At 35.8% G+C, this 273,690-nt stretch overlaps 14 protein-coding genes across 41 annotated transcripts; 4 read left to right on the forward strand and 10 right to left on the reverse strand.

Annotated features, from left to right (window-relative positions):
* Positions 1 to 17,659: 17,659 nt before the first annotated feature.
* On the forward strand, positions 17,660 to 32,468 carry LOC100241773 (uncharacterized). The gene is made up of 20 exons (XM_003634652.4): positions 17,660 to 18,028; positions 18,213 to 18,301; positions 18,739 to 18,848; positions 18,968 to 19,022; positions 23,183 to 23,271; positions 24,741 to 24,807; positions 24,887 to 24,949; positions 25,127 to 25,297; positions 25,432 to 25,525; positions 25,606 to 25,685; positions 25,821 to 25,896; positions 26,098 to 26,141; positions 26,893 to 26,960; positions 28,407 to 28,492; positions 28,612 to 28,769; positions 28,860 to 30,198; positions 30,343 to 30,629; positions 31,091 to 31,297; positions 31,385 to 31,541; positions 31,991 to 32,468. The coding sequence occupies exons 1-20, from the start codon at positions 17,917 to 17,919 to the stop codon at positions 32,284 to 32,286; spliced, it is 3,648 nt and encodes a 1,215-aa protein (XP_003634700.1). The 5' UTR covers positions 17,660 to 17,916; the 3' UTR covers positions 32,287 to 32,468.
* A 2,092-nt stretch (positions 32,469 to 34,560) lies between these two features.
* LOC100246903 (polycomb group protein FIE1) lies at positions 34,561 to 47,899 on the reverse strand. Its single transcript, XM_002282436.5, has 13 exons — positions 47,617 to 47,899; positions 38,402 to 38,467; positions 38,161 to 38,283; positions 37,870 to 37,950; positions 37,704 to 37,796; positions 37,488 to 37,563; positions 36,324 to 36,403; positions 36,171 to 36,242; positions 35,946 to 36,005; positions 35,708 to 35,804; positions 35,364 to 35,427; positions 35,201 to 35,260; positions 34,561 to 34,895 (listed from the first exon to the last, which is right to left on the reverse strand). Exons 1-13 carry the CDS (start codon positions 47,791 to 47,793, stop codon positions 34,832 to 34,834), a joined length of 1,113 nt encoding a protein of 370 aa, XP_002282472.1. The 5' UTR covers positions 47,794 to 47,899; the 3' UTR covers positions 34,561 to 34,831.
* Positions 47,900 to 48,423: 524 nt separating this feature from the next.
* LOC100258940 (protein CHLORORESPIRATORY REDUCTION 41, chloroplastic) lies at positions 48,424 to 50,209 on the forward strand. Its single transcript, XM_002279807.4, has 2 exons — positions 48,424 to 49,168; positions 49,937 to 50,209. Exons 1-2 carry the CDS (start codon positions 48,549 to 48,551, stop codon positions 49,992 to 49,994), a joined length of 678 nt encoding a protein of 225 aa, XP_002279843.2. The 5' UTR covers positions 48,424 to 48,548; the 3' UTR covers positions 49,995 to 50,209.
* On the reverse strand, positions 49,548 to 113,001 carry LOC100250302 (pentatricopeptide repeat-containing protein At4g04790, mitochondrial). The gene is made up of 16 exons (XM_010646034.3): positions 112,718 to 113,001; positions 112,536 to 112,583; positions 110,346 to 110,960; positions 81,882 to 82,061; positions 81,391 to 81,455; positions 77,517 to 77,624; positions 77,234 to 77,347; positions 70,812 to 70,907; positions 70,583 to 70,681; positions 55,575 to 55,694; positions 55,150 to 55,254; positions 51,486 to 51,650; positions 51,286 to 51,413; positions 51,125 to 51,203; positions 50,612 to 50,829; positions 49,548 to 50,157 (listed from the first exon to the last, which is right to left on the reverse strand). Exons 1-16 carry the CDS (start codon positions 112,920 to 112,922, stop codon positions 49,974 to 49,976), a joined length of 2,529 nt encoding a protein of 842 aa, XP_010644336.1. The 5' UTR covers positions 112,923 to 113,001; the 3' UTR covers positions 49,548 to 49,973.
* A 3,088-nt stretch (positions 113,002 to 116,089) lies between these two features.
* On the forward strand, positions 116,090 to 124,839 carry LOC100255482 (uncharacterized). 2 transcript variants are annotated; one of them, XM_010646036.3, is made up of 5 exons: positions 116,124 to 116,313; positions 121,242 to 121,844; positions 121,941 to 122,322; positions 123,275 to 123,558; positions 123,765 to 124,839. In XM_010646036.3, the coding sequence occupies exons 2-5, from the start codon at positions 121,301 to 121,303 to the stop codon at positions 124,532 to 124,534; spliced, it is 1,980 nt and encodes a 659-aa protein (XP_010644338.1). In that variant the 5' UTR covers positions 116,124 to 116,313; positions 121,242 to 121,300; the 3' UTR covers positions 124,535 to 124,839. The 2 variants fall into 2 exon arrangements, with proteins under 2 accessions (XP_010644337.1, XP_010644338.1); XM_010646035.3 differs by having other exon boundaries at positions 116,090 to 116,313; positions 121,242 to 122,322.
* A 12,648-nt stretch (positions 124,840 to 137,487) lies between these two features.
* Positions 137,488 to 138,767, forward strand: LOC109121810 (putative F-box protein At5g52610). Its single transcript, XM_019217101.2, has one exon. It carries the CDS (start codon positions 137,682 to 137,684, stop codon positions 138,765 to 138,767), a length of 1,086 nt encoding a protein of 361 aa, XP_019072646.2. The 5' UTR covers positions 137,488 to 137,681.
* A 3,093-nt stretch (positions 138,768 to 141,860) lies between these two features.
* Positions 141,861 to 143,068, reverse strand: LOC109121753 (putative F-box protein At5g52610). Its single transcript, XM_019216985.2, has one exon. It carries the CDS (start codon positions 142,962 to 142,964, stop codon positions 141,861 to 141,863), a length of 1,104 nt encoding a protein of 367 aa, XP_019072530.1. The 5' UTR covers positions 142,965 to 143,068.
* Positions 143,069 to 151,462: 8,394 nt separating this feature from the next.
* LOC109121752 (putative F-box protein At5g52610) lies at positions 151,463 to 153,285 on the reverse strand. Its single transcript, XM_019216982.2, has 2 exons — positions 152,004 to 153,285; positions 151,463 to 151,816 (listed from the first exon to the last, which is right to left on the reverse strand). The coding sequence occupies exons 1-2, from the start codon at positions 153,148 to 153,150 to the stop codon at positions 151,794 to 151,796; spliced, it is 1,170 nt and encodes a 389-aa protein (XP_019072527.1). The 5' UTR covers positions 153,151 to 153,285; the 3' UTR covers positions 151,463 to 151,793.
* A 7,626-nt stretch (positions 153,286 to 160,911) lies between these two features.
* Positions 160,912 to 197,174, reverse strand: LOC100265768 (protein transport protein SEC24 C). 4 transcript variants are annotated; one of them, XM_002279604.5, is made up of 25 exons: positions 197,004 to 197,157; positions 195,515 to 196,544; positions 193,083 to 193,313; positions 192,775 to 192,849; positions 192,570 to 192,668; positions 190,804 to 190,915; positions 190,121 to 190,248; positions 183,092 to 183,211; positions 176,594 to 176,674; positions 175,099 to 175,176; positions 174,383 to 174,475; positions 171,940 to 171,994; positions 169,663 to 169,739; positions 168,871 to 168,942; positions 168,695 to 168,778; positions 166,722 to 166,841; positions 166,536 to 166,604; positions 165,040 to 165,117; positions 164,767 to 164,905; positions 164,407 to 164,571; positions 163,666 to 163,811; positions 163,405 to 163,584; positions 162,552 to 162,640; positions 162,396 to 162,427; positions 160,912 to 161,437 (listed from the first exon to the last, which is right to left on the reverse strand). In XM_002279604.5, the coding sequence occupies exons 2-25, from the start codon at positions 196,457 to 196,459 to the stop codon at positions 161,331 to 161,333; spliced, it is 3,375 nt and encodes a 1,124-aa protein (XP_002279640.2). In that variant the 5' UTR covers positions 196,460 to 196,544; positions 197,004 to 197,157; the 3' UTR covers positions 160,912 to 161,330. The 4 variants fall into 4 exon arrangements, with proteins under 4 accessions (XP_002279640.2, XP_010644340.1, XP_059591540.1 ...); XM_010646038.3 differs by lacking the exon at positions 197,004 to 197,157 and adding an exon at positions 196,694 to 196,960; XM_059735557.1 differs by having other exon boundaries at positions 160,912 to 162,427; positions 197,004 to 197,174.
* Positions 197,175 to 199,070: 1,896 nt separating this feature from the next.
* On the reverse strand, positions 199,071 to 204,785 carry LOC104877544 (protein ACCELERATED CELL DEATH 6). Of its 7 annotated transcripts, none has more exons than XR_784612.3 (9): positions 204,623 to 204,785; positions 203,986 to 204,159; positions 203,033 to 203,708; positions 202,289 to 202,797; positions 202,072 to 202,179; positions 201,111 to 201,833; positions 200,536 to 200,652; positions 200,028 to 200,134; positions 199,071 to 199,672 (listed from the first exon to the last, which is right to left on the reverse strand). XR_784612.3 is itself a non-coding variant. In XM_010646040.3 (6 exons), exons 3-6 carry the CDS (start codon positions 203,655 to 203,657, stop codon positions 201,222 to 201,224), a joined length of 1,854 nt encoding a protein of 617 aa, XP_010644342.1. In that variant the 5' UTR covers positions 203,658 to 203,708; positions 203,986 to 204,159; positions 204,623 to 204,785; the 3' UTR covers positions 200,900 to 201,221. The 7 variants fall into 7 exon arrangements, 4 of the variants coding, with proteins under 4 accessions (XP_010644342.1, XP_019072707.1, XP_019072708.1 ...); XR_009465317.1 differs by lacking the exon at positions 204,623 to 204,785 and adding an exon at positions 204,310 to 204,598; XR_002029085.2 differs by lacking the exon at positions 200,536 to 200,652.
* Positions 204,786 to 211,872: 7,087 nt separating this feature from the next.
* On the reverse strand, positions 211,873 to 214,704 carry LOC104877577 (protein ACCELERATED CELL DEATH 6). The gene is made up of 3 exons (XM_059735106.1): positions 214,699 to 214,704; positions 212,205 to 212,688; positions 211,873 to 211,970 (listed from the first exon to the last, which is right to left on the reverse strand). The coding sequence occupies exons 1-3, from the start codon at positions 214,702 to 214,704 to the stop codon at positions 211,873 to 211,875; spliced, it is 588 nt and encodes a 195-aa protein (XP_059591089.1).
* Positions 214,705 to 220,539: 5,835 nt separating this feature from the next.
* LOC104877578 (ankyrin repeat-containing protein BDA1-like) lies at positions 220,540 to 221,828 on the reverse strand. The gene is made up of 2 exons (XM_010646099.1): positions 221,594 to 221,828; positions 220,540 to 221,048 (listed from the first exon to the last, which is right to left on the reverse strand). Exons 1-2 carry the CDS (start codon positions 221,826 to 221,828, stop codon positions 220,540 to 220,542), a joined length of 744 nt encoding a protein of 247 aa, XP_010644401.1.
* A 16,130-nt stretch (positions 221,829 to 237,958) lies between these two features.
* Positions 237,959 to 263,922, reverse strand: LOC100852586 (putative ribonuclease H protein At1g65750). 18 transcript variants are annotated; one of them, XM_059735090.1, is made up of 26 exons: positions 263,644 to 263,827; positions 256,907 to 256,955; positions 256,422 to 256,545; positions 254,004 to 254,071; positions 250,431 to 250,533; positions 247,391 to 247,539; positions 246,704 to 247,282; positions 246,447 to 246,587; positions 246,292 to 246,375; positions 245,646 to 246,190; positions 245,471 to 245,555; positions 245,297 to 245,377; positions 245,099 to 245,209; positions 244,748 to 244,983; positions 244,558 to 244,633; positions 244,366 to 244,473; positions 243,799 to 244,225; positions 243,503 to 243,575; positions 242,430 to 242,548; positions 241,237 to 241,456; positions 239,911 to 239,992; positions 239,420 to 239,522; positions 239,099 to 239,335; positions 238,842 to 238,975; positions 238,610 to 238,730; positions 237,959 to 238,411 (listed from the first exon to the last, which is right to left on the reverse strand). In XM_059735090.1, the coding sequence occupies exons 6-16, from the start codon at positions 247,442 to 247,444 to the stop codon at positions 244,375 to 244,377; spliced, it is 2,091 nt and encodes a 696-aa protein (XP_059591073.1). In that variant the 5' UTR covers positions 247,445 to 247,539; positions 250,431 to 250,533; positions 254,004 to 254,071; positions 256,422 to 256,545; positions 256,907 to 256,955; positions 263,644 to 263,827; the 3' UTR covers positions 237,959 to 238,411; positions 238,610 to 238,730; positions 238,842 to 238,975; positions 239,099 to 239,335; positions 239,420 to 239,522; positions 239,911 to 239,992; positions 241,237 to 241,456; positions 242,430 to 242,548; positions 243,503 to 243,575; positions 243,799 to 244,225; positions 244,366 to 244,374. The 18 variants fall into 18 exon arrangements, with proteins under 18 accessions (XP_059591073.1, XP_059591072.1, XP_059591077.1 ...); XM_059735089.1 differs by having other exon boundaries at positions 250,431 to 250,536; positions 263,644 to 263,815; XM_059735094.1 differs by lacking the exon at positions 256,907 to 256,955 and having other exon boundaries at positions 263,644 to 263,815.
* On the reverse strand, positions 250,989 to 253,997 carry LOC104877545 (uncharacterized). Its single transcript, XM_010646041.3, has 2 exons — positions 252,557 to 253,997; positions 250,989 to 252,462 (listed from the first exon to the last, which is right to left on the reverse strand). The coding sequence occupies exons 1-2, from the start codon at positions 252,886 to 252,888 to the stop codon at positions 251,373 to 251,375; spliced, it is 1,422 nt and encodes a 473-aa protein (XP_010644343.1). The 5' UTR covers positions 252,889 to 253,997; the 3' UTR covers positions 250,989 to 251,372.
* Positions 263,923 to 273,690: the final 9,768 nt, after the last annotated feature.

Below are 273,690 nucleotides of genomic sequence, written 5' to 3' on the forward strand. Positions count from 1 at the left end.
ATTACAGTTTAGCATGGTTCAAAAGTTATAATTTCATGGCTATCTACTTCGAAATTTTCAAAATTTAAGGTAAATTTGTATTTTTAAATTATTTTTAAAAATAGAAAACAAAGTGTAGATTATAGTCATTCTAAATTTATAATTTCATAGTTATCTACTTGTAGACCCCCCCGAGGAGCTGGAGATATTTTATGATTTTTCTTGGTTGTTTTTCGGAGGGACCTCTCAAGTAGGCTGCTCTGGGGGCAGCTAGAGAGGATAGGGGGCTCGGGCAGAGAAGTGCGGCTGATGGGAGAGGCAGTAGGGAGGCTTGCGGAAGAAGCCAAAGAAAAAGCTAAAAAAGAGAGAAAGGAGAAAAAGAGGAGGGGACGACAAGGAGAGCTGGAGGGGAGTCTCGGCTGCTGGTTTTTTTTTTTATTCTGATTTGCCAATCGGTGAGTTTTTTTTATCACGCTCATTACAAGATATTTAGAGATTATTGGATGTTTTGTTTCTTCTGTTGTTATTCAGATATTATGGGATGCATTTCTTTTCTTTTCTTTTTTCTTTTTTTGTTGCTTGTTGTTGTTTGGAATCGATTTGCAGCCTCTCCACCAGCATGAGTCCATCGTGGAGTCATAAAACATGGTTATTTAGGCTCGTCTCTTTGTTTCCTTTCCCATGCTCTATTTTTCTTGGTCGCTTTCCCCTGCTTCCCCTATGTGTTTTTAGATGCGTATTACCACAACCCATCATCATACCCACTATCAATACCTATTTATCTCTCTGACCACTATACTCGTTTCAGACCTCCATGCATGAACTCATCATGCTAACCACCTCCACCTCCATCTCTTTTTTTTTATTTATCTCCACCTCCACCTCTTTGTCTTTCTCCAACACCGAGGCTTCCACCATCACCACCATCCCCGTTAGCCTCAGTTTTCGGCCATACTATAGGGCGCCGGAGAGGTACCTGCATTTCGCGCTCACCATGGGCCATCCGCTTCGCCGTCGACATCGGGTGAAGGTGGAATCCATGGCCGGAACTTGCGTGAGCCTTTGGGCAAACATGCCATCACCGTCGCCGGGGCAGTCTCCTGGTCCAACTCCACCCCCTCTACAAATACCACCGCGCCCTCTCCATTCTCGCCGCCACTTCTTGTTTCAGTCTCCTAACAAGAATCCATTCAGGCATATGCGTATAATGTTATAAATTGGGTACCTGCCACTTTTTTCCTTTCTTTTAATATTACACATTCACACGCAGTGGGCATGGGCGGTCAAATGAATGGAAGATTTGCCCTCCAGCTTATAATGGCCACGTGCCATCATTTTGGTTTTTTTTTATCTTTTATCATTTTTTTTTATTGTTTTATTATTTTTAATGTTAAAAGTTTTGTTTCTTTGATTATTTTATTTATTCTTTTATATATATATATTCTCCATTAACTCTTTTAAACTTTCCTAAAATTTCAAAGTCCCAAATTTATTTATTATTTATTATTTATTATTTATTTATTTTAAAAATGTCATTCTCGAAATAATTTTCTAAAATTCTAATTTTAAATTTAATTTCCTAATAATCATTTTTTTAAATTTAATTTTCCGAAAATTCCTAATCCCGAAAATTTCCATAATCCCATTAATTTATTTAATCATTAGTATTTTATTTATTTATTTCAAAACTCCATTTTAAATCAATTCATTTAAAACTTTCGATTTCTGAATTAAATTGCTATTTCTGAAAATTCCGATATTCACATTAATCTATTTAATTATTATTATTTTAGTTATTTATTTCAAAATTCCATTTTAAACAATTCTTCAAAATTCCAATTTCTGAACTTAATTTCCGATTTCCAAAATTCTAATTTCTTTCAAATTTAATATCCAAAATTCCAATTATTAAATTTAATTCTCAAGACTCCCGTCTTCAAATAATTTTCGAGACTTCAATTTCCAAATAATCAAAAATCTAATTTTCTCTCGAACAATTTTAATTTCACTCCGATTTTTAAATAATGTTATATTTCTTTTATTTTTTATACAAGCAAGAATGATGAATCTTCATAATTCCTAAATAATGGAATTTGTGATATTAATTCATGCAAGATTAATCGGGCTTTGGTGGGGGCCTCACATACATGATCTTATGATCTATTGATTGATTTGATTGATTAACTTGGTTATCATACATGATTTATTTATCTTGTTCTCCGACATGCATGCTATTATTTCTTAATTGTGCACTAACCTCTCTCTTGATAGCGCATGATGGCTCGTCGCCCAGGTACGCACCTACTTTCACTCTAGTAATTGTCCAAGCATATTTTGATTCTCACGTGTGCATGATTTATTCTGGCTACTCATTGATCTACTCGTCCACTGCCATGATTGCTTCATTTTATTAGTAAAGACCCGTTTTTAGGGACTTAGAAGGGTGCTACGGTTTTTACCGTACCTTCCTAATAAGTAACCTGACCCCCGAACCCGATCCGGTTTTTCACAGACCACCTTTTCCAAAGTAAGGAGTCACACTTAGGGTTTTTCTTTCTTATTTTGTTTACCCTTTTAAAAATAAAACAAAAATAAGTGGCGACTCCAAGTCATGTTTTTTTAATAAACCAAATCGTTTTTAAATGAAAAATCGAGCTCGCTATCGAGTGGAAAACGCATGAGCTGAAAATGCGGGGTCCACAAAATGGCGACTCCACTGGGGAACATTTAGACGGTCAAGCTTGAACTTAGAGTGAAGCAAACATGGCATTCGATTGGACGATCAGTGGATGCCCATTTCTTGATTGCACATTGAGGATATTTGATGCATGCTCGGATTTTAAATCCACTTGAGACTTTGACACGTCGATCGTGTTGATTGATTTATATTGATTGAGGATTCTGATGCCATGATTTCTCCTGTGTTTCATTGATATATTCATTTGAGACATTGGCATGCTGGATTATTGATGATTGATCTTATTGCTTTGCTTAGCACGTTGACCCTGATTTTGTCATGATTGTTCTGATCACTTCGCATGCATACACTCACTACTGTACATCATTCGACTCGACATGCTGATCCACTTGTTGGTATATTATTTTGATCATCCTTGAGCGTGTTGTCTTTGTATCACTATCCATCTGATTGTCGTATTCTCGCTTATCTTGTGTGTGTACATTAATGATATATCTGAGATCTGCTTGACTGTGTGATGCATGTCTGTCCTTCCTCTGCATGATTGCATGTCGCTTGTTTATGTGGGTCGCACTTCTATCCCCCTACCTCCAACTCTCTTGGTTTCGGTCATTCATTTCATCCCGGTTCTCACAATTGCAAGTGTGAGACTTTCTATGTGCTTGCTCACTGACCGAGTCAGAGATTAGGAGTAGGGTCTGGCGACGGGCTATATCGATGCACGGGAGCATTCTGGAGGAGATCGACACTTTGATGTCGATTGGAGTCCGATCATTGAAGACCTGTATAGCCCGGAGTTAGGTTTCATGGATATTTGTGTAGCCAGTGTGTTTCATCTTCCCATTTTAGCTTCCTAGGTCTATCGGATGCACCCACACCGTTCACTGTGCACTCTAGCTGACCATTGAGCGTTGCGAGTTTGAGAGCTTTCACCATAGGAGCCCCCTGGGATGCGAGGTAGTGCATGTGTGGAGGTGATGACCACCTTGCATGGAAGCGCCCCGTCTCTTTGGAGGCGTGCAGAGGGTTGCGTGTCGCCGGAGGGTATGATCGCTTCTGCTAGGGATCTTTTAAAGTCTACCCATATCTATTTGGAGCCACCTTGACTTCATAGGTTGAGCCGTAGATCCTTCGATTAGGACTCCCTCCCTACACGTGGGTGCATCTGAGGGCCTTCAGAGCCTCATTAGTTACAATTCGGATCTAGTTTCCCTTTTTTTTTTAGTCTCCAGTTGAGAGTGCTCGGAGATCGGTATGAGTTTGAGTACGGTTGGATCACCTTTCGTCTTGTCGTCTTAGTTTGTGCTTTTCACTTGATGAGTTTAGCATGTTTTCTCCCTGGGGTTTTCGTTCTCATTTCTTGGCTCGATACACCCCTTCACTTTGTTGTCACTTACTCGATGCTTCGAAATATGTTCATCGATCATGATCATCATCTTTTCACACTGTACACCTATCACGAGCCCGATACCTCATTATTTGTTTGATCCTTGATTCAATTTTCGACTCGATGCTCATATTTTCATTACGGAAAGGTGAAAGACACATTTTTCACATCCACACATTTTTTGAGAGATTCGCCTTGATCACCTTATTATTATTTCTCTTATGGAGCTCGAGTTGAAGGTTGATTCAAAGATATATGTTTATTAATGGAGTACCGATCTCGTGATAGTGTGTTTTTTTGCACCTCTTTTATCTCAGATTATTGATGGAGATTCTTTGGTCACATTTGTAGCCATCTCGCAGTGGATATCTTTGTGATTCTAAAGTTTTCGTCATGTATCCAAATTTCTGATTGCCACCTCAGGACCATGTGCTTGTATGTTGTATTATCGTCTTTTAGTGTTCTATCTCGTGTCCTTCATCCGTTTTGTTTGCATTGTAGGGAGTCAGTTTAGGAGTCGGTTGAGTCTGGAGTCACATTCCTGGAGGAGAGTTCGAGGACGATTGATCATAGCAGATTCATATCCGAGTTCAGACAGTTCAGTTGAGATGTCAGACGAGCTAGCTTCCACACTTGCTTCCATTCAGGAGTTCATGGCCGGAGTCAGTAGACGCTTGGATCAGTTAGAGAGTTCTCGCCAGGATCCTCATCCAGCTGGCATGGTCACTGACGAGACTATTCCTCATGCATCTCAGACAGCACAGACTCGTCCACCTGGGGTTTCACTTAGCACTCCATTCCATCTGGCAGATCATTATGAGACCATTCCACCACCTACTGTCACAGTGCCGCCTCCCATGGTTCCTACTATTGGGGATACTCGATTGGCCGAGCAGGAGGCCAAGGTTGAGAGGCTTGAGTCCATGATGAGACAGATCAGATTGCAGGACGGAGGTTTGACTTGGGATGACAGAGATGGCATACCGACGGCTAGCTTGCCCGCCAAGTTCCGCATGCTAGACATTGAGCGCTACAGTGGGATTGGTTGTCCCAAGATCCATTTGAGACTATACAGCACAGTCATGAGAGCACATGGGATAGATGATGCGCAGTTGGTGGCCCTCTTCCCTATGTCACTTAGTGGGGCAGCTCAGAGATGGTTTGCTTCAGTTGAGCCTTCGAGACTCCGCACTTGGGAGGATGTGGCTCGTGAGTTCCTGACCCAGTTCGCTTTCAGTGCCGATATTGAAGTATCTAGACAAGAGTTGGAGGCCACCAGACAGAGGCCAGATGAGTCTATTTCTTCCTTTGTCACTCGTTGGAGGGCGAAGGTGGCTGGTATGATAGACCGGCCTAAGGAGCAGGATCAGATTGATATGGTTCTTCGGAACCTACAGCCGAGGTTCGCTAGACGTCTGGTGGGCATCCCATTTCAGGATCTTAGGAGTTTGGTTCATGCTGCTTTCAGTGTAGAGGAGGCTATGGCTCGAGGATTATGGACAGATACTGCTACTTCCCCTGACAGTAAAGGGAAGAAGCTGATTGGACCATTGACCAGATCTGGAGAGGTTGGTGCTATTAGCTATCAGCACCGGAGGCCCGCGCATCACTCAACTTATAGGTCTCCTACAGTCAGAGCTCCTTTCTCTCTTCCACAGTATCGGTATCAGCTGGATTATGCTCAGGAGCCTTACATTGCCTAGACTAGCATGCAGCCGCGACCACCACATCTGAGAGCCGCTACTCACCCACCGCCTAGACCATATGCACAGAGGCCCCCGAGACAGTTCACTCCCTTGGGCATGACTTTGACTAGAGCTTTTGAGAAGCTCAGAGACGCTGGAGTGATTGTTCCTTTGGCGCCGAGGCCTTTGCCCCATCCTATTCCTCCTTATTTCGGTTCACATGAGCACTGCTTGTATCATCAGATTCTAGGGCACGATACTGAGCGTTGTTCAGCACTCCATCATGCGATACAGGACTTGATCGATTCAGGGTTGGTCGACTTGGCTAGGCCAAGTGTGACCACCAATCCCCTGCCTGCACATTCTACACATGTAGTTCCTCCTCCTCCTGGTCTTCAGTAGATTGATTTGGATGTTGATGGTATTGATGGTCGCATGGTATTTTGGGACACCTCAGGTTGGGGACTTTGTTTCAATTGACATGGGTACATCATTTTGCAGCGATCTAGCTCAGAGCACCTTTCATTTTGATTATGGTCGTCATCAGAGTCGTTCCCGTTCAATCGAGTCTAGTTTTTAGTTCATTAGAGTGACTTTGTTGAGTCCAGTTTGGTTCAGAGTCATTGTTTTTCTAGTCGTTTGTAGTTCTTTATTGCTTCACACATGATGTACTCATTTGGTTCATTCAGTGACATGATATTTTATTTTGAGTATGTGTTATTCTCTTTTCTCATGAGTACGTTTTACATATTTTGTGTTGATGTGTGCTATGCTTTCGATATGAGACATATTTTCACTTTGACATCATTGATCACTCTGGCCTGACCTATCATAGAGGATATTGAGCCTTTTGACCTAGGATTAGGAGATCGACCCAGGGAGTTCGAGACTGTGACCCATTTTACCTTCTGTTCGGGGCAGTACCATATCCATATCCATATCCCGACTCTATGGACTTGTCGACCTACCCATTTTGAGCCTGACATGACACCACCCCTTGGTACCGTTATACGACCTTTACCATTCTTATTCGTCTTCGTATATTATAGTACCATTGCCTATTTTTTCCATCATTTCCTTGATCTGACCTGGTAGTGTCCGAGATGGTTTGACCTGAGGTGAGCTCTACACGATGATAGATGGATCATGATGAGAGAGTGGCTTGATTGCTTGACGATGTTGTTGAGACAGAGGAGTCGTCATGGAGCATCCGGATTTGAGTCATTACACATGACTTTAGAGAGCCAGGGTGATTAGAGATGGTTTTTTTTTATGAGATGATGGTGAGTGGCATATGACGATAGGGCGAGGTGATTGTCAGAGGACATTGATGATTATCGCAGAGCCTCGGTGGGAGCTTTCACGTGATTTCGGAGGAGTTGACATGACCTTGTTGGATGGATGCTAGTCTTTAGTATTGACCATGTGGGATCTTGAAAGCACGATGTTTGAGGTTTTGGTCAAAGGATGGGTGGCCATCATTTCATGAGCCTATTTACTTTATCACCCTCACATATAGAGTTACCCGTTGCTAGCCCTTTGAGCCTCAAACGAGCACATAGCCTTTTCTTTCATCACCTCATTTACCTATTACACCGGGTTGGGGACCCTGTAGTGCTTGCATGCTATGTTTGGATACGTCATGAGTTCCAGACCTAACATACATATTCGAGCCTCATTCTTCACTCTTCATTGTGATATTTTCCACTTGGACATCATCTCATCACTATTTTCCGATATCATATATCACCACTTGTGATATTCGTTCTCTATCTTTTCTTTCATCATTGCTTACTCGACATTATCCGTGTTTCACCTTGAGTGGTGGTTTTTCACACGTCACTGCATGGAGGATTGTCACATTCTTTCCTATCATTCACCCCCCATGGACAGTGGTTTAGAGATGTTATTTTGAGAGGTTGTCTTGTTGGTGAGGATTCATGTTACATTTGTATGTGGAGAGGGTTTGATCATTTGGGTATGTATTTTCATGGGAGTTCATTCATTATTGATCAGAGTATGCGCAAAAAAAAAAAAAAAAAAAAAAAAAAAAAATGATGACGAAAAAAATGAAAAAAAAAAATATAGCGCATTGTTCATTTTATCGTTCTTCATTGGGCATATGTATGGACGTGCCGGGTTGCTTCATCGAGTTCATGTGTTAGAGAGAGTTCGTATGAGAGCTTTTTTCTGAGATTCATCTTGATGTATATTTTGGGTGAGAGTATGAGTCATCCATTCGATTTTTGTGAGAGAGACGAGCGACCTTTCTTTAGTATCTCTGGGTCCCTGTTCTATCCATCATTCCATCTATTTCGGATGTGACTACTTTCTATGCTTTGATGTAGGTTGACCATCACTCATTTTTCTATCTCTTTGTTTTCTTGTATCTTTGTCTTGTTCCTCCATTCCACCCTACTTCATCTGATTTCTTTCTTTTCTCATCCTTCTTGATGTTTGACTTGAGTTCAGCATCTACACTTTATTCTTGCTTATCCGATATGTTCATCCCTTTATCATCACTTTTGGTGTGGGGACCCCTAGGTCCGAGACTCATGACGTTTTCTACGCATTACATCTCATGCATGAGGGGTATGGGGATTATATCATTGGGATTTTTGAGCCTAGTTTCCCTTCGTTTCTTTCACCCTATTACCTTAGCCTACGTTACGTCCCGTGTCTGAAGACTACCCTGAGGCCATTACTTCACACATTGTGTTTGACAGCTCACACGTGGGCAATACTCGAGATTAGTCGGAGATTATTCCTCGGAGCATGATGGATAGGAAGTTGAGATGATGATTTACACTGGGGCATACCCCTATTATCAGTGATGGATTTTCATAGGCGACATTATCTACATTGAGGCATACCCCACTTATCGATGACAGTTTCTTTCGAGATGATGTTTTGCACTGAGGCATAGTCGGTTTGCTTCTTTCACATTGGATTATGATGGATCAGGAGTTGTTGGATGACCCTACACTGGGGTATAGCCATTTCAGAGAGCGCTTTTATTGGAGATACAGTCACTCTACTCGATGCTTTGCATTGGGACACGTTCCACTCATTGATAGTTGATTTTTGAGATGACGATTTACTTTGAGGCATGACCTTCTCATTGGTGACGGACTTTGATTTTTCATTAGAGCATAGTCACTTCAGGTAGTTTATACTGGAGCATAGCCACCTCATTCACATTCATAGAGCCTTGGGATTCTGATTCATATGGATTATGTTGAGATGTTTCCATTTTTGGCGTCAGGAGTGGAGATCGATTGATTTATTGATATGCACTTTGTGTGGTCCTTTTCAGCAGTTGTTGACTTGGATGCACTGATTTACACCAGGGCATAGCCGGGATGGAGAGCATTTTTCATTGGAGCATAACCACCCTATTTAGATCCTTTACACTGGGGCATGTTCATCTTTTGGAGGGAGATCAGATTGGTGCTTGACATTGGAGCATCTGACGAGTGATATGGAGATCATCGGATTATTTCATGTCGTCCTCATTGCATACTGGGGCATAGCTGCCTAGTTGGATGTTTTGACATCGAGATTTGACTTTCTGTTTGTGATTACTGCTTTTCGATGGATTATGGAGCTCTTGATACCTCGGGTTTAGTCTTCTCGGCATACTTGGACGATCTTGGATACATACCTTTCATCTCGTACTCAGTTATTTCACCCTGGATACTTTCATGCCTCCTATCATACCAGAGCCTGATCATCACCTTATTTTATCCTACGCATCCCACCGTGACACCTGACCTCACCCTTATCTCGATTAGGAGGAGACGTGGATCAGTCCTTGATCACTTTGGTTGTGTTTTCATACATCTTTCGGACTTTAGGTTCGACATCTTCCATGATGGCAGGGCCTGACAGATTGCTGATTTATTAGTGACGATGTTTTCACTTTGACAGTTGGCATGTTGAGTATTGTTTTGCTTACTCTTTGCATTTTGAGCACTGATCACTATTGTTGTTATTCACTAGTTAGTTTTGTTTTGTCAGCATGGTGTCACAATACGTGGTCCTGTTTGGCATTACCCATCTGAGGTTGGACATTTTCATTACATGATGGATGAGCATATTTCAGAGTACAGTGGTTTGGAGGCATTTTGCATCTCTGCTTATTCGCCATCACATACTGGGGCATACCCTACATTCGAGAGCATCGGGCTTTACATAGTCTTCATTCACTTTTCATCTAGTTGTCGACCCCAGGAATTGCATATTAGGGCATACCCTCCTTCCTTAGGATCATCGGACCTTTCACAAGCTTCATTATCTTTCGACCTAGTTGTCGATCCTCATGAGTTGTCTTACTGGGGCATATCCCCTCCAGTTGAGTTTGCTTGCATCATTATCTGAGTCATCCTTTGGTTGTGGGTCACTTGATCAGGTCATTCATCGTCTTATTCATTCGAGTTCAGTTTGAGTCGGGACCGCACCTATATCAATCGGTCATTTTCCTATCAGTTTGAGTGTGAGTCGGGGCCGCACCTATATCGATCGGCCATCTCCCTGTCATGTCAGTTTTCGAGTTGGGATTGCACCTATATCGATCGGTCATCATCCTATTAGTTTGTGTTTGAGTCGAGGCCGCACCTATATCGATCGGCCATCTCCCTGTCATGTCAATTTTCGAGTCGGGACCGCACCTATATCGATCGGTCATCATTTTATCAGTTTGAGTTTGAGTCGGGGCCGCACCTATATCAATCGGCCATCTCCCTGTCATGTCAGTTTTCAAGTCGGGACCGCACCTATATCGATCGGTCATCATCCTATCAGTTTGAGTTTGAGTCGGGGCCGCACCTATATCGATCGGCCATCTCCCTGTCATGTCAGTTTTCGAGTCGGGACCGCACCTATATCGATCGGTCATCATCCTATCAATTTGAGTTTGAGTCGGGACCGCACCTATATCGATCGACCATCTCCCTGTCATGTCAGTTTTCGAGCTGGGACCGCACCTATATCGATCGGTCATCATCCTATCAGTTTGAGTTTGAGTCGGGGCCGCACCTATATCGATCGACCATCTCCCTGTCATGTCAGTTTTCGAGCCGGGACCGCACCTATATCGATCGATCATCATCCTATCAGTTTGAGTTTGAGTCGGGGCCGCACCTATATCAATCGGCCATCTTCTTATCAGTTCAGTTTCCGGGACCGCACCTATATCGATCGGTCATTGTTTTGTTAGATTGAGTCGAGTCTTGTTCGATTTCGAGTCACCATCTCCCTTCATTTTGGACGTTTAGAGTCGTTCTCTTCACCTGATTGCTTAGTGCTTATCGCCTATTCATCATTGCTCTTCTAGACTTCCCCTCTCCATTGCACATGACATAGTTCTTTGAGTCTGCGACGCATATTTCGATCATGTTGTTGGGCACCCTACACTTGGCATTCTCGTATAGTTCACATAGGGCAGTCTCCTTCGGGCACATTCTTTCTTGTACTCCAGGGTGGTTCGACCGTTACTCATCTTTGACATTGATCTTCGAGTCACTTTTGGAGACGTCTTAGAGGGAGCTTAGATCCCTAGTGTGGCTGCAGAGGCATTTTGAGACATCATTTTGTTTTAGGGTTAGAGCCTTTGTGTTAGTCTGCTAGCCTGAGTGAGTTTGCATTTCACTATTATCCCTATGGGGGTTTCCCTGGTTCTTCGGTAGAGTTCACTTCATTCCACTCACTATTCACACTTTCTTTTCATTCCAGTATTCATATTCCTTGCACTCGTGAACTCTACCGAAGAGGGGCATATTTGTAGACCCCCCCGAGGAGCTGGAGATATTTTATGATTTTTCTTGGTTGTTTTTCGGAGGGACCTCTCAAGTAGGATGCTTTGGGGGCAGCTAGAGAGGATAGGGGGCTCGGGCAGAGAAGTGCGGTTGATGGGAGAGGCAGCAGGGAGGCTTGCGGGAGAAGCCAAAGAAAAAGCTAAAAAAGAGAGAAAGGAGAAAAAGAGGAGGGGACGACAAGGAGAGCTGGAGGGGAGTCCCGGCTGCTGGTTTTTTTTTGGATTCTGATTTGCCAATCGGTGAGTTTTTTTTATCACGCTCATTACAAGATATTTAGAGATTATTGGATGTTTTGCTTCTTCTGTTGTTATTCAGATATTATGGGATGCATTTCTTTTCTTTTCTTTTTTCTTTTTTTGTTGCTTGTTGTTGTTTGGAATCGATTTGCAGCCTCTCCACCAGCATGAGTCCATCGTGGGGTCATAAAACATGGTTATTTAGGCTCGTCTCTTTGTTTCCTTTCCCATGCTCTATTTTTCTTGGTCGCTTTCCCCTGCTTCCCCTATGTGTTTTTAGATGCGTATTACCACAACCCATCATCATACCCACTATCAATACCCATTTATCTCTCTGACCACTATACTCGTTTCAGACCTCCATGCATGAACTCATCATGCTAACCATCTCCACCTCCATCTCCTTTTTTTTATTTATCTCCACCTCCACCTCTTTGTCTTTCTCCAACACCGAGGCTTCCACCATCACCACCATCCCCGTTAGCCTCAGTTTTCGGCCATACTATAGGGCGCCGGAGAGGTACCTGCATTTCGCGCTCACCATGGGCCATCCGCTTCGCCGTCGACATCGGGTGAAGGTGGAATCCATGGCCGGAACTTGCGTGAGCCTTTGGGCAAACATGCCATCACCGTCGCCGGGGCAGTCTCCTGGTCCAACTCCACCCCCTCTGCAAATACCACCGCGCCCTCTCCATTCTCGCCGCCACTTCTTGTTTCAGTCTCCTGACAAGAATCCATTCAGGCATATGCGTATAATGTTATAAATTGGGTACCTGCCACTTTTTTCCTTTCTTTTAATATTACACATTCACAAGCAGTGGGCATGGGCGGTCAAATGAATGGAAGATTTGCCCTCCAGCTTATAATGGCCACGTGCCATCATTTTGGTTTTTTTTTATCTTTTATCATTTTTTTATTGTTTTATTATTTTTAATGTTAAAAGTTTTGTTTCTTTGATTATTTTATTTATTCTTTTATATATATATATATATATATTCTCCATTAACTCTTTTAAACTTTCCTAAAATTTCAAAGTCCCAAATTTATTTATTATTTATTATTTATTATTTATTTATTTTAAAAATGTCATTCTCGAAATAATTTTCTAAAATTCTAATTTTAAATTTAATTTCCTAATAATCATTTTTTTTAAATTTAATTTTCCGAAAATTCCTAATCCCGAAAATTTCCATAATCCCATTAATTTATTTAATCATTAGTATTTTATTTATTTATTTCAAAACTCCATTTTAAATCAATTCATTTAAAACTTTCGATTTCCGAATTAAATTGCTATTTCTGAAAATTCCGATATTCACATTAATCTATTTAATTATTATTATTTTAGTTATTTATTTCAAAATTCCATTTTAAACAATTCTTCAAAATTCCAATTTCTGAACTTAATTTCCGATTTCCAAAATTCTAATTTCTTTCAAATTTAATATCCAAAATTCCAATTATTAAATTTAATTCTCAAGACTCCCGTCTTCAAATAATTTTCGAGACTTCAATTTCCAAATAATCAAAAATCTAATTTTCTCTCGAACAATTTTAATTTCACTCCGATTTTTAAATAATGTTATATTTCTTTTATTTTTTATACAAGCAAGAATGATGAATCTTCATAATTCCTAAATAATGGAATTTGTGATATTAATTCATGCAAGATTAATCGGGCTTTGGTGGGGGCCTCACATACATGATCTTATGATCTATTGATTGATTTGATTGATTGACTTGGTTATCATACATGATTTATTTATCTTGTTCTCCGACATGCATGCTATTATTTCTTAATTGTGCACTAACCTCTCTCTTGATAGCGCATGGTGGCTCGTCGCCCAGGTACGCACCTACTTTCACTCTAGTAATTGTCTAAGCATATTTTGATTCTCACGTGTGCATGATTTATTCTGGGTACTCATTGATCTACTCGTCCACTGCCATGATTGCTTCATTTTATTAGTAGAGACCCGTTTTTAGGGACTTAGAAGGGTGCTACGGTTTTTATCGTACCTTCCTAATAAGTAACCTGACCCCCAAACCCGATCCGGTTTTTCACAGACCACCTTTTCCAAAGTAAGGAGTCACACTTAGGGTTTTTCTTTCTTATTTTGTTTACCCTTTTAAAAATAAAACAAAAATAAGTGGCGACTCCAAGTCATGTTTTTTTAATAAACCAAATCGTTTTTAAATGAAAAATCGAGCTCGCTATTGAGTGGAAAACGCATGAGCTGAAAATGCGGGGTCCACACTACTACAAATTTTTTAAAATTTAAGGTAAATTTATATATTTAAAAATAGAAAACAAAAAATACTCCAAACAAATCACATAAAAAACTATTTTGCTTCCTATTTTTCTACATACATGCAAAGCTTTGGAACTACAAAAAGTCCCTTATGTTAACATAAGAGACAAATGCTCGGGTCGGTCCAATAACAATAAGCACACAACAATACCCTTCTCTTGTAATTTCCCTCTTCTCCCATTTTGGCATTTTACAGATCAGACCAGCAAACCCCCAAACAGAGTAATGGATTCCCACACGTAATCAAACTTGGAACGCAGAGTTTTGGGTCAAAATGGCCCATTTTTGAAACTTAATGTTCAAAATGGGCACATTTTGAAACTATTGTTCAAAATGGTCTCTTTGATGCCACGTAGGCGCCACATCATTAAAAAATATTTTTTTTTTCGTCATTATAGTGAAAGCCGCAGTTGGAAAACGCGGCTTCATTTTTGCACTAAAGCCGCAGTTGGCAAACGCGGCTTCATTTTTGTACTAAAGCCGCAGTTGGCAAATGCGGCTTCATTTTTGCACTAAAGCCGCAGTTGGCAAACACGGCTTCATTTTTGTACTAAAACCGCAGTTGCCAAACGCGGCTTTAGTTAATTTTTTATTTAAATTTAAAATTTAATTAAAAATTATTAAATTATAATTTATGAATGAAATTTAAAAATATACTTAAATAATAAATTATTTATATTTAAATTTAAAAATCTAGTATTATTTCAACAAACATAAATTGATAAATAGAAGATATTATAAATGAATATTTGATTTATTAATAAATTAATAATCTTAAAATAATAAATTTATATAACATATAAATAATATATAAAATTGTATAATTGATTAATTTAAGATATTTAATTTGTTAATTTTTAAGATAAATTTATCATAATATAAATAGATTAATATCTTAAAAATTAACAAATTAAATAAATTAATCAATTATACAATTTTATATATTATTTATATGTTATATAAGTTTATTATTTTAAGATTATTAATTTATTAATAAATCAAATATTCATTTATAATATCTTCTATTTATCAATTTATGTTTGTTGAAATAATACTAGATTTTTAAGTTTAAATATAAATAATTTATTATTTAAGTATATTTTTAAAATTTCGATCATCAATTGTAATTTAATAGTTTTTAATTAAATTTGAAAGTAAAAAAAAAATATTATAATTGAAATCTCAGTTATTAACTATTATACTATTATTTCGATAAAGATAAATTTATCATAATATAAATAAATTAATATCTTAAAAATTAAAAAATTAAATATCTTAAATTAATAAATTATACAATTTTATATATTATTTATATGTTATATAAGTTTATTATTTTAAGATTATTAATTTATTAATAAATCAAATATTCATTTATAATATCTTTTATTTATCAATTTATGTTTGTTGAAATAATACTAGATTTTTAAGTTTAAATATAAATAATTTTTTATTTAAGTATATTTTTAAAATTTCAATCATCAATTGTAATTTAATAGTTTCTAATTAAATTTGAAAGTAAAAAAAAAATATTATAATTGAAATCTCAGTTATTAACTATTATACTATTATTTTGTTAAAGATAAATTTGTCATAATACAAATAAATTAATATCTTAAAAATTAACAAATTAAATATCTTAAATTAATAAATTATACAATTTTATATATTATTTATATGTTATATAAATTTATTATTTTAAGATATTAATTTATTAATAAATCAAATATTCATTTATAATATCTTCTATTTATCAATTTATGTTTGTTGAAATAATACTAGATTTTTAATTTTAAATATAAATAATTTATTATTTAAGTATATTTTTAAATTTCATTCATAAATTGTAATTTAATAATTTTTTAATTAAATTTTAAATTAAAATAAAAAATTAACTAAAGCCGCGTTTGGCAACTGCGGCTTTAGTATAAAAATGAAGCCGCGTTTGCCAATTGCGGCTTTAGTGCAAAAATGAAGCCGCGTTTCCCAACTGCGGCTTTGACGAAAAAAAATATTTTTTAATGATGTGGCGCCTACGTGGCATCAAAGAGGCCATTTTGAACTATAGTTTCAAAATGTGCCCATTTTAAACATTAAGGTGGTGTTTGTTTTTTTACTTAATTCTAAATAGAACCTTAATACTTAATAGTATTAAATATTAGGTTGTTTTTTTTTGTAGCATTTTATTTCTATTAAGTATTAAAAAGCAAAAAAAATCATTGTGTTATTTTTTCTATTTAGAAAAAGCCACATATTGACTTTTTCTATTTAGTAAAAAATTTATAATAAGTCATGAAAAAGTAAAAAAATAAACAACCTAAATTCTAAAACTAAATGGTTTTCAGCAAAAAGCAAAAAAAACAAACACCACCTAAATTTAAAAAATGGGTCATTTTGACCCAAAACTCTGGAACGCATGTTACCATTTCATGTGCTCCACGTCACCTTTCTCAGCTCTTTCCCAAAGGGCTTCGGATCTCATTTGGATCTGTGCTTCTATCTCAAGTACCCGTTTCTTTAGTCCTTTCTTCATTAACACACCGGTCCCATCGTCTCACCAAAGAGGTCCTGCCAAGCAGCAAAATTATTAAGGTTTCCGACCATAATTCATAATTATTAATTATTTTTAAGAATAAAATTTTACCCATTAAATTAAATAAATTTTTTATTAAAAATATTTCGAGTAAATATATTATTATCCAACACACTCTAAACGTTAAATAATTTACTCTAATAAGTCAAATTTTATTTATATAATTTTTTTTGTTATATTTTAAAAAAATTATAGCTAAGAATTTTTTAAAACTAAAAATAAAAAGCGATTTTAAATAGAATTTTAGTGGCTTGTTTACTTTATTCCTTCGAAATGCTCATATTCCAAGTGTTTACTTTAAGTTTGGAATCAATTTTGGTCCCACAAATCAATTTAGGGATTGGATTTTTGACTTTTTTTTTTAAATTATGATTATCCTAATTATTTAGTTTATTTAAAAAGTTATCTTAATATTAAAAAATTATTCTTAAGCCATAAAAAAAAATTATCTATAGAAAATTATTCTCTTATATTAAAAATTGAAATGGAAAGTATAATATATTTTTTTTCTTCCAATCATTTTATTCATATAAAATCTTTTAAAAATAAACTAATAAATTAAATATATTAAACTTCATAAATAATTACATAGTAAAAAATATTTAACAAATTTTGCTAAAGTATAAATTAGTAATTTTTTTTTTTACTTTTACTTACTTATTTTTAATTAAAAAATATCTAAAATAAAGAGAAACATTTACCTAAAAAATTCAAGTTGTTAAATGGTTGTTAATAATAAGTAAAAATAGTATTTTAGAAAATAAATATACGACGGGTTGAAAATTATAAGTATTTTAAATAAATTTCTTTTATATATTTTCATAAAATTCACTTCCCCACTCATTTTTAGGTGTCAATAAACTTTTAAATATTATAATTTTTAAATTTTTTATTAATTAAAAAACTTGGTGTGGAGTTGGCAAATTATTTATTAGTTTCCACACTCTCATTTTCCTACAAAGCACACAAACAAACCGACAAATCAACTCCTGACACACTCCAGATCCAACGCCCTCTCCACTTTCTTCGCACGTGCCACCTCCTCCCGCTGCGATCTCTGGCACGTGACGTCCCCTCCACTTCTCCCTCCCCTATACTCACACCTGAAACCCAGCCTCATTTCTCAGGATCCGAATTCCCCGAATTCTGCCGCCCTCCGTTCCAGATCTAGAAGATTCCAGAAGGTAGCCGAAGCTTCTGAAGGGGGCACCTCATGGAGTCCATAGTCGCCCTCGCCTTGGAGTACACTCTCAAGTATTGGCTCAAATCCTTCTCCAGAGATCAGTTCAAGTTGCAGGGTCGTACCGTACAGCTCTCCAATTTGGGTACTTTTTTGTGTTTTGATTTCTAGAATTTTGGACGCTTTGATGTGTTTGATCGGGGGAGTTTGTTTTTTGAATGTGAATTGGAGGCGGTTTGCGTGGTGGATTGGTTGGGATTTTAGGGTTTTATGTTTTGATTAGGGACAGACGTGAGATTTGATTGGTGATTTGTTTTTGTGGTTGGTAGATATAAATGGAGATGCTCTTCATTCGAGTCTTGGATTGCCGCCTGCTTTGAATGTCACGACAGCGAAAGTCGGGAAATTGGAGATATTGGTTCGTTTTTTATAGTTCATTTATCATCTATTATTGATCTTGTATGTGACTGTTGATAAATTTGGGGGAAATGGGAAAAAAAAAGAGGAGGTTTTTATTTTTATTTATTTTAAAATTATAATCGTTTGTGTTGGTTAACGAAAAAGTTTATATATACTAAACAAATTTTGTGTTAGGCTTGTTAACTAAAGATTTTTGTTTTGTTTTGGTTTATTATTGTTTTTATTATTTTACAAATATTGAAAATTCCAAGATATTGAATTTGAGGTTTTGTTGCATTTCCTCTGGAGCAAACAGTGGATTGTTCTTTGTTTTACTAAGTATTACGAAGTCAGGGTGGTTTTACTTAGCAGTTCGTTCTCTCTCCAACTGTCTTTTTTTATTTTATTTTTTTTGCTGTTCTAATTATTTTTTTAATTTCTATTGGTGGTTTTTAGCTGCCATATGTGAGTAATGTACAAATAGAGCCGGTTGTTGTTCAAATAGATAGACTTGATTTGGTTTTGGAGGAGAATTCAGATGTGGATGCATGCAGGAGCTCAAGCAGGTAATGCCACTGAGGTCTTGGTTTAGCTTAAGTTTTATGATTGGATTGTTTTAGGCTTATTATTGGTACAGTTGGATTTTCACTAGTAAATACTTGTCTTTTTGTTACCACACTTGTAGTACTCAGTCATCCACCAGCTCAGGAAAAGGAAGTGGTTATGGATTTGCTGATAAGGTTAGTCTGTCTTGTGTGCAGTTGAATTATGCATTTCAATTATGTGTTGTTTGTCTAGTGGAACCAGAAGGTTAATAACTGCTTGCACGTGTATTGTTCTGTTGCTGTTGTTCTTTTCTCTATTCTCTCTCTTTTTTGTTGTTCCTTTATACTTTTGATTTCATAAATTTTTATGATTGTTCACCATAAAATTATAGAATGGAAGAAAGAGTTGTGCAGAAAGGTATTTTTGCCTAACTAAGAAAATTAGCATGGAACAAGAGGATACAGAGAGATGGCACAAGTGGCAAATAATCCCAATGGAATACTTATCTAAAAAAAAAAAAAAAAATTCCCAATGGAAGTTTGTCCCAAAAATACATAAATTCTTTCTTCATTAGAGAATCTATCAATTTCTCAGCCATCAGACTCAGGAGATAGCTACAAGTAACAAAATGTTCGCTATACATACCAAAACATGGATTCCCTTAGGATTAGACTATTTTTCAAAAGTTTCTCCCAATGTCTACTTTAAGCTTTCTTTGGAAACTTTGTGAAGGGAGACTAATAGTAAATTGTAACCTGTAACAAGTTTTTTTTTTTTTTTTTGGATAATGGGGAATCCTCCCTGATGGCAGGGCATTTATCCCAACTACTGGTGAAGCAAAACCTAGGCAGTCTGGGCTCAACCCTCTACTCTGCATTTGCATTTTGGATTTCTTCTTCCTATAATATCCATTTGAGTGGCCCCCTTCAAACTTCTATTTATTGAAACTACAACCATCACTCTGTTTCCCTTGATGTGGAGGGACTCCAGTGTTTCCAGTTTCTGTACTGTTGCCCTTCTGAAATTTCTAAATGTGGAAAGCTATTGGGAATTGTTTGAGCTTTTGTGGATACAACCCATGGAATGAGATAAAACTTTGAAAGCCCATCTAGACCTGTGCTCCCAGTCACCCTGAAGGGAAACCAAGAAAATGCTCTTTCACTGAAACCTCTTCCTTTTGTTGTTACGTCTAGGTTTCCATTGAGAATTATTAAAAATATCTAGTGAAGAAACCTAGGACTGTTAAAGAAGTCAAGGATATAAATACAAATACCCCTTTTATTATGTTGTACCCTTGATATCTAAAATTTGGGTCTTTTTTAGTCAGGTGTTTTATTTTTTTATTTTTTATTTATTTTATTTATTATTATTATTTTATAGGGGATTTGGATCTTTTTTAGTTGGTTGTCTGTATCCTAAATTTTGGAGTCAAAATAATTTGAGTCCTAGATATTTATTTGCACACAAGTCCAAGCAACATAGCTACAAATGATGTTTGGGAATAGAAGGCTCCATTTAATTATGTGGTCCAATTGCTCTAGAAAGACTAAAAATTGATAATATCATTGTTTTGATAAGTAAGAGAATGCAAAAAACACACAAGAGTACACAAAAAGTTTACAAAGAATGAAGCAAGCGAAACAAAAAGGAGGGGACACAAAAAACCACACCCTCCCTCAACAAGAACCTGACCAATGTACAATATCAATCAAAGACAAAGTGCTTCCATCTATGCACACTTGAATCCACATAGCAAGAGAGCTTAGGAAATTGATAAGATCATTGTTGCTCACTTAAAGTCATTGTGGGATCATGTACACCCTTGAATCCAAGTGTTCTGTGTTTTTTTTTTTTTGGAAATTGAAAATGTTATCATGTTTATGTGTAAGCATGGTGTAAGATTTTGGTTCCATTTTTCACTTCAATGCTATCCCATTTAAAGTATAATGGTAATTCCTTCAATCTTCTCTCTTGCCCTGCCATGGCCCTTGCATTTGTTTATATAAGCTTTTTCTTGTTAATCTTGAAATGAGTGCCTGTTTTCTATATATATCATTCTTCAGTTCACACACCGGCAGTGCCATTCCATTTTAACTCGCCATTGCGGTTGCAATAATGTCAGGTTTTTTATGAAGTTGTCTTGCAAGTGGACTATAATTATTTATATTCCATTTATAAAAATAAGTTCAGGCATGAATAGGGTCCTCTTGGTTAGGTTTAGTTTACTTTCTTTTTCTTCAATATAGAAAAGAAAAATCCCCTACTCAGACCAAACTCGTCTTGGGTTAGGGCAGCTGAGTTTATTGGCATTCCCTCTTCACCAGGCCCAGATTTTGGTAGCAGGTAAATTTGGGCTGTGTTGGGACGGGTTGCATTGTGTCACAAAGTCATCCACCTCAAAATGCCAATCTTTTTCCAAGGAAAAAATAAACTTTTTGAAGGAAATTTGCAGGATTAAAGGCCCACATAATGATAGAGAATATGGATCAACTCCACAAAAATGGATTTCCTCCAAAATAGCCCTCAAGATAAGAGCAAAGTCAAGAAGATAAACAAGGCCCAGATACTAAAGCACACAGATCTTGAAATATAGACCAATCTCTTCTTGTTAAACCGTACGAAGGATTCAAAACACCTCAGGGACCAAGATGCTAAAAAACAAAGTAGAGGCTTGGAAGCATAACCTACCAAGCAGGATGTTACTGGCTTGAGTTAGTACCCAAGATAATGTGACCAAGACTGCAGAAGATGAGGCCAATGCAGATGCTGGAGAAAATATCAAGAAGATGCAGGAGAAATGATGAGTGGGGTGTTAGGGTTTAAAACGTTTTGAGAGTGTCAGTGGAGAGATTTATGGAGAACATGTTATTTATATGGGATTCCTATGGGATTTGTAAAAGTTGAAGGGTAAACTGCAATGGGGTGGTGTAGAATCTGATCCTGCCCCAAACTGTTCTGTGTCTTCAAATGCCTCCCTGAACTCGCCTTGAACCCAAATTTGGCTTCCCTAAACCTGTCCCAGCAGTGATGGCCTGGCCAGATTACTGATAAACCCAACCCACTGCATACCTAAGTGAATATAACTACCCTTTTTTTTTTTTTTTCTCCTATCAAAAAAAAAAATAACTACCCTTTTTTCATCATTTGTTGCATATTTATTTCATGAGTAATCCAGGATCATTCATCATGTGCAATTGTATTAGAATGAGTGCCTAACAAGAATGGGGTGCAATCCATGTATGCGTGAGGTATACAAGTAACAAAAGCACGAAAGTAGAACCTATAGCCCTAACTAGTTAACCAATTTCCATTTTATCAACAAGGTCCAAGAAAGACCAAACACTTAAGCTCACATCCTCTTTTATCCACTTATGCACCAGTTGACATCCAGAAAACTACAACATATATGATACTTCCTTGTATTCTCATTGATTTGAGTTGGAAGGTGTTCACCCGCTTTTCTAAAAAGTCCATGTCTTTTGTATCCAAGCTCCTAGTTGCTAAACTGCCCCCAAGAGCCAAAAAGATTGATGGCCACTGTTAATCTTCACTGCAAAATAATTTTTTGATATTTATTTTTGCTTCTCTTGTATTTAATCTTGTTTTGATTACTACAATTGTATTCTCACATCTATGATCATATTTTTAATTTGAATGGCTAACAATTGCATTCTCATTTTTATGATCATATTTTTATTTTGATGACCATCCATTGTGAATGTTGACTGAGGAAGAAAATATTATTTTCCATGGGAATTGACAGTTTTCTTGACCAAACTTTGAAATTATGTAGTGGATTGAGAGGAAATAATAATGCTTGCTGTAATATTATATTAGTCATCTGTATATATGCATAGTGTCTAGAATGCCTTATCCAACCATGCAAGTCCAGTGACAAGCATCTTGCTTTACCAATTTAACTCCCAAAAGCCATGGTTTGGGTTAATTCTTGGAGTTTCAAACTTTATTTATTTATTATCACTTTTTTAATTTTCTATTTTTTATTTATAGGTAACATTCTTTTTCTGTTCTTAGGACTTGAACCTGAAACCTCCTATATTCCCAACCCAACCCCTTGCCACTTGAGCCAGGCCTTAAGAGCTTGGGATTTCAAACTTTGCTTATTCTAATTTCATCCATGTCTTTTTCAGCCTTGCTCTTCCCTTTCTAGCCTCAACTTATACAATCATACACTTCCCATTTTGCTGTTATTAGTGTAAAACATTTTCAGGATGCTTTTTTCTGTGGATTTGTGGATTTGTGTAAATGTTATATGTGTGCTTCCAGCTTGATGCTGCTATCCTTTATGTGGCTTTGAGATTGGATGATACATTTCTTTCTGTTATAATACCAGATTGCTGACGGGATGACTCTAGAAGTGCGCACTGTCAATCTTCTACTTGAAACTCGTGGGGGTGCTCGATGCCAAGGAGGAGCAACTTGGTAATTTATTGTTGCCTCAAGCCATTTGTACATTTGTCTATGATATGTTTGTCTGTGTCTTAGCATATGGATTAATTCAGATTATGGTTCACCTGGTAGATATCGAATTATTGCCATATATTGAATTATTGCCATGTACTACATACTGATGTTAAATTCAGTGGTAAATTCTCCTGACAAGCAAGTATTCCTTGGAGTTGGAACATCATCTTCCCCATATAGCTACTAATAGAACTGACAATTGGATATTGAACACTGGAAAGGTTATTCTCAGCTGCAACCGCCTTACATGGACACAGTTTCTGGTCAGCATGAAGAACAGTTGTTTTCCCTACTAATGACAATCTTAAAGGAAATTTTCACTGGGAAACTATGTTAAGATCAATATATAAGCAACTCTTAAATATTTGGTGGTCATTAAAATTATTTCTTAAAGTTATGAAAAATTATTTGATGTTCAGTTCTCTCTCTCTCCCCCCCCCCCCCCCCCCCCCCCTCCTTCCCCCTAGGAATGAACCTTGTCTTTCATGCACTACTCATCCACTTGTGTAGGGCTCTAGATGAAATTTTTTTGATAGTTGTGAATTCAATGTTAGTTACAACTGCCAAAGATAAACTTTCTATTAGTGGTTTTCCTTTTTCTCATTTTCTTTGTTTCCTATTAAGCAACAATTTGAAACTTAAAGAGAAAAAAAGGAAAAAAAGAAAAGAAAAGAAAAGAAAAGAAAAGAAAAGCTACATCACAAAATAATGTTCTTATCAAACAATGATTTGAAATTTGGAAAAACTAAAGGAAAAAAAAAAGCTTTGTCAACATTTCATCATATGACCAATTATCAAATGAACCCTTGAAAAATAAATGATTGAGTTGAAATTCTAGTTACTATAATAAACTCTCCAAATGACAGTTTCAAAACCACCTGCAGAAGGTGACTAAAGTTGACAATGAGGTACAGTAAATTGAAGACCTTAATTTGGACAAGAAACCTCTGTGTTGCTTTGCTGCTGGAAATTGCACACAGATTTGAATGTGTTAGTATGGTTGCTCGGCACCAAATTTTCTTCATCAATTATCTATTGTCTTCATGTTTTGCTTATTAGTTCTGTTACTTCCTGATATTGTTTTGCAGGTTGAGATGAAAATAATAGAAGCAATTCAGAACTGAGAACATACCTAAATGGAATGTTGTCCAATTGTTTCTAATGCTTTAGCTTGAGAAAGATGCTGTCATTTTAGTTTTGTTTTGCTATCATATCAATTGTAGATCTCTATTGGCCAAATTATCTTTCATGTACTCATAGTCTTCTCTGGCAGTATAAATAAGTAATTGAGTATTTATTTGATTTTATTGAAGCTGCTTACATTTACAAAACTTTATGAGCCTGTGCTTCGGCAAAGTTTGAAAGTTAAAATTATTATATTGCATTACTTACCAGTTATGGACACTTCATTCTTTTCTTTTCACCAGGGCATCACCTCTGGCATCTATAACTATCCGCAACCTTTTGTTGTATACCACGAACGAAAATTGGCATGTAAGTCATTGGAACCACACATACTACTTGGATGCTTTCTTGAAGAGAACGGCTTATTTGAACAATCCTCTGGTTACAGGTTGTGAATCTTAAGGAAGCGAGGGACTTCTCCAATGACAAAAAGTTTATATACGTATTCAAAGTAATAATTCCATCTTTTATTATACTTATATGTTTGTGTGTATTCTGAAACTATTAGCCATTATTGGCATTGATTTTCCTTAAGCCCTCATGAGTTCTCTTTTATAATTATTTCTTGCTTCTTTTATTCTTGATGTTTATACTAATGCTGTACTGGTGCTAAATCTGTCTACACCAGAAACTTGAATGGGAATTTTTGTCCATTGACCTCTTGCCTCATCCTGATATGTTCATGGATGCTAATATAGCACACCCTGAAGAGGAAGTAAATAGGAGAGATGAGGATGGTGCAAAGCGAGTGTTCTTTGGTGGAGAGCGTTTTATTGAAGGAATATCTGGAGAGGCTTATGTAATGCAAACCTGATATTTCAAGTTGATTCTTGGTGAACTTTGATTTTCTTAACTGCTTTGTGTTAGATGCCTATATAGATTTTTGTATAGAATGTAAATTGCCCAGTGCCTCCTAACTTTCATCATGATCAGATTACAGTACAGAGGACAGAACTAAACAGTCCACTGGGGCTGGAGGTTCAACTTCATATTACAGAAGCTGTTTGTCCTGCTTTAAGTGAACCAGGTAAGCAATGGAAATGTTTTCAAATATCCCTAGTCAAATGGCACTTACATTATGGATTTGACATAACATAATATGAGCAGGATTGCGTGCTCTTCTACGCTTCTTGACTGGATTATATGTCTGTCTAAATAGAGGAGATGTAGATCCAAAAGCTCAACAGGTTTTTTGTCACCTTAATTGTTTTTCTTTTGATCAAACTTACAGTGGAAACACCATCATGATTAATTTTTAGGAACAAATCTTAACTGAACCCCCCTTCTCTCTCTCTATCTCTCTCTCTCATGAATCCTGGCAGCGAACTACAGAATCAGCAGGACGTTCTCTGGTCTCTATTATTGTGGACCACATATTTCTCTGCATCAAAGATGCTGGTTAGTCTTTTCCTTTGATCTTGTATGTAATTGTCGTCATTTATGTTTGTATTGGAACCATTAGTTTCATTGTTTTGTTCAAACTTATTCTTAATAATTTGTTTATATTGGGTAGTGCATAATTTTCTTCGGTCCCCAGTTTTATTTGACCTCAGTCCTATTTGTTAAGAACATTTACGAACCGTTCCAATGTTTTTGCAGAGTTCCGGCTTGAACTTTTGATGCAGTCACTCTTCTTCTCTCGGGTATTGTTTTATTGAAGTTCCATATTCTTGGATTTGTATTAACATTAACTTTTTTTTTAATCCATTTTCATAGGTAATAATAAATGAATTCCTAAGCAGATATGCAACACATCGGGAGCAACTCAACGCTGTGTTTTAATACATCATGTATTTTGATTAACGATGTCTTATATGTTGCTCCCCTCAAATTAATAAGTGTTTTATAATCAGATGACTAGTGACGTGAAAGATTCAGAAGTCAAAGCTGAGTTATATGTAGAATAACATGGTTTGTTGGTGATGGAAATAATTATAATTAAGTATATATTTCTTCATGTGATATTTACATGATTTTGTATGTAATAGAATAATAATTTGTTTTAGTACAATTCACATGCTTCGTGCCTAGTTTGATTCAGACGCAATGTTTCTTAGGGATAGAAACAGTATATAAGTAATATATATTTCTCTGCTTTTTATTTACATGCTTTTAGTCATAAGAATTTGTTTTGGTACAATTCACATGCTCCTTGATTTGTTTGATTAAGAACACACGGAATCCTTTTATTGATGGAAATACTTCTATTGCAATAAGTTATAGTAGTGACTAGTGACCTTCATCAATGGCAGCTGTAGATTCCTTACCCTGAAGATTCTTTTGTCTGCTTCTGTGTTGGTTCTTGCTAACTTGCATGTCATGGTTCTGAAATAGTCTATGGGTGTTTTTTCATTCCAGTCCAACATTTCATGTGAGGGTATACTTTTCTTGCAGGCCAGTGTTTCTGATGGGGAAAAGACAAAGAACCTGAACCGAGTTATGATTGGTGGACTGTTTCTAAGGTATAGTTGCTTGTATTTTATTTTAAAATAGAGTTGGTACCAGCAAATATTTTCTTTTAGTCACCATGAAACTTCATTTTGAGTGGAAGATACATTTCTTTGAGCATGCATTTCTTTGAGAAGTAACAACACATTTCTGAAGGTAAGAAGAAACTACTGAGATATTTAAGGGAATAGATTTTACAACATTTGAGAAGAGATGACCTTGTGTATATGCTGGGGAACTTTTCTGAAGCTCCTGCTCATGGGAAACTTCTAAAATACTTGCCACTTCATCCTCATTTTCTTTCTTTCTTTCTTCCCTTTTCAATAATTCTTTACTGACCTTTTCATTTGGTTTCCCATTTAAGTTTTATGTTGCTTTCTGTTCATTGCACTGAAGTTTCCTTTATGATAGGTAGCATCTTTTTCTCCTAGGAATCAAACCTGAAACTTCCACATCCCTCCCAACCCTTTGCCACTTGAGTGAGGCCTCAAGGGCATTTGATTGAAGTTTTTTATCATATTCCCTTTGTAAGATACCTCTTTAAATAATTAAATGTGGCCTTCTCTTTTCTCTTCTTTTCCTTGTATATTTCACATGTATTGGTTTCTGCCCCTCCTTTTTGTTGTACCACTGCAGCTAGACTCTCTAAATTGGAGTTGATTAGAATAGGTTAATTTTATTTCTATTCTATTCTTTTTAAATTTCCAACTTTTAATTTTCCATTTTTGCCTTGTATGCTTTGTAAGTACTTTTCTATGATACGAATGCAATCAAGCTTTATCAGTTGTAGTTATTTATGATAATTTGATTTTTGTTTTTATTCTATTTCTTTTAGGCAGTGTTTTTTTTTACTTAATTCTAAATAGAACTTAAAACTAAACAGTGTTTAATAGTATTAAGTATTAAGTTGTTTGTTTTTTTTTTTTAAATATTTTATTTCAATTAAATATTAAGAAGTAAAGAAAAACCAACATGTTATTTTTAGCATTTAGAAAAAACTAAATATTTTGACTTTTTCTATTCAATTAAAAAATTAAGAAATAAGTAATAGGTCAACAAAAAATAAACTATTTGAAATCTTAAAGCAAGTTGCTTTTAGCAAAAAGTTAAAAAAAAAACAACTCCTCCTGAGTCTTGGTTCTATTAAGGGTAAAATTTTGGATCTATATAAAAGTTGACTTAAGGTTAGCTTTTTGGATCTATATAAATTTGACTTAAGGATAACTTTTTGGATTTGTATAAAAGTTGACACATTCTATTTCTAATTATGCTTGCAATGCATTTGGTGGACCAATTAATTCAGAATATAATATCCTGCGATTTAGCAGAAACAGATTGTTAGGATAAGGCTTTTAAGTTTCTCCCTTTGTTTTTTCATGGCTGTTCTTTTTTAGTTGATTCCACTTCATTGTAATTTTCAAAGGAAAGATTTGGTTTATATGTGGATGGCTTGAATGCAGGGATACCTTTTCACACCCTCCATGCACCTTAGTGCAACCGTCAATGCAGGCTGTCACAAAAGATGTTCTGCATATTCCTGAATTTGGTATCAGTTGGTTTATCATTTATTCTGTAGAAAATTATAACCGTTTTGTAGCCTTTGATTATGCTAAAATTGGATATATGTCATTCAGAGTTGGGGCTTCCATCTGTTTCCTTGAACAGGTCAGAACTTTTGTCCGGCAATATATCCTCTGGGTGAACAGCAGTGGCAGTTACATGAAGGTATTCCTCTAATATGCCTCCATTCTCTTCAGGTTAAGCCCTCCCCAGCACCACCATGTTTTGCTTCACAAACAGTGATTGATTGTCAGCCACTTATGGTATGAATCAACTACATTGATGTGATTCCTCTCTCTAACCATTTGTAAGATGCTTTTTTTTTTAATTATCGTTTTCCTTTCCTTATACAGATTCATCTTCAGGAAGAATCCTGTTTAAGGATATCTTCCTTCTTAGCTGATGGAATTGTAGTCAATCCTGGTGCTGTGTTACCAGATTTCTCCGTTGACTCCCTTGTATTCACCCTCAAAGAATTGGACATCACTATTCCTATGGACACTGGAGAATCCAATATCTCTGCTGGAGACAGTAACTCTACTCATCAGAGCTCCTTTGCTGGAGCAAGGCTCCATATTGAGAACTTGTTCTTCTCAGAATCTCCAAAACTAAAGCTCAGGCTACTGAACCTGGAGAAGGATCCTGCTTGCTTCAGTCTCTGGGCAGGTCAACCGATTGATGCCAGTCAAAAGAAATGGACCACTGGAGCTTCTCAACTTATTCTGTCTCTAGAAACATGTAGTGACTTAACTGGACTTCAAATTCCTCTTGAGCGGTCTTCAGGTTCATGGAGATGTGTTGAGCTGAAAGATGCTTGCATTGAGGTAGCTATGGCAACTGCAGATGGGAGGCCATTAATAAGTATTCCTCCTCCAGGAGGTGTTGTCAGGGTAGGTGTTGCTTTTCAACAATATTTATCCAACACTTCAGTTGAGCAATTATTTTTTGTCCTTGATCTCTATACGTACTTTGGTAGAGTCAGTGAAAAGATAGCTATTGTTGGAAAAAATAACAGACCAAAGACAAGTGAAAATGAAGCTTTGGCTGGAAGCCTGATGGAAAAAGTTCCTAGTGATACTGCAGTAAGTTTGGCAGTGAAGGACCTCCAGCTTCAGTTTCTGGAATCTTCATCCATGGATATTCATGAGATGCCTCTGGTTCAGTTTGTGGGAGACGATCTGTTCATCAAAGTCACTCATAGAACCCTTGGTGGTGCCATCGCCATTTCATCTACTTTACATTGGGGGAGTGTTGAAATTGACTGTGTAGATACCGAGGGAAACTTGTTGCATGAGAATGGTACAACTTTAACTTCTACTGAAAATGGTCTTCTGTCAGCTGGGAGTGGGTCCCCTCAACTAAGACCAGTTTTTTGGGTTCAAAACAAATGGAAGCATCGATCAAATGGTATTGCTCATGCAATTCCATTGCTAGACATAAGTGTCGTGCATGTGATTCCATATAATGCACAGGATATTGAGTGTCATAGTTTGAGTGTGGCAGCTTGTATTGCTGGTGTTCGTCTTGGTGGAGGAATGAATTATGCCGAAACCCTGCTGCATCGATTTGGAATCCTTGGGGCTGATGGTGGTCCTGGGGAGGGGCTCTCCAAAGGGTTAGAGAATTTATCAGCGGGACCATTGTCAAAACTTTTCAAGGCATCACCTCTTCTTGTGGATAATCTGGAAGAGAGTATGTACCAGTAGAATTTAGAAATTTTGTTTAATTGGTCACACCTTCATATATATGCTGCTATGGTTTTCTCTTTTATTAAGATTTTCTGTTACTTTAATCTCACTGCAGCGTCTTAAATTGTTTTTTTTTGTTTTTTGGTAGATGGAAGTTACAGAGATGGGAAAGACAATGGTTTCTTGAATTTGGGAAAGCCTGATGATGTGGATGTGTCTATAGAATTAAAAGATTGGTTATTTGCTCTTGAAGGTGCACAGGAGACAGCAGAAAGATGGTGGTTTTACAATGATGAAAATATTGGCAGAGAAGAGAGGTGTTGGCACACAACTTTCCAGAGTTTGCAAGTGAAAGCAAAAGGTAGTCCAAAGCGGTTGCTGAATGGAAAAGGAAAATCACAGGAAACACAGAAGTATCCTGTGGAATTGATCACTGTGAGTACTTTATATGTATATAAGTATATACACACACATTTTCTTTTTTCAGCTTTTAGATGATTTCATTAGTTAAAGCTGATATGAAGCATTTTCAGTACAATTCAAAGTCTTGGGAAATACTAGCCTTTGAGTGAACTTCTATGCCCCTTTTTTAAAGACCACTTTTCTGAGGATTAAAGGATAATTTGTGGCCTAGTAGATGTTTTCTATTTCAGGATGTGATTTGGTAGATTGAAAGTAAATCACAAATGACTCAGCAGAGGCCGATTATTTTTTGGTTTTGCTCTTATTTGGTTGGTTCTAGGTATAAAGAAGTGTACCCCTCACCCCTACTCCTTGCTGATTTCTGTTTTGTGTGGATTTGCTAATGACCCTAGTTACCTTCCCCTTTCTCTTATTCTGTTATAAATTAATGGATCTTTTATTTAAGATCTCATATGCTGTAAGAGTGCTTGCAGGTTGGTATTGAAGGATTGCAGATCTTGAAGCCCAACGCTGCAAAGGGCATTCTTCAAGCTGGCTTTCCTGTAGAAGGAATCAAGGAAACTGTTGAGACCTCTGGGGGAATAAATTGTGAAGTTAGCATCCTAGTCTCTGAGGACAATGCTCATGATGAAATTGGCAAATGGATGGTGGAAAACTTGAAGTTTTCTGTTAAGCAACCGGTAAGAGATTTAAACTTTCTGAACAATTTTTAAATTATATTTTATTTTATTAGAAGGTTCTGTCTTATGATGATTTTTACTCTGTAGATTGAGGCAATTGTGACCAAAGATGAGCTGCAATATCTTGCTTTTCTATGCAAGTCGGAAGTTGATTCAATGGGCCGAATAGCTGCTGGAATTCTACGGGTGCTCAAGTTGGAGGGATCGGTTGGCCAGGCAGCCATAGATCAACTGAGCAACCTTGGTATACTCAAAAACTTTGATTCAATTAACGAAATTCTCATTGAAACAAGAATTAAAAAATTGGAAATTCTATTTTTTGGACAGGTTGCCAGAGTCAGGGTTCTAGATTTGTTAAGCCGAGGGTGTTCTGTGTCAACTCAAGAATTTTAAATTCTTAAAACTGGAAATGATAATAAGTGATGCTATATTTGCATCTTTAAAAACTCAAATTCAAAATTCAAAATTTAGAAATATGCTAGGAACACTTGAGCATAAGTTTATGCTTTATAGATTTGGGATTTAGGTCAATTGCTCACATGTATTAAGAAAGAGAAGATCTTCTGTCATCTTCTGTTTAAGAAGGAGCTGCATGTTTATTTCTGGTGAATATGTTTGTCAATTTGAGTCCAGACGAGTCATATGTGGATTTGAGGGATTTTCTTACACAGTTGTTAAATTGATGACTTGCAGGAACTGAGGGATTTGACAAGATTTTTTCCCCAGAAATTCTTAGCCCCCATAGTTATGCTAGCAATATTGGGTTCACTCCTGCGAATGGTAATGGTCAAAGCCCACATCCATCCTTGGAATCAACCGTGTTTTCACTTGAGGAGGCGGTCTTGGATTCACAGGCAAAGTGTACTGCTCTTATTGCTGAGCTACGGAGTTCAGAATCTTCCCGACACCATCTTGCCAGTGTTAAACAGCTAAGTCAGAAACTTGAAAGTATGCAGAGTTTGTTGGCAAAATTGCGGACCCAAGTTTGATACAATTTTCGTGTAGATTTATTGGGGTAGAAGGATCCCAATGATAGGGTTTGGTCATTTTTTCTAAAAAGAATCTTGTATGTGTATATATTCACACATATCGATACATGTAGAGTGTATGTAGCAACGAGGCAGAAATAAGAGATGTTCATCAATCCAATTGGAAATTTTGTATCCTAAAAGATGGCAGCTTCTCTATGTATTGTTTTCAAGAATGACGGTGCGTTTGCTTTACCTACCATTAGTTCCAATAATTGATCTTTACACATTACGATGTGTAATATTTGTGGATTTGTTTTCATATATCCATCCCCTTTTTTAAACACCTAATACATCATATCCAAGTTATATATCTAGTTTTCCACGGCATATCCAAACGTGTCATAGATAGAGGTAGGGATTTTGTCGAAACTTATTCCGTATAGGTTAGGGGTCCATTGATGAGAAAGGGGCTGGGTGGAGGGATGATGGCTTGATTTTTATGGACTTCATGCCTTTTCTGGTCTAGAACTTCAGATGGACAGGGATCAAATCAAATGTGAATGATGCCTGATGACAAGTGAAATTGATTACATGATTTGTTAATCTTATGCTCGCACGACCATGTTCATTTCTTGATTTGTTCATTATATGCATTTATTATGGAAAATTGGATCTTATGAAAGTCAAAAGTAGCATTGATTTATTGCTAGAGAATCTAGATGTTGTTTCTCTTGGTCTCCACTTACGAATACCAATGCTGATTTGCTAGCCAAGAGAGGAGCTAAGCGGATGATTTCTATTGTAGGGAACTTTTTTGCGGGGAATTATGCAATCATATATTAAAAAAATAAATAAATAAGGGAGGTTTCTTGAAACTTTGTTTTTACCTGTTTCTTTAGTAAAAAGTAAGAAAAAATATTATGTATTCATGCATTCTAATAATGTTTTTGCATTTGTTTCAAAATCACCCTCCTCAAAAGCTGAGGACAAGTACATCTACCACTTCAAAAGTTGAGAACAAATATACCTATTGCTTCAAAAGTTGTTAACAAGTACAAATACCACCTTTTTTTTAATCTCTCACGAACCCTCTCACACATCTCATTTCCTTTATCATGATATTTATATATTTTCTTTAAGAATCTTAGGAAAGCAATTGGAGACCCTCCCCTAACCCAGAATCAACTTTAGAACTCTAAGTACATCCTACATTCATTCCTATAGGTTCCAAGCTCCCTATTTCCCTTTTCATGGTTTAAATATTCCTTTAGGAACCCTCAAGAAGTAATTGGAGATTGTTCCCCACTTCGGAATGAACTTTGAAACCCTAAATACATTCTTAAAAAAAATTGATACATAAAAAAATTTGAAAGTCATTCCTTCACTTTATCTTTACTTTTATATTTCTTCTCCTTTTACTTTCATTCATATTTTCCCTCGCATTTTTTGGAACCAAACATAACCTCAATTTATTTTATAGTTTTCATTATGTAAACTTTAATTTTAAGTTTTATTAAGTAATATCGAAATGAAACTTAAAATTAAGAAATAGAATTTAGACTTATGATTAGGCCCAAAGCTGGGGTCCACAAACTGACCCCGAGGCCCATGGGGTCAGGTTTTGAACCTTAGTTTTGGGAGGGAGGATGGACTGGGACTGACCCAGCCCGAAATCATCTATCCAACTCAAAAAGCCCACCCAAAGCCCAAATTAACACTCCTAACTGTGTCCCTCATTTTATACAATAACCAATGTCTCCCCCTTGCTCTCTTCTACGGTGAACCCGAACTTGTGTCAGAAAATCCTCGACCGGCCAATAAGTTTTTCGCAGACTCTCAAGCCACCATGGGAACAGTGAAGCAAAAGATGCAGGTATAGACTTCCAACCACTTTGGGGATATCACAACATAAAGACCACCTCTAAAAGCCATAGAAATTGCACAAATAGAGAGATTTTCAGCAATCCCAGGCTCAAGTCCACCAATGTCAATTGTTGCTCAGTCGAATCAAATGCTGCCTGTAAGAACATAAACATCACAGGCAAGGAGAAGCACATCACCAATGCATCTGACAATATGCATGCATGCCTTCCGCGCTGCCTCTTTCACAGAGAAAGAAAAACCCATCTACCCCCAGTTTCGTTGTAACCACCAGGAATGATGAATGCTTGTGAAAATGATATTATATAATACGCATATCCTATCCTATCCTATGCTATCATACCAACCATAATCCTAGATTAGTTTGAGATTTGGTCCTTAGATTTATTGGCATTATGTGACACACTAGAATATTCAAGCCTTCAAACATGGAATTTAAAGAGTTTTAGCAGGCTTGACTCAAGTAATTAGCAAGTCAAGATGCTGACTACAAGTCACACATAATCTAACAGAGCTTTGGAATTAAATAAGAGCTCATTTGATGTTTATAATCAAAAGAAAAAAAAAATAGTATTCAACAGTCTTAGAGACTACAAACTTAACCAGCATATATTTCAGAATGAAACAGCATGCTTGGGTAGTGAATCTGGTGAAGCCCTGTGACGAGACCCTTACGAATAGCTCAGGGTGTTGCAACAGCATCCCATCGCCAGATTGTCCCATCCTCACAGCAGCTTAGAATGGTGCTGGAACATAGACAGACAAAGGCAGCGAGAGATGACAGATTTATGAGGTTAGCATTTGTATACAACATCAGGATACTAAGAGCATCTTAAGTTGGGATGCTAAAGAGGATAGGCTATTCCATGTGCTAAATTTGGCAGTATCTTGGCAATGCCATTTCATATGCTAAAATAAAACTAGTATTATGTTTCGCATTGTGCATTGGGATGATTTGGGTGCTGGGCAAATATTTAATATTTTTTGCTTTAGCATTGATGGTTAGCATTTTGCATTCAAGATATGCCCTAAGGTGCAATATGAGAGTCACCTTCCGTCAAAGGACATGGCAGTCTGCCTGATTGGAGATTTTGATTGAATATGAGACAACCTGACACAGAAAAAATAAAAAATAAACAGACAATAAAAAACTGTGAAATTGGTGGGGAATCCGAGCCAATTCATATCAATGAAGAACAGCAAACAAAATAAACCTTGCAATGAGAACAGGGGGGCTGGACTGCAGTTCCCAGACATAGATCTTCCCTTCTCTATTCCCTGTTAAACACAAGAATCCACAAATAATTGTGTCAAAACCCTTGAAAACATAACTTTAATGGATGCAGTAATTAGCTGGAACTTGCAAGAAACAGTGTTATTGAAAACCCACTACAGGATGAATGTTAAAAGAGACATATACACAAAAAATAAAAACAAAAATAAAAGAAAAACTTAACATCCGGAAAAACTAGAAAATAAAAAATTAAGAGAAAATTATATTGGAACCAAAAAATGGAGAAAACTAAGTTTCCATTTTAGCTAGCATAATCTGCATTACCTATAGCCGCTGCATTATAATGGAAATCACAGGAGAATTTGATAAACCAAATATCACACTCTGGTACAGGATATTTCTGAAGAATGTCGACGGAACCCTAAACAGAAAACATTATAGAATTTAGTAGTAGACTTCCATAACAGGGACCTTACACAGGAGAATAAATTAACAGAAAATAAAGATGCAAAATAAACTGAAATAGATCATAAAGTTGCAAGGGAAGAGAGAAAAACCTAACCTCGCCAGGAGACTGTTCCTTGGTTTTGGGTTCCCATAACACAATTTCATTATCAACACTCTGGAAAAAGCACAAAAGGTATGCACTGACATAAGAATTATCAGTATCTAGCTTCTGAAGAAAAAGCTATCTAGGGTATGTTTCGTCAACATATAATACTTCTTCCACTATGTAACTCCACTTTCAGTTTTAGACCCACAAATAGAGAATTAAGCAACATATTACCTTGGACAGGATAAAATCACCCAGCCACCTATTACAGTCAACATAGTTTGAATGAACGGATGCTATGAATACCTGCAATAATAAAAGTAACCTCAGAGACAAATAGGAACACACACTCACATGACATGTAAAATAAAAATGACAGCTACTCACAGGAAACTGTACATATTTTGTCGGAAATTTAGATGGAAGATCCGTCCATGTGAAAGATTTCTCCACATACGTCCAGAATTCTGCAACAGCCTCATAAACATGACAAAGGGATTGTGATGAACAAACTGATATTTACTAAATAATCAACCAAGTAGCTAGCCACAATTCATGTCCAACGATATAAGCAACTAGCCCCCCTCTAAAAAAAAAGGCTCAAAAATCAAACAAATCAAAAATTGATAAGAGGAAAAACTTTTAAATAGTAAAAGAGAAGAGGCTATTTACAGAAAAAGCAAAAGCACAGAAATGTCAGCAAGAGGTAATATAATTAAAATTAGAACAAAACAAGTATAGAACACAACAAAAATACTCTCCCCTCATACATGTTTGAAAAATATAGCTATTTTATGTTCTACACTTGATTTATTGAATATATTTTTCATACAAAAATTTGTATTTTAAGATTCATACTGACTCTGCTCTTTGTATACATTTTAGCTTCTTTTTTTTTTTTTCTTTTTTTTTCTTTTTTTCTTTTTTTTTTATCAAAAACAAAATATTCATTGAAAAAGATTTAATAGTACAATCCTTCCCAGTTATACAAACTCTGATCAAAAGAACAGATGAGTTCATTTTCTCCAATATACCACAAGACATATACCTCAATATAGTACCACATAAAACTATACATATTAGCTTTATTTCAAGATAAATTAATTCATATATTAACTACCATATATACTAGTGCATCTATTTTATAGTGTGAATTTAGATAACAATCACATCAAATTTAGATAACAATTACATCAGGTAGAATGTGATTGCTGTGACCACATAACCTAGGGGGAAAGGAAAAACGAAACCCCCACCCCAAAAATAAATAAGAAAAAAATAATAATTTTGATTGATAAAGTCTCACTAATATTAACTATGTATATTTTTTTATCAGAATATTAACTACGTAGATTTTAGCATAGATGAATTTCAATTCTTCATTTTCTTCTTTCTCCAGTCACTTTCTATCTCGTATTTTTCTTTATTCTTCAAACTTTCATACTACTTATAGCAAAACCAATCTAAACAATGGGTCAGATTCATTGGAACAATCCACATAACTATTAAAAATACAATAATAACACTAGCAAGAAAAATAACATGTGCTACCTTTCATTGACCAAATCTTAACGGTGTTGTCCATACCACAACTCGCAATGCGATATATGTCTGAAGGGTGAAAGTCCTACAATAGTCATCATAAACTAACGGTTAGAGATTAAATTCCTTAATATAAGGCACAAAGGAAACAGTAACAAAACCAGATGGTGAAAAACAACTAAAAGCAACAAAGGCTAGTCAAAGGCTTTTGTAGTCAACACCTACCACACTCAAGACTTCATTGCGATGACCCCCAGCTCCAGAAAATATCAAAATGCATATTCCCGTGTGAACATTCCATAACCGCACTGACTCATCCTGGTTGATTTTTTTTCCGTAGATTTAACCACCATTATAAATTAAAAACTTTAAAAAAATATCTGACACCTACTTTGCTTGCAGACACCACAAGTGATGGTCTCAGTGCCTGAGTCCTGATTTCATTAATCGAGTCCCCATGGCCAACAAAACTCTGCATGTACAAAAGGATGTTAGGGGGTAAAGAGAAAACAATTAGAAAAAACACCTTTTATTTTAAAAAGCATGCTATATACAATGCATTAAATGCCACTTGAATACCACCAGTGAAGCAGCAGCATTGGGTTTATACCTCTTGCTAGTAGACTGGACCAGGTACTGCAACTGCTATATAAAATAAGAATGCTAGTCCCAAAAATAGTACCTTGTGTATCTTCTCATTGCCAGTATCAATGATACGAATTATACCATTGATTCCTCCAGCCACCAAGAATGGGATGCCATCAATACTGCATGCCCAACTCAAAGTGTAAAAAGACTCATCCTTCTGATCTACAAAGCACATGGAAATCCCAAAATTTCTTCAAGAACACTTATACTTTTGCATTAGACAGTATACAAGCATAACAATAAGAAGTCATTTGATGAAGGTTCTTTTTCCTTACATCTTCATCAATGTAAGACTGCAAGACAGCAATGACGCCCCCTTCAAGACATTGGTAAACAGTTACCTGAGGAAAGATTTAATATTTCCATTACACTGGATACAAGAGGAAAAGGGAGGGGGAAATGTGGAAATTGTAGGTGTGTTTATTTTGCTAGAAAATGAAATCATGGAAAATGAGGTAGATTAACAGTGCTTTTGACTATGGTGAACTGAACTATTTATTAGAATAACATGACATATGTGAGAGACAATTGTTTAAAGCACTTAGAAAGCTATGTGAATTCATTTTGGAACTGCATAGAATAAATTGTGAAAAAAAAAGTGTTCATCTTCTAGCATGAAAATGCTAATCTTCAAGCACCAATAAGTCTATAACCATTTTCAACATCAATGTTGTCAATTGGGAGAATTTTCTGAAATATTATTAATGTTGAAATAACAGGAGTACAGGGCTAAATAATGTACACAGCTAATTACAAAATAAGGAAGCTAAAAAATAGGTAACTTCCCTAAATCGGATTCCTACAAATCAGGAATATACAAGCTAAGCAAATCTCCTAAATATACTTCTAACCAAATACAATTGTACAAAGTTTCCTTATTAGGAATAAGAACGTTTTCCAAAACTCCCCCTCAAGCTGGTGAATGGATGTTTTCCATTCCCAGCTTGCCCACTATCGTAAATGTTGCAATAGACAGTCCTTTTGTTAGAACATCAGCTAGTTGTCCACCAATAGAGACAAATGGAGTGCAAATCAGTCCACTATCCAACTTTTCTTTTATGAAGTGTCTATCAACCTCAATGTGTTTGGTCCGATCATGTTGTACAGGGTTATGTGCTATATTGATAGCAGACATGTTGTTGCAATAAAGCCTCATAGGTGTCTCCCACGTGATCTTCAAGTCTTCTAGGATTATCTTCAACCACAATAATTCACAAATTCTAAGCGTCATGGACCTAAACTTGGCTTCCGCACTTGATCTAGCCATAACATTTTGTTTTTTACTTCTCCATGTCACTAGATTACCACCCAAGTACGTGCAATAGCCTGATGTTAATCTCCTGTCCACCACAAACCCAGCATAGACTGCATCAATATAAGCTTCAAGGGTCAACTTCTTTCCCTTCTTAAATAAAATTCCCTTTCCTAAAGTTCCTTTCAAGTACTGTAGAATCCAATACACAATCTAGAGATGAATTTCCTTAGGATCATGCATAAACTAGCTCACCACACTAACCGCATAGGCTATGTCAAGTCTAGTGTGGGACAAGTAAATGAGCCTTCCTACAAGCCTTTGATAAGTACCTCTATCTACCACCATATCTTCCAATGCCCCTCCAAGTCTATCATTCTACTTTATCGGTGTCTCAACTGGCTTGCATCCTAGTTTGCTTATCTCCTTTGACAAGTCCAACACATTTTTGTTGAGAGATAAAAATTCTATGCCGAGAATGAGCAACTTCAATGCCAAGGAAATACTTCAATTTTCCAAGATCCTTAATTTCAAATTCTTTCACAAGGCATTTCTTCAAGGCTTCTCTCCTTTTTGTATCGTTTCCAGTCACAATTATGTTGTCCACATACACAAGCAATGTTGTCACTTTCCCTAGCTTTGCTTGCACCCCATAGAGAGCATAACCTTGATAAACCTCCCAAACCAAGCCTATGGTGACTGTATCAAACCATATAGATATTTCCTAGCTACAAGTCGAAACCATAAAGAATTTCCATATATATCTTCTCTTCAAGATCACCATGCAAGAAGGCATTTTTAACATCAAATTGTTGTAAATTCCAACCAAGATTAGCCGCCACTGACAACAACACCCGAACTACATTCATTTTCGCAATAGAAGCAAATGTCTCAAGGTAGTCAATTCCATAAGTCTGAGTATAACCCTTTGCTACTAATACAACCTTGTACCTTTCAAGCAATCCATCCACCTTATATTTGACTAGGGCTTCAACCTAGGCAAGTTAACCCGACATAATCCGAATCTAACCCGATATTTAGGCGAGCTTGGGTACTCTCTTATGTAAGTCAAGTTGGGCTTGGGTTCATATTTATCAACTTAATTTAAATTTCGGGATTGGGCAAGGGCAACCCAAATTAACACGAACCTAACTATATATATATAACTTAAAAAAAAAAAAAAAAACCTTTACAACTTTACCTATTTGCTTCTTCCCATTCGGGCCATTCCATTCTTCATCATTTGCTCCCAAAATTGAAAATACCCATTACACAAGTTGTAGACCCTAGTTCCCGATTATTAGTTCGATGTTGCCCCCAATATTCATAGTTGTCGGCATCATTCAATGTCATCGTCATTCAACTCTTTGACTATGGCTGTGGATACGTATGCTTTTCATTTTAATCTCAAACTTTGCATATTTTTGGTGAATAGATTTTTGGGTCTTGAGGACCAAGATTCATATGTTCGAACACCTCTTCCCCACCATTGGTTCATTCATTGTCATTCTCTCTTTTTCTTTTGTTTTTGGTGTTTTGAATTGAGGATTTGGAAATTCAAGGGTTCAATTTCAAAATGGGTTGTAATGGGAATGGAACAATGTAATGGAATTTAGCTTTCTTTATTTTAAACTCGAATTTAATAATTTTAATTCAAAATGAGCTTGGGTTGGGTCATACCTTAGGTTGATGCATTTCAATTTTGGGTTAGTCCTGGATTGGCTCTCAACTTGGCCCAACCCGCCAAATTGTAGCCCTATATTAGATTGTAAAGACTCAGCTACAACCCACTAGAGTCTTCCCTCATGGCAAGACCACCAAATCCCATGTTGCATTCTTCTCAAGAGCATCGACTTCAACTCTCATAGCTTCCCTCCATTTCTCATGACCAAGTGCCTCATATAATGTTTTAGGTATAGACACGGTGTTTAGGTGAGTGAGGAAGGCTTTATGGGCAGTAGAAGATTTATTGTAGGACATAAAAATGTATATGAGGTGTTGGGTGCATGTCCTAGTTGTGGAGAGCTATGGGTAAATCATGGTAATTTGTGTTAGGTACGACTTTCCATGGTAATTTAGGGTTAGAAACAGCAAAGGGAGAAGTGGTTACTTCATTACCAGAAACCAGTTCAGACTCTTGAACGCGAATAGGTTGAATGATGGAAGCTTTCCTTCTTAATCAAACTTGCAATGGATGAGTAGAACTTTGAAGTTGTTTTTCCTTTTCCATTACTCTTACAACAAGAGATGCACACAGTTCAGACTCATTTAGAATAGGGGCTGAAGGTTCAAAAACAGGCTCAGTGACCAAAATGGACTCAAAAGGGGTGAACAGTACTTGACTTGAGGGCAAATTTGTCACAATACTTGACTCTCAAATAGGCAAAGAATAATGTCTAGAAAACATAGGGAGATCAAGTAAGAATGAGTCTCTATCCTTATCCTCCACAAATGATTTCTCCACTTAAAGATAAGGATCAATGAAATAGTTATCTTTCTCCACAGAAGTGACATATGCAGAGATATAGAATTTCTTGTGGAAGGATGATAACACTTGTACCCTTTTCGATAAGTAAATAAAGAGTATTAAAAACAAAGTGCCAGAAAAGTGCTTCAAGGTATATAGGGAGTATACAATGAGCGCCAACAACACCACAAAAAAACAAAGAAAAAACACCAAAAAGGCACCCCTCAACAAGACCCTATCCAATCCACAAAATCTACAATTGAAGAAGAGTCAAGATCTATAAACAAATTGGACCAAGCCCAAAGATTACACAAAAAATCCAGTTTAATTCTATGAACATAAGGCACAATATTTTCAAATGCCTTACTATTCTTTTCCTTCTAGATTGTCCAAAAAGATACAAGGGAGTAGATCTCCACACTTTTCTCTTTTTTCTACCCACACCAGACCTATGCCAACTTGTAAGAGTCTCTCTCACCGAGGAGGGAAAAACCCAAGACAAGCCAAAGAGCGAAAAAATGAGGTTTCAAACAGCTCTAGTCTTGTCGCAATGGATGAGAATGTGATCAACTGATTCCTCTTCTTTGCAACAAAGGAAGCCTCTATTTGCCATAACCCACTCTCTCCTTTGGATGTGATCCAAAGTTAACACTTGGGTCTACCCACAACACTTGTACCCTTTTTGAATAGAAAAATGCCTCACAAAGACAAGCCAAAGAGCACTAGGGTCTAATTTACCCCTGTTTTGAGAATGAATGTAGACAAAGGCAACACAATCAAAGATTTTGGGGACAAAATTGTTTGAAGTGTTGAAATCTAAAAAGAATGTAGACAAGACTTGCATGGGACTTTTAAAGTCAAGCACTTGGGAAGACAATATGTTTATGATATGTGCAGTAGTTAAAAAGAAAGCTCTCCCAAATGATTTTTGGGAACATTATTTTGAATAAGAAAGGCTCTTGTGGCTGCTAAAGGATGATCATTTTTCCTCTCTGCAACCCCATTTTGTTGGGGTGTGTTGACACAAGATGATTCATGAATTATGTCTTCCTTTGGGAAGGATGGAGACAGAAGTTGATTAAAGTAATCCCTTGCATTATCAGACCAAAACCTTTTGATTTCAACCCCAAGCTAATTTTTAACCATTTTTTTTTTGATAGGAAACAACAAAGAGATATATTGATAAAAATAAGAAGTACAAGAGAAGCATGAGGCATCCTCCCACCAAAGTAAAACTAAACAACAAGAAAACGAAAACAAGAAGCTACAAAGTACAAACATCAATAAACTCAACTCTGATTTGTTTTTTTAAAAGATAAAGTCATGTCACTCAAGTACAATCATCAATAAAGGAAACAAACCAATGAGCCCCAAAAATATTTGAGATTGTTGAAGGACCCCAAATGTCACTATGAATTACAGAAAAACAAACATTTGTTCTTTTATTGCTTATTTGAAAATAAGCATGTTTGTGTTTTGCCAATTCACAAACAACACAATGCAAATGTTTGACACTCATTTCTTTGAACAATAGTGGAAAATTTACTTTAAGAACGCTAAACGAAGAATGACTAAGACAATGGTGATAAATTCAGATTTTGTCTTTATTTGACATGGAAGACTTAGAAAATAATGACAAAAATACACTATTCTCGTTTCTAGATTGTCCACTCGACTCTTCAAGATAGTAAAGTCCATCTTTCTCCCTAGCACATCCAATCCTCTTCCTCAAATCTTAGTCCTAAAATGCACAACATGAAGGATAAAATACCACAAAGCAATTCAAATACTTAGTAAGTTTCTGTATTGATACAAGATTTGAATATAACTTAGGCACGTGGAGGGCCTTTTTGAGGGTGAGATATTGATTAACATGAATATCACCTTGGCCAGCTACGGTTGTTGAACTTTCATTGGCTATGATGATTTTTCAGTTATTAGGACTTAGGGTGAAGGAGATAAATTGTTGGGAGTTATAGGTCATGTGGTCGAAAGCCCCTGAATTAGTGACCCAAGAACCGGGGTGGATTTTATCAAACATTTAGAGCATAAGATAAGAGTCTTACCTAAGAGCATAGTTTTAAAAGGTGCTCAAGGCGCAACCACTCCCTAGCTATAGTTCCTTGCTTGCCAAGACATGCACCTTGTTAAAAAGGCACTCCTTATTTACTTTACTTTTCTTTTTTTTAAACACCTTTATTCTTGAAATTTCTAATTTAAAATTTATATAATTTCATGATTTTTTTGTTGAATGTTTCTTTTAAATGTTTGGAATATTAAATTTTTCATTGATTTGATTAAATTTTGAATCATAATTTATAAAATTGATATTGAATGTTTCTTTTAAATGCTTGGAATCTTAAATCTTTTATTGATTGGATTAAATTTATAATCATATTTTATAAAATTGATACGCATCCCAGGTCAGGTTTCACTTCACTCAACCTCGTGCCTTGTGTTACACCTTGCGCCTAAGCTATAGGAGACTTCTACGCTTTAAGTGCGCCTTACGCCTTTTAAAACTATGCTTGAGAGTGCCAGAGAACAAGTACCTATAGCTCTAGGCTTCTCCAATGTCCCCAAGAGGTTCCTTAGCTTTCCTACTTCCTCCCTATTCAACTCAGCTTGTTCTTGAGGATTACCTTCACCATCAGGTTGTGTTTGAGACACATGAGCCTGTCCATTTGATGATCCACCCCTCATGGATCAGTTTCTACTATTTTGCTGCTGTTGTGCCCTTCCATCAAGTTTCCAACACTTTTTTTAGTATGTTGAGGCCTTTTGCAATATGTGCACCATAAGGAATCCTTATTAATGGCTCTGGACAGCTTTAATTGGCCATTTTCTCTGCCAAGCTGTTGATCAGGTTTGCACCTTCAGGTTTGAATTCTTTGTCACCAAAGCTGAGCTCAAAGTCCCTAGAGTCTCAATCATTACATCACATCTGCCTTCTTCTGCCCTTAGTAGAGCAATTGTCTCTTTTAAAGAAGGAAGGTCTCCTTTTCCCAATATTTGCACTCAAATAGGATCAAATTCCATATTCAACCTAATAAGAAGATCATGGATTCTATCCTTCTTGACAAATCTCTTCAGGAGAGATGAATCATCACTGCACATCATTTGTATGTCTTGAAAGAGGTCCATCTCCTGCAACAGTCCCTTCAAATAATTTGAGTACTCTGTGACAGAACGAGTACCCTATTTTGCACCTAACATCTTCATTTACCTTTGAATATGTCTCACAAACAGAATCCCAAACATCCTTGGTGGTGTCAAGAAACATACAGGTGTCGTTGATCTTTGGCACCAGGTTGTTCCACAACTTGGACATCACCTTTAAATCTTCTTCATCCCATGCCTCGAATTTAGGATCTTTTCGACTTGGTCCAATACCATTTAGATGACTCAAATTGCCTCGTCCTTTCAACAATGTATGGACAAGTTGAGACCACTTTAGATAATTCTTACCATTCAATCGATCGGCAGCCTGGATGTTTTGTAGATCTCCTGTAGAATGGTTTAGATGTTTGTTCTGTTATATTCGTTTCAAAGGCACTGGTGACTTCGGCAGTTTCTGACATATCTTCTATGAAAGGAATGAAATTGAGGGAAAAGAAGCGGGATCGAATAACACACCGATTTCTAGGGCAACACAGGCCAATTGAATGACAAAAAGATGTTCAAGCAGAAAAATGATGACAAGAAAAGCTTGAAATTGCAGAGCAATCAATACCAGTGATCAAAAGAATCCCAAAGAGCCTAAAGCTCTAATACCATGTTAAATGGAATGATTTTCTAAAATATTATTGATGCTGAAATAACAAAGTACAAGGCTAAATATCATACATGGCTAATTACAAAATAAGGAAGCTAAAAAATAAGTAACTACCTAAATCAGATTCCTATAAATCAGGAATATACAAGCTAATCAAATCTCCCAAAATATACTCCTAACCAAATACAGTTGTACATGGTTTCCTTATTAGGAATAAGGACGTGTTCCAACAAATGTTCCAAATCCAGCCAAAAAGAAAGTAAAAAATCAGCTAGAATATCAATTTCATTGTGACAATTATATTATAACTAAATGGCTATTGAGACTTACACCTTACGGCTCACCTCAAAGTGACACTCTGTGAATTAGCCTTGAGATTATAGCTAAAGTTATGGTAATTGAGGCTTACAGTTTTGAGGTTATAGCCTCAAAGTTGTTGAATCCTGAGCCTCAAATATCCAAAGGGTTTTTGGTCTTTGTAGGCTTTTAATATACATTTTATAAGAGGTTTAAGCCTCAACATTCAATAAGTTTTAATGGGCTCTATCATCCATACTTTTGTAGGTCTTTGATATAGATTTCATGAGTTTGTATTGGGTACTAACTTGGTTAAACCTTTTATGAAATGAGAGCTTAGTTGACTTCCAATTAACCTTTTAAATGGGACGGAAAAAGAGAGATTGAGAAGAAAAAATAGAAAGGATAATAAAGCACTTGGATAGGAAAATAGAGAGAATAATATAGCACTTGGATAGGATAATCATTGTATATAGCAAAGAAAAATGGATTGACATTAACAATGATAGAGAGAATAATAGAGCACTTGGATATAATCATGATTCATTAGAGGATCCTACTAATGATAGTAGTGGTAGTTTTAAAGATTATTTGATAAATATATGAGAGAGAGTTAGATTATAGATGAGATAAAAAGAACTAAATTAGAAGTTTTTTTTTGTCTTTTTTTTATAAGTATCAATTAGAAGTATTAAAAATGACATACGATTAATTTGATTGTTATATACCATATGGTTTTCTTATTATTTAATTCTCAAGTGATTTTATTAGTATTTCTCTGATTTTTTTTTTTTCATTTTATTGTTATTAAAGTCAAAGGCACGGTATGGTTTTCTTATTATTTAATTTTCAAGTGATTTTATTAGTATTTCTCCAATGTTTAAAAAAAAAATCATTTTATTGTTATTAAAGTGGAGGCCTACGCTTCGTCTCATTTAGGCAAAATGCCTCAAGACTGCCCTTAACCTTTTGAAACATTGGGAAAAATGCCCCAATACCACTTTAACCTTTAAAAACATTGATTAGAAGGAATTCTATAAGCAAAAAAACAAACGCATATCCTTTATGGGTAGGGCCAACTAGCATGTATAACAATACTTCTGAAAGAAAGTATCAACAGTGACCCCATATCAGCAATAATACCAGAACCTCCAAAACACATCTAAAAATGAAACCCTAGTTGTATCTAACATTAGAGCATCTATCAGCACTTGAAATCAAGAAGCAGCTAAGTAATGATACAAAGTTGTATAAGCACTCAATAATCAGTATATTGCCAAAATAAAATCCCATCAAGAAATCAAACAGTCGTAAATTCTTCCTCAAGCACGCATGTTTGAAGCTGCACCAACTAAAAAAATCAATTTAAAAAGGTCCAACTGTTGAGCTCAACTCAGCAATTTCAAGTCAACTTCTCTCAATTCTCCAAAAGCTTGCCTATTTCTCAGTTACCCAAGTGGCATCCAATCCACCTCTCTCAAATCACTCTCTTTTCACAACCTGTAGGGTTTATGCGTCTACATCCGCCAATAACCAAACTGTCCCAAGGTCGATCTTAATCTCCACGAATAGCTTAACAAAATAAAAACTTGACAGCAAATAGACAACACCAAAACGAAAACCCTAAGTTCCAGACAAGCATCTAACAAAGCAAGAAACGAAAAATGCGTTTGGTTGGAGAGATAAATGGGAGAAGTACTCGATTGCCGCCGACAGTAGCGAAGACATTGAAGTAACGAGAGTCGATGAAGTTGAAAGCGACGGCGTATATGGGACGTTTGCCCTCCTGAAGACGATTGGTGACTCTGTAATCTCTCTTCTTCGACGGCGTCAACGAACCCACCACTGGTTCGCACCCAAGTGTGATCTTCGCCATTCTGCGCACAATGGCACCCACCGCTCTGCAAAGCGGCTATATATGTACGTATTGTGCGCCACCTGGCCGTACCTTTGGTTCAGATTTCTTAATTTTCGAAGAAGCTGAAGAATTGGGACGATTTTATTATTTTAAAATTAAAATTTTAAAAAATAAAAAATATATATTTTTATTAAAATCATTCGAGAAACTTTTTTTTATATTATTATTATTATTATTATTATTATTATATCATGAATATATATTTTTAATATATTTGCATTGTGTTGAACAAGTATAATATTTTGATTAAAATCTTCGAAAATTTAAATTTTTATTAAATATCTTTTTTATTTTGAATAAAAAATGAGATAAATAAAAATTAGAAATGAGAATAATATAAAAAATATTTGAAGAAATTTTGAATCAATGGGAATCCGACGTATTTAACCAAAATTTCAAAAGAGGAAAATAAAATTAACTCATAAAATTGTAATTTTATTTTCTTGGTATAATTAAAAATCTCGATAGATTAGAATTAGACAAATAATTTATTAGTACAATAATTTTGTAAAGAGATAGCTACTTTATGGTATAATTGAATAAATGAACTTAAAATATAGAACATCTCAAGCCATCATTGAACATGTATATTGAGAATTTGAGAGAGGATCCATCATGCATCCTAATGTTATGCTGCCGTCCATCCAAGAAGGATAAAACACAGAGTGAAATAAGTGTCTTATCCTCTTCCTCTCACCAAACTCCAAAGTCCCATGGCATCCACCTTCCTCCGATTCATAACCCATGTAAACCCTCTTCTTCTCCACCATAACCAACCTTCCCAAACATCAAACTCACTTCTCCGCATCCATCACCTTCCCAACCCTAAACCCTTCACTGTTAACTGCACTACTCCACCCTCCTCCCCCGACCCTCCAGATTTCCCAAACCCTTATCCGAACTCGGATACTACCAACAACGTAGAAACCTTCCCCATCGAGAAGCGAAGAAAATCTGAGATAATCCGTGACAGGAAGGCCAGGACCAAGCTTGAAAAGCCAGAGCCACCTAACTTTGAAGTGGGGTGGAAGAGGAGCAAGGTGATAGAGCTGGAGAAGCCAAAAGGGTATGTGATTGCGGACTTTTTGGAGAAGTTGGAGGAGTTGATGGGGAGAGAGTTCGGATCGACTGAGCTGTTGGCAAAGACAGGAGAGATAGTGGCTGAGAGGGCTAGAGAGGAGGCAGAAGTGCTGAGGGATGAGGGAGAAGTGGACGAGAGACTGGTGACGGAGCTGTTTAGGGTGTTGAGGTTGATGGAGATGGATTTGGCTATGGTGAAAGCTGCTGTGAAGGAGGAGACACTGAGTGAGAGGCTTAAGCAAGCCAAGGCAAGGTGCAGACAAGCTATACTCGTTGCTAATTCTTTCTGAATTTTGATCGTTACTGTAATTTAAGTCCCAGAAATGCTAGATTCTTTCCCTTTCTTTCTTCCTTTCCTTTTTTAAATAACGTTTTAATATAGAAAACTAGAAGGCCAGTTAGATATCATGTACTGGGCGAGATGCGGATTCCATTTTCACTAGGGATTGGCCTCAAAGCATTGGTTCAGTCCAATTTTTGACAATGTATTGACCATCAAAGCCACCAGGAAAAAAAAAAAAAAAATCAAGACAATTTGAAAATGCATGATACTGTTTTAAAGATATTTTTCACTTAAATATGTGGAAGGGAAAGTTACCCACATTCACTTATCAATGGTGAAAGATAAATAAACCATAATCCTAGAGTTAAGAACTATTCACACTAAAGTTTATGAACTCTTTCCCATATTCATAAAATACCCCGCCGTTGAGCCCTGACCCAAGAGGTAAAGGGTTGGCAAGGGTTTGAAAGAGGTTGGTAAAACTAACATCTATAACCCCCGGAATAACATGGTACCATCTCCTGGATAAAAAAAGAGTCAAGGTCAAAGAAAAGGCAGTGATAAGTCCATGCCAGATTTTGCAATCACAGTTGATTTTCGCAGACAAATGTTATTTAATTAAGAAAGAACAGCCTATTCATACATACAAAAAGAGGATCTCTTAATTCTCTTGAAGTATGCTGAATAAGAAAAAGGATCCAATAGAGGACCCTCAATGACATGGATTTCTTATTGCAGGAACAAATGTTGGAGTGTTCAACTCACTCCTTCCTTCTCAAATCTTCAGATCATTTGAAGCATCCCCCTCCTTCTTCTTCTTGCCCTTTACAGAGGACTTCGCATAAGTTGTTTGACATGCCTTGATGACACAGCAAACATGGGGATCATCTTTTGGTATTTTATGTAGTATGTTTGCAGCAGACTTGTGGTCTCCACAAGCCAAACAGGCCTGATACATCCTGCACAAGGATTCCAAAAAAAATAAAAACAAAATATCAATTTGCATATCTTATATCCCAATCTCTCACAAAATATCATGGTAAATGAAATGGTGATACATAAGAAAATCAGCAACAATTGAACAAGACTATTCCCTTAAGCAATGATGGTGATTCAGCCCCTGCACACAAATTTGCAAGAGCACAACTCTAAAATCTGTCTTAACATGCTCATGTTGTAACTTTCTAAACTTGTCCATAACCGCATGCTCTTTCCCACGGATATCATATCATTTCCCCTTTTTGTTATACTAAGCAAGCCAACAATTATTTGATGCCATGTAACCTATCACTCAACTAGTTTTAACATTTCCACCATCTATCTGGTAATGAGGCTGTCATTCACTCTACCAATTCACAGATATAAGGTGCTGGAGAGCAAGGTTGGAAAACAAGAATACCAGGGATAACTTACCTTAAGAAACTTAAAACATTGTGAGTAAAGCCAGCAGTCTGATACTCTCTCCAAATCAAACGAGAATTATCCAAATCTTTACCATTAACACAAGCAGCAAGGAGAAAATCAAGACTTTTTCGTGAAGGCCTAAGGCCAAGCTCTTCCTTTATGGCAGTAAGTAAATCCAGGCCAATCTTCAAATTCACAGGCTCTATCTCCGCAATTAGGGAAAATACCTACACCATGAGTTTATAATAATGAAACCAAAGCCTGGAAGGTCATTATGCCAGTCCAGAAAATATGCCACAGCATCATAATAAAGAATGATCTATTTCAGCACACTAAGACAACATATATGAGGAATACTAATTCACAGATCATGATGGAAGAAAAAGTAAGCAAGTTTTGCAAAATGACAATTCATATAAGACAAAGTTTGAGTCCCCAGGTAAAGACAAGTAACCAAAATTATAATGGATTAGCTTCAAACTAAAATTTTTTAGCAAATGAGGGACAGGAGAAAAGCAATACCTCATCAAGAATTGCTTCCATAGCCAATTCATTATCATGGAATGTGTCCTTGAGTTGCTTGAGTAAATCAATGGCAGAACTAATCCAAGAAAGTAAGATATAATCAAACTGGATGATGTAAAAAATTCTGACAAGAAAGTGTACTGATAGTGTTTTCAAACCTCAAATGGTTGTATCTAACACAATATAAAAGGATCCTGCAGCTACCCTCAACACGATAATCAGGATCATTCAATTCCTCAAGTAGCTGAAGCAATCTAGTCAAGTCTCCTTCAGATTGGTGGTATTCCTGAGGAATGAGAAAGAAATGTTATAGTGCATACAAAGAAAAACATGTGAAGGACTAAAGATAGGTACTTACAATAAGAAGTATAATGGCTTTAGGCTCAAGATTGAATCCAGAATTTTTTATTTCTTCATATATGTCAAAGGCATCAGAGATTTGCCCATGTAATGCAAGAGCTGAGACAAGCACACTTTTAATTTCATTCAAGCTCTTAATTGGCACTCCTTTATCCAAGACTACCTAAAACAGAAAATGATATGTTAGATCATTAGAATATTTATTTACATATCAAGCAGTACAATGACCAAGCATACATCAACAGAATATGATTCCTGTAAAAGAGACCTAGTTAAATGCATTATGGAACAGCAATGATTATCGAAAGGTAAAGTATTATGTAACAACAAGAAACAGAACTAGCAAGGGGCCAATGTGTCTAAATATATACATCAGAAATTTCATCCATGCCCGAATACGCAGATGCTTACAAAATTCCCAAAGGGAAAATGACATAGCAAAAAAGATAACATATAAGAGCATATAGAAGAAACAACAGCATAGCATAGCACATTCTTTCAGAATAAGATTTAATTGCATTGTTGAACAACCAATATTCCTAAAAGCTTTGTTAGGATTTAAGACTACAATGCACATCAAGTTCTAACACCCCCTGCCCCCTCATACATGACACCATAGCTTCACCATGAGAGGTACAGACAACATTAGCTGCAAATACAAGTTAAACCCAAGACCTCCAATTAACCAAAGCTCTAATCATATGTTCGACAACCAATTCTCCTAAAAGTTTAAACTGTTAGAATTTGAGACCACAATGTATACCATGCTCTAACATGTATGATAGATTGTTGAGGAAGCCTGAAAGGTAGTGCCTTCCAAATATTACATGTGATCAATATTTCTAAAGACATTTTAGCACTTAAATCTATTACCCTTTTGCTTATCAATAATATATATGACATTTTAATAGCATCAATCATAGAGGAAGCTATTGCAATTGAAGAGAATAGAGACGACATAAGATGTTTGCATCCTAGGTAATGCTGACAAATGAGAGCAGTGTAAAAAGAGACCCATAAAAATTTTGAATATAAATATTTAAGCCACCTCAAAAATGCATATCAGTGAGACAACTTCCTCAAGGGCATGCATAGGTATGATGTGTTTCGCAAGAAATTAGGAACAGATGGCAAAAAGACACCAGTAAACTGAAGCTAGGACCTCATAAGAGAGCAACAAAATTACTCATCTAGAATTGCAGGCAACCAAGAAATAACATTCTTGTCATCGAGAGGTCTCTAGATGAATGGCAAAACGCAACTTAAAAATGCATTAATCCCCACTTCTTGGCTCAGTTAAATGAATCCTTTTCCACCAATTGGTTCAATTTGGGGCATATCCTTCACTAGATCTACTTGTTAGGACATGCAAGGTGGCCAGAATGTGGTATTATGAAGCACTCCCACCTAGCAAGGGATTATCAGCTAGTGAAAATCTGAACACTTGACTCTCTAAACTCCCCTAATGGGGTGGCAGATAGATAGCAAAAACCACAAGGCCAGTGATAGATTGGAAAAAGAGAAATTATCCATATGTTACAATAAGCTACAGCCCACCTCTATTTACATGTACAATGTTAGCATTAAGAGAAAAGATTGGGCTGTAACATCTTATGGTTCTCATTTTGCAAGTCAACTAATAGCAATGCAGATTGGTTGTTAGATAGTTAAGATGTTTTTGCTTGTCATTTCCATGCCTTACTAATGACATCACTGATTATGTTAGCCAAGAGGGAACTTGGCAGCTAGTTTCTTTTATAGGGGACTTTTTTTCTCCTAAAACAGTATAGAGTTTTTCAGGATTTGTAAATATCTTTCACTCCAAGTTTAATTATGCAGCTTATTCATTTATATCTTAAAGTTACATGTACTTTTTGTTTTCAGTCAATGTTTTGTATATTTTGGAAGGACTCTGCATCCTTGATTGTACTTATCAATTCATATCAATTAATTTGTTGTTTCAAATCAAAAAATAATAATTTTCAAGTCAACTACACAAGAAAAAGGGGGGTTGGTTGGATGAGTTTAACTATCAATTTGCATCATCTTCTTCAAAACATTTTAAAGAGTTCTTCATAGGAATTTTATTTTAAGACTTTTTAGTACAATATATATATATATATAAATACATTAATTCCTTATCCCGTTCTAAGAAAGCATGCTAATGGAGGATGATTAAATTTTCAGCACTATAGAAGTTTATTTACTTGCAATGTGATATAAAAGAAGTCAAGGAAGACAAACAAAAAAAAAAAATTCTTGGCAATCAACCAAGGTTCTTTTTTTAATAAGCAAGCAAAAATTACATTAACAGCACCTAGCAAAAAATACACACCAAAGTACACACAACATATATAGAGGATGCCAACAGGAAAAGAGAAAAACAAAAGAAGGGAAAGGGGCGATGTTACTTAGAAGAAAGCAAGCGCACCTTTCAGAGAAACTGGGTAGCAATTTTAAAGTCTCAACAAATTCTATTAGCAAATTTAAGAAGTTATGTAAGTTTACATAGACTGATAGAACTCAATTACCTAATATGACTAAGACTCCATTTCATAATAGAAATATGACTTCCTTTTGTGATCAAATTAGATAAAGCAAATAGAAATTTGACAAATGAATAAACTATTAGAATAAATAGATTCCAATTAGAATAACAGATTGCTAGTCTTACTACCCATGCCAACAACATAGAAATTACTAAATTGACTTTGCAGAAATATTTTTTCCTTTCTCTTTCGTAAGTTTTCGAAGTGGGCTTCCTATGTTATTCCCCGTCATGTGCTATTGCTGATCAACTGATCATAGAGGTGATTCTCTGGACAGGAGGTAAACCCATCCCCACTTGGTTGCCTCCCCTTCTCTTATATGCATGTGCCTGTGAATGCAAACACTAGGGCTGCAACTTGAGCAGGTTGATGGCTAACTCCAAACGGAACCCGAATTAAAAAACTATCAACCCAAGTCCAACCCAACTCAATCCCTAACCCGAGGTATTCAACCTAACCTCATTTCTCTAAGCTCAGGTTGAATTTGAGTTGGTCGAGTTGGACTTGAGTTGGTTGGGTTGCATAATTCAGAATTCATCCATAATGTCTTTTTTTTTTTTAAAAAAAAAAATTCTATATTTATATGAAAATTTAAATAGTGAAGAGGGCAAAATTCCAAACTGAGCTTGGGTTGAAAACACCTAACTCAAGCCCAACTCAAATATTGAAATTGATTGCCCAAGCCCACCTAAACATCGGGTTGGGTTTGAGTTGGGTCGGGCTAACCCACCCAACTTGCACCCCTAGCCAACACACGCCACTCTTCAAGCTTCCAATTGGGTAACCAAAAAAAATTTCAATGTAGCGGTAGAATAAATGATAAACCAATAGCTTCAACTAAATTTCTATGATATGCACTTTATTGTGGTCTTTTTGAATTTATTTATAGCCTTAAAAACCTAGCATCATTCAACTTAGACCCAAAAATTTGGTGGCTATTATTCATATCAATTTTCAATTTTTTTTTCAATTTTGGAGAAACCTGTGCCATGAATGCATACATCTTTCACATAGAAGACAAAGACGAGTATTTCTTAGGTCTGATGCTGCCATCTACTTATGTTGTTAAGAAATAGGGAAACTTGTTTAGATACAGAACACATGAAAGCATACCTGTTTTGCCTTCTCAAACTGTCCACAACTTGCATATGCATTTATAAGTGCCATGAAAACATGCTTCGTCACTTGAACTCCAGCACACTTCAATTTTTCATAATACTACAAGCAGACCACTGCATTAGCATCTTTGGTTGTAAAATGCTCTCAGAAAATATACCAACATCAAAAGAGAACATTACACTACTATAAAATCATTGCAGAGATGTGTAATCTTAAGAACATCATTTTGTCAATGGCCTGAGCACCAAACCACAGAATTTTCACTCACTTGTGAGAGGTAGAGAATGAAGAGAAGGGTAAAAACCAAAACAGTGAATGTGGTATAAATTAGACCACTTGTCTAAAATTATGAGGCCCATGCTCTTCAAGATTGCATGTAGGTCAGACACAGATTTATCAAAACATAAGTCTCTAACTACCTTAATAATATCCTCCTCACATTCACAGTTGTTTAGTAGATAGCAGAAGGTCTGAGAATCTGGTTTTACATCTGCATCTCCCATTTGCTTCAGGACCATTAAACCACCATAAATGTTTTTCTGCAGAGACAAGTAGATCGATACAAAATAAATGAAAAATCAGAAGCATAAGATGGTTTTTCTTTGGTCAAAGAAGTGCAAATCATTTCTCAAATTTGGTCTACGTTACTTGTGAAAATTTACTTCTCAAACTTTCATTCCTTCTTCAAGGGGAAAGAATCCTTTAAGGTAGAGAAATTACTTTCCAAAGGATTCAAGGTTACAAATAAAAACAATAACTTCGAACATTGGGAAATCTAAGCAAAATATTTGGAATCAAAATATATTTTCATGAAATCTCAAGTGGTGGTTAAAACATTTGAATAAAATATTAATTAACTACAGTACTTCTAAGAAGCAAATCAAACAAACGTCATAAAAATATACAGAACTGTTAACAATAATTAATCCTAAACAACAAATGTAAAACTAAGACCCCTCAAAAAATCAAAGTCTAGCCATGGATAATGGCCCACAACAAGGTTATAATAACAATTAATCTTGAGGCTTATGAAGCCGCCACTTCTAATAGGCATATTATGTGTATAGTTAGTGGGTAGTTACTAGACCATTTGTTTGTTTACGACTCTCTTGCTTACTAGTTGTGCACCTTTCCCATTGATCAGTATTCGCAAGCTGATCCTTCAGCAATTCAGAGTATGTTAATAATTTCTTTTAAGGTTAAAGTTAGGACAAAAGGAGTAGGATCCTATGGACATGTATAGCCCTTGCTCTGATTAGAGTTTTATGGTAGGAGAATAATGCAAGGATGCAAAGATGATTAGAGTTTTATTGATAGGTAATATCAATTATATTAACAGCAGTGACCAAAAGAACATGCAAAGGTTTACATGATGTATACAAGCCGCTTGAGGCCAAAATAGCAAATGAAAACACAAAAACCAACTCACTCACCTTACTTACAGCTCAACCAAACAATAAAGTCAACTAATGACAAGGAGTTATCTCCTATATGCACCCTAACCCATTCCAGGAGCAGCACATAAAAGATAGTTTAATTGCTTGGTCCATTATTTCAATGTCTTCAAAGGCTCTCCTATTTCTCTCCTTCCAAAAGATCTGAGATAAGTACAAAGGAGCAGTGTTTCATACTTTTTTCCTCTTCTTCCCTACAAAGGATCCATACCAACTAAGAAGGACATCATTGACTAAGTAGAGCATCACTCAATAACACCAAATAGAGCAAAAATTAATTGTCATAGTATGGCTACTCTGAAACGATGAGAGAGGATATGATCCGTTGTTTCTTCCTCCCTTTTACACAAATCACATCTACTCAGTAGTCACCAACCCCCTCCTTTTGAGCTGGATCCAGAGTTAAGAGTTTTTTCCCATGAAGCTTCCCAAGCAAAAAAAACCTTACCTTCATCAAGACCGAATGGTTCCACACGATGATTCATGCTAGAGACACCTCCATTCTACAATTTGTTGAGGAGTTAAAGGATTTAACTGCAAAATTGCTACTCTTTGATACTCGCCAAATCATGATGTCCTCCACAATTTTTAAACTAAATGTTTTAAAATTTTAAAAATACTATTTTCACTCATAGCTTTTAAATATTTACAATGCATGATAAGATATAATTATACATTAGACTTTTTTTATATAAAACTATAATCATCATCAATATCTTATCTTACATGTATCTTGTGGTACAGATACAATAGATAATTTAATGCACAATACAACAATACATTTACCTTTGGCTATTTAATAGTTTCTAAGAAAATCAATTTTGGAAACAAAATAAAAGATAAGCATATTAATTGAATAAAAAGTAACTCAAGGTTAGAGACAAAAGGGAAATGATGAGATAACATAATCCTACATGAATATTTTTTTTTTTTTTGATAAGTAAACCAATATGTATTAAAGAAGAGGCCAATAGCCACACAACATACAGGAGATATACAAGGCAGCTATAGCCTCACAACGAAAACAAAAGAGACCAAGAAGACCTCACCCCCCCAAGTGGAAGCTAGCCACTCTAGAAAGCCTAGAAGGGAGAGAGAGTTATCTTCAATATCCAATCTAGCCCAACCCCACAAATTACAAACAAAAAAATTCTTTAGCTTCTGAATATGTAGCACACCCCCCTTAAAGGCTAATCTATTCCTCTCTTTCCAAACCGTCCAAAATATACATAACGGTATGGCCTTCCAAATCTTTTTCCTTTTTTTTCCCACAAAATGACCTCTCCAGCTAAATAAGACCTCCTTTACAGATTCTAGAAAGACCCACTTAACACCTACAAGCCCAAGGACTAACTCCCAAAGGGCTCTAGCCACTATACAGTGAATAAGGACATGATTCACAGATTCTTTTGCACAGCCACACAAAAAACAGCAATTAGGGAATTGTCATCCTCTTCTCTGAAGTCTATCAAGCGTTAACACCTTCCCCCATGTAGCCTCCCACGCAAAGAAAGCGACTTTGGTAGGAACACTATCCACCCAAATGCATTTTTCCGGAAAAATGGTGTCCATAGGATTGACTAAGCAGTTGTACGCTTCCTTTACTTTAAATTTACCGTTTTTTCCTCCTTTCCAAGAGACTGAATCTTCCTCCAAAGACGGCCTAAGCCCTCTCAGCTTAAGGAGCAGATCTCCTACCATGCCCACCTCCCAGTCATTAAAATTCCTCAAAAATCTTAGATTCCAACCTCCTTGATCCGAATTCTGATCCCACATCTCCTCCACCATAGCATTCCTATTAGCAACCAAGGCAAAGAGGTGCGGGAAAGTTTGGGACAGCGCTGTACCCGCACACCACACGTCAGTCCAGAATCTGATTTTAGTGCCCTTCCCCACCAAAAACTCCATGTTATCCCAGCACCAATCAGTCTCCTTCATGATCTCCTTCCACACCCCTACACCAAACGCCCTATTAGGCTTTTTAGACTTCCATCCATCATCTTCTTGCCCAAACTTTGCCACAATCACCTGCTTCCATAGATTCTCTCTTTCACAAGCAAACCTCCATACCCATTTACCAAGCAAAGCTTTGTTCAGGAGGTCAAGCTTCCTCAAACCAAGCCCACCCCTCTCTTTGTCCCCACACACTATCTCCCATTTCACTAGGTGAACTTTCCTCTCCATATTTCCCCCTCCCCATAGGAAGTCTCTTTGCAATTTTTCTAGCCTTCTAACCACAATCTTCGGCATCCGGAAAAGAGACATTTGATAAATGGGTATGCTGGCCAAGGTGCTTTTAATAAGAGTGATTCTACCACCTTTGGAGATAAATTACCTTTTCCATAGCGCAAGTCTTCTCCTCACTCTTTCTTCCACTCCATCCCACATCGAAGAGGTCTTGTTAGGAGCCCCTAAGGGTAGGCCCAAATACTGGGACGACAAAGATCCCACCCGACACCCTATCTCCACTGCCAACTCCTCAATATCATCCACCTCACCCATCGGGATGATTTCACTTTTGCCCAGATTAATCTTTAGCCCCGAAGCAGCTTCAAACCAAAAGAGGATCCAACTTAAATGACTTAGATGGTCCTTATTAGCCTCACAGAAAACAATTGTATCATCTGCAAAAAATAAATGAGAGATGTTCAAAGCAATCCTTCCGCCCTCCCGAATGTTACACCCTGATAGGAATCCCCCTTCAACAGCTCTCCTAATAAGAATCCCCAACACTTCCATTCCCATGACAAAGAGGTAAGGAGATAGAGGATCTCCTTGGCAAAGCCCCTTAGAACTCGGGAAAAAGCCAGCAGGAACCCCATTCACTAAGATTGAAAATTTTGCTGAAGATATGCAACTCCACATCCAACCCAGCCATTTTGGCCCAAAGCCCATTTTTTGTAGAACCTTCATTAAGAACTGCCAATTCATGTTGTCATAAGCTTTCTCAATGTCCAATTTGCAAATGACCCCCTTCTCTTTTCTTTTTTGCCATGAATCTATCGCCTCATTTGCAATTAGGGAGGCGTCAAGAATCTGTCTGCCCTTCACAAAAGCATTTTGAGCAGGGGAAACCACTTTCCCAATCACTTTTTTCAGCCTATTAGCTAGGACTTTAGCCAGTAATTTATACAACTCCCCCAAGAGACTAATAGGCCTAAAGTCCCCAATATCTTCAGCCCCACCTTTCTTAGGGATTAGGACCAAGAATGTATTATTTAGGCTCTTGAGAAAAGTGTTTTGCTCATGAAACTCCTTAAACATTGCCAAGATCTCCTCTTTAACAAAACCCCAACAACTTTGCCAAAAGGCTACTGTAAAACCATCCGGCCCCGGGGCTTTATCCCCATTCATCTCCATCAATGCTGAATGTACCTCCGCCTCAAAGAAAGGGGCTTCCAAATTTTCTGCTTCTTGGTGGCTGATCTGATCTAAACGCAGCCTCCCAATGTCAGCCTGCCACCCCGAGTCTTCTGAAAGCATCTGCTGGCAGGCATTTGCAATTCTTCCCTCACTTCCTGCTCCTCAGAAAGACACACCCCATCAATCTTAATTCTGTCCAAATAATTATTTCTGCGATTTGCATTTGCCATACGGTGGAAATAGCCCGTATTTCTGTCCCCTTCCCTTAGCCAGATCTCCCTTGATAATTGTCTCCAATGAGTTTCTTCCAAAAGCACCCATTTTTTATAGTTTTCCTTGGCCTCCTTTTTTAATTCCGTTTCCTACACTGACAGAATTCTGTCACTTTCCACAAGGTCCCAGAATTCCACTTGTTGCAAAGCTGCTGCTTTATTACACCCCAGATTCCCGAATACCTCCTTGTTCCAGACTTTTAGTTTCTGTTTAATTTCCTTCAGCTTAGTAGCTAGTCTAAAACTAGCACTGCCTCTCACCTCAATCTCCCACCACCAACTTCTAATCAAATCTTGGAAGCCCTCAACCTTAAGCCACATATTCTCAAATCTAAAGGGAGAGGGACCTCTTCTCAGACCACCACCCTCTAATAAGACAGGAAAGTGATCAGATAGAGGCCGAGGCAGTCTACTCTGAAGAACGCCACTGAACTGATCTAGCCAGCTAGTGTTCACCAAGAACCTATCCAATCTAGCCCAAGACTGATTGTTAGGACCCCCACTCCAAGTAAACACTCCCCCTTGCAGAGGAATATCCATCAGCCCTAATTCATCAACAATTTGAGCAAATCTCCTCATGGCTGAGGTTATTCTTCCTTGCCTGCTCCTTTCTCTTTGGAACAGGGTGATGTTATAGTCTCCCCCAACACACCACGGGTCTTCCCAGAGCCCTCTGATCGCCCTAATCTCTTCCCACAAGCACTCCCTTTCCTCTTTAGTGAAAGGTCCATAAACTCCCGTGAATACCCAAACAGTTCCATTTTCTACATTTCTGAATCTGCAAGATAAGGAGAATTGGCCCTCCTCCCAATCCAAAATCTCCAAGGTCCTTTTATCCCAGCATATCAGAATACCTCCCGCAGTCCCACTAGCGTCCAGGGCCCTCCAATCTAAGAATCTCCCCGAACCTAAGCTTCTCACCACACCCTCCGACATTTGTTGGATTTTTGTTTCCTGGATACACATTAGATCCACCCTTTGATTCCTTATGAAAGTCTTAATGATTTTTCTTTTCACTTTTTCATTCGCTCCCCTCACATTCCAACTCAGCAATTTTAGCTTCATTAAACCACTGTAATTTGGCACCCTTTACCCTGTGAGGGGTCTCTCTGCTTCCTTCCCTTCTCATAATTCACTGAAGACTCCAACCTCTTTAATTCTCTTTCAAACTTTGACTTTTCTAGCAACACCTTACCATGTATTCTCTCCCTTCTTTTCTTGATTTTAATCAAAAAATCCAGGATTTCCTTTTCTAATCCCTCAGTCGAAAATCCCAAGAAATGACTGAATTTTGCCAGGTTGCTTTCCTCCCATCTATCCTCCTTCTCACCTCTAAAAGCTTGAGGATCATTCAAACCTGAGCCCCACTCCTCACCCCTAGACTTATCACTGCCACCATTAGTCTCTACCAAATCCCAACAGCCGTTTTTGTTCCCCTCTGTTCCATCTCCCAATAAAACACACAGGGGAACCTCAAACTGAGGCCCCTCCCCAACAGATCTTGAACGATCGCAATGCTCCCCCTCCGAAGCCCGATCAAAAAGAAAAGGAATAAGATGAGAAGACCCAGAAACCCTTTCACCCCTCCACAATGAGACAGACCTGTACCTCAGAGCTTCCTCAACTAGCGTCGAGTCTGTCGCCGAGTGCAAGATCTTCATATTTTGCTTCCTCAATTCCTCTGTCACCCAGTATTTGAGAATTTCTTCCTCCGTGTTGCTCTCGCTATTGGAAAAAGGAGTGGCCAGCGAACTCACCTTCATCTGATGGCCTTTGTTAGTGCCTTGGAGCATTGACTTGCTTGGGCTGTCATCCAGATCCATTTCCCCGTCGCACGATGGGCTTTCCTCCTCGGCGGTCCACCATTTTCTCGACGACCCAACCTCAGGCCCAGCTACTTCACCCATCACTTCTTTTAGTTTTAAATTTAGGCCCACTGTTGTCCCTTGAGTGTAAAGCCCACCCCCCCTCTTTTTTCCTTTTAAGCCCAACTCTGGGCCTAACGACGAAGGCCCAAGATCCACAACTTCCATGGATGGACGGGCTCCCGATATGCCTTGCGCCCGTTTGGCTAGCTCCCTGCCCAACTCTCCCTCCTGATCCCCCATCCTTTTTTCTAACAGGAGCAGCGCCTCGAGCCGAGAGTTTTCCAACTCTTTCTCCACTCGCGTGTCAGCGCGTGAAACACCATCACCCCTAACCTCTCCTCTTGTTCTCTCATTCGCTTCACGCCTGTTTTCCTAAGCCTTTCTCAGAGCCGGTTTCAGCTCCCACCAGAGGGCAAGAGAGTACACCTTCTCCTCAACTGCAATCTCCAACACACTTGGCAGGTCTTCCTCCTCTGTTCTGATCAATATCTGAGCCCATTGAAGCTCCTGCAACTTTTCCGTCCGAGGGTCTATTGCTATAAATCCGCCACACTCCTCCCCCACTCTTCTCAAAATGTTCGGGTTCCATATTGATAATGGAAGCCCTACAATCCTGACTCAAATTTCATTTGTAATCTCCCTCTCTTCTGAGCAACCGTTCCTAGGGTTCCATCTCTCTAATCCCAAATGAATCCCACCAAACAATCGTTTCCCAAAGGACATTACCCAAATAGCTTCACCCAAAAGCTTAAACTCCAGCAAAACCTTGTTCTCTTCCAGCCTTGCCAGCCCTAGATTGCCTTTCAGACCCCAAATTTTTACCAGCGATCGCCCCAAAGTCTCCAGGTCCTCTCCTCCTGTTGAGCTAGGGTCCCAACTCCCAATAATGCAGTGATCCAATTTTCGCAAGTTGTTTTGGATTTCCTCCTTTCTTACCTCCATTCTAACTAATTTTTTGTCTCTGTTCTTCTGTCTCTTCACCACTTCCGCGTACGATCTTTCCAAAACAAGTTTCCCCCCACCCCACTCTTACTGCTTGTGCTCCTTCCTCCCAATGAAAGCTCCCATTTGCTGTAGTTTCTCCGCCATGGTCACCCTTCCCCCTTTTTCTCCCCTACCTTTCGGGATAATAATACTATGCTGCTTCTTCTCCAGATCGACCACCCCCAGCCTGAGAAAAAGCCCCGCTTTGTTCTCATTACGCACCAGGGAGTAGGATCTCCCATTTTCTTTCCAATCCCTTTCCCATTTTCCTCCTTTCCCATCCTTAATACAATGGTCTAGACTCTCCAAGAGAAACCCTAGACTCGCCGATCCCAATCTAACCCAAGAAGAGATCCCTTTCTTTTTCTCCCAGATCGCGACTTGTATTTTTCCCCTTTTCACTTCTACATCGATCTCGAAAATCTTGGATTCCACGACGAAAGTATTCCTCTCCCTTTTGCGCACCTTTTTGATAAGCGCTATTAATATATCTTTTTGACGTACTTATCATAAATAGATAATCCCACATGAAAATGATGCTCACTTGTTCTCAAAGGAACAAATGAAAATTTGAAATTTAAGTAAATCAATTCTTGAACTGAATATTGAGAAGTTTTTATTTGAATTAATTTTTGGATGCTTGGCCAAATATATGGATCTTTCTTTTGGAAGTTTTTGCCTTTGTGGGAATGATGACTTGCTGAAATTTGGAACTAAAAATTATAATTAAAAATTTAAAAGATTCATTTTATGGTTCTTATGTGTTGAGAAAGTAATTTTTTTTCTTATCCATAAGGACAATCCTAGAGATTCTATGGCTCCTTCTCAGAAAGTTAAATATATTCTACTCTAATTATAGGAAGATTTTATGGATTTTGTCTATCTCCTAGCATTAACTTTCCTTTTGTTTCGATTGTATATTATTGTAGTTTCCTTTTCTTGTAACACTTTGTTTATACATGTTGTAAAACCTTTTTTCTTTTCTAAATGAATCAAGGAATATTGATTCCAATTTTACCCAAGGTATCAAAGCAATTGAGGGTTATAGGCTAAGGGTTTTTTTTATTGGCCTTCATTGCTAGCGTGTTCCCTCTTAATCTATCCAAATGTTTGATGTAACATCTTAAAATTTTGATAGATGAGTAGGGCAATCATCTAGCCCTTGTGAGAATCCTTCACTTCAAATTACCATACATAAGCTAAAAACAGCCAAAACTTCCTACAATCTGAAAATTTTGATAGATGAGTAGCCATTCATCTAGCCCTTTGTGAGAATCCTTCCTATACATAAGCTAAAAATGGCCAAAACTTCCTACAATGGTTCCAATTCGTGAAGTTTTTATCAAGGGTAGCGAGAAGATGGAGCTGCTAAATGACTCAAGGAAGGTACCAGATCCAGAGGACTCAACTTTTTTTGGCTTAGGATGTAGATAACTCCATATTCATGTCTCAGCTCATCAACTTCATGGAACCAGATATCAATCAAGGCTATATGTTTTCCCCCTACTGCTAGAGATTAATAGGAAGTTATGATACTTACCTACTGCAATATTGAGAATGATCCTAAGATTTAAGATCTGAAGTGCCAAGTTCATAAGACCAAGCAAGGCAACATGACAATGACTGCATATCAGAACGCCATGAATTGATAATGGCAAGCAAGAGATCTTTACCAAGACTCTTGAGTGAAAGTGTGCAACAAATAGTGCTAAGTATAAACGAGTGCTAGAAAGGAACAAACATTTGATTTTTGCAGGCCTGAATGCAGAACTAGATCAGGTTCATGGCCAAATCCCAGCAAAATAACTGAGGCTGTCTTAGTCATCGTCAAACCCCAGGCTTCCTCATTAAATGGGCAAAGGAATGTTAGAAAGAAAAATGATGACAAAGATTAGTTATGGTGCGATCCCTATAACAAATCATGTCATACAATAGACATATGCGGGAAGTTGCAGGGAAAGCCTCAGGGTTGGAGCAAAGGAAACAAGTTTTCTGGAAAACAATAGTCAAGGACTTCAAGCCATGGCTGAACTACCAAAGAATCAGGCCACTTGCTACTCAGGGAATCCAAAATTTCCTCTTTTACAAAGGAATTGTGTATGTGGAGGAGGATTGGCAGTGCTAAAGAGGTGGACAGTCTATATATCCTTGAGGAGGAACCCAAAGCCATGAGGAGTATATCATCTTGAGTGTTCACCAAAGTGAGACTTCTTTGCCTTCTAAGGATGAAGTCATATTGTAGCACTTTAGGTTCAGACATCCTTGTTTTGCTTCCCAAAGAAGTTGTTTCCCTTATTATTCAAGAATAAAAGTACTTCAGATTTTTAATTTGAAATTTCTGAACTTTCCAAACATCACAAATAAACAATCAAGTCCTTTTTCTATTGTGCATAGTGATTGTGGGGTCCTCATGTCAACAATATCATAGGTGCTAAATGGTTTATTACTCTCATTGATGACCACACTCGTGTGTGTTGAGCATATCTCCATAAAGATATATCCGAGGCTACTAAGACCTTTCAAAATTTTTATAAGATAGCTCAAATCAAGCCCAATTCATAATTTCATATCCTAAGGACTAATAATGGAAAAAAGCAACTTTCAAAAAAATTTTGGAACTTATCTTAGAGAACATGAGATTATCCATCGAACTTATTGTGTTGGCACATCCTAACAAATGGGATAATTGAGAAAAAACAGATTTACTAGTAGTTGCTAGGGCTTTGATGTTGTAAATAGGGGGTTTCAAAACAATATTGAGGGGAAGTCATTTTGACAGCCTCTTATTTGATCAATAGAAATACCCATTAGATATAAAGAATACATTCCTCCACGATGATCTAGAGGAGGAGGTGCACATGTAATTACCTCTAGGTTTTGAAGAAACACTCGGAAGGAATAAGGTTATGTAAGCTGAAAAAATCACTCAATGGTTTGAAACAATCCCCTAGGACTTGGTTTGAAAAGTTTACAAAATCTGTCCACAAGTTGGGATATGTGCAATGCCAAGATGATCATACTAGGTTCTATAAACATGCTGAGGGAGGTAAAGCAACTATTCTTATTGTTTACATTGATGACATTAACTAGTACCGATGTTATTCAAATGGAAAGTTTAAAGTGATTACTAGCCAAGGAATTTGAGAGTAAGAATTTGATGATCTTAGATATTTCCCTGGGGTCTAGATCAAAAACAGAAAATTTTCTATGATAACGAAAGTATACCTTAGACCTACTAAAGAACACAAGTATGTTGGAAGGCAAATTGGGAGACACTTCACTAGATACAAAACATAAACTTGGAGTAGCATTAAAGAGTACTATCGTGAGTTAAGGGAGCTATCAAAGGTTAGTCAGCAAGCTAATATATTTCTATCATACTACACATAATATTGCTTTTGTTGTGAGTGTGGTTAATCAATTTATGCATTCTCCAACAGAATTCAAGTCTATGGCATGAGGAATTTGTGAACTAGCTAAAGTTGCTAATGAAAGACTTAAGGCAGTTGATGATAATTCTATAAGGCTATATTGTAATAATATAGGAACTATCAATACTGCTTACGACCCTGCCCAACATGATAGAGCTACACACATTGAGGTAGACAAACACTTCATTAAAGAAAAGCTAGAGAGTAGCTTAATTTATATGTTGCTTATCACCCAGAAAAACAATTAGCTAATGTTCTAGCTGATGGACTTCCATGATAACTATTTCATTCTATGATCAACAAGCTACAAATGATGGTTATTTTTTAACCAGCTCGAGTGGTGTTGAGAAAGTAATATTCTTTCCCATTCATAAGGAGGATCCTTAGGATTTCGTGGTTCTTCATTTTTGTTTAGATGGTCAAATATATTTTGTAAAACCTCAGGTGCTACCAACTCTCCTAAAAGCAATTGCTGTTAAGTAAGACGTATACCCTAATCTTATAGTGCATTCACCCAAACGCCCACAACAAACACAAGGGGAGTTAATAGACACGGTCAACCCTTCGATCTACCAACAGTCTTCCCCCCAGCGACACCCCTGAAGTTCGAACTCGTGACCTCGACTCTGATACCACTTGTTGGAAAAATTAGGCTAATTCAACCTAAGGTAATCACCTTATAGGGAGGGTGAATAGGGTGATGGTCTCTTTTTGCAAATTTAAATTATGTGAATGTAAGAGACAATTATATACAAATATATAATAAAATAACATAAAAACAATTGCATATAAAGTAAGAGAGTAGGGAAGAGAGAATGCAAATAGAAGATTTTATAGTGATTCGGCACAACCCGGCCTATGTCCACTTTCCTTTAGCTTCAATTCCAAGCTTGAGGTTCCACTAATTCAAGGCTTCCAACACAAGATTTCAAGCAATACATTTGGGTTATGGTTTCAATCCACCCTCTTGGACTTTTCGCTCCAAGCACCCTTTACAATTCTCAAGAGATACCCCACTCTTGAACAACCCCTCAAGTGATACCCCACACTTGAGAATTCCTAAGTGATATCACACACTTAGACTTTTCTTCTCAAAGATTTACAAATGAATATAGGAAATATTCTCACAAAATCCTAGTACAAAACTTTAGGCTCAAATGTACAAGAAAAACTAGGATTGAAAAGTGCACTAATGATACACAAGTTTTAAAACAATGGTGCACTCAAAAACACTCCCAAGGCTCAAATATATTCAAGAAAGGTTTAGGAAGGTTAAACTCTTGAAACAATAAAGATTGGAGCCTTTTTATAGAGGAAAACGACCAAACTAACCGTTGGGGGTTCGATCGGTCAAGGTAGGAGTTAACAACTATGCAGGCACCTAAGGTAAGGCAATCTATACATGAAGCAAACAACAATCACACCAAAAACAAATAAATAAGTAAATCCCCGTTATACTTTCTTCATATAAGATAAACTTATGTTCTTATTTATTTATTTCTTTTCTTTTAACAAAATATAAAATAAAGCATAACCACAACTAAGCCATGCAAGTAAGTGATCAAGTGCTTTGCTTAAGTTGGAGGTCATAAACAAAAATGAGGAACACATTTAAGGTTGGGATCAGAACCAATGTTTTAAAAACCGGACCGGATCGGCCGGTTTGACTAGTTGGACCACTGACCGAAGCCTGGCATCCAGTCTAGCTTGGGTATTGAACCAGAGTACGTATTGAACAAGCTTTAAACCGGGCTAATCAGTGGTTGAACTATTGAACTGACAAGCTAGTTTGCTGATTTTAGGCTCATTGTCCCTTAGTTCTTTCCAACCAAAACAATTGGACCCACCCCAATATCACATTGGGTGTCTTTTGCTATAAGCCCACTCGTCACCACAAACACATTGTGATGAAGAAGGAATTTAAAGGTCTCATTAGTCTCACTTATTTTGATGTGGGATGCATCATTTTGAGTCTAAGAAAAATTTTTAAAAGAACAAATCATGGGTGTTGAACTTTGGACCTCAAATTCAAAGCATGAAGTGCATGCTACTCCACTACTTACATTTTATTATTCAATGATGCAAACAAATATAAAAATATATCCTTTACAAATATTTTGTAATATTCTTATCTAAATAATATAAATAAAATAATATAATATTTTCTAAAAATATAAAATTAGAATATAAATAACTTTTAATATATAGTTAAAATTAAATAATTAAATTTTCTTTCATTTTCAATATATTTACATTTAAACATTATACATATTTCATTTAATAAAATTAAAAATACTAATACATTGATTTAATTTGATAATATCAACAATAAAAAATAAATATTATTAATTTTTAATATATTTATATATATCTTAAACTTTTTTATAATTATGTTAATAATATATAAATTATATATTTATTACATTACCAGTTCAACCGTAGTTCAACCACTGATTTAACCACGATTTAACCATTGGTACGACCAATGAACCATGAATCGGTAACTTTTCCAGTTAACACCTATTTCTTATACTGAACGGAAGTGACTAAATAAAGAGTAAAATATGTTACTTGATAGCCAATATAAAACAAAGCCTCAATTTGAACCTAAATGGGTAAACGGTTTTTTGTTCTCAATGTTACTGTAGCAGTGCTATTCATGGTAATGGTACTGCAAGAAGTTACTGTCACAGTTCTCTTAACAACAACTGAAGAAGGGTAAGTATCTCCCCCAACTAATATTCTTCCACAAAATGAACATCATTCCAAAACCTTAAACTCATCTTTTAGCCCACTATGTACGAAACAAAACTAGGGAGATATTAGCTCCTAACGTTCTTCCATAATCCTTTACCATCTGCACCGCTCACTGTAAATCGCCAATCTCCGCTCTCAACCCCATATTTGTGTCCCACACTCCACAAGCTATTTTCCAAAAGGGCTTTGTTAAGGAGTTTCAACTTCTATAACCCAAACTCCCAATCCCAAGTACAAGAAACCACCCCCAATAAACAAGATAAATCTTTCACCCCCTCAAACTCATCTAACAGGAAGGATGCTGAGGCTTCCACAATCTATTATACACCAAAACCAGAATCAGAAAGTCATGAAATAATACAGGTAATTTTAACAAAGAGCATTAGATCAACATAGGTCTACCTCCTTTAGATAAATAATGACACTTCCAAGTGACCAATCTATGTACTTCCTCATCCTTCTATTGTACTTCTTAAATCCTAATTTATAATTATTATTATTTTTTCGATAGGTAAAAACAGAGTATATATATAAAAAAAGGAAAATTCTTAAATCCTAATTTAACATATTACTTCTTGTTTCTCATCAAAAAAAAAAAAAAAAAAAAAGGTGGCCAATCTATGATCAAATCACTCTGTAACAGTCATAAACTTGAACATTGGTTGTATAGGAAGGGCCAAGTTTAGAAGTGGGTGAATTTCTCTTGTCGCAGCCCAATATAAATTGTCACTCAGGCAAATTCTAACTGCTATATTTGTTGAAAGCGTACCTTGTGGGCTTTGAATCCAATTTCAATTAGGTTGGTTCTTAATGTCTCTCATAATCTATGTCAAAATCACATCTTAACACAATGTTTGATAAAAAACCAAAACTCATTCTTCAATTTTTCAAATCATTAACACTAGCTTTACATGGTCAAAACATCATTGACAAACACTATTACCACAATTAAGGCAAAAACTTGGCCTCCTCCACATAGATGCACTTTAGACGCATGCTTATGTATGTCTGTTCTGTGTATACAACTTTGAATGTTAAAATTCCTAAATGCCAGGTACCCTAGGAATGGATGACAAGGAACAAGCTTCAAAATTTCAATATATAAATTTAAGCCAGAAAAAGAATATATATATATATAAGAATGTCAGCTTTAAAATGCATCAGAAAACCATAAAATGCAATAGAACAGTGTTGTACCTCATACAGAAAACTATCCATTTGCTACCCTTCATGATAAGAAAATATAATAAAAGGAGAAAAATAGAGCAACAAAGTTTTCAATAAACCAATGAAGTCACCTCCCGAAAGTACCCGCCCATTATTGCATTGTAAATGCCAGCTGTAGGTGTCAAATTTATTTTCTTCATATCTTTGAGAAGGTCATATGCACCATCAAACTGCATCAAAGGAGTAAAAACAAATATGAGCTGGTATATTTCAATTTTGGAACTACATGGTCTATCAAAATACCAAAAAAGAAATGGGTACATGCACATGCATGCATCCACGAACCAGATAGAAACTTACATCTTTCATTTTCACATGCAAATTTATCATGATTCTGAAGGTTTCACAATTTGGCTCCAAGCTCTGATGACAGATCACTGAATAGATTCGATGGACCTTAAGATTGAATGCAGCAAAAGAAAGAGCTCTCACATTAGAACATTCAAATACAATGAAAAAAGGCTTCAAACAGGAGTAAAAATTAGTAATGTGAGAAATAATAACATAAGTTGTCTTCCTGCAACCTTTTTAGTCAACACAAATATACTAAACTATTAGATACATTTAAATGAATACAATATCCCTCAACACAGAATTTTGTGAAACATAACCCAAGTTTCATTCACGACTTTACAAATGAAATCCTAACCCAAAATATATGAATAGCAAAAAACTAACAGCTAGAAATCAGGGCTTCTCAGTTAGATCATAACAACACTGGGATATCATCCATCCTGCAAAGAGTGTAAGAATAACAGTCTCCCTCTCAACTATTTCCATACTTGATTTGCCACCACACTGGATGACTGTTACCAAAAGCTAGAGACAGAAAACCAAAAAAAAAGCACAAAAGGATATCCAGCATTGATTTAGGATCATGGTCATGAAAATTTATGTATGCAAATCATGTGAATTAATACACTGTTTTCCAACATGGTATGAGTCAAAATGTGAAGTCCATAGCATTCATAAGTCAACTGCTAGGGGGGAAAACAAAAATTAAGCACAAAACAACATTTAGCATTATTTCATGATCATGATTGTGAAATTTTTTATATGCAACACTGATGAAATGGTTGGCTGGTGTTCTAGTGGTGTGAGGAATAGGGTTGGGGTGGGGTAGTGGAAGGAAATAAAGAGAAACTGGGAAGACCTTAAAAGTAGCACTTAATTTGCTATATGCAAAGGAGAGTGAAGTTCTGAAAGAATACTTGGTGCGGTAAATCATCCTTGAAAGTCTCCTTTCCCTTGTAGTTTTCTATAGTTACTTCAAAAGATGCTTTGGTTGCGGATTTGCCGGGAGAGTCAAGTGAGGGAGTGCATTGGAGAACCTAGGCAATTCTTATGAGGCTTCAAGAGAGGTCAGTGAAGAGGAAAGGGGAGGATAGGTTGTTTTGATTGTTTGAAGAAAAGAAAATCCAAACCTTTTATTTTTATTTGGAGCTAGAAAAAAGAGGGACTTGTCCTATGAAAGTAATTTAGAACTCATGGATACTAACAAAAGTGGGGTTCTTTGCTTAGGAAACAACTTATGGAGGATTTTGATTTTAGATCAATTAAAAAAAAGGCGGTGATGGAGCATGGTAAATCAAAGGGTGAAAAAAATCAATTGATCACATCCTTTTCCACTATGCTAAAACAAGGACCCTGTGAAGTTTGTTATTTTTTTTTAATATAGTTAAAAATAGGTATGTATAAATTAGTGAAAGAAAAAGGTACACCAAAGTACACAGGACGTATACAAGGAGCACCTAAAGCAAGGCCTCAACAAAAAGAGCACAAAAAACACTCTTGACACTCAACAAGACTTCACCCACTCTATAAAATCAATCATCGAACCTTCACTTAAGTACAATCTAACCCAAGAAAAAAGATTATAAAGGAACAGAAGTTTTAACATTTGGTCATTTTATTCCTTATCTTCAAAAGCTTTTTGATTGTGTTAGTTAGCTATGGGTTCAGTTGTGCATAGCTGTACCCAGTTCAGCCATGTACAGCTGTGGGTACAGCTGTGATGTATAGTTGTGAATATAGTTGTGTATAGCCGGTTGTGTGGTTGTCGATTAGTTGTGATTTATTCTGTATAGTTGTTGATTATTTTGAATAGTTGGCTATCCTAAAATAGCCTTGTGTACCCTGTACTAGGGTGAGCTGGGTTTATTTGCTTAAGTTTAAGAATGATGTTCTACATGTTATTCCTCAATTTTTAAAAATGATTGCCACACAATTTAATACTCAAGGTTTTTCACTCTGGCAATGGTTATGAGTTTGTGAATCAATCCCATACTAATTTATTCAAAGAAAATGGAATCCTCCACCAAACAACATGTACATACATGCTACAACAAAACGGCATAGCAGAACGTAAAAACAGCCATATTCTAGAGGTGACCTGGGCTTTATGCTTTACTATGTGTGTTGCAAAATGTTTATGGGCTGAGGTTGTCATGATTGTTGTCTTTCTCATCAACCGAATGTCTGCTTGTGCCATTGATTATCAAACTTCTTTGTGAATGTTATCACAGTTTCGCTCTATTCCTTCTGTTTTGAATCTTTGTCCCAAAGTTTTTTGTTGTATATGTTATATTCATATACACTCTCATCAAAGGGATAAGCTTGATCCCCATGCTTTTAAATGTGTCTTTCTTGGTTACTCTAATTCAGAAATGGGTTATAAATGCTTTCATCCTCCTACACGCAAATACTGTCCCCATGGATGTTCAATTCTACCTAGGAATGTGTCTCTGGTTCCTCTTCAGGGGGAGATTACTAGTAAAGAAAAGGAAAGGTTATGGTTAGAAGAGAAGAGGTTATGAATTTCAGGACAAGGGGAGGATTCAATTGATTTGGGAAAAGGGGAGTCTTTTGACACTCCCAACCCTAAGGCGATTGTCTTTGCATTTGAGGAAAGAAGGAATGAAAGACCAGCCAAATTATTTCAACAAGGTTATACAAGGAAGAACAAAGATGCTACTGTCATACCCCTTCCAGGTTCCAATACTCTTCTTGATGATACTACCATGCCATCGGATGACTCTTATGAGACTAATCCTAAGGTACATGTTTCTTCACCTTTAACGTTTGAAACTGCTACCTTGAATCCACACAATGGTGAATAAGGTAAGAGATATCATCTTCATGATCATAAAGAACCTGATAGGTTGAGTTTCTAAAAATCATCCTCTAATGTTGTCTATCCCATTTTTTATTTTGTCTCTTATCATCACCTATCTAAGACCCACCTTGCTTTTGCCCTTCAGTCATCCTCTGGGTTTATTCCTAGTAATTTTCAAGAAGCCCTTGAAGATCCCAAGTAGAAGTCTGCTATGGTAGAAGAAATGAAGGCTCTCCATAGGAACTCTATTTGAGAGATGGTCAAGCTCCCTCAAGAAAAGAAGACAGTAGGATCTAAGTGGGTGTTTTCAGTAAAGTACAAGTCAAATGGGACAACTGACAAGTAGAAAGCTAGACCAATTGCCAAGGAATACACCTAGACTTATGAAATTGACTATCAAGAGAACTTTGCTCTTGTGGCCAAAATGAACACTATTAGAGTCATATTCTCTCTTGCGGTCAATCTGGACTAGCCATTGCGACAATTTAATGTGAAAAATGTCTTTCTCCATAGTGATCTATTAAAGGAGGTGTACATGGCCCCCCCCCCTCCGAGGTTTACACCAAAAGGAGGCAAGGTATGTAAACTAAAAAAGACTTTGTATGGATTGAAGCAATCATCAAGGGCATGGTTTGGTAGGGTGAGCTACTTGATGGAGTATGGTTTTAAACAATCGATGGCAGGTCACACTCTCTTCTCTAAGAGAGATGGTGATGGCATTACTTTGCTTATTAATACATTGATAGCATAATTGTTACAAGTAGTAACTCTACAAAAATAGAGAAGCTTCAAAGCTATCTAGCCAAGGAATTAGAAATAAAGGACTTGGGTGCTCTAAAATACTTCTTAGGTATTGAGGTGGTCTCGGTCCACTCTTCCTCTCACAACAAAAGTATACATTAGATCTTTTGGTTGGAACTGGTAACTCTGCTTGCGAACCTGTAGATACTCCCATTGAAATAAATAATGGCTTGTTTGTCTACCATGATCAGATTCCAACAAACTAAGAAAAATATCAGAGACTAGTGGGGAAATTAATCTATCTAACCCATACTAGACCTGACTTGTCATATGCAATTAGTGTTATAAGTCAATGCATGTATAATCCAAGTGACCAACACATGAATGCAGTAAATCGTATCTTGACCCATCTGAAGTCCTCTCCAGGTAAAAGGTATTATGTTCCTCAAACACAGACATCTAGCTATTGAGAGTTGCACAAACTTTGACTTTGTTAGACCTAGATTAGACAGAAAGTCTACCTCGGGGTATGTGTCATTTGCAGGAGGAAATTTGGTGACTTAGAGGAGTAAGAAACAAAATGTGGTCTCATTGTCTAGTGCAGAAGCTAAATAATGTGCACTCCATCATGCAACTACAGAACTTACTTAACTAAGAATTCTCTTAAGCGAGCTTGGGTTTGGTCCCAAGAAACCTATGGTGCTCTTTTGTGATAACACGACAACAATTGAGATTGCAAATAATCCGATACAACACAATCGAACTAAGCATATTGAACTTGACAGGAACTACATCAAGGATAACCTAGATTCTGGCATGATAAAGGTCCCCTACATCAAGAGTGCAGATCAGTTGATGGATATGATGGCTCATGTTGTTACTAATGGTCCATTCCATGCATCATTATCCAAGTTAGGCATGTGAGATATCTATGCACCAACTTGAGGGAGAGAGTCAGCTCTAGGTTCAGCTCTGTACAGTTGTAGGTACAATTGTGTTCAGCTCTGGATACAGTTGTGCATACATCTGTGCATAGTCGGTTGTGTAATTGTCGATTAGTTATAATTTATTTTGTATAGTTGTCGATTATTTTGTATAATTGGCTATCCTAAAATAGCCTAGTGTACGTTGTAAAAAATACCCTTGAGATATATGAGAATGTTCATTCAGCAATTTCTCAAGTGCATTCTCTCCAAATTGTCAAAAAAATGCAACGAAGAGCAACTTTCTACACCTTTTTCCTTCTCCTCCCTACATGAGTCATGCCGAAAGCGTAACTTACACCAAAGAAAGGATCACCTAATCTACACTAACTAAGAAAAACAATAGGTGTCATAGAATACTTGCTTTAAAGCAATGAAGAAGTGATCAATAGACTCTCCCTCTTGTTTGCACAGATAACATCTATTCACCAATGGTCATCCTCTCTTTTGGAGATTATCTAAAGTCAAAACTCTTCCTCAACTAGTTTCCCATGCAAAAAAGCTCACTTTGGATAAAAGCCATAAATTCTAAATAATGTTTATTGGAAAAAGGACCGGTCTCCCCACTTCCAAAACCACATAGAAAGATTTAACTAAAACAATCCATTTGTAGAATCTTTCCAAACCACCTTGTCATTATCACCCCTTCTAACCAACTTCCCTCTCAGCATGGAGAGAAAAGTCTCAACAATGTCTAACTCCTAATCATTAAAGTGCCTAGTGAAGCTCAGGATCCAATGTCCCAGCCCTCCTATGTCATCCCACAACTCCACTACCTAGGCCTCCTTTGACAAAGCCAATGCACACAAAGAAAGAAAGGAAATACACAAGAGCTCCTCCTCACACCATCTTTCCATCCAAAACTTAACCCTTCTATCATTACCCACTTCAAAGGAGGTTCTACTAAAAACAATATCTTCTTCCTAATGGCTTTACAAACACCAACCCCATAACCACCCCTAAACTTCACAAGGGTGCCAACCCGCTCCTTCTTTCTCATACTTCAACTCTATAATCTGCTTCCAAAAAGCATCCCCATCAGAAATATATCCCTAGCTCCACTTACCAAGGAGGGCCTGATTCAGGAGAGAGAGACTTCTAACTCCCAACCCCTCCTTTCTCTTATATGTACAAACAATTGACCAACTAACCAAATGAGTCTTTTTCTCCAAAGTCTCACCTCCCCAAGGAAAGCTACTTTGAATCTTCTCTAAGCTCAATCTAACCTTTCTAAGGATTACAAATAAAGACATGTAGTAAATTGGCAAGCTCAATAAAATACTTCTAATCAACATAAGCTTCCCTCTTTTTGAAATATAATGTTTTTTCCACAATGATAGTCTTCTACAAAACTTCTCTTCCACTTCATCCCAAATTGATTCTAATCTACAAGTTAGCATGGAACTCTTGTGAGAAGAACCATAGGAATGCATACAAGGTTGCCCCTTTCTACTTGTTCTGAATCATTTGGAAGGAGAGAATTCACAAATTGTTTTAAAAAATGGAACAATTAGAATAGCTTCTCAAAATCCTGTTCCTGCAATCTCTTTGCTTTGGGCAAGAAGGTTCTAAGATGAGACTTCAATGACCCTTTTTTTTTTATATCCATTAGATCTTGTTGGTTGGTTGGGTTCTAGTTAACAGAAGAGAGCTGTTTTTTTGTTATCCCTTCTATTTCCTTGTCATTTGGTGACATTTGTAAACTTTTGTTAGGCATTGTTAATAATATTTTTACTTTTCCATCAAGAAATTAGAAAACATGGTATATGCCAAGATTTGAAGTATATAACACTCCTAAATTTATATCAACATGACAAGGACACAAGACATAATTCTCATATGATATAAAGGAGAGTGGAAGAAGTAGAAAGAATTCAACGTACCAAGTTAAACTCAAAGCTCTCCTCACTTGCACGTAGTATAGAATGGAACATCTCTATTGATAAGGTTAAACCTGCTTCACACATTTGGTCAACTATATCAAGAGCTGCATGCACCTACATTGAAATAATTAAAAATATAACAAATTTCAACAGAATCTTCTAATGAACAAATAGTAATAGGGAACCTGAAAATTCTACTCATTTAAGTCATTGGAATAGAGAGGGGAGGAAGAAGGAAGGAAGAGAAGGTGGGGGGAAGGAAAAAACTCTGATAAATTCATACCTTGAAGGAATCGCAACAATATGTAACAAGCTTATTATATGACGTGGATGAAGGTGTCACAACCAGTTGCGCATGCAAGTCTTTGAATTTTAAAATAACATCTTCAACCTTCAATATTCAGCAGTCACTTGTAATGAGATATAAAAGCCTTCAGATAAACAGCATAAATGAAACCAAAAATACTAGTATGGGGAATTTCTAAACACCCAGCATCTTCCAGTTAATGAAATCAATATTACAACTTCAAATAGCATGGAGAATGCAGATAGACTGATACAAAATGCATATACCATCGCAGTCCAGAAAAAAATAATTCCAACACTCTTTGACAAATTGAATAGACAAAATAAACTCGAAACAATTTCCAACTTTTGATAAAGCATTCGAAAATGAATAAAATCCATGAAATTCCAGAATTTTCATTTGGATATCAGTCCAATTTCAGTTTTATGTTCAAAAGACAAACAGAGACACAGCTTGCATATCTGCACACACATCCTACTAAAATGAGAACATTTTGGAAATCCATAGGAAATATACTAATTTTTTAAAATCTCAGATATAATTGACTGCCCTTGCATGAACACATGCTAGCAGTTTTTGTAGTTTGAGCATCAGGTTTTCGATAAGCAAACAAAGGATATATTAAAGGACACCTAACCAAAAGAGGGGACAACCTATGTACATGGGGGTTTATAGGAGTGCCCAAAAGAGAGAATAAATCGAATCACCCATCCAAAAAAGGGTAAAAACTAAAACCAACTATCCACAACTCAGACTATTTTTATTTTTTTTATCAGAAACGAAGAATATTGTATTAATAGTAGTAAAGATACAAGAGAAGGATGAGAGGTCCTTCCCTCAAAATACAGAATTTGATCAAAGTAAAAATACACCCCTCTAAAGAAAATTATATACAAAGATAATCCCCAACCATCTCAAAGTTTTGAATCACAAACTGTAGTCCAGTTGAGTTATAAAACACTAAGAGGAACTCCTCTAAAAGCAACAAAACTAGAGGCCCATAGAGAGGAATAGAAATGAAGTAAATCCCATAACATCCCCTCCGATCTCCCCTCATCCTCAAAAATCCTAGTGTTTCTCTATTGCCACACAATCCACAACAAAGTGCGGCAAGTGATTTGCCAAAGTGTCTTGCCTCTAATTGAATTCCCCAAACCTCTAAATGCAATAATCATCATGTCCTCGATACTCCTTGGTGGAACCCAATCCAACCTTGCTAGATTGAAGAGCTTGTGCCAAAGCCCAATAGTTAAAGGGCAATGTAGAAAAAGGTGGTCAATCGACTCTCCATCTCCTTTGCATAGCATGCACCACTAAGGACAAAGGGATTCATAGGGTCTTCTCAACTACAACTCAGACTATTTATGAAATCCAACAGTGTACAATACTCCAACTGCAAAGGGACTCCAGAACATTCCACAGCATCTTAACACAGTCTCCTTCAATTTTTTATCAGAAAGCACTTTCTCCTTGAGAATCCAGGCATCATGCTCTCCAATTGCACCAAAACAACAAAGGTAAGCCATTTGTCATACCTTCCACTAATGTTGGTCCAATCCTAGATTCTTCCATCCCCAACAGAAGATTTTTACAGAAACCAGAAAGTACCCACTGTAGCTCATACATAGTCCATAACATGTCCCATAGCTGTCTGGTTTTTTTACAAAGGATACGAATGTGATTTGCTGATTCTTCTTTAAATTCACAAAAGATCATATTTGTTTACAATTGCCCACCGTCTCCTCATAAGGAGATCAATGGTTAGTATATTTCCCACACTTGCCTACCAAGCAAAAAAATAATAGTCTTTAAAGGAACATAAGTACTCCAGACTTCTTGAATACATAAGAAATTATAAAAGGATTTCTACTGGAATCTTTTCTTGGAGCCTAACAGCCTGAATGAGATCCAAGAACTCATCCACCTTCTTCATCTCCTAATCCTAAAAGTGTCGTATGAAATCAAGGGATGAGTGTCCTCCAGCCTCCCCAACCTTCTACATCTGACACTTCAGCATTTTTGGACAAACTGAAACTGTAAAGCATAGAGAAGGCTACTTTCAAAGGGCAGTCCCCTAGCCATCTACCAACTAGAAATAAGTCATCAGCCCATTCCTGACCAGAAAAGAGTTTTTAAGGCTGAACTGTTCCCATAATCTTCTAATATTTTGTTTTTTTATCAGTAAGTAATATGTATATTCAAAAGAGGCGCTAAAGAAGCGACTCAAATAGTTACAGTATAGAACAACTCACCCCCTTACAAAAGAACCCAAGCCACTATGAAAGCACAAAAAACCCTCTCCCATAATCTTCTAATATATTTCCGCATTCCTGCACCAAATGCCTCATGCTAATAGCATGAGAATATGACCAGTACAAACTACTAATATTAATATTGTCCATGCATATTTATCATTTCATGATAAATTGCTGATCCACATGAACCACCAACTAGTTAGCCAAGTTAGCTTTTCAACAGAAAGAATGTCTACACCACTAGAAAGCCCAACGATCATGTGAATCCAAATATTTTACGGTCTAGCCCCTTCTACCCTTACAATTTAACTTTCTCTGTTGCCCACAAACCCCAACCCAGGTGACAAGGGCTTGTAGTGGGGCTGGAAATTCAAAATAGACAAGTTTCCGAGCAAAATGTGTGTCTGCCTGTGTGTGATTTTGTCTTTTGAATTAAATAAGTCTTAACATGTTTTTCTACTATATTAAAGTTATTTTCCTTTTTGTTACTAATATTCCAGTATTGTCATGTTTGCATGATGAGCTAATACCGTAACAAAGAAACCATTACCTTCAGCTGTGTGTCATGGAAATTTCACAATAAAGACCACATTCCAAAACAAGCCATCTTCAACCCACACCACATAATCCCCCATCGAAGCCTCTTGTCCACATCAAAGATGCCGGAATTGATCCATACAAAAAGCTAGCCACATAAATGTAGTTCCAATGGTCATCATGCAAAACTTTTCCTTCCCTTTCAATGAATGATAAAAAAGATATGTAGCCATCGCACCTCTTAGCCCTGACGTTCAAAAAGGACTTCACTCTAACAACCTTCTTCCAAAACTGATAACAAGGGGTTCACTTTACTAAGTAATTGACCAAACAACCATCAGTTGCACAACTTTCTAGCATCATTTCAATTTTCAAATCCAGTAGTAGCATTCCTCTGTCATCTCCTAAACTCATTGTATATTAATATAAAATGCATATCTATAAGGATTGGTTATTAACTCCTAGCCCATCAAAAAAGGAATGAAATTTGGTTGGAATCATAACAAACAACCAAACAACAAAGAAACTCTCACCAGTTCACTAGGGAAGACATCAATACCATTGTCAAAAAACATCACTAAGTTGAGAATATCCCCAAGATATCAAGTACCATACGACCATCAGAAACAAAAACTTAAGATCTATTTGGTAACTGTTTTTGAAAACTGTTTTCTATTCTATAAAACAAAAAAAACAAGAAAGTACGTTTGACAATCAAAAAACATAAAACAATTTCCTGTTTTTAAAAACAAGAAACAAGGTGTTTTCAAATAACATCTTTTAGTTGTTTTCACTTACTTTTTTATAATTAAAAACATTTCACCCAAATAGACATTTGTTTTACAAAACATCAAAAAACAATTTTTGAAAACTATTCTTAAATACTGTTTTTTAAAACTATTTTCGAAAACAATTACCAAACAGGGCCTTAACGTAAGCAAAGGTTTAAGCATCTTATACATAAAAACATAATGAAGTTCCGATTGCATTTGAAGCAAGAAAGCCTCAGAAAATCATGGCATCAAGGACATTACCAGCATTCATGAGAAGTTCCTCACCGCTAAATTTGGCATATTACTAGCATAATAAAAGATGAAATCTGAGATCTCTTCTGCTCCATAATCTGCATTTTATCAAGATCACCACATTATAATATATAAGACAAGGAACCGCAAAAGCAAATACAACCTCAGTCTGCAGTCAAATTCTGATGTTCATAAAGTACAACAGGTTCCAGAACCTCGGTAGCTTATCCATAAAATGATTAAAAAAAAAAAATTTTAAAATGTCAGAGATAAAATTTAAAATTTGTTCAGAAAATAGCTTCATTAAAATTGTAGATAACATTTATTGGAGAGGAAGATACTTGAATTAGAGCACATACAAGGGAACATGAACTTTAGGGTGACACGGACCTTCTTCATCAGAAACCCAGATCTTTAATTTAATTACTTAAAAAGTTAAAACTACTGAATCTTTTAGAAACCTGAACGCACTAAAATAAAATCAAATTGACAATTTTGTTATAAACACATGATCATGAGTGTACCGCAAGCTTTGAATGCCGAAACAAACTTCTCCATAAAGGACGCCAGAGACAGCCTCCCCAAAGATTTAAAGATACTTGCCACATAGTCCACTGATGAAACTTTCGTTATGTCTATAATTTCTAACACTTTCAAAAGCTCCTCCTTCCGGCCACTTTCACAAAGTGCTAAGACATAATTTTCTGCAATATAAACAGTATCTGGTAAGATATTGTAATTCAAAATGGGAAAAACTGATTGACTATTATTATGAAAAAAGGTGTCATAACCTTATCAAAAAAAAAAAAATGAAAAAGAGGTGTCATAAAATAACTTTGTCTTCAGGAATCTGTTCAATTTTAAGAGGATCTAAAAGTAATAAAAATCATAATGATATTGGCAGCAGCAAGGCCCTATGAAGATCAAGAATCTTGAATTGTTTTAGATAAATGGCAATTGATATAAACAAGTTAACAGTGACAATATAGAATAGAACAAAAATCCAAAATTAATATTGCATATCACCAAAGCGAATGACTAAACTATTCAGATGATAGCGAGCAAAAGTTGACAAACTAACAAGTATCAGCCTTTTAAGATATAAGTAAGACTTGGCTGGAAAATAAAGACATAAGTATTAAAACTCATATCAATGAATAGTTTGTTTCTTAAAAAAAAAAATGTAAGGATTATTAGAATTACAATATGAATGATACCATACAACTGGATATGTTATTAGTACTTGTCAGTCTGCAGTATTTGTAGCATTTTTTTTTCGTAAGTAAGAAAAGTATTTGCAGCATACTTATACCATGTGCTTTGCTTTCCTTTTTTTTCTTTTGATCAAAAACTAACCATTCATGGATATCAATTTTAGATACAAGTGAAGGATGAGATATCCTTTCAAAATACAAAGGACGATCAAAAGAGAAAATCTAACAAGAACAGCAAAATAACTAGATTGAACAAGTATGAGACAAGAACATGTATGAAAGATGCAGCAATGTACAATTCAAAGGGGTAAAAAATCCCTTCCAAAAGAAGCAACCTGCTTGACTCCATGCTTAGCTAAATGATCAGCAATCTCGTTAGCTGAATAAGGGAACCAAGTAAGGGAATAATCCAAGCTGCTAGCCAGATCTGGAATTTTATGAAGCCATATGTTGTATTTCCATGGACCTCTCCCCAACTTAGACACCCATGAGACAACTATGGCAAAATCTCCCTCCACCAAAAAATTTGAAAGATCCAAATCCTTCACTTGCAATAAGCCCTCCAATAGAGCTAAGGTCTCATCCTTAATAGCTAACCCACTCCTATCGATTTAGAGAAAGCTCTCAGTACTATACCATGGTGATCCCTAATCACACCTCCAATTCCCAACTAACCTAGGTTACCTAGACCACACCCAACAAAATTTAACTTAATTGAACCTAATGGAGGTTGTTAGATAGTGTACAGTTGTTTAGGTTATTTACTTTTCCTTTTCCTTTTCTTTCCTTATTGTATTGTGGGTCCCACTAACATGTATATATATACCCAAGTCCAATGTGTATTACTAACAGTTTTTCAATGACAAAAATTAGGGATTCTCTCTTTTCTCTCTTTTCACATGGTATTAGAGCCTAGGGAGAAAAAAAAAACCCTAATTATTTTCGGTTTATCCGTGAATCAATTTTGGGAAACCTTTCAGTGATCGTGTTTCATTCCAATCACCTTTCCCATCTCCTAAAGCTTTCCGATCAATCGTATCGCCGTCAGAAAACCCTCACCGTCGGCGACTTTTTTCGATGAAGTCCTTTTCCAACACCGACCATACCATAAGGTGCGCAAGGAGGAGATCTTCAAGTTTTGTCAAAGCACCGGAGGGAGATTCTCAGCCACGCGCCGGCCACGCGCGTTTCTTCTCCGGCGGCCTGAACTTCACGCGCCGGCACGTGAGGGCGCGTGGAGCACTTTTCGGCCACGCATTTCCACCTCCCGCCTCGCCTAACGCCGTCTAGCCACCCTTCATCTGTGTTTGTGCCATCCGAGCCCTGAAAGTGCATTTTTTGGGGTTTTTTGTCTCCGTCGGCCCTCTAAACAGCCTTTCCGGCGACCTCCAATGACTTCCTCTCCACCCCGAGCCCTACACATGTCTTAGGAAGTGTTCTTCTACCCTTCCGGTAGTGTCACATTTGTTTTTCTTTACTATTTGGTCTCTCACAGCCGCGAATCCTCGGTTTTTCTTCGTTCAGCCGCGATCTAAAACCGTATTAGGGCTCTCTTCGATCCAAACATATTTCGTTCTCCAGATAAGTAGATATGGCTACTAAAAGTTCCATTTTTTCCTCTGTCATATCTAGATCTCCTATGATTACTTCGAAAAAATTGGTTGGCAGTGAAAATTATTTGTGTTGGTCTGCCTCTGTGGAGCTTTGGTTTATGGGTCAAGGTTATGAGGATCACCTTGTTACGCAAGAGGCGGATATCCATGAGGTTGACAGAGTACAATGGAGGAAGATAGATGCACAGTTATGTAGTGTGTTCTGGCAATCAGTTGATCCTAAGATTCTGCTCCATCTTCGGGCCTACAAAACATGCTTTAAATTTTGGAATCAAGCGAAAGGGTTATACACGAATGATATCCAACGTCTTTATAAGGTGGCTTCATCTATTGTCAATGTCAAACAACAAGACATGGATTTATCTACTTATATTGGTCAGATTGCCCCTCTTAAGGAGGAACTCTTGACCATGATGCCTCTTACTACTGATGTTGGGGATCAACGAACACAGATTGACAAGTTCTTCATGGTTCTTACACTTATTGGCCTCCGTCCAGATCTTGAGACCGTCCGCGATCAGATTCTTGGTAGTTCCTCCGTTCCATCCTTGGATGATGTGTTTGCTCACCTCCGCCGTCTCTCCTCCACTCAAACTTTGCCATCTGATAACACTTCAGATTCTTCTGTGTTAGTTTCTCAAACTAACTCTCAAGAAAGACGCAGTGGTAACCGAGGTAGAGGCCAACGTCTTCATTGCACCTATTGCAATAAGCTTGGCCACACTCGTGATCGGTGTTATCAGTTACATGGGCGGCCTCCCCACACTGCCCACGTGGCCCAGTCATCTGATCCTCAACCGCCTCAGCCTCCCAATTCCTCCACATCTCGTGGTATTTCCCTCACTGACAGCGAATATGACGACTATCTCCGCTATCAAGCCACCAAGTAAGCTTCTGTTGCTTCTGTTGCCCAGACTAGTAATGCTTCTGCTTGTCTTACCCACACATCTTCTCTTGGACCTTGGATTCTAGATTCTGGCGCTTCTGATCACATATCTGGTAATAAAGATCTTTTCTCTTCTATTACTACTACATCTGCCTTACCTACTGTTACTTTAGCTAATGGTTCTCAAACTATGGCTAAAGGTTTTGGTTTAGCTCATCCTCTCCCTTCCCTACCTCTTCATTTTGTCCTTTATACCCCTGAGTGTCCTTTTAATCTTATTTCCATCAGCAAAATAACTCACACTCTTAACTATTCTATCACTTTCTCTGATAAATTTGTGACTTTGCAGGACTGGAGTACGAGGAAGACGATTGGCATAGGACGTGAGTCTCAAGGCCTTTATCACCTCACCTCGCCTTCAACTCCTGCAGTTTGCATTTCCACTGATCCTCCCCTCCTCATCCACAGTCGCCTGGGCCACCCTAATTTATCCAAGTTCCAGAAAATGGTCCCTCGTTTTTCATCTTTGTTATCTCTTGCATGTGAGTCCTGCCAGCTTAGGAAACATACTCGTGTCTCGTTCCCAAAGCGTTTGAATAATCGGGCAAAGTCTCCTTTTGAACTTGTCCACATTGATGTTTGGGGTCCTTGTCGGACCGCGTCTACTTTAAGATTTCAGTATTTTGTCACTTTCATTGATAACCATTCTCGATGTACTTGGTTATTTTTAATAAAAAATCGAGCTGGGTTATTCTCTATTTTCCAGAAATTTTATGCTGAAATCCAAACTCAGTTCAATATTTCTATTCGTGTGTTATGCAGTGACAATGCCAGAGAATATTTTTCTGCACCATTTACTTCATTTATGTCCCAACATGGGATCCTTCATCAGTCTTCTTGTGCTCATACTCCTCAACAAAATGGGGTAGTTGAACGTAAGAATTGACATCTTGTTAAGACAGCTCGTACTCTCCTTCTCCATAGTAATGTTCCTTTTCATTTTTTGGGGGACACTATTCTTACAGCATGTTATTTGATTAATCGTATGCCCTCATCTGTATTACACGATCAGATTCCTCATTCCCTTCTTTTCCCTGACCAACCACTTTATTTCCTTCCTCTTCATGTTTTTGGTTGTACTTGCTTTGTTCATATTCTCACTCCTGGACAGGACAAACTTTCTGCCAAAGCCACAAAATGCATCTTCTTGGGATATTCCAGACTTCAAAAGTGTTATCGTTGTTATTCATCTAAGATTCATCGCTACTTTCTCTCCGCTGATGTCACTTTCTTTGAGGACTCACCATTCTTCTCCACCTCTGAGTCTCTTCTTGTTTCTGAAGTCTTACCCCTTCCCATTATCTCCCCACCTGATGCAGTGCTTTCTCACCCACTTCAAGTTTATCATCGTCGTCATCGTGTCGCTGTTCCTCCTTCTTTGGCCAAGGTACCTGCTGACTTACTTCCTATCCCTTCGGCTTCTCCTGCCCTAGCTCTGCCTCCTTCTGCTGACTTACCCATTGCTCTTCGGAAAGGTAATCGATCTACTCGTAATCCTCATCCCATTTACAATTTTTTGAGTTACCATCGATTATCTTCACCCTATTCTGCATTTGTTTCTGCTATATCTTCTGTTTCTCTTCCCAAGAGCACTCCTGAGGCTCTTTCCCATACAGGCTGACGACAGGCAATGGTAGATGAAATGACCGTTTTACACTCCAATGGCACTTGGGATCTTGTTGTTTTACCCTCTGGTAAATCTACAGTTGGTTGTCGTTGGGTCTACGCAGTTAAGGTTGGCCCTGATGGTTAGGTTGATCGCCTTAAGGCCCGCTTGGTTGCTAAAGGCTATACTCAGATTTATGGTTCTGATTATGGTGACACTTTCTCTCCTGTTGCCAAGATAGCTTCTGTTTGTCTATTGCTCTCCATGGCTGCTATGCGTTCTTGGCCTCTTTATCAGTTAGATATTAAAAATGATTTCCTTCATGGGGATCTTGCTGAGGAAGTTTATATGGAGCAACCACCTGGTTTTGTTGCTCAGGGGGAGTCTGGTTTAGTGTGCAAGTTACGCCGTTCTCTATATGGCTTGAAACAATCTCCTCGAGCATGGTTTAGCCGTTTTAGTTATGTTGTTCAGGAGTTTGGCATGTTCCGCAGTACAGCAGACCATTCCGTTTTTTATCATCATAACTTTTCGGGGCAGTGTATTTATCCAGTAGTTCATGTGAACGACATCGTCATTACAGGCAATGATCAGAATGGTATTCAAAAACTAAAGCAACACCTTTTCACCCACTTTCAGACTAAAGACTTGGGGAAACTCAAGTATTTCTTAGGGATTGAGATAGCTCAATCCAGTTCCGGTGTGGTTCTTTCCCAAAGGAAGTATGCTTTAGACATCTTGGAAGAAACTTGTATGTTAGACTGTAAACCGGTAGACACTCCTATGGATCCTGTGGAATTCCGGGTTTATGGATGATTGTAGGATGAAATTAGAAGATATTACAAGCTGTAATTAGAGATTTGCTAGCTGTAAATAGTTGTAGATTATTTTCTATAGATAGAAGATAGTTTCCTCTCTTGTGGGATCTGACAGAGTTTTTTAAGGAATTACCAGGTTGTTGGTAATCTCCTATTTTCCTATAAATGTATATTTCTACAAAGTAAATAATATGAAAGAAAATTCTCACAATTATCTTCATGGTATCAGAGCAATTCCGCCTGGACCTATCACTTCTTTCTCGGTTTTAATCCAGAACCAATTTTCTGGGTGCAAACCAATCTTCTTCTTCGTTCCAACTTGTTACTTCTTTAAGTTTTTGTTTTTGAGTCTAGTCTCTCATAGGTATCACTTTTCCCTATGGCCTCGGAAACCAGCAGCAGCGTTACGGGAACCATGTTTGGCCAGGAACTCATGAGCAATGGTGGTGCAGAAGGTTCATCATTCCTCATCACTCGGCACAAGTTAACTGGCCACAACTACCATCAATGGGCGAAGGCAGTTCTGATGTTTATCACAAGCAGAGGTAAGGATGAATACCTTTTCAGCACTACTGAACCGCCTAAGAAGGATGATAAAAGATTCAAGGTTTGGAACACCGAAAACAATCTGGTTATGTCTTGGCTGATCAATGCAATGGACACAGAAATAGGTCAAAATTTTCTATTTTATGATACTGCACATGAAATCTGGATGGTAGCAAAGGAAACATACTCTGATAGTGACAATACTGCTGATCTATTTGACATCAAGGGAACCCTACATGATCTAAGGCAAGGTGAGATGACTGTGACTCACTACTATAACACTCTCAGTCGTTTTTGGCAACAATTGGATGTGTTTGAGACCATGGATTGGGAGTGCCCAGGAGATGCTAGTCGATACAAAAGGATTATTGAAAAAGAAAGGGTCTTTAAGTTCCTATTGGGATTAGACAAATCCCTAGATGAAGTAAGAGGGAGAATCCTTGGAACCAAGCCTCTCCCTACTATTCGAGAAGCTTTCTCAGAGGTTAGAAGAGAAGAAAGCAGGAAGAAGCTAATGATGGGAACAAGGCCATTCTCCAATGTTCAGGAAGGATCAACACTCATCTCCCAAGGCTCCACAAACATTCAAGAAGGAACTGCCCTTGTTTCCCGAGGATCTACCTATGATGCAAGGCAGAAGAAAGGAAGACCATGATGTGATCATTGTCGCAGACCAGGTCACACCAAAGAAACATGTTGGAAAATACACGGGAAGCCCATTGACTGGAAGTCAAACAAGGAGAAGGAGGCACGAGCATTTGTGGCAAATCCTGAAGGGAAAGAAAGAAGTACCAATGATTCTGCTCTCTTTAGCAAAGAACAAGTGGAGTGGCTGCAAAAGATGTTTAGCCAAGGATCATCCACTAACCCCGTTATCTCAACCGGATCCGCTGCTCAGAGAGGTAACTTCCTAACTGCTTTACACACAAAAACTGAAGATTCATCAGGTTGGATCATCGATTCGGGTGCCTCCGACCACATGACAGGTGATATATCAGTACTCCATGATTGTAGCCCATGCTATGAGAATTACAAAGTAAGAATCGCTGATGGCTCTCTTTCCACCGTGACTGGTATTGGAAGAGTGATTATTTCCGAGACCCTAACTCTTAATCAAGTTCTTTTGGTTCCCAAGCTCTCATGCAATTTACTGTCAATCAGCAAGCTTACCCAAGACCTAAATTGTGTGGCTAAATTCTCTTCCTCTCATTGTTTGTTTCAGGATTTGGCTTCGGGGATGATGATTGGCAATGCTAAGGAAAGCAAAGGACTCTACTGGTTTAGGGCAGCTGGAAAACAAGACTCTCAAGCACATCATGTATCTTTCTCTACTCCTGATCCTAGGTTAAACCTGTCTTTAGATTCAAATAAAGAAAGTACCATCATGTTACTGCATTATTGCCTAGGACACCCAAATTTTACGTACTTATCAAAGATGTTTCCAGCACTATTTAAAAACAAAAATCCCAAACTTTTCCAATGTGAGATTTGCCAATTTTCTAAGCATTGTCGTAACTCTTATCCATCCCAAAATTACAAACCATCAAAACCTTTTTCCATTATTCATAGCGACATTTGGGGACCCTCTCGTGTTCACAATATCTCTGGGGATAGATGGTTTGTTAGCTTTGTTGATGACCATACTCGAGTTACGTGGGTATTTCTCATGAAGGAAAAATCAGAGGCAGGTTCTATCTTCAAATTCTTTCATTCCATGATTCAAACACAATTTCAAGCTAAGATCCAAGTGTTTAGAATAGACAATGTCAGGGAGTACTTTAATGTTATACTCGGAAATTATCTTCTAGAAAATGGGATTATTCACCAAAGTTCCTGCATTGATACCCCACAACAGAATGGGATAGCTGAGAAAAAAAATCGACACCTTCTAGAGGTAGCCCGATCTATTAGGTTTACCACTCATGTCCCAAAACAATTCTGGGGATAGGTTGTTTTAAATGCTACATACCTAATAAATAGGATGCCTTCTAGAGTCTTGAAATTTGATACTCCATGCCAAACCCTTTCCAAAAACTTTCCTCTAAAGCGGATTATAACTGATATACCTCTCAAGGTCTTTGGATGTTCTGCATATGTTCATCTCCCTCCGCATCAACGAAGTAAACATGATCCCAAGTCTGTCAAGTGTATCTTTATTGGTTATTCCTCTTATCAAAAGGGGTATAAGTGCTATTGTCCTTCCACTCGGAAAACCTATAACATTATGGACGTGACCTTTCTTGAGAATGTACCTTTTTACACCAAAACTCATATTCAGGGGGAGAATCCAGTCAATCAGCAAGCAGAATATCAGTTTTGGGATGTGCCCGTGCCTGACTTTGGGGTGCCAGAACCTAATTTTTCCAGTGAACCATCTATGGCACCGGATGGACCACCATCAGAGTCACGTCAGATTCAAGGAGACAAGGAGTCCATTGGCAAAGAACTTCAAGTTTACTCAAGGCGTCAGAAGAACCCTAAACCGGTGGACCTACATCCTGAGCTTCCTCCTGTGCCTTGTCAAACTGATGACCCGAAATCAAATCCCACCGAAGTCATTCAAGGTAATATTGATTCTCCTGTTATTACTGATGACATTGACTCTATGGATGATCTCAATAGGCCCGTGGCCCATAGAAAGGGAGTAAGATGTTGTACTCAACATCCCATCTCAAAATTTGTGTCCTATGAGAAGCTATCTCCTAATCTTCGAGCTCTCATCACAAATATGGAGAGTATTGCTGATGGGGGAAAGCCTTTTAAAGTTTATTCAAGGAAGAAAGGGAAGACCTAAGTAAACTTTAAGTAGGATTAATATTAATTAGAATTGAATAGGGATTGGTAATATTAATTAGAATTGAATAGGGATTGGTATTTGTTGGAGTCTAATTAGGATTAGCTAGTTGAGTTATAATATAATTAGAATTTGAGTCATGATAGGTTATTAGAGTCCTAGTAGAATAGGTTATTAGAGTCCTAGTAGACTTTGGATTTCTTAGAGAAGCCTATAAATAGGCTAATCAATGTAAATCAAAGGAATGAATTTTGATGAATAATATTATACTTTCTTTCATTGCAAGGTTGCAACCCTCAATGGTGAGACTCCATTGATTTTCTTCTAGGTGAGACTCCTAGAAGGCCTTAGTGAGACTCTAAGGTTTTCCATCTTTTCTTCATTGTTTCTTCTTTCTCTCTATTTCTTATCTTATAATTTTCTCTACCATAAAGTTTATTCCTTGTTCCTCTCCTTACACCCTAAAAATAAAACCCTAGCCCACCTACCCTTGAGTGTAAGCAACCATCCTAGGGTTGTCCTACATCAATTGCTCTCCCAAACTGCATGCAAGAGGCCTTACAGCATCCTGAGTGGAGAAAGGCAGTGAATGAAGAAATACAAGCACTGCAAAAGAATGACACTTGGAAGATTACGAAATTACCACAAGGAAAACACCCCGTGGGTTGTAAGTGGGTCTTCAATGTCAAATACAGGGCAGATGGGAGGATAGACCGGTACAAGGCAAGGTTGGTGGCCAAAGGATTTACACAAACCTATGGGATTGATTTTCAAGAAACTTTTGCACCAGTTGCAAAGTTAAATACAATCCGAGTCTTGCTATCCTTGGCAGCCAACCTTAATTGGAATTTGCATCAACTAGACGTCAAAAACGCATTTCTCAATGGCGATCTTGAAGAAGAAGTCTACATGGAGATTCCTCCAGGCCTAAAACTCTCCAGTAGCAACGACCTAGTTTGCAAACTTCAGAAATCACTCTATGGGCTTAAGCAATCCCCAAGAGCTTGGTTCGAGAGGTTTACTAAGGTGATTAAAGGAGAGGAATTTTCACAAGGGCAATCTGATCACACTCTTTTCATTAAGAGATCGCATGGTGGTAAGATTACAGTTCTTATAGTCTATGTTGATGATATAATTGTTACCGGGAATGACGAAGAGGAAATTTCCCGATTTAAAACAGTTCTAAGTAAAGAATTTGAGATTAAAGATCTAGGAACTTTGAGGTATTTTCTTGGCATGGAGGTAGCAAGGTCAAGCAAGGGTATCTTTGTATCACAACGAAAGTATACTCTTGACTTGTTAAAGGAAACAGGAATGCTTGGATGCAAACCCTCTAATACTCCTATGGATCCATTTAATAAGATAGGCTCAAAAGAAGATATGGTTGTTGTTGACAAGGGAAGATATCAAAGACTAGTTGGAAGGTTAATCTACTTATCACACACAAGACCTGACATCAACTTTGCAGTGAGTATGGTTAGTCAATTTATGAACAATCCCACCGAAGAACATCAAGAAGCCGTATATAGGATACTACGCTACTTAAAGATGACTCCAGGTAAAGGATTATTCTTCAAAAGAGTGGCAAGCCATGACGTGGAGATCTTCTCAGATGCAGACTGGGTTGGTTCCTTAACAGATAGAAGGTCTACTTCAGGTTATTGTACCTATGTCTGGGGCAATCTAGTTACTTGGAGGAGTAAGAAGCAATCGGTTGTGGCACGCAGCAGTGCAGAAGCGGAAGCTCGTGCCATGGCCCATGGAATTTGTGAAGGGATATGGTTAAAAAGGCTGCTTGAAGAACTCCAGCTCGCTCCTCACAAACCTATGAAGTTGATGTGTGACAATCAAGCAGCAATCAGCATCGCAAAAAATTCAGTCCATCACGATCGAACCAAACATGTTGAGATTGATCGTCACTTCATCAAAGAGAAGATAGAGCAAAAGATCATAGAAGTGGACTACATCCCTACACGGCAACAAATTGCAGATATAATGACAAAGGCTGTTCCTAGAACCAAATTTGACACACTTCTCTCCAAGCTGGGAATGATTAACATTCATTGCCCAGCTTGAGGGGGAGTGTGGAATTCCAGGTTTATGGATGATTGTAGGATGAAATTAGAAGATATTACAGGCTGTAATTAGAGATTTGCTAGCTGTAAATAGTTGTAGATTATTTTCTATAGATAGAAGATAGTTTCCTCTCTTATGGGATCTGACATAGTTTTTTAAGGAATTACCAAGCTGTTGGTAATCTCCTATTTCCCTATAAATGTATATTTCTGCAGAGTAAATAATATGAAAGAAAATTCTCACAATTATCTTCAGATCCAAATGTCAAACTTATACCAGGACAGAGGGAGCCTTTAGGAGATCCTGGGAGATATCGGCGACTTGTAAGTAAACTGAATTACCTCATCATTACTCATCCAGACATTTCTTTTCCTATAAGTATTGTTAGTCAATTCTTACAGTCACCATGTGATAACCATTGGGATGCTGTAATCCGCATTCTTCGATATATCAAAAGCACACCACGCCAAGGTGTGTTGTACGAGAACAGAGGTCATACCCAGGTTGTTGGTTACACAGATGCAGATTGGACTGGCTCACCCACAGATAGACGTTCCACTTCTGGATATTGTGTTTTTATTGGAGGTAACCTAATATCCTGGAAGAGTAAGAAACAAGATGTAGTGGCCAGAGCTAGTGCCGAAGTCGAGTATCGAGCTATGGCTCTAGCAACATGTGAACTCATATGGCTCAAACATCTTCTTCGGGAGTTGAGATTTGGAAAGGATGAACAGATGAAGCTCATCTGTGACAACCAAGCCGCTTTGCATATTGCATCCAATCCAGTCTTCTATGAAAGAACCAAACACATTGAAGTTGACTGTCACTTCATTAGAGAGAAGATCGCATCATAATGTGTGGCGACTAGTTTTGTCAATTCAAATTATTAACTAGCAGATATTTTTACTAAATCTCTCAGAGATCCTAGAATTAAATACATTTGTAACAAGCTTGGTGCATATAACATATATGCTCCAGCTTGAGGGGGAGTGTTAGATAGTGTATAGTTGTTTAGGTTATTTACTTTTACTTTTCCTTTTCTTTCCTTATTGTATTATGGGTCCCACTAACATGTATATATATACCCAAGTCCAATGTGTATTATTAACAGTTTTTCAATAACAAAAATTAGGGATTCTCCCTTTTCTCTCTATTCACAGAGGTGAAGTTCATACTAAGGACATCTTAAAACCTACCCTCTTTGCTCTCCAAATCATATTCCAATGATGTTATAGAAGATTCAATGGAGTGCCCTCAAAAGTAGAAGAGGAAGAAGGCCAAAAGGATGAAGAAAAATGTATCATATCCCAAATAGATTCCAAGGTCATCCATTTATCTTAAAAAATTCTTATGTACCTCTCCCTCCAAACCATCCATAACAATGCAAGGCAAGCCACATGCCAAAGTAACCTTCCTCTAGGAGTATCCCCAAACCCTATAAAAGAAATAAATACTTACCATACACTTGGGGGAACCTTATCTATCCTAGCAATGCCAAATAGATAATCAATTGATTCCCCACAACTTAGGCATATAACACAAAGACATTAGATAAGGCCTTTGTAAGGCTTACTTAACTATAATAAATCATTGATGTCGATTTTCTTATTGGGTGCCGGCCATGCTAAGGCCTTAACCTTATATGGGGCCTTTAGAGCTCCAAATGAACTTGGCAAAAAAAGGGGGGTTTGAAATTGGGGGCTTAGAAAGAGCAAAAAGGAAAAACTTCACTGAAAAAAAAGCTTAAGGAATTCAATGACCAAACTCTATCGTCAAGGAACAAAGTTTTTAAAGGTGAAACCATAAGGTGAGGCATTTCTATTCCCATGAGGCAAGGTGTAACCATCAAAGCATTAAAGCATATGCCATGTGAGACCCTAATATTTATAATTAATAAATATTTTAAAATAATTTAAAATACACAAAATATAAAATATAAAACAAATGAAAAACCTCATAACAAGTTAATTTAAGCCATAAAAAACCACACCATTAATTCCACACTTTCTTTTTGTTAGCCATCGCCAAAGACACTTGGGTAGCTAAGGTGTGGAACCAAGATGGGGAAAGGGGATGTTGGAACCCTCGATTCTCAAGGCAACTCCATGATTGGGAATTAGAAGAGGTGGAGGCTTTTCTCAAGCAATTGCAATCACAAACTATTGATAGTGAAATTGAGGATAAAATGGTATGGCAAATCCAAAAGGATGGCTTTTTTTAAGTTAAGTCTCTTTATTCCTCCTTGTCCATTGGAAGCACAAAAACCTTTCCTTTAATCATTATTTGGAATTCTTGGGCTCTAGTGAAAGTCAAATTCTTCACTTAGAAAAGCTACTTGGGGTAGGATATTAACTTTAGACCAGCTTAAAAAGAGGGGGCATATGATTTTGAATAGATATTATATGTGTAAAGAAGAAGAAGAAATGGTGGACCATATGCCTCCTTCACTACTTGAAAGCAGTAATCTTATGCTAGCTGATTTTCGCTCTATTTAGAATAAAGTGGGTATTACTCCTTCGTAAAGAAGGTCCTTTTGAGTTGGCACTTGGCATGGAACTTTCATAAGGGGAAAGAGAAAGAAAGTGTTGAAATAATGCCAAAGTTAGGACTTTAATTTAGGAATAAAAAAGAAGAGATCATTTAGGATATTTCCTTATGATTTAGTTTCCTAATTTTAGGAGAGAATTAAGCTAGATTGATTTTTTCTTATTCAGTCATTTGTGTATATATATGTGTATGGTGTGTACCGATTAATATCAATAAAGGAGTTCAGAAATTTCTTCATGGTATCAGAGCCAGTTTTCTGAAACCCTAATCCCTTCTGGCCATCTCTTATTCAGGTCATCACTCATTCCGGCCAAATCTCTCTGGCCATATCTCAATCCGATCATCTCTCTCTCTCTCTCTCTCTCATTCCGGTCATCAGTCCCTGTTCTCAGAGCCAAGGGAGAAAACGCTTTCCGGTCAGTCGAATCGTCGTCAGAAAACACTCACCGCCGGCAAATTTTCCGGCGAACTTTTCCGGCGACGGTTTTTTTCTACACCGCAAGGAGCGCTTGGAGGAGATCTCCAATTTGTCCCAAAGCACCGGAACCAGAAACCCATCCACGCGCCGCCCACGCGCGTTTTTCCGGTCGGCGACTGCATCTCACGCGCCGGCGCGTGAGGGCGCGTGAGCCACTTTCCGGCGACGCGCTTCCTCCTCCAGGCTCGCCTGACGCCGACCAGCCACCCTTCCTACCTGTTTGTGCAATCCGAGCCCTGCACGTGCCTCTTTTGGGGTTCTTTTGCTTCCGCGGGCCCTCTGATCAGATTTTCCGGCGTCCTCCGACTATTTTTTCTCAACTCCAGTCCCTGCACGTGCCTTGAAAAGTGTTCTTCTACCTTTCCGGTCCATGACAAAATACGGAATGGCATCATCACAAGTATCCAGCGTCACGTCACCAGAATCAGGGGGCAGATCTGAAATTCCAAACCTTGGTGGCAATGATTCCTCTCCTATTCTCATCACAGGACACAAATTAAATGGTCATAACTATTTACAGTGGTCACAATCTGTGTTGCTGTTCATTTGCGGTAAAGGAAAGGATGAGTACCTCACTGGAGAAGCAGTCATGCCAGAAACTACAGAACCGGGTTTCAGGAAGTGGAAGATTGAAAACAGCATGATCATGTCATGGCTTATCAATTCCATGAACAATGACATAGGCGAAAATTTCTTGCTGTTTGGGACTGCAAAGGACATATGGGATGCAGCCAAAGAAACTTACTCAAGTTCTGAAAATACTTCAGAACTGTTTCAGGTTGAATCAGCTCTACATGACTTCCGTCAAGGAGAGCAGTCAGTTACTCAGTATTACAACACACTCACAAGGTATTGGCAGCAACTTGACTTATTTGAGACTCACTCATGGAAATGTTCGGATGATGCAGCAACATACAGGCAAATTGTGGAACAAAAGAGACTGTTCAAGTTCTTCCTAGGACTAAACAGGGAATTGGATGATGTTAGAGGCCGAATCATGGGCATTAAACCCCTGCCAAGTCTCAGGGAGGCTTTTTCAGAGGTTAGGCGTGAAGAAAGTAGAAAGAAAGTGATGATGGGATCAAAAGAGCAACCTGCCCCAACATTGGATGCCTCTGCCCTTGCTGCTCGGTCATTTAATAGTAGTGGTGGAGATCGTCAGAAACGGGATAGGCCTTGGTGTGATTATTGTAAGAAACCAGGCCATTATAAGGAGACTTGCTGGAAGCTTCATGGCAAACCTACTGATTGGAAACCAAAGCCAAGGTTTGACAGAGATGGCAGAGCACACGTGGCTGCCAACTCTGAGAGCACATCTGTTCCCGAGCCGAGTCCATTCAACAAAGAGCAGATGGAGATGCTACAGAAATTATTAAGCCAAGTTGGCAGTGGCAGTACTACCGGTGTAGCCTTCACTGCTAATCGAGGAGGAATGAGGCCGTGGATAGTAGACACAGGTGCTTCTGATCACATGACAGGAGATGCTGCCATTCTTCAAAATTACAAGCCAAGTAATGGTCATTCATCCGTCCATATTGCTGATGGTTCAAAGTCAAAAATTGCCGGGACAGGTTCTATAAAACTTACTAAAGACTTATATCTTGACTCTGTCCTCCATGTTCCAAACTTGGATTGTAATCTTTTGTCCATTAGCAAATTGGCTCAGGATCTCCAATGTGTTACTAAATTCTATCCAAACTTGTGTGTTTTTCAGGACTTGAAATCGGGGAAGATGATTGGTAGTGCTGAACTGTGTTCCGGGCTCTATCTCCTTTCATGTGGCCAATTCTCAAACCAAGTCTCTCAAGCAAGTTGCGTACAGTCTCAGAGTATGTCAGAGTCTTTCAATTCTGTGTCAAATTCTAAGGTCAATAAAGATAGTGAGATTATAATGTTACACTATCGCCTTGGTCATCCTAGCTTTGTTTACCTTGCAAAATTGTTTCCCAGATTATTTATCAATAAAAATCCAGCATCTTATCACTGTGAAATTTGTCAGTTTGCAAAGCATACTCGAACAGTATATCCTCAAATCCCATACAAACCTTCGACTGTTTTCTCTCTAGTACATAGTGATGTGTGGGGTCCCTCCCGGATAAAAAATATTTCTGGCACTCGATGGTTTGTGACATTCGTTGATGATCATACTCGGGTAACATGGGTTTTCCTTATGAAAGAAAAGTCAGAGGTCGGGCACATTTTTCAAACCTTCAATCTTATGGTTCAAAATCAATTCAATTCCAACATACAAGTCCTCAAGTCAGATAATGCAAAGGAATACTTTACTAGTAGTCTCAGTACTTATCTTCAAAATCATGGCATTATCCACATAAGTTCTTGCGTTGACACCCCACAACAAAATGGGGTGGCCGAACGCAAGAATAGACATCTCTTGGAGGTTGCTCGGTGCCTTATGTTTTCCTCTAATGTTCCAAACTATTTCTGGGGGGAAGCTATTCTCACAGCTACCTATTTGATTAACCGTATGCCATCCAGAGTGCTTACCTTTCAATCCCCACGTCAACTTTTCTTAAAACAGTTTCCTCACACCCATGCCGCCTCTTCTGATTTACCACTCAAAGTATTTGGTTGTACGGCATTCGTTCATGTGTATCCTCAAAATCGTAGCAAATTTGCTCCTCGAGCAAATAAGTGCATTTTTCTAGGGTATTCTCCAACCCAAAAAGGGTACAAATGCTATTCTCCAACCAACAAAAGATTTTACACCACCATGGACGTCTCTTTCTTTGAACATGTCTTCTTCTATCCCAAATCTCATGTTCAGGGGGAGAGCATGAATGAACATCAAGTTTGGGAGTCTTTTCTTGAGGGTGTACCTTCTTTTCACTCAGAGTCACCAAATCCTTCCCAATTCGCGCCCACTGAGTTGTCCACACCCATGCCGCCATCAGTTCAGCCAGCCCAGCACACAAATGTTCCTTCTCCCGTGACCATCCAGTCTCCCATGCCTATTCAACCTATAGCCCCACAACTTGCTAATGAGAACTTACAAGTTTACATCAGGAGGAGGAAAAGACAGGAATTAGAGAACATAGGTGAGGATAGGGCTGGAGAGGTGTTAATTCCCAGCATTGATGATTCTACTTTGCCAATTGCATTGAGGAAGGGTGTTAGGAGATGTACAGATCATCCAATTGGGAACTATGTTACGTATGAAGGGTTATCACCATCTTACAGAGCATTTGCTACTTCTCTTGATGATACTCAGGTTCCCAACACAATACAAGAGGCATTAAAAATTTCAGAATGGAAGAAGGCAGTACAAGATGAGATTGATGCACTTGAGAAGAATGGGACGTGGACTATCACAGATTTGCCGGTTGGGAAGAGGCCTGTGGGGTGCAAGTGGATTTTCACCATAAAATACAAAGCAGATGGATCAGTCGAAAGATTCAAGGCTCGTTTGGTAGCTAGAGGGTTTACACAATCCTATGGGATAGACTATCAGGAGACTTTTGCTCCTGTTGCAAAACTGAACACTATCAGGATCCTTCTCTCATTGGCTGTCAATCAAGATTGGTACTTGCAACAACTGGACATAAAAAATGCGTTTCTAAATGGGGACCTAGAAGAGGAAGTCTACATGGAAATACCACCTGGTTTCGAAGAAAGTATGGCAAAGAATCAGGTTTGCAAACTCCAAAAATCATTGTACGGCCTTAAACAATCTCCTCGAGCCTGGTTTGATAGATTCACAAAAGCAGTCCTGAAGCTGGGCTACAAACAAGGTCAGGCTAATCATACTCTATTTGTCAAGAAGTCTCATGCCGGGAAATTGGCCATATTGATAGTCTATGTCGATGATATTATTCTATCTGGAAATGATATGGGGGAGTTACAGAATTTGAAGAAGTATTTGTCAGAAGAGTTTGAAGTTAAAGACCTTGGAAATTTGAAATATTTCCTTGGTATGGAAGTGGCTAGATCAAGGAAGGGAATCGTAGTCTCTCAAAGAAAATACATACTCGATCTTCTTAAGGAGACCGGTATGCTTGGATGCAAACCAATTGATACTCCTATGGATAGTCAGAAGAAACTTGGTATCGAGAAAGAAAGTACACCGGTAGACAGGGGGAATTATCAGCGGCTTGTCGATCGCTTGATTTATCTCTCACACACTCGGCCAGATATTGGCTTTGCAGTGAGTGCTGTAAGTCAATTCATGCACAGCCCCACTGAGGAACACATGGAAGCAGTCTACAGGATTCTTAGATATTTAAAAATGACACCAGGGAAAGGCCTATTCTTCAGAAAGACAGAGAACCGTGACACTGAAGTATACTCAGATGCGGATTGGGCAGGAAACATCATTGACAGGCGGTCCACTTCCGGATATTGTTCTTTTGTCTGGGGAAATCTTGTTACCTGGAGGAGTAAGAAGCAATCAGTTGTAGCCAGAAGTAGTGCAGAAGCTGAGTACAGAGCTCTTGCACAGGGAATCTGTGAAGGGATTTGGATAAAAAGGGTTCTTAGTGAACTGGGACAAACGAGTTCATCTCCAATTCTGATGATGTGTGATAATCAGGCAGCTATAAGCATAGCAAAGAACCCCGTGCATCATGACAGGACCAAGCATGTTGAGATTGACAGACACTTTATCACAGAGAAAGTGACTAGTGAGACGGTCAAATTAAACTATGTTCCTACCAAGCACCAAACCGCAGACATCCTCACCAAAGCTTTACCTAGGCCTAACTTCGAAGACTTAACTTGCAAGCTGGGATTATATGATATATATTCTCCAGCTTGAGGGGGAGTGTTAAAATAATGCCAAAGTTAGGACTTTAATTTAGGAATAAAAAAGGAGAGATCATTTAGGATATTTCCTTATGATTTAGTTTCCTAATTTTAGGAGAGAATTAAGCTAGATTGATTTTTTCTTATTCAGTCATTTGTGTATATATATGTGTATGGTGTGTACCGATTAATATCAATAAAGGAGTTCAGAAATTTCTTCAGAAAGCTTGGAGAACTACTCCCTTATGCCTTTTTTGGACCATAAGGATTCTAGAAGGAGAGAACTAAGCGAGTTTGAGAGTACCGAAAAAGTAGATCAAGCACTCAAACAATCCTTTTTGTATAATTTTTTAGAATGGGCTAGAGCATACACAGGAGTTGATTCCTAGTCGATGTTGGACTTCATTAACTAGTTGAGTTCTATATAGTGGATGGGGATTGTTTTGTGCACCCATTCAATTGGTTATAGGGTGTCTTCATATATATCATGTATGCTTTTTTTTTTTCTTTTTTTTTATCAGATACGAAGAAAAATATATTAAAAGAAGAAAAGATACAAGAGAAGGAGAAGAAACAAGAGAAGGATGAGAGGTCCTTCCCACAAAAACAAAAGAGAAAACACCCAACTTTAGAAAACTAAATACAAAGAAAAATCCCAACACTCTCAAACTTTTGAAACGCAAACCGTAATCTAGTTGAGTTGTAAAACACTAAGAGGAACTCCGCTAAAAGCTGCAGTACAAGAGGCCTAAAGAGAGGAATAGAAAAGAAGCAAGTCTCATAACATCTCTTCCGTTCTCCCCTTATTCTCAAAATAACTATTGTTTCTCTCTTACCACACCATCCATAACAAAATGAGGTAAGCGATTTGCCAAAGTATCTTACCTCTTAATGAATTCCCTAAACCTTTAAAAACAATAACCATCATGTCCACAATACTCCTTGGAGGGACCTAAGCCAACCCTGCTAGATTGAACAGCTTGTGCCAGAGTCCAATGGTAACAGGACAATGAAGAAAAAGGTGGTCGATCGATTCTCCATTTCCTTTGCAAAGAATGCACCATCGATTCTCCATTCCTAGTCGATGTTAGACTTCATTAACTAGTTGAGTTCTATATAGTGGATGGGGATTGTTTTGTGCACCCATTCAATTGGTTATAGGGTGTCTTCATATACATCATGTATGCTTTTTTTTTTTCTTTTTTTTTATCAGATACGAAGAAAAATATATTAAAAGAAGAAAAGATACAAGAGAAGGAGAAGAAACAAGAGAAGGATGAGAGGTCCTTCCCACAAAAACAAAAGAGAAAACACCCAACTTTAGAAAACTAAATACAAAGAAAAACCCCAACACTCTCAAACTTTTGAAACGCAAACCGCAATCCAGTTGAATTGTAAAACACTAAGAGGAACTCCGCTAAAAGCTGCAATACAAGAGGCCCAAAGAGAGGAATAGGAAAAAAGCAAGTCCCATAACATCTCTTCCATTCTCCCCTTATCCTCAAAAATCCTATTGTTTCTCTCTTACCACACCATCCATAACAAAGTGAGGTAAGCGATTTGCCGAAGTGTCTTACCTCTTAATGAATTCCCTAAACCTTCAAAAGCAATAACCATCATGTCCACAATACTCCTTGGAGAGACCTAAGCCAACCCTGCTAGATTGAACAGCTTGTGCCAGAGTCCAATGGTAACAGGACAATGAAGAAAAAGGTGGTCAATCGATTCTCCATTTCCTTTGCAAAGAATGCACCATTGAGGACAAGAGGGATTTGTAGAGTCTTTTCAATTGCAACTTGTCATTGGTGTTTACCTTCCCATGTACTACTAAACAAGCGAGGGCCTTAACCTTTGAGGGGGCTTTTGAACTCCACAAAAACTTGGTCGGAAGGAACAAGATAGGATTTGAGACTTTTGACAAGGGCAAGAAAAAAAATTTCACTGAAAACAAGCCTAATGATGATAAAGACCAAGTTTTTGTATGCTTCAATGCACTCTTTTGTTAAACGTTATTCATACAATTTTTTTTTTATCAAAAAATGTTATTCATACAATGAATATTTACTTATCAAAAAAAAGTTCCACACTTTCATCCAAAAAAAAATCAACTATGGAATTTTTTTAAATCAATTATTATTTTTTTTATTATTTGGAAAAAAAATGAGACATAATGGACATGAAATTTTATAAATACCATAACCTAAAAATTCAATTATATAATATTTTTAGTATTTGAAAAAGTAAACAAAAAAAAAAAAAAAGATATAATGGAATTGAAATTTTATAGATACCAAGTTATCAAAATTTCTTAACAAAAGGAATATTTTCAAAATTAAATGTTAACCTATAATAAATTTTATGAAGGATAAATATAAATATCTAATTAAAATCAAACTAATTGATTTTATTTCATTTGGTAATTCGTCATATATATATATATATATATATATATAAAGTGAGCCTCAAAAAAGGATTAAAAAAATGAACAAAAAAAAAAAGGCATGCATAACACAAATTGCAAAAAGGAAAAAAATATTATTAAAAATATTTAATTAAAAAAAACCATAACTTTTAAAAAATAAAAATAGAAAAGGGTAAAATAGAAAATATTTTAAAAAAAATATGTCTCTAACTTTTAATCATTGACCAATCATGTGTTTGATTCAGTTCACTTTTTTTCTTTTTTTATGAGAAACAACAATGTAATATATTAAATAAGGATTTAAAAGGTACAAATGAAGGATGAGAAATCCACCCCAAACAAAGAACTAAACAATTGGAACCTCCAAAATACTAAGTAAACCTATACATCATATGGAAAGTACACAAAACAATCACTCCTTGCTAGCCCACACCTTTGGATCTACATACCGACAACCAATCAAGTTAAATCACATTAAGGAGAATGCCCTTAAAAGTTATGGTGCAAAAGGCCCAAAAAGAAGCAAGGAAATGAATGGTATTCCAAAGAACCTCTGAAGTCCTCACCTTATCCTCAAAAATTTAGGCATTTCTTTCATACCACACAACCCAAATCAAAGTCAAAAAAGCAATTTTCCATAGTGCTAAGCCTCTACTAGAGCTTCTCAATCCCTTATATGCAATGGTCATCAAGTCACAAATACTTCTAGGAGGAACCCAATCTAGCTTAGTCAATCAAAATCATCTATATCATAGCCCCAAAGTCAAAGAACAATGTAAAAAAATATTATATACAAATTCTCCAAGTTCAATGCACAACACACAAGCATCAGGACTGAGGGTTTTATAAGATCTTCTCAATTATAGCATGTCATTAGTGTTTACCTTATTGTGTACCACTAACCAAGCAAAGGACTTCACTATAAAAGGGACTTCCAATTTCCAAACAAAATTAGTAGAAAAGAAAGGAACTGAGTCAGAATGATTGAACAAGGCTAGAACGAAAGGCTTTACTGTAAATAAACCTAAAGAAAATAAGAACCAGACTCTCGCATTTGGAGCGAATAGAGATAAGTGCAAGTGAGTAAGAGAGGTCATGAGTCTTTCTAGATCTTCTATCTCAAAATTAGAGAGCTTATGACGAAAGTTAACTTTTGTTCAAGGGAGACAAATATTGGATGCAATGCTGATTGCTAATGAAATATTGGATGAGAAAAGACGCTCAAGAGAGGAAGGGTTAGTTTTCAAATTTGATCTTGAAAAGACTTATGATCATGTGGATTAGGGTTTTCTAGACCATGTACTGGAAATGAAGGGTTTGGTCCTAGATGGAGGACTTGAATGAGAGGTTGTTTGTCATTGGTAACTTTTGCAATCCTAGTAAACGGAAATGCCAAAGGTTGGGTTAAAACATCTAGAGGAATAAGACTAGGAGATCCATTGTCCCCTTTTCTCTTTACCATTGTAGTTGATGTGTTAAGTAGGATGATGTTGAGAGTTAAGGAGAGTAGGTTGTTGTACGACTTCTTGTAGGAAGAGGTAGAACTAGAGTGGCTCATTTGCAATTTGTAGATTATACCATCCTCTTTTCGAGAGCCTATTTGAAAGAATTGCAAACTCTTAAGATAGTTTTGTTCGTGTTTAGGCAAATATTTGGACTTAAGGTCAATCTTGGCAAGAGTACACTCTCTGGCATCAACATTACTCAGGTTCAACTCACTAGATTGGCATTGTTGCTTGATTGCAAGGCTCTTGACTAGCTTCTTCCCTATCTGAGTCTCCTATAGGTGGGGAACCCAAAGACTTGTGTTTTTTGGGATCTGGTGATTAAGAGAATTTCGTGAAGGTTACATAGGCGGAAAAAAGCTTATTTGTCATTAGGTGGAAGGATAACTCTTATCCAATAATGTCTATCCCATATTCCTAGTTATTTGCTCTCCATGTTCAAGATCCCTTTTTTAGTGGCCGAAAAAATTGAGAAATTGTAAAGTGATTTTCTTTGGTCAGGGATTGGGGAAAGTAAGAGAGACCATCTTATTAGTTGGGATTTAGTGTGTAAGTCTAAGGTGGAAGGGGGTTTGGGAAGATCTTCTTAAGGAATCATACTCTATTAGGGAAATGGCTATGGAGATTTCCGAGGGAAAGTTTTGCTTTGTGGCATCAAATTATTCTAAGCATTTATGGGACACGTGCTAATGAGTGGGATGCCAACGCTATAGTCAAGTGGTCACATCGTTGCCCATGGAAGACCATTGCATAGGTTTTTTAGGATTTTACCAAGTACACTCGATTTGTGGTGGGAAATAGGGCAAAGGAGAATCTGTTTTTAGGAAGAATTGCGGTGGGGGGATCAACCTTTGGATTCTCAATTCCCAGGTCCATTCAAAATTGTCACACTTAAAAACCTTCCTATCTCATCGATTCTTGGGTCTTCTTATCATTTCTCTTAAAAGCTCCTTGTGTAACATGGATGGTTTCATGAAGGACACCTCGTAACCGCCCTAATAAGATTTTAGCTATGACCTTATACAAACTTGTGGTCAAGTTAATAGGTCTAAAGTCGGAAATCTTTTCAGTTTGACTCTTTTTAGGCACTAGAGCCATGAAGGTGGCATTGGTGCTCTAATTAATTACCCCACTTCTGTGGAATTTTGAGAACACCCTCACTAAATCCTCTTTGATATCATTCCAACACTCTTAAAACATATCAACCCAAGTGTCTTGTCCCTATCTAACTAAAAAATGGCTTTATGAATCTTCTCAATAAAGAGGAGTGATTTGATTCACCTTTTAGCCGCTTCTAACATCAAACCGTTGTCGAACCAACGAATCGAATAGTCAAACCGGAAACTAGCTAATTGAACCATTGGTTTGCACTCCCTTCTTTTTTCCCCAAAATGTAAAGTGGTGGGCCCCAATTTTCAAAAGTCAAGTCGTCAACAACCATTTTCCATTTTCATGCCGCCCTACTCCACTTTCAAATGTCAACCACTCAAATTTCAATAGCTTTTTCTTTTGTTTGCTCCACTTTTTAATTTCATGAGGCCCCACTCCACTTTTAACATGGACAATTAAATTAGAGCATATCCCAACAACACCCCCCCACGCCAATATCCTCTTAAGCTTATGCCTTAAATGGAAGTGCACCCTAAGTAAGCATTTTTTTTTTTTTTTTGATTGGAACCCTAAGTAAGCATTATGTCACGGACTTAGTCGTTCACTAAGCTCGTGCGACACTTAGGCAAGTCAAGACGCTTGATCTTGCTAAGTCAGCCTTGCTCCCAATGCTTAGCTTGCTATGCTAAGATGCTCACGATTCGAAAGCTTAAGAAGCTTAGTAGGCAACTCTTTAAAGAATGGAAGCTCTTATTAACTCAAGGAAGCCTTTACAAGTGCTTGGAAGCTCGCTTGCTTGGTTAGGAAGTGATTTGGGTGGTGCCTTGGCCAAATGAGGACCTCACCTATTTATAGGCACCAATGGAACTATCTGGAACCTTGGAGGGTTCCTTATAAATCAAGAATATTCTAGAACATCCTACCCTATTCTATGTACAACCCTATGTACAAGAATATACAAGAGATTCCTAAAAGTCTCTAGAGAGCCTTGGACTCCTCTCATGCCTTCCACCATAGTGTAGAGATGTGTGGACATCTCTAAGCATTTCTAGAACCTTCCACACTCTTCCCACCAATGGCTTAGTGTAGATGGCTTTAGGAGTCTCTAGAAGCTTCCCTCCTCCTATATAAGCCCATGGGGAGGGTCATTTGAAGCACCTTGTGACAATTAGCTTACAACTTTTGGAAGTCTTGCTTTTTTCCCAACACCTTGGTGTGTTTTTTGAATGCCTCACTCATGGACACACCTTGAAGCATGCCTCAAAGACACCTTTGAAAACTTTATCTAGGAAGGAAGGCAATAAATACAAAAAGGTAAGAGATGAGATGAGAAGTTCGAGCTTTTCAATTTCCGAATCAATAAGAGTCTATTTAGGAACCATTTTTTAAAACAATTTTCTAATTCAAAAAACTCATTTGATAATTTTTTTTACTAAAGGCGGTTTTTTTATAATTTGTTCTCAAAACCTATTTTTTAGAACAAATCAAATGTACCTTCACGTGTTTTCTATAAAGTATTCAAAGAAACAATTGAAAATATGAAGAATACTTTTGGAATTTTTGCATTATACATACCTTCACAAAACCCTTTTTGCATATTTGAGTTTCCAAATAGAATTTTATTCTTGTAGACAATTGAAAACTATTTTTAAAAACTATTCTCAAAAGCTATTTTTTTAGAATTGTTTTCGAAAACATTACCAAACAAGTCCTAAAGTTCCAATCCAAAGAAGAAGAAAAATCAAAAGCAAATGAAAGAGAAAAGCCTCTCAATCTCACAATTCTGAAAGAGTAAGGATTTTTTTTCCTTCTTTTTATAGGAAAAAAGTAGACTTATATTAATAGTATCTCAAGAAAGGATGCACCAACAAGGGCGGAGCCAGCTAGGGCTGGGGGGGGTGCAGTTGCCCCCCTTGAAAATGTTAAAAAATAAAAAACTCCATTTCTTACCAATAGGGACTCAAACCCAAGACCACCTATGCCCACCCTCAAAAATGACCAAGTTGGACCATTGGGCTAAGGCCTACAGTTATATTCAATTGGCAAAATTTGTATATGTATTAAAGGTTGCCCCCCTGAAGTAAATCGTTGGATCTGCCATTGTGCACCAAAGTACATGAAGTATACAACAAGCAAGAAAAATGAACAAGGGAATCTTACCCACGTTTGTGGATTCAAACAAAAAATTTAAATAAATTCAAGGTTTGAAGCTTGAAATAAGTTAAGAAATTTGTAAATAATTACTTCTTTAAAATGTATATGTTAGTTACTAAGAAACTTCAAGAAACAAGAGATTTAATGATTCTAAACGAAAACACAAAGTAAATTCACTTAGCCTTGTGAAAACTCATAATGGTCATACTAATGCAAGCACAACAACAACTGTAAGGGTTGATAAAGATTAGAAGTCACTCAACCAAGGGAATAAACTCACTAGAGTTTTTTTTTTTTTTCCTTTCATACACAAACAAAGAAATATGTTCAAGTGCCTAGCAAAGGGGCACACTAAAGTACACGGGATGTTTACAAGAGAGCCAAAAGCAAAGAGCAAGAAAAAGGAGGGGGGGGAACAACTTTTGATTTTTTTCATTCCAAAGAGTCCAAAACAAACATAAAGGATTAGCTTTTCACAATTTCTTCCACTACTTCTCAATGAAAAAAAATCTACTAACTTAGAAGGATCTTTCTTATTGAAGAATTTGGTACCTATACCATTCTAAACAAGGACAAGACCAATTGCCATACGATTCTTGATTAAGCACAATGAAGAAGGATGTTCTCAATAGATTCTTCGTCACTTTTCCACAACAAACATCTATTTACCAAAGTCCATCCTCCCTTTTTTTTATCGATCCATAGTCAAAAAAAAAAAAAAATTCAAAGCTACTTCCCCAACACCATCCAAGAGCAATAGGATTTAACTAAGAAATTGTAACTCTTTGGAGCTATTGAATTACCAATTTTCTTAAAAGCTTAAGCTTATAGGATTTGGGCTCATAATGTATATCATGTTCTCCAACACCCTCTCACACATGTAGCCTCCATTTTTCATGCTTACATGTGGGCTTAATAAATTAGGGAAATAAACATTTGGTGGTAAGGCTTGAGCAACCGATTTTCCTGCAAGCTTAAGGTTCACATTGTATATCATGCATTTTAACACCCTACCTCATGTGTAGCCTCCATTTTTGGGCTTACACGTGGACTTAACAAATTAGATAAATAAACATGCAATGGTGACATTCAAACACTTGACCTCCTACCAAACAAGGCATCGATACCATGCTGAATAGACAATTTTCTTAAAAACTCAAGCTTCTTAGCTAGCACAGTACCTTTATAGGGAAGAAAAGGAAAAAGGCGTGGAGAACAGCTCCTTCGTGCTTATTTTGGACCTTATGGAAGGAGAGAATAGGAGAGCCTTTGATGATTCTAATTTGGTGGACCAAGCTATTTTATGGTCCTTTACGTACATGCTAGATTGGGTCATGCGGCATTTAGGTTTTAGCATATTGTCTTTATTTGATTTTATTGATTGGTTCAGGCGCAAGTGAGGCAAGTGTGTTGTTTTTCTAAGTATCTTTTTTGGCCTTGCACGCCTTGTCAACATCGTGTGTACTTTTGTGTGCCCTTCTTTAGGTGTTATTAATTAAAATTGCTTTTATCTATCAAAAAAAAAAAAAATTCAGGTCAGCTAGATGAATTTCCTTTCTTTTTCCCATCAGCTTTATCTGAGGTCATATTTTCACCTAAGCATGGTCCTCAAGTGCCCGTCTCTGAATGAGAGAATAGTATATTGTACACCACCGATGTGTTCAAAGCATTTAATTGTAAATAAAAAAATAACAAATCATAAAAAACTAACAAGGAAAACCACCATTCTAATCCTAGTTAAAAAAAAAATCACTCTCATAAACCAACTTAATTGAGCAATGTAAATTACATCATGTTAGTACCAAAGCATAGCCAAATCTCTCTTTTTTAGAGTTCATTGGTGGCTTGGCAGGACATAGGCTCTTTTAGAGCTGTCTATTCAGCTTTCTTTCTCTTTTACCCTTTTGGCTAACCACTACGTAGCCTTCTGATATACTTGGGTTGTTCCTTCTTTTTGCTAGGGGTTTATCAATATAATCTCTCAATTAAAAAATATTGGAGCAATTGCCCAATCATATCCTTGGACCTCAACATAGTACATTAAGTAAAATTTCCACTCTAATAGAAGAGATATAAACCGTATCAGGTTAATATCAAGAGTAATGGTCTTAAGGGTGCTAACTGTAACTACCACCCAAGGACTTCATTGAAACAAGGTTGAAAAGGTGACTCCCTACCAGCAAAGGCACATCATGGTGAAACATCAGCCAATCAACGGTTTTAGTTTCTAAAACATTACTTATCAGATAGTTTTTTTTATATGTAATATGCAACTTTTGGCTCTGTTTCAGTAAAGCTAATTTAACGAGGAACCAAAAGCATGTAAAGCAACATGCCAAGAAGGTTTCATATAAAGCATAAGCTAAAGAACAAGGATATAATAAGGTGCCAAATTATATACCTGTTAAATTGGGTTTGTCTGCACCATCATCAGCTGCAATGCCATTACAGAGCTCCTGAATCTTTTCTTCATTATTAACTCTTACCCAGAGCAGCATCTCATAATAACCTAACCTTGAAAGTGATCTAGAATTCTCGTCTGTAATAACTCCATGGAAAAAATGGAATTCTTCTATCATACCCATATCAATTAAATACATAAAAAATGGACCATAGGTTTCCTCTTCTATGTGAAAACCCTGTTCTTTCATTTCTTCAAAAAGTTGAAAAGCCTTGTAGATCTGTTCTAATGAAGCTTCTTCATCATCACTTGTTCTAGCCTTCTCTATGCAAATTCCTAATAATGCCTTGTATTCCTTCACACCTGTTTCTCGTCCCAATTTACCAAATACCTGAATAGTAGCTTCTGTACCTAGTTTCTGTGCACACGTCTTAACTAACCGGTCAAGACGACCACCCTGGGTATTCTTGAAAACCCATTTTTGCTTCCTTTCACGCGATACTTCTTTCCGGCGTAGTGATATATTGTTGTGTGACAAAGTCGGAAACCATGGTACATCCAGTACCTTTTCCAGAGGTTTTTCATCATTAGTCAGTTGTGAATCAGGTGAACCACCTGGAAATGGAAACAGCAGACAGATAATGACACATAAAGGAAAATTGGCTCTAATACTCTTGCACTCACTTACTATACAGATGCAAGTAAAAAAATACATCACATGAGAACAGGGGCAATTTAGCAGTTAGTTTTTCAAAAATTCCTTCCTATCTCCAAAATAAATCAGTCATTTTTAGTTGTTACTGTTAGAGTGGGAAATGGAACACATGGTGCCTGTTTGGTAACAAAAAATGAGAACTGCTTTGGGTAACAAAAATGGAAACTGCTTTCGGTGAGACGGGCCATTTTTTTTTTATAAGCAAACACATATATTATCAAAAGGCAAAACGCCTCAAAGTATACAGGAAGTATACAAGGCGACGGGGCCTCACAAGCTTACCAAAAAAACAACAAAAAACCAACCAACCCTTAGCTGGAGGCTATCCACTCCAGGAAACCTATAAGGGAGCGAGACTCCGCACCACTATACAATTTTGCCCACCCCCACAAATTACAAACAAAAGAATGCTTAACTCTTTGTATAGCTAACTCCCCCCCCTAAATGCTAATCTATTCCTCTCCTTCCATACCGTCCAAAAAATAAATAACGGTATGGATCTCCAAATTTTCTCCCTCTTTTTTCCTACAAAGATACCCTTCCAGCTAATAATCACCTCCTTTACAGATTCTGGGAAGACCCATTGGGCTCCAACTAAGCCAAGGACAATCCCCCATAACACTCTAGCCACTGTACAATGTATAAGGAGATGGTTGACGTTTTCCTCATCCATACCGCATAAATAACAGCGATTAGGAAGCTGCCACCCTCTCTTTTGTAGCCTATCAAGCGTGAGAACCCCCCCCCCACCCAAGTAGCTTCCCACGCAAAGAACGCAAGCTTTGAAGGACTTCGGTGAGACGGGCCATTGATGGGCAGAAATGAAAAAAGTACTTCTGAAAGAAATGTTTGAAACTTTTGTCATTGGAGAAGTTAAGGAGGGACGTAATATGAGGCTGTTGGATCACAAAAAAGAGAGCCGTTTTCTAAACATGAACACAGAAAACATCTACTTTCCATACATGTTCTTTCCAAAACATTGAAATATTATCTTCCATTTTTTTCCAAAGTGCACGCCCTTAACAGTTGAAGACAATAAACACAGAAGATATTTATTATTCTCATTCTTCATAAGGAAAAAAAAAATCTAAGAAAACCATTTTCATTTCCCCTACCCTATAGGCCCTCCAAATTCTCACTTTCCTGGTCAAGAAACTTTAACCGCCCCACCAAACATGCTTTGTTCTGCTTCATTTTTATTTTTCCCTTTCCTAATAAAAAAAAATGAAAAACATTTCCCATCCTAATGTCCGCGCGCTGATTAGCCAAACAATAGTCATTTGGTTGCCAAGAAAACATGGGCAGCTAAAAGGAAAATAAGAATGGAGTCTTGAAGCTACTTGGTTTCAAAAAACAGTTGCAAATTTCCAAATTTCCGCGGCTTTTGCAAATAACGGTTGCAAAATTCTTTTACAAGTCCTTCCCTCGATTTCCCGCCATTTCAAAAAAATCTCCGATTTACAAAAGGAAAATACCGCACAATATTGACGACAACGTCTGAGACAGCTGCTTCGTCGAATCCTCTGCAAGCAACGTCACAAAAACGCACAAACAAATTCAATCAGCTAACTTGAAACATTTCCAACCGATCGCATCACTCACTCAACCCTAACATCCAAAAGAAAATTGCAGTCCACGTGGCTCAACAAGCCCCTACCTGGATGCGACGTCGTTTCAGAGCCAGTGCCCGAGGAGATGCTCGTCTTGGGTGATATTTTGGGGAATTCGGAGGAGGAGGTGTCAAGAGAAGAGACGAAGTGCTTTAGAGTTGCGTCGTCTGCGGGTGAGGAGGAGGGTTTGGAGCGGGCTTTGACGGCGGAGCGGAAGAGTGAGCTGAGTGCTTTAGCTTTGGGATGTGGCATTTGGGAGCAGAGGTACCTGGGGTTTTGGGAGGTTGGGGTTTTAGCGTCGTCTTTGTGTTTAGGTGTGGGTTCGAACGAGGGATTTTTTATGTAAATGATATTTAAAAAAAAAATTAAAGAGAATGCTCTATAAAATATTAAACTCATAAAAGCTGTATAGCCAACAAAAATTATTTTATATTTTATATCTAATAATAGATTAAAAATGATGAAAACATCTCAAATTTTGTAAAACTAACATTCCCCATTTTTGAACTTGAAGAATAACTCATTTTTTTACATAAATATTCTTCAATATTTTCATTATTTACATATATATTTTAAAGGAAATGGTTACTTTTGCAAAAAAAAAGATGAGGGTATTTTTGTCAAAAAATTATATTTTTAGGTTGAAAAAATATGAAGGGTTAGTTTTTTAAAGTGGAGAAGATTTCATCCCTTTTAATCAGTTATCTCATTAAACAAACTGGTTTTTAGGATAATATTAACAAATAATTTTATTAAAAAACACTAAAAACAAATGAGTTTATATGTGATTACTATGAAATACATCGAAAATTTCATAATTGAACTGTTAAAAAATTGTAACTTATGATTTTGTGTTTCTTTTCAACTAAATATTTATTGAAAAATAGGTCAATACATTGAATTGGTGAATTAATTTAACTCGTTTCAAGAACCTAAAAAAGCCTCAAAAAGACAAAAAAACTTCAATAAGTCAAAACGTTGAAGTCATTAATAGTCTCTTTCCACCCACCCCTTTCTTTGAAGTCTATATAAAAAAGATACTTTATAAGAAATATTAAGTTTCTAAATTATAGCGTTGAAGTTTATGAAAAAAAAAAAAAAACATTCATTCCCTTATTCCATGGTAATAGGGTTAGACACGGTTTAGTTCACATGGAATGCATGTAAGGTACTATTGTTGCCACTCCAATCCTGTTTTATCATGGGAGACATACGTCTTACAATTCTCAAAGCACCAATGAAGAAGACGAATCTGTTTTAAAAAAATGGTGGTTTCACAATACTCGATTTTGTCTATTCTTTAATTTTTTTTTTTTGTTCATTTATTTATTTATTCTTTATTTTATTTTATCTTCTAACTAATTAACCAAGTTTGGTTTTACAATGTCATTTGGCAGATGTCACTTTTTTGCATGCGAGATGATTTATGCTAGGCTTCAAGACTTTGAGCAAACATTTCACATTCTCGACACATGCTTTCAAATATCATAGAGGATGTCATTTCACTTATTTAAACTTGTATTTTGTCTACATGTATTGCATTACATAATTTTATTCAATTACTTGCAATTAGCGATGAATTGTTTGCTTAGTTTATTAATAAAAAATTTGAACTAAGATACATAAGTAGTATTCAATATTATTAGTAGGAGAAAGACGATTTACTTGAGTTATACTTGATGAATTTTGTAAGACCATATTGTAAATGAAATTAATTGATTATATTAACTTTTAGCTTTTAATAAAAAGTAATAAAATTACAAATTTTACTTGATTTATGTAAGTTGCATTATAAATATTATTTGGTTTTTTAATGGTAACTTTAATATATTATGTCATGTATTTATTTTGTGGTAAAATATTATTTACGATAAATATTTCACAATTATTTTATAAAATTTTACGAGTTTACACTATTTTAATAGGAATGTTTAGCAAACAAATCTATTTATTTAAAATTAATGAAGGTAGATATTAGTTGAAATTAATAAGGTTAGATATATTAATTTTTATTTTTAAAATATGATGTTAATAAAACTTATTTAATTTAAAATCAATTTAAATTATTAAATAATAAATATCAAATTTTATTGAAGATATAATCTTTAGATACGAATAATATGATTGAGAGTTTGTTATGCGTGGAAATGAATGAATATTAAAAATAAAAGAATAAATAAGCAATGATACTTTGGAAAGAAAAAAGATATACAATATAGAAATGGTATATTTAAATATAATAATAATAAAAAATTAGAAATGGGAAAAGCTTATGTTTAGTATTTAGATATCGTACTAGAATGCTTCTAATAAAATTAGAAACATTTTGTGGCAAAAGATACAAAAACACTAGAAGGCGTTGTTTGTTTTTTATTTAATTATGGAGTTTAAAACTAAATAGTATTTAATAGTATCAAGTATTAGGGTTGTTTGATTTTTAATGTTATATTTTTATTAAATATTATTAAGTAATAAATAAATAAATAAATAAATATATTAATTTTACTTATGATAATTGATTTTAGTATTTATAAAAAGTCAAATATTTTAAAATTTTATTGAATAAAAAAATTTAAGAAATAAATAATAATAAAAAAACCAAAGGAAGTTGTTTTCCATAAAATTTTTTAAAAGTAAACAACACCTAAATGTTTTTTCTTTTCGGGGCCTATGGTAAAAAGCAATAAGCATAAGAGTTTGTTTGGTTATATAATTTTATAATTATTTTTAAAATTTTTTAATAGTGTTTGGCTGTTGTCTATAAACAATTTTTAAAAATAAAGTGAAATAAATAATAATTTTCAAAGAACAAATAGAAATAGTTTTCATTAAAATTTTAAAATAAAAAGAAAACATGAGCCTGTTTGCTCTGTTTACTAAAACTTATTTTTAAAAAATATTTTAAAGTTAAATAATTCAAAATAGATTTTAAAAATAAGTTTCAGAAAATAGGGTAAAATGGATGCTTAAATTTTCAAAAGATTTGTATTTCATTATTTATTTTTCTATTAATATAAATTGTGTAATAAATTTGATTAATTCATCAAAAAAGTGACTTTTTTTATTGATAAAAATTTATTGTCGTATCACTAAGAAATTTACTATAATAATAATATATATATATATATATATATATATATATATATATATATTTTTTTTTTTTAAATTTAATTTCATTTTTATATTTTATTTTATGATATATAGTTTTTGGACAATTACACGAGTATATATAAAAATTAAGGCTTTATTTACATTGTCAATTTTAAAGCATATTTGAAATCGATTTTATAAACGTTTTTTATTTTTTTAATACTTAAATAATAAAAATTTTTAATTATTAAAAAATTACAAATTTATCCTTAAACGGGCTCCTAGTAATTTATCACATTGAATAATGTTTTTTCACGTATTTGTAAACTGTACACAACTACAGAAACGAGTCAAACGACTGGGGTTACATGTTTGATGTTTCCTAATTTTGTTTATAAACAATGCCTAGAGAGAAAATGATGATGCAAAAGGGGCAAGGAAGGAAGGGTCTCCGATAGAATCCAAACCCTGGCATTTCTACGGTCTTAGTCTTCAATCGCCGGTTGGCCGATTCATGCTTGTCCGGTGCCATCTCCGGTGCTTCCGGCTCCAGGTAAAGTGCATTTTTTAGCTCCTCAGAAGTGCTCTTCGCACTGCATTGAGTATTACATCTGTCTATTGAAATTTGTAGCTTTTGCGTAAATTAAACTGGAGAAGTAGAGCACTTTCCATCTGTTTGGTTACCGAGAGAACCGAGGGAAAAAATAAACTTAATTCTGAATGATGTTATATTTTGTTTTTGTCAGAAAAGCTCCAATAGTCGTAGTGGTCTCAGGCGAGTGGGGTTTTTTAGGTCTCTGATAACAAAAGAATTTTCGGATTTGAAACTTTAATTCACTCTGTTTTATTGTCTTTTCTCATCAACCAACCAAACCGAATCTTCTTGTTTGGATTACTTTTTTTTTTTTTTTTTTTTTTTTATAATCAGAAACTGTCGGGTTTTCTATTTTTATCAAATTGTTTGCATTTTTTTGTTGGATTTTGTACATTAATTAATGATGTCTATGGTAGCTAATGAAGTAGATTTGTAGTTTAAGGGGAAGACCCGCTAGCATCAAAATTGAAGTTCAGGGTTTGAATATGTTAGAATTTAAATAAAGCGAGTTTCCAGGATTAAGGAAATAGGTTGTTAAACTTCTAGACAGGCATCAAAGTTGTGGGTTGGTTGCTGAGGTGAGGTGTTGAAATTTAGAGTGAGGTTTATGACCAAAGGACTGGGGTTTATGTGAAGAAAATTAGTAGAGTCAGATATTTAAGCTAAAAATCTAAGCTTTGAAGGTGAGTTCTCCTGTATGTATACTCCCACACTTTGTTTGGATAAAGTAACAGGGGAGAGAATTTATTTATTTATTTATTTTTAAACAGAGAATCTTAAATTTTCTTAGTTAGTTTGCCATCGAGAGTTCAAACCAAGAAAAAGGGGGGGCTTGTTAGAGAGAAAGAGAAATATAATGATAATAGTAAAAAACTTGAGCTTTTTCAAAATTTTCATATGAGCAGGTAACTTCTTTTGTCTAGAAACTCTTCAAGGTCTCTTTGGATCTAGGACATGAGGAAAGAGTAAAAGTTAGAAGAAATATCAATCTGTATTGTTTGGTTGTAACAGAAATAGGAAGGAAGGAAAATATGATGAAAAAAATAGGAGAGAATCGTATATATTGAAGCTGCATTTTTTTAGGCAAATTAGAGATTTATTGGGTAGGCACTGATCAGAAAAGGGTGCACAACCCATGTATCCCTTTGTTATATTGGGTTCTTTTTGGAAGAAAAAGAAATTGGAAGGAAGGTATGTTTAGCTGATTTGTTGACCCCACCAAAAATTTGGGTGGTTTTTCTTGAGATATTGCATGAAAAAAATTTCAGGGGTTCAATTATTAGATTTCCATGGATGTTGGGTCTCTTGCATAATTTTTTTATTTTCCTTTTTCCTTTTTCCTTTTTCCTTTTTCCTGCATGGAATACCATTGGTTCAGAGCTGATGTTTGGAAGACATATAATGTATTTATATTTTCAAGTGGGAAAAATTTGTGGACTATGTATACATATTTTGTAAAGTTTATAGTAAGATGGAGGGGTTGTGAGGAATGGCAAAACTCCCTTTAGATTAAAAACATGTGGCTTAAAGTGGAAGGCTTCAAAGACCTGCTTAAGACTTGGTGGATGGGCCATGGGTTTATAGCTTTTTTCGGTTATATCTCGACCTCTAAGTTGAAGGCCTTGAAGATGGACTTAAAGGCTTAGAATAAGGAAGTCTTTAAGAATGTTTTAGTCTAGAAAGTTGAAGCCTTAAATTGTATTGATTTTTAGGTTGCTCTTTGAGAAAATAAAAGCTAATCTTAATAGAGAAAAACACCCAAGAGTGGGGGGGGGGAGGTGAATTAGCGTTAAAATAATTTTTTTTTCAAACACAATAAATTTAAGCACAAGAATCACAAATATAAAGAGAGAAGGTTAGAGAAAGCAAACTCAAGTTTTATAGTGGTTCGACACTTCCTTGCCTACGTTCACTCTTCTCAAGCTCCTAACCAAGTGAGGGTTCCACTATACTTGAAGCTTTAATCAAATTTCTAATCACCTTTACACTTGGATTCCGGTTCCAATGGACTCTTACACAATTCTCTTCAAGTCTCTACTCACTTGAAGGTTCTAACACTTAAATAACAAGTTTGAAACTCTCAACCTAACTCAACAAGGGCTTAAATACAATTTAAATGCTAGGAAGAATCACAAGGGTGCACTAAAGAATATGCAAATAGAGATTTGATGCACCAAGAAAAGAATGAGAGCTTTTAAGGTAAGAACAAGTAGGTAAACAAATAAATGCAGACGTTCTTTTCCTCATAAATGAAGTGGAACTCTCAATTTATAGGTTTCTAGCCTTGGGAGCCAAAATGCCAAAAAGACAGCCTCGACCGGTCAAGCTTGGGGTCGATTGATTCACTAACCGTTGGGCATTAAATACATGATAGGTGACCGTTAGGTTTCAATCAGACCTCGACTGGGAATACATATTCTTCGACTGGGAAAGAAAGGCTATTGGAAGAGAGAAAATTTTTGCATCTCTCGGTCGGACCTCAACCCGGAAGGGTCAACTAGTCGACTAGTGCAACCGATTCAATAGTGCCTCGATCGGTTCACCATTTTTGACCCGAAAACCTATCTTTTTCTGGTCTCTTTACTTCTAACACTTAGGCAAGGTCATTAGGTAAATTAATATGCCAATTTTGAAACGATTTGTTTAAGGTTCATTGGATAAAAATCGGGTTTAGATGGAAATGTTACTTAGTGCATAAACTGAGTTTTTAAAGATGCATGAAAAGATATGAAAATCCTAAGTGCACCCATGCATTCATCTTATATATGTTTCTTATGATTAAAGGTCTTCCAATTGTCTTAATTGTGTATCCATTGGGTCATTGATGAATTTCTAAATTAACACCTAAAATTCTTTATAATTCAAACCAATTAGTAACTTAACTATGGTTTGTTATCATCAAAATGCGATCAGGAGAACCCTTGGGCTAACACTCTTCTTGTTGAAGAGATTGAGGCTAGAAGGACTATAGCAAGTGGAAAAGGCTAGAAGAAACCTCTTAGGGGCAAAAGTTTAGAGAATTATAGCTAAAGGAGGGTGATAAAAATACAAAATTTTCTCCCATAAAATGGCTAATGAGCACAACAAAAGAAGAAATGTCATGGCTAGAATAAGAGTGGATGGTGCTTGGTAATATGAGCAAGAGGGGATTAAGGAGGTGGTGTCTAGTTCTTTTCGTGATCTTTTTGTTGAATTAGGGGATTAGAGATCTTGTATCAATGGGATTTCCTTTGAACCCTTGGGTAGGGAGGAAATTGTGGCCATGGAGGTGCCCTTTTCAAAGTAGAAACTCTTCTGTACTCTTTTTGCCTTGTGTTGGTATAAAGCCCCTGCGATGCATCGAGACTTTGAGAAGATTAAAGTGGTGGGTTTCTTTGGGAAATTCATGGAGCAAATAATTTTGTTTTTTTGTAAGAAGTTTTAATGTCACATTCTTGGTACTCTAGAAAAGGGGGAAATAGGAAAAAGAAGAAAAGAGGGGGGAGGTGTTGGTTACTAGCAAATTTGTTTGCAAAAAGGTTGTGGATAGAGTGGTAGACAAATTTTGGATGTAATGCTTATTGCAAATGAGCTTATTAATTCAAGGTTGAAGGGCTTTTTTAAACATGTGCTTATTGATTCAAGGTTGAAAAGCTTTTTCAAACCTATTTAATGTAAGCTTAATACCAAGCCCATGACCATGTAAATTGGGGTTTCTTGCTTACAATTATGGGAAAAAAAAGGCTTGGCTAGAAATGGGTCAGGTGGATTAAGTGGAGTATCTTGACGGTGAGGTTCTTGGTACTTGTTAATGACTCTTTCTCTCCTTATTTATTTTGGTGATGAAGGCTCTTAGTTGCCTTCTAAAGAGAGCAAGGTGAGGGGTGGAACTATCTCACCTTTTGTTTCTCGATGATACTCTTATTTTTTTGTGATGCTTGCCAATATTAGAGGGGCTGGATAAGGTGGTCTAGAGGGGCTGGAAGAGAGAGTGGCAACTTCTTGATGAAAGCCTACGATGCTTTGATGCACTGATGTTTCCTTGCTTGGGAAGCAACTTGGAAAAAGATTTTGACTTTGGATGAGTTAAAAAAGGAGAGGGTGGACATTGGTGTACAAATGTTTTATGTATAAAGACGAAAAAGAATCCATTGATAACATCTTCCTGCACTATGACAAAGCAAGAATTGTGGCAGCTTATCTTCTCATTTGGGATTTCTTGGGTGACACATTTGTAAGTGTGACCCTTTTAAGTTGGCATAGATTCTTTGTTGTTAGACTTTGTGGATTGGGTAGGCTCACGATGGGTGCGCTAGCGGGTTTTTGTGTCTTCGCGCCTTTTTGTCCTTTTTTTTCGTATACGACATGTATACTTTCTTTCTTTTAATACAACTCTTATTTACCTATAAAAAAAATGGATTCTTTGTTGGGAAAAAGTGGAAGAAAGTTTGGGAACTATTTTTTTTTTGTGTGTTTTGGACTATTTGGAAGGTGAGAAATCAAAGATTGTTCGACTGTATAGAACAATCAGATTAAGTGTCAAATCCATTTTTATGTGTAATTTGTTAGAGTGGATTTAGATGAGGCATTAATGTTTATGTTAGATTTTGTTGATTGGGTACAATCTAAGCAAGGGAAGGGAGTCTTTTTTCTTTTCTCCTGTTTCCCTCTTCTTGTCCTTTACCTTCTGGCACTTCTGTATATGTCTTGTGTACTTCAGTGCGCCCTATTGCTGTGCACTATTAATGCATTTCTTTGCTTGCCTGTTAAAAAATTAAAGTTTACAGTAAAAAGATTTCTATTACTTAAGGAAATGTATCAGCTGCTGATAATGTCATTCTTTATCAGGATACTGAATTAACATGATGCTCTATTCCTTTTGGTACACTAACTAATGTTTTTTATAGGTATATTAAAGGTTTGAAAAGGTTGTAGCATCTTCCTCAAGAATTCAACAGTAAGGTCGATGGATCGACAGGCTCATGATTATGCTGCTGCTATGGCATTTGCTCAGCAGCAGCAACAAGCAGCTAATGTTCAACAGCAGCAACCTTTTGGGTTTCATCCACAACACCAACCGTTCCCTCCATCAGTGCATGGTCCTCCTTTTCTACCCCCTCATCCTTCTCTCCAACAGTATCCTTTTCATCGCCACATGCCACCACAATCACAGCAACTCCATCCCCATCCTCCACCACATCCCCACCTCCTTCATCTCCAGCAGCAACAGCAGCCTCCATCTGCTTTCCCTCCTCATTTACCCTCTCACCTTGTTCCTTCACCTTTTCATGGTCCTTATGAATCTGGCTCGCCCCCATCTGCCCCTCCTTCTGATCCTGAACTTCACAAGCGGATAGATAAGCTTGTTGAGTATGCTGCCAAGAATGGCCCAGAATTTGAAGTCATGATCCGTGAAAAACAACAAGACAACCCAGCATACAGTTTCCTCTTTGGTGGTGAGGGGCATAATTATTATCGATATAAGCTTTGGTTATCTACACGTTCCTCAGGTGGCCCCTTCAACTCTCCTTTCCCTCCCTCTTCTATACCTACGATGCATTCTCCTATGAATCCCATGATGAACCCATCTTTAAATGCTCCTCCAGCTGCTGCTGGGGCTTCGGCTTCAATGTTGGGCACGCCTCAAATGCATCAACAACCTTCATATCTACCATTTTATGACCAGCAGCAGCAGCAGCATCCTCAGCCTTTCCTAGGACATGGTCGACCAGATTTTGACCCCTCATCCAAATCTTTCAAAGGTCTGTCTGGACCACTTCCATCTGATGTTGCTATGGAGCTGAGTAATGTTCTGAACAATCTCACTGGTACCAAAGAGTCCATTAAAGGTGCCAAGATTTGGTTTATGCAGAGGTCTCCATTTGCACCAGCTTTGGCTGAGGCACTTAGAGATAGGGTCTTTGCTTTGGATGATTCTGAGAGACAATTGCATATAATTTACCTTGCCAATGACATTCTTTTTGACAGGTACTTCATCTAGTCCTGCACTGATCACTATTTCATCATAGTTCTGATTGCATTTCCTGAAACAATCTTATATTTCCTAGGCACTTGTGGTTAGCCCCTGATGGCCCATGCCTGCCCCCCATCTTTTTAACTTGATAGCTTGGATCTCACACTTTTGTACCCATAAAGCATATTTTCTCTTGATAATTTTGGTTTTTGAGGATAAATGCATGGTTAGAGCAATGAACAAGGTTGAGCTCAAACAAAGTCTGAATGCGCCATGCTTAAACAGGGATACTAGAGCTTAACTCAAGTCCATCCGAGCCAAGCTTGGAAACCCAAAATTTGAAAAAGGTTGAACTTGACCAAGTTTAAGCAAACACCGTAAACTTTGAGTTTACATGTGGTACCCCTAGTTAATATATCTCTTTTTTCATATCAAAGATATCTATAAGCAAACACTATGATTAAACAGAGATGTGGAGCTTGAAAGCCCAAAATTTGAACAAGGTCGAACTCAACTAGAACCAAACAAACACCATGTTTTTTTGATAAGCCAAACAAACACCATGTTGAAACAAGGATGTGGATCTTAAGTCAAATTCAACCAAGCCAAGCTTGAAAACTCAGAATTTAACTGTCTTGGCTTGTTTGAAGCCCTATTCCCTTAGTTCTAACCATTTGGGTTTATGGTTGGACTTCCTGTAATCAGGGGTTTTCTTTTATGCTTCTCCAATGTTTTCTGGCAGGATCGCGAAATTGACCGATTGAAATAATATGGTTATGGGGCCTGGACCCTGGGCCAGGATGTATTGTAATTGTGTAATCCAAGCACCGGGAGATAAATTTTCCTGCTTAAATACATCTGATTTTTTTCTTGAAGAAAAAAGATTTCTAAATATATACTGCATTCTGATGCTGCTGTGCAATTTCCTTTGGATTTTCATTGATCTTTACCATTTGGAATTTGCAGCTTGCAAAGGCGGATCAATCCACATGAACTTGATAATGAGGCCCTAGCATTTAAACCTGTCTTAGGTTCCATGCTTGCAAGGATTTACCACAACCCTCAAAACAAGGAGGAAAATCAATCACGATTACAGAAAATTCTACAGTTCTGGGCTTCCAAGGAAGTTTATGATCATGATACAATTTATGGGCTTGAGGGTGACATGATTGGTGGACCCCCAGGCAATTCTTTTTCAGGCCTTCTCAAGGAGTTATCTGCTGTTCCTGCGGATCCCTCAGCTGTTTCAGGTGGTGCCATCCTCCCCCCTGCAAAACCAACCTCACATCTCTCTCATTGACATTTCATTCATGACATACAGAATAATGGGTTGAAACCTGAGTTATCTGATTGTTGTGTATTTTATACAATTATACTCGTGCTAATTTGGATTTGCATGAAAGAAACAATTAAGTTTATGGCTGTACAATGTTTACTCACTGTTCGCTTCATGCAGGATTGCCACAAACAGCACACCATAATGTACCACAGTGGCAGCCCGATAAGCCAAGTTCTATGCCAAGTTTACTAGAGCAAGAACAACCTGATAAACAAATGCCTTCCCTTGCAGCCATGCCGCCGTCCTTGGCTACACAGCAATTTCTTCCGAATGCAGTTCCTGCTGGTCCTTTCCTAGGATCAATGCCCATACCATCTTCTGTTCAACCAGCAAACCAACAACCTGCACTCCATTTGCCTACAGCCACTGGTCTTGGTGAAAAATTACCTCCATATCCTTTATTCCCACCTGGTCTTATTCCTGGAATGGTAAGAAAGATGCAGATTGGTAGTGGTGTGCCCTACTCCCCCATGAGCCCTTTGGACATCCCAACAGTTATACCTCTATCCAATGTATCACCATCTGAAATTCTTGAGAGAGTATCAAAATTCTTTAAAGAGATTGGAGAGGTCAATCCTTCTGAAGGACCGATGGAACCATCTGATTCAAAAGATGAAGACGATGAGTATGAAAGAGACCCTCCTGTTCGCAAGGGAGGAGCTTGCATTCCTCCCCCTCCTAACCTGCAGGTGGATCCTGAAACAGGGACGTATTCTGATGGAAGTGTAGAGCGGAAACCAGGATCCAGTGGCTCAGCACGGTTGGGACTTGGGGCCACAGCTAATCCAAATGAAGTGAGCCAATACGATGATGTTTACAGTTCTTATAGGAAACAGAGAAGCACCACCTACCATTCATCAATGAGTGCTAGAGTGGGTACAAGGTGAAAACCACTTCAATGTATTGCTAATTGCCCACAGAATTTCCAACTGACAGTTTTTCTTCTGTTCTTCAATTTTTTTTCTTTCCTTTTTGGTTGTATGCTGATCTAATGACTGAGTATGTAGCAGCAGCATCAGTAAGTAGTTATTTGGTGCCAATAAAAGTTGATTCAGCTGAATGTTGGAGCATACATGGAGTTAGGATTTTGAGTGTTGTAATCTTTTTTATCAGACGTAAAAGCTAATTACAATACCTAATTTTTCAACTATGTGCCAAGACATTCTACTTAATAAATTTGTACTTGAGCTTACTTCATGAATGGGAAAATTTGCAGCAACTGGATAATAAGAAAACAGGTATCCCCTACCATGAAAACTCATAACATGGATGAAAGGCTGATTGGGTAAAACAGCATTCATTCCAGTATTGAATGCTATTGCAGTTGATTGTAGTACAATATATGTTAGTACCTTGGCACTTGCATCGTGGTATACCTAGGTTTCTCTACTACTAATAGTTCCCTAGAATAAGATGCAAACTGCAGTTATGAAGCAGGTCATGGCAATGGTGTCAAAGACGACAAATTTCTTAAGATGTTTGATGAGAGCCTTATGCTGGCTTTAAAGCTCAGCAACTATCTGTTTATGTCCACATCTCACAGCTACATGGAAGACTTGAGTTCTGATGGGAAGTTGGCTTGAGGAGTGGGCTCGAATTTTCATTGACAAGCTGCTGGAGCAGATTGATATTGCATGTTATTGCAGACTGGTACACTCTTGAATCCATGAAGAAACTTTTGCAGCAAGTGATTGAAACAATACTCTGGGCTCTCTTAAGGACCGAACATAGTTAAGATGTCCTGAACCAAAGGATTGGACATCTCAAACATCTAATTATGTTTGGCCTTCTAGGATTGGACACCATGAGTTTCAATTTTTTTCCATTTACATAACAACTTTTTATGACTTATCATTTTAAATCATATATACATTCTTCTTAATTGTTTTTCAGTCATTTTTATAAAACATTAACCGCTCTTGATCATGAATTTTTAATCTTACCGTTACAATCATACTAGCATTTTTAAATCTATTTATTTATTTTTTCTGATTATGGATATTGTTCTGTTATATTTTCTCCTAGCAAATTATCAAAATTCTGCTTTATATTTAGCAAATAAAATGAAAGAGGTTTTGCTTTAGTTTTAATAGAGCTACTTTTCTATTCATGCAAAGAGTTTGAGTATCTTTCAATTAAGAAATCAAGAAGTATGTCACATTTCCCCTCTTCTTTTTATTCAAAACCGGGGGACAACATTTGTAGTACTACTCACCATTATGGCCTTTGTTCTTGGAACTTCTAAACATTAAGGTTATGTCGATTAAGAACAATATGTTTGATGGTGATAAAAACAATGCCAATGGCAAAACCAATGTTGATTTCTTTCTTACACCCTTAAGATACAAATTCCTTATGTTATTTTATGTTTCTGTCTCTTGATGATGACAGAAATTGCTGCCTTCTTGGTGAATTCCCTAGACTTTTTTATTCCATCTATTAATAATATCGATTTTTATTGATCAAAGTTATGCTTTAGAGGCATTTGAAAGAATCCTCTAGTATATGTTATTTGCAATTTGAGTACAAAAGAAGTCTCGATACTTCACAAGACTACTCCATCTGAGCAACTTTAAATAATAGATATAGTTAAGCGGTACTTTGATACCATGTTGGACTACCAGCCTTTTTAAAAGCTTAAGGTCTTACGATGTGAGCCCATGGTGTATATCAGACTAACTAGGCTCATGAGTTCAAGATATGTATCTGTTAATCAAAGGACTTTTTGGTTCATATATAGTACATGATATTCTCATATTTGAACCACCAATTCTCTGAATGGAGGTTGGTCCAGGACATAACCTCAATAAATGTCCTCAAACTTGAGGGAGAGGGAGATATCCCTATATTACATGAGCAATTTATAGAGGTTGTAAACCTTAAGAATTTGGATAATAGCTGAAGTGTGTACTGCAGAGAGAGCCTTTGTTGATTGTTTAGAGTGCTTCAAATAGAATTTTTCTGAAGATAATTTTGATGGTTCTTACCCAAATGAATCCTTCTTACTTCAATAAGCCCTGCAATAAGATAGAACCAGGACAGACTGGTGGTTGCTGGCTCAGAGTTAGTGGGAATTGGGAAATGCTCCAATCATTGTACTTGAAGGCATTTCTTTTAGAGAATGGGGCTAAACATGACTGAAGACATTATTATTATTCTATTGCAATCTCTCCAACTCAACCCCAACACACCTTCCCCTTGTTGGCTTGTTGTGCATGACAACAATAAAAACAAAGCTGATGGAAAAATCAATGACAATCACTTTCTCACTCTCTTAAGATATGGTTTCCATCTGCAATTTTGTTTTTCTTTCTTAATAATGGCAGAAGAGTTTGATGATTCTATTTGCTGAGTTCCCAAGGCATTGTTGTTTCCACAAATTTCTTTTCTATGTTCTTTCCTTATGCAACCATATCAATATTTGTTGATTAAAATTAATCCTTGGATTTAGGGAAATTGTCATTGGATTGTGTCTTGATTCGATGAAATCTATGCAGCAGAATGGTTGATGCTGAGCATATTCTAAACTAGGGTCTGGCTTGCTGTATCCTTGTAACCATCTGGATATCAAGTTTCCAAAGCAGTGAAAGGAAGCCCCAATGCAGAGTACTGTTGCTGGCCCTGTTGCTGCAAAATCAAAATTCAGAACTACAACTGTGATCATTTTATATGCAGCTAGTGGTAACCCATTAAGCTAGAGAAGTTGTCATCTATTGATGCAAATGAGATAAAGAGAAGATAAACATGGATGATCTTTGCAATAAGTTGATCTGTACTCGAAATGAGAATTTGTTTGACGTGGAAGACATTATCATCAACATTCTCTCAAGGCTTCCTGTTAAGCCCCTTATGATATGCAAGTCTGTTTCTAAACAGTGGTGGAGGTTGATTTCTAGCCCAAATTTCATGCGTTTGCAGCTAATCCGGTCCCAAGAAAATCCAATTTATGTTTTCTATCCTTATTCCTGTCGGTGTCACAGTGAACATTTTCTGACCAAAATTGATGGAGAAACCACTGAAACTCTTCCAGGTTGCAATAGACGTTACTTTAAAGGTATGATTTGTTCCTTTAATGGTCTGATTTGTTGCATTAATACTGAAGGCATCCGTTGTATAAGTATTCGAACAAGTCTTCACCTGGACATACATATCCGCAACCCTGCTACTCGAGAAGTCCTGTTACTTCCACAAAGCCGTGGATCAAAAGAGTCACCTAAGATAGGTGTTGCTTTTTACCCTAGAACCAATGAATATAAAGTATTTCGGTTTTTCAACCCAGCAGGCAAATCTCATGATAAGCATAGTGAATGTGAGGTATATTCATCAATCACTGGATGCTGGAAAGGAATAGGTTGTGTTGCACACAGTCCGTGGAGTTCGAACCATATATGCATTAACGGGACAGTGTATTGGTTCATCAGATCAGAAAAAAATGGATTGATTATCGTCTCCATCCTTGCAGTGGATATGGAGGAAAACTTTAGTGTAATTGGCATTCCAGAGGAAGCAACTCTACACACTTTCTTAGTTAGTTTTGAAGGTTGCTTATCCCTAGTGGCTGGAAATGTATTTGACAAAAACAGATTTGATAAGTGGATTTTACAAGACAGTAAGAAGTCTACTTGGGTCAGGAAATGCAGTGATTACATGCCCATTTTAAATATTAAGCAAGTTAAACATGTAGCTGTACAAAAGAATGAAATTCTATTTGCAAGTATGAAGCAGTACTTTTTCTATAACATGTGCAGCAGAACTTGGAGAGAATTCAACTGGGTACATGATTTCAGAAAGAGGCTTTCTATTCCATTGGCATACACAGAAAGCCTCCTTCCTTGTAAGTGCTGAAACTGGTTTTCCATCATATAATTTTGTTAACTTACTTTGTAAGAATGGTGGGATTTTTTCCCTGATTATGGATACATGTTTTCCCATACCTCCTCTCCATATTTAAAGTTAAAAAATGCAAGAGTTTTCTCTTTTAGTTTGAACTACATGATTTTAACATTGATGTGAGGATATTCTGAGTGATGTTCTACTTAGAAATCAAAGAGTTGCTGATGTTTTCCTTTTTCTTTTAACAGGCAATGGACTCATTGGTTCTTGAATCAAGGACTTCTCCAGTACAAGGGCAACAATCTCTGTCACTGCAATGGTCGTTATTGGCTTGTTTGCATTTTCTTTCCAAAACTTGTGAACCGATGTGTTGTTTCATCATGATAAAATTGTCACTGAAGTGATTAATCTTTGTGCTCAACCCTTGCATTTTACCATGTGTTTGCTCATTACTTGTCAATCATCTTTGTAGAAGTGTTCTTGCTGATTACAGATGTCTTCTCTGTTTTTCCACGAACCGTTCAATATGTGATCTGATAGCAGTGCTAATACTTTGCTTTTGGAGAGCATTGCTTTCTACTGTAGAAGTCCCAATGCCACTGAGACAACAAGCTTTTCTCAAATCTTTTCCTTCCTGCTGTATTATGTTGTTAAAGCCTAGGCTTCTCCCCATGGCATTTTTTTTTCAGTTTTCTTACTGAGGTCTTGGATACCAGAATTTTTTTATCCATGTTGATAAATAAGGAGACCATAACATATATAATGTGATGGTATCTTAAAGAGTATTCAGCTTCTGGAAGCTGGATTTTGATGGTTTGTTGCTTAAACAATCTGGCTCAGCTTCAGTAGGTTTTGCTACAAGGGAGGAACAGTTCAGATGGTTGTTGCTGGCTAGAAGTTTGTGGGAACTGCCTGTTAAAGTTTATATGCTCACAGAAGGTTAAAATATGGTTGAGAGCAGTTTGTTATTATTTTATTTGCATTGTTGTTGTGCTGTGCATGCAACCATAAAAGAGAAGGCTGATGGAAAAATCAATGTTGGTCATTTTTTTACTCCTCCAAGGAACAATTTTCATCTTGTATTTTTCTGGTTTTTCATATTGAGGGAGGAAGGCCGATGATCCTATTTCTGCACATGCAAGCTTCAGCTACCACCTTTCTTCTTCAGGCAAACACTTGAAATCCACTCCAAGCTTTGATCTCAGCCTCTTCTTGAGTTCACATAAGAAGAATATTGGGTTTTACTCCAATAACTTGAATATGAGACCACTATGAGAGCTAAGATGAAGAATTAAGTGAACCCATTTGGAATATAAATTTTTCACTCAAAAATTGATTTTCAATTTAAAAGCAACAATATTTCACAAAGCAAACACTTTCCGATATGGTAAGAGAAACTTGAAACTAGAAAACCCAGAGTTTTCTATCTTATAGTAGCACTTACCACTTTTGGAAAGAGGGCTTAAGTATTAAGGTTTTGAAACTCATCTAATGACTAAACTTTGTTTGAAAAATCATGAAAATTCGCAAATGTGATTGAAATTTGATCGATAGGATAAAACTAAAAAAATTTGGATTCAACAAAAATTGTTACCCTTTAATTTGATTGATCATAAACCGGCTCAAATATTTAAAACACAATGTTTTATATTCTTAAGCTTTAATTTTATTTTTCATAAAATGATAAAAATTTAAAATACTTTTGATCAATGTTTGTATCATCCATCACCACAAATGTAGTTACCAACTCTTTTAACCATCTTTAAATACGAACAATTTGAAAAAGGCAAGCGTCCAATGGAGGATTTGAAGAGTACAAATTAAGAAACACATTGAGAATTTTGACCCAGAATTGTTAACCCAACTTTTATAAACTTTATGCGGAAATAATTATTTTTAAAACCAATTTTGGATACATAAAACAAAATAAATGAAGTACTAAAATAATAATCATATTCTTACCTTGATTTATGATACTAGTAACACTTTTGAACTGAGATTGAGTCACCTTGTGAATTGGATTGTCAAGGTCTTCAACTCACTACTCTCATATAGTGGATGAGTTACTTGTATGGTGTATGTTGTTGAAAATAAAACAACAAAAAGACATAAGAATAAGAGTGTGACTTAGGACTTCAACTTATAAAAAATTGTAAATCTTTTAGTCTTCCCATCAAAGACTATATGAAAGTTATACTCATTATTTACACCTATTATGTACAAATTAATGGGTAATGGTGGTTATGAATTTGAATGCATCTCTATAATTGCGGTTATACTTTTCCATTTTCATCCATTACTCATAAACATAATGTACTAAATAAATTTTATAATGACGGGGTTACCAAAGTTGTAACACCACATTCATATGAGTTAAATTTTCTAACTCCTCATTTATAATTTGAGTCTTCCATACATAAGACCATTGAATGCTCAATCAATTGATACCCTTAAATAATATTTACACAAATGTAATTATATATGACCACACATTATAAGAAAAAAGCTAACAAGAATTGCCGAATATGCTTATAAAAATAATAGAGTCCATTACAACAACTACTAGCTCCAATTGATTCCAACTACATGGAAAGCTAAGTTGTGATAGAGAATTAATTGAAGAAGTAGATGTGGATTCTTGTCGACAATTTTCTTAAGTAGATTGATATTTCCTGCTTATGAAGCTTGGTATGGTCTTGCATTCATGCAGGAGCGAGTTGTAGCAAGCCCACTGGAACAGAGTTTATAATGGGGGTTTCGTTTGAATTTATCCTCTATGTTTTTTTTCTTAAATACTATGTTGGTTTCACCTTCTAAGACATGTGAGCAGTTAGGTGACTTCTGATTAAATAGGGTTTGTTTGAGAAATTGTTTTTCTAAAATCTTATCAAATAAAAAAAATTAATAATTTTATTTAAGTAGTATTTTTTAGAAACAATATTTTTTAAACTTGTACAAACTAAAATAAATAATCTTAATGAGAAATCTAATTATCATCAAATTAAAATAAAAATAAAAATAAATTATATTTTAATCACAATTTCTTAGGCATGAAAGTAGAGACGTTTATAAGGTAAACCCCAATTTTATAATACTATCATAATTACAAAATAATTAAATTTTAAGTTGTTAAAAATTAAATTTTAAATTAAAATAATTATTTGAATTTTAAAATGAATCCATCTTTATTTGTAATTGTATATAAATAATTAAATCATTTACAATAATTAAAAACAAATTTCAGGAAAATACGACAATACTAACGCTTATATATTGTATTATATTTATATGGTTTTGTTTTGTTTTTTTAATTTTTTTTATTTATTAATAAAAAATGTTAACTTTTGTTACAATTTTTTTTTGAGTCTGATGCTAAGTGTTTTGATAAAATTATTAATTTTTTTTATTATGATAAAATAAAAATTTTTGTTTTAATTTCATATTTTAAAAAAGACACATTATTTTTTTTTTATATAAAAAAACTTATTTTTATTTATCATTGATTATTATCTTTATTAAACTAATTTGTTTATTTAGGTCATTTACTTTTTCATTTTATCCATTCAACATTAATTCTTTATTTATCTATTAACTAATAAACATAAACAAATAGAATGATAGATCGTTCCTAATATCATCCGTTATGATAATTTATTTATTTTGATTTGTTAAAATATTTATGATTATATTATTAATAATTTTACTACTAAAAATATTATTAATATAGTGAAACAAAATAGATAGAGAAAACACTTTCGAAAAGGAAGGGAGCAGTTTTGGATCGAGCAAGGAGCACTTTTTGTGCACCTAACCTATTTTGAAGCTTGATCTTTACAGATAAATAGATTTTCAGTTGCTTATTTTGAGTGAAATTTGGGTCAAGAAATAAAATGATAATATGCCCATAGCTGAAAGGAAGAATGAAATCTTATTCATACTTATGCAAGGGTATCTCGTCTATAATCTGAACAATGGAATTGAAGGGAAAATGTCTGGACTGGCACTTCTAGAGGTATTTGTTCTGAGGCCTTTGCATTTACTGTGAGAACCCTCCCTTGTACTTTCCGTACTCCTAAAGAAATGATTGAGGACAACAACTATTCTATTCCAATCTCTCCAACTCAACCCCAGCCCCAACTTTCTTACTCCCTTAAGATACAGATTCCATCTGGTATTTTTATCTCTATCTTAATGGTGACAGAAACGTTTTAAAGGTGTTTGATGATAAACACGGTAAATGACTGAAATCCTCCTTACCAGATGAGGAGATAACTCTTCATTATATACACGATAATTACAATTGTAAACTCCTACATAATAGGAAAGAATCAAATACAAATATTGAGCATATCCCTACAGCTATACAAACGGATATTATGCTATACAAACGGATATTATGCTAACAGAAAAGGAATGCAGCACGTATCATGGAGAATTTGATTCTCCCTTATCACCCCCTTATCACCCCCCTGCAAGGTGAGCATGGTAGAAGGGAGAACGCTGAGCTTGCTTCGAAAGAGATAGAACTGTGGCTTGGTAACTCATTTGGTCAGTGAATCAGCAAGCTGTAGATGGGAAGGAACAAAATCAATTTTCAAAGTGCCTTTATCAACAAGTTCACGAACAAAATGGTAGTCGATTGCAATATGTTTGGATCGAGGACGAGTAATCGGATTGACTGCCATAAAAATTGCACTTTGATTGTCACAAAGAATTTTAGGTGGCACTGAGAGTGTAACATGAAGGTCCCGAAGCAACTGAATAATCCATGCAATATCAGTAGTAGCAACAGCTAAGGAGCGATATTCGGCTTCTGCACTTGAACGAGAGACAGTGCTTTGTTTCTTAGAAGACCAAGAGATTAAATTAGCTCCAAAAAAGATAGCATAGCCGGTAGTAGAACGACGTGTATCAGGACATCCAGCCCAGTCCGCATCAGAGTAGCCAAGAAGATCACGAGTGGACTGTTTGTGAAGTTGGAGACCATGATGAGCAGTGCCTTTAACATAGCGCAAGATACGCTTGAGAGCACGAAAATGATCCTCGGTGGGAGCATGCATGAACTGGCAAATGGAGTTGACACTGAAGGACAAATCAGGCCTGGTGATCGTGAGGTATTGAAGGGCACCGGCAAGAGAACGAAACAGAGTAGGGTCGGAGAATAGAGTCCCTTCGGCGGATAGATGTTGTCCAACAACAAAAGGTGTAGAAATAGGCTTGACATCAATCATTGAAGCACGTTGCAAGAGATCAAGAGCATACTTCGTTTGACTGAGAAATAAACCCTTCTCATTAGCTTGGACTTCAACTCCGAGAAAATAATGAAGATCACCCAAATCCTTCATGGAGAATTCGTTGGAAAGCCGAGTAATAAAGGTGTGAACCAGAGAAGGAGTACTTCCAGTGATGATCATGTCATCAACATAAACAAGTAAGTAAACAGTACCAAGCGAGGAGTGATAGACAAACAACGAAGAATCAGCCTGACTAGAGTGAAAACCAAGTTTGAACAAAAATGAGCTAAATCGATGAAACCAAGCTCGAGGAGCTTGTTTCAAGCCATAAAGAGCACGTTTTAGACGACAAACATGCTGAGGTAACTGTGGATTAGTGTAGCCAGGCAGTTGTTACATGTACACCTCTTCGTTGAGAAAGCCATGAAGAAAGGCATTTTTAACATCTAGCTGATGTAAACGCCATCCAGAAGTAACAACCAAGGATAGAATGATTCTGACTGTAGTAGGACGCACCACAGGGCTAAAGGTGTCACCAAAATCAAGACCATGAACTTGAGAAAATCCTTGAGCCACAAGACGTGCCTTATGACGCTCAATAGACCCATCAGAGTGAAGCTTTGTTTTGAAAATCCAGCGACAGCCAACCACATTATGATGTTGAGGACGAGGTACAAGAACCCACGTATCATTTTTCTTCAGTGCGTGAATTTCATCATCCATAGCCGAGAGCCATTCAGGGTGTTTTGCAGCAGACTTGAAGCCGCGTGGCTCTTTGAGAGCAAGAAGAGCCTGAAACAACTGAGAAGAAGACGAGATATGCATAGCATGATACAACCGTGGTTTGAATATACCAGCTTTCCCTCTAGTAATCATCGGATGGCTGGAAGTGGTCACACGAGGAGAGGACGAAACTGGTGAAGGAGTGGTCGAATCTGTAGCAACAGAATCCAAGAGAGAGTCCTCATCAAGAGGAACTTGCGGACCAGGAGAAGAAGTCGAAGACAAGTGTGGAATATCATTGCAAGGCAGACACAGTGAATTCGAGAAAGATGGTGAAGGCAAAGAATCTGAAGTACTAACATTAGAAGAACTAGAAACACATTCCTGAGACTCAGAAAAATGAATATAGTCAATGTTAGATGGCAGATTTTGCACAGAATCACCATTATAGGGAAAGGTATGTTCATAAAACTGCACATGTCGAGAAACATAGACACGATGTGTCTTACGATCTAAGCACCGAAATCCTTTATGAAGGGTACTGTAACCTAAAAAGACACAAGGAGTAGATTTTGGAGACAATTTATTAGGTGAGTAATCTCTCAAATAAGGGAAGCAAAGACACCCAAAAGTACGAAGCATAGAATAATCGGGTTGCTTACCAAACAGGAGCTCATAAGGTGTTTTGCCAGCAAGAAATGGTGACGGGAGTCGGTTAATGAGAAAGACGGCAGTAGAGAAAGCCTCAACCCATAAGGAAAGCGGCACACGAGCATGAAACATAAGAGTAAGACCTGTTTATGTGACATAACGATGCTTATGTTCGGCAATTCCATTTTGACTAGGAGTGTAAGGACATGCCAGACGAAGATCAATGCCACACGAATGCAAATGAGAGCGAAACTTATTATTTGTAAACTCAATTCCACCATCACACTGAAATGATTTGATTTTGGCGGAAAACTGTGTCTCAATAAAACGTTGTAAATTGATGAAATTATCAAAGAAATCAGATTTGTGTTTTAAAGGAAATATCTAACTAAATCTAGTACAATCATCAATGAAAACCGCGTAGTATCTATATCCATTAAAAGAAGAAACTGGTGACGGACCCCATAGGTCACAGTGTAAACGATCAAAAGGCATAACACAACATTCATTATTTAGAGAAAAAGGTAAACGGTGGCTTTTGCCGAGTCTACAACCAACACAAATTTCAGAATCATTGTTCACCAATTTATTACTACAAGAAATAGATCCTAATTTAGAAAGAGAAGCAACAGTAAGATAATGTGGATGACCAAGGCGAGTATGCCATAAACGAACAGATGCTCGCGGTGAAGAAGTAGTGGACACTAAGGCATGATGATGACGATCCAACACGTAGAGACCATTTTCACATCTTCCGACTCCCAATACCACTCTTGTGACCCGATCCTATATGGTAAAACCAGAGGAAGAAAAGGTAACACAACAATTATTGTCTTTAGTAAGTTGACTAATAGAAATAAGATTTTCTTAATTCTAGGAACAACTAAGACATTAGATAAAAGAAGAGGACTAGACGGAACAAGAGATGAAATGGAACCAGTGTGAGAGATTGCTAAGGACTGACCATTGCCAACCATGACACGTTCATTACCAGAATAGACAGCCGGTTGATTCACACCTTCGGTGTCACTAGTCATGTGGGACGTTGCACCAGAGTCAGGGAACCATTCAAAGTCATTAAAATCCTGAATCGAGCAAGCAGAAAAAGCCTCAGCAAGGTTAGCCGATTGCTTCTTCTTGAGTTTCAGGAAATTCCAACAACGTTTAGCCAAGTGGCCCTCTTTGTCGCACAACTGACAGTGGACGGAGGAGTTGGATGATGACTTTGAGTTGGCAAACAGTGTAGGAGAAGCTGAAGACCGATGCTTCACTTGCTTGTGACCAGCCACTTTAGAAGTTTGCTGTGCAAAATAAGCAGAGTTGGAAAATGAATGGGAGACTGACCGTTCAAAGATTTCATGGCTCAAAGCTTTCGGAACAATTTCAGCAAAGGATGGTAGAGGAAGTTGTGACATCATGGTGGTAGAAAAGATCTTATAGTCGGGTCCCAATGCACGTAGGTACCAGTGGACTTTATCCGTGTCGTCAATGGGACGTCCAATAGCAGCCAGTTGATCGCAAAGGCCTTTGAAGGTGCGAGAAAACTCAGCAATGGACTGAGAGCCACGGTGCATCAGCTGGAGTTCATCCTTGAGTTGCAGTTCGCGAGTCTTTGATCGGTGTGAAAATGAGACTTCAAGCGCATGCCAGGCCTCGTGGGAGTGACGGAAACCCAATACCTCACTCATAGATTCCTCTGTGAGAGAAGAATAGAGTAAACTGAGCAGTGTCTGATCGGTATGCAGCCAAGAGGTATATGTAGGATTGGATTTTGGGGTGCCATCAGAGGCAGTAATCATGGGAGAAGGAGCCGTGATGCTACCGTCCAAATAACCAAAAAGCTCTTGACTAGCTAGCAGAGGAACGAACTGATTTCTCCACAATAGATAATTGGAGGAGGTCAGTTTAATGGTGAGCATATGCATCATTATATTGAGCGGAAGAGTAGGAGGTGAAGAAGACGAAACAGCCATGGTCAGAATTGAAAGAAACCATGCTCTGATACCATAAAGGTGTTTGATAAATACGGTAAATGACTGAAATCCTCCTTACCAGATGAGGAGATAACTCTTCATTATATACACGATAATTACAGTTGTAAACTCCTACATAATAGGAAAGAATCAAATACAAATATTGAGCATATCCCTACAACTATACAAACGGATATTATGCTAACAGAAAAGGAATGCAGCACGTATCATGGAGAATTTGATTCTCCCTTATCACGTTTGACCATCCTATTTGCTGAATTCCCTTGGCTTTGTTGTATCTGCAAATTTCCTTTGTACGCTCTTTCTTTTTGCAACCAACTTCAATCTTTGTTCATTAAAATTATGCTTTGAATTGACTGAAATTTCCCTTGGATTGTGCACTGATGTCATGCAGTTTATGCAGTAGAAGTATTGATGCTGAACGTGAACTAAACAAGCGCTATCCATGTGGCCCTCCAGATGACAAATTCCAAAGCAGTGAAGGAAGCATGAATGCAGGGTACTGTTGCTGACTTTATTGCTGCTTGATTGAAATTCAGAACAAACTGCTAGAGAAGTTGTCATCTCTTTGACACAAATGACGTAAAGAGAAGATAGAAATGGATGATTCTTGTAATAAGTTGGTCTGTGCCCGGAATAAAAGTTTGTTTGACCTGGAGGATATCATCACTGACATTCTCTTAAGGCTTCCTATGAAGTGCCTTATGTTATGCAAGTCTGTTTCTAAAAATTGGAGGAGATTAATTAGCAGTCCAAATTTCAAGCGTTTGCAGCTACTTCGGTCCCAAGAAAATCCTAGTTATGTTTTCTACCCTTATGTTTGTTTGTGCTGCAGTGTACTTTTTCTGACTAAGGTTCATGGAGAAACCACTGAAACTATTCCAGGTTGCAGTAGACATTGGTGTAAACACATGATATGTTCCTTTAATGGTCTGATCTGTAGCATTAGCTACAAAAGCTTCTTTGAGAAGAAGGTACACATGGGCATTGTTATCTTCAATCCCATTACTCAGGAAGTCCTGTTACTTCCACAAAGTCGTTTATCAGCAGAGGCACCTAAGATTGGTGTTGCTTTTGGCAGTAGAATGAATGGCTATAAAGTATTTCGGTTTTTCAACCCATCTGGAAAATCTCAGGATAAACATCATGAATGTGAGGTATATTCATCAATCACTGGATCCTGGAAAGGAATAGGTAGTGTTGCATACAATCCCTCGAGTTCACAGCATATATGTATTGATGGAACGGTGTATTGGTTCATCAAATCTGTAAGAAATGGGTTGATTATTGGCTCCATCCTTGCAGTTGATACGGAGGAAAACTTTAGTGTAATTGGCATTCCAGTGGAAGCTACTCTATACCCTTTCTTAGTTAGCATAGAAGGTTGCTTATCTCTAGTGGCTAAAAATGTATGTGACAACAGATTTGATATATGGATTTTACAGGACAGCAAGGAGTTCATATGGGTCAAGAAATGCACTGCTTATATGCACGCTTTTAACATTAAGGAAGTCAACCATGTTACTGCACTGAAAAATAAAATTCTATTTGCAAGTGGGCGACGATATTTTTTCTATAACATGTGCAGCAAAACTTGGAGAGAATTTGACTGGGGACGTGATTTTCAAAAGAGGGTTTCCAGTCCATTAGTGTACACAGAAAGCCTCCTTCCTTGTAAGTTCTGAAACTTGTTTTTTCATCATATAATTTTTTTCAACTTCCATTGTAAGAGCGATGGGATTTTGTGCTTATTATGTATACATGTTTTATCTTCCTTATAGTGACTTATTGCTGCAGCTTCATATTTAAAAATGTAGGATGAAAGAGTTCTTTGTTTTAGTTTTAATGCAGTGACTTTACCATAGTGTTTTAATAAAGTGAGTTCCTGACAATTTTTCCTTTTCTTTCAACAGACAATGGATTAATTGGTTCTTAAATCAAGGACAACTTTACCACTATTGGAACAACAGTCTCTTTTAGTCTCATGATCTTCATTGTGTTGTTTACATTTCCTTTTCCCAACTTGTGCTGATGTATTGTTTCATCATAGAGGGTGTTTGTTTTTTTAGTTTTTTATGAAAGCAATTTGCTTTTACACTTTACATTGTTTGTTTGTTTTTTTTTTTTTTTTTTAAATTTTTTTATGACTTATTATAAATTTTTTGTTGAATAAAAAAAGTCAAAATATTTAACATTTTCTAAATGAAAAAAGTAACATGTTGATTTTTCTTTTTTTTTTTACATTTTAATACTTGGAGTAAAATCTTAACTTTGGAACAACTTCAAAGGAGGGGGTACTTATTGGCAAACGGGTGTTTTTTATACCTTTTTGAAATAGAGATTTTTTATACCTTTCTGAAGTAGAGACGGTGGATCACTTTTTACTTTATTGTGTAAAGACGCGGGTTATGTGAAATCTTATTTTCTCCATTTTTTGGTGTGGTTTGGACTCTTTCGTGTACAGTGAAGAAAACTCTTATTGGGTGGCATGTTGTGGGGAAAACTTGTAAAAAGGTTGGGCAAATGGTCCCCTTATGTATATTTTGGTCAATCTAGAAGGAAATGAATTTGTTAGCTTTTGGGAATGAGGAGTTTTCCCTTAAAAAACTGAAATATTCTTTTGTATATAATCTTTGGTCTTGGGTTAGGGTGTCTATAGTTTTGAGCCTTTTTTATCTTGTAAGTTTTTTAGATTGGTTAAGCTCTAAGTAAGGGAAGGTGGTGTGTTTCTCTCCTTTCCCTCTTGAAGTGCTGTCTTTGGGTTGCTTTTGCATACTCCTTGTATACTTTGAGGGTACTGTTTTTGGTTCTTCCTCTTTTCGTTTAATATACATCCTTTTATCTATATAAAAAAAACAAATAACCTAATACTTAACACTATTAAGTATTAAAGTTCTATTTAAAATTAAGTGAAAAAACAAACACCACCTAAGATTGTAGCTGAATGCTTATTCTTTATTGTTGATCCTTGTTTTTTACCATGCCATGTGTGTGCCCCTTGTTTATTATCATCGTAAAATTTATAATGACATGTGCTCTTACCAATTATGGGTGTCTTCTCTGGTTTTACATCACATTAGTTACTGACTGTCCAAGAGTTGATCCATAATCAGTTGTAAGACTTGCTTAGACCGGCTATTTCCAAATGTTTTACACAATTTTACGACAGTCTTATAACCAAATGAAATATTTGGTTGGAGAACATTGCCTCCAAGTATAGAAGTACCAAAGATGCTTAGGAAATAAGCTTCCTCAGATCTTTTCCTCCCTGTTTTATTATGTAAAGGCTTGGATTCTTCCCATGCCAGTTTTTTTGGTTTTCTTAGTAAGGTCTTGGATACCAGAACTTTTAATCCAAGTTGATTTTATACAGACTCCCTAGCATTTATAATAGTGATCAGGGACATGGACACTATAGACTTAAGTAATTTCTAAAACCAGAATGTTTTAACAAGAAAGAGGTTTCTGGGCCTGGAAGTAGTGGTCATTAGAGCATGTAAAGACTAATTCATTCAAAACTTAAAAGAAGGCTGAGTTTTCATAGAAAGTTATTTCAAGGAGTGGGGCTGTATTTTCATCAAAAAGTTGCTTCAGGGATCGATACGACCAGTTGTTGCAGATTCATACAATCTTGAATTTTAAAAATTGAATAAACATTAGAAATTATTATTTATTTTAACAAAACATTGTCAATATCTTCTAACATAATTATTTCAAAAATATAAATATAATGTAGTTTAATTCTTAAATATTGAAATAAAATATGTTTTGGATGAAATCAAATAAAATAAATATTCTTTTAGGCTTATTAATATCATTGACATAAATATCAATTTGTTTAATAAAACAGCCCCTACATACATATTACTTTTTTTTCTATCATTTTTTTTAAAGTTCTGATTAATTATGTCTCACCAATATTTTATGTCAAAATAACGAGTTATTCGTGTATCCATAAAAACTTATTTTTTTAATTAATAAATATAGTTCGAAAAGGAGTTAACACTTTTGAAATTCAATAATAATAATAATAATAATAATAATTTTAGTTCTTTTCATATATTAATTTGTCTTTTATGATTTTTTTAATAAATAATTTTTTTTTTTTGGCTTTTCTTCATTTTTTGTTTATTTTTTCATAAGGTCTATAACTTTAAACTAAACAAGCTTGAATATATATGTTTGTAATAATCTTATATTATATTAGTAGTTAAACACAATTGTATGTCATTTTTTTATGTTTAATAATAAATTTTCAATATTAAAGCTAGAATCTATAAGAAAATCAACAAAAACAATATATCAATTTAGAAATTATGAAATCTAAAATTTATATAAAAAGGTTAAAAAAAAATTATTTATAAATATTAAAAAAAATGAGAGTTAAAATAAGATAGTGGTTCTATGAAAATTTTAAAAATAACTAAGATATGAAAAAAAAAAAAAAACAAGTTAAGTGTAAATTGGTGATAAGTTTTAATAAATAGAGATCAAATTTAGAAAAATTTAGTTTCTATTTTTTTTATTTAGATTTTATTTTTAATTTAATTTTATTTCATGTAACTTTGGTTGATTGGGTCTTGCTTAAATTCTAATACCATAATATTTGAAAATTTTTGTGATAATTGAATCAACTTTCAATCGAGGTCCATAAAAGGAAAATAGAAGAAAAAAAGAAAAAAAAATCTCTTTCATTTTATTTTTTAATTTTAAAATATAAAGCTAAATTGTATCTAAAATCAGGAAAAATCCCTCCATACTTGCAAGAGAGGTACACCCTAATTTACATTTCGATGCTTACATGGGAGGAGGCTCTCTGTGTATGCCATTGGAAGAGAAAACATGTCTTCACGACCATGTTCCCAGTTGCATCCTCTCCAAGTTCTGGTCTCCATGTTATAAATAACAGAACGTACCCAATTTGCAAAAAGAATTTCATTCTTTTGCACAGTTACATAGCAAAGGTGTTCAATCTTAAAATGTCGGGGGATATTATCACTCCATTTCTTCACCCAAACTGACTCCTTACTATCCTGTAAAGCCCATATATCAAGTCGGCCAAGTCCACGTCGAGCCACCAGACACAAACAACCTTCAATATTCACCAAGAAAGGGCGCATAGTTTCTTCCTTTGGAATCCTAATTATGCTAAAATTTTCCTCCCTATCAACTGCAAGGATGTGGCCGACCACCCGCCCGTCTATTATTGATAGGCTAAACCAGAACACCGTTTCATTAATACATACATGATTGGAAGAACTATAGGGAGTGTGTGGAACAGTACCCATGGATTTCCAGGATCCAACGATGGAAGAATATACCTTACATTCATAAAGTTGCTCTTTTCTGTGGCAAAACTGAAATACTTTATATTCATTGATTGTAGGGCCAAAAGAAACACCAATCTTAGGTTCTGATGTGGGGGTTGGTGGGAGTAACAGGACTTCTCGGGTGGCAGGGTTACAAATATGTATGTCAAAGGTGCTACTATCTTTAATCCATTCATAAAATATAGGGCCGTGGAAGTAAATACAACAGATCAAACCATTAAAGGAACAAACCATACGTTTAAGGTAAAACCCATCACAATCAAGGAAACTTCGAGTAGTTTTTCTTTCAGTTTTGGTGAGCAAAGGTATGTTGTCGTCCGAAGAGGGATAAGAAGGATAGAAAGCATAACTTGATTTTTCTCGAGATTGGACTAGATGCGAATGCATAAAACTAGGACTGCAAATTAAATCCCGCCAATATTTAGAAACGGACTTGCATATCAAGAGGGATTTAACAGGAAGCCTTGAGAGAATGTTGGTGAGGATGTCTTCCACTTCAAACACGTTGTCATTCTGGGTTACCCGTATCAACTTGCTCCCAAAATCATCCATTCTTATCTTCCTCTACCTCTCTTTTAAGAATCCTCTACCTCTCTTTTTGTATCAAGAGCCTGCCCCCGCCTTCAGTAGAGAGAAACAAAAATACGGCAAAAGAAAAGAATTTTAAGAAGGGAGTAAATAAGAAAAGAATCCAATAAACCTACCTTCACTATGCAATTTATATATACCTTGAGATGTAATGTATTTAGTAATTCCAAGGCCAAAAGAAACTCCAATTCTATTTGTTAACGACTTCTTAGATGCCATATTTATGGACTTTCCTTTCAATATCTATATCATTCAATAAAGTAGGTAATTATTAATAGGAAGTAGTATAAAAATGGAGAGTTTATGAGACGTACGGAAATAGGATTATTAAAAATTTGGAAGATTTATCCAAGAGGAACACTTAAACCCTGCCAAACCCCTATATGAAAATACGGAAGACGAAGGCAGAAAGTTGATCTGCAAGTGAGCGATACTCTCTCGAGGCTTCCTGTGAAGACCTGATTGTATGCAAGCATGGATGAAAGTTTCCATTTTTTTTGCCGAAATTTCGCGCCAAATTTCGGGTTGATAAAGGCCCTTGCTTGGTCAATCTTGAAGGCCACTTATCTCTAGTGGATGATTGTATGCAAGGAAAAAACTCTACGCCCTTGCTTGGTCAATCTTGAAGGCCACTTATCTCTAGTGGCTGCAAATGGTGTTGATAAAGGCAGATTTGATATATGGGTTTTACAGGACAGCAAGAGTCTATTTGGGTTTTACATGCCCATCTTTAATATTGAGTTAACTATGTAGCAGTACGAAAGAACGAAATTCTATTTGGAAGTGTCAAACATCATCTTTTCTATAACATGGTGACCAGAACTTGGAGAGAACTGAACTGGGAACATAGTTGTCGAGATAGGTTTTCTTTTCCAATGACATATACAGAGAGCCTCCTCCCTTGTAAGTATTGAAACTGGCTTTCTTATACCTCCTTCTGGTGTTTTATCACAAATCTGCATCATATTTTTTTAAAAATGAAACAAAATGGTTCCCTGTTTTAGTTTTAATCAAACGAATTTACCATGGACTTTCAAAGTAATGATTTACTTAAGAAATCAGAGAGTTCCTAATATCTTCTCCTTTCTTTTAACAGGCAATGGGCTCATTGGTTCTTAAACTGAGGACATCTCTAGTACTGGGGCAAAAACTCTTGGTCATAGATCTTCATTGGCTTGTTTAGGTATTTTTTTCTAATCACAGTAAAAATTAGCTGAATTGCGCAATCCTTTTTGCTAAATCTATGGATTTTATGGTTGTTTGCTCCTTGTTTATCATCTTTGTAGACTTATGGATTCAAGTGAAAGAATTGATGTAAGTATTTGGGAAAAGGATTTGCGAATGTACGTTATACACAAATTTTTGGGCAGTGTTTCTGCCTAGTGAAATATTTAGTTTAAGAACATTACTTGACCAATTCTACAAGTACAAAAACTGCTTATGCTACAAGCTTTCTTAAAGGTTTGGCCAGTTCAAAGGCTAGTTAGTTAAAGCTGGATTTCGACTGAGGTTATTCAAAGGCAATGCTGCTCTTATATTATGATAACGTGAGAGGATGTTGTGTTTTATTTTACTTGTCAGAATCAAAGTCTTGGCTTGACTTTTCCTGAAGGCTGAAGGATTATATTTCCATGAGAGAAGGGCTGAGCTGCCAATGGTTCTCCTCTTTCAAAACATGTCAATATCAAAAGTCTTGGCTTGAATTATTGATGTCGATGTGTGCTGAGATAATAGATAAGCAATCTTCAAGATCAATGAAGAAGAGGTGTTTAGTAAAATAAAATAACGATGGCGGGTGTAGTTTTGCTTTTTATATTTTCAAAATAATGATTCCGAAGATCAATAAGAAAAAATATTGCTTATCTCAAATTTACTTGAATTTTTATTTTAGTTTATTATTATTATTTATTTTATTCCTTTTACTTCAATCTAATCGATAAAAAACCTTTTTTTCCTATTTAAGTAGATATTATGTACGAAGAATATATCAATTTTTAGTGATCCAAAATAGATACTATGTTTGCATTATAAGATCGACTAAGATATATCTTTATAACTTTATATTTTTTTCCTTTAGAAAGAATTTTTTAAATTACGGTAAAATTTTGATAGAAATAAAACTTTTTTGTTATATGGTATATCCAGCCCAATATCTAATTGATTTGATAAATCCTAACACAAATTATCTACCCAACGAAAATCCTAAGGATTAATACAATTAGGGGAAATGTTCAAAGGCATCCACCAAACCAACCTGATGAAACATGAAAGAAAAATGCCTGTAATCCATAGGTGACCAAACCAATCAGCATCTACCAGAACACTTCGATGGTCTATGAAGAAGAAGAAGAAGAAGACAAACACAAGGTAAGAAGCAAGGATTGAGCAGAAACAGTAAGCACTTCATCTAGTTGCACTATGATGAAAGGAAATACTACAAAACAAGCCAAAAGGACCACAACAATCTGCAGCACTAAACATGTTGTCCTCGATTTATGAATCAATGCGTCCATTGCCTGTTAAAGAAAGAAGAAAATATCAGGAACTCTTTGTTTCTTTAATTAAAAAAAAAACATATACTTAAAACATATTTAATAAAATATAAGGTATTTAAATAATATTAAATTTTATTAAAAATTAAATAACATATACTTCATATAATTATGCAATCATTTGTAAATTAATAACTACTTGATGAATTTAAAAAAAAAAAGAAAATCAAACAAAAGATAACCCACTACTAAAAAATATCTTATAAAATATCAATTATAAAATTACTCAAAATTTTTTATAAACATTTATTTTGTAATGTATATTAGTATTTAAATAAAATTAATTTTATAAACACTACATAAAATTTCAAATAAATACAAAAAAAAGAAAAAAAAATTCATTCAAGGTGCATACTTATCTAAAGTTTTTTTTTTCTTTCACATAAAATTACTTGTTTAGGTGGGACAAACCCGTAGTTTTGCTTTTTCGAATTCTTACACAAATCAAAGAATATTTTTATTTTTAAAATTTGAGGGCATCTTAATGATGGCTCCGCCAATTATTTATTTAAAGTTAGTTTAAGGATTTGGAGTTTATCGAGGATAAAGACAAGAATTTAATTTAGGGTATTAAAGATTAAATTAGCAGTTACCTTTATCAATTGATGGATTTGAAATATTTGTAAGATTTGATGATTAATTTAAAGTTACCTTTAATAATTTTTTTAAATATTAAAAATTTATTATTAAATATAAAAAATTATATACAATTGTGTTTATATGCAAGGGCTAAGATTTTTAATTTTCCCGAAAATTTCATAGAAGTTGATGTTGATCCAAGGGCTAAGATTTCACCCATGTTTTTAAAAAGGAATCCCACGTACTATTTTAAATTTACATTACTCTTTTATTTTATATTATCCATTTTTTAAAATTAATTTTCATATTTATTACATTAATCCTATTTTAAAAATTATTATCACTTTCACTTTTAATTTTTTAATAGTTATCCTTTTATTTTTCTTAAATTTTTAATATTTTTATTTTAAAATATTAAAAATATATATATTTATTCAAAATTACTCAAATATCAAAATAATTAATAAAGTTCTAATATTTTATAAAATTATAATTAATTTGATAAGATAAATTTTTAATAATTTAATAAATTAATGTCAATAGGAAAAAATTGTCACAACAAATTTTTAATAAAATTTTAGAAATTTAATCCCAAATAAAATATTTTATATAAACCTTGAAAATGATATAATTTTTATTTAAAATGTGATCAAACATGTTTTAATAAAATTTAAAATAAATGAATATAAATATATTAAAAGAATTTAAGATATTTTTTCTAAAAAAATTGAAAAATATTGTTATTAGAAATTTTAATATAGATTTTTTTATAAAATTTAATTTTTTTGAAATTAACAATCTGATTTAAAGTCAGATTTGAAGAATTTTAAAATTTGAAGAAACATTAAAAATTATTATTTATTTTAACAAAATATTTTCAATATCTTTTAACATAATTATTTCAAAAATATAAATATAATGTAGTTTAATTCTTAAATATCGAATAAAATATGTTTTCAATGAAATAAAATAAAATAAAAATTCTTTTAGGGTTATTTTTGTTCAATAAAACAACCCCTACTTGCATATTACTTCTTTTTCTATTATTTTTCTAGTTTTGATTAATTCTGTCTTACTAATATTTTATGTCAAAATAATGATTTATTCATGTATCCATAAAAACATATTTTTTTAAATTAATAAATATAGTTCGGAAAAGAGTTTACACTTTTGAAATTCAATAATAATAGTTATTTTAGTTCTTTTCAAATATTAATTTGTCTTTCATGATTTTTTTAATAAATAATTTTTTTTTTTGCTTTTCTTCATTTTTTTGTTTAATTTTTCATAAGGTCTATCACTTTAAACTAAACAAGCTTTAATATATATGTTTGTAATAATCCTATATTATACTAGTAGTTAAACACAATTGTATGTAATTTTTTTATGTTTAATAATAAATTTTCAATATTAAAAAATTATTAAACTTAGAATCTATAAGAAAATCAACAAAAACAATATATTAATTTAGAAATTATGAAATCTAAAATTTATATAAAAAGTTAAAACAAAAATTATTTATAAATATTAAAAAAATGATAGTTAAATTAAGATAGTGGTTCTATGAAAATTTTAAAAATAACTAAGATATGGAAAAAAAAAAAACAAGGTGAGCGTAAATTGGTGATAAGTTTTAATAAATAGAGATCAAATTTAAAAAACTTTAGTTTCTACTTTTATTTATTTAGATTTTATTTTTAATTTCATTTTATTTCTTAGTTAATTGGGTCTTCCTTAAATTCTAATACCATAATATTTGAAAAAATTTATGATCATTGATTCAACTTTCAACCCGTGCTCCATAAAAGGGAAAATAAAAGAAAAAAAAACTCTTCCATTTTATTTTTTTAATTTTGATACATAAAACTAAATTGTATCTAAAATCAGGAAAAATCCCTCCATACTTGGAGGGTACACCATAATTTACATTTCAATACTTGCATGGGAGGAGGCTCTCTGTGTATGCCATTGGAAGAGAAAACTTGTCTTCATGAGCATGTTCCCAGTTGAATTCTCTCCAAGTTCTGGTCTCCATGTTATAGAAAACAGAACGTACCCAATTTGCAAGAAGAATTTCATTCTTTTGCACAGTTACATAGCTAAGTCCTTGAATATTAAAATTTTGGGGGATATTATCACTCCATTTCTTCATCCAAACTGACTCCTTACTATCCTGTAAAGCCCATATATCAAGTTGGCCAAGTCCATGTCGAGCCACCAGACACAAACAACCTTCAAGATTCACCAAGAAAGGGCGCATAGTTTCTTCCTCTGGAATCCTAATTGTGCTAAAATTTTCCTCCTTATCAACTGCAAGGATGTGGCCGACCAGCCGCCCGTCTATCATTGATAAGCTAAACCAGAACACCGTTTCATTAATACATACATGATTGGAAGAAGTATAGGGACTGTATGGAACAGTACCCATAGATTTCCAGGATCCAACGATGGAAGAATATACCTTGCATTCATAAAGTTGCTCGTCTCTGTAGTAAAACTGAAATACTTTATATTCATTGAGTGTGGGGCCAAAAGAAACACCAATCTTGGGTATATATTCTGATGTGGGGGTTGGTGGGAGTAACAGGACTTCTCGGGTGGCAGGGTTACAAATATGTATGTCAAAGGTATTACTATCTTCAATCCTTTCATAAACAAAAGGGCCGTGGAAGTTAGTGCAACAGATCAAACCATTAAAGGAACAAACCATACCTTCAAAGTAAAACCCATCACAATCAAGGAAACTTTGAGTGGTTTCTCCATCAGTTTTGGTGAGCAAAGGTATGTTGTCGTCCCAAGAGGGATAAGAAGGATAGAAAGCATAACTTGAATTTTCTCGAGATTGGACTAGATGCGAATGCATAAAACTAGGACTGCAAATTAAATCCCGCCAATATTTAGAAACGGACTTGCATATCAAGAGGGATTTAACAGGAAGCCTTGAGAGAATGTTGGTGAGGATGTCTTCCACTTCAAACACGTTGTCATTCTGGGTTACCCGTATCAACTTGCTCCCAAAATCATCCATTCTTATCTTCCTCTACCTCTCTTTTTGTATCAAGAGCCTGCCCCCGCCTTCAGTAGAGAGAAACAAAAATACGGCAAAAGAAAAGAATTTTAAGAAGGGAGTAAATAAGAAAAGAATCCAATAAACCTACCTTCACTATGCAATTTATATATACCTTGAGATGTAATGTATTTAGTAGTTCCAAGGCCAAAAGAAACTCCAATTCTATTTGTTAACGACTTCTTAGATGCCATATTTATGGACTTTCCTTCCAATATCTATATCATTCAATAAAGTAGGTAATTATTAATAGGAAGTAGTATAAAAATGGAGAGTTTATGAGACGTACGGAAATAGGATTATTAAAAATTTGGAAGATTTATCCAAGAGGAACACTTAAACCCTGCCAAACCCCTAATATGAAAATACCCAAATCCCTAATTTCACCGTCTCTCTCCTCTGCGTCTAGCCCTTTTCCTATTGAAGACGAAGGCAGAAAGTTGATCTGCAAGTGAGCGATATGCTCTCGAGGCTTCCTGTGAAGACCCTGATCGAATGCAAGTCAGTTTGCAAATTTTGGCGTGAGCTTGATTTGCAGTCCTTACTTCAATGGTTTGCAGTTACAGAGATGACATTTGATGGAGATGACATTTGTGTAATTTCCCAGTTCTGGTCTGATAATAAACTCTTTCTTTCAAGACTCCAAATATACTAATCGATTTATGTACTAAAAAAAACTATTCAATAAAATATTAGATATTTAAATAACATTAAATTTTATTAAAAATTAAATAGCATATGATTCATATAATTATGCAATCATTTGTAAATTAATAACAATTTGATAAATTTTTTAAATCTAAATCATTTTAAAAATATGAAAATCAAACAAAAATAACCCATCACTAAAAAAATATTTAATAAAATATCAAATAAAAAGATATCAATTTTTTTTTATAATTTATATTGGTATTGAAATAAAAATAATTTTCCAAACATTAAATAGGATTTAAAATAATAACAAAAAATTTATAAAATTTATTTGGTGTGGACATTATTATAGTAACAATTCAAAGGTTTGTAATTCCATATTTTTTCATATTTAAGTTTAATAGAACTTTCATTAACCATGACGACCAAAAAAATAATATAAAAATAAAATTTGAAATACAAATAAAAATAAATTAAAAGGATAAAAAATATTGATTTCTAATCCAAGTCCATCATTATGTAGTCCTAAGTATGAAAATAAAATAAAATAGAAAAAATAAAACTAAAACCCATTATTCCATCTTCTTCTTACAATTTTATGGTTTTTTAATATAAAAAAAAAATGAGAATAGTGGTTTTATGATTTTTTTTTTTAACCTAAGATTTGAAAAAAAAAAAAAAACAAGATAAGTGTAAATTGGTGATAAGTTTTAATAAACAAAAATCAAATTCAGAAAAATTTAGTTTTTTTTTTAAATTTCGATTGTATTTTTAATTTAATTTTAAATTAGTAAATTGACTCTTTCTTCCACTTCAAACACATTCTCATTTTGGGTACACTTGGACTTACTCCCATAACCATCCATTCTTATCTTCCTCTACCTCTTTTTGTATCAAGAGATGGATGATGACTTCTTCAACAGACCTACCTCCCATAATCATCCATTCTTATCTTCCTCTTCCTCTTCCTCTACCTCTTTTTGTATCAAGAGATGGATGATGGCTTCTTCAACAGACCTACCTCCACTATACAATTTATATATCTTGAGATGTAATATATTCGTTTAAGAAAGGAAAAACAAGTTATAATGCTAAAAACATTGATAAAAAATAAATTTCATATTTTATCAAAAAAATTAAATAATATTTTCAAAACAGAATTTTGGATTAGAATTCTTTTAATAATTTTAGAATTTTTTTTTTTTTTGCTACAAATTTTAAAAAGTCAATAAATTCACTAATAAATTTTAGAAGTTTTGGAAATAACTAAATGTAAACCACCTGAGAGTGATTTTTTTAAAATTTATTTAAAACCTATTTAAAACATGAGAAATTATAAATAAAATTAATTTAACAAACATTAAATAAAATTTATAATAAAAAATTGTATAAAATTCATCTAAAGCTTTTTTCTCACGTAAAATTACTAAAATCTGTACTGATATGTAGATGTGTAATTTGATTGATATTATATATATATATGTTATGATCACTTTATTATTATCGACTTGAATTAAAGATTCAAGGTGTCCAAGACCTCCATGAGAAAATCTGAGTAAAATGGCACGGGAAGAAGCCAAGCCTTCAACAATATAACAAAACAGGAACTAAAAGATGTGAGAAAGCTTATACCCTAATCAGCCTTTTTATAGCTTTTAGAGTAGGGCGAGCGATGTTCTCTAACCAAATATTTCATCTAGCAATAGCAAACCATGCAGAAAAGACTGGTCTCAAAGCAAGTCAAAAAAATATTGGAGCCACCTCTTGAGCAGTCAGAAATTAACATGGTGACAAATCAAAGAAAAATGCTTATAATCTGTAGGTGTCCTAGGCAATTAGTATTATATGGCGTTGTTCTCCTGATCTGCCGAGATGATGATAATAATAGCAGCAAGGATTGAGCACATGAAGGCCATGAGAGTGAAATAGATTGATGTCCTTGATTTAAGAATCGATGCGTCCATTGCCTGTAAAAAGAAAAGGGACAATATATATCAGCAACTCTTTGATTCCTTCATTAAAACACTACTCAGAAACTGATTAATTTTCTTAATTTTTTAAAATATGAAGCAGAACTGTAATAATTTAATCAACTTGAAAAATCTCTCCCTACTTGCCGGGGAGGTAGAACATGATATAGGTTTCAATACTTACAAGGGAGGAGACTCTCTGTGTATGCCATTGGTAAAGAAAACAGCTCTTCCGAATCATGTTTTGGATCCCGGTTGAAGTTTCTCCAAGATCTGGTCCCCATGTTATAGAAAACATAAAGTTTGGAATTTGCAAAAAGAATTTCATTCTTTCGCACAGCTACAGATCTAACTGGTTCACTATCAAAAGTAGTGGGTATATAATCATTCCATTTCTTGATCCAAACAGACTCTTTGCTGTCTTGTAAAGCCCATATGTCAAATCTATTTTGATCAAGTTTATGTAGAGTCACTAGACACAGACAACCTTCAAGATTGACCAAGAAAGGGTTTAGAGTTTCTTCCTCCGGAATCCTAATTATGCTAAATTTTTCCTCCCTATCAACCGCAAGGATGTGACCAACTAGTCGTCCGTCTATTATTGATATACTGAACCAATACACTATTCCATTAATACATACATGGTTGCAAGAACCAGAGGGACAGTGTGCAATAGTACCAATGGATTTCCATGATCCAGTGATGGAAGAATATACCCAACATTCATAAAGATGCATTTCTCTGTAGAAAAACTGAAATACCTTATATTCATTGATCGTAGGGCCAAAAGAAACACCAACCGCACCTGGATATTTTGATTCGGGGGTTGGTGGGAGTAACAGGACTTGTTGGGTGGCAGGGTTGCAGACCAGTATGTCCAAGGTACTACGTCTAAGGCCTTTTCCGATGACAGGGTTGTAGATATGTGTGTCCGGGGTTCTACGTTGAATCCATTTACGTAAGAAATGGGTTTGGATGTCAATGCAACAGATCAAACCATTAAAGGAACAGATCATACCTTTAGAGTAAAACCCAGGACATCCAGGAAGAAAACTTTCAGTGGTTTCTCCATCAGCTTTGGTCAACAAATGTATGTTGCCGCCTCGGAGGGTATAACGATGGAAAACATAAGTGGGATTTTCTTGAGATTGGATTAGATGCAAATTCATGAAACTACGACTGCAAATTAAACTCCACCAATATTTACAAACGGACTTGCATATCAAGAGGGATTTAACAGGAAGCCTCAAGAGAATGTTGGTGAAGATTTCTTCCACTTCAAACACATTCTCATTCTGGGTATACTTCAACTTACTCCCATAATCATCCATCCTTATCTTCCTCTACCCCACCTTCAGCAGAGAGAAGCAAAACAAATCGCAACAAAAAATAATTTTAATCTCTAGGATGGAATAAGAAAAGAATCCAATAAACCTACCATCACTATACAATTTATATTATCTTGAGATGTGATATATTCAGTAGTTCCAAGGCCAAAAGAAACTCCAAATTCGTAGGCAACTTCTTAGATACCATATTTATGGACTTTCCTTTAGGTATTATCTATATCATTTAATAAAAGAAGTAATTATTTACATTCCTTATCAAAAGAAAAAAGAAATATAATAATGCATCAAATTTAACGGAAAAATACTAAAAACATTGATAAAAAATAAATTTGATTGAAATTTTATCAAAAAAAAATTCAAATAATATTTTCAAAATAGAAATTTGACTAGAAATTTTTTTAATAGTTTTAGAGGTTTTTTGCTACACCTTTTAAAAAGTTAATAAATTCAATAATAACTTTTTAGAATTTTTGAAAATACCTAAGATGATGTTTATTTTTTGGTTGAATAATAAAAAAGAAAAATTTTTATTTTTTTATTCAATTATAAGCAACTTGTTGATATCGATTAATATAATTAAAGTGGACTTGTTATTAATAGGTTCATTTTAATTATGTTAGTGGATATTAACGAGTTACTTTTAATTGAATAGAAAAAGTCAAAATAATACTATCTAAATATAAATAATTTTAGAGTGAATTTTTTTATTTTATTTGAAACTTATTTATAACATAAAAAGATGTACTTCATTGTAAATTTGTAACGGCTTTATTAAACCTAAAAATCTCAAAGTTACACAAAAAAAAAAAACCATTACTTAAAAAATGTTTAATAAAATATAAGGTATTTAAATAATTTTAAATTTTATTAAAAATTAAATAGCATATACATCATATAATTATGTAATCATTTTAAAATTAATTACTACTTGATGAAATTTAAAAATCTAAACATTTAAAAAAATTAATAACTATTTTATAATTTATATTAGTATTTAAATAAAATTAATTTTATAACCACGAAATAAATTTTAAAATAAATACGAAAAAACTTTATAAAATTTATTCAGCGTCCACAATAATGTAAAGTTTTTTTTTTTCACATAAAATTATTTTTTTAGGAGGGACAAACTTGTATTTTCGCTTTTAGAATTCTTAAATAAATCAAAGAATATTTTGGAAATTTGAGGGGCATCCCATTATGGCTCCGCCAACATATATGAAAATTATTTAATAAATTATTAAATATAAAATTATCAAAATTTATTTTTACTAAAATTTATTTTATAATGTATATTAGTATTTAAATGAATTCGATTTAAAAAAAATGAAATTTAAATAAAATCTAAAATGTAAAAAATTATAAAATTCATTTACTGTCCATAATTATATAAAGTGTTTTCCCATATAAAATTATTTTTTTAGGAGGGACAAATTTGTAATTTTATTTTATAAAATTCTTAAATAAATGAAAGAATCTTTTTATGTTTTTGAAGATTTGAGGGGCATCCCATGATGGAATCCCCCATTAGAATGCTTATATTTTCATATAAAAATTTAATAAAATTTCAGCTTAACCATGGTCAACAAGATGTCTAAAAAATTAATATAAAAATAAATTTAAAATAAATTCAAACTATATAAAATATTTATTTTTGCCCAAACTTTATCATTAAATCAATAGCAAAAATATAAAAATAAAATAAAATTTAGAAAAATGAAAATAAATTGAAAAGATAAAAACTATTGATTTCAATTCAAATCCATTGTTATGTGGAATAGTAAATATTAAAATAAAATAAAAATAGAAAAAATAAAACGAAAGCCCGTTATTCATATTTGCTTTCCTTTTTTTTGTCTTTTATTTTCTTCTATTGAGATGAAAAGAGGTTAGTACGACATGTAGAAATTTTGGAGCCTCAAGCGAAGCGAAGAAAAATCAAAGGCAACTAACTAAAGCAAATAAAAAAAAAAAAAAATGTCTGTAATTAAGAGTCCGTTTGGTAATGATTCTAAGAAACGTTTCTAACTTTATTAACATTTAAAAAGTTTTATTATTCAAATGTTAAAAATGTTAGAAATGTTTCCTAAAATCACTATCAAATGCACTCTAACTAAAGTAAAAAAAAATCAAAGAAAAATATTTGTAATCCATAGATGAACAAAGCAATTAGTATTTGCCACAATACTTTGACGGTCTACAAAGAAGTTGATGAGATAAACTAAACAAGAAGCAAGGAATGATGAAAAACAATACTCCAAAACAAGTCAAAAAGATCACAACAATCTGCAGCATCAGTCATGTTGTCCTTCATTTATGAATCAATGAGTCCATGGCCTGTTAAAAGAAGAGGAAGAATATCAGACACTCTTTGATTCTTAATTAGGAAAAATCCCTCCATACTTGCAAGGGAAGTACAACATAATTTACATTTCAATACTTACAAGGGAGGAGGCTTTCTGTGTATGCCAGTGGAGGAGAAAACCCGTTTACACGACCATACTCCCAGTTAAATTCTCTCCAAGTTCTAGTCCCCATGTTATAGAATAAATACTGTTTCCAACTTCCAAAGAGAATTTCATTTTTTCGCACAACTATATATTGAAATTGTTCAATTTTAAAAATGGGCATATAATCACTCCATCTCTTGACCCAAACGGACTCCTTGCTGTTTTGTAAAGCCCATATATCAAATCTGTTTTCGACAACTCCATTTTCAGCCACTAGACACAAACAACCTTCAAGATTGACCAAGAGAGGGTATAGAGTTTCTTCCTCTGGAATCCTAATTATGCTAAATTTTTCCTCCCTATCAACTGCAAGGATGTGGCCAACCAGCCGTCCGTCTATTCTTGATCTGCTGAACCAGTACACTGTTCCATTAATACACACATGGTTGAAAGAAGTAGAGGGTGCGTGTGCAACAGTACCTATGAATTTCCAGGATCCAGTGATGGAAGAATATACCATACATTCATAAAGTTGCTCTTCTATGTAGAAAAATTGAAATATTTCATATCCATTGATTGTAGGGCCAAAGGAAACCCCGAGCTTAGGTGCACATTTTGATTTGGGGGTTGGTGGGAGTAATAGGACTTCTCGAGTGGCGGGGTTATAGATAATTATGTCCATGTGACGACGGGGACTACGTCTAATAACACATGAACGAGACTTACGAGGGGTAGTGCAACATATCAAACCATTGAAGGAACAAATCATATCTCTAAAGTAAAACCCATCATAACTAGGGAAACTTTGAGTGGTTTCTCCATCAGTTTTGATCACCCAATGTATGTTGTTGTCCCAGAAGACATAGGAAGGATAGAAAACATAACTTGGATTTTCTTGAGATTGGATTAGATGCAAATGCATGAAACTAGGACTGCAAATCAAACCTTGCCAGTATTTACAAACGGACTTGCATACCAAGAGGGATTTAACAGGAAGCCTTGAGAGAATATTGGTGAGGATTTCTTCCACTTCAAACACTTTCTCATTCTGGGTTACCCACATCAACTTGCTCCCAAAATCATCCATTTTTAATATTTGATCTTTCTGGACCTCTTTCTCTCTTGTATCCACCTGTAACATTCAATAGAGAAACAAAAATATGGCAAATAGAATTTTAATCTCAAGAAGGGAGTCATTAAGATCACTATATATTTATCTTGAGGATGTAATATGTTAGGTAGTTCCAAGGCCAAAAGAAACCATAATTGTATTTGCATACAACTTCATAGATACCATATTTATGGACATTGCTTCCCATATTACCTGTATCATTTAATAAAGTAAGTAATTATTTAATAAAGGAAAAAACACTAAAAACATGGTATTAAAAAAAAAAAATTGAATTTGACTAAAATTTTATCAAAAAATTCAAATACTATTTGCAAAACAGAAATTTAACTAGAATTTTAAAAAATAATAATAATTATAGAATTTTTGGAAATAACTAAATATAAATTATTTGAGAGATTTTTTATATTTAAAACTGATTTATAACATGGAAAGATATTGATTGTAAACTTGTAACTAAGTTAAACAAAAATAACGCATTACTAAAAAATATTTAATAATATATAAGATATTTAAATAAAATTAAATAGAATATATTTCATATAATTATCTAATCATTTGTAAATTAGTAACTACTTTATGAAATTTAAAAATCTAAACATTAAAAAAAAATTTAAAATCAAACAAAAGAGAACCCACCATTTAAAAATATTTAATCCAATATCTAATCATTTCTAAATTAGTAACTACTTGATGAAATTTAAAATCTAAACATTTAAAAAAAACAAAAAAAAAAAGTCAAACAAAATAATTTGTGTCCATATTTATGTAAAGTTTTTTTTTTCACACAAAATTATTTTTTAAGAGGGACAAACTTGTATTTTTGCTTTTGAAAATTCTCAAATAAATCAAAGAATATTCTTATTTTTTAGATTTGAGGGGCATCCCGTGATGGCTCCGTTATATATAATAATAGGTTAACCATCGTCAAGATACTTAAAAAAAATCATTTGGTCAATAATAATATAAAAAAAAAATCAAAATTTAAAATAAATTTCAAAATAAAAATAAAAATTAATTAAAAAGATAAAAATTATTGATTTTTATTCAAAATCCATAATTATGTAAATCCCAAATATGAAAATAAAGTAAAATCCGTATTTGTACATGACTTCTTAGATACCATATTTATGGACATTGGTTTCAATATTACTTATATCATTTAATAAAGTAATTATTTAGGTTGGTTATAAAAAATAAGAATAAATATTTTATTTCTATTATTATTTCTCTTAGAATATGAATGAATTTGGTGATAAAAATGGGAATAAAAATTTTATTTTCATTAATATAAATCAATTTGGTGATACCAATTTTTACGTTATGATAAATATAAAAATGTAAAATTGAAATTATTATTTGTTTTTATCCAATATTTTGTAACAATGGAAATAAGAATGAAAAAGGTAATAAATGGATGATAATATTTGTATATATAGTTTAAAATAATTTTTATTTTTATTTTTAAAAAACTTTCAAACTATACATAGTTTTAAATATTTTTTTTCTTTCATTTAAATAAAACATCTTCTGATTTTTTTTCTAAATAATAAAAACTTATTTGGTCATATGATTTAAAAACAATGTTTCATTTTTTAAAATAAAAAATTATTATTTTTAAAAATTTATAACACTATTTGGTTGTTATTCTCCAAACACGGTTTAAAAAATAAAGTGAAATATAGAAAAAGTTTTTTGAGAACTTTTGTTTCATCTATTTTCAAAAGCAAAAAGAAAACCTAAAGAAACTAGAAATAATAATAAAAAATAAATAAAGTAGCACATGTAATGAATGCCACCACATTAATTATAATAAATGTTAATTAAATATTATTTATGACTTCCATTAATACTCATTAATGAAAATCATTAATATTATTTATGAGTTCCATTAATATTCATTAATGAGAATATTAATGGAAGTCATTTGGAAAGCCTATAAAAGGAAGAAATTTTTTATTTTCTCTTATTCTCTCTGTCTTTCATTCTCTCAACTTTCTCAACTCTCTTCTCTGAATCCTTTTTCCCATTATATATATCATTAAAGTAAGATATATTTTATTTCTACTATTTTATTTACGTTTCATTTATCTTTGTTTTACAACACGTTATTAACACGAATTGCTCTGAAGGTAATTCCCGTATCTTAAACTTGAAATTATTTATATAGAATAAAATTTTACATATTTATATTATTGTTGATTTTGTTTTGTTATATATTATTAAAATAAACAAATTATTTGATTTTGTTTATAATCAAAAGTGATACCAATGTTATTTATTATAACTGATTCTAATAATATTGTTTTGTCATATATATGAAGTTATTTGATAATGTCGAATCTCATAAAACTCGAATTTGTGGCACTTGACATTTCAGGAAAGAATTATCTATCTTGGATCCATGCAATGAATTTTGGAGTTACGATCAAAGAAGGAAATCAAGCATCCCTGCAAGATCATGCAAAAGCACTGATTTTCCTTCGTCATCATCCATGAACGTTTAAAAAATGAGTATCTAATGGCAAAAGACTCTTTTACTTTATGGAGTAATTTGAAGGAAAGATATGACCACCAGAAAACTGTGATTCTCCCAAAAGTTCGATATGATTGGATGCACATGAGGTTGTACGTTTTAAAACTGTTAGCAAATATAACTTCGCACTTTTTAAAATCAACTCTCAATTAAAATTGTGTGGAGAAAAAAATCACAAAAGAAGACATGTTAAAGAAAACTTTTACAATGTTTTATGCCTCAAATGTGCTCATGCACAAAATATTCTGAATTAATATCATGTCTTCTTGTTGTTGAATAAAATAATTAATTAAAAAGAAACATTATTGATTTTTATTCAAAATCCATAATTATATAAATCCCAAATATGAAAATAAAATAAAATGGAAGAACTAAAACAAAAACCCATTATTCCGTAGATATCCACTTTCCCTTTCTTTTTGTCTTTTATTTTCTTCTTCTTAGATATTTTGTCATATAAAATAATTTTAAGATTTTTTAATTAAGAAATATAATACTAAAGGAATTGCAATTTTGAAATCCGATTAGAATAGTTATTTTAATTATTTTCAAATATTAATTTGTCCTTTGTGATATTTTTTAAATAAATAAATACATTTTTTTTTTGTTTTATTTTTCTTGACATCTATAACTTTAAACTAAAAAATTTTAATATGTATGTTTGCAATAATATTCCTATATTATATAAGCAATTAAAGAACAAATGTATATATATTTTTTATATTTAGCAATAAAATATCATTTAATATAAGGGCTTGATAAGAGATTAATGTAGAAATTATGAAAACTAAAATTTATATTAGGAACAGTTGGCTAATCCCATTTAGAACTTAAATAAGGATCCAATAAATACAAAAAATTAGTTTAAAATGACTTTATTGTTTTTTTTTCTTATAAAATCATATTTTTCCAAGTTTTTTTACAAGACAGATGAATTTTAAATCAAGAATTTATTAGTGAGACTAATAATTTTTAAATTATCACTAATGATTTTTAAAAATAATTTAAAACTCAAAAAAAATATATAATCACTATAAAGAATAATATACCATTAATCGAATCACTACAAAATAAAAGATTGATTAAACATATAGTCATGACTTAAAATTTTATAAATTTTCTTAATGGGTAAATGTGGATTTTAAATTAAGGGAGAAATAAGTAACATTTTAAAAGGGTGTTGGATTTGAGGATTTGAGGCATTTTAACCGATCTCACCCCTGTAAGTACATGGCTATTTTTTTCACAAGAAATGACCAAACCATTGGTACATTTTATCATCCTTTAGTCAGGTAATTAATCAACAAGTGTATTACTTCCTGAAAAGTGTTCTTTGAGATGTAGAAGTGGTTGAATTGTAGACCTTTAACGGAATATAGTAGTAATTAATTCTACATTACAAGAACTAATTACCTGGAAGATCCCGTGGCTCACAGTTGTTGGATCAACATCTGCAATTGCCCGGCCGGTAAAAAGTAGCATCCCATATCTTTTCACTACAATAGTAGTAGCTGCTACTCCTAGTTAGTGCCTTCGCATTTCACTTAAGGCTTTTGGATTTAAATATTTGTTGACTATATCGACTGCAGTCCACAGTTACAAAAGAAATGGAAAAAAATAAAATAAAATAAAATAAAATTACAGACCATCTATTTGAATAACACCCAATCGGTCTATAATTTTTATCTTTTTGTTGTTTATGGTTTCTGTGTGTCTTCAACAGAATAACAGTACACAAGCAATGGCAACAAAACAAAATGGGAAAAATGGCCAGAAACAGCCAGCAGAATCTAGAAGGATAAATGTATGTCCTGTACTTATTTATTAACCACCACTGACAACTGTAAATACAGCTACACCTATTTAACTCCAACCCATTACATCAAAACTCAAGCTCAGCTTTGCTTCCACAACAAAACAATGCATGATGAGGTGTCGACTCTTCAAGCACATTTCCTAGAACACAGCCTCATTTTTCTCTCTTTCATTTCAAACTATATGTGTGGGCCATCACAGCTTGTAAACCCGCCAAAGACGCATAAATTGATCAAGACATTTTGATCTGGATTTGCCGATGGATATGTACTAGAAATTCAACATAGGAGAGTCCAATTGCAGTCTTGTCTTCGACCATAAATGAGAAGAAGAGCATCCCTTTGTACAGAAAGGACAAACACAGGTTGAATTAAGTTAGTCATAACAAAATCACATTTTCATACAATTCAAAATGACATGGCACTTGATCACACATTTACCTCCCACACCCCTACTTGGATATGAAACAAGTTCATATACTATAATAAAAAATAAAAATAAAAAAGGCACTTCAGTTTTACATATAAAAAGATGATGTAAGAGAAGTTCTGCAGGCATGCAACAGGAAAGTGTCTTTAACATCAGGCAGTTTGATCCATATCCCAATTCCACTACCTACTGCTTCATGAAAGACCAGACGTGGGTCCCAAGTGACCAGACCAGACTATAATTTGCTAATTAAAACAATCCAAATGTCTTGCAAGTCCCCCTTAAATTTTTATTAGTGGAGTCAGAATCTGGGCATCCATGAAAATGAAAATTTTCCATTCTGCCTCATATTGCAACTGAACATTCAAATTGGTAGTGAAAATTAGATCACCAGAATAAACACTAAATGATCATAGTAATGCTAATAATACTTAAAAACAACCGAATCTTCAGGTTCAATCTATTGTGCTTTGTCCAACTGTCAATGCAGTTGAGCGCTAGTTTGCATGAAGTCTGTTCTAGTGCAATGACATTGAGACCCTCCTTGTAATCATTAAAACACCCTATTGTGATCAACAATAAAATAACAGAAAAAGTTTTTTCCCCTTTTAAATCCACGGAGAAACATGACAGACTCATCTCAAATAATGTGCATAATTTAAATGGGAAGGTTTAATTTCCATGGGACATCCAGACAGCACTAAAGATCTCTTTTCAAATAATTTTGGATGAAAGAGAATAGTGGATGACACAGGTCACATTGAGTGGAATAATCTGATGATATTTTGGTTCACTGTGTATAGACACACTAACACACCAGTCTTAATTTCTTTGTAATTTTCGTAGAGGGTTGTTTTAATTGACTGACCTGATGCATCTCCTTTTCTGCATAATTTTATGCTGCAAGAAAATAAAAATAAAATTTAGAAACATAAATAATTTACAATCAACAAACCTAAACCAAATAGGAAATTATATTTAATTATGAAAATGCTGTAAGATCTTTAAACAATATCATTCGTACCGGAGGTATGAACATCTTTGGCGCCTTATCTCATTTACCAGTTCATTTAGTTTCTTTGACAAGGGATTGTCATACTGCTGCAGCACAAACTAAACAAGAAATGAAAAGAGGTTAAAAATGACACAACACCAACAATACATGAATATGAGGAAGTTAAAAAAGACAAGTTGGACAGCCAGGTCCCCAGAAAATGAATCTTGTGGCTACATACTATCACTTGTTAGAAATTCTGATCCTCTACAATTCTTAGCTAAATCATAGAAGGAACCTTAACATTTCATCATTAGGAAGAAAGGAAAATATGGATATGGACATCCATAAGCACTCTTTTAGCAGTATACTTAATAATCAAAATTGTAAGCCAATAATCAACATAGCTTATTTATTATTAAAATGTAGTAAATAGTTCATCCTTACGGCTGCACTTGTGGTATGGGTTGCAGCAGGGTTATAGGAGATTTCAAGTTTGACTCCTACCAAGGGCAAAAAAATATTTTACCTACTGAAGGAAAAAGAAAAAACATACGGTAAAGGATCAAAATCCTCACATGATTCTGGGACCATCTTATTTCATGCCTTTAGATTGGAAAGTTCTCAGAGAGACAAAGTAAAAGGCTACATGAGGTTTTCAGATCAGAGTTAACAAATTCATCTGATAATCAAGATTGTTAGATTGAGTGATTTAAATTCTAGATCATCTTAAGATATTCCTGAACCTCATCATGTGTCAAGTTCAAGTGCTCAATGCTATGATTCTTAGGGTAATATTCAAAATGTTCTAAACAATAATTAATAATATCTGTCCAACAATTACTTCAAAAAAAAATAAAAATAAATAAATAAAATAAACTACCTGACTAGGAATTACGTCAACCGAAGAAATGCCAAACAGTTGTCGCATGATATCTGGATTCACCGAATTCCCAATATAAATCAAACCATCATCACCATTCTCCAGTAGATAGATTCCATCATCGCTAACATGCTCACTGGAAAGTGGAATTGTAGGAGGAATAAGAGGCCTGTCCCCTTCCTGTCAGTTCAGAAGAAAGATGACAATGTTTTTAGAGCATATTAAAACAGAAACAAGCATAAAACGATATAACACCCTTACATGTGAATTAAGGTCATGGATAGCCATCATCCTCGGGTACACCAGAGGTATTGCCAGAGGAGTAGAAAGTGGGGAAACATAATTGATCCAAAATGACCGATCATCTATTCTCCCATCAGTTCGCAGTCCAATACTTTTGATCAATGCTAAAAAGCAAGAGAAGAATAATTATCAATTCCTGTAGAACATCTTTTCTGAGAAGACTTATGTTATATGTCTTCTACAGTTATTGCTCAATAAAGGGAGATGCCAAGCTTTGATAAATAACATGATTACAAAGAAAAAAAAAGGGAGGGGGGTTGAGGAGAAGGGGAATAAAGTTCTGAGAAGAAAAAAAAAAAACTCATCTAATTTTAGGTTGTCAACAAGCATTTAATTAAGCATCGCAATTTTAAAAATAAGCTCCAAAGATTTGATATTGTATGGAAGTAACAAAAGAAGGGGAAAAAGGAATTAAGCTTCAGTCACACTATGATCACTTAAAGGACATGTGGTGATGGTTCAGCATCACCAACTGATCCATCTTTTAAGACAATATGTTATCCTAGCCAACTCTAAAAAAGGTGCCTTCAATAGAATATGTATTCCACACACTTCTTAGACTACTACATTTATAAAGTAGAAAATGGTCAAGAAGTTGATTCTCCTGCCCCTAAACAAATAAAAAAAAATATGAAATGAAGCATTTGGTCCAAAAATGGAAGTTCTATCACCAAGAATTATAAGCAGCAAGGGATATACCAAGGGTGTATAAAGGCAGAAGTTTAAGTGCCTCAGGAAGAATTAGTTGTCCAGATGATGATACTGTTGCACAAAATTTACGATATGAATGCAGAATGTTAATGCAAAGGTTCGTCACTTGCTCCCTAACTTGTGAGAGTGGTGTTGAAGGAATTTCACTTGCCGCTGCACAGGTTCACATAAAAATTAGAATTATGAACTATGTATTGTATTCTGAAATTACAGAAGAAAGAAGATATCATTCCCACTTGCATTGGATGTTGAATGAGAAAATTAATCATCATAAACTGGGTAAATGCACATCATAAAGGCAGTAAGATCCACAGAGCAAGGGCAGAAATACAACATAGAATCAGATACCTTGCTTCAGAAAACATGCAAATTGAGTATCCAAGTCGGCTGAGCGGAACAAATTACTTAGCATACTTGTACATGGTAGAGAGAGAGTAGTAACTCGAATTCTTCTCTGGCCATAAACAGTGGTGTAAAGAAGGGCACACTGGACAAAGACAAACATAATATAATTAAACGGTTAAGAGTGATAATTTACTCTATACTAACTAGCTTAACAAGGTAATAAGCAACATGAGGATTCAAAACTTGGCAGTGATTGCAGAGAAAAGTAGTTTGTACCTGAAAAGCACATTCGGAGCCATCCTGCAACTTATCGTCATGTTTTAATGTTACCATGATAGCTTTGTCACAGTCAATCTGCACAACAGGAAGGCTCAGTTAGAGACATCACAAATCTATACTAAAATAAACAAGCAAACTCCAATTTTTCAAATCAAATAAATTAGTAGCAATAGGAGAAGAAAACAAGAAAATGGAAGAAGAGAGCAAAGGTAACACAGAAACAATTAAGTCAACACCAGGACTGTTCTCAAAAAGCATCCATAAAGCATTACAACAAAGAAAATGTCATCTGTACTGATCTCTGATTGAAATTTTCATTTTGATAGGCTGCCCCTACTTGAAATTGAGCTATGCAAGGGAGAAAATTTTAATATACAAGAATAGTCATGAAATCAATCAAATGACCAATAAACTAGGATTCAGACATTTCTGCAGCAAATCAACCAAAGTTAACCACCATAACAAACTAAACATTCCCAACAACTAACCATTCAGTGGATCACCTAAAGAAGACACAAAAGGACAAAGCTAAACTACAAGTAGTATACATATTATCTTAACTTGAATGACGCAGAAACTTCTTCAATAAAATCAGCGATTGTGGACATAAACTTCTTTGACAAAAGCACTAAGAAAAAGTTTTAGTCTACAATGGCATTAGGGCCATCATTTTTGGCTTGAGATTTGGTCTAGCAAAATTTTGAGACTACTCAAATGGAAAACCACAGATGGTAATCAAAACATGTATCATATTGTATCCTAACTCTCTGTCTTGAATCATGTTGTGTATCATTTGTATCATATTGTACTGATTTCTCTATATTCTGTATCATGCATTGTGTTGCATAGATTGAGAAATTTTTTATAGGATATTGCTTTAGGTTAATACTCTAATGATTTCACACAGTCAACATATCATTCCAATCATACTTTAAAGTAATATTCTAATGTTTTTTATAAATTTTGGCAAACTGTGAATGCATCATATAGGTCACACTAATACATTTCGTAAGTGTATTATATCTAATATATTATTATATTGGGTTAATTTCATTCACCTCCCATGAGGTTTGGGCTAAATACACCTAGCCACCATTAGTTTGAAATTTTATCGAATACCTCCCTTATTTTTAAATCAAATGGGAGGTGAGTGAAATTTACCTTTATTGCGTATTATGGGATAAAAAATAAAAGGAAAAAAAGAAAGAAACAGTGTGTCTTAGCAAGTAGCACACATTGCTTCTTGTGTCCATGCCTCGAATGTCATATAATACTAAAACCCATGAAATGGTGGGAATAAGGTTACATAGCTCAATAATAAAACGCCAGCTAACAAATTCCCCTCAAATTATATTAGAAAATAAAACCATGATCACACTCTAAGTCTGGCTAACATTACACTATGGTTCAATAAAACTCAACTATGAAAAAGAATGAAAAGCACCACTAGGTTGCATAAGAATAACCAAATATTCTGTAAGAGATATACAAACCCCAGGTAAGTCAACATCTGTTGGAATGCGTCTGCAAAAGTTTCCAGAGTACTCTTGAACTTGAAGACCCTGTAAAAGATGGAAAAGAAATTAATTTGTATAGCACAGATTAAAGATAAAAAAAGCTAATTATCATACAAAAGAAAGGAATCAAGCAACTAAAGTTCATACAACAAAAGAAATTACCTGGCTGCATCTGACACGCATCACTGCCTCAAAACCTTGGGGCTTTGTGATGTTCCATCTAAGGTCATTGTAAAGCTTAGCAGGATCAGAAAGGGCTGAGAAGGGGTAATAATAATACACCTGAAAGTGAGGGCAACAGTTTGCATTAACCTCTTATTTTTGAGAGCAAGTTCTAAAAATGGAGCAAGTCTTGAAAATAGAACCTTACGACCATAAAAGATTAAGTCTTGGTTTGGATATATCCAAGTTCTATAAAATTGGAATGTTGAAAATTTGGCATCTGATTGTACAATTTCACCCATGGATGGATGATAAAGAGCCACAAAAAAAAAAAAAAAAAAGAAATGGAGAGAAAAGTATACACAACTCCAATTGGATTGGTTTGGGAGGATTACCAGTGTTTGGAGCAAACATGACCTGTGAAGAATCCCCATGTGTTTTAAGAAAACTGTCATTAACATTCTCATACAAGATAGAATAGAGTACTTCTCGCCTCTTTACAAATATCTTAACTTTGGCAAAATATGTTGCCTTTTTCCACAAGAACGTATTTCAGCACCAATTCAATGCCAAAAGGGCCCTCAAAGTGGCAATTCAAGTGTGTGTGTGTACACAAATATATATATATATATATATATATATATATATATATATATATATATATATATAGAGAGAGAGAGAGAGAGAGAGAGAGAGAGAGAGAGAGATGATGATTTTTTTTTTTTTTTTTTTGATAAATAAAAGAAGGCATTAAAAGAGCAATTAACGCAAGAGAGTACACAGGACATACACAATGAGTGTCAAGAGGCAAAACAAAAAAGAGGGAAAAAAAAAAAACTACTCCCTCCCTCAACAAGAACCCAACCAATCTACAAAGGCAAGAATTAAGATATGATAGAAGTTGAGAGCAAGATAGTGCACAAGAAAATTGCAAACCACAAATTGAGTTATGAGACAAAAGTCCAGAGCAGGATAGCACATACAGAAGATGGAAACCACAAAACTAGGGAATGCTGGAGGAAGAAAAGGATTTGGAGCCAAAGGACTAGGGATGTGCAAGTGAATGCAAATGTTTTCCCCTTTTATGGAGTTCATGGCCAAATTCCACCTATATGTGATTTGAAATATCAAAAAGAGATGTTTTACTTTAGATGTTTTACTTTTTTTCCTTCAAATACTCAAAATTAGGAATCCACACATCTAGGACACAACCTCCATGAACTTCTTTTAATATTAAGGTTTATCATTCCTTTGATGTCCAGCAGAGTATAAACAGGCAAGGAAGGATGCAAATTGCTTGTGGCCTTGAGATAGGTGAAAGGACATCCAGGCCAGAGAAAGTGAAATAGGACAGGCAGATCATAAATGCAAACTTGATGTTCAATGTCATCATGTAGTTTGGAAAACCATGTATGCATCTAGAAAAGAAGTTTACAACGTTTAAAGGGCACATACTTCCCCAAAATCACATTTTCAAGAAGAAAACAGTGCTAAGTTACCATGATCTATGTTGCATGTTTTGACTATATCCAGTTCTGAAACAGACTGGGCTACTCCAGCATTCAGTGAGCTAACTAGGAATAGGTTTTCAGTTCTGCAGGTATTATAATTGGTATATTCCATCTTGCTGACCCTTCTAAGAAATTGTGCAAAAAAATTGATGCTTTGCATACATTCAGCAATTGAGTTGCACCTCCCCTTTTTTCCTTAGGTGCCTGTTTGATACATATTCTTTGCATATCAAAGAAAGACAAATAAAAAATTGTGTAACAGAGTAAAACAGAACGATTACAATTATCTGTCCTGCTTTTGTCAACACATATCTGAAATATACACTTTCAAGAAACAAAATAGACAGCTGTAACTAGCTAGCACTCAAGATCTGTTAAAATATGGGACCATCAAGTACCCACAGTTACATCAACTTATTTGACAACACAGTATGGCATAAGATATGAGTCACTCAACGGTACCTGTCCTCCTGTAGTTCTTGGGATGACAGCAATAGATGCAATATCTACATAGGTTTGGGTAGTAATAAAAACATCAACACAGACCTGAAAAAAGTTTAAGATATAAAGATTTACATAAATCTATGAGTACTCAAATCATAACCCAATCAGAATCATAATAAAACTAATTGCTTTACCTGATACTCAGCAAATTCAATTGCCATTGTTTTCAGAGTTTTGTCTGCTGGTTGGAGTAATTTATGGGCCTCCTGAAATAAAGTAATAAACAAAAAACTTCATTCTGAAACCACAATATAAAATTTTCATTATACCAAATGATTTATGTTGAAAGAGACAAATGAACCCACAAAACTTGATAGGAAACTGAGAACTATCACAGTGGAGGCAAAAGAACAAGAAGAACCAACTGAACAATTGATTATAGAGATTAAAAATATAAAATTTAATAACACACACACATATATTCAGGGAAAAACACAACATGATAACATAACGAATATATCATGCCCCTCCATGTGCTAAGCAAATTGACATGAAACTGCAACAACTGAAAACAAGGGCAAAAATTAAACCTGATAATTATAGAAGATACACATAAAACTAGAAAAAAGGAATGGACAGAAGAAGTTTGTGGAAATTAAAACCATTGCCTCCCAAAAAACAGAACAATATTAGATAAGAAGGAAAATCACTTTTTATTTACGAAATTTAGGGTAGTTAGATCCATCCAGGGTATTTACAAAGTTTATACTTCATTACAATGAAGTAACTAAGTCCTTTGAGAAGAACATTTCATGAGGACCAATCTAGTATAGCAGTTCTCTTCCTTAGATGTGCACAAATTAGGGTATAGGGACTGATGTGTAGGCAAATGACCATCTCATGCAGTAAAATGAGGATTGGTGCAGTTTCATAATTCCCAACGGAAACAGATGGGAGGAGGGACTGATTATACAAGAAATGCATACCTTCTCCCCTGCAGTGATATTAGTTCTTCCTTCAGCCTCTCTGGCAGAAAGGGCTCCGATGCCAACTGAAGGCAAGACTGTACACAACATAGTGGTATAATCATCAGAATACTTCAATAAATAAATTTCAATAGCATACTATGGAGCTAAAAGATGAAATAAAAGAGAACAGACAAATTCATTTGAAATGCTAGCTTTAACATAATACCGTGAAAAAACATGTCAAAATTCAAGATGATGTTGTTTAGGTTCTTAAATTCCGAAGGACCCTTGGTGATTGGGATGTGGAAAGTATTTGAGTTTAGGGAATCTAGTAAGAATATGTTACAAATAAATAACTCAAAATACTGCAAAGAAGAAACTGTAGAATTAGTATGAACTATTCAAATGACAGCAACTTTTGTTGCATTAAATAAAATCCAAAACACGGGTAATGATAATATCCTCAAAACAACATCATTATTAAAGTTTGAAATGAATGACATTGCTAATCAGCTTATCTACCAATATGGATTTCCTAGATCAATTTAAACCTGTGATGTTGGTGTATTCAATAATATTTTATTTCATATTAATCCCATGGCTTAAATTTCCAGAAGATGATCTATTATTAAGAGAACAATATACGACGCATCTAAGTTGAATCTATTCCTTTCATCTAGAAATTTTTAGCAAGTCTGACCTTTCTTGGTTATGCAATCCTTTTAGTATCATACATACATACATACATGCATGCATGCACACACACATACACATGCTGTTTTATAATTCCAAAAGAATGTCTAGATCAATATTTGAAAGATATGATTTGATGATCTCTTCACCATCAAATTCCCATTGGTTTCTTGGTTCTAAGGTTAAAAGCAACTAATCAGAAGTATAAAAAACAGAGATTGGTGTGAAGGACTGTGAGAATAGTCTAAGGTTGTGAAGGACTGTGAGAATAGTCAGTGTCAAGGCATTCTTAGGTCAGATGCTTCTCTATAAATATTTATCTGTGTGTGTTCATATACACACTATTTTCCAATTCCAAAACAATGCCTAGTTCTTCTACATTGGAAGATATGATTTGGTGATCTGTTCACCAACAGATTGCCATTAGGGATCTTGGCTGTAAAGTTCAAAGCAATTCATTAACAAGACAACCAACAACAGAAATGGTGCAGAGCTATGCAAAGTCTTTTTGTAAGCCATTGTCTCCAGGAGGATCAAACACCTTTCTGACAAAGAAGTTTCAGGTTCCAGGGCCCTTTGAAGGTCAGTCTCCTAGCTTTCTGTAGAGAGGAGGAGAGGTGGATTGGGGTGGTGGGTGGGTTTGGAAGAAGATTTTGATGACTAGTCCAATTCCAAGGGAGTTGGCAATTGGCTAATTGGTACTGTTCGTATATATGGAGGAGTCAGCCAACCACATTTCTCATCCATTATTAAAGGGCCTACAACTTATGTTTAGTAGGCATGACAGTTTTTTCAGCAAAAGGCACTTAATGACACGGAGGACAACATTTTCATGTTTGATGTGGGACTTGTGGAAAGCAGAACAGAAGGATTTTTTAAGATTATACAAACACTAAAGCCCGCCAAGGTGGCCCAGTTGGTTAGGGTGAATGCTAAGATGTGTGGTAGAGGCGTGCGGTTCTGGGTTTGAATCCTGCCACTGGTTAAATACCTTAATTTACATGGTGTTGGTTGTTGGCGCAGTCAGTACCCTAAGATTTGGGTCCCCATAGAAAGTCCTAAGGGCTTGGCCATAGAAGGTTCTTTAGTTATAAAAAATAAAGGTTCTAAGCAGGCCTTTAAAAAAGTCTAAATTCTTTGTTTGCATGGTCCATGGATTCATTGAAGGTGGAAAAGATTCCTTTTCTCAATTTTCCCGAGTTCGTTCTGCCTTGTGAAGTTCTTTGTATACTTTCTAGGCATTATGGTTGCTCACCCTAGACATATTTTAGTTTATACCTCTTGCCTATGAATTAGGAGGGAAGACAGCAACAACAGAGATTGAACCCCTTCGAAATTTTCCCCCAAGACCATCCATCAACATGATCTTTGTGTATCTGATTCAGCATACGACTGCAACATCAGAATGTGATAGGCACCTAATTGAAACATATGATGTTTGCAGCTACAGACCTAATGAAGTTAGATAGAAAACTTCAATGTCTGATAAAAAAGACAACTAGAGATGTAACCGATACGAATTCATCAACACAAAATAAGTATGGCATACAAGTTTATGATTTAATTACACAAGACAGATTTAATAGAAGTTTGCAAGCTTGCCTGACTGAAACACCAGAAGTTTTCCTCCAGTACTCTTCATCGCTAAGAAAGCAGCCTGAAGTATGAACAGAATAATGTGACTATCAAAAAACATGTATGAATATTTAAATATCCATCAACCTATATGCACGTGTGAACAAGATATACTGACAAAGTTTCACAATTTTCACTGCACTGGCTGACATCTACAGACTACAGCAAGAAGAAACTCATGTAATCAAATGAATGCAAAGAAATACGTTTTATTTATCAAGTTCATTTTCATCAGATAATAATAAACCTCAGAAACTATCATTTTAGCATTTTTCACTGCACCAAGCACCATACACCGCATTACTGCCTTCATCTCAGCTCATTTTTTAAAGCTCATTGTGTTAAAACTGAGGTCAATCCATAAAAAATAATCATCAAATCGAGCTATCTGGGCCTTTGAAACCATCAATTTTCAAATGCTCATGTACATCTAATATACTAACTTGCACAGCAATTCTTTTCTTTTTCATAGGAAAAGCCAATATGTTTGAAGGCGCTCAAAGATAAGGAGAATGGTACCCAAGTACAAAGTAAGTAAACTCAAAGATTGATTTGAATTAGTTGTGTTAGAAGAATTTTATACTTTCATTAGGTTTTTATTTTCTTCTTTCTTTTTTTTTTTCTTTTTTTTTTTTTTTTTTTTAAGATTTCATTTTTCCACATATTGGCTTACTAGGATTTCCTGACTTGAGTTGGACCCACCAGATATAAGAAGTGTTACACAATGCATTTCCTAGATAGCAAGGAATAGCTAAAAAAAAGGTTCATAAAGCTAACTCGAAGCAGTTGGACCAAGGAACAAAATATTGATATTAACAAGAATGGTAAGGTTCAAATTCATAGTGGAAATATCAATATAACTATAGGGATTCCCAAAGATACTCTGGCATATCTTAAATACTTTATTGACGTTGACAAGTATCCAACAAGATGGTATGCAGCAAGGTTCAAAGTCATGGTATCGATCATTGATTTAGAAAGTTCTAAGGCACATTGGTCTTGACATCTCAAATCGATATTGGGCAATATGCAAAATATACCATTTAAAAGATCAAAAAAGTTCTAAAAAGAGTTACGAAAATTATCACAAAAATAAATACAATTAGATAGACAAAATTTAATAAGATAAATTCCTCTTATATGTAACATTATTCAAATGGTAATAGCAGAATGCCTTGGAATGATCTATAACAATATTAAGAATTTCAAACTTTTTTATTTAGTAACCTCATGCTAAATATTTTTTTTTCTTATCTTCAAAAAATAAAAGATGTAAATAATAAAAAGGAATTTGTTTTCTATATAAGAAATTCATTTAAAATAAGTATTTTCAAAATTTTAACATACATTTTCAACCATTAAAAAATACAACCATTTTAAAACCATGAATCATCTTTAAAAAAATAAACTTTATTTTTCTTATCAACTATATTCAAAATAAAACAACTATAAAATTAAGAATTTTATTAATTTTATTTTTATTTGAATAAACATAAAAATTTAATATATTTTTTAATACCTCAATCCATTAATTGCCAATTTCTATATCAATATTCATACCCTATTTTTTTCATATAAACCAAGACATCCATTATCCATTTTATTTAGTCTCAATTTCCATCAAATTGACATTATCCATTAAATCATAAATACCTTCAAATACTAATTATCCAAAAATAAATATCCATCGTCCATACCCAAATTCCTATCAAATACCCCTTACCATTTAAACCCAAATACCCATCAAATACTTGTTACCATTTAAACTCAAATAGCCCATCAAATACCCATCCCCATTATCTGCACAAATAGCCATTTTCACTTCCAAATACGCTCAATTTCCTCTCTAAGGTCTGAAAGCTCTTCAGTGAAGATGAATCAGCCATGAAGATGCAAAAGCTCAAGTCTAAATTGAAGGATAAAGATGCAAACAAAGGGTACCAAACGTACTCTCTCTCCTTCCAATCTTCATTTTCATGGCTTTTGATCTTCTCCTCTTCTTCACCGTTTATTTCTCCAGGAGCACTGACATCATTGTCTTCTCCATTGCCCAAATAGCTCAGTCTTTGCATCATCTCAGAGTGCTCTCCCAATCTTCAAGGGAATCGTGCCAAGACTACTGATATTGAACTAAGTTATCAGTCCAATACCAAGCATGGCCTAGGCAGATACAATGATACGACTCAACTGAGTCGCACCAGTTTGTACAGAGATTTGTGCACCTTGGTATATGGTTCAGTTGCATTTTATGTGAGTGTGTGATTATCATTAAATGCCAAATCTGGTTTACACCCCATGATACATTTTTAAGACATTTCTATACCCAAAATGATATGTTTCACATTTTAATTTGCATTGCATGCATCATGCACCACTAGAATATATAATTACCTACTACAGAATAGCATACCTGGATTGCTGCACCGAAGGCTGATTCAGCAGTTCTATTATTCTGAAACATGGTTGGTATGTTTTCCAGTAACAGCTCTAAATGTTGACGACACTAAATCCTCAAAACAAAACAACAAATTTAATTAGAACCATTTGCAGTTTCCTTAAAAAAAGAAATGGACTATTGGATAGAGTTCTATTTTCTGTTTATTGTTTTTAAAAACAGAATTTAAGAAAATCTTAAAGAACCTTGTTTGGTTGTTACATTTTCACTTTTTATTTGTCAAACTCAGCAACATTATGTTGGATTATGGTGTTTTCTCATATTTGGCAGAGAGAGAGAGAGAGAGAGAGAGAGAGAGAGAGATTTCAAAAAAGAAAAAGTGATTGTCACACATGTTTTTTCGACATTATAAAAGACAATTTTATACAATTTCTTAAAATTTTCCTGTCATGAGATGATGAAATGTGCGTGCTTGTCTTTTGTTTTGCAAGTACAGTTAATAAGTGGTACTGCCTTGCCTGTTTCAAAATTTTGAAATTATAATAGAAAATGTTCTAATAAAAATATATAAAATAAAAAGCGTTTGTGCTTTCTGTTTCAGAAACAGCAAAAAACAAATGTTCATCCAATGGCAATTATTCATAAGTGTGTGCTAAAACATAGTCTAATACACTTGAAACATATATATTTTAAAAAGAATTGAAAAATTTGCAGTCTAAAGTAAAGCTAACCTCGGAAAGCTGAACAATTACATCAGTCTGGAGGGGAGTGTAAACATCTTGTACATCAGGAACAATGAGCATTAGAGGCTGCAAACATACATTGGAACACAAATTGATCAGAAAATTTTTGAATGCTTGTGTCGTTCAATCACAGAACATTAATGTTAAGTTATAATCAAATCATTAAATTGCTAAAGATGGGATCATTAAAATGACAATTTTTGAACTACCCACAAATACAACTTAAAAATGACACAAAATTAATAGTTCTGGATTGAAGAGAACAGTGTCCGTGCCATATTCATACTTTGTTAAATGGGTTGTATTTGAGTTGAAGTCATCAATCCAAACACAACCCTTGACCTGATTAACTTATCGTGCCGTGTTAACAATCATGATTGGATCTATATATAACCCATCTAATTATCATGTCATGTTAACACAAATATGACCCAACCTATATATGACCAACTTATTTGCATAGTTGTAGATTTTAATTTTTTTTTTTTCTTTTCAAAAAATAGAACAGGGCTTTTATTAATTTATAAACTGTCAGATTTTCAATAAATCATTTAAAAAAATAAGTTAATTTATAATTTATGTAAATTAGAAGTCTTTAATATATTGAGTCATAATTGTGTTAGGGTAATATATGGGCAAATGAATTATGTGTGCCAATTTCATGTTAATTTAGTATAACTCAATTCAATCCAATTCAACATATTTACTAACTGGGTCACACAGTAACATTGTGTTACCTATATAATAGACAAGTCCACGACCATTAAACAAGTTGTGTTCGCATTGAGCAAATTTTATCATTTTTTAGCTCAATACAATATGAACCCAACACAACACAATTGCCAACTCTACCCCTAACATCATTGTCACCTCTATTTTTAGAAATCAACAACATTAATCCTTACTTGAAGCTACACACTTACAACCATAGAGGGAAGCACCTTGAGCCAATTCTCAAGACAATAGGAACATTTGTGTCCCCTCAACCCTCGAAAACCTAATGACAAAGGAGGATATAAAAGACATAGGTGAAGCCTATCAAAAATAAATAAATAAAAGACATAGGTGAAATGACAGCAAGAAATTGCTCCCCCTAAGCATCCAAATATATAACCTCTGGATACTTAACCTGGAGAAGAACTGAAAGATTTTGAAGAGGTAAGGCCCTTCCCCTGTCCACAGACCATCACCCCTTGTCAGGGGAGGAACACTGGCTATCCTAATGTTAGATTATCGTATTATCATCCTTGACATATTTTTACACATAGCATGATCAGACACCAAACTTCCCTGTCAGAAATCAGCATCCCATTGATGATACCAATAATTTGTGATTGCTGAAGAGTGTACAGATGCATGACACAACTAACCAGCAACCAAAAACTAGAACAGAATTAGCATGAATTCACTTCTTAATTATTCAATAAATTTTCCCTTATTTATCAAAGCCATAATCTGATTCAATTGCAACTTGACGTTTTACCTGCTGTAATGCACGTTTCAGATTATAAAAATGGATTGTAGAATCAAATGTTGCTATTCCCACCATTGTTCGAGGACCTTCCTGCAATAAAAAAAGTAATAAATATGTCAGCCATCAAAACTCCCTTCTATTTTACATATGTACAAGTATATAACCCCTAGATACAGCACAGTAATGGACCAGCCATAGGTACAGTTGCATGTCGTTTCATCAATACCATGAAAGGATGAAAAAAACATACAAAACATACCCATCCATATTGAAGACAGCCTCTCAAGATACCTGTTTGGCTAGGTTTTCATCTGTACTCTTTAGAACAAACTGGATTATAAATACCTCCATCAATTTGGAAGTTCCCTAAGAACTAAGAAGAGATGTATGCACCTCAAGAATTGGGGGTCTTCCACAATCAACCCTCAATGCACCTTAAAACTGTTTTCTTCATGTGCTCAATTTCATTACTGAAACAATTGAGCAAAGGAATGAAAGCTCGTAAACAAAGTAACAAGCTATAAAAAGATGCGACATTTTTTTATCAAAAACAAAAAATGTACTAATTAAGATAAATGAAACATGAGAAGATTTCCTTTAGAATGTAACAGTGCCTCAAGGTTGAATGTTCCAAAGAGGAGATTTTCTGATATCATTAATGAGTTAGAGCTAAGGGATCTCCCACCGGGAGGGGGTCCATTTACTTGGTGTGGAGGGCAAAAAAAAAATCTCTTTGTCTAGATTAGATCAAGGGAGGGAAAGTCACTTTAGAGGGGTGATCCAAAGGGTTCTGCCAAACCCTTCCATCCGAAGAAGGGGATTGGAGGCCTGGAGTTGTTGCTTTGGCCTTTTGAGTTATTGGAGGGTGAGGCCAAGAAGTTAGAGGGGGTCTTCTCAAAGGATGAGGTGTTGGGTCAGAGCCGAATGGTGACAAAGCTCCAGGTCCAAGCGGTTTTTTGATGGCCTTTTGGCATTTCATTTGGGAGTTTGTAAAAACCGAAGTGCTAAAATTTTTAAATGAGTTCCATGAGCATGGTAGGTTTTTTTGAAGCCTAAATGCAACTTTTCTGGTGCTTAAACCAAAGAAGAATGGTGCAAATGAGCTTAAAGATTTTAGGCCAATAAGTTTGGTAGGAAGCCTTTATAAGTTGTGGCCAAAAGTGTTGGCCAATAGACTAAAGAGAGTGGTTGGTAAAGTGGTTTCCAAGTTTCAGTATCCCTTGTGGAGGGAAGACAAATTTTGGATGCAATGTTGATAGCAAATGAGGTTGTTGACTCAATGCTAAAAAAGAGGGCTTGTGGGTTGTGTAAACTCGACATTGAGAAGGCTTATGATCATGTGAATTGAGGTTTTTTAGTAGCAATTCTTGGCAAAATGGGGTTTGGTCAAAAATGGATATAATGGATTAAGCGGTGTATCTCTTCAACCAGCCTCTTTGTTTTGGTTAATGGATCTCCTACTGGACTCTTACGAAGCTCTAAGGGATTGAGACAAGGGGACCCTCTTTCCCCCTTTTTGTTTGTGACTGCTATGGAAGGTCTCAATAGATTGCTTTTGAAAGCCTGGGAATGTGGTTTTATTTTGGGGTTCAAACTTGGGGGAAAAGGGGGTGGGGGTGAAGAAGTCTCTCACCTCCTTTTTGCTAATGATACAATTGTTTTCGGTGAGGCCTCTCAAGAATAGGTCACTCACTTAAGTTGGCTTCTCATGTGATTTGAGGCTATTTTAGGGTTGAAGATGAATTTGGAAAAGAGTGAGATGATCTCAATGGGGGAGGTGGACAATTCAGAAGAGTTAACTTGTGATATTGGTTGCAAGGTGGGAAAACGGCCGACTTCTTACCTAGGGCTTCCCCTAGGGGCCCCGCACAAGTCTTTGGTGATTTGGGATGTGATGGAAGAGACAACACCTCAAAAAAGGGAAGACCACTTTACTTTGTAATACTCTAGCCAGCTTTCTAATCTACTTTATGTCACTGTTCACCATCCCAAGAATTGTTCGATCAAGATTAGAGCAGATCTAAAGGGATTTTCTATAGGAAGGATGGGCCTTAGAAAACGAATTACACTTAGTGAAGTGGTCAACAGTTTGCAAAGCTAAATTGAAAAGAGGCCTAGGTGTTCGTTCCCTTTCTTTGCTGAATAAGGCCTTCCTTTGCAAGTGGTGTTGGCAGTTCTCCAATGAAAAGGAGCCTTCGTGGAAGAATATCATTAAGGGAAAGTTTGAGGAGGAAGAAAGGGGTTATAGATTGGGTGTATTGAGAGAACCCTATGGGGTTAGGGTTAGGAGAGCGATAGGGAAGCAGTGGGATATGTTCAATTCAAAGGCTTCCTTTGCAGTGGGATATGTTCAATTCAAAGGCTTCCTTTGCAGTGGGAAGCAGGAGTAGGGTAAAATTTTGGAAAGATAGGTGGTACAACGAGGAGCCCCTATGTGAGACCTTCCCGTCCTTGTTTGCCTTATCTGATTCGAAAGAGGCATGGGTAGCTTATTTGTGGGAGCAGAGAGGGAAAGGAGGTAGTTGGAACATCCGTTTTGTAAAGAATCTAAATGATTGGGAATTGGTTGTTATGGAGCAATTCTTACTCAAACTCCAAGGACAAACAATGAAAAGGGAGAAGGAGGACACAGTGGTTCGGAAAGGAGATAGTAAAGGGGTCTTCTCTATGAGAGAGCTTTATTCTTTGCTGAAGACAGGGTGTGTCATCCCTTTCCCTTTAAAGATTATTTGGAAGTCTTGGATTCCTTCAAATGTGAGTTTTTTCACTTGAGAGGCATGTTGGGGAAAGGCGTTGACTTTGGATCAACTACAAAGAAGAGGGTGGACGTTGGTCAAGGTGTTCCTTGTGCAAAGAGGAGTTAGAGTCTATTGACCTTATTCTCCTACATGTGATATGGCGAGGAGTTTATGGTAGTTGGTGTTCTCCATTTTCGGTATTCAGTGGATTATCTAAAAGTCGATTAGGGAGACTCTCCTAGGGTAACATGGCTCTTTTGTTGGCAAAAGGCATATTAAGACTTGGAGAGTTGCTCCTTCATGTATTTTTTGGACGATCTGAAAGGAAAGGAATAGAAGATGTTTTGAAAGTGAGGAGTTGTCTTCTCAAAGGATAAAAAAACATCTTTCTTAACAACTTCTCTACGTGGGTTAAGGTGTACATTGGTGGAGACTATATGCCTTTGGTTGATTTCTTAGATTGGTTGGGCATTTGTTGAGGAAAGGAGTATTTTTTTGTACCTTCTTTATCGTTTTTTTGTGCTCTTTATATACTACCTGTGTACTTTTGTGCGCTCTTTACATTTTTTAATACTCTCTATTTCTTATTTATAAAATAAATAAAAAATAAAAAATAAAAAACCTCTCCAAATCAGTTAGGTTACAATAGAAAATAAGATCCCAAAACAAAAAAGCATCATTACCTAAAATAGCTTAAATAGATTGATTTCTATTTGTGGTGACTCTAAAAAGTCTTGGAAATTGTGAACATAAAGGTTGGTCCTCCCCACCATAAATTTTTCCAGAAAAAAAATTCTGATCTCATCACCCACCACAAAGTCGATGTGTGTAGAAAAGACTTGGAAAATAAGTGCAATGGTCTTCTAAGGGCAACGATATGACCATCTAACTATGTCATTGGCATCCCAACCATTAGGATGTATCTCGTAGATACTCAAAATAACTTGATGCAAAAGACTGAAACTGTCCTTAGGATATCTCGAAAGCCATTTTTTTTTAATAGGAAACAACAATGAATTAAATTGAATTAGAAAATAAGAAATACAAAAAAAAAAAAAAAAAAAAAAGATGAGGAATCCTCCCATAAATGAAAGCTAAACAAATTGAATACCAAGAGCAAAAAGCTATGTAGTAATTACAACAAACAACCTCTCCTATACCCCCTGTATACTTTGTGGCTTTTTGGCCCTTTTTATATATCGTTGTTTATCTATCAAAAAAAAAAAACAACCTCTCCTATAAAGGGGGGTGTGTTGAATTTTCAGAATCTAAATAATTTTTTTGTTTGTAATTTATGGAGCTGGGCTAGATTGTATATAGGTGAGGAGACCCTATCCCTTATAGGCTTTTTGGAGTGGTTACCATCCACTTAAGGAGTGGTGAGTCTCTCTTGGTTTTTTTTTTTTTTTTTTTTTAGAGGTCCTAGCCGCCTTGTATATCACATGTATGCTATGTGGCTTTTTGCCTCTTCTTTAATGAATTTCTGATTTACTTATCAAAAAAAAAAAAAAGCAACCTCTCTTACTAACCCACACCCTTGGAGTTACACACCACTAGCCAATCTAGTTGAACCAAATTAAGGGGAATGCCCTTGAAAGTTGAAATGAAAGAAGCCCAAAAAGATATCTCCAAAGCCACTTACCTAATAAAGCTTGATTCCTCAGGGCAATTTTCCCAAGTCCTAAACCACCAAACTCCTTAAGCCTACACATTAGATCCCACCCGACCAAATGATCCCTTTTACCCTCCCCAAAACCCAATCATAAGAAATCTCTTTGCATTTTTAAAATCCTTGAAGCTATTGATGTTGGAATCTGAAAAAGGGATAAGAAGTGGCTTAGGATGTGCGACAAACAAGACTAAATTAAGGTAATTCTACCTCCTGGGAACAAAAAGACTGGATCCCAAAATGAGCTTGATTTTGGATCCTCTCCCCACCCAAAAAAAAAAAAAAAGAGGAAGATCCAAATACATTATAGGTCAACAGATATTGCACAGTGAAGCATCAAAGTCATTCTAAAGGTTTGATCTTGACTCATGTTGATTCCAGAAAGAGTGTTCTCATTTAGATTGATTCTTAGCCCTAACAGGCGCCCAAAAACAAACAAAATTAGCTTAAAAGTTTGTAGCTCTTCCAAGGAGGCTCTAGAAAAAAAGATAGTGTCGTCAACAAATTGTAAATGAGACACTCTAGTCCTATTTCTGCCCATTAGAAACCCCTCAAATAAGTCTCTCTCCTCCGCTCTCACTATCAACCTACTTAAAACATCAGCCACAATGGTAAAAAGAAAAGAGGATCTCCTTGTCTTAAGCCTTTATGTACCTTAACCCAACCCTTGGCATTTCCATTCACTAAGACCACAAAAGTTGTTGAAGATAAACATCCCCTTATCCAAGATCTCCATCTTGAACTGAAACCTTTTCTTTCAAGTACATGGTCTAAAAAGCCCCAATCAACATGATCATAGGCCTTTTCAAAATCAATTTTGAAGACTACCCCTGCCTCTCTTGATCTCCTTTTCTCATACACCAACTCATTTGCAATTAATATAGCATCCAAAATTTGCCTCCCCTCAACAAAAGCTCCTTGAGACATGAAAATAGTATCTTGGAGAACTTTATACAACCGCCCTAGTAGTACCTCGGCTATGATCTTGTACAGACTGGTAACCAGATTGATAGTTCTAAAGTGTGAGATTATATTGGTTTGACTCTTTTCTGGCACCAAAGCAATGAAGGTAGCGTTGGTGCTTTCAAATTGACTTTCTTTTCATCCATCTTTCACCAACCAAATGGAGAATAAGAGGGAATAAATGCCTCGAAGAAAAAGCATTGGCCCAAAGGAAGAAGCAGAATTCTCAGTAAAATTAGTGGATGTGAATTCAAAGGCAGAAAACTAAATCCAAGTTGAATATCTAAGGTTTAAAGTACTTGTATGGACATGATATGTATAGACAATAGAGATGACAAAAGAGGTAGACAAAGGTACATCCCTCCCTTTTACCACTAAGGTTGCTCCCCAAATCTAATCCAATACCCATTGCTCACAGCAATTAGACAAAAGGAGACAACTCGTTACACCCTTTAGCATTTCAAATGAACTTCCAAGGTCTACATTAGCTTTATGCATTTCATTGCATTCCAACCATAATTATCTAGACCGTGATTTCTTTGGATCATGGTATGTTAAAACAAGTGTTGCTCTTTAGGGAATCTCCATAACCACTTCCTAGCAGGGGTTGTAGTCCTAGAGATTACATTACTGAAACCTAGTTAACCAACAGTACAATAAATCATACTGCCCCCCTCCATGTTTTTGTGGTATACTAAATCAATTCAGGGTCCTTTTGTTTAACAAATCCACTGTATGAGTCAAGGGGAGATGCAAAATACGATTTGAGTACTTGGCAGTGAAACATAGGACCTGCTGTTCTATCAGTTGTCTGCCCTGTATGACTTCAAAAACCTAGCTTATACTTCATTCAGGATATTAGGACAAGATGTTTCACCATCTGTGCAGGTTTTTGGCTCCCAAGAGAGAGTAATTGCTAGCCCTTCACCTTGCAATTAACTCAAATTGGTTTTCTTCCTTCAATAATGAAATAAATAACACCTTTCTGACAATTACTTGAGTAGAAAAAATAAAGGATCCAAAATAAAAAATTGACAATTTTAGAGCAAAAACACTAAATAGATGATGGCTGTCTAACACACTTATAAGAAAGCAAAATCAAATGGTACAATTTCCGCAAACATATATAGAACTCACAGGAAGATCAGTGATAACTTGAGTGATTGCACTGCAAGCTGCTGCAGTTGCACCAGTCTGTATTGCATTCATTGATACATCGATCAGAAAGAAAAACACAGCAGGCATTGGCTCACGCACCTGGAAATAAGACAAAGCATGCAAAGAATTACTTATCTTTAGACCCAAAAACCCCCATACCAAAGAACAACTTCGATGAAAGAACAGGAGGAATGGTTTCCCAACAAAACAATAGGCAGCCACTCTCAACCAGTTAATACAACATTAGGTAAGATTAAATGACCATATAACACAGAATATAAAAGTTAGGCTATAGATGTTCTTGTGATAATGAATCCCCACAACAAGATTTGAACACAATATAAACTTTCCACAAGTTAGAGAAAATGTTCAAGGGGCTTCCCTTCCTAAAAATAACTGGTTTTAAATAGAAAATCTATGCAGCATGTCACTGCCAATAAGTTCAGTTCCAAAAATATTATTCTTTTGGTTTCCATTTCGAACTCTTTAACAGAGTACCGATTTGCATATGGCTGACCCAATATAGCTTCCAAAATAGGTGGAAGAGTTAAAATAAACAGAAAATGTCCTATGACAGAAGAGCAAAATAGAAAATCAATACCTCAATTCATTTTGGGCTAGTGATATCATATAAAGCAACCTTCAATAAATAACGAAATGCAAAGAAAAATCCAAGAGCATAAGGCAGCATGTTGCACCCATTATTTTGGACACTAAACAATAGAAAACAGAAAACCAAAAACATAGGCCAGCATGTTGCACCATTATTTTGGACTCTCATTACAGGCCATAGCCTTATCTCCAACCAACAGGAAGGAAAACCTTAACATTTTCTTTATTCTATTCTTTTGTCCTTAATAATCTAAGTAATGCAGAACATTGCCCACTAAATAGCATTCTTGGTATATGTTAGTCTTTATTCTATCTTGAATTGGCTTGTAACTGAGGATTATTCTCATGTCTTATTGCCAGTATCAGTAAAGGGTTAAAGTTTGTCTGATTTCTTTTAGAAAGGGGAACATGATCCTCAAGAAAATGGCTCGTTTGTTGTGTTGTACTGCTGAAAAGATCATTGATCACCTTCTAATTCACTGCATCAAGGCTAAGGTTTTGTGGGACTTGTTGTTTACCCTTTTTAGTGTGTCCTGGGTTCTTCATTCGTCAGTTAAAGAGGTCCTTCTTGGGCGGCATGGCTCGTTTGTGGGCAAGAAGAGAAGAAAGGTTTGGAGAGCAGCCCCTTTGTGTCTCTTTTGGACAGTTTGGAAGGAAAGAAATAGGATTGCTTTTGAAAATCAGGAGTTCTCAATTCAAAGGTTGAAATATTCTTTTGTTAGTAACTTTCGGTAGTGGGCTGAGTCGTGTATAGATGAAGGATCTAATTCTTTAATCAACTTTTTTGATTGGTTGGGCTCTAGTTGAGGGCGGGTGTGTTTTTTTATCCCCTCTCTCTTTTGCTTTTGCCTTTAGGCACTTGTTGTATACTTCCTATATGCTTTGGGTCAATCGTTAGGCGCCCTCTTCTTATTAATATATACTTTTTCTGTGTCTTTGCCTATCCAAAAAAAAAAAAAAAATGATCCTCAAGAAAATGGTATGGCCTATATTGCGCACCTAAATTGATATGGGGAATGGATTTCACACAATATGAACACGTTGGCATGCAAAATCTTCAAAATAAACAAACAAACAAATAAATAAATAAATAAAAATAGAACAAATAGGAGAAGGACACAATTATGCTTCAACCTCTACACTAATTGGAAACCCCAAATGTCCCATTTGGAATGAGTTCTGGGAAATCAAAAGCTCTTTTTTAAGCCAAATAAGAGCTTTTCTATTTAATTAGGTAATTTTATTTATAGAAATTTTTGCTTAAATATCAATAAGGAAGCAAAAGATTAACAATGTGGAAGAGACAATATCTCTTTAAGGGCTGAAGGCTTACCTTGATCAAAAGCACCCTATCAAGTCTTCCGATTTATTTCATGTCTCTTTTTATCATTCCTCGAAAAGTGCGTGCAAGACTCAAAAAGATCCAAAGAGAATATTTATGGGGCGGTGGTGCCTTAGAGAAAAGGCTTCATTTGGTGAATTGGAAAATAGTTTGTGCTAAGAAGAAGGAGAGAGACCTAGGAATTCGTAGTCCTGTGGCCCTTAACAAAGCTTTGCTTAGGAAGTGGAGTTGGAGATTTTCTAAAGAAAAGGAGTCCCTTTGGAAACAAGTCATCATTGGCGAGTTTGGTTTAGAAGGAAGAGGGGTGATGTTTGAGAGAAGTGAGAGGAGGCTATGGTGTGGGGGTGTGGAAAACCATTAGAAGTGAATGGGAGGGCATACGATGTAGATCTCGCTTCATAGTAGGGAATGAGAGGAGGGTTAAGTTTTGGAAGGACTTGTGGTGTGAGGACCAAAAGTTGAAAGAAGTTTTCCCTAATTAATTCCTTTTGGCAGTTGATAAAGATGGTTGGGTGTCAAAAGCTAGGGAGGAGGGTGGGGAGATGGGTAGTTGGAGTCCTAGCTTCTCAAGACATCTTAATGATTGGGAGATGGGAGAAATGGAGTCCTTTTTTTTATAGAGACAAAAGCTTGTATTAAGAAGCACCAAAAAAAGGGGGCGTACCCAACGTATACAAGCAGTATACACAAAAAAACCAACCCAAGCACCAAAAAATAAAGAAAAAGCCTAGAAAAAAGCAAGGCTTTCCACAATAGAGAGTCTCCAAAAAATTCAAATGAGAGGGGATCACCACATCCAATAACTATTTAGATTGCTCCACAAAGGATCTAAAAAAGAGAACCCTCAACCTTTGGTCCAACAATTCTTCATCTTCGAAGATCCTTCGGTTGCGCTCTCCACAAATACGCCAAAATAAACAAATTGGAACCAACCGTCAAATTGCTCTCTTCTTCTTCCCTAGTACCTTGAATTTCCATTCTAAGAGAGGATTTCTCACTGAAACCAGGAACACCCAAACCAAACCATAAGTTGTTAACAGCACTGACCAAAGCAGTCTTGTCCTATCACAATGAATCAAAATATGATCAGACTCTTCACTATTTTTACAAAGAGAGCATCTATTAACCAAGGGTCATCCCCTCTTCATCAACGTATCTACAGTTAATATCTTCCCCCACAATACTTCCCAAGCAAAAAAACGAGTTTTAAGAGGGGAACCTAATCCCCAAACCTCTTTAGCTAGAAATAAAAGATTGTTCTCAGCCCTTAGAGAATTATAATAAGACTTGACACTATACTTTCCCCTCCCATCATTTTTCCAGATTAAAGTGTTCTCCCCTTCATGCACTTTTGATGAAGAAATGTGTTCAAAAAACAGAGACACCTCCTCTAGCTCCCAATCTTAGAAGGGTCTTCTAAAAGAAACCTCCCAACATCCACCTCCACCCCCTTCCCTTCCCCATAAATCTGCCACTATTGCATTCTTGTGGGAAGAAAGCTTGAAAAGAGTTAGGTAAACATCCTTCCACTTAATCTCCCCAACCCAATTATCCCACCAAAATCTTGTGCATCCACCATTTCCAATGCAGATGCTGGTTCTAAGAAAGAATTTTTCCCAGCCTTTTCTATTGTCTTTCCAAAGACTTAGCCCATAAGAATCCCTCACCTCTCTAGTGGTCCAACCCCCCTCCACCTCCCCAAATTTTCCACGAATGACTTTCCTCCAAAAACTTAGCCCTTAAGAAATGGAGTTCTTGTTTTGGAAACTTCAACTTTTGGTTGTGAGAAGAGATGTGGAGGATATTTTGAGTTTGAGAGAGTAGGAATGGCTACTTTTTTGTTAGTTTCCTTTACTATTCCTACATGAGGGCTTTTAGTGATCTTTTCCCGTGGAGTATTATTTGGAGGTCTTAGGCTCTAGTGGTAAGTTTTTTTGCTTGGGAAGCGTCTTGAAACAAAATTTTGACTATCAACCAGCTGAAAATGAGGGGATGGAATATACCGAATAGATGCTACTTCTGCAAAGAAAATGAGGAAACCAGTGACCATCTAATTCTATTTTGTAACAAGGCTAAAATGTTGTGGAATTTGATCTTCTCCCTTTTCGATGTGTAGTGAGTTTTGCATTCCTCTGTTAGGAGGAATTTGCTTGGTTGGCACGGAGCTTTAGTGGGTAAAAGAAGGGAGAAGGCCTGGAGGGCTGCCCCTTTATACTTAATGTAGACTATGGAAGGAAAGGAATGGAAGAGCGTTCAATGATGTCAAATGGTCCAACCAAGCTATCAAATATTCTTTCTTGTGTACTTTTGTGAATTGGGCTAGGGTGTAGATAGAGGATCACACTTTGTCTATAATTAACTTTATAAATGGGTTGTTTGTTAAGTGGAAGAATTTCTTGTCTCCTTACTGCCTAGTTTTTTAGGCGTTTGTTTGTATACTTTGTGTGTACTATTTTCGCCATTTTTAAGTGTTTCTAATGCAAACCCTTATTTACCTATCCCAAAAAAAAAAAAAACTAAGGAAGCAAAAAATAAATGTTGCTTCTCATGGAACCCTTTTTTAGCTTATGCAAAAAACTTCATACATAAAAAACTTTAATAATATCAGGATCTAGCTAAAGCTAAAAGCAAAAAGCCTTTTTTTTATAAGCATGCAATATATAAATATATACATATATATATGACTAAAAATATACAAAAAGAGTTACAACGGGGGCACGCCAAAGTACCCAAGGAGTATACAAAGAACGCCAAGCAAAAAGAACAAAACAAAGAGACAGCTCCTTCATTCTTCCACTTCAAACCCAACCAATCAACAAAACAAAGAGACATAGCTATCTCCTTTATACAATGCCTAACACATTCCAAAAAATTGCATATAAAAAAGGATTTGAGCATTATTATCAAAAGCCCTTCAATTTTGTTCCCGCCAAGTTGTCCAAAATAAACACTAAAGGGCAATCATTCATGCTCTCTTCTGCCTTTTCCCAACATAGGAGTCATTCCAACTAAACAACATCGGTCTTGTTGAAGAGTGGATCGCCCCAGCTATCCCAAAAATGGAAAAGACCAACTACAACAACATACTTGCTAAGGTGCAATGCAGAAGAATATGGTTAATGGATTCTTCTTCCCTTCACAAATGTAACATTTGTTCCCTACAAACACCCCTCTCCTTTTTAGAAAATCCAAGGTCAAAATCTTTCCCAACATTACTTCCCATGCAAATATTACATGTGTTGGGAAAGGTTTTTGCATGGAAAGTAAAAAGCTTCAACCAAGAACTTTCCACTTTTAGACTCCAACCAGGCTCCCATCCTAGGTAGCCCGTCTCACCATACGCTTTTGAAGATCACTCCTAAAGGCCTCCACCATCTCTAATTCCCAATTACAAAATTGTCTTTAAAAGCAAGGGCCCCAAAGTCTCCTCTCCCCAACCTACTCCCATGCATCTACTGCCCACAAGTCTTTTAAATCAACTCATATAATATAAGGAAGGAGTCTCTCAAAGAAGAGTCACCATACTACCTATCCAACCAAAACTTCCCTCTCCTTTCATTGCCTAAAATAAAGTGAACTCTACTTTTAAAAACCTCCCATTAGTTTCTACTTGTCTTCCATAAGCCTACACTAAAACCTTCCCTTAGCACACTAGAGCACCATCCTCCCCCTTCTTCCCCAAACTTCCCAATAATAGCCCGCTTCAATAGAGACTCTCTTTCTTAGGCAAGACTCCAACTCCACTTGCCCAAAAGAGCAGTGTTTAGAAGAGTAAGATTTCTAATACCAAGTCACCCTTTTTTCTTAGGCATGCATACCATAGATCAATTGACCAAATGAAGTTGAGCCTCATTTGGAAAAAAAGGCTGCTTCCTGCTCCTTAGAATCCCATAAAGCAATCTGCTTCAAAGCCACTCCTTTCCTAAATGAAGCATTCCCAAATACCTCCTTATTCCAAAAATTTTAGGCCCTCAACTACTCCAGCTTCCAAGCCAACACAAAACTAGAAGAACCTTGACTCAATAGCCTGTCCACCGGACTTTAATCTACTCTCTGAAGCTTTTGCTCTAAGCCACATATTTTCAAACCTAAAAGGAGTTTTGTGTCCCCCCCCCCCCACCCATTCTTCCCATCTCCATCTAACAAAATTGGGGCAAGATCAAACACTGACCCAGTCAGAATGCTCTGTAAAAGATCACCAAAATGACTATCCTAATCTTTCAAAACAAGGAACCAATCAAATCTTGAAGCAAATTGATTATTTATACCTTCCCACCAGGTACAGGGTCCTCTAATTAGAGTTAGATCATGCAAATTAAGCTCCTCAGTTCTGTCCAAGAAACACCTCATAGTAGATGAACACTTGGGACACTTCCTCTTTTCCCTCAGAATCTTAGCATATTGACAGCTTCATGGACACACCAAGGATCAGTTCAAAACCCTCAAATGTCAGTCAATTCTTCCCAAAAGTCCTCTCCCTGCCCCCTTAGAAAAGGCCCATACACCTTAGTAAAAATCCATACAAAATTATCCTAATAGCTCATGAATTGGCAAGAAATGGAAAAGGCACACACCTCCATCTCGATAACCTCTAAAACCCAACTATCCCATAAAACAACTACTCCCCTAGCTTCCACCAAGCCCCACTCAAGGAATCCATTGACCCCTAGAAAGCCAAAAGCAAAAAGCTACCCCAAAACAAGGTTTTCTTATTCACAATTTTTACAAATTAAATTTTATCTGAACAGTTTTAATCTTTCCACACTAAGGAAAAAAAAAGCCATCCTAGAATGCGTCTACAATATATCCCCACAGTTTCAGCCACATGTCTGGAATTAGACTTCTTTTAAAAAATTTAGACAGGTGCAGTGTAGTGGGGTCAGTGTAGTTTGGTTTCATTGGTTTCTACCCTCAAACTCTATTTCCCATGACTATGGTTGGCATTCAATAAACCCCTACCTCCAACCCAACAGCGAGAAAAATTCTCTTTTCACATGATAGAAAAAGACGATGCTAATTAATATAAAACCCACAAACTTAAAAATTTAACTAACCATGTATTCCTTTGAAGCAACAAATTCCACTGTTCCTCTACATAGCTCAGGCCTTTCCTCAGCATCTCTACGCCTGCCATCTGGCCCCAAATTGCAATGGTAGTCACGAGGTGTTTCATCAGTAAATCCTGCAAAGAAAATGGTAGGTATCATAAAAATACAACCTTAATAACTGTTGAGTAAGAGCTAAAAGTGCAAATTATTTTCAAGGAAATGTTCTAATGATCCTAATGAGTGATAGGATTTATTTGAAAATATAGGGCTTTTTTTGTATGTCAATAACAAGGAACATAGAATTGGAAAAGCTCCACGCAATTATGGCAGTGTGCATATGACAATAGGGATCTATGCATTCTCAAAAGAAATAACCAAGATTTAGAGACATTTCCATAACACATCACTACAATTGAATCAAGATGACAAGTCCAATAACTTTTTTAAGCAAAATTTAACAATGATTGGTGAATAGATCACGGCTACTAATCTTCAAATAAAAAATGTAACTATAACAACGAAAGAAAATCTTGACAACAATAAAGCCTAAATGTAATATATTTCAGGAAACTTAAAAACAATCAAATAGATTAAATTACAAAAATGGAAATAAAAGAAAAAAAAATTTCCAGAATGGATAAAATATAAAAGAAATAAATAAATAGAATACAGAAACAGCTTATACTCACCACATAAGTTACAGATGAAACGCCTTCCCTGATCAATAAACTTCATGAAGGGATTAATGTAACCTTTGCAACGGGAGCATCGAACAGGACCACTTTCTCCAAAATCCACAACCTAAAAGAAGAAAGTTAATGTAAAATGACTCAAATGAGAACTACACTGCATGATTGAATATCTTATTTTATATAGCCAATGCAATAAACTATTGGGATTTTATCTTCCCAATACATTGTGCATTTTTTGGCAAATTCAGAACTACTTCCCACAAAAAGAGAAAATTTCCCATTTTCCTGTGAAGCAAAGATCGCATATTCAGACATTATTTTATGTTATAAGTAGAACCATATTGAAGGAGAAAGAATATGCAAAGCAATTCAAAAAAGGAGATCAAAAAGGGCCAGAAAAGGTCTTCAACCTAGAAACAAGCAAGTTAGGAACAAGACAGAGTAACCAACCAGAAAAGCAATACTAAGCAAACAGGTGGTCCCATGACAAAAATCCAAGGAATTAGATGTCCCTCAGCATGGATCTAAGTGAAATACACCCCCCAAAAAGCAAGTCAGGTCATCAATCTGTCTACAAGTATGCAAGTATCCCCAAGAGCATCTGATTTCATTTTAACCCAAGTGCTCAATGATCCTCTCTTTCAATCAGAAAATTAGGCATTTTCTCAAAACTAAAAGCCAAATGAATATTTGTAACATTTTCTGCCACTGAATAGCCTACTTAATATTCAAACATTCCTAATTTGTGTGCAATTATTTGTTTTTTCACAGGCGAGTTACTTTTTTGAATACCATAAAGAAAAAATCGCTACAATTGTATTTCTCCTTCAAAATTGTTATTTATTCCCGTCCATATGGAACTCAAAAGTAAATTGAAGTAACACCCTCCTAGATCATGAAACATACCGTTACCAATTCACTAAACCCATAGTTGTGAAAGGCGCGCCTAGGCTCCGGGTGGCGCAACGCCACCCTCCAACACCTTGCCTGAAGGCAGGCGATGCCCTTCACGAAGGCGCCACTTAGGCGCGCAAGGCGCAACGCAGTCCACAGGTGCACCTAGATCCCCTACCTCCTTCTTCTCCTTCTCTTCTTCTCCGGCGTCGGGTTGCAGAGGGCAAAGAGAAGCCCTAATTTCTTTTTTTATTTTTTGGAACCAAAACAACGCTGTTTTGGCCCTGTTTTCCCTTCCAGCCCCCTTTTCTGGTTGTTTTCAACCCGACAACTCTGCCAAATTTTCCCTAGCCTTAACTGTGTAGTGGAGAGGTGAAGAAGATGAAGAAGAGGAGGAAAAATAGGAGAAAAATAGAGGAAAAATATATGTAAATTACGGTGCGCCTCACTTCACTAAAGCCTGTGCCTTAGGTGCGCCTTGCACCTCAGGCTCCGGGACTACTTTGCGCCTTGATGCGCCTTAAGCCTTTTAAAACTATGACTAAACCCTCAAACAAAGAAGCCCATTGAAAAAAAAGGAAGATCTATTTCTTCTCCATGCTTACTTCTAGACATATCTAAACACCCTCTCAATAAAAAAAACTATTACATTCCTCCTTGCTCAAATCCCTAAGGCAAACGATAATGGTCCACTTATAAGCTTTTCAAATTCCAAATCATGCTTCACTAACCAGTGAACAACCAAAACCCATTTTTAGAGAAAGGCATAAGAATAAATAAACCTAGCATATACAAACATGAAAGTGAAAACAAAATCATTCACCAAAACCTTAAAGAAAGATAGGAAAATAAAGCAATCAATTCATTACTTGGATGGGCTCCTCAGATGGATGAGGAAGGGCCAAAGGTTGGACCAACAAGGCTAACTGCATTCCTGATGTTGTCAAAAGATCAGCAGTGCATGGGATCTGTTGAAGCAACATAAGAAATTGATAATAATATCAATGGTCTCGATCATTTTAAGCAAACAGATCACAGTAGTATATTCGAGCATTTTAAACAGTTTATTATTACCTGATTGATGGTGCACCTCATGTATCGTGGACTGCAATTCCCAGTATCCCTAACAATGTAATCACTTGTGGCGGGCTTCACAAAAATACAAGTAATGATGAATCAGAAAGAGCAAAGATAAACAACAATAATAAGTCCTATAGCTGTCACTCTACATCACATCAGGGTAGGCACAAATGCAACTAAAACCAGGAGTTAAACAACATATTAGAACATAAAAAGATCCAGAACATAAAACCAGATGTCACATATCTCTGATCAAATAAAAAAATTTCCAGCATTTTTAGCTCACTGGTTAAGTGGAATACCGGAGGAGGGTTAGCCTGATTGCCCTGACGAGTTTCATGCAGAATCACAGAGGTATTTGGAATGGGCCGAGGAATTTGATTAGGATCAATCTTTGATGGACCTGCCAAAGGTGCTCCAGTTTGACTCATAGCAGGTGGCATAGCAGCCATAGATTGATTTGGCGGTGGTGGTGGCATTCCAAACATTCTAGGTGGTTGCACAGAACCAGGAATTGTTGGTGGTGGAGCCACCTAAACAAAATCACAGAATCACAAAAGCCAGACTCTCAGAGAAATATGAAACTGAAAGACAATGCATGTGATGAGGACTCATTCAACAATTACCAGAAATGGTACTCATGTCCTCAAACAAGAAGATGTTTAGTTCAACCAACATTACAAAGCAAATATAAATCAAATAATCATATGGGGGAAGCTATTACCCCTGAATGCCCATGTGCTTGTTGAAATGTATTTTTTAGTCCCATAAGAATTTTCTCAAATTTCAACTGTTATTGGAAATCAAACTCAGGTTTAATAAGAATCTGAGCTTTATTTATAAGAAGGCAATTATTCAAAAAAATCCTCAAAAAAACAAAAATATGTGCATGCGTGTATAGGCAAACAAAGAATATATTAAATAGTCTGCAACAAAAAAAAGGGGCGCACCCTGCATCTGCAGGTGGTGTACAAAAGGCACCAATAAAAGATTATCTGCAGTGCTAAAATTAAGATTATGCACTGTTTCAATTTCTTATCAAGCATATCCAATCCAAAGGTTAAAAAACCCTTTTGTTTGTATTTTGTGTCATGGACTAAGATGTTTATAGAAGATGGTCCTTTTACTCTAGTTAGCTTCTTTGATTGGTTGGGCATTCATTGAGGGTGGGTAGTATTGTTGTAGCCCTTCCTGTTTTCTAGCCCCTTTTTATCGGTTGTGCCTCTTGGTGGTTGATGTATGTCTTGTATACTTTGGGTTGCTCTTTTTAATATATATACTTCTTTATCTATAAAATAAAATAAAGTAAAGTAAATAAACATATATGCAAGCAAGAGAGAGACATTTTGAAACAAGAGTGCTAGCATTTATTTAAAATGTTGGTGTTTAAATAAATGCAAGCACTCTAGTTCCAAAATGTCTCTCACTTGCTCACATTGATTTAGAAATTAGCTGAAAAGCTCAAAATAAATTTAAAGAAAAAAAGTGGTTATCCAATAACTAATTAGAGTTAGTTTTTGCCTCATTTGCATCCCAAAATACATGACACATTATATTTTAATTTTTACAATCAAAGTAACAATTATTTCCTTTTTTTTCTTTTTTTTTATAAGTAAACGCACAGAAAATATATATATATATATATATATAAAGGGTACCTTAAGGCTGACCTGAAGCATACATGGGGTATACAAGAGGCACCAAAAAGCAAGAACAAAAAAAGAGGGGATACGAAAAATAATCAACCCTCATCTAGAACCCAACCAATCAAAAAAGTTGATTAAAGGAAGAGGTCCTTCATCTATAATAGACTTAGTCCAAAACCAAAAATTACATACAAAATAATTTTTCATCCTATGAATCGAAAGCTCCTCATTTTCAAAAGCAATTCTATTTATTTCCTTCCAAACCGCACAAAAAAGACATAAGGGGACTGTCATCTACACCTTACTACGCTTCTTGCCCATGTTGATACCATGTCAACCAAGAAGGGTATCTTTAACCGAATAAGGAAGGACCCACATCACTCCAAAAAGAGCAAACAATAACTCCCATAAAACTCTTGCCTTGGTGCAATGAATTAGAATATGATTTTTCATATATTTAATATCAATTAGGTTTCGATGATAATTGGTCAGGCCTTGGGTTTGCTCCCCAATGGTCACCAGTTCGAGTCCCCTCAGGGCCACTGGAGGTTTACCCGGTCGTTAACTTCAGGACCCCGTGGGATTAGTCGAGGTGCGCGTAAGCTGGCCCGGACATCCACGGTTATCTCAAAAAAAAAAAAAAAAAAAAAAAAAAAAAAAAAAAAAAAAAAAAAATGATAAAGGCAATAAAGGTCCCCCGTTCTCATTCTAAATCACTATCCTCATGTGGCTATAGAATCTATCACCAAATTAAAATACTATATTGCTCGTGATCATTTTCAATAACTTCGATTAACCAACTGTTCTTTTTTGTTGATTTATCACTCTTAAGATATTGAGAATGGAAATTTATAACACAAGAGTTGATGAATTTTTCTAAAAGATTTTCCAAATATTTTGGGTCAGTAAATTTTATTTTTTTTTTTGTGTCCTTTGGTTGGCCTTGGCATACATTGTATGCTTTCTGCATCCTAGGTTGCAGCATGTTTATAAAAATGAACTATTTCGCCATACAATTCAAAGAAACATAAATTCACAATCATCCTTGTGAAAGAAAAAAACACAAAAATTAAAATCTCAAAGCTTACCTGCCGTGGTTGCATTGGCCATGTCTGCAGGCCATATGGAGAACCAGAAGGCGGTGGCACACCTTGAGGTGCAGCTGAAAATGGCATGGCTGTTGGGGCTGTTTGCACTGGAGGACCTGGTGGAACATTGGGAGCTGTACTTCCGAGGAGAGTTCGCATGGTTGGAGGCTGGGAAGGTGCCTGAGTTGACATCATTGTAGGGGGATGCCCAACTGGTGTTTGCATTGTATTGTCAGCCGAGGGATACCGAGGTCCACCTTGCAATGCTGCTGATGCAAACATAGGTGGCCCATTACTAGTGGGCCCACCAGGTGCACTTGAAGGGGGAATTATCGGACCTGTGGACAAAGGAGAAGATGCAAACACACCAGGTCGGGCAGCCACCGGGGGAATAACTGGGCCAGCTGAGAAACCAGAAGCTGGGAATGCACTAGGAGGTGCGGCAGAAGAGGAAGCGAATGCGCTGGGAGGTGCCCCAGAAGAGGTGGTAACTTGACCACCCATAGGAGAGGGAAAGGACCCAGTAGACGGTCTCGACCCAAAGGGCAGAGCCTGACTGATAGGATAACCAGAGGGCCTTCCTGGAGCCATATTCGGAGGGAATGTGGATTGTGGAGGTCCAGATGGAGCCATTCCTGGCCTTGCCAGAACACCTGACTGTGGCCCTGGAGATGGCCCGGGCCTAGAAACAGGCGCCCCTCTAGGAAAAGGGGCAGAGTGCTGAGGAGCTGAATAAGGGGCTGATGAATGGGAAGGTGGGGATTGAATATAAGAGGGAGGAGGTCTAGGGGTAGAATTGGGCACAGAAGGTGGCCGATTAATTTGCAGGTTTTGCATATTTTCAGCTAACGAATCAGGCGTTCTTTGATAATTAGGATTGTAATTAGGTGGTGGTGGCGGTGTATTCGTGGCTCTAGGTGCCCCTGGGGGGACAGGAGCTGCCATTGTTAAATCAAATCAAACCAACAGATCCCTTCTTCAATAAATCACACTAAATTCGCCGAAAAACTCAACAACATGCGATCCAAATCTACAAATCGAGAAACAAAACAAATAAAATTTCCAATTAACCTAACAAAAATCACAATCAATAAACAAACAATATAGATACCATCAAGATTTCATCCCCATGTACAATCAAATCAATAAACGAATTTAAACAACATCAGAAAAAAGAACCTAGAATCGGACAGATCAGATCTGTCAATCGAACATCAATCCAACAACAATTAGGGTTTGGATCGGGGCCGATCGCGATAAGGGTTTTGCGGAGGGAGATCTCCGAATAAATTAGGGTTTTGCAGGAGAGGGGAAGAGTGCGGAAATGAGATCGGGGAAGAAAGAAGAAGATGGCAGGGGGTTATGTAGATATCTATATGTATGTATATAAAAGTACAGAACGAATGGTTTCTCCCTGCATTTTCTAAGGAATCAAACAGGGAAAAAAAAAATACATAACAGAATAAAATCCCAATTAACGGAAAATTACCTAATAACGATAGAAAAAAGAGAAAATATGATTGCTAACTCTGGAAATCTCTTTGCCGCATGAGAGTTACGATCAGACTTCAAATAGGTCCAGAAAAACTCTCCCTTCTCTCTCCAGACATTACTGACATAACTCTGTCTTTCTCCGTTTCTCCTTTTTTCCAAAAAAAAATATTATATTTATATTTTATTTAATAATTGTTACTCAAAATTATAAAACTAATATTAAAAATATTTTTTAAAAATTTTTCAAAATTCAATTTTTTACCGTTCTGAAAAACAATTAATATTAGAAATATTATTTTTCAAAAATTTTCAAATTTTAATTTATTACCATAGAGGAAAACAAATATAAACTAATAATAATCAATTTTTGAAATTTTTAATTAGAGCCTCAAAATATAATTTACATTTACCTAATTATCCACTCGAATTAACCATTTTAATTAATTTTAAAAATAAAAAATTTAGAATTTGATAATCATCCCTAAATTAAAAATTTAGAAAATAACTGATTAATCCCAATAATTGAACACATATTTCAATCACAAATTTATAAATTCAAAGGTTTTCTAACATAGTTTGAACAATAAAGCATAATTATAATTAAAAATCCTAATTATTACCCATTACCAATTTTTTATTAATTACATAATTAATTATTATAAAAAATTTATTCTCATAAAAAAATTTGCTATGATATGAAAACATGTTAAATTAATTAAACAATCCATTTGATAGTAATTATAAGAAATACTTTTAGGTTGAAAAGTATTGTTTTTTTATTTAAAAAAAAATATAGCCCTATTTGGTTTTCATAAAATTGGACAAAAAGAAAAAAAATATAAGAAAGTAAAAAATAATTTAAATTAATTAATTATTTTTATTCCCTATTTCAAATTCACTTTACTTGTTTTGACTCATCCATATCAATATTAAATAATTTGAAAATCTATAAATTGTTGATTAATTTTAATTATATTTGATTTAAAAAAAATCATGGGACAACCAAATATAATAAAATCTTTTTTTTTTTAATATTTTTTATTTTTTAATATTTTCTGAAAATTTGACAAAATTTAGGAAAATTTTTAGAGTACGTTTGGCAAATTATAGGAAACACTCTTTAATTTAAAAAATGTTTTTAAAAAATAATTAGATATTTAACAAAATTTATAAAATACTTTAAAAAATATGAAAAATCACTTGAACTATTAAAAAATCACTTATAATATTTTTTGAAGAAACATCTGATTGGTGGATTTTCTAAAAATACTTTTAAAGAAAATACTTTAAAAATATTTCGAATAAAAATACTATCAATATACTCTTCAACCATTTGACAGTGATTTTAGAAAGTATTTTTAATTTTTTTAATAATTAAAATTTTGTATCATTAAAGTATTAAAAATGTTAGAAATATTTTTTAAAATCACTATCAAACACATTTTTAAAATTTTGAAAAATCACATGTTTTATAAAGAAACATTTGATAAATTATTTTTCTAAAAATATTTTTATAGAAAACATTTCAAGTAAAAATATTATTAAATCCACTCAAAAAATATATTTAATAATAATTTTAAGAAGTGTGGTAATGTTTCAAATACTTAAAAAATACAAATTTTTAATGTTATAAATTTTAGAATTGTTTCCTAAAATCACTGTACCAAACGGATTCTAAAGGTGCCAGATAAGCTGCACATCAGAGTTCAATGGAAGGCCGGCCACCACATGCTCGCCATTGGGCTTTACCACTGCTTCTGGGCTTGCTACTGGGTCTGCTGTGGGGATCGCATGTTTTCCTAGCCTATACTAACCTTTTAAAGACTTAAACAAGTAGCCCCCATTTGCTCCAAACCCAAACACTGATAGAAAAATATTTTGGGCTAAGTTCACGGCCAGGCCCCAAGCCCATTAAATAACTTAAACACGCCTGATCCAACTCTCCCGATTCTTAGAATAAGGCGGGGCATGGTCCAGCCCTTGGTTGGGAATTTTTTTCCATCTTATATGCAAATATTGGATTTTATGTGGAACAACATAACTGGGAGCATTCCAAAGGAGATAGGAAACATTACAACTTTAGAACTCTTGCTCCTGAATGGCAACAAGTTAACAGGTTCTTTACCAGAAGAGCTCGGTAATCTTCCAAACTTGGACAGAATACAGATTGACCAGAACCAAATATCAGGATCAATTCCTAGATCTTTTGCGAACTTGAATAAAACAAAGCACTTTCACATGAACAACAATTCAATTAGTGGGCAAATTCCATCCGAGCTCTCCAGATTGCCAGAACTTGTTCACTTTCTGCTTGACAATAACAACCTATCAGGATATCTTCCACCAGAATTCTCTGAAATGCCAAAGTTACTTATAGTTCAGCTCGACAACAACCACTTCAACGGGAGTATTCCAGCTTCTTACAGCAACATGTCTAAATTGTTGAAGTTGAGCCTCAGAAACTGCAGCTTGCAAGGAGAAATTCCCAACTTGAGCAAGATACCATATCTTGGTTATTTAGACCTCAGTTCGAACCAGCTTAATGGAACCATACCTCCTGGTAGATTTTCTGAGAATATTACAACGATAGATCTTTCTAACAACAATCTTACTGGAACAATTCCTGCGAACTTTTCGGGTCTTCCTCATCTACAAAAATTGTCACTGGAAAACAAAAAGTATTCTAATTAGTCAAATAATTTAATTTTTCTCACATTAATCAGAGTATTAACATCAACTTGAGATATTTCCATGTTGGGCATGATTTAATTGTATCTTTGTCCACAAATTAAAAAAAGAAGGCATATAATATGGACATTTTGGACAGCCACAGATTAGCTGTCCATATGTGACAAATTTCCAGGTTCTATACACCATAACCTACTGCCCTTAATTCTCTCTGGATATCCTAGAAAAATGAAAAATGCATTTTCTGGCTCTCAATTCTGTCTTGTCTTTACCTAATATGGGCATAAGGTATACAACAAAACATCTTTCAATTGAGAGTCTACTTTTGTACCTGTCCATAATTCTTGGGGTGTTTTGAACCCAATGGCTGATGTAGGGCACCTGTTGATCAAGTAAACTAAGTCATCACTGCTTTCCCCCGGGAAGTACTTGGCAAACCTGTATTCAACAACAGAGAGCAGACTCTTTCTGAAATTGGTCTATTTATATAATGAAATAATCCATTTTATTGCACCAAAACAGGTAAAACTTGATTCTCCTTGATTTTCTAAGCACACAATGCTCACAAAACTCAAGTTTTTCAATCCTTTCCCTACAAAATAAACCCTGCCTCTGTAATTGATACAATCCCCTTTCACTCACATGCTACAACTTAGTTTTGTTAAGATCATTCTTCATTACAGGATCAACCTTACCAACTGTTGTTTCTCCTATCAATGAGTGCAAATTCTTCTTTTTATTCCAAAGTTCCATTAATTTTCAGCTTTAAATGTACAACCACTTTGATCAAGCATTACAAGAGAGATACAGTTTCCATTTAGCTGGGGAACATAGCTCACCTCTTGCAGAACTCTTTCAAAGACATCAAACATTCTGATTCTAATTGACCCCAATACCAATGACCTTGCAAGCTTTGTTATTCCCAAGAAAGGAGGTTCCTCCATCCCACCTTTTAGCTGAACACAGGGAAGAGCAACCAGAGTAATCAAATCTTTGCTTCAATCAACCTGTGAAACCTCTATGAGATCATACCCATCAGAAGCCATAGTTAACAACTGTCTGAGTTACACCTCATATATATATATATATATGGGTTCAACAATCCTCAGTATGAGCTCCAAAACCACACACTACATTTTTAATACGAAAGTAAATGCTACTTTAAGACCCTTTAAATAAACTAATGGTAAATGACAATCATAGTGAGACTTAAAATGCATATAGCAAAGCTCAAACTAAGAAAAAAAAGTGAGCCTGTTTTTCACATAACCATAGTCAGTCAAGCAAGGCCATCTCTGAATAGTGTGAAATGATGTAAAGTTCCATAAAATACATAACAACCTTGACTCAGAGGACTTCCAATGGTATCTATTACACACGGTACATCAACTAGATTAATAATATCCCAAAATACCTGAAATTCTGGTTCTGTCTCCTCCAGACTTGGGAAATTAATGTGATAATTTGGAGATCCATTTGCACTAGGTTAAAAGCCATGCAAAGGGACACTCTTGTGTCAGCCTGTTTATTTGTTGTGCAATATCCAAAATGAGTATATTTTGGTTTTGGTTTTCTCTATGATATCCACGAGTGACCAAACAAATTCCTCAGGGAGAATAAGAGGCCCCAGCAAGTAGAGGAGACTTGGGAAGAGACAGCCAATAAAACAAACCATGATAGCAAGCTCCATTGAGTGTGATAGAACAGTGAACAGTCCAGTAAGGAATGCCAGTCCCATTGAGGCAAGTGACATCCATAACAACTGCAAGGCAATAAAGTGCAGATTCCATTTATTTTTCTCATCATTCCAAGATGATGTGAAAAGAATCACTGCAGCAGTCATGGACGTAGTCATAGCTACTGTATCAGTGACAATAAAAGCTTTGAATGCTGCTTTCCTTGTTAGCACTGCCATCCCTTGATGTGGACCTTCACTTTGGATGCCCCCTGGAAGGGTGAATGCCGCTGTAAATGTGACTGTTGCAACTAATGTTGCCATTACTATGAGGGTGCCAGCCATTTCTTTACGCCTCTTGTCCCGTATTGATTCTATTATAAGATCTTCTTGTTCTAGGATTCCCTCTAACTTTTTAGCTTGCTTTGCACTTGCCGCCTTCAGAATTTCTATGGTCCGTTGCTGCAACAGAGGAGGCCATAAATGAAATCTCTTTTCTGGTAAGGTTAGTAGTGAAATGTTACTACAGAAGAGTATACTAAAAGTAGTTTGAAAACCTTTTAACACATCAAACACATTTCATTTTTATAGTAAACAACTAAAAGATGTAATTGTCTCAAACTGTCACTTGGAAGGGATGACTTTTTCTATATTTTTATTTATTTGTCTTTTCTTTAAAATAGAAAAGAATTATATGTACCTTTTTTGCTTCTATCTTTTCATCACCGGCACAACCAGTCTTGTTTGGAGTTGCTTGGGCTTGATTCCCATCCGTGCCTTCATTTCCTTCATTACTTGGTGAAACAAGCTGCCAAAAGTTAGAGACAATGTTCATTTCTACTATTTGATTGCAATGAGAAATGGAAAGGCATTTGTGAGACTAATAGAAAGCAGAATGCTTATCCATTTATTCATACCTGAAATTTCCTAGCAATATCCAGGACTGTTTCACCTTTTTTATTGATTGCCGTAGTATCCATATTTCCTGTTTGGACAAGAGTACTTACGATGCTGCTGTGCAATTTTGCTGCTGCAAGATGCAAAGGGGTGTTTCCATCCTCATCGGTCTCATTCAATAGATCATTCACCATGAACATATTTTGAATATATCGAACAACTTTAAGATGTCCATTTTGGGCTGCTACATGAAGGATATTTTGGTGGTGATTGTTGAGTAATTCGACCCAATAGCGGCAGCGCTTGACAAACAATTTCAATACATTCAGATGCCCATTTTCTGCAGCCATATGAGCCGGTGTTGCTAAATTGTTATCGAGGAAAGATCCATTGGAAGGTTTTAGTTGTAGTAAATGATCGACCAAGGCTAAGGCACCGGAGGCTGCAGCATAGTGAAGAGGACTTCTTCCGCAGCTATCTTTTTCATTCACCAATTCCGGCATATGTTGGATTATAATTTTCATAGTCTCTTAAAAGGTAAAAAGTTCAATTAGGAGACAAAAGAAGGACACGTGTTAAATAGATATAAAGAAAAAAAATTAGAAATTTCCTAGATCACACAAATTTCTACTTGGTGCCCTAACAAACAATTGGGGAATTGTTGTTGAGTTATACAAATGAAAACGCCGGATGAAACCAACCAAGGGGATCAAAGCCTAAAAAAGGCAAAAAAAAGAAAAAGAAAAAAGGAGAAAGAATCTTACTCAAATCAGCTCTCAGAATGGCCCTATGGAGAATCGTCTGGCCGTCGGAACTTCTATGGAGAAGAGAATAGGGATTTGAATTTGGTAAGATAGTTTTCACAATTTCACTTGCCCTCACATCAACAGCCATAAAAAGTGGAGACTCCCCAGCATTGTTGAGTGAAACAAGCAGATCTGAGTCATTTGCTTCCACCAATACAAGCACAGTAGAATGGTGACCATTTCTAACAGCTTCATGTAATGGCGTGTTGCCTTCCATGTTTCTCATTCTCAGTACCTGTTGTATCCCTCCAGCTTCGACATCTGTGGACTGGGTCGCCCAATCAATAAGAAATTTTACCACATGAACATGGCCAGATCTAGCTGCAATGTGAAGTGGGGTTTCATGTTTAGAGTTCTCAGTGAGAAGCGAAGCTGGTGTACCCTCGCTGAGTAACGCTTCCACCATTTTCTTGTTCCCTACTCTTGCAGCAATATGAAGGGCTGTGTTCTTCCTGTGACTTGAGTCAAAGCCGACATGTAAGTTCAGGTTACTGATCTCATCGTGATCTACGGCTACGGCTATCGCCTGATGCACGCGCTGGATCAAGATGTCGAAAACCACTGAAAACAAAGCATCGGCCATTGTCTCAGGGCTCTCTACCGAATGCCCTCTCTCACATACATTGAGAATGACCTAGAAAAACCAAGTCATTGTTAAATCTTGACTAATATTTTAATATTAACTAATATTTATTTTTATTAATCTTAAATAAGACATTTCTTTATTAAATATTAAATCTTAGGTAAAATATTATAGATACACGAAATAATTATAAAATATTTACTATAAAAAATTAGTGATCTATGTAGAGTCATAGTTATAACATATTGGTAAATAAGATAAAAAACTACTCATATTAAAAATAAAGTACCTATTTTGACTTAATATTTAAAAATTATTTTAAACTTACGTTGTGATATTTTAAGTTATTTTATTAAGTGGTGGTGGTGGCGGTGTATTCGTGGCTCTAGGTGCCCCTGGGGGGACAGTAGCTGCCATTGTTAAATCAAATCAAACCAACAGATCCCTTCTTCAATAAATCACACTAAATTCGCCGAAAAACTCAACAACATGCGATCCAAATCTACAAATCGAGAAACAAAACAAATAAAATTTCCAATAAACCTAACAAAAATCACAATCAATAAACAAACAATATAGATACCATCAAGATTTCATCCCCATGTACAATCAAATCAATAAACGAATTTAAATAACATCAGAAAAAAAGAACCTAGAATCGGACAGATCAGATCTGTCAATCGAACATCAATCCAACAACAATTAGGGTTTGGATCGGGGCCGATCGCGATAAGGGTTTTGCGGAGGGAGATCTCCGAATAAATTAGGGTTTTGCAGGAGAGGGGAAGAGTGCGGAAATGAGATCGGGGAAGAAAGAAGAAGATGGCAGGGGGTTATGTAGATATCTATATATATGTATATAAAAGTACAGAACGAATGGTTTCTCCCTGCATTTTCTAAGGAATCAAACAGGGAAAAAAAAAAAAAAACATAACAGAAGAAAATCCCAGTTAACGGAAAATTACCTAATAACGATAGAAAAAAGAGAAAATATGATTGCAACTCTGGAAATCTCTTTGCCCGAGGGTTACGATCAGAATTCAAATAGGTCCAGAAAAACTCTCCCTTCTCTCTCCAGACATTACTGACATAACTCTGTCTTTCTCCGTTTCTCTTTTTTTTCCAAAAAAAAATATATTATATTTATATTTTTTTAATAATTGTTACTCAAAATTATGAAGGGAGAATTATGTTTTGGGGGTAGATGACCCCAAATTAACAAAAGGTCCATATAAGTTTTCAAATTGAGTTGAAGGATATGAAATAGTAACGGACAAATATATCCTTTAAAAACACATATAAAATATTTTATAAAATTAAGTTAAATAATTTTTTTTAATAATTTTTTTTTTCAAAAATACTAAATTAAATAAAAGTAGTTTTCAAAAATATTAAATTAAATTAAAGTATTTAAAAAAATATTAAATTAATTTTTTAAATATTAAATTAAATAAATTTATTTTTAAAAAATATTAAATTAAATAAAAGTATTTTAAAAAATATTAAATTACATGAAAGTATTTTTTTTAAATATTAAATTAAATAAAAAATATTAAATTAAATAAAAGTATTTTTCAAAAATATTAATTTTTTTTCTCAAAATCAACAAAGGGCATTTTTGAAAATACTGAAGGATGATATCCTTCAACTCAATTTCCATACTTTCATTGGGTCTTGGGCTCAATTTGAAAAGTTACATGGACCTTTTGTTAATTTGGGGGTCCATCTTACCGAAAAACAATTAATATTAGAAAAATTATTTTTCACAAATTTTCAAATTTTAATTTATTAGCATAGAGGAAAAAAATATAAACTAATAATAATCAATTGAAAATTGAAAATTTTTAATTAGAGCCTCGAAATATAATTTACACTTACCTAAATATCCACTCGAATTAACCATTCTAATTAATTTAAAAAATAAAAAATTAGAATGTGATAATCATCCCTAAATTAAAAATTTAGAAAATAATTGATTAATCCCAATAATTGAACACATATTTTAATCACAAATTTATAAATTCAAAGGTTTTCTAACATAGTTTTAACAATAAAGCATAATTAGAAATCTTAATTATTATCCATTACCAATTTATTATTAATTACATAATTAATTATTATAAAAAATTACTATCAATTAAGGAGGTCTCAACCTCCGGTGTGTCATTACTATATATCAATCATATTACTTATCTAATATTCCTTTCAGTTATATATGGGTGGTATTGTTTTGAATCTTGGTCTAAATTGACTTGTCATATTTTGTATTGTCTCATTGGATTGATGAGTTTTAATTGTTTATACTCTTATCCCTTTTGTTTAAATATTTATTCAATGGAATAGATTCGACTTTATTTTTACCTTTGTCCCATTTCTTTATATATTTGTTTAGTGACGTAAATTTCCCCATATATTTTTAATTACTCGATTTATAATAATTTATCCCATTCGTTTATACATTTGTTTAATGATATAGATTTCACTTATTATACATTCATTTAATAATACAAATTTTACCCTATGTTTTCAATTGTTCAATTCCAAGTTTGATTGGTATCTCATTAATAACATTTTCCTAGCGAGGAGGTAAGAGGGGAATCAAAGGCATAAAATTATGCCTCAAACCTTTTCTAGACAAATAATGATCCTTCCACAATCATGTCTTGTCATAACTTTGACCAAAAACATATCTTTATACCACTTGAAATCTTGAAGTGTTGGACATCTAAGATTATTAAGGATTTCAAAAGTTCTTTTTTGAAAATAAACTGAATCACCTATAAAATGTTTTGTTATTGCAAATATTAATGTATTGACAGCATCTTCTTCATAAGTTTGGACTGATGTTCCTTCTTCTTTTACTATTGTCTTTTTTGCATTTAATATGTATTCTCTGTCATTTTGACTCAAATAATAATCTCACCAACCTTTAAGTAACCCAGTGAATCCTATTACTAAGGCGCCCGCAGCATGAAAGTTAGAGTTACTAGTCTTGATTCTATAAGCGTTAGCAACCATCATCATTTCATGAAGTAAATTAATTATTTGATGTTCACTCATTCCATCTATATTCCATTCATAAAAGCTACTCTCATCATAACTAGCAGCTAATTGATAATTTCTTTCTTCTAATTGAACATCAAGAAAAGAGGGTTTTGAATAATAATTTTTTCTACTTATAAAATTATTAGAAATTGCATTGACTGTTGGAGGGGTTTTTTCTATTGAATCATGAGACATTTCTTTTATTAGAAATGATAAATTATTTGCCTTATCTTTGCCTTATCTTTTCATTTTAAAAAGTTAAATGATAAATTAGAAAGTTTTTCTAACACTTCAAGTTCTGATATACATTGCATCCCAATGGATACAGATCTTGAAAATTTCATTTGTAGGAAAAAACCAAAAGAATCTGAAGATACATTTTCAAAATCTTTTCAAAATGAATTTCAAAAAGAAAAATCAAATCAAAATGAAGATTCAAAACTTTCTGAGGAAAGCCAAGAATTTCAACTTTCTAGATTTTCATTTTTCAAGCAAAAGAATTTGAATCTTCCTCATAACATTAGACAGATGATCAGTGAAAAGGCTCAAGCTACAGGGGAAGCAAAGCAAGAGCATATCATGTAATTTCTTGCTGACTGTAACACTTTTGGAATTCCTATTCAAGGGATGAGCTTTACCTGGATTTCTCATTATGACAACACTTATAATAATTGTCCAAAGATCGATCCCTTGTGTAAGCAAATTCCATTAGAAAGGCATGACTGTAAGTGTGCTCTTACTTACAGTATTTGCAAAGCCAATATTGACCTAGACAGTTACAAACCGATAATCATTAAGTCCAACAATGAGTCAATCGAACTAACTCCTTCTCTTCTCATGGATTATGGAGTTCTTTATCAACTAATTTTCTCCAATCCTAATCAAACCGATGGATTTGGAAGAAAATTAGTAGTTTGTGTTTTAAATGCCTTCATCAGAGATTTCAAGTCAGTTGAACTCATTATAGAAAGCAAACCTCCTGAATGGTCAAATGATGGAGGTGTTTACCTTGCTCAATATCTCATCATTCTCAAAGCCAATCAAAGAAAACATCAATTGTTTGGTACAGAGAGCCCTTGACCTTGTACTAAATTCAGTCTCAAAAAACAAATCAGACATTGGAGATGAAGAATGATTGTAAGAAATCTTGATTCTGAGATTTATAGTTCTTCTAACTATAATCTTATTGCTGAAGATAACATTCAAAAAATCATTTTTGCAACCAATCTTCCTGAAGTCCCTTTTCTTTTTCAGACTCAATTTACTTATCTTGTTGATAAGTACAAAAAGGAATATGTCCTTGAGGAAGAAGCCCGAAGAACTTTTGAAAAATATCTCTTAGAAATGCTAAGTTAAGAGATATCAAGAATCTTTTGTATATCTGTACCTTTGTAAACTGTTCCCTTGAGTTTATCTAAAAAAAAAAAATCCAAAAAGTCAAAAGTCATGAATAGTAGTGAACAGTAAACTTTGTCTACTAATTCACTTGGCAAGCAACGTGGAGAAAGCAAAGAGAAATTTTCTTCTCAAGCTTCTGACAAGGAAAAAGAAAGTTATTCTCTCTTTACAGACTTCAAGGCCACAACTGTCTCCACATGTGATGAATTTCATAAATTTTCAAGAATGAAGAAAAGCTCACGTTTGAACCCTCTCCTATAAATAGAACTCCAACCTTCTTCATCAGGCAGAGCTGGAAAGAGAGCTGGAAAGAGAGAGTGTAAAAAGTGAGAGTGAGAAATTAAGAGTTCAAAAATTTTCTCTTTTAATTTTCTTCCTTTTGTATTCATCAATCTGAGTCATCCTTCTACTGTCAACCAGCTTGTATTCATCAACTCTCTGTAATCAAGGTATATTTTCAATAAACAATATTTTCAGATTCAAATATCTGTGTTTTTATATTTAAATTTCTGCAATAAATTAGACAGAATTAGACATTAAATATTTCCGTTTTTATGCTTGGAGATCATTAGATAGGGTGCAAATGGTATCAGAGCCACGTTTTGCTTGAGAACTAAGTGGTGTTACGAGTTGGAACAGTAATTAATCACAGATTTAGTCCTGACTTAGTTCGGGTTGAATTTCCTGTGAATGGATTGGTCAGCCTGTGATAGCGGTGTTTAAGGGCAGAAGGAGCGTAAGTCCCGTGTTGATCCGCTTGTGGTGGTCCCTGTTCAGGAAATTATCTGAATTGATTAAGGATAAAATTGTGATTATTTTTTGTTACAATGAGTAATATTATAAGGAGATTAAGTAAAGGTAGTTCTTCCAGATTTCTTAGGTATAATAATAGTTCTGCATCATCATCTCATGATTTTGCATCACTGACACAAAATATTGTTAATAGTCAAGAGATAAATATAGCACAAATGGAAAATCAATTACATAATTGGTCAATTCCTCACATGAAAATTAATACAATATATCAACAAGGAAATTTTGAAATAAGTCAAAATTATTCAATAAAAAATGAAGAAAAAACTATATCTCTTAATCAAAATTTAGAAAGTCTTCAATTATTAAGTCAAAACACTATTAATCATCATAGGAAGAAATTTAATTATATTCATATAGGATTAGTTCAAGTTGCCATAAAACCTTTGTTTCGTCTAAGTCTAGATATTCCTGTTTTTGTTTGTTTAAAAGACGCTAGGTCAACAAGATTTATTGATTCTGTCCTTAGCATGATTGATTCAAACCTTGCCAATGGTCCCGTTTATTTTAATTGTTTCCTAAACTTTTCTATGAATATAAATGACCCAAGTATTCTTTCAAGTTTAACCTTAAACATTAAAACCAAAAATATGAATTTTGTAGAAGAAGCTCAAACTATAACAATAATTTATAGGATATATTATAAAGTCATGACAATTCAATTAAATCCTAGAGCTATATGTCAAAAGATGAAACATTATTATTACAATATAATCCTAATAATACTCAAACGATTGGTTTTGAAAAAATAATCAATTCTACAAGTCCTAGAGGGTAATGTTATCCTTCTTATCTATTTTACAAATTGATCCGTCATACTAAATACAACTATTTTCTTGTTGTTTTTATATCTTTACTATTCATTTATCTTGTTAAATACACTCATATTCTTGTTTTTTTTTTTTTGCATTTCTTTATATGTTATTTTTATCAAAAAAATCTTCAATTATCATTTTTTAGATAAATATTAGAATTATTTTTTCATTAAAATAACTAATAAAATTTTAAAATTCTAACAATGAATTATAATATTTTAAAACTCATACATTTTTTTAATGAATATTAAATTATTAAGAATAAATACACAATAAATAGATAATTTAAAATGATAGATGTCATAAATAATAAAACATACATGTATTGAGATAATATTTTATTCAAAATTATAAACTATGGATATAATGTTTTTAATGAATGTATATAAATTGTATTATTATTAAATACAATTTATATATATATTTTAAATAGCCCATTTAATAAAATGTAGGCAAATTCCATGTGAGAAAATGTGGCTAGGGCTCGTTTATTACCTGTTTTATTCCCTTGACCGATGTGATATCGCTTCACTAAGTATGGAGGCAAACATATCATTTTTTAGAGCACGCCAATATAATTATTTTATATTGTGAAATCCACATTGAAAGCCTGAATCCTAGAGTAGTGTCCCGATTTTCAGCAGCTTGGTGGGCCATCATGTTGGGTCCTCCAACTTTGATGGTATTCATTGGTGCTTGAGCCTTGATCCTTCCTTTTTAGTGTGTTTGTTTCTTAAGTATCATTTTTGTGGATTCTACAATGATAATATAGTTGTTATACATTCAGGTGAAAAAGTAGATAACCATTTTCTATGTTTTAAAAACAACTTTTTCGCTATAGTGTTTTATTATTAATTATTTTTTATACTTATATAATTATTTTAAAAAAAAAACTCTCATACAATAAATAAAAAGTTGAAAATAATTTAAAAATATTTTTTGAAAATACCATATTTTTTATTTTTTGATTATCGTGTGATATTTTTATTTTGAAAAACATAAAACCAATTTTAGAAATTATTGGCTAATATGATTAATATTTTATTTATTTTTTAAATAGCCAATTTAATGAAATGTAGACAAATTCTACGTTAGAAAATGAGGCTTGGCCCCTCAATCGTAATATTAGCAAGGTTAAATAACATTATTTAAAGACTTACATACTCCCCTTTGTGAATTCTTATGATTTGTTTAATTTGTAGCCTATTACTATTTGTTTTATTACCTTGGACCGGTGTGATATTGCTTCATTATGAATGGGGGTACAATATAATATTTTGGGCTATGTTTAACTGTTCAAATATAGCATGTGATAGGATAAGATAGATAATATTATATCCTATTTTATGTTCAATCAAACATGGAATAAGATTAGTGATGAGATATATCATTCATCTTTTTTTTCTTTTTTTTTTCTTTTATCATTTTTATATGAGATATGTTCATCTTATACTAAGATATGAGATATACATATTCTATGTATCATAAATTTATTTATTTTTATTAATTTTTATTAATTTTTTTTATATCCTCATTTTGGAAAATATATTTTTTATTATAAAATAAAATTATGGTTAAAAAAACTAAAAAAAAAATTATAAACTAATATTAATAAATAATATATGAATTATTTTTATATATTGAATAACATAATATAAAAAAAAATTATTTATAAAGTTTAAACATTTTAATCATAAATATTATTAAATATCTCAATTTTTTAAAGTAAAAAATATTGGAATGTGATATAATTTTTATTTAAAATATTAAAAATAATATATATTTTATATTTTCAAAAAAATTATTTTACAAATTAAATATAAATATAATATAACATAACATATCACATTTAATATGTTATCTTAAAATATCATATTCATGACATATGTATATCCAATGATATAATATCCTTTCTATCCAATGGATTATGACATACCCTCCTTCTCTCTCTCTCTCTCTCTCTATATATATATATATATATATATATATATGTTTTATCCGATCACGGCAATCAAACGGATCCTTAAAGTATGCAATTGAATTATTTCATACTGTGAATTCAACATTGAAAGCCTATATCCTAGAGAAGTGTCCCCATTTTCCGCAGGCTTGGTGGGCCATCCTGTTGGGTTATCCTCTACCAGCTAAGGACTGGGCCGAGCCAGGCCGGCCCATCCAAGCAATATTCCTAGTGCGACAAGACCCAGCATAACATAGGCCCAGGGTGTTGCGTCATGACCAGCTATACCCAAAAACAATACAAAATATTGGTTAGAAAAAAGTTCTAAAAACGTAATTTTTTTTTTTTTTTTTGCAGGAAATGAAACAAACAAAATATAATCCTTTATTCAATATTTCAATAAAATACACAAAGTAAGTGATTTGCTTCTTCTGAAGATTGAACATTTCTAAGATTCTTTCAATTGAGGGACCACAAGAAGAGTAGGGCCATAATAGATTATTAGCGGTAAAATACAGCCAATGCAACAAACCACGATAGCAAGAGGCAACTGCTCTGACAAAACAGCATACAGACCCGTCACGAATGCTATTCCCTTTGCCATAAGTGCCAGCCATAACAGTAGTAGGGAGTATCCAAGAAAACTCTTTATAATTTCCTCATCAGTCTGGAACGGCATGATGATTAGGATCAGTGCAGCCATCATGGATGAAGTCATAGCTATTGTGTCGGTGATGATGAAGGTTCTAAAAGCCATATTCCTACCTAACACCACCATGCCTTTATGTGGATCTTCAGCTTGGAAGCCCCCAGGAATGGTGAATGCCGCAGCAAATGTGACCGTTGCAATCAGGGTTGCCATTAAGATAAGAGCGCCGGCCATTTCTTTGCGCGTCTTGAAACTGTTGATTTGTTTAGAAGCACGTTTCTTTCTATCCAGGATATCCTTTGGGTTTCTAGCACTCTTTGCATAGGCCGCCTTCAAAATATCTATGATGAACTGCAAAAGAGACCATATATCATGTATGAATATTCAAAAGTTGACTTCTTGTAGGTATATTGTGCCTCAAAGTAACACCACTTCCATTCTTATATAAATTTTTGCAGAGGGCTCTCTAAGCCGTTAAACAAAGCCTCCTAATATGCTTGGTTTAAGGCATATTGAAGGTTGTGAGGATGTTATCTAAACAGTTTGAGAATTTAAAATTTGTCTTAGAGGAAGCTCTTTAATATCTACACATCAGTTAATAGGATTTATTACATTTTACCCTCAACTTATATATATCGTGTTTTGCACATTACCCCATCGAGTTTAAAATCGAGCAATGTACCCTCCAAGCTTTAAAATTGCATGCGATGTGCATTTTTTGAGTCACAACATTACATTTTTTGATGGAATGACATGTGCTCTCCATGTGACCGAGGGCAAAATGGTAATTTTTTAATAAGTGAGGGCGAAAAAGTCATTTCATTTTAAAACCCCAAAACCCTAACCCAACCCTCCTTCTTCCTTCCTTCATTTTCCAGAAACCATATTTTCTTGGCAACCAAACAAGCTTGACCAAAATACTTTATCAGAAAACCTTTCACAATCTAGAACTTGGGCTCTTAATCAAAAAGAAAAAGAAAAAGAAAAAACTAAAAAAAGAAAAATCCATGGAATGTATGTCCAAAAACATTTTCTATTAAAACAAGCATAAATCCAAATGAATCTGAGAGATATCAAAATTGTAATAGACTGTGGAGAAGTAATGAATGAAAAACAAAGATGTCCAACAAAAACAAAGGGGAAAAAAATGCCATAACAAACTGTAAATAAGTTTCCCCAAAATTTCCTTAACTTTTTTGAAACATCAAAACGAAACCTATTCTAAGACAACAAACTGAAGCATTATATCAAAATTTTCATCTATCTTCTTCATCGATTTTAAAAAAATAATTTCCCCAATTTTTCTTCAAATTTTTTGAAACATCAAAATGAAACCCTAACCCTCTTTGCCAAAGATTTTTCTAGCCACCAAACTGATAACAAAACAAAAAACATATTGTTGAACTCCATGTCTTATCTTCAATGTTAGTTTTTCAATGCTTGCATGAGATTTTAGGGTTTCAACTCCAATTTGGAGATTCAGCAAGAGGAACAACAATGAGAGGAGAATGAACGAGGAAGAGGACAGGGCTGGAGGGGTTTTGTTTTGGTTGCAAAATTACCCTTTTGCCCTCACTTAAATAGGTCATGTGGGGAGCACATGTGTCTTTCGTCTAAATATGTAACATCGTCACTCCAAAAATGCACATTGCATGCAATTATAAAGCTTAGAGGGTATATGTTTGATTTTAAACTCGATGGAATAATGTGCAAAATATGTTATAGGTTAGGGGGTACAGTGCAAATAAGCCCTAGTTAATAATAATATTTACAAAAATTCATCAAAATTAGTTGCAATAACACCATGACCATAAGGAATAATTCAATTCTTTATCTTCATGTACCTTTTAACTTTTTTTTTCTATATAATTAAAAAACAAAAACTTTTATATAAAATAGTATAGACTTACCTTATCTCTTTTATAATTTATTTTAAAAAATTTTAAAATTTAGTAAAAAATTTTTGACAGCTTAAATTTTAAAATAGTTTTTAAAAACTATTACCTTTTTTTCTTCTGTTTTATATAAAAGTTATTATTATTTATTGATAAAATAGAAATATAAAAATGTATCATAATATACATGTATGTACGTGAGTTTCATTTATTTTATCCTCCTCCTCTTCCTCATCATCATTCAAAGAACTTCTGTCCATCGCTCTCTTTGGCGAAAGAGGTTGCACAAAAACAAGAATGAATATAAGTACAATTAAAAATAGAGAATGAAATAGGTGTTGTTGGTTTTGAAAGTTAAACACAATCCATTAAACAATTGGAAGAGAATACTATGATAATTTCTTATATTATTTAAACTATCATAATTTTTATATCTAATCACTAAAGACTACTAAAACCTACTCACCTCCATTGTCTCATTTTATTTGACAACTTCTTCAAGAGCTTGAATTATATTAAATAACTTACAAAAGGATTTCAAATGAAAATTAACTATATTTATAAAAACTTTTACTAGTTATAACTAAATTAATAGCCATTAATTCCAAGCATGCCCCTTAAATATGTTTTTAAAACTTGTTAAATTATTGAATTGAATTACCTAACAAACACAAAATTAAATACTTAATCAACAAAAAAGTTTGAAGGAACTCAAATTCACAAGATGAAAGTATCACAATAGGCTACTTATTTTAGATTTAAGTGAATGCGATGCCTCACTAGAAAATCATGAACCTAATAGTGCTCTTTCCATCATTCAACTCTTTAACCCAATAACTAGCACTTAATTCAATGAGTATGAGTTGTTGATGGATAAATAATATATAACATACTGCATCTTTCATGTAATAAAAAATAACATTTTTCGGGTTTTTCTTTTGGCAGTCTTCATATGGTGGTCCCTATTAAGGTTTTCATGAAACAGGCAGCAACTTAAACTCCATAGAGAAAATAAGGCATGTACTTTTGTAGGCTACTTATGAAACCCTTGAATATTGTTGAACTCATGGAGAAAATCAAACACCATACATATTTAGATTATTTCCTTGGACAATTAAATCATCTATATACAAACAAACAAACAAAATTCATCTTTCTCTAGCTAGTCGAGGGTGGATTAATTCGGCTCAACCAATTGGGAACCGGTTCAACTGGTTACCTTTTCTTGGTTGAGGACCAGTCAAAAGGTGTAAGGTTTTTCTCTCTTTTCTAGAAGGTTAGTGTTCTTGGTCGAGAGAAACCCTTTCCTGGTCGAGGGTACGCCTTTCTCGGTCGAGGTTTAGTGAAACCCTAACAATCATTTGTGGGGCATTAATTGTCCAACAGCTAGTCAACTAATTGAACTAGAGCTCAATCGAGAATGCCACTTGGTGTAATTTTTAGTGTCTGAGGTTGTAAACTTATAAATAGAGAACTCTCATTTATTTATTGCCTTGAGAACACTTATATTAAACTCTTTACTTACCTGCTTCTCTCATTAAAAACTCTCTCTTTGGTGCATTGATCATTCACTTTCAAATTCAATCCTAGTGCATCTTTGTGATTCATCATAACTTCTTTATATTTGTTCATTTATTGAGTTAGGTTGAGTGTGCTTAAACTCTCATTTATTTGAGTAAGGTTAAGTGTTACAGTTTCAAGTTAGGATTGAACTTGAAGAAAGATTTGTAGAGCCCAATGGAGCCGATGAATCCAATTGTAAAGACTTGAAAACTTGGGTTGAAAGTTTCGGATTAGTGGAACTTTCACTTGGAAGGAACTTGAGAAGAGTAGAGATAGGCGATAAACCACTATAAATCAGTGTTTGCATTTCTCTATCTCAATCTCTCTACATTTATTGAACTATTACTTGTTTATTTAAAGGTTTTTCAATTTTTATTTTTTAAAACTCAATGCATGATTACTACCAAAAAGTGCTATTTTGTAGACCTAATAATAATGGTTTTAAGCACCTTTGAGTAGTAATCATATTCATTTAACCCAATTAATTCATTAAGGTCCTTAGTAATTGGTTTTAACCATTTTTGTGGCAAGTTTACATGTTTTTATCAGCTTATGAACCAATTCAAGCATGCCAATTGATGGAGGAGCTATTTGGGCGAGTTAAGCAAGGATTTTGGATGATTACAGGCTTGAATTTCAAGTGGAAACACGAGCACAAGCAATGGAGAAGAGGAAAACAGAGTGAAGAAAACAGCTGCAGTCTTCTTTCACACTTTTGGAGCACTTCCCGAAGTCCATTTTCTACATGCTATATACCATTTGAAAGCTTAGGAAGTCAAGAATCCAACGCTTCAAACCGTGTATGATTTGGAGCTGAAATGAGGAAGATATGGCCTTCGGAAGGCAACTGCATCATGCCAAATGACCAATTTCGCAAGGTGAAATTCACATTGCGAAATTCCTTTGAATCCTCTGTTTCTCCACGCACGCACCACCGACTTCCCAAATATTTTTAGCTTGATATTTTCTCATGTAAATTCCTTTTGTAACCTTGTATTCAGCCGACATAAAGCTTTATCTTGTAATTTTGCTATATATAGAGGTGCACAACACCTCCAACAGGGGAAAATGGGATGATTGGTGATCGATCCTCTGTACATTAACTTAGAAATATATAAAGCTTTGTTTTTCTCTTTTCTCCTGTTCTTCTCCATTTCTATTTTCTTAGTAGCCAAACAGCCTCTAAGGGCTTTTCCTCAGAGGATGATTGGCTAAAACTTTTAGTTTTTCAAAGTATGGATGTTATGTGATGGCTTGGATGCAATCCCATGGAAATTTCTCGCACTTGGAAGGTAAGGTAGTCGTTTTTCATTAATGGTTCATTAATGCAAAGTTTGGTTTTTATTTCCTTTGGACAACTTCCAACGACCAATACTTGATAAGCTTTTGGATTTCTATCCATTAGTTATCTCCTACGAGCTATTGGAAAGTGAGGTTTTCAATTCCAAGTTTTGCATTAATCCGTTAGAACCAATTTCAATGGCCATTGAAAGGTGAGTTTATCACCTGGAATGACTTTGAGTTGCCAATATTTGGTAAGCTTTTGGCTTTAGACCATTAGTTATCTCTTACGAGCCATTCAAAAGAAGTCTAAGGTGAATAACCATTGATGAAATTAACTACCATCTGTTTTGCCATTTTAAAGGATTAAAACTTGATTTGCTAAATCCATACCGGTTCGGGAAGCAAGCATCACCATAGTTGCAACCCCAACGCGAGGAGCCTATCCTTAGATTTCCAATTTGCATAAGAGCCAGAGCATAGCTATCCTATCTTTGAGAAACTTGTTTTTACACCCTTTTATTTTAGTCTTTAATGTTAGCTTAGATTAGTTTAAATCTTTCTAAAACATTTTCATCTTCTTTTAAAGCTAACATCCATAAGAAAATCACCTATTTTCCTAATTTGAATATCACTTGTGTTTGCGAAAACCCTTCCCAGTGAACGATCCTAGAACCACTATGCTATAGTAGCTTGGCTACTTTAGTAATAGTATTTAAGGTATAAATTTTGTTGATACGCCTTTAAAGCTAAGCTACCATGAGTCGCATCAATGCACCCTCCTTCTTAGGTGATTTGCTTATTTAGATTAGCTTTGTTTCACAATACTACTTCCATTCTTATATAAATTTTTGGAGAAGACACTTAAGTTATTAAACAAAGCCTCATAATATGCTTGTTCAAGGCATATTGCAGGTGATATGATGTTATCAAAATAGTTTAAGAATTTAAAACTTTTCATAAAGGAAGCTTTTTTCTACATGGTTAATGATAATATTTTAAAAAAAAATTAGTTGCAATAACACCAAGACCATAGGCACTCATAGAAAATTCAATTCTTTATCTTCATGTTCCCTTTAACTTTTTTTTTTTTTGATATAGAAACAATGTAAATCTAGTTTGAATACACTTCTTGTTTTTGGTTTTTAAAAATAAAACATATTAATAATTTATATATAACAAGAAAAAACAAGAACAAAATATAGTAATAATTTATATATAACAAGAAAAAACTCTTATACAAAGAAGTATAGACTTACCTTATCTATTTAAGATTAAATTTCAACTTTTTTTTAAAAAAATTTAATACAAATTTATTGAGACATCAAAATTTTAAGTAGTTTTTAAAATTTATTAGCTTTCTAATGTAAATTTTAAAAGTTTTTATATTTTATACAAAATTATAATTTTTTATTTTTAAAAATAGAAAACAAAAAAGTATATCCTAACCACGTATATTTACCTGATTTTCTTTTATTTTATCATCATCTTTCTCGTTAGAGCTTGTGTCCACTGCTCTCTCTTGTAAAAGAGACTGCACAAAAACAAGAAGGAATATCAATTTTTATTATTTAAGTACAATTCAAAATAGTGAATGTAATAAGTATTGGTTTTGAAAGTTAAACATAATCCATTAAACAAGTGGAAGAGAATACTATGATAATTTCTTATTTTATTTAACATATCATAATTTACATATCTAATCACTAAAGAGTACTAAAACCTAACTGACTTCCATTGTCTCATTTTATTTGACTACTTCTTCAAGAGTTTGAATTATATTAAATAACTTATAAAATGATTTCAAATGAAATTTAACTATGTTTATAAAATTCTTTTATTGATTATAACTAAATTAATAATGTTTGATTCCAACAAATTTTTCATCACATCACTTCACTATGAATAATTTTTTCCATCCAATCTCACACTAATAGATCGAAGAGAATCATCTCTTTCAACAGCCATGACGGATAAACAACAAATAACCACTAAACAAACGAAAACAATAAAAACTAAAGAAAACAAATATAAAATCAAATATCATGATTAGGTATGAAAAGCAAACGCAACGCCCTATAATAAAAAATGAATTTTTTTTTTTTGGTGCAGAAACTATGTATGAGATTAAACTCTCCTCAATGAAAGAATAAATTAGGAGTTCCATTAAAATTAATTGTGCTTTGATGCCATGTGAGATTCAAAGAATTATAAAGAGAAAGAGGAAAGAAAATTTAGGGTTTCTTATTCAAACACCTTAAAAAAAAGGCACAAGACAAATAGAGTTTAAATATGTTAAATAAAAAAGAAAAGAATTAATTTACTCTACTCCTAAAAGGAAAAATAATATAAACTATTTAAGAAGAAAAATTTCAAATTATTCCAAATGAATTTGAAGGCAACATTTTTCTTACCTTGTCTGCTGTTTTGTAAGAGTTGTCTTCCTGTATCTCCCATGCTTCTTTGGCAGTATTTGCACGCGATATCTTCTCAAAAGTATTTTCATCTATAGCTTGATAGATGAAGCTAAGAGCTTGCTTATCTTTCTTGCTTGCATCACTAATATAATCCCTTTGAGTCTGCGATGGCTTACATTCATCTTCAGGCACTTGAGAGCCTTTTTTTGTGACTTCCCATACACTTTTGGAATCAAGCAAAGTCTTCATCTGAATGCTCCAATTTTCGAAGTTGTCTTCTTTGAGTAGAAAGGCTTTTAAAAAAAGACTTCTTAGTAGTCATATTTCTCTTGTAATCCTAATAGGAATTGTTGGAGTAAAAAAATAATTAATAAGGATAGAGAAAAAAAATCCAATAATCTTACTGACTTTGAAAAAAATTGTAATGAATTATAGTAGATGTGAATAATTGATATATATATATTTATATGATGATAAGTAGTAGATATTGATAATTAAGGGTTTAACTCTAATTTAACTATCCAATCTAATGACAAGGAATTTTATTATTGTGGGGATCCGGACTCCTTCCATAAACGAGCACTGAATCCCGTACATACAAAACCTAACCGGGTAGGCTCCATAAATACACGTCGGTTATGCTCACTCTACTGTTATGCAACATCAATGAGATGTTACTACATTAAAAGGAAAGTTTAAAATGACGAGAATGGAAGGTAAGTGGTTTTTCTACATTTCTTTCTTCTTAAGGCAAAATGGCTTCAACTAACTTAACCATCGGAGAAGTCTGCCCAAAACCCATCCGAGCACTCTTTTGCAGGGTGTTCAAGGGTATTCAAAGGAGGAGAAGTTAGAGCAGCTACCCAGGAGGTCACACAGAAGAAGGGCTCAACAATTGTGATTCAAATTCAATCTTGGGAGGAGATTTTAAGCTTGATAATTGTTTAACCAAATTTAATTGAACTAATAGCCATCTATTATCAAGTAAAAAGGAGGAAAGCCATGGGCAAACCTTCATGTAACACATAATAGGAATGCTTTCATACCTAAGCTACGTCGAGAGCGGTTTTACCATCATTGTTGATGGCCTTGATGTCCACCTTTCTTGTCAAAGCAAGACAACGAACCACACTGGAATGGAAGTTCATGGCAGCAAGATGCAAGGGTGTGTTTCCATCCTTATCCGGCTCATTGATCAGGTCATCTGCCTCCCCCAAACTCAGAATACATTTAACCACGATAACGGACCCATTTTGTGCTGCTACATGAAGGATATTTTGTCTCTGTTGGTTGAGTAGCTCAACTGAATGAGGGCAGGCGTTGAGAATTGTGATCAAAGCCTTTCTTCTGCCACATTCCGCAACCAAGTGGGCAGGGGTTGCTTGATAGTGATCTTGGAGAAGCGCAATGGAAGAGTCTCGTTTTAGCAAATGACCGCAGACTATCCACACAAGGAAACCGGAGGAGGCTACAGCATAGTGAAGGGGAGTTCTCCCATAACTGTCTTTCTCATAGTTCAGTTCTGGCTTTTTCTCCAGTAGAATTTGTACAGTATCTAAGTTAAGGGAGAAAAAAAAAAAAGACAGATATAAATTAAAATAGAAGTAGATTAATGAAAATTGGATATGTCTTGAAACAAAATTAGAAACATTTATCCACCATATGCTTGTTCAGATCAGAAACTATTGAAGTAAAAGTTATTTTTGATTGGCATAAAAAAACAATACATGGATATTCGAATGCCATTTGATCATAATTTATATCATGAAAAAAGATTTGGCCTCGATAAATCAGATTCAGAGCCTCAGCAATTCTCATATTAGGACTGCCTAATGGTCAATGCAGAGGAAAAAGAAACCAAGGAAAATGCAATCTTACCTAAATTAGCCCTAAAAACGGCCCTGTGGAGAGGTGTCTCGTGATTGGGACCTCTGTGCAGGAGACAGGAGGGCTCTGATTCTAGGATCGTTCTCACAATATTTACATTAATAGCCATAGAGAATGGAGACTCCCCAACTTTGTTCCGTGAAGCTTACAAATCAGAGTGATTTGCCTCGACTACTTTTTTCACAAGTAGACTGGTGACCAAGTGGTGACCACCTCTAACAGCTTCATGCAATGGCGTGTCGTCTTTCATATTTCTCATACTAATTACCTCATATACTCCTCCATTTTCAACGTCTAACTTCTCAGCATGGTAGATGAGAAATTCTACAACATCAACATGGCTAATACGAGCTGTCAAGTGCAGTGGGGTGTTGCCTTTGATGTTCTTCTCAGTGAGAAGGGACGTGTTTCGATTCAGTAACTCTTCCACAGCGCTCTTGTCTCCCATTCTTGCAGCCAAATGAAGGGTTCTGTTCTTCCCGGGACTTAGGAAACTGGTGTCGTTGTTTAAGCTCAATTCCTTGATGTAGGGACCCCCCCGATGACACGTGGCACGCACCGCTGTCCGGATCAACTCTATCCATACCCCCAAGAGGACACGTGGCACACACCTCTATCCGGGTCCCCTAGGGGGGGCACACGACACTCTTAAATATCATACCCGGGCGATGCTCTATCCTATTCGGACCAATTGTCCGGATCATTGATTGTAACGAGCAAGCCTTGCTGAGTCATCCCCGACAGCCTACCATAACCCACGTTCCGCCGCCTGCAGAGCGAAAGGACAGGAGCGATGACAAGTCACCTCCCACAATCTCTGACAACCGCCTGCAAGGTGATGATGACTCTGCCACCACCTTGAGGACATCATGACAAGCCAAAAAGTCTTCCCACCATTAAAGAGGAGAGCAGAGTTTCTGACATTATATAAAAGGGCCTTCACACAAAGAAGAAGGTAAGCGAGAGATCCCAAGAAAAGGGCAATAGCTTGATTTTTTGAGCCATGACTAACAAAACCATCGGAGGGTGTGTCCGGACATCCTGTCCAGACATCTTTTGTAGGATCGACTGAGCCAGAACTCCTTCTTGGTTGATAGCACGCGTCCACTTGGCAGTAGCAGGGATCCTTGGGAAGCAAGGTATCAACATTGGTGCCGTCTGTGGGAATTCTCTGATTCAGTCGACGGCAAAGATGTCCACACCTTCCAGAGGTCGCTCGTCGGCTAGGGGAGACGAAGATTATTTTGAATGCGCGAAGCCATCGAAAGGAGACAGTTGGAGAGCGAGCGACAAATGCAGGCTTTCCTCCAGGAAACAACGAGACTGAGAGAAGAAAACGCTGTGTTACGCATCCAGGCTTCATCGACAGGACCTTTTCGTGGTCAGCGCTCAAGAGGCCAATGAGCAAACTCAAGGCCTGACCCAGAGTCAATATACCCTGGGACTGCGGGGGTCATTCCTGAGACGGGCAATGTTAGACCACAAGAAAGGCACACGCCCATGCACCAAGCCCCCCAGGAGGAAAGCTCAGACTCTACTCGTCTCTCATCAAAGAGACAATGCGACAAAATGCCCCAGTTGTCGGACGCGATGCGCACGAGGCTAGGCCCACAGGGACCTGGGAAGACAAGGCCGCCAGTAGCCACAACCTAGGGAGCGCACCCTGACCCCTTGGTCACACCCATGGTGTAGAACGTCCTTCCGCACCAAGCGGTACAACAAGCTGGGAGAAACCCCCCAAATGAGCCACCCATTGGCTCCATCAGCAAAAGGCTGGACGACATGCTCTCCACGCCTTTTTGCTCACATATTATTCATTACGACCCCCAAGGGGATTTCTCGTGCTTAAATTTTCCACGTACGATGGGTCCAGCGACCCCTTCGACCATATCATGTATTATCGACAGCTCATGACTCTCGATATAGGAAACGACGCGCTGCTATGTAAAGTATTCCCCGCCAGCCTACAAGGGCAGGTTCTCTCATGGTTTCATCTCCTACCCCCCAACTCTGTTGATAATTTCAGGGACCTGTCGGAAGCTTTTGTGGGACAATACTTATGTTCCGTTGGGCATAAACAGAACATCAGCACTCTGCAAAACATAAAAATGCAGGAGAATGAGTCTTTAAGAGAGTTCGTGAAGCGGTTTGGTCAGGTCGTCTTAGAAGTAGAGGCTTACAGCATGGACGCTGTCCTTTAGATCTTCAAACGAAGCATTTGTCCAGGTACCCCATTCTTCGAGTCGTTCTCTAAGAAGCCTCCTACGACAATGGAAGACTTGTTCCGGCACGCGAGCAAATACTCAATGCTGGAGGACGACGTGCCCGCAGCCACCTAACAAATCTTGGTTGCCGGTCAAACATCCAGAGGTGGTGCGGAAAGAAGTTCCAAACTTTCTGACCGGCCAAGGCCGTCCGGTTGAAGGCAGGAAGAACAAAGCCGTCCAGAACGGTCGCCCCTCACACCCCTTTCCATATCCTATGAGAAGCTCTTCCCTATGATCCAAGACCTGTCCGACTTTAGGTGGCCCGGACCCCTCAGAGCGGACCCAACCCAGAGGGATCATAGTAAGAAGTGTGCCTACCGTAAGGAGCACGGTCACACTACGGAGACATGCAGGAGCCTCTATTATTTGGTGGAAAGGCTCATAAAGGCGGGACATTTGAAGCAATACCTCCACTCAGACGCCAGAGTTAGAGACACTTCTCGAAATCACAACTCAGGAACCCTCAGGATCCCAGCCTCCCCCAAAGCCATTATAAACTATATCCACGGAGGACCACTGGATGAGGAGTATGACTCCAAACGAAAGAGACAGAGGCTATTGCGGACAACATCGGTATGTGAGCGCGTCAACTCCATACGACTTGGGATAGCTGGTGGGGGCCCCCGGCCCATAGATGGGACAATCATTTTCCCCCCAGCAGACCCAACACGAATATTACAACCTCACCGCGACGCCCTCATCCTATCCCTGGGGATGGGTGACTTCGATGTGAGACGCGTCCTAATTGACCCGGGCAGCTCGGCCGATCTTTTACAAGCGTCGGTAATTAGCCACATGGGACACGATCTATTCGGCCTCGAAAACCCTGGGCGAATCTTGTCCGGATTCAATGGAGCGGCGACTACCTCCTTGGGAGATATTGTGTTGTCGGTCCAAGCAGACCCAATCACTCTCAACGTACAATTTTTGGTGGTATAAGATTTATCACCCTTCAATGTTATCTTGGGGCGCACATGACTGCACTACATGAAAGTCATCCCCTCTACGTACCATCAAATGGTAAGCTTTCTCACTGAAGATCGGCAAATCGACCTATACGGCAGCCAGTTAGCCACTCGCCAATGCTATCGGATAGCGCCAGAAGTAGGGACCAGCTAGGAGGATAAACCCCTTCCTGAGCCCACCCACGCACTTGACCAATAGCAATTACTGAGTTCGGCGGACAAAGATCCCCCGGCAGCGGATCCCTTGCGGACGATCCAGATTTCGAAAGAAAGTACTCACCTTACACACATCAGTTCCCTCTTGACACCGGAAGAGGCCAAAAGCATCCAAGATGCCCTCCAACAAAGCCATGACGTTTTTGCATGGGCGCATTCTGATATGAAAGGAATTCACCACTCCATCGTCTCTCATAGGCTTAACATCTTGCTAATAGCAAGACCCGTCTGACAGAGGATCAGACGTTTCCACCCAGACAAGCAAAAGATTATTAGGGATGAGATTGACAAATTGCTGGAAGCCGGATTCATTAGAGAGGTGGAATATCCGGACTGGTTGGCGAATGTGGTAGTGGTCCCCAAAAAAGAAGGCAAGTGGCGTGTGTGTGTCGATTACACCAACCTTAATAATGCATGCCCAAAAGACAGTTTCCCTTTACCGCGGATAGACCAAATTGTAGACTCCACCGTCGGACAAGGAATGCTCTCCTTCTTGGATGCCTTCTCCGGATACCACCAAATCCCCATGGCCCCGGTCGACGAAGAAAAGACAGCCTTCATAACGCCGCATGGACTTTATTGCTACAAAGTCATGCCATTCGAACTCAAAAACGCTGGCGCCACCTATCAGAGACTGATGACGAAAATCTTCAAACCTTTAGTCGGCCGCACAGTGGAAGTATACATCGATGATATCGTGGTTAAAAGCAAAACTCAAAGGGAACATGCCCTCCACTTGCAAGAAGTCTTCCACCTCTTAAGGAAGTATGACATGAAGTTGAATCCGTCCAAATGCGCTTTTGACATAAGTGCTGGCAAATTTCCGGGATTTATGGTCAGCCAAAGGGGGATAAAGGTTAGCCCAGATCAAGTTAAGGCAGTCATGGAAATACCACCCCCTAGAAACAAAAAGGAATTACAGCGCCTCACAGGCAAGCTCGTCGCGCTAGGACGCTTTATAGCCCGCTTCACTGATGAATTGCTACCCTTCTTCCTGGCAATACGAAAAGCCGGCGTGAATGGGTGGACGGACGGCTGCCAGAACGCTGTCGAAAAAAATCAAACACTACCTCATGCAACCACCCATTCTAACCAGCCCCCTCCCTAGAGAAAAATTGTATATGTATTTAGCTGTATCAGAGTGGGCAGTTAGCACTGTTCTATTCCGCTGCCCCTCGCACAAGGAGTAGAAACCCATTTACTACGTTAGCAGAGCGTTGCGGACGTAGAAACAAGGTACTCAAAGATGGAGTTAACGGTTTTGGCCTTTCGAAGTGCCGCCTAGAAGCTCCGCCTTACTTCCAAGCCCACCCGGTGGTCGTGATGACCGACCAACCTCTTCGCAACATCCTGCACAAGCCAGACCTGACCGGAAGAATGCTTCAATGGGCCATAGAGTTGAGCAAGTATGGAATTGAATTCCAACCCAGGTTGTCCTTGGAAGGGCAGGTAATGGCTGACTTTGTGTTGGAATACTCCCAAAGACCTGCCCAACACAAGGAACCACGCGGGGAAGAGTGGTGGACTTTGCAGGTTGATGGAGCCTCTCGGTTATCAGGATCCGGAGTAGGGCTCCTGCTGCAATCCCCAACATGAGAACAGTTGGAGCAAGCTATCCGACTGGGATTCCCCGCGTCTAACAATGAAGCAGAGTATGAGGCCATCCTATCCGGGTTGGACCTCGCCCTGGCCCTGTTTGTCTCCAGGCTCCGAATCTATAGTGATTCCCAACTCATGGTAAGACACGTCCAGAAAGAATACGAAGCTAAGGATGAGCGCATGACGCGATATCTGACTAAAGTAAGAGACACCCTACAACAGTTCGCCGAGTGGACGATCGAAAAAATTAAATGAACTGAAAATGGACGTGCCGACGCCCTGGCAGGCATAGCCGCTTTCCTCCCAATCAAAGAAGCCATATTATTGCCCATACATGTGCAAACCAACCCCTCCGTCGCAGAAGCCTCCACTTGCAATACCATTGAGGCAAACCAAGCAGACGGCCAAGACTGGACGGAAGCCATAATTAGGTATCTCCGGACAGGCACTTTGCCCGAAGAGCCCAAGCATGCACATAAGACCCAGGTACAAGCCGCCCGTTTCACCCTGATCGGGGGGCACCTGTACAAGCGATCCTTTACAGGCCCATACCTCAGGCGCTTAGACCACTTAGAAGCCCTGTATGTGTTGGCTGAGTTACATGAGGGGGTGTGTGGAAATCATTCCGGAGGTCGATCTCTAGCGCACCGGGCTCACTCGCAAGGATATTATTGGCCCACGATGAAAAAAGATGCGGCAACTTATGTCAAAAGGTGTGACAAATTCCAAAGGCATGCCCCCATACCGCATGCGCCGTTGGAGACATTAAAACCAATTTCTAGCCTCTGGCCATTCGCGCAGTGGGGCATGGACATAGTAGGACCCCTACCAGCCGCAGTTGCTCAGAAGAAATTTCTGCTTGTCGCCACGGATTACTTCAGTAAATGGGTGGAAGCTGAAGCATACGCTAGCATCAAGGACAAAGATGTCACCAAGTTCGTATGGAAGAACATCATCTGCCGCTTTGGAATCCCTTAAACCATTATAGCTGACAACAACCCACAGTTTGATAGCATCACTTTCCGGAATTTCTGTTTGGAACTCAACATCCGGAATTTATACTCCACACCGCGTTATCCTCAAAGCAATGGACAAGCAGAGGCCACAAACAAAACCCTAATAACTGCCTTAAAGAAGAGGCTTGAGCAAGCCAAAGGGAAGTGGGTAAAGGAGCTACCCGGCGTCCTGTGGGCTTATCGAACCACACCCAGACGACCGACAAGAAATACTCCATTCGCCCTTGCATATGGTATGGACGCAGTCATTCCTACAGAAATGGGGCTACCCACTATCCGGACCGAGGTAGGAAGGCAGGGTGATGCAAATGTGGAACTAGGAAGAAATTTGGATTGGGCGGACAAAGTAAGAGAGAGTGCATCCATCCGGATGACCGACTATCAACAAAGGGCAGCCGCTCACTATAACCGCAAGGCAAGACCCAGGAGCTTTAAAAGTGGAACGCTGGTCCTTAGGAAGGTTTTCGAAAACACTATTGAGACAAGAACAGGAAAGTTCCAAGCCAATTGGGAAGACCCCCATATAGTATCCAAGACTAGTGAAAGCGGAGCCTATCATCTACAGAAGCTAGATAGAACCCCGCTGCTTCGTCCATGGAATGTATCCAATCTTAAGCAGTATTATCAATGAAAGGAAATGAAGAGTAAGCAAAAGAGACAGAGAAAATGTAATGTATTTGTAAAATAAGGAACAAAGTGTCTTTACAAACATAGATGCCCTATACGCAGCAAAACAAAGGAAAAATTGTAAAGTCTGCACAAAAAGAAATCTCAACTAGACGGACCGCCAGGTGCCGAATCCTCCTCATCAGAAGGGAAAGAAGGAATATCATGCATAATTCCGTGCTTCTTCATACAGCAGTGGTAGACGAAGAAGTACATCTCGTCCGCCTGCTGCTGGTATTCTTCCTCCATCTCCTTCTTCTGTGCGGCGAACCTAGCCTCCATCTCCTCTTTTTGAGCCGCCAGACCCGCCCGCAAATCCTCAGACTCCTTCTGGGCGGCGAGGCTAGCCCAAAGTTCTTCCGTATCTCTTTTCAACTGGAGGATCTCCCTCCCAACTTCATTAACTTGGCCCTCCAAGGCTTCCTTTTCTTTCTTCAAAATATCCGTCTCAGCTCGGATAACCTCCTTCTCCCCCTCGACCCGGCATAGCTGCTCCGAGCCATCCGCCACAACTTTCTGGGCAGTAGCCAGCTTGGCCTCAACCTTCTTCAACTGGGCGCGCAGCTCCTCGACGCCACCCGGATGCTGGGAGATAAATGCACGCATGGCCTCCGCCACCTGCAGCCGCTTGAAAAGCTGTTCGCGTGTGCGCATCATGTGGCGAATGTTGGCTATGACCTGGGCAAAGCGACAGCAAAACAACAGACCATGTTACAATAGAAAAGTGGTAACTGCTAAAAAAACAAGAGAAAAACAGCAAAGAAGTATTTACCACTTCTGCAGTTTCTAGGATCGTCCGTTCCTGTAGGGGCTGAGAGTAGGGCACGACGGACTCAGAAGTACCAAAAAGGAGTCGCGCCTCTGCGTCTGTGAAGCATGGCACCCCCTTCAGCATCTCCATCAATTCCTCCCGGCTTGGAGGAACTGCTGCAGCACGACTGCTCTTCTCGTCGGGAACCCCCTCTGACATAGGGGTGTCCACCACAACATGGGAGCCAGGCCCCGGAGTGTCGGCCTGAACCATGGTCGCCGCGCTAGGCCCTGCAGCATCCGGCGGAGCTGCTGAACTTGCGCTGGGACCATCCTCATCCGGACGGGTCGCAACTAACGTCGAAACCTCTGGCGCCGGGTCCTCCCCACCCCGATCCGAGCAGACTTTCTTAGTTGGGGGAGGCCCAAGGTCGATGGGGACATGCAGTCGTTTGCCATGTCTTTGCATAAGCCTCGCCCTAAGGTCACTTGTGTTTCTCATCTCCTCTGGCTCGTCCACGACTTGCAAGCCAGCAGACTCCGGGTCAGGTTGGGGAGAGCTAGGTCCTTGGTGAAAGACTACAAGCTGAAGGAAACTGGAGGTAGCCTCAGGTTCCTCAACCTCCTCAGACTCTGGAATAGTGTGGTCCGGCTAGCTGGGCCCGAACCTACAAGACGAAGACGAAGCCTTAAGAGTGGGGGCCGCAATCCGGAGCACCTGCGCAAGTGTCTTCTTCGTCTTCTTCTTTTCCTTTGTGGTTGGGGGACGAGCCGCTGGAGGAGAGTCGCGCTCCTTCTCACCAAGTGCTTTCCTTAACGTCCCCTCCTGCCTCTTCTCCTCTCGCTGATCAAGGCGCTCTTGGCGCGCCTTTGCATCAGCCTTGCGAGCCCTCTCGTAAAAGGGCAAGTCTTTCAATACAAAATGCTCTCCAGACACTACCCGTTTTGGCGACCGCCTAGGGAGAATGTTGGTGACGTACGACTGAGGCTCCCGGACAACCGCCAACAAGTTTCGGGCAGTAAGCAACGTTTGATGATGCCTCTTAGCTATAGTGATCTCGAATAACTTGTTCAAGCGGTCGAAAAACGTTTTTTCCACCCGCTCGACCAGGCGACCCTTCTTGGTCGTATCTGCGTTGTCAACAACCAAAGACGTTAGCCATCTGATAACACTAAAATAAGATGACAACAGGCAAACGCTGGACAAACCCCACAAGCTGCCTTACCCGGGAGCACCAACGAACGATTTGGGGAAAACATTCTCTCTGGATGCTCCGACAGTCCAGCCTAGACACCCCTGACTAATACATGCCCCTTGGCTCTCCCCTTCGTCGAATCTGTAAGATGAGTCACCAATTGGAGGGACGACATATAGGCAGCCAGGCTGAAGAGGTCAGTCTTCCCCTTCTTGATAGAATATATGAAAAGGACCTCCAACAGTGAAAGGTCCAAGTTAAACAGTATGCTCAGAATGCTGCACCCCATCAGCACTCGGACTATGTTGGGATGGATGTAGGCAGGAGGGATTTGGGTGAAGTGAAGAAACTCTTTGAACAAGGACGGGAGAGGGAACCGGAGCCCCGCATTGAATTACTCCTTGGAGAAGTAGATAGCGTTGTCCGCGGATTTCTCGGTGGATACGACCTCTCCGTCCACAAGCTGAACGGACACGCCATTCGAAATGCAGAAGCGTTCACAGAACTGCCTCACGTTCAGCTTGTCAATAGACTTTTCCGCATATACCACCCCAGACGCATCCTTGCCGCTCTGCCTGGCTGCACTGGACGAAACAACGTCTTTTTTCGCAGGAAGCGTGGGGCCGAAACGGAACCTGCATGGCAGGATGCCAACAGTAAAAAACAAGGACCCGACCCCACAGCCCTAACAACAAAAACACTCAGAAAACCTAAAATACCCAACATCCCCATCCTAACCCTTGGCTCTACCCCAAAGCGGGATCGGTCACCCGCAAAAGGTGCAGGGAGGCAACAGGAACCCTAACACACCCAAAACAAAAAACAAAACCCCCCGAAAAACCCCTAAACGCCAGTACCGACCCCCAGTCACAAGTAGCTTACCCAACAAGCCAGAAACAATCAAAAAACAAACACAACGGGGAGAAGGTAGGAATAGAGAACGTACCTAGCGCAAACTGGCAAAACGAAGATGAAGGCCACGATGCAGTCATCCTCACGACATGAATGTCGCTAGCAGAAGCCTTAGAACTTCACTTACAGGCGAAGATACGCAGAAAGCCGAAGAGAAAGCACTACCAGTAGAAATGCAGAAGGAAGAAATGTAGGCGTAGGGGGCTCGGTCTGCTATTTTAAGAGAGACAGTTCCTCGGTATTCCAAATGCCCAGCCGTGCCGTTATTGAAAAGACACGCTGCCTGGGAATTCCCAAGGACGGCGGCTCTTCATAAATGCCCTTATTCTTTTTCACCTCCGCACCGCCACATGGCCCAATAAGCGCAAAAAAGTAACCTAAGTTTCAAAACCATCATTTTTAACTCGCCCATTTTGCCCGGGCAAAATCGTCAAGTTAAAAAGAGGGCATTGTAGGGACCCCCCCCCCCCCCCCGATGACACGTGGCATGCACCGCTGTCCGAATCAACTCTATCCGTACCCCCCAAGAGGACACATGGCGTGCACCTCTATCCGGGTCCCCCAGGAGGGGCACACGACACTCTCAAATATCATACCCGGGCGATGTTCTATCCTATCCGAACCTATTGTCCGAATCATTGACTGTAACGAGCAAGCCTTGCTGAGTCATCCCCGATAGCCTGCCACCGCCCACGTTCCGTCGCCTGCAGAGCGAAAGGATAGGAGCGATGACAAGTCACCTCCCACGATCTCTGATAGTCGCCTACAGGGTGATGATGACTCTGCCACCACCTTGAGGACATCATGACAAGCCAAAAAGTCTTCTCACCATTAAAGAGGAGAGCAAAGCTTCTGACATTATATAAAAGGGCCTTCACACAAAAAAGGTAAGCGAGAGATCCCAAGAAAAGGGCAATAGCTTGATCTTTTGAGCTATGACTAACAAAACCATTGGAGGGTGTGTCCGGACATCCTGTCCGGACATCTTTTGCAAGATCGACTGAACCAGAACTCCTTCTTGGTTGATAGCACGCGTCCACTTGGCAGCAGCAGGGATCCCTAGGACGCGATGTATCAACACTTGAGACTATACTTTATTTTTGGTATTACGAGTCCATGCCTTGCCAGCAATAGATTCCTCCGTTCTAGAATATCGTATTTCATATTGAGCTTTCGAGTAATACTTCACCGATGCTTAATTGGATTCGGGAGAATCAGAGCGTCATATATGGTTTGTGTTTCAGCAGTTTATGTCTTACGTACATATCACTTTCTTATCTCAGAAATGAAAAGGACAAACAAAATTACATCATGTCAACATGAATAAAATAATTCAAAAGATAGAAAAAAAATTATTAACCATGGTATGAAGCAACCCACGCTCGCCACTTGGCTTCAATGATAAGACAGAATAGACCACCACTTAGTCCTCTTCTTCCATGTGTTGAATACTGTTGACTATTGAGAGGTTTCTTACCCCAAGGAGTTTCTCATTTGGATATTTGTTTGGATCCCCACCTTCCCAGTTGCCAACCCTCTGATTGTTGGGAGGGGACCACCCTTGAAGTGCATGCCTCGAACATTGACAGTTGTGGCAGAGCATGAGTGGATGCGAGACTGAGCCATTGCTTATTCAGAGGAGCTCCAGAAAGTTAATGTGGATGCGGTTCTTCTTGATTACAAGAATGTTGTGCATGAGTTTGCTACCCTTGTTGTGCTCCTCAAGACACCACAGGCCCAAGCCTGTGCTGAGGACATTGCCATATGGGTCAAAAAGTATATTTCACTCAGAGGCCATGAGTTTTCTTATTGACTATGCTGACAAAAAGGGGAATAAGAGTATTCGTAGAAGGAAAGGAATATGGTTAAACACCTATAGGAGCAGTTAGTTGATGTAAGTAGAGCTTTGCATGGTATCCCTTTCAGTGGGCTGAATTTTAAAATGAGAGAGAAGTTTACTTGTTTATATCAAAAGCTTGTAGAGTATAACATCAGGCTGTTCAATTTATCTGGTTTTCTCTTGTCATTACTGTAAAGATAAACAATTTCTTTTTACGATGGTGCAATTATTATGATCTGTGCGAACGATCATTTATTCTTTTATTCATGTTCTTTATGTCCATGTTGAAATGTGTTATTTAACTAAAAATTGCATCAAATGCATTTCATTTCCCTTCTTTCTGATATATCTCCAAGGAGTATACTTCTACGAACAATTTGTAATCCCTCTGTACCCTGATTCTCCATGGCAGAATATACATAATGTTATCTTGATGTCAGTAACCCTATATTGGCTGCTCTCTGCACTATTTGATGCACTGTGCACCTATATCAACAGCTTCTAAATACCATGGAAAGCCACACTTACTACATGGCAAGGACAAAATTGCCTTCCCTTGGAACCTAACAAGTCACACAAGAAACAATGTCGTTTCATGTCCTAGTGTTCCCAGGTGAAAGGAAAAAAAAAAACAAAACAAAACAAGAGATGCTTACCGCAATTCAGAAAATGACAGTCATGTACAGTTAAAAGTAGTGTCCTAAGCTGAGGGGAACATGGGGAATGTTATTAAATTCTGAAATCTTAGGGATTCCACGAAGATGGCAAGACATATCTGTGATTTCTCTATGCCCAACATTGCTCTATGCTTTGCTTGTAGCAAGAGAACTTTCAACCCATTTCTTTTTGCCTCATTTCCTCAGTGTGTGTGTATTTCAGAGGTACTCTAGTTATGATATGCCCTATTTTAACTATCTCTCTTTGATGCTTCTAAAGGAGTGTTCATATATGTATTTGAGAGGTTCTGCATTTGTGAGTTGTCATCTCTAACTTTATCATTTTTTATTCTAAATGAATATGGTAACCTTAGCAACACATGAACATTGAATTAGAAGAGGTACTTCATTTTATTATTTTCCCAAATTTCTAATTGAACAATATCTTGGGCATTTTATTTTCTCAAGCATCACTCTTTATGTAAGTTGGTTTCAATCAAAGTTACAATGTTTTCCAAAATATTTGTGGGCAAGTTGTCTGACATTAAGTTTAATTAGTCTTCATAATCGTGTAAGGATTTTACCCTTTTTATAGGCCTCCAAAAGGGAAAGTAGACTTGTGACTAGTTCCTTAGGGATTAGGTAGTTTAGTCATAGTGGGTGAACAATACTACCTTTTCATGTGGGAAAGGCTCAAGGTTGGATGGTTGGAGGGTAGTACTTTGGGATAGTCTGTTTGTGTCCACTTCATTGCCCTTTAACCTTCGCTTCTTATTAGATAAAGAGTTTGAAGAGTGGATGTTATTTTTAAGGAGAAGGGTAACTAGAAATGATGATTATTTGAGTGCTTGTTTGTTGTCTTGGTCCTCTATTTGAAGGACCAAACTTCAAAGGTTAAGTTGTTTGTTTTTTATGAATTATCTATAGTGAAGTAGTTTTCTATAGATATTGAGCTTGTCGAAGCTAGTTTAGTATGAAGAGTCATATTAGGGTGCGAGGCATAAGCAAAAGTTAACGTGGAGACCTTGGTTGTTAAGGACTTGGTTTGTGATTATGCAACTCTGTTGAGATCTATACATGATAAGGTTGGGTTTGTTAAGGATCACAAGATCCGTTTGATGTTTGATGTGAGCTTGTCTGTGGGTAAGCCTATGTCTTGATCTATGTTGGGAATAGTAACAAAGAGAAGTCATTTGTCTTGATCTCATCGCCATATCACATACCTAAATAAAAACAAAATGAAGTCTATGAACCGGTCGACCGGTTATCTTCTACCGGTTGTATACTTATCTCAACCGGTAGCCACTGCCCCTTTTGGTTGCTGCATTGTCAAAGGGGCAGTGGCTACCGGTTGAGATAAGTAGGCAACCCGTCGACCGATTAATATTTCCTTGTATAAGTTGTAATTTGTTTGGATTCCTCCATAAATTCGTGTATTGAAGGCCATTTGGTATTTTGCTACATGTAATTGCTCTTTCTTTGAAGGGACATCATTGTGGTAAACGAACATCCATATAAACCAACCTTTAGTTGCGTGCAAGAGGTTATATATTTTATGAGAAGGTGCGTTAATAATAAAGGTCGCATTGAAGGCCTTAAGGTTGAATTTGTGTCCTCCTAACACGGAAGTTCAAAAGCAGTAGCACATAAGGTAGGGATAATCCAATGGGAATAATGTTAAAGATGATGGTCAATGCAATGACACTCGACTAACATGGTGGTCAACTCTATCAGGTAGTATATGCATAGGGAATAAAATTTGTTTGGTGTAAGTGATATGAATTTTATAATTGAAAATGTATGTATAGGGATGAGTATAGCTGAATGTTTACTAATCCATATTTAAAATACATTTACACAAACTAAATATTATAAGCATTAGAAACCTCTTAATCCAACTTCAAGTCTTCAAATTGTGATCTTGTAATGCTCGAACAATCATCTATTGAGTAATCATGACATCCTCGTACATTGTGATGAATAAGAAGTTAAGGTCTATACAATTTGGGTTTCAATCCTCATAGGTTATCCATACAAACTAAATAAATGAGTCACAATGATTATAAGTATTTAAAACCTCTTAATCCAACTTCAAGTCTTCAAATTTTGATCTTGTAATGCATGAACATTTATGTATTTAGTAATTACGACATCCTTATACATTATGATGAAAAAGTAGTCAAGCTCCGTAGAATTTTGATTTCATTTCTCGTAAGTTTAAAACACACTTGGACATATCAAATGAGCCACGCGTCCTCCATTGATAGGGTGCAAAATAATTATTTAAAAATTCATTTATATAATTTTTGGTATATATGGAATATCATGTCCCTTTCATGGCATTCCATGATATTTACTCTATTTAGGAGACTAACATGACAAGATGAGAAATTTCACTTACTTTGAATAAAATGAGAGCGGAATGAAATTAATAAATGATAAAAGGAAGAGGAAATATTTGATAAAATATTAAATTAATAGTAATTAATTATATTTATATTAAATTTAAGTGAGGTGAATAAAATTAATCTTAGAAAATAATGATGTTCAAATTTCCTGGGTTGGATTGAGTTTGGGTTCTTTCTTCTTTGTATTAGACTTGAGCAAATTGGGTCTATATGATTCAACATGTACTTATATTTTGTGTAAAATACATTTTTTTTGCATATTTATACTAAATTTAAAAATAGTTTGGGATGATAATTAAAATGGGAAAAAAAAATTTATGTATCTTTGTAAAAAAGGAAAAAAATTATAATTTGATATTATTATTGTAACATCTACAAAATTAAATAAAATAAATTTATTAAATAAAATAATTTAAACTATAAATATTATAAAAATATTAAATTGGATTTGGATTAGGTTTGGGTTATTCGAATTTTTATTTGTATTTCACCTTAATTAAGTTTGGAAATAAAAATTTGTACCCAAAGATTATAAATAATTGTCGAACCTTATCCAAATTAAGGTTGGCTTAAGTCATGACAACTTGCCTAAATTGTACCTCCTAATTCCGATTATCCAAAAAATACTTGTATGGTTTAAGTCACAAGGGTACGAAGAATGTGAGGAATTCTCACATGCTTCGTACCCTCCCAATTCTCCACTTGTTTGAAGTTTTAAAACTTTTTTGGGACTTAATATGACTTGGATATTATTTAAATAAGTTCATTACACTTAGGAGGTGGTCAAATGATTTCCGAAAAAATCCAAATCCAAATATACTCAAAAATCCAATACATTTTGAGGGTGTGAAATGGATCAAAAAATTCAAAATGAAAAAATCTGTGAGGGGTGTGGATTTCCATATTGTTAGTAATTATACCTTTTTCGTATTTTCAATATTTCAACCAATTTTTTTGAAAAGCTAAGAAATAATTTAATCATATATTCTCAATTAATAATTAGTACACAACTAATTTAATTTTAATTTAATATATATTTTATAAAATTTAGTTCTAGTTTTCCCATTTTTTTTACTTCATAAACCAATTATATTGCTTTTCACACTTCAAATATTCGTCAAATTTTGTCAACAAATTATTTGATGTTAAAATAAATTAAATTTACTTTTCCTTAATTTATAAATTATATCACCAAATTCTTTATAATTTTTTTAAATTTATTTTAAATTTAATTTTTATGTGGGATTTAATCACTTTATAGTACAAAAATAAATAAACTGTAATTATTTTTTTTTAAATTTTCTTTATTTTTCTGTTTCATAAAAAAAAAAATTCCTAAACAAAATAATTACATTAAACAAACTTATAATTGGTTAATGTAATAAATGTAACAATGTGTGTTGCATGAGATTATTTCCCATGGCAACTGGTTGGGTGACCTAAAGAAGTGGTCTTTTCGGTACCGTAGCATAACCCTTTTTTACAACTAATCCCTAATGTTTTATAGAATTGTAAACCTAATTTTATTTTAAATTTATTTTTAATCTTTTTTAATATGTTTTAAAAATAATTTTTATATCTAATATTTTATTTTTTTAGCATTCTACATGTTCATATAATTATTGTTTTAAACAACCATAAAAAAACAATTAAAAAATATTTTCTAAAAAACACTATGTTTTTTATTTTTAAGAATAAAAAACAAAAAGCAAATTTTTGAATGTCAAATGTTGTTTTTTTTTTTTTTTTTTTTTTTTTTTGTGTTCTGAAAAATAAAAAATATTCTTAAAAGCATTTGCCAAACAAACCCTATATGACTGTTTCCACCCAAAACATGAAAGCAATGCCTACTTTCTACAATCTTCTCCACTTTTGAAAGTATTCTCCCATCTCTAATGAAGAAGAATTTCTTGACCAAGACCTGAACTCTAATTTTTATCACCACAACTGAGAAGCTGGCCTAAACCTTTTCTCAAACATCATAATTTTAATAAACTGCAGAACTACAAACCATTGTGGACTTAGCCATTAAACATGAAGAATGCAATCCCATATCAAATTGAAGCATTAAGGTGCAGGAATGCAAATAGGGGTAAATAACCGTTACTGATTAACCAGATAGCCCAAAAGTCGATCACATGGAAACCCACGTCGTAAAACTGTTTTTTAAGTGATTTGTCTACAATGCAACAAAACCACATGTATGTCTGCAACATATATTACAATAATGGTATGTGCATTCCAAGTTAGGATTAAGCTTCCTCTATATTCAATGGGATGTGTGTTAAGATATAGAGGGAACTGAAGGCATACTGACTAACTACCGTTATCCAACGAACAAAATAAACTGGATTCATCTTTGATATCTCCTCCAACAATAATCTGGATTCAGCTGCAAAATGGAATGGAACAACAGCCCTGGCTGTTATCCTATGCCTTTTCTCATTCATGTACTAATGCTGTGCAACACTAATCCGAAAAAGATGAGGAGCCCAAATAGCTTCCTACATTTTCTGTTGGAATAGGTTCTCTTCTCCCTCCTGCAGAGAAGATTGGGTTTTAAAAACATCAGATTTTGAATGCCAGAAGTTCATCATTTTTTTTTTCTCCATAGAACCCAACTAGGCTACCAAATAAGTAACCAACTACATATGAATTAATGCATCAATGACCAACTCTTTCAAGTTAACTAAGATTTGGACAAACTCATAGATATTTCAATATTGTAAAGAGTTTACCTGTGATTTCAGCTTATCAAGCTCATCAGCAGAGTACCCAAATATTCTCTCTGCTTGTTCATTGAACAGAGAAAGCCAAGCTTCACCACTAGCATCTGAAACTTTCACTACCATTATGTACCTGGAAAACAAAACAGAAAGGAACAAAGAAACATCACTCATAGGATAACTTTCATGAATTTCAACTACTATCGCTGGATTCTTATTGATTCAAATTCCATGAATCCCTCACCTTAAACTGCACTCATCATCATTCTTTTGGCATCCTTCACACCAATAGCATCTGTGACTTTCTTGTTGCATGTCTTACAAGCCCGATACCACATTGTTTGATCAGGCTTGATGAAGCTTATGCATGCTCTGATGCTAAAAAAGGAATGTTGTACACAGACAAGCCCACATTATCAAACCTGAATATGGTTTTAACTCAAAACTAAGGCTAAGACCAGTTTGATCATGTTAGGTTATTTTAATGACAATAATTATTACCTTGTCTTCACCCAAAGATGGGTTGCTGGTTACATGAGCAAGGGAAACCCTGTCATAGTACATGGACCTCACTCCACCCTTAGATGAAGGACTGATATCAAACCCAATAGAACCCTCCCTTCTCCAACTTTGAGAGATTTAATTGCAACAATTGGAAATTTATCAGCATTATCCAACAATTCCTGCCCTACATTAGTACCATGATCATTCCACAAAGAGACCACAACACTCTTCTTCCTACAATTCAAACATCCATAAGTTCAATATGAAGAGCAACATTAGACCAAACTGACCAGTGCAAAAAATAAAATATACACTCACGTCTTGTCCGCAATAGTAATATCACGCTTAGGAACAATGTCTTTGTTACTCTTCCTTCGTATGCTCATTGTAGGAGAGACACTTTGAACAACTCCGCTAAAATCTGGAATTAATAATGATATGGGTCATATTACACAAAATAACGAGTGAACAGAAAAATAATCCTTTTGATATGTAATGGACCTTCCCCAATTGTCTGTGTTTTCTCTCTATGATCATCCATTGAAATTTTGGAATTTCGGTTACAAATTCCTAGTATAGCCAATATAGAACAACTACAAACCCCATCCATCATAAAAATAGACAACTCTGTTCAACACACCTCAGACATGTCTCTCTATTACCATAGGAAAACAATCATTAATCAAATCAAAAAGGAAAAACAGCTGCAGGGATGCAAAACTTTGCATTGGAATCTGGAATGACCTAGTTGCTGAGTATAGCTTAACATATTAAAAATTGAACGAGGGAAAAAATGTGGGTATACAGACCTGGAAATAATGATCACAACTGCCTCCACTCTTCGCCAGCATAAACCGCTATTTCCCCAAGCTCTTCTTCAATCTGGATCAACTGAAAGAAATTCAGCAGTTAATTTCATATCTTCCTTGTTGTACATCTAAACCACATGATTGCACAAACTTGCGTTTATGATCAAAAGCTAAAGACTTTTCCAACTGTTGACTGCATTAGCTAAAAGACTAAAGGATCATGAAAGAGCTGGGTTTTGGGGTTTCATGCGCTTTTTTTTTTTTCAGGAGTCAGTGATTCACGAATGTATACTAGAATAATGACTAGGGAGAAACAAAATCAGGATATGTTACTTAGAGTTCTTCCGACGTTGCATTATATTCTCCTGCTAATTTGGAGCTTGCTTTTCTGTATGTGGAAAAGCTCTTTCTGCCTCCAAAGCTAGGGAGAAACTGCTTTGTCAAAGCATTTTTCAACCCAAAAAGACCCAGTTAACACTCCGCTTGTTTTTTTGGAAAACAAAATCTTGGAAAGAGAGGACACTATGCCATCAGATGAGCATTACATCACAACTATGGTAATATCTGCAAGTTACTTGAATATTTGCAAAATATTACACAAATGAAATATGAACATCCTTACCATTTTCTGGAAAGCAGTCTCCTAGATAATTATTTTTTTTAAAAAGATCTGGAGATCAAGAAAAAGCATTCTTTATCCTAAAAATATCCTTGACAGTAAACATAACCTGAAGAATTATGTAGTAGTGCAATATACAAAACTACAAATTAAATTAGCAAAAAAATACAAGGGTCAGAAAAGAGGAAGATGCATTTCAAAAGAATCCATTATGTTTTCCAAGGCAATTGAAAAGAAGTTCACCTCATGTAGTTTTATCATGGTGTTTCGGAAAAGTAGACACTCAAACTGGAAAAGGTATTGGAAATGTTTTCAGCACAACAGGTTCTCCATTAACAAAAATCTTCACAAACCTTTAAAATGAGGAAAATTAGGATGGCATTATGTTCTAGGATGCCACTTTCCATGGAAGTAGGTTGTGCATGCCCACATTGGTCATCTCAAATCATGCAAGTTCTTCAATTATATAACTTACTAATAAATCATAATGATAAACAAGCTCATCCAATAGAGTTAGACACTTCTTTTCATGATTTAACTTCCCATCTAAGCAACCCGAGCCCTAGTATGTAGGATCCTGTTTAAGATTTCCAAAATTCTGAAATTAATTATCAATTTTCATTTCTGAAGCACTCCAAATTCCTTGGATTCCAATTTTGTCTTTCAAATGCTAGGAAAAGAAGGTAATAATTTAGAACAGTGCTTACTGCAATGTCCTTCTGGGAAGACCATTGTAACATTTATTTTATTTATCACCAAAGATGCAGCACACTCCATGCCTATGTACCCACCGCCAATCAGAACAGCATTCCCACCAGTACAAGATTGCATGACATCAACAAGCCTGGTGGCATCAGCCAAGTCACGTAAATAACACACATTTTCAGCATCTGATCCAGCCACTCCAAATTCCTCAAGCTGCAATGCCTATACATAAGATGCAATTGATTAGTCAGTCAACAAATTATTAATTAAATCACTATCTTTAATAGGTGAGAATTGGCCTCAATAATTGGTCCTTATAAATTAGTGCCACTCCCAAATTCAATATTTTTATTGAAAGATTGAGAGCTGACCATGAATCACAAGAAGACATTCTGTACCATTAAACTGACAAACTTCACCTGATTCTGTTTCAGTCCTTTCTTTGCTAATTTTGTTGTTGAGATATATGCAAACGTATTGACACAAACATCGTATGTAGATATATATATATATATATATATATATATGTAAATGGTATAGCCTTTTAAATACAAATAAAGTTGCTCTGAAACATTCGCTTAAAAAAAAATGTCACCTTTCCACCTTTAATCTGGGCTCTGATTACTTGGGGATTGGCCTTAAATTCAATGTAGAAAGCAACAAGATCAGCTTCTTAATGACAGATTCAAAAAGGCTTGATACATCATACCACAATCTTCAAAAAATTAAATTCTAACAAACTTTTAATGTTAACTAAGGATTTTGAGCGATTTGAAAATTTTGACATTCAATATGTCGACAGAAACTATGAAATTTCTAGTATTTGGGGAATGCTGTTAGGAATTGTTGTAAATTCAGGATTCTGTTTTTTTTTATCCTTTAAATCAAGATGACAACCAAAATAAATAAATAAATAGACAAAGAATTAAAATAAATAAATAAAACCTGATGCTCAAGCCCTACACCACAAAGACACATGCAACCACAAAGCACAAGAAACAACTGATTTCTGTTTTAAAACTAAAAGAAAGAACAGTTACAGAAGCAAAGGAAAACAATGTGGGTATAAAACAATTTTAAGTCTTTCCAAAGAAAAAAATTCATCTCTCTTATAGGGATTAACCATAAGTGAAAATATCTCGCCTATCTGATGCACTACAAGGTAATCGACTGTTGAAAGATCAGTTTTCAATACCCGAACACCTGTTGCAATGATGAGAATCTTGTAACTTATTGTTTATCCAGTTGCTTTTAGTAGTGTCTTCCGCCTCACATCAGCAGATTTGACTCCAGTACCAAGGACAAGTTCAATTCCTATGCAGAGTCCAAAAGTCAGGTACCATGCTGAGAACAGATATATATATATATATCTTCCATGTTCTTTTATTTGATCGAATGATATGCTTGTACTTTTAATCAGATAGAAAGCATAGATAGAAAAATATTTAAAGCATAAACAACAGTAAGAGACTTGAGATCAAATTGATGCTATTTAAGGCATAAATAAAAGGAAGAAATTCAAAATCAAATTGAAGAAATAAGCATTAATACAAAAATATTACATGAGGAGATGCAGTCAACTATTTTCATGAAAAATCAGCAATCATCCATAATTCAACAGTTAAAGTTTTTTAACAATAATGATATGAATATGATATTAGAAGTTATAACATTAAGAAATTGATATAGACAACAGAGTTCCTTAACATTTCAATTTCAATGAATTGACAGATATCAATTAGAGCCCTATAACTTGGTAGCGGATTGGAAATTAAAAAATTTTTCAATTGCACATGAAGGAAAAAAAACAAATATCACTGCTCACCATGTGATTTAAGCATACTGGGCTACACCTATGCCTAATTTGAAATGCAGGAAATAGAAATAATTGGATCCACTAAGGTAAGATAGGGAAACTAAGAAGTACAAGAAGCTGGTTACCACTCACAAAATGTAGAGACAGTTCAGTTATCAATCAAAATTCCGTACGAAAAAGAAATTTTGATATTTGTTTCTATTCAAACCATTTAAAAACTTTATTCACGCATTTTCCTAAGGACAATCTTAAGTATTTTGCCGAGACTTGATATTAAGTATCAAGTGCAAATAAGTCAAAACCAGTGCAGAAAATGAGATAGAACCTTTTCATCCAGATAATACTAATGATGTATCTTAATAAACCTGAATTATGCTAGCCAATTAATTCCCATATCAGTAGCCTTTCAATGGATGGAAAAAACTAATATGCAAGCAGAGAAGGCAACATACCATAAACTAAATTCCCGAAAACCATGGTGACCAACGATCATAAGTTGGTATAATGAAGTCCTCTGTCTGTACACTGCATATGGTGAATGAAAAACACAAGAAACTTTATTAACAATGAGGATAGTTTTTCCCAATAGAATATACTAACTAAAATAAGCACCATCAGGGTGTACAAACATGAACCAATATGCCACAACTATTTATGAAGGATGGTCAACATTCAAACAAGCTTGTTTAACAAAAGGGAGAGAACGACAATTCAAATTTTTTTTTATAAATAAAATGGAGAGATTTACCTTGGCCAAATAGTATGCAGAATAAAAAGCGAGTTCTTCAACATAGACAATAGTTTCTCATATTGCATGGATCTCATAGAACTACGAACCTGCCAAGAGGTAATGGAGTAACCTTTTAAGGTCAACCAAAATTTCATATACCAATGTATGTTTTGTATAAACGGCTAAATTAATCTAAAAGCACCTAACCTAAAAAGCATTTATTATGTCTGTATATAGTTTTTAGAGAGCTCTCGTATTAGGCATGGCTAAATTTACAAACAAAAATAAAAAAATGAAGAGTTATATTATAAAGTTTGATTGATGATGAGAATGTCTTATGATCACATCCCTTTCTCCAGCATCCACAATTTCGCAATGTCAAATTTCTCCCATCTTCCTCATGGTGGCTTCATGCTTGTGAGGAATCATGTTTTCTGAATGTTGGCTGCAATTAACAAAAAAAATTATAATATTAATAATAATGACACTAATCATGAGAATAAAAACTTTTAATAGAAAGTGACATTGTCTTTTATAGGCGACATCTACTATTTAATAAATTGCAAGTAGCTTAAGTGGGACTACCCGCAGATGTCATAGTCGACATGCCTTCATGACCGTATCTCTAGCATTGTTTGCGGGATTCATAACCAACGTAACAACCAGCCTCAAGCGATAAAGGTGCATCTTGTCCTGCACACCAAAAGTCAAAATCATGGCCATTTGTTTGGTGAATACTGCAAATGAACCAAGTTGTACAATGTTGGTTGTGCTTACCTCCGCGATTGCTTGTGCTAGTGTGGCCCCATTCCAATGTTGCATGTACTTTATTGCAAACATGCCACAATCAAATCTACACCACCAATAGCATTACACCAATCATATGAATACAGCAAGCATAAACGATAAATACATCACTAGCACATAGTTCAAGATACGTAAAATTATAAGGCCGACAGTGATCTACCCATTTTGTTGTTGCACAAGTTGGGGTTGTACATGCTCGAATTTTGAGACCTCCACTCGTCGTAGCATGCCATGAGCATGAAATGCTTTTCCAATTGTCTCAGACAATCGTCTTGATACGACACTTATCCCATTGCCCCTTCTTAAAGGCAACGAAGATAAGATTTCGACTCTGGACGATGGAATATTCAGCACATGCACGTGCCAATGGTTGTTATCGCAGACGGGAAAGAAAAGCTACACGGGGATTGTTGACATATCCATTAATAGGTCAATAGGGCAAAATAATTAGGTCAAAAAATGAAAAGAGGATTTGGCTAGGAAAAAAATCATTGTAGTAGGGTTCAATTACCAGCTCGCAACTTGAGAAATCATGGCCCACATATTCAGCATCAAGGAACATCCGACACCGGTCCCTTATTTCATGCTTTTTTGCCTTTGTCGTCAGGCTGGCCAGCACCACCTGTCAATTTTTTGTAACAGCTCACCACATTGTCTCCAATGTAAAATAATAGAGAAACGTATTAAACAATTATGATGAAGGACTCACAGAGAATGATGGGTCAAAATAGTGTGCACGCGGTGGTCTTTCTTGTTCTACATTTAGCATTCGACACACAACCCCTATAATCTGAAAATGGACACATGTTAATTAGCAAAAAAAAAAAAATCTTGTGATTCATATATAACCACCATGGGCCTATACGGAACATTTGACACATACCATACTGTTCACCCAACGACCTCCATTGAGCGAAGAAAGTTCATCCCGTGTGATGTATGTCCCATGCATATGACACAAGATCTCACTGCAATGTAAAAAATGCGTGTAGTCAATAGCCATAAAATGTAACAATAATGCTCGCATTAACATTAGATGGTGAATTAATATGAGGTACCTTGGGTCACCGCCTTCCGACAATGCATAATCAGCAACCATCCTTTCTTCATGGCTGATTTTTGGAAATTGTCTAACACATTGAGAGACGAAGGGGCAAATGGCGGCTGGCTTTACAAGCCTTTTCGTCGTGTGTTTAAATCTCCGTCTAGGTGTAGATTTAACCAGTTTGCTGCCATGGCCTTCTTCAACACCAATTTGTACCCCTTTAGGTGAATGAAATTCAGCACCCTCTGTTGAAGGTGGGCATGGCTCTTGTTCAGTAGACGGGCCATCATCGGCTGCTGCATTGGTGGCCCTTTGTTGGCCAGAACGTGTCGTTGCTGAACCGCTTCCTTTTCCCATTAGTTGATCACTAAATGGATGCACATTGGTGCTACCCTCTTCTTTGTTTATGTCGACATTAACTGCTTCATCTGGTGGGGTAAGTGCACAGCCACGTTGTCCTCCACTAGACCTTGAACGTAGTGTGGCAATGTCTTGTGCCACAGATGAAGCGAGGCTAATAAGATGCTCTAAATTCCGGATCAACCGTGCTTCAATTGTCTATTGATAGCCACAATGAGTCACAATTAGCATGGACAACTTTAGGAGGATGGTGGTCAAGATTGTTTGTGAAGTAATAAAGTCGTAGTGTGATGGCGTACCTCAGTGGGGTCATCAGAATGTGAGCTTCCTGCCTCACACGGTCGTGCATCATTACGTACATGTGGGTTGCTTTGCTCTAAAACCTGCCCATACATAAAAAAATATTAATGATAACACGAATCTACGTTTATGGAGTAGCTAAAGTGGACCATACCTGGACATGACCATAATTGCCATAAGTTTGTATTTCGGCTGCCAAGCGACACTTGATGTGCTCATCTGTCCATGCAGCACATAGTGGACTGCGCACTTCCACTTTGAAAGACATGAGGTAGAACTTCGTCATATAAAAAAGCTGAGCAGTGGGAAGCAAATATAAGTCTGTTAGAGAAGCTATTAGAATATCAACAACATAAGAAATGAATTTGACAGACGCATGAAATTTTAGTGGAGAGAGTGAGAACAGAATACCTGAAGAAACAGCAAACAACCTCTAATGTATGTAGGGTGAGTATTCCGGTAGTCCCTTATCCCATCCTCTAGATATTGGAGAAGAAACTTGGCCCAATTTATGCGGACACCCACATCACTATCCCAAATTGTGTCCCACAAGTCATGCATGCCTTCTTGTTTTGAGTTTGGGGCAAGGATAGTGGCACAGGCGAAAATGAGGAAACACTTCATGAATTCATCGCCAATGGGTAGATCATGCAATTTATCTTCCAATACTTTTATGTTGTATGTGCAATTGGGTGTGGCGCGCCTATTGTGAATGACAATGTCAACGCCTTGGTCCGGGATGCCCAGGACCTCTCTAACATCTTGGGGCGTGATTGGGACAGCAACATTAGTTTGCATACATACGCGGTGGTAGCCAATGTCGTAATTGGCGACTATCCACGTTAGTAGGTCATAACGCAACTCTCTGCAGCCAAGTTGCATCAATCCTCCAAATCCCATACCGCTAATGACATTTTTCTTCTCCACAGAAAGGGTATCTATGATTGATAGGAATTTTTTTCCTGAGCAGCGGGATTTGGGTAACTTAACCTACAACATGAAATGAGGAAAACATATTAAAAATATGTCACAATTAATTATTTTTGGCTAAAGGGGAATGGATTTTTATGTACGTTAAAGGAGTTTAGAATATTTTACCGGTCCAGATCTTGTTGGAACATGGCTTCTCCGCTTTCTTTGTCTGCTGTCCATGTCTTTCTTATATCGACTGGTGGGTGTCTTTTTCTATTTTCAGCACTGGTGTACAGTTGAAGTTGGGGAAAAGTATGCACCAATAGCTGCTATATCTGCACAATTAATAAATGGAAGTTGAAGTTTGAAGCTAAAGTATAATCCTATGTATAAATACAGTAGAAAACAAATAATTAGTTTCAGCAAATGTAGGATTTGAAAGTTGAAGGCACTCCACAACAATTGTATTAAGTCTGGTATTATCATGATCAACAACACAATCAGCATTTAGTGTTTGTGTGTGAGGATCACAAGAACAAAATAAGAATAGCAGTAAGAAATAGGACAGAAGAAAATAGAGAGTTCTAAAACCTGAAGAGAAAGATTAAAGGATGTGTGAGAGAGCTAAGGGTTTATCTACATTGTATTTGCACTATTTATTGAAGCTGTGGAAATGCCCTGAAAAAAATAAAGAAGCATCACATGCTGATCAATGTACTTAACTTTGAACTACCATCTGATGTGTTCCTTTTTTTTAGCATAAGTGCAGAAAAGTTGCTTGATTTAATGGATTTAGCAACTCAATTCCAATAAACATCATGAAGGAACTTTATATAGGTTGTGATCTCAATAATCTGCACTATTGGGCCCTCTAGTCCTCTTAATCCTTGTGGGTGGAGTGAGCAGTAATACAAGAGAGCTTCCAAAGTTCCTTCATGATGCACCCAAGGAATGGATATATTTGCTGAGTCATTGTACCATTGCATCAAACCCAAAGGAGTTTGGAAAAACAATGGCCTAGTATTCATGTATCATGTGGCATTGTTCCTGCATCATCTGTTCATGAGTCCATATGTGACAGAGCTTTCATATATGTATCCACAGATTGCACTTATTCAAAGGCTTCTATGGCATGCTCCAAATTGAGCGTCATTAAAATAGACCGTAAAAACATGTCATTGTTTTCATGAGGTCATTAAAGATATTAGGTTCTCTTGTTATCTCTGTTGATGTGCAGTCCTGCTTTTTGAACTAAACAGAAGAAGATATATTGATATTTTATTTTTAAGATTTTTACAATAACAAAGTAGGTTTGGAATCAACACATGCTGTTTTTTTCTTTTCAGGCGTATGCTGTGGGGAGAGCATTGACTGAAAAGCTTAAGGAACTTATACCACGGCAAATGTTTAAAGTTCCAATCCAAGTATGATCCATATTCACTATTAGTAGGCACTGAAATTCCAAGTACTTGTGAAACCACATTGTGAGAAGGATCATTGTTTTCTTTACAAGACTTATCTATATTCACAACTTCTCTTTAGGAGGATGTTTCATTTTCCTCTTAATGATCTTAGATAGTCAGAAATGGATGGTCCAGAGCCTCCCAACCAATGAAAATGATATAGAATAATAATGGTTCAGGTAAAATTAATTATATATTGTATTATGTATATTATATTTTGTTTAAGTATAATTTTAAAAAATTAAATATAAAAAAGGCATGTCCATTCCAATCAGCTGAGCAAGTGAGTATGGAGGGGGGAGGGCCTTAAGGGACAGTAGATTTGACAATTTGCTTATCATATTAATTCCCAATTAAATTTGGGTAATAGGGGACCACTGCCATTTTTTTTCATCATTCAGATTTATGTTTAATGAAGATAAAAGGAACCCCTAAAAGCATGCTTTGTTTTTAAGATATGTAGAAAGGTAAACAAAAACCAACAATTCAGGCATCAAATTTACCCCAGGGCCGGGGCCAAGATGCTCCACCACTGTTGGGTGTGTAATTCATCAGAGAATGACAAATGCTAAGTTTCCACTTCTGTCATAGCTTGACAGGACATTGGAAAAGAGGTGATGAATCTAATATTTTTCCTGGGGGCCTATTATTGATGCAAAAACTGTATGAATCTTAGAAATTTTTGGCATTGAAAAATTTTTAGCATCATTATGAGGCGATCTTTCCATTAGAAATGCAAGCACTAAGAAGCATTATAAGCCTGGCTTTCCATGTTAATGTTCAATATAGGGCTGCCTTTATGGCTTTCTACATTCAGTTTATGTTTTCATATATGGGGAAAACATGAAACTGAAACCCCTCTCTTACGTGTGTATCTAGAGTAACAAAGAGAATCTTGAATTTCAAAAATCCATGGTTTTAAAACAGGTACAACCAAAATATGATGAATGCAGATTCAGGCATAACAGGACTGTAATCCACATTCCTATTGTTCATATTATACTAAAAATAGGGAAGAAATTGGAAACCAACAATTGGGGTCCAAATTGACCGCATGTGCAATGGAAGCTAGACCTTGGTAATAGAGAACATGCACCAGCATATTGCGAACCGACCCTACCATGCCATAAGAGGCTTGCCTAAGAGACATGGACCTATGATAGACTTACAATTTGGTGTAGTTTCTACCACTATTGTTTCTTCCCAACAAACTAACAAAGGGATAATGAAAACCAAAATCATTAGCTCTCAAAGGCCTCATGTTTAAAATATTTGGATATAGGAGCTTTTTAGTAAAAAAAATGTCAAATGCATCCAATCCATAAGGGAAGAAGAAGAATCTGGTGTAGTTAGATTAATTGCTTTGAACATAAGGTCGTAAATCTATCTTGTTAAGGAGCTTATAGATTGCCATTATAGTTGACCATGCTATGCATATTTGGGAGGGATAACATTCTTAATATTTGTTGTGGAATTGATCAATGGTGGGTTTTCCTGAGATGTAAACTCAACTTCAGCTCATATTCTGATTGCTCAGAAAAGTGGAAGTGGTAAAAGCACCAAATTGTCTTCATTAGTGTGGGAACATAAGGTTATTGGGGAAACTGGATGTTGTCATTCTTTTATTTCCCTAATGCTCCAATTGTTGATGTTAAAAGTGAAGATTGGAATATGTCAATGGTTGGGAAGAGTATGACAGCATAAACTAGGAATGGTTGGATATCATAAAAAATAATAAAAACCAACCCAAATGATGTGCTTACCCCAAGGGGGTTCTTTAAGGTATAGGAAGTCAGTGTATCTCCTGCAATGGTGTGATAGGTAGAAACTCGACCCCTCCCAAGTCGCAGCAAAGCCTACCGACGTCTACTACAAGAAGCAGAGGGCAAACCATTAGAATCATATTGAGGTTATGAAACATACTAGCCAACACAGGGTCATAGTTGATGTAGCATGACAAGACAATAAACATGAAGAGTATATCAAGGAAACAACAAAGGTGTAGGGGAAGAGCCTGATCATAATGAGCAGAAGCATATGGATATTTAGCCATATATTGGGATAGTAGCAACATATGTCATTTGAATGAAAGTTTTCCAATATGTAGGTTTTTTGTCACTATGTCTATAAATGATGGATTTTGTTATACAACATGCAGAAGCTTTGTTGAGAACAGCTATAACATTTGGTATTGCTTTGTACGACAAAGTTCTTAATAGATAAGAGCATCATATTTACCATATACCTTAAATTAGAATTTAAAAGTAGTCGAGTTTATGGTTTTATAAAAAATTTGCCTACTAAGAAATAAAGAGAATGAATGATGAAAACAATTTCCATGTAATATTACCCATTACAACACAGTAATGATCAGTGTTACAAATGTGAACTTGGTTGGCAACAACCTTTAGAAAGAGTATTCAAAACATGTAATGGATATACAATGGAACATAGTTTCAATAAGGAAGAATGTGACAACATTGCACTTAAGATAAAGGATTCTTGCACGTTTTCCTGTTGTGCCCGGAAGTATGACATCTTGAGCAATAGACAGTCCGTTTATCTTGAAATTGGGACTCAATGCGCTTCTTCCTTGGTTTTCCGGGAGGCTGCTTGGTATTGGGGGGGGGTGGGGGGGGTCAAGAGAAAGGAAAACTTCACCGGTCATAAATCGAACCAAACCATCATTATCGACGCTTGGCATGTCATGGGTCTCTATACCGGAGAAGGAGCCCGAGTAAATCAACTCTTGCATTGAAATTTTCTTTCAAGTGACGGTAATAGTAGGCGTGGTTTTCAAGCCCAAACACTTCAGGAACACTACGAAGGAGAGCAGGATGTCTATCCGAGATAATAACGACTTCCTTATCTCCAACAACCTTCTCCAAATTTTGCAAAAACCAAGACCAATCGTCATAATTTTCTGAGCTCATCACGCCAAAGGCTAAGGGGAACATGGAGTCATTAGCATCATATGTGGTGGCCGAAAATAACGCACCCCTATATGGCCCACTCATATGGGCAGAGTCAATAGCAATGATTGGCTGACACCCCAATGCAAACCCTTGGATAGAAACCGAATGAGCAACAAATAGTTGCTCAAAGTGCCCATCACTTGAATGTCTCACCTCAATAATGCTTCCCGGATTTGTTGCAACCATTCTCTCACACATCCAAGGCAACAATTTGTAATAATATTTGGGCTCTCCATAAATGCGCTCATTTGCCTTCTCCTTGATATTCCATGCTTGAAGATACGTCAATTGCATGCCATGTTGCCTTTGAAAGTCCTTACAAATTTGACGGGGTTGGTAATCGGGAGTGGACCGGATGACATCATCGATAAGCATAGAAGCACGGTTGGATCTCACTAAAGGTTGGGATGCGGCAACATTTTCCAAACTATGATTATGGCGGTTTTGAAAAGTGTGAACCTGAACGATGTTCGATTCCCCAATAGCGCGAGCTGTGACTTTCCAAGGACATTCATTAACAGAGCAAACAACTGTCATGTGTTTTGGACTATTCCTCTTGAAGCAATAACGAAATCTACTAGCAATTGACATCAAATAAACGACATCACAGAACTCAAAAGCATTGGGGAAGGTATGTCCACTACCCATAATGGAATTTTCAAAAAGCCTCGAGTCACGCTCGAGTATATTTGATTCTGCACACCTTTGGGAAAACCCATATGACTCAATTGTAAGAGAGTCATTACAGATATCAATTGGCGGATCACCACCGGAGGAAAGTAGGTGTGCCGAATTCGAACCAACAATAGGAGTAGGGGCACTACAAATGAATAAAAAAAAATTAATCCATCTACATATATTTGAAGAAAAGTTAATAGACATAGTGAATGTGATGTTTGTAAGGCTCTAAGTACCTATTCGGTGCTATACAACCTTCAACAACTTCACTTGATGACGAGACATAGACGCGACAAAACATTTCATTGAATCGAAACATCTTAAGTAGGGCTGCGTCATCATGCAAAGGTAGTAGACATGATGGGTCAAACTTCACCGTGAATTCCAATTTGATAGAATTCCGATCGAAGTGCAGTGCATCACACAATTTTGAAACAAAATCACTTTGTGACATATGTCGGCTAACAACCATGGATTCAGTACGACCTCCCTGATATTCTACAAACCCTCCAACACATTTAATTAGCTGACCGCCTTCATGAATGTAACAGAACATGTCCTCTTCCATCTCCTTAATTAAATAGAAGCTTGTTACAAACAAAAAGACAACAAAAGTAAATAGGGAATATGTATGAATATAATGATGTTGGAAAGAGGAGAAGAGGGAATCGTGAGAAATGTCATAAAGGGGTCATCCTCAGGCCATGTGATATTTAAATTAAGGTAGTGCATGAATCCCTTTGAAGAGTCGTATTTTCCTATAATATTCATGGAATATGGAATAGGATTCATTTCCACTATTTTTGATGGGTGTAACATTGTTGTAGATTTCATGGTAGATTTGCCTAGGGTGGAAAATGTATGTTAATTATCACTAAGCTTTCCAACAACTCAACCAAAATCGCTGAGTGGTGTTAAAAATCAAGCGTTAGTCAATATGAGATATGTCATAAATACTCAAATAACGGTGTAAATGTGGACAGATTGTTATGCTGGGAAAACTGCTAAAATCTGGGTTATTTTTTATACAAACTAGGAATCAGTTTATGGTAGCAGTCAGCCAAGAAATTAGGTTGATTTTTTCTCGGTGTCAATTAATCTAAATAAATGATACCAAGTTCGATGTCCTACTAATTGGAAAAGGAGAAGTAGGTTCATATTGTTGTGTTGGGATGGGCACATCAAAACACAATTTTCTTTCGATGGGAAACATATGATTGTAAGTACTATGGAATAAGGATACTATGAAAATGATCATAGCCATTGTCATGTCAGTCTCAATGTAATATAGGTATTCGTATGTTGATATGTGTGAACATCCAGTTGCTACAAATACATGATGTCCCTAATAAAACATGGAAAGAGTGTGGAGTAGAAACAAAATCATAATTGTTATCGTTTGCCAATTAGTAAAAAAAATATCCAACATAAATATATTCTTAACAACAATGCCACAAACAAAGTGATGATTACATGTTCTCGGAAAGTGAAGTCAGTGTCTTAGGGAAGATAGGATGTACATAACAGATGATAATATAATAAAGAAAAGATGATTGCGGAAACATCCCAATAATTATTGTTTTCCCCAGGATGCACTTGATGCTCTACCAAGAAAGAGGAAGACAGAGACAGAGACACACATACAGAGAACAAATAAGAAGCAACATAGGAAAAAACGAATACCTCAACAACAATTCCCAAGTAATCTATGAGTGATGGAATATTGCCTTCAGGAAACAGTCCATATATATCTGTAATCCAACAAGGAGAAGTCGAGAATGGGCAGGAATTTGAAAGATAACAATACATATATAGTTAGGAGAAGTCCATACATATATAGTACAAAAAACTAGTTTCCTTATGTGGGATATCACACATGTTCACTTTTATGTTGACAATATTGGCTTGGCTCAAAAAAGTGGTTCTATTAGAGTTGTAAATGCGACTCCCTATAGTGCACTTGACTTCATGTTTAATGAGAAGATTAAGACTGTAAAGTAGGAGGTTCAAGAGGTGTGACAAGGAATTATTTGGAACGTTGTAGTCTCTAAGGCTAAGGGGATTAGGACATTGGGAGCTTATCTTTTGTGAGGAGGTTGGAGGTCGATGTGCAATTTTCCATTTTCGCAAGATAGGGAAACTAGTTGGTGCCAAAAGTCCAATATTTTGTAATGAAGAAGGTGACAAAAACATAAAATTTGCTAGGGCTCTTTGTATAATTATCGTATACTGGAATGACAACCAATGATTAAAATATAAAAAATTATGGAAATATCGACAATTGGATTATATGGAATAGTGGATGAAAATTTGGATAAAATATATAAGTGGAATGAAGTTGATAAAACCTTGTATAAATGTTAGGAAATGCTCTAATAAATGATAAAACGAACAATAATACATTTATTAAAATTGTTTTGTTGAAGAAAATATATATATAATGCTGATATGTTTATGTATGTTTTTAAGTCTAAAAAAATGTTAATAATTTTATTTACATGTTCACATTTATTTTGTATTTAACAATTCAATAAAATATATAAAGAAAGACTCATCAATGGTCTTATTATGATTTTTTTTTTCCCAGATTTTGAATAATTTGTTGAATGAAATTTGAAAAATAAAATAATTTAAATTAATTTTAAGTAAAGCCAAATGAGACATGTATATGATTATATTCATATATATTCTAAAGATGCAGGATTGAGAAGGAATAATTGCTGAAAATCCCAATCAAACTAAAAAAGAAACAGAAAATATCTGATAAAACCTGAAAAAATGGGGAAAAACAGTCAATGATTTGATATTTCTGATTCATGTTTCATGTTGGGGTCCACCAACACACAATATTTTGATGAAATAGTGGTAACTTTGAAGGACATTTTCATGTTTCATAACAATCACTTTATGTTAGACATTTTTTATACTGTTATACCTCACTTTTGCCTCAAAAAGAAAAAGAAAAAAGGAAAAATACATTTTGAAAATATTTAATGGGTATGAAGGTTCAGTGTGGAGAATACCTAATGATTCTTGGCTATAAAATGTAAATCATTGCTTTTCCCATGAGTGGGAACATGATCAAAGAAGACATCATAAAAGTGCTCGAGGGATCCTATGATAGATGTCATTTTAAGAAAATTTTGACTACTGCATTTATTTGTCTCATTCCCAAAATGGAGAGGCAGTTGAAGACTTTTTTTTTTTTTTTTTTTTAATACTAGCCCTGTGGAAATTGTTCATAAAAGCATTTTTTAAGTGTTAAAAGAAAGATTGAAGGATGCATTATAAAAGTTGATATCCCACAGCCAAAATGCATTTATTGAAGAAAAACAAATCTAGGATGCTGCTTATTGATGGTACTCGGCATGGATCCAAAACATTCAAAGAGTGGTAAAAAGACTTGATTGATGGAAAAGAGCATCTAGCCAATATATGGTCACAGTCAACCAAAACAAGCGAGCTGGCTAAGTATTCACTTTTCAGGACCAGAGAGCAATCACAATCAATGCATTGTCTAGGTTAAAGGGAAAATTTTTCCAGAGCAGTTACGAGAGCATTCATCAGACAATGACATCAATCCAAAATTTTAGATAAGGTAAGACAAATTTGTATTCTTCCATGGAGGTACTTATGGTTTTGGATGCTGAGAAATCCCCTATCCATAAAGGCAAATGAGAAAAAAGAACCAACTAAAATATGAGATGGAGTCACTCTCTCACTCGGGTGAGAACAAGGAAATAAGTAAGATGCATGTGTGCTGTCTTTTGGTACCTTGTTTTTCCTTTTCTTTTTGTGGTACTTCAGAGCAGTGTCTCTCTCCCTTCCTTACACACACACTCGCTCTCTCAGATGAGAAGAAAAAACCAATAGGCTCACAACAAGAAATTGTTATTTTGTTACTATCAATTATGTTTGTGGGCTTATTGTGACTACTAGTTTTCAGAACATTTCAAACTTTTCATTAGACACATCATCCAAGTGTGATGGAACTTGTTAAAAGAATCAGAATGCATAAATTAGCAGTTAGACAATGTGGCAATCATTAATTGCAATATATGTTATCCAAAATGCTGCCATAATAAGTGATTGAAGTCATGCCTGTCTGCAGGTCTCTTGGTGCGCTGGCAAGAGCTCATTATACTTTATTTGCAGATCTAACATGTCAGCTTGTAGCTTTTCATATTCAGACACAGTTGGACCACCTAACTTCTGTTGGACAAACCTGCAAAACAATATATATAAGAAGTTAGGTTATGACATTTGATCAATATTACATATTTACATGTGTGAGTATGATTGTTTAAATGTATGTACATATATTACTACAGATCATATCTCCAAGCCATTACAATCCCCTACTCAACTGAGACGTGGTATGGAATTTCCAAGCTTGTTTTTCAATGGTCTTTGCTAAACTGGATTATTTACCTTTCACCAGTTGCCGATTCCTTTTCTTATTAGTATGGTAAATATGATAGTATAGATTTTAATCCTTAATGGAAATCCAAAAGCTGGTAATAAATAATTTGAAATTGTTTCAGTTTTTCAAGAACACAATGCCTAGACCAAAGTGATGAACTTACTCAACATCAGAGGAGGGTTTGTCATTCTGCTCATATAGTACAACAAGGACTGCACAATAAGCACACCCACAAAAAGCCCACATTATGAGACAGGAAATTCATAAATCGGTTGCCAAGTGCATTTTAGTAATTCATAATCCAGAAAGTTAAATACAGCAGAACCTTTGGTCAGAGCATCAAGAACTCCACTAGATTCTAAATACTTCCTAAAAGCTTCATTTTTCGCCTTTTTTTTTTATAAGCAAACGATATATATAAAAAGGCAAATAAGCCTCAAGGCATACAGGAAGTATACGAGGCTACCACCCCCTCAAACAAAAAACAACACGACCCAAACCCTAATTGGAGGCTAACCACTCCAAGAAACCTATTAGGGATTTCGACTCCATATCAATGTACACTTTAGTCCATCCCCAAATAATGTATACAAGCGAAGTTTTTAATTTCTGATAAGCCAACACACCTCCCTTAAAAGCTAGCCTATTCCTCTCCTTCCATATAGTCCAGAAAATGAATAACGGGATGGACTTCCACACTTTTTCCTTTTCCTCCCCACGAAAGAGCCTTTCCAACTACTAAGAACCTCTTTTACAGAATTTGGAAAGACCCACTGTACACCACACAACGCAAGAATGATGTTCCACAACCCTTTTGCCACTGTACAATGTATTAATATATGATTGATCGTTTCCTCTTCGCACCCACACAAAAAACACCGATTAGGTAATTGCCACCCTCTTCTTTGCAGCCTATCCAAAGTGAGGACCTTCCCCCAAGTAGCTTCCCAAGCAAAAAAGGCAATTTTGGTTGGGACTTTATCCACCCAAACATTGCTATGAGGAAAATCCACTCCTTGAGAGTTTACCAACACATTATACGCTTTCTTGACTTTAAACAGCCCGTCCTCACCTTTCTTCCAAAAAACCGAATCATCTTCCAAATTTACACTATAATCCCTCAACTCAACTAAGAGATTGCCCACCAAGCCCAACTCCCAATCATTCAAGTCCCTTAACAGCCTTAAATTCCACCCTCCTTGACCCACATTCTGATCCCAACATTCCTTCACTGTGACATCCCTATGGACAGCCATGGAGAAAAGGTTCAGGAAGCCTTGGGACAACACATTGTTACCGCACCAAAGGTCAGTCCAAAACCTTATTCTGTTGCCTTTTCCCACCTTGAACCCCATATTTTCCCAACACCAAGTGGACTCCTTCAGAATCTCCTTCCAAACTCCAACTCCAAACGCCCCATTTGCCTTCCTTGTCCTCCACCCAAGCTCCTCTTTCCCATACTTAGCCTCAAGCACTTTTTTCCAAAGCTCCTCCTTAGCACGCGCAAATCTCCAAATCCATTTGCCTAGGAGAGCTTTGTTCAAGAGAGTAAGTTTCCTTAGACCCAACCCTCCCTTTTCTTTATCCGCGCACACCACCTCCCATCTGACTAGGTGAACCTTGTTATCCCCATTGGCTCCACCCCACAGAAAGTCTCTTTGAAGCTTTTCAATCCTTCTTGCCACTGACTTAGGCATACGGAAAACCGACATTTGATACAAGGGGATGCTGGACAGCGTACTCTTTATAAGAGTAATTCTCCCTTCTTTGGATAAATATTGACGTTTCCAAAGGGCAAGCCTTCTCCTCATTCTCTCCTCCACCCCAACCCAAACGGAAGAGGCCCTATTTGGCGCCCCAAGGGGCAGCCCCAAATAAACAGTAGGCAGCTGCCCCACCCTGTACCCAATTTCAGCCGCCATTTCCAGCACCCCTTCCACCTCCCCTACCGGAATTACCATACATTTGTCCAAGTTAATCTTTAAACCTGAAGCTGCTTCAAACCAAAAAAGGACCCAGCCCAAATGCAATAAAGCCTCTTTCTTAGCTTCGCAAAAAACAATTGTATCATCCGCAAACAGGAGATGAGTAATATTAACAGCCTGCTCTCTTCCTCTCCATATCCTGCAGCCATGGATGAATCCCCCTTCAATGGCCCTTGTGATGAGCACACTTAGAACTTCCATACCCATGATAAATAAGTAGGGGGAAAGGGGGTCCCCTTGCCTTAACCCTTTTGTGCTTGAGAAAAACCCAGCTGGAACCCCGTTCACCAGCACTGAATATTTGACAATGGAGATACAATTCCACATCCATCCTATCCATTTTGACCCAAAACCCATCTTTTGCATGACCTTTATCAAGAATTGTCAATTGATGCTATCATACGCCTTCTCAATGTCCAATTTACAAACTATACCTTTCTCTCCCCTTTTTTGCCAAGAATCTATTACCTCATTTGCGATTAGGGAACCATCAAGAATCTGTCTCCCTTTGATGAAAGCATTCTGATCAGAAGATATGACCTTTCCTATAACTTTTTTGAGCCTATTGGCCAGCACCTTAGCCAATAATTTATATAGACCCCCAAGCAAACTGATTGGCCTATAATCACCTAAGTCCTCCACCCCCCCTTTCTTCGGAATCAGCACCAAAAAGGTATGATTCAAGCTCTTAATGAAAGAGTTCTGTTCATGGACCTCCTTGAATAAACCCAAAATGTCCTCCTTGACAATCTCCCAACTATTTTGCCAAAAGGCCACTATGAATCCGTCCGGGCCCGGGGCTTTGTCCCCATTCATCCCCATTAATGCTGCATAGATTTCAGTCTCAGAAAAAGGAACCTCAATGCCATAAGGAAAATGTAGAAAGTTATGACTTAATATAGGGAATGGAGGAATGAAAAGAGACTATCAGCATATGAGATAAATTCATTATGCATAAAGTTGATCAGATGACAAATTGAAGCAGAATAAATTCTACCATGAAGAAATTCTAGCATGTTTGAGGAATGGAATCAATTTTCATGTTGGAGGAATCAAATTTTGGTTTGGAATGTTGGTAGTATAAGTTTGAGCCAACACTTCAAGTTTCAGCGAGAGTCACAGGAGTTGCGGGATGAACTTATATTGATTGAGGTTCTTAATGTCTTCATCCTATTTTTAAGCATAAAGACGATAACAATAACAACAATAATAGTAGCAGCAACAATATTAGCAATAACTGAAAATCAGTTTTTAATTAATCAAGCTATCTACCCTTTACATTCAACCTATGTTAGAGTTCATGCTTCTCCCGAGCTCCTTTTTTTTTTCTCAAGGAAAACAAAATCAGAAAGAAACTTCCCCATATCAAATGATATATAATATCACAATGATTGTGATGTTGCTAGCTATTTAATCAAAAAGGTTGTTTTAAGTGGGTGAGCGGCAGGTCTCTCATGCCCATTTACAAGAAAGTGGAATCCAAAACTGAAGTCGATTACCTCAATTCGGAAAACGTATAGCCATTAGCAAAATACCTACAATCTTATCTTGCAAGTACAGTAGCTATCTTATTTTACCATTTCCAGAAATTATTTCCCAAACACCAAAACAAGCCTAAAAGGAAGTCCCATGTTTAGAGTCCAGAGCAGTTCTACCATGTCAGCGAAGAAGATAGAGGGAATCAAAAACAGTTTTAAATTAAATAACCCTGAAATGATAATAAAATTGCATCTTATCTTGTTTGTTTTGGAATGATATGCATCCTTCTTTGTACTTATCAGCTCATTTAAATTAACTTTGTTGTTTCCGATAAAAAATATGCATTAGACAAAAACCTCACAACTGAATGCACTTCTATTTTTTCAAGAAGACTAAACATCTACCCCTATTTTTTTTTATAGGTAAATGAAGATTGTATTAAATTTAAAAAAAAAACATACACACCGCATATAACATCAAGACCCCACAGAGCAACTCTGGCAAAGCTCGCCTAGTACCACAGGTTACTGACCAAAAAGACCCCATAGAGCTAAGGGTCCCCAATCTGAAGGGATCAAACTAAAAGAAGTACCAGTGGACTCCTTAAAGAAGTGAGGCCCATAGACTACGAGAGACAGAGTTATTTGCTGTCACACAAGGTGATAAAAAGTAAGCATGAGTTGTTTGTGTGTACGTGTAAATGTATTTTGTCTGTACCACAACGCCATTTTTTTTCACACTTCTGTAGCATAACTATCTCAATATCAATTCCAAAAAGCTCCCACTTAGCATGAATAATCTTGAGTTAATTTAATCAATTGGAATTCAAGCAATCTTGTTGTATTTTATTTTGTTGTTTAAGTCTAGAAAAGCTAATCAGCATATTGTCCTTCTTAGTAATAAGGTACAAATAGCAATGAAATAGTATCTTAAGGTATAAATCGTTCTATCCTCTAAAGCATTATGCATCTTGAACTCAATTAATTTAATTTAAGTCCATATCAGAGCGATGAAGCTTAGGATGGATATATCAGTTGAACTCATCCATAAAGAGCATAGCATCAAACTCTTTTATCATCCATGATAGATTTGCACTTGGTTCTTATTTTTCTTTCCATGGGTGTTATGTATGTACTTTGTTGAACTCCTCATCATACTAAAATTCTCTACTACTATAGCCCTTCAGCCTCTACTGTGCCTCTCTCAATTATTGTAGGAGCCACCACAGCAGCATCCAATATTGACTATGTCTTTAAGGAACAGCATTGGTTTTAGTCCATTAAAAGTGAAATCAAGACCAAATTCAAGCATAATACCTAATTTTCTTCCACAAAAATTTTCATCAAGTTGGTTGAAGGTGTGGGTTTAGATTTGAATGTGTCATCCGAATCATAAAGCCTTTGGTTCCTAAAGATGTTGTTCTTTAAGCAAGCAACCTCTGTACAATCATTGAAGATTCTTCTTTACAAATAAGGTCCAAAAGTAGTGCTTTTTCAAACCTAAGTTTAGGCTTGGTGTTCCTTAGTTGGGTGTTGGTACAAACAGGTCCCATTCTTCCTCAGTCGGGTGTTGGCATAAACGTTTTTCGATATCTCAGTAACATGCATAAACTCATAAGTTAGGATAAGGATCGTGCTATGGTGCTAGTGATGTCCAATCAAGAACAACCACGTGGCCAAAAAGTTCTTCCTCCTTTCTAGCTGTCTTATTTCTTTATTCCTTCATTCATTGATCTAGATTTAATCATACGTCTTAGAATTTTCCCTAAAATAATTTGAAGTGTGATGAAAAGCAATTGATATTATGGTTATAGGCTACAGACTACAGTTATCCTATATAATTCAAAAAATATCATGGTGTTAGTGGGTTAGACAATAAAAATAAGAGATAGTGAATTCAGAATAGTTTCTATTCACAAAAGTGGTCTCGGATGGGTGCATGTTACAATCCTTTTACCTTGCAAACAAGTATGAAATCAAGAAGCACTACTAAGAAAAGTAAATGGGGAAAATTTTGAAGGCCAGGGAGTTTTCTATATGCTCTGAGTGCAATGTCATGAGAAATCATGAAGGACAAGAAATTACAGTAATACAACACTAAATGTAAGTGAGGTTTAGAGAACCATGAAGAAAGGAAAGTTAGACTAAGGTTAAATTGATTGTATGGGCACATAGCTAGAAGTAATGTAATTATGTAATCTGTATAGAGGTGGAGATAAATTAAGAGGAACATAAATGGGGATTTGTAAAAAGATAGGCATCAAGGTTTGTTCAAGTTCCGAATGATTGATATGTTTGCAAAAAACAACAAAAGGCAGAGCTCCGTCAAGCCTGCAGAATCTGAGTGGTTGGGAGTGGGATGGGACTTGGGAGACACCCATCTAATATATAGGGAAAGTTGTGTTTCCCCCCCCCCCCCCGTTTTATGGATCTGTTCTAGGGGCCATTAAAATTAAATTTCGCAAACCCTAAACCCACGATTTTTGAGTTAGGCTGAAAAATACCATCTTTGCCTGCAAATCGTGATCAGATTACCAAATAGCATCTTATTGTGCCATTGGATTTAAATTTCGCAAACCCTAAACCCACGATTTTTTAGCCAGGCTGAAAAATACCACATTTGCCTGCAAATCGTGATCAGATTACCAAATAGCATCTTATTGTGCCATTGGATTTATATTTCGTAAACCCTAAACCCACGATTTTTGAGTTAGGCTGAAAAATACCATCTTTGCCTGCAAATCGTGATCAGATTACCAAATAGCATCTTATTGTGCCATTGGATTTAAATTTCGCAAACCCTAAACCCACGATTTTTTAGCCAGGCTGAAAAATACCACATTTGCCTGCAAATCGTGATCAGATTACCAAATAGCATCTTATTGTGCCATTGGATTTATATTTCGTAAACCCTAAACCCACGATTTTTGAGTTAGGCTGAAAAATACCATCTTTGCCTGCAAATCGTGATCAGATTACCAAATAGCATCTTATTGTGCCATTGGATTTAAATTTCGCAAACCCTAAACCCACGATTTTTTAGCCAGGCTGAAAAATACCACATTTGCCTGCAAATCGTGATCAGATTACCAAATAGCATCTTATTGTGCCATTGGATTTAAATTTCGTAAACCCTAAACCCACGATTTTTGAGTTAGGCTGAAAAATACCATCTTTGCCTGCAAATCGTGATCAGATTACCAAATAGCATCTTATTGTGCCATTGGATTTAAATTTCGCAAACCCTAAACCCACGATTTTTTAGCCAGGCTGAAAAATACCACCTTTGCCTGCAAATCGTGATCAGATTACCAAATAGCATCTTTTTAAAAAAAAAAAAAAATCAAAATGTTTAGAGAGCTCGTGAACAATGCAAAACAACCTTCAGCCCAAATCTTTTCTCAACAGCCACACAAAGCCTTAAATGGAAAACTCACCTGCGATTACTCCAAAAGGAAGACGAAGCTCTATCGCGGTTTCCAGAAACGATCCATGAAATTGCAGATCACGTTAGGGCAAAAGAAGAGAAAGTCGCGGAGTCCCCAAATTTCAGAGTTTATAGGTCGGGTGTTGCGTGGGTTTTCCTAATTTCCTAACTTTAAAGTTCAGGATTGTTGTGTTTATTTACTAAAAGCACACTTCCGACATGGAGAAGGAGATGGCTGCTGACATGGATGTGGAGGGGTAATTTTGAAAATGAAATTATAAAACAGTGGATAGTGCATGAAAAGGATAATTTTTTTGCAATAGTGGACATATTTTGGGTTATACAAAGTTGGGTTCTGAAAATGCTATTTTGTCCAAATGGGTGGGCCAAAACACAACTTTCCCTAAAAAGATTCCACACGTATTTGAACACGTTAAGAGGCAACAAGACAAACCATTTCAAGATTGAGAGCTTAAGTTCAAAATAATCCATCGGTGGAAAAAAATGGTAAGAATAGTACCAATCTTAAAATATTTGTGAAATTAATCTTTTGTATTGGTGTAAGTGTCCATATGATTTTTTTTTTCTTTTAGTGTAAAAAATCATCATTAATCATGATGATTTTAAAAGTTATAGAAATATCCTTAAAATTATTTTTAATCTACGTCAATTTTAATGGTATTACGATTATAATATTATTTTAAAAATATTTTTATTATAATAACCATAAAACCATAATTAGTAACTGTCGTTTTGAAATATCATAAAAACCATAGTAACAGACGGTGGTTTTACAATTTTCTTTAAGATCACAGTCACAGATTATGATTTTACAATTTTCTTTAAAACTACAGTCATAGACTGTAGTTTTATAATTTTTTTTCAAACTACAATTACTAATTATGGTTTCACAAATATTTTTAAGGGGAACTCATGTAACCATAACTAAAAAAAGTATGAAATTTTAGAATTTTGCTTTTTATTTTTAATTTTAGTGTGAATTATGGATGTACCAAAATTTCTTAACGATATACCAATTTTCCTTAAAGTTCATTTCGAAGTGGGAAAAATTTCTTACAATTTTCCATTGTTAGTTGAAGTTTCTTTTTTTTTTTTTTACAAATTATCCTTAATAAATTTTTTCATTACAACCATTTTAAATTATATATATATTATCTTTATTTTTTTCATTTTTTTTTTTTTTTGAAATTTTGAGAAAGTAATTTGGCCTACATGCATTTCCATAAAAATTTATATATTTATGGTAAATAAAATATTTATTTGTTTTATAAATATTTTCATATATGAATTAAAGAAAATTATTTATTCATATTATTTTAAAATTTTAAATAACTAAACAAATTGTTTATATTATTTTAAAATTTTATATTTTCATATAAAAATTAATGTCAATGATTATGATTTTAAGTTATTTCTTATTAAATATGATTTGAACTTATGTCTTGGTTAAAATGTATAATTTTTTAATTATATGAAAGAAAAAATAGGTAATGGTTGCAACAATTTGTTTATTTAGAATTTCTTTCAATCATTTTTAGACTAACTTGTTTTTTACTTTATCACTAAAAAAAAGTACACAAAAAATTTAAAATATTTTATATTTATAAATAATGTATTGTAAATGATAAATTTACAATTAAATTTTGAAAAATGCGATGGTACCTAATAATAGATATCATATTCAATGGGTCCTTGTCTAGACCATTGAATAAACATACAAAGAAATAAAATTTACAACTCTGTTCTTAAAGTATGAAGTAATAAAACTTTTGTTCATAATGTGATGATTTGTTATTAATCAACTATCAAACTTTAGTATGTTACTGAAAGGATGATAATCCTCAAATTTTATATAATGAAATTTAAGAAAACCTAATATTTAAAAGAAAAATAGAAGACCATAAAATATTGATTGTTGGTATATCTTTGAAAGCTCAATTAAAGAGAATACACAAACTCTTCAATGCTCAAGCACATTAGTGAAAACCAAAAGAATTGGAGTTGTGTTGTTAGATGTCACTCTTTAATAGCCAAAAAGATCTACATTGAACTTCAGCTTCTTCAAGTTGGCCACAAGGTAACAACCTTCAATGCACCACACCATTGCAATAGGAGGGGGATTGTCTGTCACTTTGTGAAGAGGTGGTAAGAGTGCAGATCTCGTCCAAACCTACTTAGATGAAGTAGCAAGACAAGACATGTGAAGGGGAAACTTGAAACTTTAAGGTTATGTTTGGCTCTCGAAAAGTATTAAGGAAAGAAAAAATTATTAAGGAAAATGATTTTTTGATATTTGGTTGTCCTATAAGAAAATATAAAAAAATTAAATATAATTATAAATAGTAACAAATTTACATATTTTCAAATTATTTAATCTTTATATCAATGAGTTAAAAAAAGTGAAGTGAGTTTGAAACAACAAATAAAAATAATTTATTGACTTTAAATCTATTTTGTATTTTCCTTTACTTTTTCTTTCTTTTTACTTTTTTTTATTTTTTTTATATTTTTCCCCTTATATTTTCCCTTAAATTTATTAGGAACCAAACATAGCCTAAATATGTTGTGGGAATAATAATAGTTGTCAATGTTTGAAAAATCACTCAATCCACAAGGATTGATGACCATAACTTTCTTAATTTAACAAATACTAATTAGATAACTAATCGTCAATTTACAATGTGAGCATAGAAACAACAAAAATTAGAAAGTCCACACATTTAAAAAGAAAACGAGAAAAAGTTAAAAGTTCAAAATTCACCAACCTTCTAAATACATGTTCTTTAAGCCCAATTTCCTGAGCCTATATTGAGGTAGTCACCAACCACTTCGAACTACATTCGACATTTGAACAGATTCCACAATGATGAATTTTTCAATACTAATTCACTGATGCTTAATTTGATTGGGGAGAATCAAAGTATCGTATATGGTTTGTGTTTTAGCTATTTATGTCTTGCATATATTCTATATTGTTACTATTGGGTGAATGAATATGGCCTAGAGATGGTTTATATGATAATGAGTACTATTAGTGATGGCTTGGTCCCATATCTAGTGTGAACCCTATATCACATGTTTGTCTTTGATGTAGAGGGGCTACATAATTGAGAGCAGGTCATCTTGCTCTTTGATTTACTTCTTCAAATGTTGTGACTTTTTTACCACATATATATGTTACTATTAATTCTAGGGATAAGATATTAGTTTGTATATTGCTCTTTGATTGGCTTCTTTAAATGTTGTGGATAAAGTTTTGGCAATATTATTGTGAAAGCAAAAATGCATTTGGTTGGATGACATTATATTGATTATGAAAGAAGTGACAAAACCCCATAGGTACCCCTTCCTAAAATTTTTATTCTTTACTTATTTTTAAAAAGTTGGAATGTACTCTACTACGACTTTTTTCTAATTTCCCTTAAGGGCCTTAATTAAGGAGCTTTGTGGGGGTTTGTTTGTTTGATCCTACAATTCTGTGACATACGATGAGAACATTGTATTTCCATGAGGGTGGTTATGATATCCCATATCAGATAAAAGAATTTTTATTTATTTTTACTATAGACTTCTCTTAACCATTTAGATGCATTTTAAAGTAATAAGAACTCTTTAAGTCTAGAGTAGACGATATCTACATAATTGAGGATAGGTCGTTACACTCATCACATTTCTGTTTTTTCATGACATATGTTACTATTAATTCTAGGGATAAGATATTAAATTGCATCTTGATCTTTGATTGATATGTTGTGGCTTTTTCATCACATATGTTACTATTAATTCTAGGGATAAGATATTGTTCGCATCTTGCTCTTTGATTTTACAATTAATTCTAGGGATAAGATATTAAATTGCATCATGATCTTTGATTGACATGTTGTGGCTTTTTCATCACATATGTTACTATTAATTCTAGGGATAAGATATTGTTCGCATCTTGCTCTTTGATTGGCTTTTTCATCACATATGTTACTAATTGTCAATCTACAATGTGAGCATAGAAACAATTAAAATTAGAAAGTCCACACATTTAAAAGGAAAACAAGAAAAAGTTAAAAGTTCAAAATTCACCAACCTTCTAAATCGGTGTTCTTTAAGTCCAATTTCCCGAGCCTATATTGGGGTAGTCGCCAATCACTTCGAACTACATTCAACATTTGAACAAATTCCACAATGGGTTTTTTACTAATTCACCGATGCTTAATTTGACTGAGAGAATCAGAGCATCGTATATGGTTTGTATTTAAGTTGTTTATGTCTTGCATATATTCTATATTGTTACTATTGGGTGAATGAATATGGCCTACCAAGATAGTTTATATGATAATGAGTACTATTGGTAATGGCTCGGTCCCACATCTAGTGTGAACCCTATATCACATGTTCATCTTTGATGCAGAGGGAATACATAATTGAGAGCAGGTAATCTTGCTCTTTGATTGACTTCTTCAATTGTTGTGACTTTTTTACCACATATGTTACTATTAATTCTAAGGATAAGATACTAGTTTGTATATTGCTCTTTGATTGGCTTCTTTAAATGTTGTCGATAAAGTTTTGGCAATATTATTGTGGAAGCAAAAATGTATTTTGTTGGATGACACTATATTGATTGTGATAGAAGTGACAAAACCCCATAGGTAATAGCCCTTCCTAAAATTCAAATTGAAAATTTGAAATTGGGAATTGATAATAGAGATGCATTTACCATCATGTATGTGAACATGCAATACTTGAAAGGTTTTTGATACTTAAGGTGAAGCAAACCCTCAAATAAGAATATGTAATTATTTTCTAGTGATTAATTTTTGTTTGTAAGATTTATTTGTGGTTTCACATAAACTAATATTCTATTCAGTTTCCTTGTTCTCTTCTTTTTGTGTTATCCCAGTTCTTTTCTGTTAATAATCTGTTAGGCTTTTAAGACTACAATCTACAATAGTCCAATATTGAAAACAACAAACAAGGTATGCAGGGACAGCTAAGGAAAAATCAAAAACAAGAAAACAACAAACAACATATTAGCAGGAACTGCAGCTGACCACATACCTCTGCAGGCACGCCTTTGTGCCTACATGGATTAGCTAAATGGAAATCTTATTTCTTGCAAGGGCTAGTTTAAGGATGAAGCTTGGATTTTCATTGAGGGAGATTTATATTGGTTGTTTTTGCAGATTGGTATAGTCTTGGACCCCTACAGAAGCTTTTGTAGCAAGCAACCGCCGCTGACTTATCCTTATGATTTGCCCTCTTGGCCTAATAGAAATTTGCTCTTATGTTTTCTTGGTTGAGAATTTAACAATATTAGGTATAATATATTGATATGAAGTCGCCCGAAGTTAGGGAAGAAACTATGTTATTCAAATTCATGCAAATTGACCTATTTAGATACCCATAAAATCATATTGAAAGTCAGTGTCTTTGCCTGACTAATCCTAAAAGGAGGGATCGGATGACGTATTGCATTATGGTGGTAGAACAGGTAAGTTTCAAATACTTATCCTCTTCAAAACGTGCCTATAACATGTGAAACCGGACTTGAAGAGTACTTAACTTGGGTGATGTTTTGAGGGGAATATATCCTTGAGCACTTGAATTCACAGAGACCCCTCCTCATCCTGCAAATCTGGGGACTGGTGTTAAATCTCATAATTTCAGCAATGATTGATTTTTTCATTATGTGTATATATTTTTTAATTTTAATTTTAACCCAGCAAGCAACAGTCATTTGGTGCATTTCGGTATGTGTTGGGCTTTAAGAATTGAAGAGTTCTGACATTTTTCCTCCTTCATTTCTTTTTACACACAAGGACTCGTTGGTTCATTTACATAGGGCAAGCTGCTCTTGGCCTTTTCCTTGAAATGAAAGAGAAAACAAAGATCGATGGGCTAGGCTCTTTAGGCCAATTAATTAAGAGAGAAGACTGAGCTTCAAGAACTAGCGAAAATAGCCCTGGTCAAGGTGTGTGAGGAAGAAATGCTTGCTCTCAGCCTCGAGCTCTCTCTCTCTATATATATATATATATATATATATATGAATTTCTCTTGTGAGGGCTTATTGGGTTCGGAGTGAATAATATTTACACAATTGGGAGTGGGTCCTTCATAAGGGTTATTGGACCATCTGTATGTATGAATTCTGTTTAACCTTATAAATGTATTTTTAAAATTGTAAGGGTCTATTGGATTTAAAGTAAACAATATTTACATGGTTGGAAGCAAATTGTTACTGAATAATATGGAGAAGTGATGTAATAATTTGTTTAGAAGTAACTAAAAATCCCTATAGAGGACTTGTGATCCTAGGATTTGAAACAAAATTTCAAATGGCACCATTCCAAGTCCAAATCGATGCCATTTCGAACGTGATCCTATTGATTTCACTTTGCTGTAAAGTTAAAATTTTTGAGGTCATGCATTGAATAACAATAGCAGAAAAGATAAGTCCATACACAACATGAAGAGACAAGGTTTTAACATATTGTATGGTGCTCCTCTTTGTGAAATATGTCTTTGTCAGCGGAAGTCTGGTATGGAATTTCCTATCTTTTTGAGGAAGCGGGAAAAATTTTCCAATGTTCAGAAGCATAAGAACAATTTGTCAGTAAAGAACTCTTAACAAGTTGGCTACTGTTTCTCATGGTCTTCAGTTTAAGCGAAGGAAGACTTATTTGTTGATTGTTTAGCAATGCTTCCGATATATATGATCACCTTTTCTATCTACTAGTGGTTGTATTTTGTTGATGTAATATTGCCTGGATATTGGGAACAAAATTTATCACTAATTTCTACAACAGATGTCCTTGCTTGACTAATTCTCGAAGGATGGATGATGTTTTGCATATCTGCCATAGGAAATGTGAGATGTCATTGGTTCATCTCTCGTTGAAACATGTCATTGTCATATTAGATTTCTGAATTAATTTGAAAGATCAAGACAGGAGGTAAGGACATGTAAAATGTAACATGGGTGATAAAACTTTAGAGACTTTGAAGAAACGTTATCCATTTAATATTTTTCTGGTTTTATCTTAATGTTGACAGGATTTAACGTCTGCTGAATAGATTTCACTTTGAGTTTAGAAGACTTAGCAGAAGATTATGTATTAGGTAAGACTTCAAATTTTAAAATTAATGTCAAGCAATACGTTTCCTTTTTGTTTAGTTTTGAGACGACAGATAGCTAGGCTAATCCTTCTGGATCCATAATCTCTAATGTTAATATAACTGGCGTTGTTACTTGAGGCTTTTTAGATTGAAGAATCCTTGTTTGCCCTTCTTTAACAAAAGGGATTTGGAGTAAAAGAGAGTTGGTATCATGTTGGGCTGTTGGTTATGCAGATAGATTCTCAAAGCCGCGATTTGTTGATATAGGAAGAAAGAGAAGAAGAAGAAAATGGCTTCCTGTCAAGACCCTGAGGATATGCTGAGTCAATTTCTAAACTTTGGAGGAGATTCATTTGCAGTCCTAACTTTATTCATCTACAGTTAAGCCGGTCTAAACAAATTCTCAGTTACACTGTCTTTCCTTCTTATTTTAGAAGATCAAGTGCAGAATTAGTGAAAATTGATGGAGAAACTATTGAAATGATTACTCTTCCAGGACACGAATACCTTTACAATTGTCAAATGATTTGTTCCTCTAATGGTTTTATATGTTTGCTTGACTACCATGGACCTACTTGGATATCTTTATCTGCAATTCTGCTACTCGAGATGTTGTCTTATTTCCCAAAAGTTGTCCCCATGATGAGGGGCCTTCATTTGGAGTTGCTTTTGGCCGCCCGCGATAATTGAATATAAACTATTTTGGCTTTTTTTTATGCAAGAAGCCAATACCAAGGCGTATCTAGTCAATGTAAGATATATTCATCAATGACTGGATCCTGGAAGCCTATAGGTTGTATAGGACATAGTCCCATGAGTTGGAAACATGTATCTATGAATGGAACAATGTATTGGTTCCTCATTAGTTCAGAAAAGGAAGCAATATATCCTGGCTCCATCCTTACGGTAGATATGCAGGAAAATTTAGAACAATTGATCTTCCAAATCCCTGAATACTTGTTATTGCAGCGAGTCCATTTGGATCAAGAAATGCAGTGTGGAGATGCCTGTCTCAGAAAATGGACATGTTTCCTCAGTAGCTGTCAGAAAGAATGAAATCTTATTCATAGTCCTACATATGTATCTTGTGTATAATGTGAGAAATGGTAATTGGTGGGAAGTCCAGCATGATGTTGTTACAGGGTGTGTTCCCGCTGCATTTGCATTGCCTGAGAGCCTTCTTCCTTGTAAGTCTCAAAGTGGTTCTATGTCATATAATTCAGCATTAATGGTGTGGTTTGACTGATTTATGTGCATGCTTGTTTCTACCTTCTCCTAGTGACTCTTGTGGACTGCTTTGCATTTATAAACTAAACCAAGCAGTTTCAAGTTTTAGTTTAACCAAGTGACTTAGCAATTTGACTCCAGAAGCTTTGGGTAGTGTATTTATTAAAGAGTCGAAGAGATTTTGATAGTTCCCCTTATTCTCTTCGAAGTACTTTATGGGCATTCTAGAAAACATAACTTAGGCATTTTGGTAATATCTCACCATAGAATGGTAGCTTTTGTCTTCATACTAAAGGAAAATCCAGAAAATATGTTTCTGAATCTTTGCCTATTCATCAAAGAAAACTATTTCATTAAGAAACATCAAACTAGGAATCATTCTCTTTTAAGGGATTTCCAGTACTTAGTGGCTTTAGACCCTTTTGACTTAGATTTCTCTCATTGAACTCCTAAGGCTGAGATCTGGTGAGGAAATGTGAAAGGAATTTTAATGGGGAAAGGAGGATTGAAATAGCTATGTTGAGGCTTTTAAGGCTGGAAAGATTGCAAGGAGCTCTTTGTCATGTGTCAACAATCTCTACCTTATATCTGGATTACCCTGATCAAAGGGGGCTTTAAATGCTTTTCACTTGGATCAAGTTGGAGCAATGCCTCAAGTTTGCTGCTGGCATTTCCACAGGGTTATCATCAGGTGGAATTTTCTCCACCTTTACAGTTCCATTTTCTGCCAAAACATCCTATCATTTGTATTTTTTTCGTTCTCTCCTTACACACTTGACTCTTGTGCAAGTGTATTGTGGTCTGGTTGTCATAACTGACCTCCACTACTCTTTGCTCCTCCAACAGTTCATTAATCAGACCCTATAGCCACATGGGCTTTTTAGTTCCTTCACTCACTGCTATTCTCAAGCAACAACATTATACAAACAAACACATATGTACCTAACTTTCCTTTATTTTATCCCTATCATCTCATGACTTGTGTCCTTTGTCTTTCTTTGGTATAAAAATGAAAATGAAAATGTAATAATATTTATGAAAATGAAAATGTAATAATATTTTTTTAAAATAATCAAAATTAGTTGCAATAACACCAAGACCATGGGGAATCATAGAAAATTCAATGTTTGTATTTTTTTTATTCCCTTTACCTTTTTCCGAAATAGAAAAATATAAGTCGCGCTTGAATATATTTTTTAATGTTTTTAAAAAAACAAAAAATAATACTAATTTCTATATAAAAAATAGAACTCTGATATAAAATAGTATAAATTTACCTTATATCTTTAAAAATCAAATATTTTTTTTTTGCCAAAATTTTAAACAATTTTGAAAAATCATTACACTTATTTTTTGTTTTAATAATATCAGTGAGGGTGCATTTGTAGGGACTACAGTTGGCTTTAATTTTCCTCCATGATTTGTAACTCATGCAGCTAAAGGTGGACGTTATGCCATGTCCTATAACTTACCCCTCGTGTAAGAGGGATTGAAAGAGAAAGAAAGTACCCTTGATTGAAAAAAAAACCTAATATAATGACTTATATTGTACATCAATATGATTCATCCATTGTAGTCTAGTTGGTTAGGATATTCAACAAAATTTTCTTTTTTAATGTGGTTTAAGGAATGCGCCCACCTTATAGAAGAATTAATGTATGTTGTATTTATTTGCCCTCATAATTTGTTTTGTTGAGGG

Source organism: Vitis vinifera, chromosome 19 (genome assembly GCF_030704535.1).
Source record: "Vitis vinifera cultivar Pinot Noir 40024 chromosome 19, ASM3070453v1".
Classification (NCBI taxonomy): domain Eukaryota; kingdom Viridiplantae; phylum Streptophyta; class Magnoliopsida; order Vitales; family Vitaceae; genus Vitis; species Vitis vinifera.

Excerpts from the sequence above, each read along its gene's own strand:
- LOC109121752 (XM_019216982.2), bottom strand. The coding sequence starts at position 153,150 with ATGGATGATTATGGGAGTAAGTTGAAGTATACCCAGAATGAGAATGTG. Across the intron at positions 151,817-152,003 it reads CACAGAGAGTCTCCTCCCTT|GCAATGGACGCATCGATTCT; the intron begins GTAAGTATTGAA and ends TTCTTTTTACAG.
- LOC100852586 (XM_059735090.1), bottom strand. The coding sequence starts at position 247,444 with ATGGACAGCAGACAAAGAAAGCGGAGAAGCCATGTTCCAACAAGATCT. Across the intron at positions 247,283-247,390 it reads TTCCAACAAGATCTGGACCG|GTTAAGTTACCCAAATCCCG; the intron begins GTAAAATATTCT and ends TTCATGTTGTAG. Across the intron at positions 245,378-245,470 it reads GTCGTTGGGTGAACAGTATG|ATTATAGGGGTTGTGTGTCG; the intron begins GTATGTGTCAAA and ends GTCCATTTTCAG.
- LOC104877544 (XM_019217163.2), bottom strand. The coding sequence starts at position 203,657 with ATGGCCGATGCTTTGTTTTCAGTGGTTTTCGACATCTTGATCCAGCGC. Across the intron at positions 202,798-203,032 it reads CATTCTGAGAGCTGATTTGA|AGACTATGAAAATTATAATC; the intron begins GTAAGATTCTTT and ends TTACCTTTTAAG. Across the intron at positions 202,180-202,288 it reads ATATTGCTAGGAAATTTCAG|CTTGTTTCACCAAGTAATGA; the intron begins GTATGAATAAAT and ends AACTTTTGGCAG.
- LOC109121753 (XM_019216985.2), bottom strand. The coding sequence starts at position 142,964 with ATGGATGATTTTGGGAGCAAGTTGATACGGGTAACCCAGAATGACAAC.
- LOC109121810 (XM_019217101.2), top strand. The coding sequence starts at position 137,682 with ATGGATGATTCTTGTAATAAGTTGGTCTGTGCCCGGAATAAAAGTTTG.
- LOC100255482 (XM_010646035.3), top strand. The coding sequence starts at position 121,301 with ATGGATCGACAGGCTCATGATTATGCTGCTGCTATGGCATTTGCTCAG. Across the intron at positions 122,323-123,274 it reads AATGACATTCTTTTTGACAG|CTTGCAAAGGCGGATCAATC; the intron begins GTACTTCATCTA and ends TGGAATTTGCAG. Across the intron at positions 123,559-123,764 it reads GGATCCCTCAGCTGTTTCAG|GATTGCCACAAACAGCACAC; the intron begins GTGGTGCCATCC and ends CGCTTCATGCAG.
- LOC104877577 (XM_059735106.1), bottom strand. Across the intron at positions 211,971-212,204 it reads CGTGGTTTGTTGCATTGGCT|CTGGTCATGACGCAACACCC; the intron begins GTATTTTACCGC and ends TTTTGGGTATAG.
- LOC100250302 (XM_010646034.3), bottom strand. The coding sequence starts at position 112,922 with ATGCCACATCCCAAAGCTAAAGCACTCAGCTCACTCTTCCGCTCCGCC. Across the intron at positions 77,625-81,390 it reads GTAATATGCCAAATTTAGCG|GTTGAAGATGTTATTTTAAA; the intron begins GTGAGGAACTTC and ends TGAATATTGAAG. Across the intron at positions 77,348-77,516 it reads ATTGTTGCGATTCCTTCAAG|GTGCATGCAGCTCTTGATAT; the intron begins GTATGAATTTAT and ends ATTTCAATGTAG.
- LOC100258940 (XM_002279807.4), top strand. The coding sequence starts at position 48,549 with ATGGCATCCACCTTCCTCCGATTCATAACCCATGTAAACCCTCTTCTT. Across the intron at positions 49,169-49,936 it reads CTTAAGCAAGCCAAGGCAAG|GAACAAATGTTGGAGTGTTC; the intron begins GTGCAGACAAGC and ends TTCTTATTGCAG.
- LOC100265768 (XM_059735557.1), bottom strand. The coding sequence starts at position 196,459 with ATGGCAGCTCCTGTCCCCCCAGGGGCACCTAGAGCCACGAATACACCG. Across the intron at positions 192,669-192,774 it reads TGAGGTGCACCATCAATCAG|ATCCCATGCACTGCTGATCT; the intron begins GTAATAATAAAC and ends TTGCTTCAACAG. Across the intron at positions 190,249-190,803 it reads TTTCATCTGTAACTTATGTG|GATTTACTGATGAAACACCT; the intron begins GTGAGTATAAGC and ends TTTTCTTTGCAG.
- LOC104877578 (XM_010646099.1), bottom strand. The coding sequence starts at position 221,828 with ATGGGAGACAAGAGCGCTGTGGAAGAGTTACTGAATCGAAACACGTCC. Across the intron at positions 221,049-221,593 it reads ATTGCATGAAGCTGTTAGAG|ATACTGTACAAATTCTACTG; the intron begins GTGGTCACCACT and ends CCCTTAACTTAG.
- LOC104877545 (XM_010646041.3), bottom strand. The coding sequence starts at position 252,888 with ATGGAAGAGGACATGTTCTGTTACATTCATGAAGGCGGTCAGCTAATT. Across the intron at positions 252,463-252,556 it reads GGTTGTATAGCACCGAATAG|TGCCCCTACTCCTATTGTTG; the intron begins GTACTTAGAGCC and ends ATTCATTTGTAG.
- LOC100246903 (XM_002282436.5), bottom strand. The coding sequence starts at position 47,793 with ATGGCGAAGATCACACTTGGGTGCGAACCAGTGGTGGGTTCGTTGACG. Across the intron at positions 37,797-37,869 it reads TTGTGGTGTCTGCAAGCAAA|GATGAGTCAGTGCGGTTATG; the intron begins GTAGGTGTCAGA and ends AAAATCAACCAG. Across the intron at positions 37,564-37,703 it reads GCAATGAAGTCTTGAGTGTG|GACTTTCACCCTTCAGACAT; the intron begins GTAGGTGTTGAC and ends TGACTATTGTAG.
- LOC100241773 (XM_003634652.4), top strand. The coding sequence starts at position 17,917 with ATGGAGTCCATAGTCGCCCTCGCCTTGGAGTACACTCTCAAGTATTGG. Across the intron at positions 23,272-24,740 it reads TGCCAAGGAGGAGCAACTTG|GGCATCACCTCTGGCATCTA; the intron begins GTAATTTATTGT and ends TCTTTTCACCAG. Across the intron at positions 25,526-25,605 it reads TCCTGCTTTAAGTGAACCAG|GATTGCGTGCTCTTCTACGC; the intron begins GTAAGCAATGGA and ends TAATATGAGCAG.